Source organism: Lissotriton vulgaris, chromosome 1_1 (genome assembly GCF_964263255.1).
Source record: "Lissotriton vulgaris chromosome 1_1, aLisVul1.2, whole genome shotgun sequence".
In the NCBI taxonomy this organism is placed as follows: Eukaryota; Metazoa; Chordata; class Amphibia; order Caudata; family Salamandridae; genus Lissotriton; species Lissotriton vulgaris.
In genome coordinates, this window is record NC_141685.1 from 17,422,609 (window position 1) to 17,710,966 (window position 288,358).

The 288,358-nt window shown below is 50.4% G+C and overlaps 1 protein-coding gene across 2 annotated transcripts; it reads left to right on the forward strand.

The window, feature by feature from the left end:
* The first annotated feature begins 44,333 nt into the window (after positions 1-44,333).
* On the forward strand, positions 44,334-233,871 carry LOC147736985 (uncharacterized). Of its 2 annotated transcripts, none has more exons than XM_086955167.1 (3): positions 44,334-44,749; positions 142,122-142,187; positions 228,193-233,871. In XM_086955167.1, the coding sequence occupies exon 3, from the start codon at positions 228,847-228,849 to the stop codon at positions 230,497-230,499; it is 1,653 nt and encodes a 550-aa protein (XP_086811293.1). In that variant the 5' UTR covers positions 44,334-44,749; positions 142,122-142,187; positions 228,193-228,846; the 3' UTR covers positions 230,500-233,871. The 2 variants fall into 2 exon arrangements, with proteins under 2 accessions (XP_086811293.1, XP_086811364.1); XM_086955238.1 differs by lacking the exon at positions 44,334-44,749 and adding an exon at positions 44,813-45,053.
* Positions 233,872-288,358: the final 54,487 nt, after the last annotated feature.

Genomic DNA, 288,358 nt, shown 5'->3' on the forward strand with positions numbered 1-288,358 from the left:
TTGAGGCTGGATCAGTGGTTACCACCCTCCCCTGCTTCTCTGTCAGTGATGGACTCCTGCACGAGGCAGAATCAGTGGTTACCACCCTCCCCTGCTTCTCTGTCAGTGATGGACTCGTGCACGAGGCAGAATCAGTGGTTACCGCCCTCCCCTGCTTCTCTGTCAGTGATGGACTGCTGCTTGAGGCAGGATCAGAGGTTACCGCCTTCCCCTGCTGCTCTGTCAGTGACTGAACACTGCACGAGGCAGGATCAGTGGTTACCACCCTCCCCTGCTGCTCTGTCAGTGATGGACTCCTGCATAAGACAGGATCAGTGGTTACCATTCTCCCCTGCTTCTCTGTCTGTGATGGACTCCTGCATGAGACAGGATCAGTGGTTACCACCCTCCCCTGCTTCTCCGTCAGTGATGGACTCCTGCACGAGGCAGGATCAGTGGTTACCACCCTCCCCTGCTGCTCCGTCAGTGATGGACTCCTGCACGAGGCAGGATCAGTGGTTACCGCCCTCCCCTGCTTCTCTGTCAGTGATGGACTCCTGCACGAGGCAGGATCAGTGGTTACCACCCTCCCCTGCTTCTCTGTCTGTGATGGACAATTGCACGAGGCTGGATCAGTAGTAACCTTCCTCCCCTGCTTCTCTGTCAGTGATGGACTCCTGCATGAGGCAGGATCAGTGGTTACCACCCTCCCCTGCTGCTCCGTCAGTGATGGACTGCTGCACAAGGCAGGATCAGTGGTTACCACCCTCCCCTGCTTCTCTGTCTGTGATGGACTATTGCACGAGGCTGGATCAGTGGTTACCACCCTCCCCTGCTTCTCTGTCTGTGAAGGACTCCTGCACAAGGCAGGATCAGTGGGTACCATCCTCCCCTGCTTCTCTGTCTGTGATGGACTATTGCACGAGGCTGGATCAGTGGTTACCGCCCTCCCCTGCTTCTCTGTCTGTGATGGACTTCTGCATGAGGCAGGGTCAGTGGTTACCGCCCTCCCCTGCTTCTCTGTCAGTGATGGACTCCTGCACGAGGCAGGATCAGTGGTTACCACCCTCCCCTGCTTCTCTGTCTGTGATGGACTATTGCACAAGGCTGGATCAGTGGATACCTTCCTTCCCTGCTTCTCTGTCAGTGATGGACTCCTGCACGAGGCAGGATCAGTGGTTACCACCCTCCCCTGCTGCTCCGTCAGTGATGGACTCCTGCACGAGGCAGGATCAGTGGTTACCACCCTCCTTTGCTTCTCTGTCTGTGATGGACTATTGAACGAGGCTGGATCAGTGGTTACCACCCTCCCCTGCTTCTCTGTCTGTGATGCACTAATGCATGAGGCAGGGTCAGTGGTTACCGCCCTCCCCTGCTTCTCTGTCAGTGATGGACTCCTGCACGAGGCAGGATCAGTGGTTACCACCCTCCGCTGCTTCTCTGTCTGTGATGGACTATTGCACAAGGCTGGATCAGTGGTTACCTCCCTCCCCTGCTTCTCTGTCAGTGATGGACTCCTGCATGAGACAGGATCAGTGGTTACCACCCTCTCCTGCTTCTCTGTCAGTGATGGACTCCTGCATGAGGCAGGGTCAGTGGTTACCACTCTCTCCTGCTGCTCCATCAGTGATGGACTCCTGCATGAGACAGGGGCAGTGGTTATCACCCTCCCCTGCTTCTCTGTCAGTGATGGACTTCTGTACGAGGCAGGATCAGTGGTTACCACCCTACCCTGCTTGTCTCTATGTAATGGACTCCTGCATGCAACAGGATCAGTGGTTACCACCCTCCCCTGCTTCTCTCTATGTAATGGACTCCTGCATGACGTAGGATCAGTGGTTACCGCCCTCCCCTGCTTCTCTCTATGTAATGGACTCCTGCACGCCACAGGATCAGTGGTTACCACCGTCCCCTGCTTCTCTCTATGTAATGGACTCCTGCATGACGTAGGATCAGTGGTTACCGCCCTCCCCTGCTTCTCTGTCAGTGATGGACTCCTGCACGAGGCAGGATCAGTGGTTACCACCCTCCTCTGCTGCCCCGTCAGTGATGGACTCCTGCACGGGGCAGGATCAGGGGTTACCACCCTCCCCTGCTTCTCTCTATGTAATGGACTCCTGCATGATGTAGGATCAGTGGTTACCACCCTCCCCTGCTTCTCTGTCAGTGATGGACTCCTGTACGAGGCAGGATCAGTGGTTACCACCCTCCCCTGCTTCTCTGTCTGTGATGGACTCTTGCATGAGACAGGATCAGTGGTTACCACCCTCCCCTGCTTCTCTGTCTGTGATGGACTCTTGCATGAGACAGGATCAGTGGTTACCACCCTCCCCTGCTTCTCTGTCTGTGATGGACTCCTGCATGATGTAGGATCAGTGGTTACCACCCTCCCCTGCTTCTCTGTCAGTGATGGACTCCTACATGAGGCAGGATCAGGGGTTACCTCCCTCCCCTGCTGCTCTGTCAGTGATGGACTCCTGCACGAGGCAGGATCAGTGGTTACCACCCTCCCCTGCTGCCCCATCAGTGATGGACTCCTGCACGAGGCAGGATCAGTGGTTAGCTCCCTCCCCTGCTGCTCTGTCAGTGATGGACTCCTGCACGAGGCAGGATCAGTGGTTACCACCCTCCCCTGCTGCCCCATCAGTGATGGACTCCTGCACGAGGCAGGAGCAGTGGTTACCACCCTCCCCTACTTCTCTGTATGTGATGGACTCCTGCATGAGGCAGGATCAGTGGTTACCACTCTCCCATGCTTCTCTGTCTGTGATGGACTCCTGCATGAGGCAGGATCAGTGGTTACCGCCCTCCCCTGCTTCTCTGTCAGTGATGGACTCGTGCACGAGGCAGGATTAGTGGTTACCACCCTCCCCTGCTTCTCTGTATGTGATGGACTCCTGCATGTGGCAGGATAAGTGGTTACCTCCCTCCCCTGCTGCTCTGTCAGTGATGGACTCCTGCACGAGGCAGGATCAGTGGTTACCACCCTCCCCTGCTGCCCCATCAGTGATGGACTCCTGCACGAGGTAGGATCAGTGGTTATCACCCTCCCCTGCTTCTCTGTCAGTGATGGACTCCTGTACGAGGCAGGATCAGTGGTTACCACCCTCCCCTGCTTCTCTGTCAGTGATGGACTCCTGCACGAGGTAGGATCAGTGGTTATCACCCTCCCCTGCTTCTCTGTCAGTGATGGACTCCTGTACGAGGCAGGATCAGTGGTTACCACCCTCCCCTGCTGCTCCGTCTGTGATGGACTCCTGCACGCAGCAGGATCAGTGGTTACCACCCTCCCCTGCTTCTCTGTATGTAATGGACTCCTGCACGCAGCAGGATCAGTGGTTACCACCCTCCCCTGCTTCTCTGTCTGTGATGGACTCCTGCATGACGTAGGATCAGTGGTTACCGCCGTCCCCTGCTTCTCTCTATGTAATGGACTCCTGCACGCAGCAGGATCAGTGGTTACCACCCCCCCTGCTTCTCTCTATGTAATGGACTCCTGCATGACGTAGGATCAGTGGTTACCGCCCTCCCCTGCTTCTCTCTATGTAATGGACTCCTGCACGCAGCAGGATCAGTGGTTACCACCCTCCCCTGCTGCTCCGTCTGTGATGGACTCCTGCACGCAGCAGGATCAGTGGTTACCACCCTCCCCTGCTTCTCTCTATGTAATGGACTCCTGCATGCAGCAGGATCAGTGGTTACCACCCTCCCCTGCTTCTCTCTATGTAATGGACTCCTGCATGACGTAGGATCAGTGGTTACCGCCCTCCCCTGCTTCTCTCTATGTAATGGACTCCTGCACGCAGCAGGATCAGTGGTTACCACCCTCCCCTGCTTCTCTCTATGTAATGGACTCCTGCATGACGTAGGATCAGTGGTTACCGCCCTCCCCTGCTTCTCTGTCAGTGATGGACTCCTGCACGAGGCAGGATCAGTGGTTACCACCCTCCTCTGCTGCCCCGTCAGTGATGGACTCCTGCACGAGGCAGGATCAGGGGTTACCACACTCCCCTGCTTCTCTCTATGTAATGGACTCCTGCATGATGTAGGATCAGTGGTTACCACCCTCCCCTGCTTCTCTGTCAGTGATGGACTCTTGTACGAGGCAGGATCAGTGGTTACCACCCTCCCCTGCTTTTCTGTCAGTGATGGACTCCTGTATGAGGCAGGATCAGGGGTTACCACCCTCCCCTGCTGCTCCATCAGTGATGGACTCCTGTATGAGACAGGATCAGTGTTTACCACCCTCCCCTGCTTCTCTCTATGTAATGGACTCCTGCATGCAGCAGGATCAGTGGTTACCACCCTCCCCTGCTTCTCTCTATGTAATGGACTCCTGCATGACGTAGGATCAGTGGTTACCGCCCTCCCCTGCTTCTCTCTATGTAATGGACTCCTGCACGCAGCAGGATCAGTGGTTACCACCCTCCCTTGCTTCTCTCTATGTAATGGACTCCTGTATGACGTAGGATCAGTGGTTACCGCCCTCCCCTGCTTCTCTGTTTGTGATGGACTCCTGCACGAGGCAGGATCAGTGGTTACCGCCCTCCTCTGCTTCTCTGTCAGTGATGGACTCCTGCACGAGGCAGGATCAGTGGTTACCACCCTCCCCTGCTTCTCTGTTAGTGATGGACTGCTGCTTGAGGCTGGATCAGTGGTTACCACCCTCCCCTGCTTCTCTGTCAGTGATGGACTCCTGCACGAGGCAGAATCAGTGGTTACCACCCTCCCCTGCTTCTCTGTCAGTGATGGACTCGTGCGTCGAGGCAGAATCAGTGGTTACCGCCCTCCCCTGCTTCTCTGTCAGTGATGGACTGCTGCTTGAGGCAGGATCAGAGGTTACCATTCTCCCCTGCTTCTCTGTCTGTGATGGACTCCTGCATGAGACAGGATCAGTGGTTACCACCCTCCCCTGCTGCTCTGTCAGTGACTGAACACTGCACGAGGCAGGATCAGTGGTTACCACCCTCCCCTGCTGCTCTGTCAGTGATGGACTCCTGCATGAGACAGGATCAGTGGTTACCATTCTCCCCTGCTTCTCTGTCTGTGATGGACTCCTGCATGAGACAGGATCAGTGGTTACCACCCTCCCCTGCTTCTCCGTCAGTGATGGACTCCTGCACGAGGCAGGATCAGTGGTTACCACCCTCCCCTGCTGCTCCGTCAGTGATGGACTCCTGCACGAGGCAGGATCAGTGGTTACCGCCCTCCCCTGCTTCTCTGTCAGTGATGGACTCCTGCACGAGGCAGGATCAGTGGTTACCACCCTCCCCTGCTTCTCTGTCTGTGATGGACAATTGCACGAGGCTGGATCAGTAGTAACCTTCCTCCCCTGCTTCTCTGTCTGTGATGGACTCCTGCATGAGGCAGGATCAGTGGTTACCACCCTCCCCTGCTGCTCCGTCAGTGATGGACTGCTGCACGAGGCAGGATCAGTGGTTACCACCCTCCCCTGCTTCTCTGTCTGTGATGGACTATTGCACGAGGCTGGATCAGTGGTTACCACCCTCCCCTGCTTCTCTGTCTGTGATGGACTTCTGCACAAGGCAGGATCAGTGGGTACCATCCTCCCCTGCTTCTCTGTCTGTGATGGACTATTGCACGAGGCTGGATCAGTGGTTACCGCCCTCCCCTGCTTCTCTGTCTGTGATGGACTTCTGCATGAGGCAGGGTCAGTGGTTACCGCCCTCCCCTGCTTCTCTGTCAGTGATGGACTCCTGCACGAGGCAGGATCAGTGGTTACCACCCTCCCCTGCTTCTCTGTCTGTGATGGACTATTGCACGAGGCTGGATCAGTGGATACCTTCCTTCCCTGCTTCTCTGTCAGTGATGGACTCCTGCACGAGGCAGGATCAGTGGTTACCACCCTCCCCTGCTGCTCCGTCAGTGATGGACTCCTGCACGAGGCAGGATCAGTGGTTACCACCCTCCCTTGCTTCACTGTCTGTGATGGACTCTTGCATGAGACAGGATCAGTGGTTACCACCCTCCCCTGCTTCTCTGTCTGTGATGGACTCTTGCATGAGACAGGATCAGTGGTTACCACCCTCCTCTGCTTCTCTGTCTGTGATGGACTCCTGCATGACGTAGGATCAGTGGTTACCACCCTCCCCTGCTTCTCTGTCAGTGATGGACTCCTACATGAGGCAGGATCAGGGGTTACCTCCCTCCCCTGCTGTTCTGTCAGTGATGGACTCCTGCACGAGGCAGGATCAGTGGTTACCACCCTCCCCTGCTGCCCCATCAGTGATGGACTCCTGCACGAGGCAGGATCAGTGGTTAGCTCCCTCCCCTGCTGCTCTGTCAGTGATGGACTCCTGCACGAGGCAGGATCAGTGGTTACCACCCTCCCCTGCTGCCCCATCAGTGATGGACTCCTGCACGAGGCAGGAGCAGTGGTTACCACCCTCCCCTACTTCTCTGTATGTGATGGACTCCTGCATGAGGCAGGATCAGTGGTTACCGCCCTCCCCTGCTTCTCTGTCAGTGATGGACTCCTGCATGAGGCAGGATCAGTGGTTACCGCCCTCCCCTGCTTCTCTGTCAGTGATGGACTCGTGCACGAGGCAGGATTAGTGGTTACCACCCTCCCCTGCTTCTCTGTCAGTGATGGACTCCTGCATGAGGCAGGATCAGTGGTTACCGCCCTCCCCTGCTTCTCTGTCAGTGATGGACTCGTGCACGAGGCAGGATTAGTGGTTACCACCCTCCCCTGCTTCTCTGTATGTGATGGACTCCTGCATGTGGCAGGATAAGTGGTTACCTCCCTCCCCTGCTGCTCTGTCAGTGATGACTCCTGCATGAGACAGGATCAGTGGTTACCACCCTCCCCTGCTTCTCTGTCAGTGATGGACTCCTGCACGAGGCAGGGTCAGTGGTTATCACCCTCCCCTGCTTCTCTGTCAGTGATGGACTCCTGCACGAGGTAGGATCAGTGGTTACCACGCTCCCCTGCTGCTCTGTCAGTGATGGACTCCTGCACGAGGTAGGATCAGTGGTTACCACCCTCCCCTGCTGCTCTGTCAGTGATGGACTCCTGCATGAGGCAGGATCAGTGGTTATCACCCTCCCCTGCTTCTCTGTCAGTGATGGACTCCTGCACGAGGTAGGATCAGTGGTTATCACCCTCCCCTGCTTCTCTGTCAGTGATGGACTCCTGTACGAGGCAGGATCAGTGGTTACCACCCTCCCCTGCTTCTCTGTCAGTGATGGACTCCTGTACGAGGCAGGATCAGTGGTTACCACCCTCCCCTGCTGCTCCGTCTGTGATGGACTCCTGCACGCAGCAGGATCAGTGGTTACCACCCTCCCCTGCTTCTCTGTATGTAATGGACTCCTGCACGCAGCAGGATCAGTGGTTACCACCCTCCCCTGCTTCTCTGTCTGTGATGGACTCCTGCATGACGTAGGATCAGTGGTTACCGCCGTCCCCTGCTTCTCTCTATGTAATGGACTCCTGCACGCAGCAGGATCAGTGGTTACCACCCCCCCGCTTCTCTCTATGTAATGGACTCCTGCATGACGTAGGATCAGTGGTTACCGCCCTCCCCTGCTTCTCTCTATGTAATGGACTCCTGCACGCAGCAGGATCAGTGGTTACCACCCTCCCCTGCTGCTCCGTCTGTGATGGACTCCTGCACGCAGCAGGATCAGTGGTTACCACCCTCCCCTGCTTCTCTCTATGTAATGGACTCCTGCATGCAGCAGGATCAGTGGTTACCACCCTCCCCTGCTTCTCTCTATGTAATGGACTCCTGCATGACGTAGGATCAGTGGTTACCGCCCTCCCCTGCTTCTCTCTATGTAATGGACTCCTGCACGCAGCAGGATCAGTGGTTACCACCCTCCCCTGCTTCTCTCTATGTAATGGACTCCTGCATGACGTAGGATCAGTGGTTACCGCCCTCCCCTGCTTCTCTGTCAGTGATGGACTCCTGCACGAGGCAGGATCAGTGGTTACCACCCTCCTCTGCTGCCCCGTCAGTGATGGACTCCTGCACGAGGCAGGATCAGGGGTTACCACACTCCCCTGCTTCTCTCTATGTAATGGACTCCTGCATGATGTAGGATCAGTGGTTACCACCCTCCCCTGCTTCTCTGTCAGTGATGGACTCTTGTACAAGGCAGGATCAGTGGTTACCACCCTCCCCTGCTTTTCTGTCAGTGATGGACTCCTGTATGAGGCAGGATCAGGGGTTACCACCCTCCCCTGCTGCTCCATCAGTGATGGACTCCTGTATGAGACAGGATCAGTGGTTACCTCCCTCCCCTGCTTCTCTCTATGTAATGGACTCCTGCATGCAGCAGGATCAGTGGTTACCACCCTCCCCTGCTTCTCTCTATGTAATGGACTCCTGCATGACGTAGGATCAGTGGTTACCGCCCTCCCCTGCTTCTCTCTATGTAATGGACTCCTGCACGCAGCAGGATCAGTGGTTACCACCCTCCCTTGCTTCTCTCTATGTAATGGACTCCTGTATGACGTAGGATCAGTGGTTACCGCCCTCCCCTGCTTCTCTGTATGTGATGGACTCCTGCACGAGGCAGGATCAGTGGTTACCGCCCTCCTCTGCTTCTCTGTCAGTGATGGACTCCTGCACGAGGCAGGATCAGTGGTTACCACCCTCCCCTGCTTCTCTGTCAGTGATGGACTGCTGCTTGAGGCTGGATCAGTGGTTACCACCGTCCCCTGCTTCTCTGTCAGTGATGGACTCCTGCACGAGGCAGAATCAGTGGTTACCGCCCTCCCCTGCTTCTCTGTCAGTGATGGACTCGTGCACGAGGCAGAATCAGTGGTTACCGCCCTCCCCTGCTTCTCTGTCAGTGATGGACTGCTGCTTGAGGCAGGATCAGAGGTTACCGCCTTCCCCTGCTGCTCTGTCAGTGACTGAACACTGCACGAGGCAGGATCAGTGGTTACCACCCTCCCCTGCTGCTCTGTCAGTGATGGACTCCTGCATGAGAAAGGATCAGTGGTTACCATTCTCCCCTGCTTCTCTGTCTGTGATGGACTCCTGCATGAGACAGGATCAGTGGTTACCACCCTCCCCTGCTTCTCCGTCAGTGATGGACTCCTGCACGAGGCAGGATCAGTGGTTACCACCCTCCCCTGCTGCTCCGTCAGTGATGGACTCCTGCACGAGGCAGGATCAGTGGTTACCGCCCTCCCCTGCTTCTCTGTCAGTGATGGACTCCTGCACGAGGCAGGATCAGTGGTTACCACCCTCCCCTGCTTCTCTGTCTGTGATGGACAATTGCACGAGGCTGGATCAGTAGTAACCTTCCTCCCCTGCTTCTCTGTCAGTGATGGACTCCTGCATGAGGCAGGATCAGTGGTTACCACCCTCCCCTGCTGCTCCGTCAGTGATGGACTGCTGCACGAGGCAGGATCAGTGGTTACCACCCTCCCCTGCTTCTCTGTCTGTGATGGACTATTGCACGAGGCTGGATCAGTGGTTACCACCCTCCCCTGCTTCTCTGTCTGTGATGGAATCCTGCACAAGGCAGGATCAGTGGGTACCATCCTCCCCTGCTTCTCTGTCTGTGATGGACTATTGCACGAGGCTGGATCAGTGGTTACCGCCCTCCCCTGCTTCTCTGTCTGTGATGGACTTCTGCATGAGGCAGGGTCAGTGGTTACCGCCCTCCCCTGCTTCTCTGTCAGTGATGGACTCCTGCACGAGGCAGGATCAGTGGTTACCACCCTCCCCTGCTTCTCTGTCTGTGATGGACTATTGCACGAGGCTGGATCAGTGGATACCTTCCTTCCCTGCTTCTCTGTCAGTGATGGACTCCTGCACGAGGCAGGATCAGTGGTTACCACCTTCCCCTGCTGCTCCGTCAGTGATGGACTCCTGCACGAGGCAGGATCAGTGGTTACCACCCTCCCTTGCTTCTCTGTCTGTGATGGACTATTGAACGAGGCTGGATCAGTGGTTACCACCCTCCCCTGCTTCTCTGTCTGTGATGCACTATTGCATGAGGCAGGGTCAGTGGTTACCGCCCTCCCCTGCTTCTCTGTCAGTAATGGACTCCTGCACGAGGCAGGATCAGTGGTTACCACCCTCCCCTGCTTCTCTGTCTGTGATGGACTATTGCACAAGGCTGGATCAGTGGTTACCTCCCTCCCCTGCTTCTCTGTCAGTGATGGACTCCTGCATGAGACAGGATCAGTGGTTACCACCCTCTCCTGCTTCTCTGTCAGTGATGGACTCCTGCATGAGGCAGGGTCAGTGGTTACCACCCTCTCCTGCTGCTCCATCAATGATGGACTCCTGCATGAGACAGGGGCAGTGGTTATCACCCTCCCCTGCTTCTCTGTCAGTGATGGACTTCTGTACGAGGCAGGATCAGTGGTTACCACCCTCCCCTGCTGCTCCGTCTTTGATGGACTCCTGCACGCTGCAGGATCAGTGGTTACCACCCTCCCCTGCTTGTCTCTATGTAATGGACTCCTGCATGCAACAGGATCAGTGGTTACCACCCTCCCCTGCTTCTCTCTATGTAATGGACTCCTGCATGACGTAGGATCAGTGGTTACCGCCCTCCCCTGCTTCTCTCTATGTAATGGACTCCTGCACGCCACAGGATCAGTGGTTACCACCGTCCCCTGCTTCTCTCTATGTAATGGACTCCTGCATGACGTAGGATCAGTGGTTACCGCCCTCCCCTGCTTCTCTGTCAGTGATGGACTCCTGCACGAGGCAGGATCAGTGGTTACCACCCTCCTCTGCTGCCCCGTCAGTGATGGACTCCTGCACGGGGCAGGATCAGGGGTTACCACCCTCCCCTGCTTCTCTCTATGTAATGGACTCCTGCATGATGTAGGATCAGTGGTTACCACCCTCCCCTGCTTCTCTGTCAGTGATGGACTCCTGTACGAGGCAGGATCAGTGGTTACCACCCTCCCCTGCTTCTCTGTCAGTGATGGACTCCTGTATGAGGCAGGATCAGGGGTTATCAATCTCCCCTGCTTCTCTCTATGTAATGGACTCCTGTATGACATAGGATCAGTGGTTACCGCCCTCCCCTGCTTCTCTGTATGTGATGGACTCCTGCATGAGGCAGTATCAGTGGTTACCACCCTCCTCTGCTGCCCCGTCAGTGATGGACTCCTGCACGAGGCAGGATCAGTGGTTACCACCCTCCCCTGCTGCTCCGTCAGCGATGGACTCCTGCACAAGACAGGATCAGTGGTAACCACCCTCCCCTGCTTCTCTGTCAGTGATGGACTCCTGCACGAGGCAGAATCAGTGGTTACCGCCCTCCCCTGCTTCTCTGTCAGTGATGGACTCCTGCACGAGGCAGAATCAGTGGTTACCGCCCTCCCCTGCTTCTCTGTCTGTGATGAACTCCTGCATGAGGCAGGATCAGTGGTTACCACCCTCTCTGTCTGTGATGGACTCCTGCACGAGGCAGGATCAGTGGTTACCACCCTCCCCTGCTTCTCTGTCTGTGATGGACTATTGCACGAGGCTGGATCAGTGGTTACCTCCCTCCCCTGCTTCTCTGTCAGTGATGGACTCCTGCACGAGGCAGGATCAGTGGTTACCACCCTCCGCTGCTTCTCTGTCTGTGATGCACTATTGCACGAGGCTGGATCAATGGTTACCACCCTCCCCTGCTTCTCTGTCTGTGATGCACTATTGCATGAGCCAGGGTCAGTGGTTACCGCCCTCCCCTGCTTCTCTGTCAGTGATGGACTATTGCACGAGGCAGGATCAGTGGTTACCGCCCTCCCCTGCTTCTCTGTCAGTGATGGACTCCTGCACGAGGCAGGATCAGTGGTTACCACCCTCCCCTGCTTCTCTGTCTGTGATGGACAATTGCACGAGGCTGGATCAGTAGTAACCTTCCTCCCCTGCTTCTCTGTCAGTGATGGACTCCTGCATGAGGCAGGATCAGTGGTTACCACCCTCCCCTGCTGCTCCGTCAGTGATGGACTGCTGCACGAGGCAGGATCAGTGGTTACCACCCTCCCCTGCTTCTCTGTCTGTGATGGACTATTGCACGAGGCTGGATCAGTGGTTACCACCCTCCCCTGCTTCTCTGTCTGTGATGGACTCCTGCACAAGGCAGGATCAGTGGGTACCATCCTCCCCTGCTTCTCTGTCTGTGATGGACTATTGCACGAGGCTGGATCAGTGGGTACCGCCCTCCCCTGCTTCTCTGTCTGTGATGGACTTCTGCATGAGGCAGGGTCAGTGGTTACCGCCCTCCCCTGCTTCTCTGTCAGTGATGGACTCCTGCACGAGGCAGGATCAGTGGTTACCACCCTCCCCTGCTTCTCTGTCTGTGATGGACTATTACACGAGGCTGGATCAGTGGATACCTTCCTTCCCTGCTTCTCTGTCAGTGATGGACTCCTGCACGAGGCAGGATCAGTGGTTACCACCCTCCCCTGCTGCTCCGTCAGTGATGGACTCCTGCACGAGGCAGGATCAGTGGTTACCACCCTCCCTTGCTTCTCTGTCTGTGATGGACTATTGAACGAGGCTGGATCAGTGGTTACCACCCTCCCCTGCTTCTCTGTCTGTGATGCACTATTGCATGAGGCAGGGTCAGTGGTTACCGCCCTCCCCTGCTTCTCTGTCAGTGATGGACTCCTGCACGAGGCAGGATCAGTGGTTACCACCCTCCCCTGCTTCTCTGTCTGTGATGGACTATTGCACAAGGCTGGATCAGTGGTTACCTCCCTCCCCTGCTTCTCTGTCAGTGATGGACTCCTGCATGAGACAGGATCAGTGGTTACCACCCTCTCCTGCTTCTCTGTCAGTGATGGACTCCTGCATGAGGCAGGGTCAGTGGTTACCACCCTCTCCTGCTGCTCCATCAGTGATGGACTCCTGCATGAGACAGGGGCAGTGGTTATCACCCTCCCCTGCTTCTCTGTCAGTGATGGACTTCTGTACGAGGCAGGATCAGTGGTTACCACCCTCCCCTGCTGCTCCGTCTATGATGGACTCCTGCACGCAGCAGGATCAGTGGTTACCACCCTCCCCTGCTTCTCTCTATGTAATGGACTCCTGCACGCCACAGGATCAGTGGTTACTACCGTCCCCTGCTTCTCTCTATGTAATGGACTCCTGCATGACGTAGGATCAGTGGTTACCGCCCTCCCCTGCTTCTCTGTCAGTGATGGACTCCTGTACGAGGCAGGATCAGGGGTTACCACCATCCCCTGCTTCTCTCTATGTAATGGACTCCTGCATGATGTAGGATCAGTGGTTACCACCCTCCCCTGCTTCTCTGTCAGTGATGGACTCCTGTACGAGGCAGGATCAGTGGTTACCACCCTCCCCTGCTTCTCTGTCAGTGATGGACTCCTGTATGAGGCAGGATCAGGGGTTATCAATCTCCCCTGCTTCTCTCTATGTAATGGACTCCTGTATGACGTATGATCAGTGGTTACCGCCCTCCCCTGCTTCTCTGTATGTGATGGACTCCTGCATGAGGCAGTATCAGTGGTTACCACCCTCCTCTGCTGCCCCGTCAGTGATGGACTCCTGCACGAGGCAGGATCAGTGGTTACCACCCTCCCCTGCTGCTCCGTCAGCGATGGACTCCTGCACAAGACAGGATCAGTGGTAACCACCCTCCCCTGCTTCTCTGTCAGTGATGGACTCCTGCACGAGGCAGAATCAGTGGTTACCGCCCTCCCCTGCTTCTCTGTCAGTGATGGACTCCTGCACGAGGCAGAATCAGTGGTTACCGCCCTCCCCTGCTTCTCTGTCTGTGATGAACTCCTGCATGAGGCAGGATCAGTAGTTACCACCCTCTCTGTCTGTGATGGGCTCCTGCACGAGGCAGGATCAGTGGTTACCACCCTCCCCTGCTTCTCTGTCTGTGATGGACTATTGCACGAGGCTGGATCAGTGGTTACCTCCCTCCCCTGCTTCTCTGTCAGTGATGGACTCCTGCACGAGGCAGGATCAGTGGTTACCACCCTCCCCTGCTTCTCTGTCTGTGATGGACTATTGCACGAGGCTGGATCAGTGGTTACCACCCTCCCCTGCTTCTCTGTCTGTGATGCACTATTGCATGAGCCAGGGTCAGTGGTTACCGCCCTCCCCTGCTTCTCTGTCAGTGATGGACTATTGCACGAGGCTGGATCAGTGGTTACCTCCCTCCCCAGCTTCTCTGTCAGTGATGGACTCCTGCATGAGACAGGATCAGTAGTTACCACCCTCCCCTGCTGCTCCGTCAGTGATGGACTCCTGCACGAGGCTGGATCAGTGGTTACCACGCTCCCCTGCTGCTCTGTCAGTGATGGACTCCTGCACGAGGTAGGATCAGTGGTTACCACCTTCCCCTGCTGCTCTATGAGTGATGGACTCCTGCATGAGACAGGATCAGTGGTTACCACCCTCCCCTGCTGCTCCGTCAGTGATGGACTCCTGCATGAGGCAGGATCAGTGGTTACCACGCTCCCCTGCTGCTCTGTCTGTGATGGACTCCTGCATGAGGCAGGATCAGCGGTTACCACCCTCCTCTGCTGCTCTGTCTGTGATGGACTCCTGCATGAGACAGGATCAGTGGTTACCACCCTCCCCTGCTGCTCTGTGAGTGATGGACTCCTGCATGAGACAGGATCAGTGGTTACCACCCTCCCCTGCTGCTCTGTCAGTGATGGACTCCTGCATGAGACAGGATCAGTGGTTACCGCCCTCCCCTGCTGCTCCGTCAGTGATGGACTCCTGCACGAGGCAGGATCAGTGGTTACCACCCTCCCCTGCTGCTCCGTCAGTGATGGACGCCTGCACGAGGCAGGATCAGTGGTTACCGCCCTCCCCTGCTGCTCTGTCAGTGATGGACTCCTGCATGAGGCAGGGTCACGGGTTACCACCCTCCCCTGCTTCTCTGTATGTGATGGACTCCTGCATGAGGCAGGATCAGTGGTTACCACCCTCCTCTGCTGCTCCGTCAGTGATGGACTCCTGCTTGAGGCAGGATCAGTGGTTACCACCCTCCTCTGCTGCTCCGTCAGTGATGGACTCCTGCTTGAGGCAGGATCAGTGGTTACCACCCTCCTCTGCTGCTCCGTCAGTGATGGACTCCTGCTTGAGGCAGGATCAGTGGTTACCACCCTCCTCTGCTGCTCCGTCAGTGATGGACTCCTGCTTGAGGCTGGATCAGTGGTTACCACCCTCCCCTGCTTCTCTGTCTGTGATGGACTCTTGCATGAGACAGGATCAGTGGTTACCACCCTCCCCTGCTTCTCTGTCTGTGATGGACTCTTGCATGAGACAGGATCAGTGGTTACCACCCTCCCCTGCTTCTCTGTCTGTGATGGACTCCTGCATGACGTAGGATCAGTGGTTACCACCCTCCCCTGCTTCTCTGTCAGTGATGGACTCCTACATGAGGCAGGATCAGGGGTCAACTCCCTCCCTTGCTGCTCTGTCAGTGATGGACTCCTGCACGAGGCAGGATCAGTGGTTACCACCCTCCCCTGCTGCCCCATCAGTGATGGACTCCTGCACGAGGCAGGAGCAGTGGTTACCACCCTCCCCTGCTGCTCTCTCAGTGACTGAACACTGCACGAGGCAGGATCAGTGGTTACCACCCTCCCCTGCATCTCCATCAGTGATGGACTCCTGCATGAGACAGGATCAGTGGTTACTTCCCTCCCCTGCTTCCCCATCAGTGATGGACTCCTGCACGAGGCAGGATCAGTGGTTACCACCCTCCCCTGCTGCCCCATCAGTGATGGACTCCTGCACGAGGCAGGATCAGTGGTTACCACCCTCCCCTGCTGCCCCATCAGTGATGGACTCCTGCACGAGGCAGGATCAGTGGTTACCTCCCTCCCCGGCTTCTCTGTCTGTGATGGACTCCTCCACGAGGCAGGATCAGTGGTGCCGCCCTCCCCTGCTTCTCTGTCAGTGATGGACTCCTGCATGAGGCAGGATGAGTGGTTACCACCCTCCCCTGCTGCTCTGTCAGTGATGGACTCCTGCATGAGGCAGGATCAGTGGTTATCACCCTCAACTGCTTCTCTGTCAGTGATGGACTCCTGCACGAGGTAGGATCAGTGGTTATCAGCCTCCCCTGCTTCTCTGTCAGTGATGGACTCCTGCATGAGGCAGGATCAGTGGTTACCACCCTCCCCTGCTGCTCCGTCTGTGATGGACTCCTGCACGCAGCAGGATCAGTGGTTACCACCCTCCCCTGCTTCTCTCTATGTAATGGACTCCTGCACGCAGCAGGATCAGTGGTTACCACCCTCCCCTGCTGCTCCGTCTGTGATGGACTCCTGCACGCAGCAGGATCAGTGGTTACCACCCTCCCCTGCTTCTCTCTATGTAATGGACTCCTGCACGCAGCAGGATCAGTGGTTACCACCCTCCCCTGCTTCTCTCTATGTAATGGACTCCTGCATGACGTAGGATCAGTGGTTACCGCCCAACCCTGCTTCTCAGTCAGTGATGGACTCCTGCACGAGGCAGGATCAGTGGTTACCACCCTCCTCTGCTGCCCCGTCAGTGATGGACTCCTGCACGAGGCAGGATCAGGGGTTACCACCCTCCCCTGCTTCTCTCTATGTAATGGACTCCTGCATGATGTAGGATCAGTGGTTACCACCCTCCCCTGCTTCTCTGTCAGTGATGGACTCCTGTACGAGGCAGGATCAGTGGTTACCACCCTCCCCTGCTTTTCTGTCAGTGATGGACTCCTGTATGAGACAGGATCAGTGGTTACCACCCTCCCCTGCTTCTCTCTATGTAATGGACTCCTGCATGCAGCAGGATCAGTGGTTACCACCCTCCCCTGCTTCTCTCTATGTAATGGACTCCTGCATGACGTAGGATCAGTGGTTACCGCGCTCCCCTGCTTCTCTCTATGTAATGGACTCCTGCACGCAGCAGGATCAGTGGTTACCACCCTCCCTTGCTTCTCTCTATGTAATGGACTCCTGTATGACGTAGGATCAGTGGTTACCGCCCTCCCCTGCTTCTCTGTATGTGATGGACTCCTGCACGAGGCAGGATCAGTGGTTACCGCCCTCCTCTGCTTCTCTGTCAGTGATGGACTCCTGCACGAGGCAGGATCAGTGGTTACCACCCTCCCCTGCTTCTCTGTCAGTGATGGACTGCTGCTTGAGGCTGGATCAGTGGTTACCACCCTCCCCTGCTTCTCTGTCAGTGATGGACTCCTGCACGAGGCAGAATCAGTGGTTACCGCCCTCCCCTGCTTCTCTGTCAGTGATGGACTCGTGCACGAGGCAGAATCAGTGGTTACCGCCCTCCCCTGCTTCTCTGTCAGTGATGGACTGCTGCTTGAGGCAGGATCAGAGGTTACCGCCTTCCCCTGCTGCTCTGTCAGTGACTGAACACTGCACGAGGCAGGATCAGTGGTTACCACCCTCCCCTGCTGCTCTGTCAGTGATGGACTCCTGCATGAGACAGGATCAGTGGTTACCATTCTCCCCTGCTTCTCTGTCTGTGATGGACTCCTGCATGAGACAGGATCAGTAGTTACCACCCTCCCCTGCTTCTCCGTCAGTGATGGACTCCTGCACGAGGCAGGATCAGTGGTTACCACCCTCCCCTGCTGCTCCGTCAAAAATGGACTCCTGCACGAGGCAGGATCAGTGGTTACCGCCCTCCCCTGCTTCTCTGTCAGTGATGGACTCCTGCACGAGGCAGGATCAGTGGTTACCACCCTCCCCTGCTTCTCTGTCTGTGATGGACAATTGCACGAGGCTGGATCAGTAGTTACCTTCCTCCCCTGCTTCTCTGTCAGTGATGGACTCCTGCATGAGGCAGGATCAGTGGTTACCACCCTCCCCTGCTGCTCCGTCAGTGATGGACTGCTGCACGAGGCAGGATCAGTGGTTACCACCCTCCCCTGCTTCTCTGTCTGTGATGGACTATTGCACGAGGCTGGATCAGTGGTTACCACCCTCCCCTGCTTCTCTGTCTGTGATGGACTCCTGCACAAGGCAGGCTCAGTGGGTACCATCCTCCCCTGCTTCTCTGTCTGTGATGGACTATTGCACGAGGCTGGATCAGTGGTTACCGCCCTCCCCTGCTTCTCTGTCTGTGATGGACTTCTGCATGAGGCAGGGTCAGTGGTTACCACCCTCCCCTGCTTCTCTGTCAGTGATGGACTCCTGCACGAGGCAGGATCAGTGGTTACCACCCTCCCCTGCTTCTCTGTCTGTGATGGACTATTGCACGAGGCTGGATCAGTGGTTACCTTCCTCCCCTGCTTCTCTGTCAGTGATGGACTCCTGCACGAGGCAGGATCAGTTGTTACCACCCTCCCCTGCTGCTCCGCCAGTGATGGACTCCTGCACGAGGCAGGATCAGTGGTTACCAACCTCCCTTGCTTCTCTGTCTGTGATGGACTATTGAACGAGGCTGGATCAGTGGTTACCACCCTCCCCTGCTTCTCTGTCTGTGATGCACTATTGCATGAGGCAGGGTCAGTGGTTACCGCCCTCCCCTGCTTCTCTGTCAGTTAAGGACTCCTGCACGAGGCAGGATCAGTGGTTACCACCCTCCCCTGCTTCTCTGTCTGTGATGGACTATTGCACAAGGCTGGATCAGTGGTTACCTCCCTCCCCTGCTTCTCTGTCAGTGATGGACTCCTGCATGAGACAGGATCAGTGGTTACCACCCTCTCCTGCTTCTCTGTCAGTGATGGACTCCTACATGAGGCAGGGTCAGTGGTTACCACCCTCTCCTGCTGCTCCATCAGTGATGGACTCCTGCATGAGACAGGGGCAGTGGTTATCACCCTCCCCTGCTTCTCTGTCAGTGATGGACTTCTGTACGAGGCAGGATCAGTGGTTACCACCCTCCCCTGCTGCTCCGTCTATGATGGACTCCTGCATGCAGCAGGATCAGTGGTTACCACCCTCCCCTGCTTCTCTGTATGTAATGGACTCCTGCATGACGTAGGATCAGTGGTTACCGCCCTCCCCTGCTTCTCTCTATGTAATGGACTCCTGCACGCAACAGGATCAGTGGTTACCACCGTCCCCTGCTTCTCTCTATGTAATGGACTCCTGCATGACGTAGGATCAGTGGTTACCGCCCTCCCCTGCTTCTCTGTTTGTGATGGACTCCTGCACGAGGCAGGATCAGTGGTTACCACCCTCCTCTGCTGCCCCGTTAGTGATGGACTCCTGCGCGGGGCAGGATCAGGGGTTACCACCCTCCCCTGCTTCTCTCTATGTAATGGACTCCTGCATGACGTAGGATCAGTGGTTACTACCCTCCCCTGCTTCTCTGTCAGTGATGGACTCCTGTACGAGGCAGGATCAGTGGTTACCACCCTCCCCTGCTTCTCTGTCAGTGATGGGCTCCTGTATGAGGCAGGATCAGGGGTTATCAATCTCCCCTGCTTCTCTCTATGTAATGGACTCCTGTATGACGTAGGATCAGTGGTTACCGCCCTCCCCTGCTTCTCTGTATGTGATGGACTCCTGCATGAGGCAGTATCAGTGGTTACCACCCTCCTCTGCTGCCCCGTCAGTGATGGACTCCTGCACGAGGCAGGATCAGTGGTTACCACCCTCCCCTGCTGCTCCGTCAGCGATGGACTCCTGCACAAGACAGGATCAGTGGTAACCACCCTCCCCTGCTTCTCTGTCAGTGATGGACTCCTGCACGAGGCAGAATCAGTGGTTACCGCCCTCCCCTGCTTCTCTGTCAGTGATGGACTCCTGCACGAGGCAGAATCAGTGGTTACCGCCCTCCCCTGCTTCTCTGTCTGTGATGAACTCCTGCATGAGGCAGGATCAGTGGTTACCACCCTCCCCTGCTTCTCTGTCTGTGATGAACTCCTGCATGAGGTAGGATCAGTGGTTACCACCCTCCCCTGCTTCTCTGTCAGTGATGGACTGCTGCTTGAGGCTGGATCAGTGGTTACCACCCTCCCCTGCTTCTCTGTCAGTGATGGACTCCTGCATGACGTAGGATCAGTGGTTACCACCCTCCCCTGCTGCTCTGTCAGTGATGGACTCCTGCATGAGACAGGATCAGTGGTTACCACCCTCCCCTGCTGCTCCGTCAGTGATGGACTCCTGCACGAGGCGGGATCAGTGGTTACCACCCTCCCCTGCTTCTCTCTATGTAATGGACTCCTGCACGCAGCAGGATCAGTGGTTACCACCCTCCCCTGCTTCTCTGTCTGTGATGGACTATTGCACGAGGCTGGATCAGTGGTTACCTCCCTCCCCTGCTTCTCTGTCGGTGATGCACTCCTGCACGAGGCAGGATCAGTGGTTACCACCCTCCCCTGCTTCTCTGTCTGTGATGGACTATTGCACGAGGCTGGATCAGTGGTTACCACCCTCCCCTGCTTCTCTGTCTGTGATGCACTATTGCATGAGCCAGGGTCAGTGGTTACCGCCCTCCCCTGCTTCTCTGTCAGTGATGGACTCCTGCACGAGGCATGATCAGTGGTTAGCACCCTCCCCTGCTTCTCTGTCTGTGATGGACTCCTGCATGAGGCTGGATCAGTGGTTACCACCCGCACCTGCTTCTCTGTCTGTGATGGACTCCTGCATGAGACAGGATCAGTGGTTACCACCCTCCCCTGCTGCTCCGTCAGTGATGGACTCCTGCACGAGGCAGGATCAGTGGTTACCACCCTCCCCTGCTTCTCTGTCTGTGATGGACTATTGCACGAGGCTGGATCAGTGGTTACCACCCTCCCCTGCTTCTCTGTGTGTGATGGACTATTGCATGAGGCAGGGTCAGTGGTTACCGCCCTCCCCTGCTTCTCTGTCAGTGATGGACTCCTGCACGAGGCAGGATCAGTGGTTACCACCCTCCCTGCTTCTCTGTCTGTGATGGACTCCTGCATGAGGCTGGATCAGTGGTTACCAGCCTCCCCTGCTTCTCTGTCTGTGATGGACTATTGCACGAGGCTGGATCAGTGGTTACCTCCCTCCCCTGCTTCTCTGTCAGTGATGGACTCCTGCATGAGACAGGATCAGTGGTTACCACCCTCCCCTGCTGCTCCGTCAGTGATGGACTCCTGCATGAGGCAGGATCAGTGGTTACCACCCTCCCCTGCTTCTCTGTCTGTGATGGACTATTGCACGAGGCTGGATCAGTGGTTACCTCCCTCCCCTGCTTCTCTGTCAGTGATGGACTCCTGCATGAGACAGGATCAGTGGTTACCACCCTCCCCTGCTGCTCCGTCAGTGATGGACTCCTGTACGAGGAAGGGTCAGTGGTAACCACCCTCCCCTGCTTCTCTGTCAGTGATGGACTCCTGCATGAGGCAGGATCAGTGGTTACCACCCTCCCCTGCTTCTCTCTATGTAATGGACTCCTGCACGAGGCAGAATCAGTGGTTACCACCCTCCCCTGCTTCTCTCTATGTAATGGACTCCTGCACGAGGCAGAATCAGTGGTTACCACCCTCCCCTGCTTCTCTGTCAGTGATGGACTCCTGCATGACGTAGGATCAGTGGTTACCGCCCTCCCCTGCTGCTCTGTCAGTGATGGACTCCTGCACGAGGCAGGATCAGTGTTTATCACCCTCCCCTGCTGCTCTGTCAGTGATGGACTCCTGTACGATTCAGAAAAGGGGGTGGTGATGAACAGAGTTTCTGAATTGAGCAGACCACTCTTACCCAGTCTAAAGATCAGGGCTTGATCCATCACCGTTATTTATCTCACTGCCCCATCCCAGCTCAGAACCTGGCTATATGCAAATCAGTCTGTCCCTGGCCCAGTGCATCATGGGAACAGGGCAGACTAAACTACCAAGCCAATTCTTCACCAGAAAGGAAACAAGCTACCGGGGACCGGTTTCTGGCATTTCAGCCGTCTTCGGCCCGGCTTGCTTGAATCCTGATGGAGCAGTGAGAAAGGGACTCATGTCTGAGTATACCCTGCCACACCTATAGTGGCCAAAATCGATTCAGAAAAGGGGGTGGTGATGAACAGAGTGTCTGAATTCTGCAGACCACTCTTACCCAGTCTAAAGATCAGGGCTTGATCCATCACCGTTATTTATCTCACTGCCCCATCCCAGCTCAGAACCTGGCTATATGCAAATCAGTCTGTCCCTGGCCCAGTGCATCATGGGAACAGGGCAGACTAAACTACCAAGCCAATTCTTCACCAGAAAGGAAACAAGCTACCGGGGACCGGTTTCTGGCATTTCAGCCGTCTTCGGCCCGGCTTGCTTGAATCCTGATGGAGCAGTGAGAAAGGGACTCATGTCTGAGTATACCCTGCCACACCTATAGTGGCCAAAATCGATTCAGAAAAGGGGGTGGTGATGAACAGAGTGTCTGAATTGAGCAGACCACTCTTACCCAGTCTAAAGATCAGGGCTTGATCCATCACCGTTATTTATCTCACTGCCCCATCCCAGCTCAGAACCTGGCTATATGCAAATCAGTCTGTCCCTGGCCCAGTGCATCATGGGAACAGGGCAGACTAAACTACCAAGCCAATTCTTCACCAGAAAGGAAACAAGCTACCGGGGACCGGTTTCTGGCATTTCAGCCGTCTTCGGCCCGGCTTGCTTGAATCCTGATGGAGCAGTGAGAAAGGGACTCATGTCTGAGTATACCCAGATCAGGACTCCTGTACGAGGCAGGATCAGTGGTTACCACCCTCCCCTGCTTCTCTGTCAGCGATGGACTCCTGTATGAGGCAGGATCAGTGGTTACCACCCTCCCCTTCTGCTCTGTCAGTGATGGACTCCTGCACGAGGCAGGATCAGTGGTTACCACCCTCCCCTGCTTCTCTGTCAGTGATGGAACACTGGGTCCAATCTGGATTATGATGCTGCAGCACTCAACATCCTTCGTGGGACAGCTCAAATCCAGCACCTGGTCGTCGTCGACACCTCCTGGTCCTCCTGGCTGAAGAGTCAAGCTTCACCTACTTCACCATAAGGCACCCGACATTGGCTGGCATCTTCTTCTCGCCATCCTGGTCACTGGCTAGTGACCCAGACTCTGTCCCCTCTGCTTTCAGGCTCTTCAGATCTCCGATCCGCACTTGGATCCACCCGGACACTTTTCCTCTGGTCGCCTGCAGCATTTCTTTGCAGCTCTCCATTGAAAACGAGGATGAAATCCGACACCAAAAGGCACCTATGCACCCAGCTTCCCTGGGTGAGGTAACACGAGTACTCCGGTGCTCCTGTTGGTCTTGACTCTCAAAGTGTTTAAATCTAGAGGGGTTCCATCGTAGTTCTCTCCTAAGTGTCCTTAATCTTTGAAATTGTAACTCATACTTTCCTTATAGAAGTCTATGGTGATTCACGGCTGCGTTTAGACACTGCACGCGTCCCCCGTGGGTCTCCTGCGTCCCTACCTTGGTGGTTCCTGGTTGCCCCAGCGGTTCTACAGGCCCTAGGCCTCACTTCTAACTCTCACTCGGTTTTTATACCACTATTTTAGTATATGGTTTGTGAGGCTCCTAGGTCGTAACGTAGACTGTGCTAATTTACTGTGTGCTAATTAAGTTCTTGTATTGTACTTTGGCCTCTAGACTCATAAAGAGATGAGAGGGGTTGTGTTTAGAATAAATACATATATTTTATATATATACCTTGTGTGGTGCACTTTCATTTGATCATTCAAGAGATTATAGACTGATAAAAACAAGCTGCTTTACATTCCTTCAAGACTTAGCCTGGAGGCTGCTCCCCACATCTATTTTAGTTACAAGTAAGGTTTAGACAAACAAAAAGGAACATATAGGTAGGGGAAAAGCTGGCAAGTGGAGATATTCCGGGGAGTGGGGGGGGGGGGAAGTGGACAGAGAGTGGAGGAGGGAAAGAGGAGGGGAGGGTTAGGGACATGGCATGGCAAGAGGAGGGGGAGGGTGACAGCTACCACTAGGATAGTAATATTATATTCTTCACTGAGCACTCCAAAAGTAAATATCACTGTAAGCTCAAACAGTTTCAAATAAATACAATATCCTCATAGATACAGCAAAGTCCATTATATGATCATCCACTTTAGTTCTTCAATTAATAATCCAACTCCAAAGTCTGGAAGTCTGAAGTATATTTATTCCATTTCACAAAATCTCCAAAAGCAGCCAACACGTGTTTCGTCATGCAGTAATCCGTGCCATATGACTTCCTCAGGGCTGCAACCCAAACAATAGTAATACATTTGTATGTGAGATATATACATAATCAACACAAACATGACATATACCAAAACAATTCATCGTATTTTAGTCAATTCGTATTTCAGTCAATTCAAATTTTGACTAATCAGTTTCAGATCGAGAGGATAGTCACAGAATACCACTGAAATTGTGTATTAATAGAAAAGGAGAAAAGACACCATACTACCAAGTCCCAAAAATCACCAGAGTGTGCAATTCCACAAAAGAAATAACCATAGTTAAAAATCATTAATTGTGCAAATCACCTAATCGATTAAGTCTCCAGATATGTCTGTATTTCAGTTTGCTCAGAATCGAGATACTATTAGCGATGATCACTATAAGAAACAAACAGAATATCAGAACTTAACTATGATCGTTTGTCAGTCTTCTGCATGGACTCTAGGCTTGCTACAACACATCATAGTTCCTATTACTTAAGGAACCCAATATTACTCGTTTGCTCAAACAAAATCCTAATCAAACGACAAAGGTTTAAGGTTTAATTGGTGCTCGCATCAAGTCTTCCGAAACACTGAAGAAACTGTCTGAATATTATCCACTCGTATTTACTACTAAAGCTTTAATCAAATCCCCCTTATGAGTGTAATATGGGGCTCACTTGTATTGGTAAGCCAATCTATAATATTGAGTAGTGGCAGCTATGGGCACAAATATCTTGAACATCTACGTCCTGACATATAAGAAGGTTATAAACTCTCAAGTACTCTCAATTGAGTTAACATAATATTAAAAGTCAAAGTAAAGCTCACCGCGTTGTATTAGAAAATCATAAGTCAATAGTACTCCTAATCGATAAGTAAGACTCCAATATTCCTGAAAGAACATTATATATATAAGTTCCAATTTATATCAAATTCGCGTAGTGATTGTAAATCCTGCTAATCCCAAAAGAGCATTAAATATAAGTACCTGTACTTGTTAACACAAAGTCCCTGTAGTGAGCACAAAGTCGATATTATCATTCAGTCACCTTGGAGTTCTGGACTTTTTGGTACTGGTCCAGAGGTGTCAGGGAAACACCCGAAGACCCCTGAGTTCTACCTGTCTTGGTGCACAAATAAACAGAAACACGGGCTTCTCGATGGTGGCGTCAAAGACCAAAGGTTTATTACTGCAGGGACACAGAAGTCACAGAAACTACACACGGGCAGATTCTAGGAGCCTGTTCGATTTGTATTAAGTGGTTGCTCCTTAAATACAGAATATTTGGCTGGGGGCAACATTCTCCACATACTAGTGCGTTTCTTAACCTTTATGTCCTAAACAATAAATATTTGGCGTTACACAGGAATCGTCAGCAATATCTGATGTCAAAACATTACAAACGAGGGGTTCTCACTGTTCGATCATAATCCCATGTCATCTTTTCATTCAAGAGCCGGACCGCCTCATCGTAAATTTCGTTACCTCCCCCTAATAAAGGCCCAGAAGGAAAGGAGCAGAGCCAGGTGCAGAAGATAGAAAAATAGGATAAGAGATGTTTGTGGGTCGTAAATGGGCAAGGCTACCAGCTTCGGCCGCCTAATCATGATCAGGCCAACGAACACGAGAACCAGTATAGCAGGACTAGCCTCAGGCAGAGGAGGCAGCTTTTGCCGAGTCATGCGGCCACAGCATTACTGACCTAAGGTGCACGTGTTACTGGCAAGGTGAATCGCCGGCTAAAGCCTACGTGTCCTTAAGTAAAGTGAATCGATCAGAGGTCACTGTGTGTCCATTGACTATGTGAGGGCAAGAATACAAGATGGCTGCCATAATCTAAAATGGATGCCATCGGTGAATCAGAAATGTGTTTATAACAAGAGTGCTCTTGCTCGTAGCATAGCGAAAACACCAGGATATACTAAATGGACCATTTGCGATTCATCGGTACCAAAATTATGAGTTTACGACAATGTTGAAAACACGGGTTCAAATTGTCACGGAACCTCAGACCCTCCTTTTGCCCTTACATAGGCAATTACTCAGTCTATGTCAGAGTCTATCTCAATGTTCATTAGGTCAGTGATATGTTGTTGCAGCATCATCCTATCTCTTACCTTGCCGCCAAACGCAGGTGGTTTTCTGAAACAGGTTGCAGCACAGAGGCTACACAAAGCAGGACCACATTGGATAATAAGGCAGCACGAGAATAGGAATACTAAGATAACACCAACGACCATCAGAACCTTCCATCCCCACGCTGATAGTAGAGTCCCAAGCCATTCCATGAAGGACCAATTTCCCTTGTCTACGTGAATAGAGTCGGAAATCTTGTGTAGCTTAAAAATTGCTTCGTATACTGTCGGAGCATTATTGGGGATAAAAACACAGCAGCTCGATTGGATCATTCTGCATACCCCACCTCGATCTGCAAGTATTACGTCTAGAACCATACGGTTCTGTAACGTCATGAGACGATCCGCCTGGAGCTCGGCTGTTAAATTACTAAGGGCACCAGCAGTTTCTGTGATAGTAGATTCAACTACCCGTGTTAGCTGACGTATATTTCTACTATTGGCCATAGGCCCCCAGAATGGAAGGAAACCTTTGAAAAAGTCTCCAGCTTCCTGACCAGCGGTATCTTCTTTGCTGAAAACACCTCTTGCTACTCTGGTTCTGTGATAATCTGCGGAAGCAGTGTATGTCGGAGGCAACAGTCGAGCAATATAGCATGAACCTGAAAAGTCAGCAGGCAACCATGTATATGCCCTATCCTGACAGATGAAGTAGGTACCCTTAGCAGTTAAGAAGGCAGGGGAAGAGTTTGATGGATACACGTAAGTTTCAACACAGTCACTCTTCCCTAGCCGAGCTCTTGGATTTCTCCCATTACCTTGCAAATAGACTTGACCTCGGTGAGGTACGACCCAAACTGGAGTGGAGCTCTTACGCTTGCTTTCACCCAAACTAATGCCATACTCCGTAGTATTCCAACTCAGATAACCTCGTAACTCATCTTTAGGATAAGATGGGGTGTTATTGACATCTTTAATCATGTCAGTGATTCCCTTAATCAAGGCTTTATTAGCGGAGTTATACTTGGTTGAACGTGGAGGACGCGGGGGATAGGTTTCGAGGGCATAAACAAAGATGGTCTGAAAGGCCCGAAATGATCCATTATAGCTAAAAGGCAAGACCAGATAGGGAATGCCTTTATCCATAGTGTGTGGTATCAAACCACATACTCAGCAGTCTGTTGTGTTAACTACCAGTTGGTGTTGATGCAAGAGCTGTACAAAAGTGTTATTTATAAATTCTGAGCGTCGAGCTTGCTCATGTTCGGGAAACGGATGAAAGGAATGATAAGAAGCAACAGTAGAAGAAACAAGATCAAGGGGAGGTACTGTAGTTGTTATTGGTGCAAAAATTAAATGGATACCAAAGACGATTCCACCCACCAACGTTATTAAAACAATCAAAAACGTAATTGCACATTGCATCAGAAAACATTTGTTATGAAGAATCTTGTAAAGTCTATTTCTGCGAACATAAATTACATTCTCTCGGTGCAGCCTAGGAAGCTCCTTCTTCTACAACCGCTCGCGACCACTGATGATATGTACGTAGTTGAAAATGCCTCTACCAGCCCTGGGAGTTCCCAGAACTGACAGAAAGACCGACCTTGTGTCTGGCCCCCGCAGATTCAACTAGGCACAAAGCCACGACCCTACGGCTACCCAGACGGCAAGGTATTAAAAACAACAGAAATACACAGGGTAATACAAAATATTCAGCAAACTTCCTGGCTGGAGGCAATGTATCAGATCAGAAAAACATAAAAATAGGCAGTTTTCTGCTGTATTAGTCCTTTGAGTGAGAACGTAAGTTGTATCTTAGTTTTCCTGGAATAGTTTGATCCGGAAATAGTCTGTTTTCAGCAGGAGTGGCAATGTTCGAGTTCGCAGAGGGCAAATCTTCGTTTGATGCAATGTTCTGGTCAGTGATCAAAGGAGCAGCTTCAGAAAAAGAGTCAGAGTTCGGTGGATCAGTTATTAATTCTGCATCACTGAAAGGAACGTATCTAGGAACCGGTTCTGTGTCAGAGGCACCGATTCCTTGTCTGACCCAATTATCATAAGGGAGTGGAAGGGGTACACGCTTTGTATGCATCGCGTGGACACAGTTTTTTCTTCCAGCCACACGTACAGCAGTCCTTGTTGCCAATAGTACTTGAAATGGTCCAACGAACTTGGGTTCAAGATTCCTGGTCCGTCCAAAGTTCTTAATCACAATAAAGTCTCCGGGTTTCAGCTGATGACCTGGACTCTCCGGATGCTTTGGCAATGCATCGAAAACCTGTTAGTGAATAAGACTCAATTTAGCAGTCAAGTCAAAAAGGTAATCGATTAACATTGGGTATTCCAGCTGCTTGAACTCCCTAGGTCTTGGCACCCCCCAAATATTAGCAGGGCGACCAAACACAATTTCATAGGGACTAAGCCCTACTCGGGAATGCACGGTCGCTCTTGTGGATAGCAAGGCCAGAGGTAAGGCGTCTGGCCAGGACAAGCCTGTGGAGGCTTGTATCTTGGCCAATTTAAGCTTGAGGGTTCCATTGTAGCCTTCAACTAATCCGGCTGACTGGGGGTGATTCGCACTGTGGAACTTTTGTTTTATCCCTAAGCCTGCACACACACTCTGCATAACTTTCCCTACGAATTGACTCCCATTATCTGACCATACAATCCGTGGCATGCCATACCTGGGGAAATATTCCTTTAGAAGAATTTTGGCAGTGGACAAGGCAGTATTGTCTTTGAGTGGATATGCTTCGATCCACCTTGAAAAAGCACAGACTATCACTAGGACGTACTTAAGGTTATTACATCGATCCATGTGAATGAAATCTAATTGAATCACTTCGAAGGGACAGGAAGGAGGAGCGAAGTGACCAGCGGGTGTGGGGGTTCCCTTGCCAGGATTATGCATCAGGCATATCATGCAGTTTCTCACCACTCTTTCTGCACACTTACTAATTCCATCATTCTTCCAGACTGGAGCCAACATCTTACAAATCCCTTTAGAACTGATGTGCGCTGCTCCATGCGCCATCGTTACCACCGCAAGCACATAAGCATCAGGCAACATCCAACGTGTTGTTCTGACAAATCAATCCAACATCCATTCGAGTCCAATTTACCCGTACTCTCTTTCCATGCAAGCTTTTCCTCTTCAGTCGCTTCTTCCTGAATCGTTCTCACACTTTCCATTGTATCCTCACACATTCCCGAATCAGTAACCCATCTTGCAGACATTGCAACATACATCCCACTCATCATATTTCTAGCTGTCTGTTTAGCTGTCTCATCAGCAAAGGCATTTCCTCGCCCAACATCATCCGTGATTGCTCGATGAGCACTGCACTTCACAATCGCAACTTCCATCGGTAAGGTTAGAGATTCCAACAAGTCATTGACTAGCTGACCATGCTGGATCTTAGTCCCATGGGACGTAATAAAACCTCTTTCCTTCCACAATCGGCCAAAACTATGGGCAACGCCGAACGCGTACTGACTATCGGTGAACACATTCACTCTCTTTCCCTTTGCTAAAACACACGCTCTAGTCAATGCAATTAATTCTGCAGCTTGGGCAGAATTCTGACTCACTCTTGCAGTCTCCACAATCGTACTCAAAGTCGTTACTGCATAAGCAGCTGTTACATCACCATTCTCCAATTTAAAACAAGAACCGTCGACATACAACGTGCCATCTGGATCTGATAATGGAGTGTCTTTAAGATCAATTCGTCCTTTTGTCTCTTCCTCGGTTCTAAAACAACAATCATGTGGTTCAGAATCACTCGACTCCTGACTAGTCGGCAACAATGTTGCTGGATTCAATACATTGCATCTTTTGATCTGAATATGACTTGCTAACAGTGTCAACTCATAGCCTGATAATCTAGCACTGGTAAGATGCTGCGTCTTGGTTCGGTTCATGAGCGTGTCCACGGCGTGTGGAACCATAACCACTAACATGTTGTTCATGACCAAACCAGCAGATTGTCGAATAGACGCTGCAGCTGCCGCTGTAGCTCTCAAGCAACTAGGCAACGCTCTGGCTACCGGATCTAATGTTGATGAAAAATACGCACAAGGGCGTTGTTTATCACCAAATCGTTGCGTCAGAACACTCAACGCGCAACCTTCTCTCTCGTGAACATAAAGTGTAAATGGCTTACTGTAGTCAGGTGTACCCCACACAGGGGCTGAACATAGTGCATTTCGTAACTCAGAAAAACTCTGCTGACATTCGTCAGACCATGGCACCGGATTCGGAACACCTTTCCCAGTCAAAGCCACTAGCGGTTTTGCCAAAAGAGAAAAATTTGGGATCCATTGCCTGCAGTATGAGGTAATACCCAAAAATGCACGCACTTCTCTCTGTGTACTATGAACATTCATCTGTGTAATTGCTTTTATTCTCTCTGGGGTCAACCTTCTTCCCTCCTTTGACAAGAGATGACCTAGGTAGGTCACTTCTTGGCAACAGTATTGCATTTTGGAAGGTGACACTTTGTGATTTAAATTAGACAAATGATGCAATAAAGAAATTGTAGCTGCTTTGCAAGTTTCCTTGTCATCGGCAGCCACTAGAAGATCATCGACATATTGCACCAAGGCAGAACCAGGAGGAAGTACAAAAGAATCTAACTGACTTTTTAATGCCTGGCTGTAAATGGATGGACTTTCACAATAGCCTTGTGGAGCACGTTTAAACCTGAAGCTTCGTCCTCCTAGAGAGAAGCCAAAAATATCTCTACTTTCTTCGGCTATCGGAATGCTGAAAAAGGCATTCTTCAAGTCGATCACTGAGAACCATGTGGCTGTGGCAGGAATCAACGTTAACAATGCAGTAATGTCTGGAACCACAGGAAACTGTGGGATCACAATTTTGTTGACCTCTCTAAGGTCAATTACAAATCTATAGACTGGCGGTTTTGAAGGATCAGTGCGTTTTAGAATTGGTAGTACAGGGCTGTTACAGACATTTCCTCTAGTTTCCTCTACTACGTCTTTCTTGATCAAATCTTGCACTATCAATAAAAGTGCACGTTCGCCTTCACTAGAGATTTTGTATTGAGGGATTCGTGGAAATTTGACATTTGCTTTCAAAGTTACTACATAAGGTGGAATTTCCAAAAGACCTACATCGTTAGGACCAGTCGCCCAAAGAGTATCAGGGAGAGAACGCAGCTCCTGTGGGAGCGCATCCATTGACAAGTACATAGGGGAGATGATTCTCTTACCTAATGTAAGCTGTACTCCTGACGGAGAACAGTACAATGTCGCATAAAGGCGTTTTAACAAGTCTAAACCAAGCAGATTTTCATTACAACCAGTCGTCAAAATTAAGGGTGCTTTTAATTGACGAGGTCCAACAGAAATAGACAAAGGACCTGAAACAGGGTTGTGTACAGGGGCGCCTGAGAAACCTACTGAAACATTTGTTAAGCCGGACAAAGGTGCGCCAGGGAGTTTTGCATGTATGGTAGAACTTTTTGCTGCACCAGTATCCAACAGAAACGGTTCGACTACACCTGATGTGGCTACTGCGACATAAGGCCCACTCTGATCTACTGGAACTGATACTACTCCCTCTCTTTGTCCATGGCTGTCCTAGAACTCACTTTGCTGGAATTCCTCACCAACTTCACAGTAATCCTCAACGTGATACTGTTGAGACCTATTCGGCTGATTAGATTGTCCGTTTCGTTGATCAAAATAATTAGAGGGGCGATCACTCGTTTGTGGAGGCATGGCACCTCGTCCTCGACCTCTAGAATTTTGCGTAGAACCACCACGACCTCTCTGAGCTGCAGCAGCATTATTTTGTGCCAATACCGGACACTCATTCTTATAATGAACTTCCTTTTTGCAATGAGCACACTGATTCCATTGGTACTGCGGTCTCTGAGAACCATAGTCAGTCCTTTGATATGGCTCTTGCTGTGTATTGGTCTGATTCGTGCGAGGCGGATACGCCTGCTGCAAAAGAACTTTAGTTTTTAAATCTTTTGTTTTCTTTTCTGATTTCTCCTTCTCTTCCTTATCCCTATTTTCATAGTACTGAGCAGTTGCAAGTATCTGTGCGGTCGTAGAGACAGCCCACGCACTTTCAGAATTCTTTAATTTATTACTGAGCTCTGGTAACAGATTGTGCACAAATTTATCGACAAATAATCTCTGACCTCCTTCCGTGCTCATATCCTGACCACTGTGATCTACGAAAGTTTCCTCGAATCTAGAGAAAAAGTCAGAGACGCTTTCGTCCTTCTTCTGCCTGCATGCGGACAATTTGTCCCAGTTAACGCGCAATGCTGGCAACAGGGTTTTCATTAAATCTATTATTCTACCGGGCAAATCAGCAATTAAAGGTTCGGGTTTAGACCCACCAATTTGTTGACCATCTGCCGCATTTATAGCTGCCCAATCACCACCTAGGGCAACTGGATGATTTTCTCTACGAATTTTAGCCCAAATTGGTTGCGGTACTGCATTGCCAAATAACATGTCAATGTCCGCTAAATTCATTACGCAAGCTTCAACCGTCTGAGCCAACTCCTTGTAATATCCGGCGGGATTTTTACGCGGATCTGACAAGGCCTGTTTTACTGCTAACACTTCAGCTCGCTTCCACGGAATGTGTATCCACACTCTCTGGAATTGGGCCGGAGCGGCTGCAATACCAAGGTTTGCATTAGCTTGCACAGCTTCACGCCAAATTGGTGGAACTTCTCTCATTGGATATTGACGACTTTGTTTCGTGCTACATTTCTCTGAATCTTTTGGTGAACGCCGGGAAGGATCAAATCTAAAATCTAAAACTAATTCCATTGCTTCTTTAATCTCTTGACCAACTATCATACCTGCAGCAAATTTTTTCTGAACCTCAATTAATTCATCCGGTACTTGTACAGAATCGCTCTCTTCCCACTCTTCACGCAAGAGCGAACACATGACATCAAACACATAGCGCTGTGTCGGTTCATTCCATTGCATAAATGTATCTAATACATCTCGTACATTATACCTTCCAACTTTCGAAATCCACCTAAGGGCAGTGGAATCTAATATTCCTCGTTCTTCACTACTAGGAAGCTGACTACGTCTCTGAACAGATTTAGAGGTAGGACTTTTAATCAAAGTTTTGTAAAAGGGAGACAGAATATTAGAGACAGAGTCAGTTATTCTCCGACGAACAGAAAGCGGAGTCATATAGCTAGAGGAAGTTTGAAGTAGAGTAGTAGTCGGAACAGAAGAAACAGTAGCAGTAGGAGTAGCAGGCAAAATAGCTTGCGAAACAACAGGTATTAGCGGTACAGGCATAGGCAGAGGAGCCGGTAACCCTGGAAGAGGGGTGCCGGAGGAATATTGTTAACCACAGGGGGTGCAGGAGCTTGATTCAGGGGAACAGGAGCAGGTATACCAGGCTGTCCAGCAGCCGGTAACACAACATTCGGTAAAGGTGGAGCCGTAGCACCCTGTGCATATGGTGGAGGTGACCTCAACAAGTAAGACAACAGGGGATCATTTTCAGAATCCTCCACTGTCTTAGCTGTACTCGATGGCAAAGCAGGGTTGCACTTGTCTATCGCCAAATTACGCTTTCTATCGGCTATCTCTATCGCTTTTTCAGATTCATTGAGTTGCAGCTGCCTAGCAGACTGTTCTAAAGTCAACTCTTGTTCTTTTTGCTCTTTCTTTAACTTTTTAGTTTCTCTCTGTTTGGATTCTTTTCGCCAATAACGGAAAGAATCAAACATTGCCGGCCGGGCTTTCTTCTTAAACAATTTCATTTCTAAATTATCGAGAACTTCAGGTTCAAAGCTACCATGTAGTGGCCAACTAAGGACACCATCTTTTTTCGTGTAGTGGATCCATACCTCGTTATAAGAGATAGGGCCCACACCGTGCTTGCAATAAAGATCATAAAGAGGAGTTCCAATCGGAGGAACCAGACACGAGTCCTCCAACCGGGAATCCCTGTTGCAACCAAAACATGAAAACATACAACTTTTCCGACTTACCATTTTATAAACCGGAACACAGAACAAACACAAACAAAGGTGCGCACTCGAACTAAGAACTTAGGCCTACCAAAGTGAACAAATGTATCGATACCCAAACTAAACCAAAAGATTATCGTAACTAGAACAACCAGTGATAATCTTACAAAACCAAACCAAACCAAGGAACTAAAAGGATTTATCCAAAACAGGAGCAAACCCTTACGACGTAACCAAATAACTAGCAATCACTAGCAACCACTTAATACTTAACTGAGGCACTGTAGACGTCACCAAGGAGAACCCCGTCACGTCTCGCTGTACTAAGGTCTGCACCTCGGGTCCAAGACAGGGCGACGGTCAAGGCAACGGACCACTGCAGCCGTCCGAACGGGAACCCTCGTGGAAGAGAACGTCGGGCCACTTTTGCGATATGCCGGGATCGATGAAGTGGGGCGCCTCCCTCCGGAATCTTCACACGAAGCTTCTCGAACTCTTCAGGCTTTTGGACCGGTACCGAATGACGTCGCCCCACGTTGGGCGCCAATTGGAGTTCTGGACTTTTTGGTACTGGTCCAGAGGTGTCAGGGAAACACCCGAAGACCCCTGAGTTCTACCTGTCTTGGTGCACAAATAAACAGAAACACGGGCTTCTCGATGGTGGCGTCAAAGACCAAAGGTTTATTACTGCAGGGACACAGAAGTCACAGAAACTACACACGGGCAGATTCTAGGAGCCTGTTCGATTTGTATTAAGTGGTTGCTCCTTAAATACAGAATATTTGGCTGGGGGCAACATTCTCCACATACTAGTGCGTTTCTTAACCTTTATGTCCTAAACAATAAATATTTGGCGTTACTCAGGAATCGTCAACAATATCTGATGTCAAAACATTACAAACGAGGGGTTCTCACTGTTCGATCATAATCCCATGTCATCTTTTCATTCAAGAGCCGGACCGCCTCATCGTAAATTTCGTTACCTCCCCCTAATAAAGACCCAGAAGGAAAGGAGCAGAGCCAGGTGCAGAAGATAGAAAAATAGGATAAGAGATGTTTGTGGGTCGTAAATGGGCAAGGCTACCAGCTTCGGCCACCTAATCATGATCAGGCCAACGAACACGAGAACCAGTATAGCAGGACTAGCCTCAGGCAGAGGAGGCAGCTTTTGCCGAGTCATGCGGCCACAGCATTACTGACCTAAGGTGCACGTGTTACTGGCAAGGTGAATCGCCGGCTAAAGCCTACGTGTCCTTAAGTAAAGTGAATCGATCAGAGGTCACTGTGTGTCCATTGACTATGTGAGGGCAAGAATACAAGATGGCTGCCATAATCTAAAATGGATGCCATCGGTGAATCAGAAATGTGTTTATAACAAGAGTGCTCTTGCTCGTAGCATAGCGAAAACACCAGGATATACTAAATGGACCATTTGCGGTTCATCGGTACCAAAATTATGAGTTTACGACAATGTTGAAAACACGGGTTCAAATTGTCACAGAACCTCAATCTCAGGCCTACTTCCTTTCGGAAAGGAAGATGCAAGCACACAAGCAAAACAAGCTCTCAGCATTGCTATGGGGTGGGGAGGTAGCGGGGGTGGGATCGCATTCCTTTGAAATCTGATGGGGGGGCGGGGAAGCAGCAGCCTTTGAAGTCTGATGCCAGGCACAGACACATGGTGGTGTGTTACGTGGCTGGCGCTGTGCACGCGCCTGTCTCACATGAACTACATCTAATACGCCTCTTTGGTAGACTGTTCTTTTGCCCTTACTATAATCTCGCCCCCAATGCGCAAGCGCATTGGTTCAGGCGAGACCTAATAAATCGAGCTGGGAGAGAGTGGCGGCACGCCTCCTCCTATCAAGGTGGGGAGCGGTCGCACCCTGCACTCTGCCACCAACTGTGTTTATTTCTTTTATTTAAATTAGGACAAAGCTCTGTGGCGACGCACAAGGGTGACCTTTAAGTATGACAGGGACTGGTGATCCCAATCTGCTGGGCCCCTTCATTTCACTCAGGATGTGGCCCCTCAGCACCGCCCCCTTAAGTGGTGGGGTTAGAGAGGGGGGGTCCGGATAAAGAAGCTGCTAATGCACAAAATATAATAAAAAGCATCGGGCCTGGTGAGGGACACCCCATACGAGGCCCTTTTTAGGGCTCGCCAAGCAAGGGCTCTCCAGCGGATTTTGGGAAGTGCACGCCTCGTGCACGAGCTTGCCTGAGCCTTCTGCCTATCAGCCTGCCAGTTCTCCTCCCCTAATTATTCACTTCACTGACTCTGGCTCTTCAAAAGCTCTGCTCCCCGCCCCCCGCCTGCACTTCACGGCCGCTTGCCTTCTGTCCCTTAATCTCCCGTGACTCCCCCCTCACCTCTCCCACTCCACTGCTTCAGACCCCCACCATTTGCTCAGGACATTGCTTGTTAATTTATTTAATGTCCTTTATGCACTCTTTTCTTGTTTGCCTCGGCTGTGTAGAAGCACTGTGCCCGCTTCAGGTATGCCTACCAACTTACTCCTCTCTCGTTCTCTTCACGAGCACTGCCTCCTCATCTCCTCCACCCCAGCAGCCTCATAGCCCCTCCAGCTTGCCTTTGCCCCTCCCGTGGAGCTTAGCTTTTTACCACCTGATTGGCTCTTTTAGTTCTTCTTTGAGTGCTTGCTTTTCAGACACTTTATTCTCTTTTTTCTTCAAGCGCTCCGCGAGAGTGCGGGTTTTATACACTTGTCTTCTGTGTATGCTTCTCTAGGACCCCTCCTCCCCACCCCATCCCATGTTGCTTTAAATCCCAGAGTGCTTCTGCCCAACCTCCGCTCCACACTGCTGTATCTGTGTGTACCTAATGTGAGCACCAGTTGCGTTACACAAGATCACATCCATTTACTAAGCACATGAAGATTAGGTGATGTGCCCAAGATCACATGATGTTGAGCCGATGCTGGGACTGGAACCTGGTTCCCCAGTTCTGAAGTCAGCAGCCATGATAGTAACGCCACGTCCTCCTCTTAGACAGGTCATGCCATGCTTTGTCCGTAAGGTAAATAAATATGATTTGCCATATGTGCAGACCCTGTTTTTGTGTCTCTTTTTGTCACTGCCTGAGCCCGCCGTCTCCCACCTAACGCTCTAACCCATTACTGTCGAACCCATCGGCTGAGGAGAGAGACTGGCTACTGTTGATGTCAATCACGTTGATGAAATCTACAGGTCCATCTGGTAAAGTGCGAGCCAAGCAGCAGCGCAGTGACTACAGCTCTTGCTAAGAGTCAGCTCGGGGGCTTCAAGAGGCCCAGGGCTCATTCTGTTACACTTTGCGGATATGCTTGCACTGGGAACGGGAGTGTTTAAGCGCGATTGACTTAATTCAGCTGGGATGATAATGGAATAATAAAGTGGCTGTGAGAAAAGAACATTTGTTTTCTTAAATTTGTTTGGAGCGACCAAAGAACGTTTGGTCTGTGTTGTCCCTGTGGTATTCGACTGCCTCTCATGTTTTCATTTTCGTTTTCTTTCAATGGTTTATTGCTTGCCCTTTAAATTCAGCGCTCGGAAGTGAGTTAAGCGGCGTCTTGTGAAAGAGAAATGATCTAAATAAATAAATGAACGTGTGATTGCACAAAAAGGAAGTTGTGGTCATTGGAATGAATACATTAAATTAATAAACTTTTTTGTGCATCACAGGCAAGACAATTACCTCTGTATTGCTCACATCTTCCTGTTTATTGCAAGTGCAGTTAAGCGCACACAGCGACTCCAAGGTTGTTCACTGTTTAATGCCGGATTTTTTTTGATTTAGGATTTTCACCCACACCACAAACCTTCATAATCAGGTTATTTATTTCATGTTTACTTCCAGGGAGAAAAAAAGGTGGTGGAAATGGTCCCACCCATTTCTTCAGACTCACTCGAAATTCCTCTTGGTAGCATTCCATTCCACTTATTTAGAGCTTGTCTGTCATTACCCTCACCTAATACAGCTTCACCCTTGCTTTTGTAGATCACAATCAACTAATTCATAGGCTGTTTTGATTTCATTGGGCCTATCAGTAAGGTACATGGAGATCTTACATTTGGAAACACACGCGCTATAAACGCCCAAAGGAAGCAGCTGGTACGTCATTAAAATAACAGCCATGTTGAAGTCGTGCAGATCCTGACGTCTTGGGACAAACACATAAACATTCATCGCCAACGTGTATTGCGATAACCTTTGAACTCTCACTTTAACATGATGGTCACGCAAAGAATTGGGAGCTTTGGGGACTCGAGGTGCACTTCACAGAAAATCACATTGGAAAACAGACTACATTTCCACAGTCTTAGCAAAGGGGCCAGTGACTGAAGGAGCACAGAGCGCAGCAAACCCCCCCATCCACCCCCCATTATTCCCATAAGGTAGGTCCTTCAAGAGCCGGCATCACGGCCTGGGGCGCTCCTACTAACATAAATTAACAAGTTGTTGTCGCCAAGCTTCACAGGAACCAGACCAGCGACGCCATATGAACAGCAGGCAGCCACAACACATCTCCTAGTCTGTTCCTACCATTTTTAGATCGAGCCCCCATGCTGTTGCTTTGATCAGAGTTTGGAAATTGTGGTGCAGAGAACAATGCCTTTGAAACGTTTTGCAATCTTACAGTGCATGGTAGAATGCAAACAATGAGATCTTTCCACTGGGCCCCCTCTGTCGAAATTAAAGCCCAGACCACAAACGCTAATTGGCTTTGAAATATTTCTCGGGCATTGGTGAAGTAAAACGCACTTACTGCATCCTGCTATGAAGAGCATCACCGTTATTTGGCATGCCTTGGCTTAGGAATTATGCTAATACCAGTCGCTGTAAACAAATGGCAACACTGAGACAGTATCGGGGTCAGACTAGGTAGACAATAGGTCCAGACACCAAAACAAACAAGCGGCAGGCATCCACAAGCGGCAGGCATCCACAAGCGGCAGGCATGCACAAGCGTCAGACATCCACAAGCGTCAGACATCCACAAGCAACAGACACCCACAAGCAACAGACATCCACAAGCAACAGACATCCACAAGCAACAGACACCCACAAGCAACAGACATCCACAAGCAACAGACATCCACAAGCAACAGACATCCACAAGCAGCAGACATCCACAAGCATCAGGCATCAGTCATCCAGAAGCATCAGACATCCACAAATATCCAGAAGCATCAGACATCCACAAGCATCAGACGTCCACAAGCATCAGACATACACAAGCAACAGGCATCAGTCATCCAGAAGCATCAGACATCCACAAATATCCAGAAGCATCAGACATCCACAAGCATCAGACGTCCACAAGCATCAGACGTCCACAAGCAACAGACATCCACAAGCAACAGGCATCAGTCATCCAGAAGCATCAGACATCCACAAATATCCAGAAGCATCAGACATCCACAAGCATCAGACGTCCACAAGCATCAGACGTCCACAAGCAACAGACATCCACAAGCAACAGACATCCACAAGCAACAGACACCCACAAGCAACAGACACCCACAAGCAACAGACATCCACAAGCAACAGACATCCACAAGCAGCAGACATCCACAAGCATCAGGCATCAGTCATCCAGAAGCATCAGACATCCACAAATATCCAGAAGCATCAGACATCCACAAGCATCAGACGTCCACAAGCATCAGACAGCCACAAGCATCAGACATACACAAGCAACAGACATACACAAGCAACAGACAACCAGGAGAATCAGGCGTCCAGGAGCATCAGACGTCCACAAGCATCAGGCGTCCACAAGCATCAGGCATCCACAAGCATCAGACATACACAAGCAACAGACATACACAAGCAACAGACATCCACAAGCGTCAGGCATCCACAAGCGTCAGGCATCCACAAGCGTCAGGCATCCACAAGCATCAGACATCCACAAGCGTCAGGCATCCACAAGCGTCAGGCATCCACAAGCGTCAGGCATCCACAAGCATCAGACATCCACAAGCATCAGGCATCCACAAGTATCAGGCATCCACAAGCATCAGGCATCCACAAGCATCAGGCATCCAGAAGCATCAGACATCCAGAAGCATCAGACATCCACAAACATCAAACCTCCACAAGCATCAGACCTCCACAAGCATCAGGCATCCACAAGCATCAGGCATCCACAAGCATCAGGCATCCACAAGTATCACGCATCCACAAGCGTCAGCCATCCACAAGCATCAGACATAACAGCTCTTCTGCCGGGCCTTCCTTCCCTGTCCATTCTCGTCTCTGAGCCCACAGCAGAAGGCGTGCAGTGTGTTTTATTTATTTTACTGTCCAATTCAAACTGACTTTGTTGGTCAAAAAAGGATAAACGTCTAACTCGCCCCGACTAGAATCAGACCCCAGATACTTCTTGTTGCACGCAGAAATATTGGTGTAGTTAATTTGCTGAGGTGCCTTCACTTCATGGCTGGATAGAAAAAAAACTGTAAGGAGGCAGTCAAAGCAATGAGCACACTGGTAGTCCGGCTTCTCAGCACTCACTGTGCCCGCCCGCTCAGAAAGCACAAAACTGTCAGATAAGACACTTTGCCTATGTGCAGGAACTAAGATCTGAACTCAGGTTTTGTGCCTTTGGAGCCAGAGGCCACATGTCCGCGTCCTTTTGTTTGGTTACAGTGATTAACATCTGTGAATTCATTTATATTAGTAGCATAACACAGGTGCTCGAGGGGACGCATTGAAACCTTGAATCAAAATTAAAATTGCACACAGTAAATTCCTCGAATACGGGATGTTTACTGTCGCCCTCTATCTATCTATCTATCTATCTATCTATCTATCTATCTATCTATCTACCTATCTATCTATCGATCTATCTATCTATCGCCCTCACTCTCTCTACCTATCTATCGCCCTCACTCTCTCTATCTATCGCCCTCACTCTCTCTACCTATCTATCGCCCTCACTCTCTCTATCTATCGCCCTCACTCTCTCTACCTATCTATCGCCCTCACTCTCTCTATCTATCGCCCTCACTCTATCTATCTATCTATCTATCTATCTATCTATCGCCCTCACTCTCTCTATCTATCGCCCTCACTCACTCTATCTATCTATCTATCTACCTATCTATCTATCTATCTATCTATCTATCTATCTATCTATCTATCTATCTATCTATCTATCTATCTATCTATCTATCTATCTATCTATCTATCTATCGCCCTCACTCTATCTATCTATCTATCTACCTATCTATCGCCCTCACTATATCTATCTATCTATCGCCCTCACTCTATCTATCTATCGCCCTCACTCTATCTATCTATCGCCCTCACTCTATCTATCTATCGCACCACCACAGCATCACTCAGGGGCACCACAACATCACTATGCGCTACCACAGCATCACTGAACGCCACAGCATCACTCGTCGCCACTACAGCACCACTCAGCGCCACCACAGCATCAATCTGTGCAACCATTCAACAACAACTGGTTCAAATATGTTCTCTCAATGTTTCAAGCTTTATTACAAATGTTGCAAAAAGATGTTAATATTTCACTTCTGTTCTTGGATTTTCGGCACAATAAAATACAATGAACATAATCTTTACAAAAGTTATTTACAAAAGTTTAAGCTATTGCTATTATAAATTACAATAACTTTTAAGTATTAATTATTAAAAAAATTAAAAGTCATTGTTATTTGTAATATCAATACATCTAAGTCACGTAAATACAACACATACTGCATTACAAATGGTATAGGTGTCACATTTGCAAAAGTTAAAACTATTGGCATTGTAAATGACAAAGCTATTAATTTCGCTATTTTCAAAACAAACACATAAATAAAAAATGTGTCATTTACAATCCCAATCGCTCAAGCTTTCCTAATGCGAGACCCGTTGCATTGCAAATGCTTGTTATTTTATTTATGGATGCGTTTTTATATAGCGCGGACTTTACCCGAAGGCGTCAGAGCCGCTCCCGGAGGGGGGCACATCATGCATGACCCTCCAACCGGACCAAAGTCGCCACGACCCAAAGTGTGAGCAGCTGCTGCAGCCGAGGGGCCACGCAATGGAGCAACGCAGTGAGAATCTGGAACTCGTTTCCGCCTGAGCTCCGGACCACCGCCTCCTCCCAGGCCTTCAAAAGGGACCTCAAAGTTCTCCTCCTCCAGAGACACCTCCAAAAGTAATTCACGTCCTCTTGCTATTTGGAGGAAGGCTTCCCACTACTGATATTTACTACTTTCCATGACCATGGGAGTGCCTTCCCAGTGTTCTCCTGTGGTGGGAGTGTCTGCCTTTTTGCAGTATTCTCCATGTACTTGTGTTCGGTGCCCTTTTGTAACATGCACACAACACTTTGCCCTTGTAACACACGGTTGCTACCCCTCACATGTTTTTACCTTTGATACTTGCACAAGTGCCACCTTGCCTACGTAACGCCTGTTCTTGTGCCAGCACTTATTGCAGTATTATACCTCAAATTATACTCTGTTTTCTCTTATAACTGCACACTTGTCACTTTCCTCTTGTGCACTTTTGACTACCTCATGTATTTTTGGTTGCTCACAATTTTTACTACCTCAAGTATTTTGTTTGCTCACAATTGTCACTATTACCTTATGTAAGTAACGTATGTTTTAGCAATCTGCTCTTTTGTAATGTTTCTCATTATGTTTCATTTCTGTTCCTAATGTGAAGCGCTCTGACGCCAGGGGCGGATTGGCAAGGCGGGCATTCGGGAATGGGCCGAAGGGCCGGTGCCTCAGTGCCCTCTGTGGGCCGTTTTTTTTCTCCCCTGTCCCAGTCCACAGAGAGTGGACTAGGAAAGGGAAAAAAAAAAACGGCCACAGAGTGCACGGAGACAGACAGAGAAAATGAAAGCAGCCTCGCTGTGCGGCCAGACAGCGATTGTCAGCTCTGGGCTCTCCTTCACCCCTACCCTGCCAAGCAATCAAGCTGAGGCTGGGCTGGGGAGGGGTGATTGTTTGCAAGAATCGGCCTCCCTGGGGGCCAGGTGTTTCTCAGGCCTTTGAGCCATTTGCACCTCGGCCCCCTGGCGCCCATGCAGCCCAGAAACGGTGTTAGTCTTAACACCTCGCCCACAGCCCTTCACATTCAGGGCATAGTGGGCGAGGAAGAATGGGTCTTGCTGTGGGGGCCTGGTGATGTTTGGAATTTTTTTGTTTTATTTATTTATGCGATTTTATATAGCGCGGACTTTACCCGAAGGTGTCAGAGCGCTTCACACTGGGAACAGCAATAATACATGAGGAGAAAATTATAAGTGGACAAATTACAAAAGCAAACGTTAAGTTACATGAATCAAAAGTGACAATAGTGAGCAACCAGAGGAGCAAACGATACATTACAGGAGGAAAAAGAGATATGTGTGCAAGTTACAAAAGCGTACAAAATACAAGTAGAGGTATAATACTGCAATTAATGGCAGACACTCCAGCACAAGAACAAACGTTATGTAGGCAATGGTGGCACTTGTGCAAGTATCTAAAGCAAACAAAAGTGAGAGGTAGCAAACAGTGTGTTACAAGAGAAAAGTGACTTGTGCAAGTTACAAAAGGGTACCATACACAGGTACAAGGGTAATACAGTAAATGGTAAATACTCAAACTGCCAGAACACACTGGGAAGGCACTTCCCATGCACCAGCTTCACCTCAAACTCCCCCCTGGCTACCTGGCTACCTTGGATGACCCAGAAAACTGTGTTTTGTGCTCCCCTGCCAGGACATTTTCCCAAGGCCTGGAGGGTTGATTAATTTACTAATTGCAGGGGCCTTACCTCTGTTCATGTGCTCCTGAGCTGAAGGTCTGGGGAGGGCTAAGTAGGTTAGTAATAGCAGGGGCTTCGCTGCTTTTCAGGTGCTCCTGTGCTTGAGGGTTGGAATAATTTTGTGACAAAAAGGGGCCTTGCTATTTTTAGTTGCTCAGCACGTAGGCCATTGTCACCTTGGCCCTGTGTCGTGTGCAAGAACAGTATCCTCCCACTTTCATTCCTTGTCTGTGCAAATGGTGTTTCATGAAAGAGCACGCCCCTTGAATGTGGGCCACGCCCCTTAAATATGGGCCACGCCTCTTGAATGTGGGCCACTTTTTTCGTCAGTGCCCGGGCCTAATTGTGATCCCAATCCGACCCTGTCTGACGCCCTCGGGTAAAGTCCGCGCTATATAAAAATGCATAAATAAAATGGAGGGGCAGAGGCAGCACTGGACACCGCCGTGGCCAAGCGGAAGTGACGCGTCTGCTAAGGGGACTCCTGGGGGGGGGGGGGCGCATGGCACTAAGGATGCCCCCGCGGGGAGAGGATCTGCTGTGAATGGGGAGGGCGGGGCGGGAGGGGGGCTCCTCTTTCGGGGGCGGGGGTATAGCACACTCACTCCCCCCGCTCTCTGATTGGCCGTTTCAGGGTCCGCACCTGTCCGGGCACCTCAAGGGCTGACATGAGCAGAGTCTCCCCCCCCAACCCCCTGTCCCTCGTGGCTGATGAGCCGGGAGACTCCCCCGCCCTGAGGTCCGGGCCTCCGCACTCTAGCGCCTTGAGGCTGCCACCGACCCAGCTCCTAGTGAGGGGCACAGACGGAGGACCCCCCCAGCAGAGGGGGCACTGACCGACCGGCACTGGTGAGTGAGCAGACCCCCTCCTCCACCCCAGCCCCCCCACACCCTCACCACGTCCGGGCCTCTGCACTCTAGCGCCGCGAAGCAGCTTCTATGCGCTGAGCTGCGCAGAGCGCACCCCGGAGAGGGGGTGTACACTGAGGGGGGCACAGAGAGCGCCCCGAGCCCCAGAGAGGGGGCAGGCCCGGGTGAGAGAGTGACCGCGGAGCCCGCACTCTCATGCTGCCGGTGCCGACACACCAGGAAAGAATGCTGCATCCACAGTACATGTGTGCTCATCTGTGGCGCACGTGTGTGCGCACTGAAGGTTAGTGATGTGGCCCCACTACCCCCCCCCCGCCCTCCATCACCCCCTACCCCCCCCCCCCCGCCAGCTGCCAGGAGGAACCCCCCTGCCCCCTCAGAGCTCGCCTTTCAATTCTCCTTTTTGGACCCCGGACCTTTGTCCCCAAAACAGGACCCTGGATGCCCCCCATGCACACGGGCACACTTCGCGGCACCCCTGAAGCCCAGCTTCGAAGAGCTATCTTCACCCCACCCCGCAGGGTCCTCCCTGACCCCTCCCCGACCCGGCCGGCTCACGGTGTGGCTGAGCAGCCAGACTGGGCCCACCGTGGGAGCCACTGCACACCCTCACCCCCTGCGGACACTGGACTAATGCTGCCTGCCCCTCTCCCTGCCCCGCCAGATGCTCTGTCTCCTGTCCTCCAGCAGCGCTGTCCCTGTCCCTGCCCTGCAGCAGCTCTGTCCCTGCCCCTGTCAAGCAGTAGCGCTGTCCCTGCCCCTGTCCTGCAGCAGCGCCGTCCCTGTCCTGCTGCAGCGCTGTCCCTGCCCCTGTCCTGCAGCAGCGCTGTCCCTGCCCCTGGCCTGCTGCAGCGCTGTCCCTGCCCTGCAGCAGCTCTGTCCCTGCCCCTGTCCTGCAGCAGCGCTGTCCCTGCCCCTGCCCTGCTGCAGCGCTGTTCCTGCCCCTGCCCTGCTGCAGCGCTGTCCCTGCCTCCTCTCCTGCTGCAGCGCTGTCCCTGCCCCTGTCCTGCAGCAGCGCTGTCTCTGCCCCTGCCCTGCAGCAGCGCTGTCTCTGCCCCTGTCCTGCAGCAGCGCTGTCCCTGTCCCTGTCCTGCAGCAGTGCTGTCCCTGTCCCTGTCCTGCTGCAGCGCTGTCCCTGCCCCTGTCCTGCAGCAGCGCTGTCCCTGCCCCTGTCCTGCAGCAGCGCTGTCCCTGTCCCTGTCCTGCAGCAGTGCTGTCCCTGCCTCCTGTCCTACAGCAGCGCTGTCCCTGCCCCTGGCCTGCTGCAGCGCTGTCCCTGCCCCTGTCCTGCAGCAGCGCTGTCCCTGTCCCTGTCCTGCAGCAGCGCCGTCCCTGTCCTGCAGCAGTGCTGTCCCTGCCTCCTGTCCTACAGCAGTGCTGTCCCTGTCCTGCTGCAGCGCTGTCCCTGCCTCTGTCCTGCAGCAGCTCTGTCCCTGCCCCTGTCCTCCAGCAGCGCTGTCCCTGTCCCTGCCCTGCAGCAGCGCCGTCCCTGTCCTGCAGCAGCGCTGTCCCTGCCTCCTGTCCTACAGCAGTGCTGTCCCTGTCCCTGTCCTGCTGCAGCGCTGTCCCTGCCTCCTGTCCTGCAGCAGCGCTGTCCCTGCCCCTCTCCCTGCCCCGCCAGATGCTCTGTCTCCTGTCCTGCAGCAGCGCTGTCCCTGCCCCTGTCCTGCATCAGCGCTGTCCCTGCCTCCTGTCCTGCAGCAGCGCTGTCCCTGCCTCCTGTCCTGCAGCAGCGCTGTCCCTGCCTCCTCTCCTGCAGCAGCGCTGTCCCTGCCTCCTATCCTGCAGCAGCGCTGTCCCTGCCTCCTATCCTGCAGCAGCGCTGTCCCTGCCTCCTATCCTGCAGCAGCGCTGTCCCTGTCCTGCATCAGCGCTGTCCCTGCCTCCTGTCCTGCAGCAGCGCTGTCCCTGCCTCCTGTCCTGCAGCAGCGCTGTCCCTGCCTCCTCTCCTGCAGCAGCGCTGTCCCTGCCTCCTATCCTGCAGCAGCGCTGTCCCTGCCTCCTGTCCTGCAGCAGCGCTGTCCCTGCCTCCTGTCCTGCAGCAGCGCTGTCCCTGCCTCCTGTCCTGCAGCAGCGCTGTCCCTGCCTCCTCTCCTGCAGCAGCGCTGTCCCTGCCTCCTATCCTGCAGCAGCGCTGTCCCTGCCTCCTATCCTGCAGCAGCGCTGTCCCTGTCCTGCATCAGCGCTGTCCCTGCCTCCTGTCCTGCAGCAGCGCTGTCCCTGCCTCCTGTCCTGCAGCAGCGCTGTCCCTGCCTCCTCCCCTGCAGCAGCGCTGTCCCTGCCTCCTATCCTGCAGCAGCGCTGTCCCTGCCTCCTATCCTGCAGCAGCGCTGTCCCTGCCTCCTATCCTGCAGCAGCGCTGTCCCTGCCTCCTGTCCTGCAGCAGTGCTGTCCCTGCCCCTATCTTGCAGCAGCGCTGTCCCTGCCCCTGTCAAGCAGTAGCGCTGTCCCTGCCAAGCAGCAGCGCTGTCCCTGCCCCTGCCCTGCAGCAGCGCTGTCCCTGCCTCCTATCCTGCAGCAGCGCTGTCCCTGCCTCCTGTCCTGCAGCAGCGCTGTCCCTGCCCCTCTCCCTGCCCCGCCAGATGCTCTGTCTCCTGTCCTGCAGCAGCGCTGTCCCTGCCCATGTCCTGCAGCAGCGCTGTCCCTGCCTCCTATCCTGCAGCAGCGCTGTCCCTGCCTCCTATCCTGCAGCAGCGCTGTCCCTGCCTCCTATCCTGCAGCAGCGCTGTCTCCTGTCCTGCAGCAGCGCTGTCCCTGCCCATGTCCTGCAGCAGCGCTGTCCCTGCCTCCTGTCCTGCAGCAGCGCTGTCCCTGCCTCCTCTCCTGCAGCAGCGCTGTCCCTGCCTCCTATCCTGCAGCAGCGCTGTCCCTGCCTCCTATCCTGCAGCAGCGCTGTCCCTGCCTCCTGTCCTGCAGCAGCGCTGTCCCTGCCTCCTATCCTGCAGCAGCGCTGTCCCTGCCTCCTATCCTGCAGCAGCGCTGTCCCTGCCTCCTATCCTGCAGCAGCGCTGTCCCTGCCTCCTGTCCTGCAGCAGTGCTGTCCCTGCCCCTATCTTGCAGCAGCGCTGTCCCTGCCCCTGTCAAGCAGTAGCGCTGTCCCTGCCAAGCAGCAGCGCTGTCCCTGCCCCTGCCCTGCAGCAGCGCTGTCCCTGCCTCCTATCCTGCAGCAGCGCTGTCCCTGCCTCCTGTCCTGCAGCAGCGCTGTCCCTGCCTCCTGTCCTGCAGCAGCGCTGTCCCTGCCCCTGTCTTGCAGCAGCGCTGTCCCTGCCCCTGTCTTGCAGCAGCGCTGTCCCTGCCTCCTGTCCTGCAGCAGCGCTGTCCCTGCCCCTGGCCTGCTGCAGCACTGTCCCTGCTCCTGTCCTGCAGCAGCGCTGTCCCTGCTCCTGTCCTGCAGCAGCACTGTCCCTGTCCTGCAGCAGCGCTGTCCCTGTCCTGCTGCAGCGCTGTCCCTGTCCTGCAGCAGCGCTGTCCCTGTCTCCTGTCCTGCAGTAGCGTTGTCCCTGCCCCTGTCCTGAGCAGTGCTGTCCCTGTCTTTTGTCCTGCAGCAGCGCTGTCCCTGCCTCCTGTCCTGCAGCAGTGCTGTCCCTGCCCCTGTCCTGCAGCAGTGCTGTCCCTGCCTCCTGTCCTCCAGCAGCGCTGTCCCTGTCCCTGCCCTGCAGCAGTGCTGTCCCTACCCTTGTCTTGCAGCAGCGCTGTCCCTGCCTCCTGTCCTGCAGCAGCGCTGTCCCTGCAGCAGCGCTGTCCCTGCCTCCTCTCCTGCTGCAGCGCTGTCCCTACCCTTGTCTTGCAGCAGCGCTGTCCCTGCCTCCTGTCCTGCAGCAGCGCTGTCCCTGCAGCAGCGCTGTCCCTGCCTCCTGTCCTGCAGCAGTGCTGTCCCTGCCCCTGTCCTGCAGCAGTGCTGTCCCTGTCTCTTGTCCTGCCGCAGCGCTGTCCCTGCCTCCGGTCTTGCAGCAGCGCTGTCCCTGCCCCTGTCCTGCAGCAGCGCTGTCCCAGCCCCTGTCCTGCAGCAGCGCTGTCCCTGCCCCTGTTCTGCAGCAGTGCTGTCCCTGCCCCTGTCCTGCAGCAGTGCTGTCCCTGCCCCTGTCTTGCAGCAGCGCTGTCGCTGTCCCTGCCCCTGTCTTGCAGCAGTGCTGTCCCTGCCCCTGTCCTGCAGCAGTGCTGTCCCTACTCCTGTCCTGCGCTAGCGCTGTCCCTGCCCTTGTCTTGCAGCAGCGCTGTCCCTGCCCCTGTCTTGCAGCAGCGCTGTCGCTGTCCCTGCCCCTGTCTTGCAGCAGCGCTGTCCCTGCCCCTGTCAAGCAGTAGCGCTGTCCCTGCCAACAGCAGCGCTGTCCCTGCCCCTGCAGCAGCGCTGTCTCTGCCTCCTCTCCTGCTGCAGCATTGTCTTAGCCCCTGACCTGCAGCAGCGCGGTCCCTGCCCCTGCCCTGCAGCAGCGCTGTCCCTGCCTCCTGTCCTGCAGCAGCACTGTGCCTGTCTCTTGTCCTGCAGCAGCGCTGTCCCTGTCATTTGTCCTGCAGCAGCGCTGTCCCTACCCCTGTCTTGCAGCAGTGCTGTCCCTGCCTCCTGTCCTGCAGCAGCGCTGTCCCTACTCCTGTCCTGCAGCAGCGCTGTCCCTACTCCTGTCCTGCGCTAGCGCTGTCCCTGCCCTTGTCCTGCAGCAGCGCTGTCCCTGCCTCCTGTCCTGCAGCAGCGCTGTCCCTGCCTCCTGTCCTGCAGCAGCGCTGTCCCTGCCTCCTGTCCTGCAGCAGCGCTGTCCCTGCCTCCTGTCCTGCAGCAGCGCTGTCCCTGCTCCTGTCCTGCAGCAGCGCTGTCCCTGCCTCCTGTCTTGCAGCAGCGATGTCCCTGCCTTGCAGCAGCGCCGTCCCTGCCAAGCAGCAGCGCTGCCCCTGCCCCGCAGCAGCGCTGTCCCTGCCTCCTCTTCTGTTGCAGCGCTGTCCCTGCCCCTGTCCTGCAGCAGCGCTGTCCCTGCCCCTGCCCTGCAGCAGCGCTGTCCCTGCCTCCTGTCCTGCAGTAGCGCTGTCCCTGCCTCCTATCCTGCAGCAGCGCTGTCCCTGCCTCCTGTCCTGCAGCAGTGCTGTCCCTGCCCCTATCTTGCAGCAGCGCTGTCCCTGCCCCTGTCAAGCAGTAGCGCTGTCCCTGCCAAGCAGCAGTGCTGTCCCTGCCCCTGCAGCAGCGCTGTCTCTGCCTCCTCTCCTGCTGCAGCGTTGTCCCTGCCCCTGACCTGCAGCAGCGCGGTCCCTGCCCCTGCCCTGCAGCAGCGCTGTCCCTGCCTCCTGTCCTGCAGCAGCGCTGTCCCTGCCTCCTGTCCTGCAGCAGCGCTGTCCCTGTCCTGCAGCAGCACTGTCCCTGCCTCCTGTCCTGCAGCAGCACTGTCCCTGCCTCCTGTCCTGCAGCAGCACTGTCCCTGTCTCTTGTCCTGCAGCAGCGCTGTCCCTGTCTCTTGTCCTGCCGCAGCGCTGTCCCTGCCTCCTGTCCTGCAGCAGCGCTGTCCCTGCTTCCTGCCCCTGTCTTGCAGCAGCGCTGTCCCTGCCCCTGTCTTGCAGCAGCGCTGTCCCTGCCCCTGTCTTACAGCAGCGCTGTCCCTGCCCCTGGCCTGCTGCAGCGCTGTCCCTGCCCCTGCCCTGCGGCAGCGCTATCCCTGCCTCCTGTCCTGCAGCAGCGCTGTCCCTGCCCCTGCCCTGCGGCAGCGCTATCCCTGCCTCCTGTCTTACAGCAGCGCTGTCCCTGCCCCTGTCCCGCAGCAGTGCTGTCCCTACCTCCTGTCCTGCAGCAGTGCTGTCCCTGCCCCTGCCCTGCGGCAGCGCTATCCCTGCCTCCTGTCCTGCAGCAGCGCTGTCCCTGCCCCTGGCCTGCTGCAGCGCTGTCCCTGCCTCCTGTCCTGCAGCAACGCTGTCCCTGCTCCTGTCCTGCAGCAGCGCTGTCCCTGCTCCTGTCTTGCAGCAGCGCTGTCCCTGTCCTGCAGCAGCGCTGTCCCTGTCTCCTGTCCTGCAGTAGCGTTGTCCCTGCCCCTGTCCTGAGCAGTGCTGTCCCTGTCTTTTGTCCTGCAGCAGCGCTGTCCCTGCCTCCTGTCCTGCAGCAGTGCTGTCCCTACCTCCTGTCCTGCAGCAGTGCTGTCCCTGCCCCTGCCCTGCAGCAGCGCTATCCCTGTCTCCTGTCCTGCAGCAGCGCTGTCCCTGCCTCCTGTCCTGCAGCAGCGCTGTCCCTGCCTCCTGTCCTGCAGCAGCGCTGTCCCTGCCTCCTGTCCTGCAGCAGCACTGTCCCTGCCTCCTGTCCTGAGGCAGCACTGTCCCTGCCTCCTGTCCTGCAGCAGTACTGTCCCTGCCCCTGCCCTGCGGCAGCGCTATCCCTGTCTCCTGTCCTGCAGCAGCGCTGTCCCTGCCTCCTGTCCTGCAGCAGCGCTGTCCCTGCCTCCTGTCCTGCAGCAGCGCTGTCCCTGCCTCCTGTCCTGCAGCAGCACTGTCCCTGCCTCCTGTCCTGAGGCAGCACTGTCCCTGCCTCCTGTCCTGCAGCAGCGCTGTCCCTGCCTCCTGTCCTGCAGCAGCACTGTCCCTGCCTCCTGTCCTGAGGCAGCACTGTCCCTGCCTCCTGTCCTGCAGCAGCGCTGTCTCTGCCTCCTGTCCTGCAGCAGCGCTGTCCCTGCCTCCTGTCCTGCAGAAGCACTGTGCCTGTCTCTTGTCCTGCAGCAGAGCTGTCCCTGCCCCTGTCTTGCAGCAGCGCTGTCCCTGCCCCTGTCTTACAGCAGCGCTGTCCCTGTCCCTGTCCTGCAGCAGTGCTGTCCCTACCTCCTGTCCTGCAGCAGTGCTGTCCCTGCCCCTGCCCTGCGGCAGCGCTATCCCTGCCTCCTGTCCTGCAGCAGCACTGTCCCTGCCTCCTGTCCTGCAGCAGCGCTGTCCCTGCCTCCTGTCCTGCAGCAGCGTTGTCCCTGCCTCCTGTCCTGCAGCAGCACTGTCCCTGCCTCCTGTCCTGAGGCAGCACTGTCCCTGCCTCCTGTCCTGCAGCAGCGCTGTCCCTGCCTCCTGTCCTGCAGCAGCACTGTCCCTGCCTCCTGTCCTGCAGAAGCACTGTGCCTGTCTCTTGTCCTGCAGCAGAGCTGTCCCTGCCCCTGTCTTGCAGCAGCGCTGTCCCTGCCCCTGTCTTACAGCAGCGCTGTCCCTGTCCCTGCCCTGCAGCAGCTCTGTCCCTGCCCCTGTCAAGCAGTAGCGCTGTCCCTGTCTTGCAGCAGCTCTGTCCCTGTCCTGCAGCAGCGCTGTCCCTGCCTCCTGTCCTGCAGCAGTGCTGTCCCTGCTCCTGTCCTGCAGAAGCACTGTGCCTGTCTCTTGTCCTGCAGCAGAGCTGTCCCTGCCCCTGTCTTGCAGCAGCGCTGTCCCTGCCCCTGTCTTACAGCAGCGCTGTCCCTGTCCCTGTCCTGCAGCAGTGCTGTCCCTACCTCCTGTCCTGCAGCAGTGCTGTCCCTGCCCCTGCCCTGCGGCAGCGCTATCCCTGCCTCCTGTCCTGCAGCAGCACTGTCCCTGCCTCCTGTCCTGCAGCAGCGCTGTCCCTGCCTCCTGTCCTGCAGCAGCGTTGTCCCTGCCTCCTGTCCTGCAGCAGCACTGTCCCTGCCTCCTGTCCTGAGGCAGCACTGTCCCTGCCTCCTGTCCTGCAGCAGCGCTGTCCCTGCCTCCTGTCCTGCAGCAGCACTGTCCCTGCCTCCTGTCCTGCAGAAGCACTGTGCCTGTCTCTTGTCCTGCAGCAGAGCTGTCCCTGCCCCTGTCTTGCAGCAGCGCTGTCCCTGCCCCTGTCTTACAGCAGCGCTGTCCCTGTCCCTGCCCTGCAGCAGCTCTGTCCCTGCCCCTGTCAAGCAGTAGCGCTGTCCCTGCCCCTGTCTTGCAGCAGCTCTGTCCCTGTCCTGCAGCAGCGCTGTCCCTGCCTCCTGTCCTGCAGCAGTGCTGTCCCTGCTCCTGTCCTGCAGCAGCGCTGTCCCTGCGTCCTGTTCTGCAGCAGCGCTGTCCCTGCGTCCTGTTCTGCAGCAGCGCTGTCCCTGCCTCCTGTCCTGCAGCAGTGCTGTCCCTGCGTCCTGTTCTGCAGCAGGGCTGTCCCTGCCCCTGCCCTGCAGCAGCACTGTCCCTGCTCCTGTCCTGCAGCAGCGCTGTCCCTGCCTCCTCTCCTGCTGCAGCGCTGTCCCTGTCTCCTGTCCTGCAGTATTATTATTATTATTATTAGTGGCAATTTGTATACAGAAGCGCAACTAAACCCATAGGCATCAAGGCGCTGAAGATGGTAACCAGAGAGCTCAGATATCAACCAGGGGGGGAACTTAGGGATAAGCTGCTAGTAATAGCCAAGTCTTAAGTGCCTTGCGGAACTGAAGGTGAGAGGAGATCAACTTGAGATCACTAGGGAGCGTATTCCAAAGTCTAGGCGCAAGGAAGCGAAAAGACCTTCCTCCCCACCGGACCTTGGATATACGAGGAACCACAAGCAGGTTTTTGTTGGAAGAGCGGAGTGCTCTCCCAGGGACATAGTGGGCCACCAGGGCACGAATAGCCTCCGGTCCAGATTCATTAAGGGCACGATGAGTAAGGCATAGAGCCTTAAAGTTGATCCTTGCCTGCATGGGGAGCCAATGCAGGTCTTTTCTGATGGTTGTGGAATCAACTCCCTAAGGAAATCAGGGTATGCAGGGAACATCTCCCTTTTAGAAAGAAACTTAAAACTTTCCTTTTTCAATCATTAGCTGGTTAAGGGCTCTGAAGTGGATCATGACGAGTTGCTGCTCTTTAGTTGCTGCCAAAGGCGCGGAGATACTCCTCCGGGAGTCGATTCGCAGCGCCATAAAAACATGCAAATAAATAAAATAAATAAAATGGTGGTGCCCGAGGAACGTTTAGGAGCACCTACAACAAACCGGGCAGCCGCATTCTGTACGGTCTGGAGGCGCTGAATGAGACCACTGCTGATGCCAAGGTATAGGGCATTGCAATAGTCCAGTCTCGAGGCAATGACCGCTATTGCTACCTGTTTGCGTGCCTCAGGGGAAAGGTAGTGAGAGATCTTCCTTAAAACCCTCAGGGCATTACAGCAAGTGGACACTGTCCTACTGACCTGTTTGTCCAAGGAAAGAGAGGTGTCCAATATGATCCCAAGGTTACGAGCAGAAAAAGTGGGCGTAGGACAGGCCCCGAGGACAGACGGCCACCAATCCATAGACCAGATCTCACTTTTGCCTCCGAAAACAAGAACCTCCGTTTTCTCGCCATTTAACTTAAGGAAGTTCTTAAGCATCCATCCGGCGACCGCCTCCATGCAGTTTTTAAAATTGTACGCGGTTTGGCTCACAGATTGGGAGATGGAAGCCATAATCTGCGTGTCGTCGGCATAGGAGAGAACTTCCAGGCCAAAGGATCTTATAAGCCTGGCGAGAGGGGCGACGTAAATGTTAAAAAGCGTCGGGCTCAGTGAAGAGCCCTGGGGGGCCCCACACTTCACGGCCTTGACAGGTGACATATACTCGCCAAGCTTGACCCTTTGCTTCCGTTGGTCAAGAAAGGAGGCAAGAAGATTGAGTGCAGAATCCTTGACTCCCAGCTCACTGAGTCGGTTAACAAGAATATTTGGAGACAGGGTGTCGAAAGCCGCCGTAAGGTCTAATAACACCAGTAAGGTGGTGTGACCGGTGTCGACCCTAGAGCGAATGCTATCGACTACCACTGTAAGTGCCGACTCAGTGCTATGGGTCCTCCGGAAACCATGCTGTGAGGGATCAAGAGAGTTGGTACTGTCAAGGAAAGAGCTCAGGTGGAGGTTGAGATGAGTCTCCAAAAGTTTAGCAGGGGCAGGGAGAAGGGAGATGGGACGAAAGTTCTTTAATGTCCCAGGGTCCAGGGTAGGTTTCTTAAGTAGGGGCTTGACAGTGGCCAATTTCCAAGAGAGGGGATAAATCCCCTCTGAGATGGCCAAGTTCATCACTTCCATCAAGGGGGAAAGGATAGTATGTCTGCAGTCTTTGAGGACCTTAAGGGGGCATGGATCCAGAGGTGATCCAGACTTAAGTTTGTCAAGCAGAAAGTTAAGATGAGCGGAAGTGATGGCGGGGAACTGGGAGAGAGCGTGGACGGGGGTGGGGACAGGGATATCGGGGGGGATTAAGGAAGAGGCAAGGAGGGGACTGGAATTCTGAGTTTCCAAGTCTGTGTAAATATAGCTGTGTAAGTAGCGTTGTCCCTGCTCCTGTCCTGCAGCAGCGCTGTCCCTGCTCCTGTCCTGCAGCAGCGCTGTCCCTGCTCCTGTCCTGCAGCAGCGCTGTCCCTGCTCCTGTCCTGCAGCAGCGCTGTCCCTCTCCTGCAGTAGTGCTGTCCCTGTCCTGCAGCAGCGCTGTCCCTGCCTCCTGTCCTGCAGTAGCATTGTCCCTGTCTCCTGTCCTGCAGTAGCTTTGTCCCTGTCCTGAGCAGTGCTGTCCCTGTCTTTTGTCCTGCAGCAGTGCTGTCCCTGCCTCCTGTCCTGCAGCAGTGCTGTCCCTGCCTCCTGTCCTGCAGCAGTGCTGTCCCTGCTCCTGTCCTGCAGCAGCGCTGTCCCTGCTCCTGTCCTGCAGCAGCGCTGTCCCTGCTCCTGTCCTGCAGCAGCGCTGTCCCTGTCCTGCAGCAGCGCTGTCCCTGTCCTGCAGCAGCGCTGTCCCTGCCTCCTGTCCTGCAGTAGCATTGTCCCTGCCTCCTGTCCTGCAGCAGTCCTGTCCCTGCCCTGCAGCAGCGCTGTCCCTGCCTCCTGCCCCTGTCTTGCAGCAGCGCTGTCCCTGCCCCTGTCTTGCAGCAGCGCTGTCCCTGTCTTACAGCAGCGCTGTCCCTGCCCTGCATCAGTGCTGTCCCTGCCTCCTGTCCTGCAGCAGTGCTGTCCCTGCTCCTGTCCTGCAGCAGCGCTGTCCCTGCTCCTGTCCTGCAGCAGCGCTGTCCCTGCTCCTGTCCTGCAGCAGCGCTGTCCCTGTCCTGCAGCAGCGCTGTCCCTGTCCTGCAGCAGCGCTGTCCCTGCCTCCTGTCCTGCAGTAGCATTGTCCCTGCCTCCTGTCCTGCAGCAGTCCTGTCCCTGTCCCTGCCCTGCAGCAGCGCTGTCCCTGCCTCCTGCCCCTGTCTTGCAGCAGCGCTGTCCCTGCCCCTGTCTTGCAGCAGCGCTGTCCCTGTCTTACAGCAGCGCTGTCCCTGCCCTGCATCAGTGCTGTCCCTGCCTCCTGTCCTGCAGCAGCACTGTCCCTGCCTCCTGTCCTGCAGCAGCGCTGTCCCTGCCTCCTGTCCTGCAGCAGCGCTGTCCCTGCCTCCTGTCCTGCAGCCGCACTGTGCCTGTCTCTTGTCCTGCAGCAGCGCTGTCCCTGTCTCTTGTCCTGCAGCAGTGCTGTCCCTGCCTCCTGCCCCTGTCTTGCAGCAGCGCTGTCCCTGCCCCTGTCTTGCAGCAGTGCTGTCCCTGCCCCTGTCTTGCAGCAGCGCTGTCCCTGCCCCTGGCCTGCTGCAGCGCTGTCCCTGCCCTAGCGCTGTCCCTGCCTCCTGTCCTGCAGCAGCGCTGTCCCTGCTCCTGTCCTGCAGCAGCGCTGTCCCTGCTCCTGTCCTGCAGCAGCGCTGTCCCTGCTCCTGTCCTGCAGCAGCGCTGTCCCTGCTCCTGTCCTGCAGCAGCGCTGTCCCTGCTCCTGTCCTGCCGCTGCGCTGTCCCTGTCCGGCAGCAGCGCTGTCCCTGTCCTGCAGCAGTCCCTGTCTCCTGTCCAGTAGTAGCGTTGTCCCTGCCCCTGTCCTGAGCAGTGCTCTCCCTGTCTTTTGCCCTGCAGCAGCGCTGTCCCTGCCTCCTGTTTTGCAGCTGCGCTGTCCCTGCCTCCTGTCCTGCAGCAGCGCTGTCCCTGCCTCCTGTCCTGCAGCAGCGCTGTCCCTGCCTCCTGTCCTGCAGCAGCACTGTCCCTGTCTCTTGTCCTGCAGCAGCGCTGTCCCTGCCTCCTGTCCTGCAGCAGCGCTGTCCCTGCCTCCTGTCCTGCAGCAGTGTTGTCCCTGCCTCCTGTCCTGCAGCAGTGCTGTCCCTGCCCCTGTCCTGCAGCAGTGCTGTCCCTGCCCCTGTCCTGCAGCAGCGCTGTCCCTGCCTCCTGTCCCGCAGCAGTGCTGTCCCTGCCTCCTGTTTTGCAGCTGCGCTGTCCCTGCTCCTGTCCCGCAGCAGTGCTGTCCCTGCCTCCTGTTTAGCAGCTGCGCTGTCCCTGCTCCTGTCCTGCAGCAGTGCTGTCCCTGCTCCTGTCCTGCAGCAGCGCTGTCCCTGTCCTGCAGCAGCGCTGTCCCTGTCCTGCAGCAGCGCTGTCCCTGCCCTGAGCAGTGCTATCCCTGCCTCCTGTCCTGCAGCAGCGCTGTCCCTGCCCCTGTCCTGCAGCAGTGCTGTCCCTGCCTCCTGTCCTGCAGCAGTGCTGTCCCTGCCTCCTGTTTTGCAGCTGCGCTGTCCCTGCCCCTGTCAAGCAGCAGCTCTGTCCCTGAGTCCTGTCCTGCTCTAGCGCTGTCCCTGCCCCTGTCCTTGCTCCGCTCCTATGGGGGCTCTTACCGATCTGTTTGGGGGCTTTGTGGGGGCATTACTCCTTCATCTGTCCGCCGCGGCTTCTGTTGCATTTGGGGGGATGCGCTCTAGTTGTTCCCGGCCAAGACTATTTTTACAGCATGCTGGGCCGGACGCGCAGCAGACGCGTGCAACAGGCGCCCTGCCGGCACGCCAAAGGCAAGCCCGACTGCGCCCGTCCGCGCCCGTCTGCGCCTTGCGCCAGAAACCCTGGCCGATGTTCCCCTAATCTTGGTAAGGCTTCTTAGCTATTGCAGGAGGCAGCTTCTCGAGCTACAAGGGCGGGGGGGGGGGTTGCGCCGTAGGCCAATGAACCTGGAGGCGCTTGTAGGATGCCAGGAGTGTGAGTGCACAGTTTGTAAGACACTCATTTCGCTGGGTGCTGGGAATAGTCCCCTAGAGCTCATTTGCCCCACTCTCTGAATCATTGTTTTAAGGGCTACCTTGTCAACATTAGATCGTTGATTAGAGCGCAGTGAATATTATAGTATCCAAAATCAAAACACTCCTCAAGCGGCAGGCTCTGGGCTCAGCTGAGAGCTAATACTATAATATTCACTAAACTCTAGAATCTCACCCATAATGCTTTGCAGAGCCTTTTCTTGGGATTTTATTTTTGCCCATACCTGTGCTTGGGGTGGTCCTAGGAGGATGGGACCACCACCGAATCGTTCAGCATGGTGTGCTGTCAGTGTTCAAGGCATCTGCTTGGTCCTCCCCCTAGGTTAGGGGTGACCCCAAAACCATCACCTCTCAATGCCTAATATTTTTCAACGTTCATTTTTGTGAATTGGTTCTATGCTTTTTTAGCATGTGAAGGTTAAGTAGTCTTATCAAAGGGTTGTGGGTGCAGTAGCTAACTCCGCTACGTGGATTTGTGCATGAATTCCGCGTTTTCAATGTAATTCGTAGTTAACAAATTTCTGGAACCTTTGCAGGCTGAGTTCATTGCCCACGGTCACTACAAGTACATCACCATGGTAACAGAACCCTCGACTCAGAAGTGTCTAATAGTTGGTCTAGCAGTACCCACCTAAAGAAGACCACAACATTTGTCCCTTTCCTCAACCACAGGAGAAGGAACATTACAGATGTGAAGCTTTTAGAATGAGCAAAAGAAAGACATGGGGAAAATACCATTAAAGACAAAGCGTTCTTCATCAATAGGAAAGGAAAAGGAGCACATATAGAAATAGCAGTCACATGAAATAACATCATATTTGAATTACAAATAGCATTGCAGATACTGAATAATGATACTGTGTCTGTATACTAATATTGAAGACACAAGATATCAATCCACTACCCTAAATAAAACTGTTCAAGAAACTCTCACACGATGTTCATAGTAGAAATAAGACAAACAGTGAATGGACTACTCCGACCCAAAATCCCGCAAATAATTAGGAGGTCTCCTCACACGTAGGGCTCTCCGGGAACATGACGTATTCTCAACACATGGTGTATTTTACTATCAATAAAGCGATTTGTCCCAAAATTATCGACATCTGGTCCAACGGCTCTCATTCGTTCATCCCCATTAGACCAGTGAGTCAACTAACAACTGGTGATCTTGTGTTAACATGTAACCACTACACGCACCTCCATCCTCTCTCCTCGTTGGTGATTTGTCATCAGAACAATATTTTGCTACCCTTCTAAGATTCTATCTCTCACCATTGACCAACACCACATGCCACTGATGTACCTCCTTGACTTGGAAGGGACCATTGAATTTGCTCAAAGTACTGTGAATGTGGCCTAACCTCTCTTTGACCCAATCACCTTTGTGAATGCTCGAATGACTTTTACTCTCACTTGTAAGACACGGACTATCACTCTCATCCTTAACTCTCTCCCCTTTCCCACCAACCAACTTCCTCATCCACAAGGTAATTGCTTGGTTGCAACTTTTCTCCACCTCATGGCATAAAAGGACACTACACTGGTAGTGACATTTTCAGTGGTGCATTCTGCCCACACCAAATCATGAATGACTTCCCCCACATCTAGGCCATTGGCTAAGGCCAATTCTATCGCACCCTTAACCATGCGGTTGGCTCTCTCCACAATCCCATTGGCTTGAGGATTATAGAGCACTTTCCGAGAGTGTTTAATTCCACAAAACTCAAACATTCTCTCATCTCTACAGATGTCAGTTGGGTTCCAATGTCTTTTATGAGCACAGACGAGTAACCTACCGCTCTGAAAATCTCACACAATACCCTTATAGTAACCCGAGTGGTGATCTCAGAGAATAGACATACACTCAACCATCTGGAATGAACATTGATTAGAACAACACCAAATCTCTTGGATTGTTCAACCCCTGCCATGGGACCAATAAAGTCAAGGCACTCACTATGCCACACCTGTCCGGAATTATGGATAGAACTCCGTACAACTTGTGGTCTGACTTTCAACCTCTTTTCCCACTGACCGCATTCAAGACACCTTTCAACCCATTCAACCACATCGCTATCCATTCCTAGCCACCATATTCACATCTCACTCTTTTCTTCGTCACTGTATGCCCCAAATGTCCTTTATGTACTAAAGCGACCAATCTCCTGCGAATGCCAAACGGAGGGACAATTTTATCGCCCTGAATAATAATTTGATCAGCCACAGTCAACAACTCATTCACAACTGACTTAAAAGGCCTCAATGTAAGAGGTAAAGTGCTCTCTCACCTTCCGCCTTTGAGCATGAGATTAAGAACTGCTTTCAACTCCTCATCCGTCTCCATGGCCAGCGCCCCCTCAGATTTGCCCACTGCACCTTGACTCCACAGGACAAGGCTCCACACTAGCAGTTGCCCCTTCCCTTCCATATTTGGTCACCCCTATCTCATCCACACTCTTTCAATCTAGGGGCAGAGGAAGTATGTACACTTTCCTCTTTATTCTGAGTTGTCTTTCAGCAATGTCGAGCAGCAGGGTTCTCACCATCTGAGGCATACTTAAATTGGGCTCTATAGGGAGGTGGTCACGTCTTGCTTGCCTAGACTTGCCTTGTCTGCGATCCAGACATCCTCCTCTGCTGAATTGTTGAACCAATAATCCCTGTAAGGAACAACAACGAGGATCAGGAACCTGCATGAGAACTAGATTTATTTATTTTTATTTATTTGTTTATGGAGTTTTATATTGTGCTGACCTGACCCGTGAGTATTGTAGCGCTTTACAACATTGTTTCAAGATAATTTAAACATATTAGAACAGTCTTCAGCAAAAAAAGTTCAGTAGTCCAAGAGTGTTGAGGCTTCTAGAGGTAGCCTTGTTGAATATTAAATTTCTGTAGATCAAAGAAGATCGGCAGTCCCAGAGGGATGAGTCTTCTGGAGCTAATGGTAGAGTTCTGAGGTAGCCTTGTTGAATGCTGAATTGAGGTAGACCGAAGATTGTGAGGCAGAGTGAATATTGTGCAAAGCTAGTCATTCAGGAGGGTTGAGGTGGATGTGAGCAGTCAAGTCAGTCAAGTCAAGAAATTTATATAGCGTGCTACATACCCAGAGGGTCTCAAGGCGCTTGGAGAAGGGTGGGGAATTACTTGTCGAATATCCAAGTTTTAAGTTGCTTTCTGAATGATAGGTGGTTCTGAGTGAGGCGAAGGTGCAAGGGAAGTGAGTTCCAGGTTTTGGCCGCTAGGTAGGAGAATGATCTTCCTCCCTTGGTGGTTTTGTTGATCGAGGTACAGCAGCAAGGGCTTGGTTGGAAGAGCGTAGTTGGCGGGAGGGGGTGTAGAAGGAAAGACGTGTATTGAGGCAATCGGGTCCAAGTTCGTAGAGAGCTTTGTGTGCGTGGGTGAGGAGGCGGAAAGTTATCCTCTTATTGATGGGGAGCCAGTGGAGGTTTTTCAGGTGAGCAGAAATGTGTTCTTTACGCGGGATGTCTAGTATGAGTCTGGCTGATGCGTTCTGGATGCGTTGGAGTTTTTTCTGAAGTTTTGCGGTGGTACCGGCGTAAAGGGTGTTTCCGTAGTCCAGGCGGCTTGTGACCAGTGCGTGGGTGACCGTTTTTCTAGTTTCGGTGGGGATCCAGCGAAATGTTTTTTTGAGCATGCGAAGAATGTTGAAGCAAGATGAAGAGACGGCGTTGACTTGTCTGGTCATCGAGAGTGAGGAATCCAGGATGACGCCTAGGTTCCGTGCGTGATCCGTCGGGATGGGTGCTTTTCCAAGGGCTTCTGGCCACCAAGAGTCGTCCCAGGCGGAGGGGGAGGTGCCTAAGATAAGGACTTCTGTTTTGTCTGAATTCAGTTTCAGACGGCTATGCTTCATCCATTCGGCTACCTCTTTCATTCCTTCATGAAGGTTGGTTTTGGCGGTGTTTGGGTCTTTGGTGAGTGAGAGGATCAGTTGAGTGTCATCGGCGTAGGAGATGATGTTGAGGTTGTGTTGGCGTGCGATGGTCGCGAGGGGGCTCATGTATACGTTGAAGAGGGTGGGGCTGAGTGAAGATCCTTGTGGCACGCCGCAGATGACTTCAGTGGCCTCTGACTTGAATGGTGGGAGGCGGACTCTCTGAGTTCTTCCGGCAAGGAATGAGGTGATCCATTCCAGTGCTATTCCTTGGATTCCGATGTTTCTGAGGCGTTGTAACAGGGTGCTATGACAGACTGTGTCGAAGGCTGAGGAGATTTCGAGGAGGATGAGGGCGACTGTGTCTCCATTGTCCAGTAGAGTTCGGATGTCGTCTGTTGCTGCGATGAGTGCGGTCTCAGTACTGTGTTTGGCTCGGAAGCCGGACTGTGAGGAGTCGAGGGATTTGTTGGCTTCGAGGAAGGCGGCGAGTTGGTTGTTGACAGCTTTCTCGATGACTTTGGCCGGGAATGGAAGGAGCGAGATGGGGCGGTAGTTTTTGAGTTCGGAGGGGTCAGCTGTGGGTTTTTTCAGAAGGGCGCTGAGTTCGGCGTGTTTCCAGCTTTCTGGGAAGGTGCCGGAGTTGAGGGAGCAGTTGATGACGTCTCGGAGGTGTGGTGCTATGATGGAGTCTGCTTTGTTAAAGATGTGGTGAGGGCATGGGTCTGTGGGGGATCCTGAGTGGATGGAGTTCATCAGGCGGATGGTGTCCTCAGTGGAGATAGGGTTCCATTCATTAAGGATGTTCAAGGGGGGTGAAGGTGCGGCTGAGGGTTGGGTGGGTTGGTGTTCGGGTTGGTTGCCAAAGCTGTTGTGGATGTCAGCGATTTTGTCGTGGAAGAACGAAGCTAGGGAGTCGCAAAGGGTTTGAGAGGGGGTGATGTCGTTGGAGTTGGCAGAGGGGTTGGTAAACTCTTTGACGATGTTGAATAATTCCTTGCTGTTGTGGGCGTTTTAGTCTAGTCGGTCTTTCAATGCGGTTTTCTTGGCAGTCCGGATCAATTGGTGGTGTATGCGGGTGGCGTTTTTGAAGGCGTCCCTGGTGTTGGTGTTAGGGTCTTTTTTCTAGGCCTTCTCAAGGGAGCGACAGAGTTTCTTGGATTTCTTAAGATCCTCATTGAACCAGGGGGCGTTTTTGCTGCCTAGTCTGATTTGATGTTTTTTCAAAGGTGCTAGGTTGTCGGCGGTGTTGGTTAGCCATTGAGTGAGGTTAATGGCTGCTTGGTTGGGGCTCGATGAATGGGCAGGGGGGTTATGAAGAAGCGATGTGGAGATCTGGTCAATGGTGATTTTGTTCCAGTTTCTTTGCAGAGTAGGTTGAGGGTTGTTGTGGGTTATGGTCTTATTGTAAACAAAGTGAATGCAGCTGTGGTCCGTCCATTGGAGAACTGTGGTGTGACTGAAGGAGATATGTTTGCTGGAGGTGAAGATAGGGTCGAGGGTGTGTCCTGCGTGGTGTGTGGGGGTATTAACAAGTTGTTTGAGTCCGAGGTTGGCGAGATTGTCCAGAAGGGTGGTGGTGTTGTTGTCGTTGCTCTTTTCCAGGTGAAAATTGAGGTCTCCCAATAGAATGTAGTCCTCGGAGGAGAGGGCGTGTTGGGTGATAAAATCAGTGATGTCTTCAGTGAATTGTGCACGGGGTCCTGGTGGCCTGTAGAGGAGGGTGCCTCTGAGTGTGGTCTTGGGGTCGGTGTGGATCTGGAAGTGAAGGTGTTCGGCGCTAGAGAGGTTGACGTCCGAGCTGGTTGTGATGCGGAAGGAGTTCTTATGGACGATGGCGATGCCTCCGGTGTCAGGGATAGCGTGGCTATCCATTCGGGAGGGTGCGGTTCAGCAGGAGGGTTTTGAGGTGTTTTTTGAATTTTGTGAAGGAAGGGATAGTTCTGATGTCTGCTGGGATCGAGTTCCAAATTTTAGGTGCGGTTCCGGCAAATGATCTCCAGCTGTTTTGTGTTTGTGTGTTCTCAAGGGGATGAGAAGGAGTGAGTTTGAGCTCCTGAGGTTTCTCGTCTGCCCGGCCCTCTTAAGTTTGGCGGCTAGATAGTCCGTTTTTCCAGTGTGGGGGGCTTTGTCGCTGCTGACTTGTATCAGGACTGTGTCGTTAGAGTAAATGGTTACCGTGGTATTTCCAGTATGCCTTGGGCGGCGGGGGAGTGATATTGTTAGTTTGCAGCTATGTGAGGTGTTGGTGACCCACTTGTGGGACACCCCCGCGCCGCACGGCCACCAGCTGCTGCGTGTGCCCCTCAGCCTTGTCCCTGCCGCGCTGCCTGCCTCGCCGCCGGCTGACTCCGTTGCCGTTTGTTTTGCCTTTGTTTTGCTCGCCATTTGTGCTTGTCATCTGTATTCCCTGCCCGTGTTTGCGTTTCTTTTTCCCTTGTTTTGTCCGCCATTTGTGCTTGTCATCTGTATCCCCTGCCCGTGTTAGCGTTTTCTGCCTTTGTTTTGTTCGCCATTTGTGCTTAATAAAGTATATTTTGCCTGTTTATCTTTCCAGCTTGTGTCCTTCCTGTTTGCCCGCCTACATCGCCGCCTTCCCTCCCCGCTCCCCGCTTCCCGCCACCACCGCAAGCCCCGCCCCTTTTTTCATTCTGTTCCCGCCCCGCTCCCGCCTCCCAGCTGCTCCGCCCACCCGCGCACTTGGCCTTTATATGGCGACCGTGCGACACAGGTAAGTGTGACCCACTTGTGGGACACCCCCGCGCCGCACGGCCACCAGCTGCTGCGTGTGCCCCTCAGCCTTGTCCCTGCCGCGCTGCCTGCCTCGCCGCCGGCTGACTCCGTTGCCGTTTGTTTTGCCTTTGTTTTGCTCGCCATTTGTGCTTGTCATCTGTATTCCCTGCCCGTGTTTGCGTTTCTTTTTCCCTTGTTTTGTTCGCCATTTGTGCTTGTCATCTGTATCCCCTGCCCGTGTTAGCGTTTTCTGCCTTTGTTTTGTTCGCCATTTGTGCTTAATAAAGTATATTTTGCCTGTTTATCTTTCCAGCTTGTGTCCTTCCTGTTTGCCCGCCTACATCGCCGCCTTCCCTCCCCGCTCCCCGCTTCCCGCCACCACCGCAAGCCCCGCCCCTTTTTTCATTCTGTTCCCGCCCCGCTCCCGCCTCCCAGCTGCTCCGCCCACCCGCGCACTTGGCCTTTATATGGCGACCGTGCGAACGCGCAGCGGTCACGCGCAGCGGTCACGCGCAGCGGGCGCGCCGTTTGTGCGCCGAAGGCGCGCCAAAGGTAAGCCCGTCTGCGCCCGTCCGCGACCGGATCGCGACCAGCGCCAGGACCCCTGGCCCCCGAAGTCGCCGACCGACCCGCCTGACGTACACCGCCGCCACCCTCATCGCTCTCAACTCTGGCCGACTCCCAGAATGCCATCAAGCCACACCACGACGCACCCACGGACCTTTCAGCTGCCACGCCTGCAAATTCACCTGCATCCGGACCTGCCGCACACCAGCACCCGCCAAGTCGAACAGCAGCAGCACCCACCTCAAGTGCATCCTGCTCAACACCCGCTCCGTCCACAGACACGCCATCGAACTCTGGAACCTCCTAGACGCCACAGCCCCTGACGTTGCCTTCCTGACAGAGACCTGGATGAACGCCTCATCAGCTCCCGACATCGCCATCGCTATCCCAGAGGGCTACAAGATCGTCCGGAGGGACCGCAACGCCAACCAGATGGGAGGAGGCATCGCCATCATCCACAAGAACACCATCCGTCTCACGACCAGCACCGAGAACACCCTGACCACTGCCGAACACCTGCATTTCCAGATCCACACCAACCCGAACACCACCCTCAGAGGCACCCTGATCTACCGACCCCCTGGACCACGCACGCAATTCAGCGAGGACATCGCCGACTTCGTCAGCCCGCATGCCCTCCCCTCCGCTGACTACATCCTCCTGGGGGACCTCAACTTCCACCTGGAGAACAACAATGACCGCAACACCAGCACCCTGCTGGACAACCTCGCCAACCTGGGACTCAAGCAACTGGTGTCCACCCCCACCCACCTCGCCGGACACACACTCGACGCAGTCTTCTCTTCCAGCACAGACATCGACTTCAGCCACGCCACAGAGCTTCAATGGACGGACCACAGCTGCATCCACTTCACCTTCAAGAGAACGACGACCCACCACCACCAGCAACAGGCCGCCCGCAGAAGCTGGAACAAGATCACAGCAGACCAGCTCGCCACCTCCCTGAGCCAGCACCCTCCTGCCAGCTCAGCGAACCCCAGCCAGGCCGCCGACAACCTCACGAAGTGGATCAGCATCTGCGCGGACGAGCTCGCCCCGCTGAGGACCCCGCCCAGCAGACCCGGAAGCAAGAAAGCCCCATGGTTCACCGACGAACTCAAGAGCTCCAAGAAGAACTGCCGAGCCCGCGAGAAAGTCTGGAGAAGGGAACCTACACCGGACAACAGGACCACCTTCAAGCTGGCCACCCGGAAGCACCACCAGCTGATCCGCGCCGCCAAGAAAACTGCATTCAAGGACCGGCTGGACAACAACGCACACAACTGCAAGGAACTCTTCAACATCGTGAAAGAGCTATCCAACCCCAGCGCAGGAAACAACGACATCACCCCATCGCAAGACCTCTGCAACTCCCTCGCTTCATACTTCCACAACAAGATCGCGGACATACACAACAGCTTCAACAACCAACCAACGCACACCATGACCGAACAATCACCCCCCACCACCACCCTCCACGCCTGGACCCCGATCAGCACCGAAGACACCATCCGCACGATGAACTCCATCCACTCCGGATCACCGACCGACCCCTGCCCTCACCACGTTTTCAACAAGGCCGACGCTGTCATCGCACCCCACCTGCGAGACATCATCAACACATCATTCGACACCGCCACCTTCCCTGAGAGCTGGAAACACGCCGAACTCAGCGCCTTACTCAAGAAACCAACAGCGGACCCCACCGAACTCAAGAACTACCGCCCCATCTCGCTCCTCCCGTTTCCAGCCAAAGTCATCGAGAAGACCGTCAACAAGCAGATGGCCGCCTTCCTCGAGACGAACGGATCCCTCGACCCCTCACAGTCCGGCTTCCGAGCCAATCACAGCACCGAGACCGCCCTCATCGCCGCCACCGATGACATCCGAGCCCTGATGGACAATGGAGAAACAGCGGCCCTCATCCTCCTAGACCTCTCCGCGGCATTCGACACGGTCTGCCACCGCACCCTAGTACAGCGCCTCAGTAACATCGGAATCCAGGACAAGGCGCTGGAATGGATCATCTCCTTCCTCGACGGAAGGACACAGAGAGTCCGCCTACCACCATACAAATCAGAAGCCTCCGAAGTCATCTGCGGCGTCCCTCAAGGATCATCTCTGAGCCCCACCCTCTTCAACGTCTACATGAGCCCCCTCGCGGCCATCGTACGCAAACACAACCTCAGCATTATCTCCTACGCCGACGACACCCAGCTGATCCTCTCCCTGACCAACGACCCCGCCTCCGCCAGAGCCAACCTGCACGAAGGGATGAAAGAGGTAGCCGAGTGGATGACGACCAGCCGCCTGAAACTGAACTCTGACAAGACGGAGGTCCTCATCCTGGGCTCTTCCCCCTCCGCCTGGGACGACTCCTGGTGGCCTCCAGCCCTGGGCACCGCACCCAAACCAACAGACCATGCACGCAACCTGGGCTTCATCCTGGACTCCTCCCTCTCCATGACCAGGCAAGTCAACAACGTCTCCTCGGCGTGCTTCAACATCCTACGCATGCTACGGAAGATCTTCCGGTGGATCCCCACCGAGACCAGGAAGACCGTCACCCAGGCCCTCGTCACCAGCCGACTGGACTACGGCAACGCCCTCTACGCCGGTACCACCACCAAGCTCCAGAAGAGACTCCAGCGGATCCAGAACGCCTCAGCCAGACTCATCCTCGACATCCCACGAACCAGCCACATCACCGGACACCTGAGAGACCTTCACTGGCTCCCCGTCAACAAAAGAATCACCTTCCGCCTCCTCACCCACGCACACAAAGCCCTACACGACCAAGGCCCGAGCTACCTCAACAGCCGGATCAACTTCTACGCTCCCAAACGCCACCTCCGATCAGCCAACCACGCCCTCGCCGCCGTCCCCCGCATCCGAAGAGCGACTACAGGAGGAAGGTCCTTCTCCTACCTGGCCGCCAAGACCTGGAACTCCCTCCCTCTGGACCTGCGCCTGACCCAAGACCACCTCTCCTTCAGGAAGAAGCTGAAGACCTGGCTGTTCGAGCAGTAGCGGCACCCCCCCCCCCCCAGCGCCTTGAGACCCTACGGGTATGTAGCGCGCTCTATAAGTGTCACTGATTGATTGATTGGTGGTTTTTGAGATTTTGAGGTGCGATCTGAGGATGTATTTCCATGCTTCGTGTCTCGCAGTGTTCTGAAATTGGCTCACTGTTCAACTGGGAGCCATTTTAGTTCTCTTAGTGCTGGTGAAATGTGGTCATATTTCCTGATTCCAGTGACCATTCTGGCTGCTGCGTTGAGGATTGTTTTGAGGGGAGCCAGGTTGGATTTTGTGGCACAGGTTAGGGTTGCGTTGTCATAATCGAGCTTGGATAGCACCAGCGATTGTCTGGCTTGTTTGAGATCTTTAGTAGGGATGAATGGTTTGATTTCATTTAGAAGCTTTAGGTTGAGTAAGGCAGTCTTTGCAGAGTTTTTGATGTGGTTGGTCATGTCCAGTTTGGGGTCTAGGGTGATTCCTAGGGATTTTACGGATTTGGCCAGGGTGAGATTACTGTTTAGAGCGTCCAAAGCTTTAAGCCACTCTGCAATTTGTGGGTTCTCTTCTTTGTTGGAGATGAGGAGGATCTCTGTTTTTTTCCTGATTGAGTTTAAGGTGATTTTGGGATAGCCAGCGTTGAATTTCTTTTAGAGTGTTGTTGAGTCTGAGGATGTCGTTAGGGGAGGAGGTTTCTAGATAGATCTGGGTGTCATTGGCATGTAGGTGGAAGGGGATCTTCGCCTTTTTAAGTATGGTGGTGAGGGGTTCCATGTATGTGTTGAACAGTTGTGGTGAGAGCACTGACCCTTGGGGTACACCTCTGCTGACAGGGTGGAGGTCAGAGGTAAAGTTTTTTATCTTTTGCAAGCGGTTCTGGAGGAAGGAGGTGAAACCATCGGAGGACCTTTTTATTGGCACCAATCCTTTCTTGTATGGCCTTGATGAGACGTTGGTGATCTACCGTGTCAAAGGCTGCCGATAGGTCGAGGAGAATGAGAAGGCAACATTGCCCGGAGTCTAGTGATTGGTGGATGTCTTCTGTGATGTTGAGGATCGCCGTCTCAGTGCTGAAACCTTTTCTGAACCCCGATTGGTGGGGGTCAAGAAGGTTGATGTTGTCAATGTGTTGAGTCAGCTGTGAGAGGACGCATTTCTCCAGGATTTTGGATAGGAGGGGGAGATCGGAGACGGGTCTGAAGTTATTCAGGTCCATGTGGTCAAGGCCTGTTTTTTTTAGTAGTGGTGTGACTTGGCCAACTTTGAGGCAATCAGGTATACTGCTCGATTGCAGGGAGCTGTTGAGGATTCTGCACCAGAAAGGGGCTATGGAGAGTTTGAGATTTTTGGTCAGTTGAGTTTGTATAGGGTCTAGGAGGTGAGAAGCGGGTTTGGAGGTTGAGATTAGCTTGATAATCTCAGCTTCCGTGATGGGCGCGAAGGCCTTCCATGTCATTGTGCTGTGAAGGCATGTGTTTACTAAAGTATCTAGAGGCAGGCTTTCGCTGGTGGGATCGTTGCTGGTGTCTAGCGAGTGTTCAATCTTGGTGATTTTTTCTTCGAAGAAGATGGCGAAGTTTTCGCAGAGTTCCGAGGAAGCCTGGGTGAAAGTTGTTGTGGTCTTAGTGATTTGTAGCTTGATGATTTTAAATAGTTCGTTGGGCCTGTTTTTTGCATTGTCCAAGGGGGAGCAGAAGAAGTTGTTTTTTTCATTACGGATGTGTTTTTTGTATTTTCTCTGAGCTGCTTTGAGTTGTTTGAGAAGGCTAGCAGAGGAGTTGTTTCTCCAGAGTCTTTCTGTGGCTCTAAGTTGTCTCCTTTCGCTATTGATGTCCGTATTGAACCAGGATTTGGATGGAATGTTCCTGGGTTGTTTTAGTTTCAGAGGGCTATCTGATCGAGATTAGTTGACATGGAAGTGTTGTAGTGGTCAGTGAGTTCTGTAGTGGAAAGCTCAGCCGAGTAGGGAGTGAGTAAAGAGGTGACTTTTTCTTCCAAGTCAGTCATGTTGATCCAAGAGAGATTTCTGGTCCATTTGGGTTGTTCTGGGGTGGGGAGTTGAATAGTGGCTGGCTGAGTGAGTTGGAAAAGGATTAGGCAATGGTCGGACCAATCTACGGGCAGGGTGTGGTTTATCCTCACTGTGTCTTGATTGGCTATGATGGCATCTAGGGTTGCTCCTTTGTTGTGAGTTGTTTCTGTGCAGTGTTGCACGAGGTTGTTATTGCATAGTAACTCACTCTGATTTTGGATAAGCAGATTATTTTCTTCGTTCCAGTGTAGGTTGAGGTCGCCCAGAATAAGGTTGTTCGCATCTCGTAGGGAGCAGTGGGCAATTAGGTCAGACAGGTGTTCAGTGAAGGCAGTTGAGTTGCCTGGGGGGTGGTAGATAAGGTGGCAGGTTAGTGGTTTTTTGTTGCAGGTAATGATGTTGACTGTTAGGCACTCAAAGATGTTGTAGTTTTGATTCAGATTCCATCACAGACATATTGTCTCTGTGGATGATCGCTAAGCCTCCGTGAGGCTGTGAGTGTAGGGTGGTGGGGCTCTAGTAGGGGGGTGGGTGCTGTATATCCTGTGTGTTCGGGGGAATGGGCGTTCAGGTGGTTCGACGCGAGGAGAAGAGAGTGGAGGGCAGGTTGTGGAGGAGGATGAGAGCCTATAGGTGATGGATGGGGGTGAGAGCCCACGATGGTCATGGGGGGGTTACTGTTGTCTATGGGGGTGGTGGGGGGGATGTTGTGTGTTGTCCCAGCAGGTGATGGACGGAGATGAGTGCCATCGGTGGGCAATAGGGTGGTCCTATTCTTTCTGAGGGTGGTGAGGGGGATGTCATGTGTTGCGAGGTCTCGTAGGGGTGTAGTGACTTTGGTGCTTGTGGATGTGTGGAGGGGGGTGTTCTGGTTGTTCGCAGTGAGTTGGGGTGTGTGGGGGGCAGGTGTAGGGAGGGGGTGAGAGTTTTCCAGAGGTGGAAGGGGTGAGAGCTGCGGGTGGGAGTGAGACCCAAGGGTGGGGAGTAGGGGGGTCCTGTTCTTTGTGGGGATGGTGAGGTGAATGACGTGCAGTGTGGGGAGTGTGGTGTTGCTAGGTGGTATCGGGCGGTAGGTGGCGGATGCGGTTGAGAGCTGAAGTGGGGGAGGGGATGGATCTTATTCTCCCTGTGGGAGGGGCAAGGGTAAGGCGGGAAGGCAGACGTGGGGGGTAGCTAGGGGGACTCGGCGAAATGAGTGACAGGTGGGGGTGAGAATTGGATACAGGAAGAGGGGGGACGTGCACTCCCTGGGGGTTGTGGGGGGAAGGTTGCGTGCTGAGGGGCGAGTGCTGTTGACAGTGAGTTCCGAGGCGGTATGTGCGTTCAAATGGTTGGTCCGGTTCCTCCGGTGTGGGAGTATGTGCGGGAGAAGGGGAGCATGAGAGGGTGTATCCCGGAGAAAGGGGAAGAGGGTATCAAAGGACTCTTGATTGTTGCTGTTAGGTTGTATCAGGACTGTGCCAATAGAGTAAATGGTTACCGTGGTATTTCCAGTATGCCTTGGGCGGTGGGGGAGTGATATTGTTAGTTTGCAGCTATGTGAGGTGTTGGTGGTTTTTGAGATCTTGAGATGCGATCTGATGATGTATTTCCATGCTTCGTGTCTCTCAGTTTGGAAGATAAGGTCCGTTTTTACCAGTCCTTTGGAGGGACAGTGGTAGGTGTCTGCAAAGAGTGACTCAGGATGCTGTTGGATCAGTTTCTGTTTAAGGTTTTTCTTTGCTTTGGGTGAGAGGTCCGGTGGGAAGCAGATCGAGAAGGCGTTCCGGCCGTGCAGAGTTACGTGGCTCACAGAGGGGGGGTGGTGTGGGCAGCCCTGTTGGGAGGCATAGTGTGCAGAGTTACGTGGTTCGTAGGGGGGGCGGTGTGGGTTGTCCTCTCTGGAGGCATAGTGTGAGTAGGGTGTTAGGGAGGTGGGGGCGGGCTCCGAAGAGGAGGGCGGGAGCTGAAAATTGCGTGTCTAAGGCAAGAAGCAAGGTGAGAGGAGGAGGAAGTTCAAAATTGGAGAGAATTGGGGCAGTGTTATGTGGTCTGATTAGGGGAGGGCCAGCTTCGGGAAGCCGTGGATTTGGAATACAAATTTGGAGAGAATAGAGTCGGAATTATGTGGTCATAATAGAGGAGGTTAGCTTCAAGGGTGCGGTGGGTATGGTGCTGGTGGTGTGGAGAGCGGGTCGCCTCAGTAGAGGGTTATGTTCCTGGGCGTCCCTTCACAGAGTAGCCTGTGGTGGTCAGGACTGACCGTTAGAGCTAAGGAAGCTAACACGCTCGATACAGACAGTGAGCTCCTGTCTGTGGGGGGAGAGGTGACATTCAGTGTTGGTGGTTTTCAGGTCTGGTATGAGGTTATTTTAGGTGGCCATCTTGTGCTTGGCCCCCTAGAGCACTGCCCCTGGGGTTCGAGATTGGCGCGGTGGAGGGCGCTGTACCAGGGACAGGTCAAAAATGTCCTGGAGTCAATGGTAGTATCTAGGTTCAAGGAAGAGCATTCATTTGCATTATTTGTCGATTTACCGATTTGCAGTTATGGTGGCCATATTGGGGACAGGCACAGGCGAGTGGTGGGGGCTTAGGTTATTGTTAAGCAGGGAGGGGTCACGCCTCCCCAGGTATGGATGGACGATTGTCCCGCAGAGGTTCCTTTATAGTTAGTTTATTCACTTACTGGTAAAGATGAATCATAGTTTGGCTTGCGTAGTCTTTCGGGCGGTCATTTTGAGGTCAGGCATCCGATGGTTGGTGTTTTCCTGGAGTTTCTCATGTCAATTGTCTTTTTATTCATCTTGCTTTGGAGCGAGGCCCACGCTGTGCTCGCCCAAAGGTGAGTGCCTTGATTGAGTTTAGGTTTCATTGTTATTGATTTCTGTGCCCAGGGGAGCGTCGGAAGTGATCGGACGCAATCTTCTTTCAGCTGTTAGCTTTGTCTCCTTCCTTTGCGGCAGTGGGGGTCAGAGCACTTTTGGGGTCTCAACTATCATAATTCTCCCTGCTTCCAGTGGTCTTGAGGCCGCCCAGGGTGTCCGTGGCCGATCTCTGGGGCGGTGGGAGCGTGTGAGCTCCAGGGAGCTTTCAGTGTAAATTCTTAGGCTGTTTCTGCAGCTTTCCGTGTTTCCCCAGGTATTTTGCCGAAGACAATGGCGGCAATGGATTCCTCCGTCCCCTTCTTGCGCGCTCCAGTGCTGGGTGAGCGGCAGGCGTGGTGAGGAGGGGGTCGGAGCGGGGGGCAAGCAAGGATTATTTCACTGGGAGTTAGGTGATCCCAGTGCCCTAGCTTCAGGGTCTCGTAGTTTCAAATTCGGGAATCCTTCGTCCGGAAGTTGTACTATGGCATCGCAGATGGTGTCAGCGTTGTTTGGAGCTTTAGCCCTCTTCTTGTCCGGGCCGGTGTAGGAAACGGCAGCAAGGGGCGTTCGGTTTCGGGAGTCCTTCATCCGGTAGTTGTACGATGTCGGCAGATGGTGGTAGCATTAATTGCAGCTTTAGACCTCTTCTTGCCCGGACCGGTGTGGGAACGGCAACAGGGGGTGTGCAGGGGGGCAAGTGGGGATTTCCACCTGGATTGGTGATCCTAGCGCCCGGGAGCTTTGTTGAGGAGCTCCTTCCCACTGCTGCTCGTTCCAACACTTTTTAGGAAAGACTGGATGACCCTCCTTTTTAAGAGGGGGCTTATTCTGCACCTGAGCAAATGGTCGAATTCCCAAACTATTGCGACCTAAAGATGTGTACACCTCCGCAATAATATTCGGCAACTGCAGCTGCTGATCCATATCCGCCAGTGCCGCTAGGCGCTGGCACACTTGCAAGCAAACCGCTTCACTTTTAATGTTGGCCAGAATCATTCCGGAGACAATAGGAAACATGCCCACAATCTTCATCCCCAAATCCAGGGCTAGTTCATTCTGAACCTTCTTCAGAACACTCAGTAGAATGCTCATGGAGGAGGTGCCAAAGCACAGTGTGTACACTGCAGCAAACACCATCCCCCAGGTGGTGCAGTCAACTAAAGAGGGAATTAGGCCACTCGGGAAACTCATTGTAAGAACCCTGTGTTTTTCAACAGGAGTAGTATGTTGAAAAACAGCCTCTGGCTGCTCAGATGTTTGTGCAAGCCAAAACGGCAAATCATCCCGATTTAGAGGATGTTTGCACATCACTGAGTTAATCAGTACAGGACTAATATCCAGGCGGTGTAGGTGCAGCTCCAGCTGAAGCCACCTGAAGGGCATGTGACATAAATTATATGACACTTCTATGTATGTGTATCAGCGACGTATGTCTGCAAGCGTAACATTCAAATAATTCGGATGTGGAGAAAAAACTGCCAAAACTGGCCAAGAGGCTCCATCGATAGACAAGGTGCCCAGCCGAACAGCTGAAACAGGATGAGGAAGGGCGCCATTAAAGCAGATAGTATGCTCCCGGGCTTTCAACGGAACTTCAAGTAATGCATAAGGGGGGTAAGCTCTCGGAGCAGCAGCCCCCGTATATTAGTAAAATAAATTATCATTCCCATCCACCTCGGAAAATATAACCCAAGAGTAAAAAACCTTGAAGCGAAAAGCAGCGTCCGCTTGGACCACAAAAATAATATCAGCCCCCGCAAGTGGAACTCCATGGGCAGTTAAAAATGCAGTATCCGCAGTGTGGTTATGTGCTGCTATAGCAACAGGTTGAGCCATATTGAAGGTGGGACCAAAAGAACAAGAAAAACGGTAGCGCAAATAGGGTCAAAATTAAAACCTTTTAATTCTCAAGCTTATAAAACCTATGAATATCAATATAGGAGGCTAAGCTCCCCCACCACGGACATTTCCAAAAACTGGCGAGAGGGATTATGGAGAAGCACAAGTGCTACTCAGGGGTCCAGTGATTAAGTACCAGACCAAACGTTGGCGGCGCCATGTTGCAGGGATTCTGTCCAAGAACAGAACTATGTGTAGGATTGTGGTACCTTTATGAGCAGGGACTGTGACATCCTACCACCTGAGTATCCATAAACCCAGTACCGACTAGCTAGTGTCTCACTTGCTCTCCTACTCACACACAGAGGAATAAGTGATTAGACACCCTAGAACACAACACTCCCAGATCTTTCAGGAATTGCGGTAACAAGACACATCATTTAGCTCTTACTCTTGTACTGGTCCACAATAAGTTCTGACAGACACGAAAGAGTTTAAAATATTTATTTTAACTAACGTGCCCTAACATGCAGTATATGTGCCACAACAAACCGGAAGATGCATAGTAAAAATACAGTCAGCGCTGAAAACTGATCGCATCCGTGCAAGTCAGGCTGTCCATGAGAGGTTTTAGCTGGTTTTGAAACCTTATTCGTAGCAGTATTGTATTTTAGAAATAACCTGTCACTGTTTGGCAAATTGAATTTGAATACCACATGCACCTTGCACTTCGCACAGAACGTTGCTAGATAAGGAAGTGGGGGCGGGCTCTTGGGAGTTCTGTCTCACGTCGGGGACATAGTGTGCCACCATTTTGGGAGGTGGGCTCTCTAGTCTTTAATAACTTTATTTTATTGATTTTAAAGCAGGCAAAGTTACAGTGAAAGAAATACACAATTGCCTAGACATATCCCAGCTGGCACATTCGTTGCTATAAGCGTCTAAACTTAGTTTGCAAGGTCGAAACCACTGCTAACATCTACGTGAGAAGAAAAGGGAAATGTCCGGCTGAAGGCCATGAGTTCATATCATATGACGAAAAGCAATATGTAAATCTGATCCTTAGCTATACCCGCCTGCAACCACCACTCCCTTCCCTTCCCCCCTAACCCCAACTCCCCCTCCCACCCACCCCGGAACCGGTGTGCCTATACGCTATGTGAGAACCGTGTTGTTGTGTCCTCGAGGACGAGTCTGTAGGATGCGGAGCGTCTGTGAGTCTGAGGTACTTGGGGCAGGTCACTTCGTTAAATTCGTGCACCAACAGCGAGAGGATGGGGCGCCAGATGGTGTGGAAAGTGGCAGCTGAATTCGTGAGATTAGCTTGTGTTCGCTCCATGCCAATGATATACCACAGTTTGTGTAGCCACCCTGTGTGAGAAGTTAACTTGGCCTATGATGTCCACTAGTTCTAGTTGACACCTTGCACCAGTCTAATCGACCCTTATTGATGGTGGTTTTAAAGTCAACCTTTTTTTTGAAAATCTGTTTATTAGCATAGTAGGTGAAGCAGTTACAGAAATTTCCAGTTCCCGTAGGAAACAGGGTAATACATTCGCATGATTCGCTTAAAACATATAATTGCATAGTTATCTTGATTTTTCATTTTGTTGATGACAATAACCGTCACTATATAGACAAACCCCGGTCAATGCTATCCCTCCCCCCACCCTCAACTAACCCACCCGACACTCTCACAACAATATATGACTGGATGATCAATGAACTGGGTCCCTTACGGCATTACAACATACGGCTTCATCTGTCTGTACACATAGGTGGAACGAGGCAAGTACAGTGGTGTGAGGTTCCTCGCACCTCATCGTAGTGCTCCACAGTCAGTGACAGTGCATGACAGTCTGGCTAAGGACACATTTATCCGACATTTGGCGAGGCACATTTATTTATTTTTTATTTATTTATTGACATTTGTAGAGCGCGGCGAATACCCGTGGGCGTCTCGGCGCTAATTAAGGGATGGATCAGCAACTGGGGTAAAGAAGATATACATGGCTATTGGTCAAATAACCACGTCTTTAGCTGTTTGCGGAATGTGAACAGGGAGGGACTTGCTCGGATATGTGCAGGAAGGGTGTTCCAGAGTCTACGGGCGGCAACCAGGAAACGCCTGTCGCCCCAGGTGACTGTTCTAGTGCAAGGCACAGCCAAGAAGTTCTGAATAGAGGAACGAAGAGAACGGGTTGGGACATGATGGAGAAGATTCTGTTTGAGAGAGTGGGGACCTTGATTATTGAGTGACTTGTAAACAATACACAGCGATTTGAATTTGATACGGCTGCGTATCGGGAGCCAATGGAGATCCCTAATGATGTTTGTAACTGGTGCGAACTTGGGGATCCCAGCCAGCATTCGTGCGGCTGCATTTTGGATTGACTGCATCTTATTTGTCACTCGGACTTGGGCATTTAAGAATAGAGCGTTACAATAGTCCAAGGAGGACAGGACTAGTGAGCTGACCAGTGTTTTCCCGGCCGTGTTCGGTAGGAAAGGTAGTATTTTCCTAATCATTCTCAATTTCATATGAGCTGAAGCCGCAGTTTTATTCGCATGTGCCATAAAATTGAGGCCAGCATCGAAGATGACGCCTAGATTTCTCACTTTGCTAGCTGGACTCGGCGGGGGACCGAAAGATGGTGGCCACCAGACAGGTGACCAGCCCGGGGAGAGGTGACCGAAGATGACCACTTCAGTTTTTTCTGAATTGAGTTTCAGACAATTCGTAGCCATCCAGTCACCTATTGCCATCATTCCTCTCGTGAATCGATTGGCCACTTCCTCCCCGTCCCCTTTGATAGCCAGTACCAGTTGGGTGTCATTGGCGTAGGAGGTCAGGCACATGTATCCCCGTCGTTCCCGGTTTCAAACATTCCTAATGTGGCAAACCAGTCCAGCGAGATTGGCGTTTTCCGCAGGCCTCTGTATTCCTCCCGCTGCAGTGCCTCTCCTTCCGCCTTACCCCACCGCACCACCTCTGCCTTCCACATTTCAGGGTTGGGAGGTTTGGGTGACTTCCATCTCATCGTGATGGCACGTTTCGCCAGCAACAGGGCCAGGTCCGAGAAACGTGCCGCCACGGTTCTGGTGCGTTGTGAGGGTCCCAACCCCAGTAATGTGTACTCTAGTGTAGGAGATCGGGACAGAGCACCCGCTTTCTCGAGCGAATCATGGACCGTGGTCCAGTAATATCCTAGTTTGGGGCATTGCCAAAGCATGTGCATCAGTGACGCGTCTTCGGTGTCGCATCTGGGGCAATTGCTTTTCGCATCAGGGAACATCACATGTATGCGGTGTCAGGTAGGCTCTATGTAATAGCATCAATTGAATGAACTTAAACTTGGGATTCCTGGCTACCTTTTTGGGAAACTGAAGGATACGTTCCCACTCTTTGTCCCCCAGGGGCCTGCCAATGTCTCCCTCCCATGCTTCCTGGAGTGGTGACAGATCGAATGCTCTCCTGAAGATTGCGACCCGCCACCCAGAAGGCCAGCCATTGTAGCTGACACGCATAGTTGTAAGCTCTAAAGTCCGGCAGGCCCATGCCACCGGCGTCGGAGGGGAGCTGTAGCTTGGACAGACCTACACGCCTGCGGCCGTGCCCCCACACAAGTTCGATGAGTAGAGTGTCTAGAGTCTTAAATGTCGCTGCTGGGATTAGGTGTGGCAAGTTAGTGAAGTGGTAGAGAAGACGGGGGAGCATCACCATCTTGCATCTTGCTCAATATCTTGGAGTCAGTATTGAGAAGGGACAGGGGTCTGTAGTCAGCCATCTGAAGCCCTTCTTTAGAAGGTTTCAAAAGGGACGTGATTAATGCCTGCATAGACGATTGTGGTAGGGCAGTTGTCCGTAGTGCTTCCAAATAAACAGCATGTAACCGTGGGGCCAGTAGGTCTATGTATGTTGCATAAAAGTCGGCTGGTAGGCCATCTGTTCCGGGGGTCTTGCCCTTTGGGAGGGCTCGTATTGCCTGTCTGATTTCAGCTATTGTAATGGTGCGCTTCAGGTCATTGATTTGCCTGTCAGTGAGTTGAGGTAGTTCTAAGTCCCTCGTGAAAGCCTCGAATGCAGCCTCAGGGAGGGGCTGCGGGGGGCTGTACAGTGTGGTGTAGTATTCCTTGAACGCCGTGTTAATCCCGACCTGGGTGGTAGTTGGGCTGCCCGTCTGGTCTAAGATTTTCAGAATAGGGTGGTTAACTGGGGAGTCCCGTAAGAGGCGGGCTAGAAGGGGGCCAGCTCTATCCGCTTGTGTATGCTGCCTGTTCGTGTATTTTCTATAGTCTAGGAGCCTCAGGTCTTCCAGCAGCTCTGCGTGTCTAATGTGAGCCTCCTGCAGTGGAGTGAAGGGTGCATGTGTGCCGGCAGCTTCATTCTCTAGGGACGCTAGTGAGCCCTCCACCTCCTTCAGTTGATTAAGTACCTCCCGTTTCCTGCCCACTCCAGCGGTCATTGCTGCCCCCCTCAGACAGACTTTAAATGCGTCCCATTCCACTTGACGGGTGCTGGCCGTGTTCGTATTCGTGGAGAAGTAGGTTACTATAGCATCGGACAGAGAGGCCCTGAATACCGAGTCTTCAAGGAGGTCTGGAGACAGTCTCCAAGTGGGGATGGGGGCTAGCCGCCTGCCCCACTGCCAGGTGAGTTCTACGGAGCTGTGTTCGGATAAAGTTTTCCCCATGTGTTGGGTCTGGACAATTGCATCTGCTATGGAGCGGGAACAGAAAATGTGGTCAATTCTGGTGTGAAGCTGGTGTGGTGGGGAGAAAAAAGTATATTCCCTCTCCTGTGAATGTGTGCTGCGCCATGCATCTGTCAGGTCCCAGCCCTCAGCCCATCTAGTAAGAGCATCCGCTTGTTTCCTACTCTCAGTCGCCTGTAAAGGGGGATGAGACCTATCCAATGTAACATCAAGCACAGCATTGAAATCACCCCCAATGAACCAACGATGATCAGCCCATTCCGCAAGCACCCCGTTCACTGTTAACAAGAACTCCGACTGACTTGAGTTCGGCGAGTATACACATCCAAATACAATAGCATCCCCGTCTAACAGCCCCCGCACAAATACATATCGGCCCTCATTATCGATTCTTTGCTCTAACATCTGGAAGGGGACAGAGCCGCGAAACCATATCGCTGCTCCTCTCGAAAACGCAGAATAGGAGGTAGCAAATAGTTGCCCCCTCTATTTCTTGCGCAGCTTCACAGTTTCAGCAGCGTTCAAATGTGTCTCTTGTAAGCATGCAATCTGTGTCCCCCTGCGATTAAGCTGGGCCAATATTCGATGACGTTTCTGCACTGCTCCCATGCCACGCACGTTCCAGGTGCACATTTGGTAATTATTAAGTGGCCCCATAACCATCTATTTGATGCGACCCAGTGAAACACCCGGGTACCCATGTCAGTTCTGCTTTGCGATAAGGTGAGAGTGTCGTGAGAACATATAACCCCTGAACAAAAAGGTCCCCAAGCCAACGTGCCCGGGAGCCAAACCGTGGTGCCCAACGTGGGCACAAGTCCATGAAGTCCGTGTGCATACCGGGGGGTGACAGGCCTCTGTCGACTGTCACTGAACGGTCTGCATGGGCTAGGTAGCCCTCAACAAAGTGGGTCCCCCATGCAACCCACCATATACTAAAGAAGGGGGGGGGGTCAGTTATACATTACCACCCGGAGGGGATCATAGTCTCAGCAGATCAGAACTCCTCTGCCATTTGGGCTGTAATTTTCGGGAACAGCGGCAGGCTGTCCATTGACCCAGACACCTCAGTATGGGTGTCGGTGGTGGCGGTGTGCCTGTCTCCAAGTGCCTCCGCGTCGTGAGCTGCCAGCGCCTCTTCTGTGAGCTGTTGTCGCTGAGTTGATGACGGGTGGGCTGTCATCCGAGAGCCAGGAGGGTGCGCCTTCGCTGAGGGTCCATGGGAAGAGTGGTGTCCCGGGCTGGGAGTGTCGTGCCGTCGGTCCAGAGGGTCTCTGTGGTCGCTGTGTTCGCCTCCGTGGCGATCCTCAAACGGGTCCTGCGAGGTCGGTGGCGTTAGAGTGACTTCCATCCATTCCTCTGCCTCCTCTGGTGAGTCGAAGAAGTGAGACTTATTGTCATGCAGTATTTTTAGCCGAGCAGGGAACAGCAGTCCATATTTCATATTCCTGTCTCTTAATTTGCGTTTTACACCCATGAATGTGGACCTGGCGCGCTGGACAGTGGGTGTGAAATCAGGGTAGACCGAAATGTTCTTATCCTCAAAACGTATCGGTGCCTTCTCCCTGGCCGCACGCAGTACAGTGTCTCGGTCTCTGTAGTGGAGGAGGCGCGCGATCAGGGGACGAGGAGGCGCCCCCGGTTTGGGGGGCCGTGGAGGCATCCTATGCGCCCGTTCCACGCTGTACAGGGCAGTGAGGTCTTCTTGGCCCACCATTGTTCGTAACCAGTCCTCCACAAATTGGGTGGGGTTCCTCCCCTCGCTTCTCTCCGGAATGCCCAAGATGCGGACGTTGTTGCGGCGCGCTCGTCCTTCGGCCTCGTCCACCCTGTCCCAGAGATGTTTAAGCTGTTTCTCCACGCCTTCCAACTTCGTGGAATGTTCCGTCTGTTGTGGCACTAGGTCATTCAGCGCTATCTTCTGCTCCGCTACCCGTTCCGCCAATTTGTTATGGTCCGCCCTTAATAGTGATAGGCCAGTCGCCATATTGTCTATTCGCGATTCCAGGGCGTCGCGCGTATCTCATTGAGGATAAGGTCCAACTTTGCGTCCTGGGACCTTTTTCCAGTCGGCGGAATGATGTCCATGTTGGAGGAGGCCAGCGGGTCCTCGGAGCCCGTTGAATGCAGGTCCGCCGCAGCGCCCCGGTCATGGGTCTTGCCCCTTTGTTTGCCCATGGCTCTCGTCAGCAGGGTGGCGCCGGAAAGGGCACAGCAAACTGCCGCCGCCCACGCACGTGTCTACTTTGAACGCCGGGCCACGTCCACCGCAGGTACAGGTGGTGATGATCAAAGGTGGTAGCCGTGTAGACCCCCGGATTGGTAGGGAGTGCGTGGGATCTCTGTCTGTGGCGCTGGTATTGGGAGGGACGGCTTCCACTGGTGGGCCCTGTGGGCAGACGTGACCTCGGTTCTCCAGGGGACAGACGAAGGGAGATAGTTGGGCCACTGCAAGGGGCAAGTGAGTCGACCCCCAGCAGGAGCGCGACAGAAGTCCGGACCAGTGCGTGGTGGCAGGTCCACAATGCACATGAATCACTCCTCCACTACTGGTCAGAGCTGGCAGCCTGGGTATTCAGGGTCTGTTGTCCGCTGTCTGCTGTCCACCGCTGGACACACTGACCCCAGCCGCGCGCCACTCCGTGCCAATTCTCTGTCCCAGATTCTCCGGTCAGCAAGTGTGAGGGGCCAGAGTGATGTCGCAGCACAGGCCAGGGGACACTGCTCGCCTCGGGGGCGAAGACAAAATGGCGCCGGCGACACTGCGTTTCAGGTCCGCAGTGTCTGGGGAGGCCCGGGGGAAGCCCGGCCCTCAGCGCCGGTGTCGAGTGTCCGGCACCGCCTGCCCCTCTGTCCCGGTCAGCGCCGCAGGCAACAGGCGTGTCACGTACCGTGAAGGCTGGCGGCAATCCGGGTAGCTGGTTATGTAATGCCCCCTCTCGCTCCGTAGGCCCCACAGCAGGGCGGCCGGGCAGGGCTCAGCTGCAGAGAGGGAGGCCGCAGGGTTGTAGCAGGAGTAGGGCGCTTTGTTGTTGTCGGCGTCTGCTGCCGGCGTCCGCCTCCGCGCCCGGCGTGGGGTCCCGACCGGACCGCGCCAACAGCTATGGGTGGGCCGGGAAGGCTGTCAACTCGAGCCCGGGGCTTCACCGCGTCCCGCAGGCCGCGGCCGGAGTCGATGCTGCAACGCGTCCGCGGGGTGGACAGAGTGGAGAAACACCGCGCCGCTACCAGCAGCACTCCCCCGGGTGCCACAGGCACAGAAATCAGGTGGGCTGCAGTTGGGGAATCAGGATAATTAGCTTGTATGGAGGACTACGGACGGAGCTCTAGAGCTACACGTCCACCATCTTCGGCTTCAGGCCACGCCCCCTTTAAAGTCAACCTTATGGAAAACTATCCTAGTGGTAGCATGGACCAGCTGTCAACAGGCTAAGACTTCAGAGAACATGTGAAGCAAGTTGTTTTACCATATATAATCCCTTGAACACCAAATGAAAGACACCACACAAGGTATATATCAAATATATATGTATTTAATCTAAACACAACTCCTCTGCACTCTTTATAAGGTCAGAGGTAAAAGTACAATACAAGAATCTCAATCAGCATACGACATGTTGCACAATATACAGTAATGCCCTAGGGGCCTCCAGAACCAAATACTAAAATAGTGGTATAAGAACCACGTCTGAAATGGAAAGTAGGCCTAGGGAATCTCTGGGGCTACTCTAAACAACCAAAGGTTAGGAAATAGGAGACCCACGGGAGACGCGTGCAGTGTCTAAACACAGCCGCGGGTTACAATTGACATAATGGAAAACAAAAAAATCACAAAGTTACTGTTTAAGGACACTTCCGGATGGACTACGACAAAACCCCTTTAGACTAGGACAGTTCGAGAGTCAAGACCCACGGGAGCACCGGAGTACTCGTGTTACCTCACCCAGGGAAGCCGGGTGCAAAGGTGCCTTTCGATGTCGGGTTTCGTCGTCGTTTTCAATGGGAAGCTGCAAAGAAGTGCTGCAGGCGACCAGAGGAAAAGTGTCCGGGTGGATTCAAGGGTGGATCAAATATCTGAAGAACCTGAAAGCAGAAGGAACAGAGTCTGTGTCACTAGCCAGTGACCAGGAAGGTACCAGGAAGGAACCAGGCGATGTCAGGTGCTTGAAGGTGAAGAAGGTGAGTTTTTCTCTTCAGCCACGAGGTCCAGGTGGAAACGACGATGACCAGCCGCTGGATTCGAACTGTCCCACAACCGATCTAGCTGACGACGGTGTCGGTATTTGGATTGGACCCAACAAACCTTGGCAACTGCAACCCACGCAGGATGTCGAGATTCACTCTGTTGCAGACCAGCAAGGTCTGTGGTGCTTCTCCTTCGCAGGGAAGCTGGAGCAGGCCTGGAGCAGCCAAAGGAAGGTTTTCAGGGGGCTCACAAGCCAACGGGCAAGGAACCGGGAAGATGTGTTGAGCACAAATGCAAAGGCAGGGCCCACGGGACACTCACGGAGTGTGGGGGCCTGAGCTTAGGTGCAAAGGGTGCTCGGGGCCGGGGCTTCTCTTACCCCAATGCACAACTGCGAGGATGCCTCAGGAGTCGAGCAGGTAGCAAAATGCAGGATGTCCAAGATGTCCGGTCCCACTTCTCTCGTGACCACCACGTGTCTCAGCTTTGCTGTGGATGTGGGTCCTGAACAGAGAAGTCTGGAAATCCAGTTCTTGAGTCACAGAGTCTTCGGGAGCCTTGAAACTGCAGACCGACAAAGTTGCTGTTGGTGCCTGTTTGAACAGGGTGGCCACTCCTTGACCACAAGGGAGATGTCTTCAGTCTTCCAGTCAGAATGGAACGTCGAAGGTCCAGGATATGTCTTACAAAGATTTGTCCAGGATAATCTAAAGTCTTATATTAAGGTTAGGGGCTGGACTACCTGGCTAGGTCCCTCCTATGGGTGAACCTGAGAAGGGGGTGCTTACACCCCTTTCCCTTTGTCCAGTTTCACGCCAGAGTGGGCTGGAGTGCCCCAGCAATTGGTTTGAACCGGGCTATGCATGGAGCACCTTGTGTGCCCCAGGCAGTGTCTCGAATTGCACTTCTCAATGCAGCCCTCCCTTTCCCAATACACTAAAGCCTGTCTGGGGTGAGGCTGGCACCTCCCTCGACAGAAAACCTAATGTCCAGGCCTCCCTTGCCGGAGTTTCATCCAGCAGCAGGAGGTCAGACTCGTGTTTGTGGCAGCAGCATCCATTTTGTGATGATGGGGCTCTGGGTAACTTTAACCGGGTTTCACAGTGACAACATTTCTTCTCCCTCTAGAAGGGTGGAATGCCACCCCCGCTGCTAGAACTGGCGGGGGGGGGGGGTAGTATTCCAACATGTTTGACACCTTACATGACATGTTTTGATAAAGCCAAACCAAAGTTAGCATTAACCGCGAGGATTATAGTGCACTTAAGAGTATATGGTATGGCTATATCATAGAACAGCTATAAGGAGATGGTTCCGAAAGCTGCAGAGGGGCTCAGCTCATGCTAGGGCACCCTCTCACATAAAACCAAGCACTCTGCCTCCTGGATTGTCGAGGCCTACCATAGGAGTGTCTTATAGGTGTCTATGTGTCGATATATATATATAGGTAGATATAGGGATACTATATCTAAGTAAGGGGTGATTACACCACCTTACCCAGGCTGTGTAAACAGGCCGGTGGTGTCAGTTTTTTAAAGTTTTTTTTTTTACCTAGGGTACACTATACAGGGGCTTACAAAGGTGACCCAATACCCAATCTGGTATGTACCTAAAGTACATGGTTACAATTTAGAGAGAGAACAGCTAGGCTGTGGTCCTGCTTAGCAGCCAGTCGAAAAACCAGAAAATCACAGCAAAAAGTGGGGGTGTCCATAGGAAGCAGGCCCTACTCTCCTACATCCTGTGTGCGTTGGGCGGGTACTTGTGCCCCATTGTGATAAAATGTGGTGTACTGCTGTGCCCAGTGCCAGCCCCATTTGTTTCCCTTGTATGGATTTGAGTGGGAAGGTTAGTGCGTTCGGCAGACCCAAGAGGGCGTATGCAGGAAAGCGGGGTATCTCAGTTTCAAAGTAGGTGTCTGTAATTCAGTACTTCTGACCAGAACCATGTCACTTCCCTACAGTCCCAGAGTATGTATGTCAGTGTGCCTACTTCTCCACAACATCTCCAGCAATTGGAACTGCGGTCCGGGTGAATTTTGTGAAGTCAAGCCGGGGTCAGGTACCAGTAAATGGCTACTTTAACTGCTGCTTCCCTACATTCTTTGCGGTGTGGTCAGCCCTATAGTAGATCTGCTGCCATTCCTTTAGAGAGAGGCTCCGGCCTAGTTCTGCTTCCCAGCGGCCCTGACCAGCTGAGCGTTCCTGGGATACAGGGGGGTGCAGCATAAGAAATAGTTCAGAGATCTACTTGCAGTCAGAGTGCTAAAATAAGCTCCACTTCTCGTAAGCCATAAGGCTACGGCTAACCTAAGGACGTATGTCGGGTTGTAGCAGCCAATGGCGAAGTTGGAAGTACTGGAACCTTTTAGGTTCTTTAACGTCGTAACAATCTAGCAATTCCGAGTAGTGGATTGTTAGACCTGTCAGCCCTAGGGTGTTCTTACCCCATTTTTTTCGCCCTTTGCCTTGTTTTTTCCACCACCTTTTTCGTTGGACCTAGGTCTCTGGGCGCCTTGCCACTGCCAATTAGTGCTAAGGTGCAGGTGCTCTCTCCTACCAACATGGCTGCCACAGGCCCCTGCTACGGCGGAGTGGTCTTTTTAGTAACATAATAGTAGCCAGGAGCTGGCTGGGACATTAGGATACTGTAGCAATGCCATCCCGACTTTTCTGCCCATAGCCCAGACTGTGGAAGCTCCTGGAACCTTCTGGAATAGGGGAGGGGTTACACTTTGCCGCCTTAGACAGTGGTCACCTGACCTAGGGGTATTTAGGGAAAGGAGGGAAACCTGCTAGTCAGTTGGGGCATCACTTGACCTGGGGGAACCTCTGCAGGAGTTTAGGCGGTAGGGCCTAGGGGAGGAACCCACTGATCTGATCTGCAGTGAGGTAAGGGAACCATCCTGACTGTGACCCACTAACTCAACCCCCCCTTACTACCTATCCCCCAAGGAACTGCCTAAGAATGGCGCAGAAGCCATCAAGCGCCAAGAAACGCCTGTCTACAGAGAGGACTGCTGGGGGATCAACCAGGTACCAGCGCTGCATCATCCAAGCGCTCCCTGCTCGTCCTGTGCACCCCCTGTGCTGTCCTGCCTCAGTTATTTTGCTAAACTGCCTGAACTGCTATTCCAACAAAACACTGTAAAACCCTGAGCGCTATATTTGCCAAGCGCCCCCTGCCACTGGGAGCGCTGTGCCCCTTGAAGCGCATTGTGAACTCACCGCCGCAGCCCAGGTCTTCGCTGTGTGCCCCCTGTGAAGCGCTGTGCCCTGGAGCGCTTCTGGCTGTCCATGTGCTGTTGTGGATCACCGCCGCAGCCCAGGTCTTCGCTGTGTGCCCCCTCTGAGGCGCTGTGCCCTGGAGCGCTTCTGGCTGTCCATGTGCTGTTGTGGATCACCGCCGCAGCCCAGGTCTTCGCTGTGTGCCCCCTCTGAGGCGCTGTGCCCTGGAGCGCTTCTGGCTGTCCATGTGCTGTTGTGGATCACCGCCGCGGCCCAGGTCTTCGCTGTGTGCCCCCTCTGAGGCGCTGTGCCCTGGAGCGCTTCTGGCTGTCCATGTGCTGTTGTGGATCACCGCCGCGGCCCAGGTCTTCACTGTGTGCCCCCTCTGAGGCGCTGTGCCCTGGAGCGCTTTTGGCTGTCCATGTGCTGTTGTGGATCACCGCCGCGGCCCAGGTCTTCGCTGTGTGCCCCCTCTGAGGCGCTGTGCCCTGGAGCGCTTCTGGCTGTCCATGTGCTGTTGTGGATCACCGCCGCGGCCCAGGTCTTCGCTGTGTGCCCCCTCTGAGGCGCTGTGCCCTGGAGCGCTTCTGGCTGTCCATGTGCTGTTGTGGATCACCGCCGCAGCCCAGGTCTTCGCTGTGTGCCCCCTCTGAGGCGCTGTGCCCTGGAGCGCTTCTGGCTGTCCATGTGCTGTTGTGGATCACCGCCGCAGCCCAGGTCTTCGCAGTGTGCCCCCTCTGAGGCGCTGTGCCCTGGAGCGCTTCTGGCTGTCCATGTGCTGTTGTGGATCACCGCCGCGGCCCAGGTCTTCACTGTGTGCCCCCTCTGAGGCGCTGTGCCCTGGAGCGCTTCTGGCTGTCCATGTGCTGTTGTGGATCACCGCCGCGGCCCAGGTCTTCACTGTGTGCCCCCTCTGAGGCGCTGTGCCCTGGAGCGCTTCTGGCTGTCCATGTGCTGTTGTGGATCACCGCCGCAGCCCAGGTCTTCACTGTGTGCCCCCTCTGAGGCGCTGTGCCCTGGAGCGCTTCTGGCTGTCCATGTGCTGTTGTGGATCACCGCCGCAGCCCAGGTCTTCACTGTGTGCCCCCTCTGAGGCGCTGTGCCCTGGAGCGCTTCTGGCTGTCCATGTGCTGTTGTGGATCACCGCCGCAGCCCAGGTCTTCACTGTGTGCCCCCTCTGAGGCGCTGTGCCCTGGAGCGCTTCTGGCTGTCCATGTGCTGTTGTGGATCACCGCCGCAGCCCAGGTCTTCACTGTGTGCCCCCTCTGAGGCGCTGTGCCCTGGAGCGCTTCTGGCTGTCCATGTGCTGTTGTGGATCACCGCCGCGGCCCAGGTCTTCACTGTGTGCCCCCTCTGAGGCGCTGTGCCCTGGAGCGCTTCTGGCTGTCCATGTGCTGTTGTGGATCACCGCCGCAGCCCAGGTCTTCACTGTGTGCCCCCTCTGAGGCGCTGTGCCCTGGAGCGCTTCTGGCTGTCCATGTGCTGTTGTGGATCACCGCCGCGGCCCAGGTCTTCACTGTGTGCCCCCTCTGAGGCGCTGTGCCCTGGAGCGCTTCTGGCTGTCCATGTGCTGTTGTGGATCACCGCCGCAGCCCAGGTCTTCACTGTGTGCCCCCTCTGAGGCGCTGTGCCCTGGAGCGCTTCTGGCTGTCCATGTGCTGTTGTGGATCACCGCCACAGCCCAGGTCTTCACTGTGTGCCCCCTCTGAGGCGCTGTGCCCTGGAGCGCTTCTGGCTGTCCATGTGCTGTTGTGGATCACCGCCACAGCCCAGGTCTTCACTGTGTGCCCCCTCTGAGGCGCTGTGCCCTGGAGCGCTTCTGGCTGTCCATGTGCTGTTGTGGATCACCGCCGCGGCCCAGGTCTTCACTGTGTGCCCCCTCTGAGGCGCTGTGCCCTGGAGCGCTTCTGGCTGTCCATGTGCTGTTGTGGATCACCGCCACAGCCCAGGTCTTCACTGTGTGCCCCCTCTGAGGCGCTGTGCCCTGGAGCGCTTCTGGCTGTCCATGTGCTGTTGTGGATCACCGCCACAGCCCAGGTCTTCACTGTGTGCCCCCTCTGAGGCGCTATGCCCTGGAGCGCTTCTGGCTGTCAATGTGCTGTTGTGGATCACCGCCGCAGCCCAGGTCTTCACTGTGTGCCCCCTCTGAGGCGCTGTGCCCTGGAGCGCTTCTGGCTGTCCATGTGCTGTTGTGGATCACCGCCGCGGCCCAGGTCTTCACTGTGTGCCCCCTCTGAGGCGCTGTGCCCTGGATCGCTTCTGGCTGTCCATGTGCTGTTGTGGATCACCGCCGCGGCCCAGGTCTTCACTGTGTGCCCCCTCTGAGGCGCTGTGCCCTGGAGCGCTTCTGGCTGTCCATGTGCTGTTGTGGATCACCGCCGCGGCCCAGGTCTTCACTGTGTGCCCCCTCTGAGGCGCTGTGCCCTGGAGCGCTTCTGGCTGTCCATGTGCTGTTGTGGATCACCGCCGCAGCCCAGGTCTTCACTGTGTGCCCCCTCTGAGGCGCTGTGCCCTGGAGCGCTTCTGGCTGTCCATGTGCTGTTGTGGATCACCGCCGCAGCCCAGGTCTTCACTGTGTGCCCCCTCTAAGGCGCTGTGCCCTGGAGCGCTTCTGGCTGTCCATGTGCTGTTGTGGATCACCGCCACAGCCCAGGTCTTCACTGTGTGCCCCCTCTGAGGCGCTGTGCCCTGGAGCGCTTCTGGCTGTCCATGTGCTGTTGTGGATCACCGCCGCGGCCCAGGTCTTCACTGTGTGCCCCCTCTGAGGCGCTGTGCCCTGGAGCGCTTCAGGCTGTCCATGTGCTGTTGTGGATCACCGCCGCGGCCCAGGTCTTCACTGTGTGCCCCCTCTGAGGCGCTGTGCCCTGGAGCGCTTCTGGCTGTCCATGTGCTGTTGTGGATCACCGCCGCAGCCCAGGTCTTCACTGTGTGCCCCCTCTGAGGCGCTGTGCCCTGGAGCGCTTCTGGCTGTCCATGTGCTGTTGTGGATCACCGCCGCAGCCCAGGTCTTCACTGTGTGCCCCCTCTGAGGCGCTGTGCCCTGGAGCGCTTCTGGCTGTCCATGTGCTGTTGTGGATCACCGCCACAGCCCAGGTCTTCACTGTGTGCCCCCTCTGAGGCGCTGTGCCCTGGAGCGCTTCTGGCTGTCCATGTGCTGTTGTGGATCACCGCCACAGCCCAGGTCTTCACTGTGTGCCCCCTCTGAGGCGCTGTGCCCTGGAGCGCTTCTGGCTGTCCATGTGCTGTTGTGGATCACCGCCACAGCCCAGGTCTTCACTGTGTGCCCCCTCTGAGGCGCTGTGCCCTGGAGCGCTTCTGGCTGTCCATGTGCTGTTGTGGATCACCGCCGCAGCCCAGGTCTTCACTGTGTGCCCCCTCTGAGGCGCTGTGCCCTGGAGCGCTTCTGGCTGTCCATGTGCTGTTGTGGATCACCGCCACAGCCCAGGTCTTCACTGTGTGCCCCCTCTGAGGCGCTGTGCCCTGGAGCGCTTCTGGCTGTCCATGTGCTGTTGTGGATCACCGCCGCGGCCCAGGTCTTCACTGTGTGCCCCCTCTGAGGCGCTGTGCCCTGGAGCGCTTCTGGCTGTCCATGTGCTGTTGTGGATCACCGCCGCAGCCCAGGTCTTCACTGTGTGCCCCCTCTGAGGCGCTGTGCCCTGGAGCGCTTCTGGCTGTCCATGTGCTGTTGTGGATCACCGCCGCGGCCCAGGTCTTCACTGTGTGCCCCCTCTGAGGCGCTGTGCCCTGGAGCGCTTCTGGCTGTCCATGTGCTGTTGTGGATCACCGCCGCGGCCCAGGTCTTCACTGTGTGCCCCCTCTGAAGCGCTGTGCCCTGGAGCGCTTCTGGCTGTCCATGTGCTGTTGTGGATCACCGCCACGGCCCAGGTCTTCACTGTGTGCCCCCTCTGAGGCGCTGTGCCCTGGAGCGCTTCTGGCTGTCCATGTGCTGTTGTGGATCACCGCCGCGGCCCAGGTCTTCACTGTGTGCCCCCTCTGAGGCGCTGTGCCCTGGAGCGCTTCTGGCTGTCCATGTGCTGTTGTGGATCACCGCCACAGCCCAGGTCTTCACTGTGTGCCCCCTCTGAGGCGCTGTGCCCTGGAGCGCTTCTGGCTGTTTATGTGCTGTTGTGGATCACCGCCACAGCCCAGGTCTTCACTGTGTGCCCCCTCTGAGGCGCTGTGCCCTGGAGCGCTTCTGGCTGTCCATGTGCTGTTGTGGATCACCGCCGCGGCCCAGGTCTTCACTGTGTGCCCCCTCTGAGGCGCTGTGCCCTGGAGCGCTTCTGGCTGTCCATGTGCTGTTGTGGATCACCGCCGCGGCCCAGGTCTTCACTGTGTGCCCCCTCTGAGGCGCTGTGCCCTGGAGCGCTTCTGGCTGTCCATGTGCTGTTGTGGATCACCGCCACAGCCCAGGTCTTCACTGTGTGCCCCCTCTGAGGCGCTGTGCCCTGGAGCGCTTCTGGCTGTCCATGTGCTGTTGTGGATCACCGCCACAGCCCAGGTCTTCACTGTGTGCCCCCTCTGAGGCGCTGTGCCCTGGAGCGCTTCTGGCTGTTTATGTGCTGTTGTGGATCACCGCCACAGCCCAGGTCTTCACTGTGTGCCCCCTCTGAGGCGCTGTGCCCTGGAGCGCTTCTGGCTGTCCATGTGCTGTTGTGGATCACCGCCGCGGCCCAGGTCTTCACTGTGTGCCCCCTCTGAGGCGCTGTGCCCTGGAGCGCTTCTGGCTGTCCATGTGCTGTTGTGGATCACCGCCACAGCCCAGGTCTTCACTGTGTGCCCCCTCTGAGGCGCTGTGCCCTGGAGCGCTTCTGGCTGTCCATGTGCTGTTGTGGATCACCGCCGCGGCCCAGGTCTTCACTGTGTGCCCCCTCTGAGGCGCTGTGCCCTGGAGCGCTTCTGGCTGTCCATGTGCTGTTGTGGATCACCGCCACAGCCCAGGTCTTCACTGTGTGCCCCCTCTGAGGCGCTGTGCCCTGGAGCGCTTCTGGCTGTCCATGTGCTGTTGTGGATCACCGCCGCAGCCCAGGTCTTCACTGTGTGCCCCCTCTGAGGCGCTGTGCCCTGGAGCGCTTCTGGCTGTCCATGTGCTGTTGTGGATCACCGCCGCAGCCCAGGTCTTCACTGTGTGCCCCCTCTGAGGCGCTGTGCCCTGGAGCGCTTCTGGCTGTCCATGTGCTGTTGTGGATCACCGCCGCGGCCCAGTCTTCACTGTGTGCCCCCTCTGAGGCGCTGTGCCCTGGAGCGCTTCTGGCTGTCCATGTGCTGTTGTGGATCACCGCCGCAGCCCAGGTCTTCACTGTGTGCCCCCTCTGAGGCGCTGTGCCCTGGAGCGCTTCTGGCTGTCCATGTGCTGGTGTGGATCACCGCCGCAGCCCAGGTCTTCACTGTGTGCCCCCTCTGAGGCGCTGTGCCCTGGAGCGCTTCTGGCTGTCCATGTGCTGTTGTGGATCACCGCCACAGCCCAGGTCTTCACTGTGTGCCCCCTCTGAGGCGCTGTGCCCTGGAGCGCTTCTGGCTGTCCATGTGCTGTTGTGGATCACCGCCACAGCCCAGGTCTTCACTGTGTGCCCCCTCTGAGGCGCTGTGCCCTGGAGCGCTTCTGGCTGTCCATGTGCTGTTGTGGATCACCGCCGCGGCCCAGGTCTTCACTGTGTGCCCCCTCTGAGGCGCTGTGCCCTGGAGCGCTTCTGGCTGTCCATGTGCTGTTGTGGATAACCGCCACAGCCCAGGTCTTCACTGTGTGCCCCCTCTGAGGCGCTGTGCCCTGGAGCGCTTCTGGCTGTCCATGTGCTGTTGTGGATCACCGCCACGGCCCAGGTCTTCACTGTGTGCCCCCTCTGAGGCGCTGTGCCCTGGAGCGCTTCTGGCTGTCCATGTGCTGTTGTGGATCACCGCCGCGGCCCAGGTCTTCACTGTGTGCCCCCTCTGAGGCGCTGTGCCCTGGAGCGCTTCTGGCTGTCCATGTGCTGTTGTGGATCACCGCCGCGGCCCAGGTCTTCACTGTGTGCCCCCTCTGAGGCGCTGTGCCCTGGAGCGCTTCTGGCTGTCCATGTGCTGTTGTGGATCACCGCCGCGGCCCAGGTCTTCACTGTGTGCCCCCTCTGAGGCGCTGTGCCCTGGAGCGCTTCTGGCTGTCCATGTGCTGTTGTGGATCACCGCCGCAGCCCAGGTCTTCACTGTGTGCCCCCTCTGAGGCGCTGTGCCCTGGAGCGCTTCTGGCTGTCCATGTGCTGTTGTGGATTACCGCCGCGGCCCAGGTCTTCACTGTGTGCCCCCTCTGAGGTGCTGTGCCCTGGAGCGCTTCTGGCTGTCCATGTGCTGTTGTGGATCACCGCCACAGCCCAGGTCTTCGCTGTGTGCCCCCTCTGAGGCGCTGTGCCCTGGAGCGCTTCTGGCTGTCCATGTGCTGTTGTGGATCACCGCCGCGGCCCAGGTCTTCACTGTGTGCCCCCTCTGAGGCGCTGTGCCCTGGAGCGCTTCTGGCTGTCCATGTGCTGTTGTGGATCACCGCCACAGCCCAGGTCTTCACTGTGTGCCCCCTCTGAGGCGCTGTGCCCTGGAGCGCTTCTGGCTGTCCATGTGCTGTTGTGGATCACCGCCGCAGCCCAGGTCTTCACTGTGTGCCCCCTCTGAGGCGCTGTGCCCTGGAGCGCTTCTGGCTGTCCATGTGCTGTTGTGGATCACCGCCACAGCCCAGGTCTTCACTGTGTGCCCCCTCTGAGGCGCCGTGCCCTGGAGCGCTTCTGGCTGTCCATGTGCTGTTGTGGATCACCGCCGCGGCCCAGGTCTTCACTGTGTGCCCCCTCTGAGGCGCTGTGCCCTGGAGCGCTTCTGGCTGTCCATGTGCTGTTGTGGATCACCGCCACAGCCCAGGTCTTCACTGTGTGCCCCCTCTGAGGCGCTGTGCCCTGGAGCGCTTCTGGCTGTCCATGTGCTGTTGTGGATCACCGCCACAGCCCAGGTCTTCACTGTGTGCCCCCTCTGAGGCGCTGTGCCCTGGAGCGCTTCTGGCTGTCCATGTGCTGTTGTGGATCACCGCCGCGGCCCAGGTCTTCACTGTGTGCCCCCTCTGAGGCGCTGTGCCCTGGAGCGCTTCTGGCTGTCCATGTGCTGTTGTGGATCACCGCCGCGGCCCAGGTCTTCACTGTGTGCCCCCTCTGAGGCGCTGTGCCCTGGAGCGCTTCTGGCTGTCCATGTGCTGTTGTGGATCACCGCCACAGCCCAGGTCTTCACTGTGTGCCCCCTCTGAGGCGCTGTGCCCTGGAGCGCTTCTGGCTGTCCATGTGCTGTTGTGGATCACCGCCACGGCCCAGGTCTTCACTGTGTGCCCCCTCTGAGGCGCTGTGCCCTGGAGCGCTTCTGGCTGTCCATGTGCTGTTGTGGATCACCGCCACGGCCCAGGTCTTCACTGTGTGCCCCCTCTGAGGCGCTGTGCCCTGGAGCGCTTCTGGCTGTCCATGTGCTGTTGTGGATCACCGCCGCGGCCCAGGTCTTCACTGTGTGCCCCCTCTGAGGCGCTGTGCCCTGGAGCGCTTCTGGCTGTCCATGTGCTGTTGTGGATCACCGCCGCGGCCCAGGTCTTCACTGTGTGCCCCCTCTGAGGCGCTGTGCCCTGGAGCGCTTCTGGCTGTCCATGTGCTGTTGTGGATCACCGCCGCGGCCCAGGTCTTCACTGTGTGCCCCCTCTGAGGCGCTGTGCCCTGGAGCGCTTCTGGCTGTCCATGTGCTGTTGTGGATCACCGCCGCGGCCCAGGTCTTCACTGTGTGCCCCCTCTGAGGCGCTGTGCCCTGGAGCGCTTCTGGCTGTCCATGTGCTGTTGTGGATCACCGCCGCAGCCCAGGTCTTCACTGTGTGCCCCCTCTGAGGCGCTGTGCCCTGGAGCGCTTCTGGCTGTCCATGTGCTGTTGTGGATCACCGCCACAGCCCAGGTCTTCGCTGTGTGCCCCCTCTGAGGCGCTGTGCCCTGGAGCGCTTCTGGCTGTCCATGTGCTGTTGTGGATCACCGCCGCGGCCCAGGTCTTCACTGTGTGCCCCCTCTGAGGCGCTATGCCCTGGAGCGCTTCTGGCTGTCAATGTGCTGTTGTGGATCACCGCCGCGGCCCAGGTCTTCACTGTGTGCCCCCTCTGAGGCGCTGTGCCCTGGAGCGCTTCTGGCTGTCCATGTGCTGTTGTGGATCACCGTCACAGCCCAGGTCTTCGCTGTGTGCCCCCTCTGAGGCGCTGTGCCCTGGAGCGCTTCTGGCTGTCCATTTGCTGTTGTGGATCACCGCCGCGGCCCAGGTCTTCACTGTGTGCCCCCTCTGAGGCGCTGTGCCCTGGAGCGCTTCTGGCTGTCCATGTGCTGTTGTGGATCACCGCCGCGGCCCAGGTCTTCACTGTGTGCCCCCTCTGAGGCGCTGTGCCCTGGAGCGCTTCTGGCTGTCCATGTGCTGTTGTGGATCACCGCCGCAGCCCAGGTCTTCACTGTGTGCCCCCTCTGAGGCGCTGTGCCCTGGAGCGCTTCTGGCTGTCCATGTGCTGTTGTGGATCACCGCCGCAGCCCAGGTCTTCACTGTGTGCCCCCTCTGAGGCGCTGTGCCCTGGAGCGCTTCTGGCTGTCCATGTGCTGTTGTGGATCACCGCCACTGCCCAGGTCTTCACTGTGTGCCCCCTCTGAGGCGCTGTGCCCTGGAGCGCTTCTGGCTGTCCATGTGCTGTTGTGGATCACCGCCACAGCCCAGGTCTTCACTGTGTGCCCCCTCTGAGGCGCTGTGCCCTGGAGCGCTTCTGGCTGTCCATGTGCTGTTGTGGATCACCGCCGCGGCCCAGGTCTTCACTGTGTGCCCCCTCTGAGGCGCTGTGCCCTGGAGCGCTTCTGGCTGTCCATGTGCTGTTGTGGATCACCGCTGTTGGACAGGCCACAGGAAAGGCCGCTCCCCCCCGGCTCGACCAGGCCCGAGCCCGGTCACGCAGGTACCACGCACCACCATTGCACGTCCTCCGTCCCCTCAGGGACCCCTGCCCTCGAGTATGTCGACCTCGTGGGTCCGATCCACTGCCGGCCCGCGCGCCCATCCTGGGGCGCCATCTTGGACTCTCCACCACGAGGCCGCCTGGCCCCCGATCGACCTCAACCCTGGGCCTGGCCCGGCCTCAGACATCCCGGCACCACCATCCACCCAGGAGGTGAGCGGGCTACTTGGCAAGTCAATGGGAGAAAGAGGTGTCGATGGCTCTCCCCCACCAAGTGCCGCTCGCCCATCGCCTCCCCGGGCGCTGGCTCCACCCCCCTGCTGGGTGTCTGGACTCCCTCATCCCGGACCTCCCGACCTCCAAGTGCGAGGGTCCGGACATCAAAGCACACCAGCCCTATAACTGGGGCAGCTCCAGAGCAGGAAGGCAGTTGTATCTTGGAGTCGAGAGACGCAAAGAAGAACTCATCCTGGACGGACTACTGGCGCTGCCGTAGCTCTGTCTTGTGCACCATCGTCTTGTCTGCTGGCGCTGCCGCAACCTTTTGCAACCTTCATATCCTTCATCGTCGTCGGGACCTGCTGGCGTGGCCGCGGACCGTTTGTAACCGTCATCTTCATCGGGACCTGCTGGCTCCGCCGCGGACCGTCGCTTCCTTCGTCCATCTCGGGACCTGCTGGCTCCGCCGCGGCCCGATCATCTAGAACGCCGAGCTCGAGGATTGAGAGCTATTTCCATCTTTTGGTGATAAGACTGTCCCGCTACCCTTTCCCTAAACCAGAGACCAGAATCGAGGGGACCCCTGAGTCCAGACCTCCTTGTACCATCTCATCGTAACGTAAATAATTGCCTATAAAGTCTCGTTGAACTTTAACCTTGTGTGGTGTCCGTCTGTGGGGGGGAAGTTACTTGTCTGTACGATCGCTGGAGACGGCTCTCCCCGGAGACCTCTCCCCTTATCCTCGGCCGACCCTCCCGGTCCGTCTAACATTGGTGGCCAGCGGCGCGATCCGAATCACCGCATAATCGTACAGAGAGTAGCTCACCCCGCGACGAAATCACGATGACAGCTAAAGAAAGCGGAGCAACCGAGAAGTTCCAGATGGAGAAATTGGACGAGTACAGCCATCGTGAACTAAAACAATTCTGCATCGAACTAGGTATCGCTACCACCGGACTAAGTACCAAAGATGATTTTAAGCATGCCCTAGAATCTTGGGCAGAAACCGGGGCTGCCGGAACCCCCGATCAAAGCACCGCAGCGAAAACCACCACGGCCCCTGAAGGGCGAAGAACGGGTCTCTCGCAAGACGAGATCCAGGAAAGAGAAAAAACCCGACTACATGAGCTGGAAATGGCCCGACTCAAAATGGACGTTGAACTTAAGCTGGCCGAACAAAAAATCAACTTAGAGCACCTGCGTCTCCGAGAAGAAAGAGAGGAGAAACAGAGACAAAGGGAGCTCGAGGAAAAGAAACTGGCGTATGAACACGAGCGGAAACTAGCTGAGATCGATCTACGCAAGCAGAATAAAGAGGTAGGGGTGTCCGAGCAACCCTACACCCCAGGAGCAACAGAGAAAAAGGTACACATCCCCAAGGATGTCGTTCGAGAATACTTCCAAGAGGACGACATCCAGCAATGGTTTAAGGCTTATGAAATCGCTATGACTGCACACCGGATCGATAGAAGCGATTGGGGAGCCGGTCTATGGGGGAGATTCCTCAATGAGGGCCGCGACGCCCTGCTACAGCTCCCGGACCACCAGATGACCTCCTATGACCATATGAAAGCTGCACTCCTCACCCGCTATGGCCTCACACCCGAAATGTACCGTCAGAGGTTCCGAGACTGCACCCGCATCCCGGGTACAACTTGGGTGGACTATGTAAACTACTTCAGTCGAGCCTTCGAGGGCTGGATCAAAGGAAGCAAGGTCACAACCTACGAACAACTGTTCAATCTTATGGTATGGGAGCATCTGTCGAACAATTGCTTCATTGAACTCCGCCAGCACCTCCTCGACAGCAAATTAACTGATCCCCGGCAGCTCGCAGCCGAAGCTGACCGGTGGGAAATCACCAGAGTGGGCCGGAATGGGTCCTATGAACAGAACCGAAACAACAATGGTCAGCACCGTCCCCGAGGAGGAGGAGGAGGCCAAGGACGCGGAAGAGACAACGCTCCGGCCGCCCCCGCTACCAGCACCACCCCCCCGGCCAACCGGGGCAGCACCCCGGCACGACCGGGATACCGAGCCAATGTTACGTGCCATCGATGCCAACGAGTCGGCCACTATGCAAACGACCCAAACTGCCCCCAGTACCAGAGCCCAAGACCCCGCCAAGTAGCCGCTGCTGCTCTGGGGGAGGAACAGATCTCAGAGGAACAAGAAGAATATGAGCAGGAGCATCAAGAATGGGAACCAGCCGCCATGGCTCTGGCCTGCTTAGGGGGGAGAGACATGATCCCGCGGGTCCCCCTACCCGCCAACACCCAGAAGTACAGCCAATGGGTGAGCATCAATGGACGCCAGGCCGAAGCCCTTCGTGACACCGGGGCCAGTGTGACAGCCGTCCGCTGTCACCTGGTGACCCCAGAACAGTACCTACCGAACCTTCTCTGCCCGGTACGCTCAGCCGATAACTCAGAAAGTCTGTGTCGGATGGCCTGCGTCCCCTTTGAATGGGGAGGGGTCTCCGGCATGTTGAAGGTAACGGTCCGAGACGATGCCCCCGTGGACTGCCTCCTGGGGAATGACCTGGAAAGCTCCCCATGGGCAGCCGTAGAACGAAGAGAACACCTGGGGATGTTAGGCGTCCCGGACTGGGCGTGCGTCACCACCCGGTCCATGGCCGCCCGTGCCAACCACCGCCCAGAAGAACCCGACTGGCCGGCGCCACCGCCTCCGGTCGCCCCAGCCGAAACCACCGGCCGTGACGTCCCCCCAGAACCAGCTCAAACTTCCGACCTCGCTAACCTCGACCAGTGGCCTCAAGAGGGGGGGCCCACGCAAGAACAATTTCGCCAAGAACAGAAGACCTGTCCCTCCCTCGAGGGACTCCGCCAGCAAGCGCTCGCCCAAAGCGCAGGGGATACCTCCGGAACTCACTGGGTCTACTGGGACAATGATCTGCTGTACAGTGAGCAAAGAATCGCAGAGCTGGGGGCCAGCCGAGTACTAGTGGTGCCCCTCCGTTTCAGAGACTTTCTGCTAAACCTGGCCCACGATGTCCCCCTGGCAGGACACCTGGGTCAAGATAAAACCTACAGTCGCCTAGTGACCCACTTCTTCTGGCCCAAAATGAGGAACGATGTACACCAGCATTGCCGATCTTGCCCCACGTGCCAAGCCAGTGGAAAGAGCGGCCGCAAACTAAAGGCCCCCCTGCAACCTTTTCCCGTGGTCACCACCCCGTTCGAGAGGGTCGGGATAGACATCGTGGGGCCCCTGGACCCACGCACAAAACAAGGCCATCGATTCATCTTGGTGCTAGTGGACCACGCCACCCGCTACCCTGAGGCTGTTCCCCTGCGGACTGTGACAGCCCCGGTAGTCGGCCGGGCTCTGATGGGGATCTTCTCCCGTGTGGGCTTCCCCCGAGAAGTCGTCAGCGACAGAGGCACGAACTTTATTTCTAAATATATGAAATCCCTCTGGCAACAGTGCGGGGTTACCTACCGATTCACGACCCCCTATCACCCTCAAGGAAACGGACTCGTTGAGCGGTTCAACCGCACGCTAAAAGGGATGATCGGGGGGTTGGAAGAGCCCCTCCGTCGCCAGTGGGATGTGCTGCTGCCGTGCCTCCTCTTCGCATATCGGGAGGTCCCCCAGAAGTCCCTGGGCTTCAGCCCGTTTGAATTGCTATATGGACACCCCGTGCGGGGGCCGCTCAGCCTAGTCAAAGAAGGCTGGGAGATGCCCCCTCTAAAGAACCCACCAGATGTCTTCCGGTACCTCCTCACCCTCCGCAACCAGACCCGGCGGTTCAGAGAGCTGGCAAAAGCTAACCTAGAGGCCAGTCAAGAGGACATGAAAAAGTGGTATGACCGGAATGCCTCATCCATTGAATTTGAACCTGGCCAACAGGTATGGGTGATGTCCCCCACCGAGCCCTGCGCCCTGCAAGACAAATGGACGGGGCCCTTCAAAGTAGTCGAACGCAAGGGCCCTGCCACCTATCTCATCGACATGGAATCTTCCCGGAACCCCCTCCGGGTCCTCCACGCTAACCGACTGAAACCCCACTTTGTGCGTACAGAACTCAGCCTCCTGATGGCCACAGACAATGGGGCTGAAGAGGACTCCGAGCCCCTCCCTGACCTCCTACGGACTCGGGAGCAAGACGGCTCCGTAGATGGGGTCCGACTCTCGGAGGCCCTCACCAGAGAGCAACGCCAGGAGTGTCGAGTCCTCCTGTCACAGTTCGCCAGCCTGTTCTCCCTCACCCCAGGTGTCACTTCCTGGTGTGTGCACGATGTGGACACAGGGGACAGCCCCCCTATCCGCCACCGGGCCTACCGCGTGCCAGATCGGGTACGGGCCTGCATCCAAGAAGAAGTAGCCAAGATGCTCACGCTCGGGGTCATCGAGCCCTCAGACAGCCCCTGGGCCAGCCCTGTGGTACTGGTCCCCAAAGCAGCTGCCCCCGGCACCACACCGGAACTCCGGTTCTGCGTCGACTACCGGGGCTTGAATGCGGTCACCAGAACAGACGCACATCCCATCCCCCGGGCAGATGAACTAATCGACCGCATGGGAGCTGCCCGCTACCTCAGTATTTTCGACCTGACGGCGGGCTACTGGCAAATCGGCCTCACACCCCGGGCACAAGAACGTTCTGCCTTTTCCACCCCCGATGGCCATTACCATTTCACGGTCATGCCCTTCGGCATGAAGAATGCCCCAGCAACATTCCAACGGCTCGTCAATCAGGTCCTGGCGGGGCTCGAAGGGTTCAGCGCCGCCTACCTAGACGACATCGCTGTCTACAGCCACCATTGGTCCGAGCACCTCCACCACCTCCGAGCAGTGCTGCAAGCCCTTCAGCAAGCTGGCCTCACGATCAAGGCCAGCAAATGTCAAATTGGTCAAGGGTCTGTAACCTATCTCGGGCACCAGGTGGGAAGCGGCCTGGTGGCCCCTCTGCAGCTAAAAATTGCCGCCATCCAGTCCTGGCAGCCCCCCATCACCCAGACCGAGGTACGAGCCTTCCTGGGCCTCACGGGCTATTACCGAAGGTTCGTGAAAGACTATGGTACCATAGTGGGGCCCCTCACAGAACTCACGTCAAAAAATCAACCCAAGAAAGTCAACTGGACCCCAGAGTGTCAAGCTGCATTTGAACAATTGAAAGCCGCCATGTGTTCCGCCCCTGTGCTCCAGGCCCCCGACTACAGCCGAGAGTTCGTCGTCCAGACGGATGCCTCCGACCATGGCATTGGGGCAGTCCTGTCACAAGTGAACACCGAAGGCCTTGATCAACCGGTGGCCTTCATCAGCAGGCGACTCCTACCACGGGAACAACGCTGGAGCACCATAGAGAGGGAGGCCTTCGCTGTGGTATGGGCCCTCAAGAAGCTCCGGCCCTACCTCTTTGGCACACACTTTCAGGTGCAGACCGACCACCGACCCCTGCAGTGGCTGATGCAAATGCGGGGGGAAAACCCAAAGTTGCTACGCTGGTCCATCTCCCTACAAGGTATGGACTTCACAGTTGAACACCGGCCTGGGCCAGATCACGCCAACGCGGATGGCCTGTCCCGGTTCTTCCGCCTCGACGAGGAGAGTCCCCAAGAGGATGGGTAACTCTCCCCGCCTTCAGCTGGGGGGGACGCATGTTGGACAGGCCACAGGAAAGGCCGCTCCCCCCCGGCTCGACCAGGCCCGAGCCCGGTCACGCAGGTACCACGCACCACCATTGCACGTCCTCCGTCCCCTCAGGGACCCCTGCCCTCGAGTATGTCGACCTCGTGGGTCCGATCCACTGCCGGCCCGCGCGCCCATCCTGGGGCGCCATCTTGGACTCTCCACCACGAGGCCGCCTGGCCCCCGATCGACCTCAACCCTGGGCCTGGCCCGGCCTCAGACATCCCGGCACCACCATCCACCCAGGAGGTGAGCGGGCTACTTGGCAAGTCAATGGGAGAAAGAGGTGTCGATGGCTCTCCCCCACCAAGTGCCGCTCGCCCATCGCCTCCCCGGGCGCTGGCTCCACCCCCCTGCTGGGTGTCTGGACTCCCTCATCCCGGACCTCCCGACCTCCAAGTGCGAGGGTCCGGACATCAAAGCACACCAGCCCTATAACTGGGGCAGCTCCAGAGCAGGAAGGCAGTTGTATCTTGGAGTCGAGAGACGCAAAGAAGAACTCATCCTGGACGGACTACTGGCGCTGCCGTAGCTCTGTCTTGTGCACCATCGTCTTGTCTGCTGGCGCTGCCGCAACCTTTTGCAACCTTCATATCCTTCATCGTCGTCGGGACCTGCTGGCGTGGCCGCGGACCGTTTGTAACCGTCATCTTCATCGGGACCTGCTGGCTCCGCCGCGGACCGTCGCTTCCTTCGTCCATCTCGGGACCTGCTGGCTCCGCCGCGGCCCGATCATCTAGAACGCCGAGCTCGAGGATTGAGAGCTATTTCCATCTTTTGGTGATAAGACTGTCCCGCTACCCTTTCCCTAAACCAGAGACCAGAATCGAGGGGACCCCTGAGTCCAGACCTCCTTGTACCATCTCATCGTAACGTAAAGAATTGCCTATAAAGTCTCGTTGAACTTTAACCTTGTGTGGTGTCCGTCTGTGGGGGGGAAGTTACTTGTCTGTACGATCGCTGGAGACGGCTCTCCCCGGAGACCTCTCCCCTTATCCTCGGCCGACCCTCCCGGTCCGTCTAACAACCGCCACAGCCCAGGTCTTCACTGTGTGCCCCCTCTGAGGCGCTGTGCCCTGGAGCGCTTCTGGCTGTCCATGTGCTGTTGTGGATCACCGCCGCGGCCCAGGTCTTCACTGTGTGCCCCCTCTGAGGCGCTGTGCCCTGGAGCGCTTCTGGCTGTCCATGTGCTGTTGTGGATCACCGCCGCGGCCCAGGTCTTCACTGTGTGCCCCCTCTGAGGCGCTGTGCCCTGGAGCGCTTCTGGCTGTCCATGTGCTGTTGTGGATCACCGCCGCGGCCCAGGTCTTCACTGTGTGCCCCCTCTGAGGCACTGTGCCCTGGAGCGCTTCTGGCTGTCCATGTGCTGTTGTGGATCACCGCCGCGGCCCAGGTCTTCACTGTGTGCCCCCTCTGAGGCGCTGTGCCCTGGAGCGCTTCTGGCTGTCCATGTGCTGTTGTGGATCACCGCCGCGGCCCAGGTCTTCACTGTGTGCCCCCCTCTGAGGCGCTGTGCCCTGGAGCGCTTCTGGCTGTCCATGTGCTGTTGTGGATCACCGCCGCGGCCCAGGTCTTCACTGTGTGCCCCCTCTGAGGCGCTGTGCCCTGGAGCGCTTCTGGCTGTCCATGTGCTGTTGTGGATCACCGCCGCAGCCCAGGTCTTCACTGTGTGCCCCCTCTGAGGCGCTGTGCCCTGGAGCGCTTCTGGCTGTCCATGTGCTGTTGTGGATCACCGCCGCAGCCCAGGTCTTCACTGTGTGCCCCCTCTGAGGCGCTGTGCCCTGGAGCGCTTCTGGCTGTCCATGTGCTGTTGTGGATCACCGCCACAGCCCAGGTCTTCACTGTGTGCCCCCTCTGAGGCGCTGTGCCCTGGAGCGCTTCTGGCTGTCCATGTGCTGTTGTGGATCACCGCCGCGGCCCAGGTCTTCACTGTGTGCCCCCTCTGAGGCGCTGTGCCCTGGAGCGCTTCTGGCTGTCCATGTGCTGTTGTGGATCACCGCCGCGGCCCAGGTCTTCACTGTGTGCCCCCTCTGAGGCGCTGTGCCCTGGAGCGCTTCTGGCTGTCCATGTGCTGTTGTGGATCACCGCCGCGGCCCAGGTCTTCACTGTGTGCCCCCTCTGAGGCGCTGTGCCCTGGAGCGCTTCTGGCTGTCCATGTGCTGTTGTGGATCACCGCCGCGGCCCAGGTCTTCACTGTGTGCCCCCTCTGAGGCGCTGTGCCCTGGAGCGCTTCTGGCTGTCCATGTGCTGTTGTGGATCACCGCCGCAGCCCAGGTCTTCACTGTGTGCCCCCTCTGAGGCGCTGTGCCCTGGAGCGCTTCTGGCTGTCCATGTGCTGTTGTGGATCACCGCCGCAGCCCAGGTCTTCACTGTGTGCCCCCTCTGAGGCGCTGTGCCCTGGAGCGCTTCTGGCTGTCCATGTGCTGTTGTGGATCACCGCCGCGGCCCAGGTCTTCACTGTGTGCCCCCTCTGAGGCGCTGTGCCCTGGAGCGCTTCTGGCTGTCCATGTGCTGTTGTGGATCACCGCCGCAGCCCAGGTCTTCACTGTGTGCCCCCTCTGAGGCGCTGTGCCCTGGAGCGCTTCTGGCTGTCCATGTGCTGTTGTGGATCACCGCCACAGCCCAGGTCTTCACTGTGTGCCCCCTCTGAGGCGCTGTGCCCTGGAGCGCTTCTGGCTGTCCATGTGCTGTTGTGGATCACCGCCGCGGCCCAGGTCTTCACTGTGTGCCCCCTCTGAGGCGCTGTGCCCTGGAGCGCTTCTGGCTGTCCATGTGCTGTTGTGGATCACCGCCACAGCCCAGGTCTTCACTGTGTGCCCCCTCTGAGGCGCTGTGCCCTGGAGCGCTTCTGGCTGTCCATGTGCTGTTGTGGATCACCGCCACAGCCCAGGTCTTCACTGTGTGCCCCCTCTGAGGCGCTGTGCCCTGGAGCGCTTCTGGCTGTCCATGTGCTGTTGTGGATCACCGCCGCGGCCCAGGTCTTCACTGTGTGCCCCCTCTGAGGCGCTGTGCCCTGGAGCGCTTCTGGCTGTCCATGTGCTGTTGTGGATCACCGCCGCGGCCCAGGTCTTCACTGTGTGCCCCCTCTGAGGCGCTGTGCCCTGGAGCGCTTCTGGCTGTCCATTTGCTGTTGTGGATCACCGCCGCGGCCCAGGTCTTCACTGTGTGCCCCCTCTGAGGCGCTGTGCCCTGGAGCGCTTCTGGCTGTCCATGTGCTGTTGTGGATCACCGCCGCAGTCCCGGCGCTTTGCAGGAGAGGCCCCCGCGGCTGCCTTCATCGTCGTGGCAGCCCCCGGAGCCAGGAGAGGGCCGCCGTAGGACCGCAGTAGGCTGCGCCAGGCCTGGGAGGCCGTGAACACCCTCCTCACGTGATGGGGGCGCCCGGCCGCGTCATAGGCCGCGCCCCCACCCTTGCTGCGCCACCATTGGCCTTCCCGGTCGCACCCCCTCGCCGGCCGTGCTGTGATTGGCGGCCGCCGTTACATCTGCCAGGAGCCGCCTCCGATTGGGCCCGACGCCGGGTGAAGCGCTGGAAGCCCCAGGACCAACCCTCCACATCGGCGAGGGGGCTCCCAGGCAAGGAGAGCCCCGATCGGCCCCGTGCCCACCAGGCGCCCCGCCAAGGTGCGGAAGAGCTGCGGGGAGTCCCCGCATTCCCAAGGGTCCTGCGAGGGACCGATGACCAAGGTAACTCCCCGGGGAGGAGGGCGGAAGGCCGGGGAGAAGAGAGGGGGCCCGCAGGGAGCAGAATGGGAGCCCCGTGGCCGTCCCTCCCCTCGGGGGAAACTGTAGTTGGGCCCCTTTGGCCCCAGTTGTATTAATGAAGCTTCCTGGATGGGGAAAGAGCCCAAATTGAGCACCTGATGACTGTTTTGCAGAAAGGGTAACCCCTGGCTAGGGGACTGTTCTCAATAGACTGCCTTTAAGCAGGAGCTGAGTGATAGTATTGAGGTGCCCTGCTCGCAGAGGTTCCTATTTGGGATGATTCTGGAATACTGTTTTATTGATCCTGCCCCTCCAATGAAATGTTGATTGATTTCTAAAAGAATAGGATTGGATATGGTTATCTAAAGAAGGATTGCCTGAGTTTCAAAGGAGTGATTGTACTTATGCCTATACAATGAAATGTTGCTTAAGTTCCCAAGGACTGGTTTTACTCTGCTCTTCTAAAGAAATGTTGCCTAATAAGTTGATGCTAAAGTGATTACAATGAATTCCCTATCAACAATGAGTTCAATCTAGATAAGCGCCTATTGATTTTAAAAGACTAGCTGGTGAGGTGTCATTTATTGTGTGCGTTCCCTGTCTCAGAGTGAGTGTGTGATGCACTTCTACTTTACACATAGCTTTCGGGTGCCTTCCCACTCGTGCCAAGCTACCCCCGTGGAATTGGTGACCCCAGTTCTCACAGGGATGAATCCGTGGAGATCAAAGAGGTGGTCTGCGGATCTGCACGTTGATGCTCGCCATTGCGGGAAAGCCCACGCAACAGTCCTGGAGGGAATTCGGGATTATCAAAGAGAGGAGTGTGGGGTGAGGGGAAGGAAGTGAGATTCCTCTTTGTTGCAACTGAGTCCCATACCCTCATCACGGAGCGGGTAATGGGAGAATTATTAAGATACGATGGTCGGTCTGAAGGCTTCAGGAATGGTACCTTCCACAGTGAAATTCGCGCCATCGCCCTATCCTGAAAGAGCTGCCGTTTTTCTGACTCCGGCCTGCTCCATTCTACTAGATAGCAAAGTTGGGCCGCTTTATAATAGCTCAGGAGATTGGGAATCCCTAAGCCTCCCTCGTCGGGGGGTCGGTAGGCCAGGTCTCGACGTATCCTCAGCCTTTTCCCCTCCCAAATAAAGTGTTGTATCTCTGTCTGCAGCGTATGACTATATCGCAGGGGGGGACCAACTGGTATTGTCTGAAAGATATATAGTATTTTAGGCAGTATAGACATTTTTACTGCTGCAACGTGGCCTAGCAGGGACAGGGGGTGCGTCCTCCACCGGCGGAGATCTCGTGTCACTTGGGAAGTGAGGTTGGAGTAGTTACGTGCGATTGTTTGGCCAGTGGAAGGAGTTAGCGCAATCCCCAGGTATGGGATCTCGGTCTGGGCTCGCAAGCCCCCAAGCTCCAGAAATGCACTCTCCCGAGCGTTCTCGTTGAGGCCAAGAGGCAAGAGCATGGACTTCCCCACATTAACTTTAAAGCCAGAGACCTTACCAAAGTCCGCCAATTCCTGCAGAAAAGCTGGAACGGAGCATCGGGGCATGGCAAGAGTCGCCAAGATGTTGTCCGATATAAGCTGACGGTATGCTGTTCCCCCCCTGGAGAGGATACCAGATATCCGGGGGTTGTCCCAAAGCCGCTGTGCCAGTAGCTCGATGTATAGCACAAAAAGCAGGGGTGAAAGAGGACACCCCTGACGTGTACCTCATTGGATATCGAAGGGTTTTGAACTGATTCCATTGACCCGTATCGTTGCACTGGGTTGGTCATAGCAGCTCGCCACCCAGGCCCGAAATCGATTCCCCATGCCAAAATTCGCTAACGTCTTGTCCAAGAAGCCCCAATCCACCCGGTCGAAAGCTTTCTCAGCATCGACTGAAAGCAACAGGGCATCCAGACCCATATAGGGGGCTTTGTCTATTAAATGTCCAATTCATTATCCGCTTGGTGTTGTTGCTGCTTTGCCTGTTGAGGATAAAGCCCAATTGGTCAAGTTCAATTATGCCGGGCAGCCATGGGCCCAATCTGGCTCTGGCAGCCAGGACCCCTGTAAAGAGCTTCAAGTCGACGTTAAGGAGGGAAATTGGCCGGTATGCTGCTCACTGAGTGGGAACTTTCCCTGGCTTGGGAAGGCCAACGATGTCCGCCTCGAGCATGTCTGCTGGGAAAGTTCCCGGACCTTGAAAGGAGTTAAACAAGCGTGTTTAAACTGGGGCTAATGAATGACAAAAACGTTTTATAAAAACTGGCGGAGAAGCCGTCCGGGCCCGGTGATTTCAGCGGTTTGAGGCGGGAGATTAAACCGATCACTTCTTCCACCCTGATGGGGGCATCTAGCGCTGCCGCACCTAATGCGTTAAGGGCCGTAGTCGCTGCTTGAATAAGATATACCTCACCTGCACTGTCAATTGTAGGGTCTCTACTATATAGTGCTGCATAGAAGTCTCGGAGGCCTTCAGCAATCTGGTCATCACGTTCGACCCGTTCCCCAGTTGAGGTGTGAAGGGCCATAATTCCGGAACATTCGGACGGCGCTCGGAGTTTGCTCGCGAGAAGCTTCCCTGTCTTATCACCCCCTAAATAGTAAGAGTGTTTGAGCCGAAGAGCGGCATATTCCGCTCTATGCAAGTCTAGGCTGGTAAGTTGCGCTCTGGCTGCTTTGTGCTGCCGCCACATTCGCGGAGCCCCAGTCCGGCTGTGTACTCGTTCTAACTCTAACACTTTAGCTGCCAACTCTTCCCTTTTCTCCTTGCGTGCTCTATTATCTGCTGCAGAGATAGCTATTAATTCTCCCCTCACTACCGCTTTAAGGGCTCCCCATAATGCTGTCAATGGTGTGTCAGCTGAGTCATTTGATGTTAAGTAGTCAGTAATGCACTTTTGCACCTGTCGTCAAATGTCTGGTCTTTGTAGTAGGGATTCCCGCAGTCTCCACTTCCCCCTTGGTCTGCCTATGGATCGCGTGTCAAGAGTCAATGTCACGGCTTCATGATCGGACAGTGCAACAGGGCATCCAGACCCATATAGGGGGCTTTGTCTATTAAATGTCCAATTCATTATCCGCTTGGTGTTGTTGCTGCTTTGCCTGTTGAGGATAAAGCCCAATTGGTCAAGTTCAATTATGCCGGGCAGCCATGGGCCCAATCTGGCTCTGGCAGCCAGGACCCCTGTAAAGAGCTTCAAGTCGACGTTAAGGAGGGAAATTGGCCGGTATGCTGCTCACTGAGTGGGAACTTTCCCTGGCTTGGGAAGGCCAACGATGTCCGCCTCGAGCATGTCTGCTGGGAAAGTTCCCGGACCTTGAAAGGAGTTAAACAAGCGTGTTTAAACTGGGGCTAATGAATGACAAAAACGTTTTATAAAAACTGGCGGAGAAGCCGTCCGGGCCCGGTGATTTCAGCGGTTTGAGGCGGGAGATTAAACCGATCACTTCTTCCACCCTGATGGGGGCATCTAGCGCTGCCGCACCTAATGCGTTAAGGGCCGTAGTCGCTGCTTGAATAAGATATACCTCACCTGCACTGTCAATTGTAGGGTCTCTACTATATAGTGCTGCATAGAAGTCTCGGAGGCCTTCAGCAATCTGGTCATCACGTTCGACCCGTTCCCCAGTTGAGGTGTGAAGGGCCATAATTCCGGAACATTCGGACGGCGCTCGGAGTTTGCTCGCGAGAAGCTTCCCTGTCTTATCACCCCCTAAATAGTAAGAGTGTTTGAGCCGAAGAGCGGCATATTCCGCTCTATGCAAGTCTAGGCTGGTAAGTTGCGCTCTGGCTGCTTTGTGCTGCCGCCACATTCGCGGAGCCCCAGTCCGGCTGTGTACTCGTTCTAACTCTAACACTTTAGCTGCCAACTCTTCCCTTTTCTCCTTGCGTGCTCTATTATCTGCTGCAGAGATAGCTATTAATTCTCCCCTCACTACCGCTTTAAGGGCTCCCCATAATGCTGTCAATGGTGTGTCAGCTGAGTCATTTGATGTTAAGTAGTCAGTAATGCACTTTTGCACCTGTCGTCAAATGTCTGGTCTTTGTAGTAGGGATTCCCGCAGTCTCCACTTCCCCCTTGGTCTGCCTATGGATCGCGTGTCAAGAGTCAATGTCACGGCTTCATGATCGGACAGTGCTGCAGGAACTATGTCGACTGTTTGGATCAAAGCATTAAGTTCGGAGGGCCCTATAAAATGATCTAGGCGAGCATATGTATGGTGTACATGGGAATAGAATGAGTATTGCGTGCTGTGGGGGTGAGCTGCTCTCCAGATATCTATCAGCCCTCGATTGTGTAGCCATTCTTTCCCTGCACTCGATATCGTCCCGGTTACACCATATCTGTGGCCAGACATGTCTTTCCCTGAGTCCATAACTAAGTTAAGGTCCCCGCCTATTAAAATCTGTCTGTCGTGATAGCAAAGGACTTCCGACAGGGAATCTGTAAGAAAAGGCTCTTGACCAGAATTAGGAGCGTAGAAGGATCCTATGACGACAGGGGTGTCGCCCACCCACAACCTGTACACCAGTAGCCTCCCCTTTGTCTCTGCCACTTTGTCTCCAACCCTGCCTTGAAAGTGCCGAGCTAGGAGCATGGCCACCGCCCCTTTTTTATCCGGCATGGAGAAATAAAATTGATGGGGAAAGGCACAGGATTTCATTCTATGCCAGTCCTTAGGTAGCAAATGTGTCTCCTGCATTAGGCATATCGAGGCCCTGAGTTCTCTAGGTAGCTCAAAATCGCACACCTCTTGATGGGGTTGTTCAGCCCCTTCATGTTAAGAGTTAAGACTTGTGTCGTGGGGGCAAACATAGGAGTTGACTAGGCGAGTACCCTCTAAGTGTCAAGGGGTAATGACCAGGAGGCGCCTGCTCAGACCTCCGTGTCTTATGAGCTCCCTCGCGTATACTGATCCTACTTTACGTCCTCCCCAAGGGTTGCACACCGGTTCCTCCCGCCCTCGACCCAACACCCCCACCCTTCCCTTTCCCCACCATCCCACCACCCTAACCCCAACGAAACATTCTCAATTACCCAACATTGTCCAATATCTGCAGCCTGAGCCGCAAACAATCGGTAGGAAGAAAGTAGGACGGTCATGGTACCAGGACGACCTGGGCTCTCCGCCCGCCACCCCCGCCCCCAGTTAGCTAGGAGCTGGGGCGTTTTAAGTCCCCGTTGCAAGATTAAAAAGAGTCTGGTGCCATAGTGTCCCGTGAAACAGCTGACAAAACCGAAGCCCTTTCAGCGGTCATTGTGGCTTGATCCGGTTTCACTCCTGAGTTAGGTGGGCGACGTCTTCCAACTTTCTGCCATTCGTCTCCCGACGATTGCTGCAAAGGTTTCGGAGAGGAGTCTGGACTGCGTTGTGCGAGACCTAGTAACTCACACGTCTCCTGAAGGGAGCGAAATTGACGGAGCTTGCCATTCCATTTGAGAATTATGCGAAAGGGATGGCTCCAAGAGTATGGCACTCCATTGGTTTTAAGGAAAGTGGTCACTTCCTTGAAGGCTTTACGTTTCTGGAGAGTGATGCAGGACAAGTCCTGGTAAAGAGCAATGGCATGTCCCTGGTAGGTGATTGGCTGCTTCGAGCAGGCTTCTATCAGAATACGTTTTTGAGGGGGAAATCCGGCAGGAAGGCCAAGATGTCAGGTGGGGGAGCCGGGGCTCTCCTCCCAGACCCACCCTATGGGCACGATCGATGCAAATCTCAAAGTCTTGGTCAACCCCCAAAATCTCCCTGAAAAGGCGCTTGAGGTATCCAGTGACATTCGTTCCCTCGGCCTGCAATGGGATGCCCGTCACTCGGATATTATTCCTTTGTGATCTATTTTCGAGATGCTCCGCATGAGCTTGCAAATCCACCTGTTGGTCCTTAAGGCGGAGTACTTCTTGTTGAAGTTGCTCTATTTCCTCAGATTTAGATTGTTCCTCGTTCTCTATGACGGCCACACGTTCACCCAACGCATCCACATCCCGGCGTATTTCTCAAACCTCCCCTGCCACTTCCTGCTTGAGGGTTTGAAAATCGGCCCAGAGAGTATTAAAAAGAGATTCAAGGAGCGACCGGGTGATGGGCACTTCTCCTTCTGCCTGACCAGTGGGTGGATGTGTTGCTGGGGATGTAGGGTGGCATTTATCTCCAGAGGGTAACCCTTTGGTAAGGATTTCTTTCAATGTGCGGTCCCCTTTTTTCCTCATGGAGGCCATGCTAATGATGATGCCACAGGGCACGCTGGATGGACGGTGCTCCTTGGTCGTGGCAGCAACACCAAGCGCAATGCAGGTACATCCTCCTGGGAGACCTCAACTTCCACCTAGAGAACAACAACGACCGCAACACCAGCACCCTGCTCGACAACCTCGCCAACTTGGGACTCAAGCAACTGGTGTCCACCCCCACCCACCTCGCCGGACACACTCTCAACGCAGTCTTCTCTTCCAGCACAGACATCGACTTCAGCCACGCCACAGAGCTTCAATGGACGGACCACAGCTGCGTCCACTTCACCTTCAAGAGAACGACGACCCACCAACACCAGCAACAGGCCGCCCACAGAAGCTGGAACAAGATCACAGCAGACCAGCTCGCCACCTCCCTGAGCCAGCACCCTCCTGCCAGCTCAGCGAACCCCAGCCAGGCCGCCGACAACCTCACGAAGTGGATCAGCAACTGCGCGGACGAACTCGCCCCACTGAGGACCCCGCCCAGCAGACCCGGCAGCAAGAAGGCGCCATGGTTCACCGACGAACTAAGAGCTCCAAGAAGAACTGCCGAGCCCTCGAGAAAGTCTGGAGAAAGGAACCGACACCGGACAACAGGACCTCCTTCAAACTTGCCACCCGGAAACACCACCAGCTGATCCGCGCCGCCAAGAAAACAGCATTCAAGGACCGGTTGGACAACAACGCACACAACTGCAAGGAACTCTTCAACATCGTGAAAGAGCTCTCCAACCCCAGCGCAGGAAACAACGACATCACCCCATCGCAAGACCTCTGCAACTCCCTCGCTTCATACTTCCACAACAAGATCGCGGACATACACAACAGCTTCTACAACCAACCAACGCACACCATGACCGACCAACCACCCCCCACCACCACCCTCCACGCCTGGACCCCGATCAGCACCGAAGACACCATCCGCACGATGAACTCCATCCACTCCGGATCACCGACCGACCCCTGCCCTCACCACGTCTTCAACAAGGCCGACGCTGTCATCGCACCCCACCTGCGAGACATCATCAACACATCCTTCGACACCACCATCTTCCCTGAGAGCTGGAAACACGCCGAACTCAGCGCTCTACTCAAGAAACCAACAGCGGACGCCACCGACCTCAAGAACTACCGCCCCATCTCGCTCCTCCCGTTTCCAGCCAAAGTCATCGAGAAGACCGTCAACAAGCAGATGGCCGCCTTCCTCGAGACGAACGGATCCCTCGACCCCTCACAGTCCGGCTTCCGTGCCAATCACAGCACCGAGACCGCCCTCATCGCCGCCACCGATGACATCCGAGCCCTGATGGACAATGGAGAAACAGCGGCCCTCATCCTCCTAGACCTCTCCGCGGCATTCGACACGGTCTGCCACCGCACCCTAGTACGGCGCCTCAGCAACATCGGAATCCAGGACAAGGCGCTGGAATGGATCATCTCCTTCCTCGACGGAAGAACACAGAGAGTCCGCCTACCACCGTTCAAGTCAGAGGCCTCCGAAGTCATCTGCGGCGTCCCTCAAGGATCATCTCTGAGCCCCACCCTCTTCAACGTCTACATGAGCCCCCTCGCGGCCATCGTACGCAAACACAACCTCAGCATAATCTCCTACGCCGACGACACCCAGCTGATCCTCTCCCTGACCAACGACCCCACCGCCGCCAGAGCCAACCTGCACGAAGGGATGAAAGAGGTAGCCGAGTGGATGACGACCTGCCGCCTGAAACTGAACTCGGACAAGACGGAGGTCCTCATCCTGGGCCCCTCACCCTCCGCCTGGGACGACTCCTGGTGGCCTCCCGCCCTGGGCACTGCACCCAAACCGACAGACCATGCACGCAACCTGGGCTTCATCCTGGACTCCTCCCTCTCCATGACCAGGCAAGTCAACAACGTCTCCTCGGCGTGCTTCAACATCCTACGCATGCTACGGAAGATCTTCTGGTGGATCCCCACCGAGACCAGGAAGACCGTCACCCAGGCCCTCGTCACCAGCCGACTGGACTACGGCAACGCCCTCTACGCCGGTACCACCGCCAAGCTCCAGAAGAGACTCCAGCGGATCCAGAACGCCTCAGCCAGACTCATCCTCGACATCCCACGAACCAGCCACATCTCCGGACATCTGAGAGACCTTCACTGGCTCCCCGTCAACAAAAGAATCACCTTCCGCCTCCTCACCCACGCACACAAAGCCCTACACGACCAAGGCCCGAGCTACCTCAACAGCCGGGTCAACTTCTACGCTCCCAAACGCCACCTCCGATCAGCCAACCACGCCCTCGCCGCCGTCCCCCGCATCCGAAGAGCGACTACAGGAGGAAGGTCCTTCTCCTACCTGGCTGCCAAGACCTGGAACTCCCTCCCAACCGACCTGCGCCTGACCCAAGACCACCTCTCCTTCAGGAAGAAGCTGAAGACCTGGCTGTTCGAGCAGTAGCGGCACCTCCCCCCCCCCCCCCCCCCCCCCCCCCCCACAGCGCCTTGAGACCCTACGGGTATGTAGCGCGCTTTATAAGTGTCATTGATTGATTGATTGAATGTAGCCGGGTAAGTCCTCCGAACCTTAGCGCGAGGGATAGGTCGGGTGGGGACCTCCGTTGGGCCCCGCCAAGAAATCCCCCTGCGCTATGGGCTGCAACGGCGCCGTGAGGAAGCTGGGATGTGGACTGAGCGAACAGATATCTGCCGCTGGTTGGAGGAGTGGGCGGGATGCAGGGTTCGTGGTGCGCAATGAATGCCCTTGTCTGGGTTGGGCACTTCAGGTGCAGTGCGCGTCTTCAAGGCCCGGTGCTGTGCAGGCCAGGCCGCTGAGCCTCGCCCTCGAATTTCGCGCCGCCAGCACAGCCCCACACCAGCCGGGTTCGCCCTTTGTCAGGAGTGGGTCCCACCTCCTCCAGATTCAAGACCCCCACCGCGTGGGAGACGGTATCAACAAAGGGCTGGCATGGAGGCACAGTTAGTAGGGCGGCATAGTAAGGTCAGGCGAGCGCCCGCTGCAAGCCACTACTCGACGTCTCCAGGGCTATAAAACAGGTGAGCAGGCATCTGCTACTTGTTGGAGGAGTGCAAGGGGTGCAGGGTTCAAGGCCCCTGAGTGATGCTCTCACCGGCGCTGGTGGCGTCAGGGGGCGTGTGTGTCTTCTGGGCCCAGTTCTGTGTTGGCTAGGCCGCAGAGTCTCGCCCTCGAGTTTGGCGCTGCCGGCTCAGCCCAGCACCATCCCGGCGTGCCCTGTGCTAGGAGTGGGTCCCACCCCCTCCAGGAACCAGACACTCACCGTGTGAGAGACGGTGTCACCAGGGGGCCGGCGCGGAGTCACAGTCAGCTGGGCGGCCTCACAGTGTCCGGAGAGCACCTGCTGCCAGCCACTCCTCAACGTCTCCAGGGCTCCACCATGCATAGTTCACCCGTGGCGGCAGAATGCGGCAGACTCTTAGTGCGGATGAGGTCGGTGCCGCTCCAAACTTGTGACGAGCTCACGGGATCTTGATAGGGCCGTGGTGCAATTGTGAAGGGTCCGGCTCTCCCCCGCTGCCGTGATCGCCGCGGCGACCTCTGTCCTGGCTGGCTGTTGTACCGCTTGCCCCCGGCCTGGTGTGCATCTTCTGGAGCTGGAGCTACTGCTGCTAGGCCGGTTTAGGGCTGTGCGCTCGATTTTCACGCCCCCGGACCGCCCTCGCTGCCACTCAGGATGTGCTGATCAGGGAGCAGGCTCACCCCTGTCTGGGCCTGAGCCGCTCAACACTCGCGGTCGGGTCCCTGCAGCGGCCGGCAGTAGTCATCGCCTGGCCCTGCCGGTTCCCCAGGCTCGGCGGTATCTTCAAGCGCTCACCGCCAAGGCGCCATGTTGTTGGAGCTCGTCAGGGCCGGCCAGGTCAGTCGTGGATATTTCTGGGGGTAGTCAGCTGAACAGACCCCTCTTTGTGGTGCAACCAGAGCCCCTCACACAGCTCTGCCCTTTTCAGTGTGCTGCAGGGGGGACTGCTTGCAGAGAAAAACTAAGGGCGATGGGCCGCGGCGAGGAGCCTCAGCATTCCACGTCTGGTTAGGTCGCCATTTTGGCGCTTTCTAGTCTTTAGATGCATAAAAGTGGAGATGCTGTGTGGCCACAGTTGGCAAACCCATCTGCCCCCGTCAGCGTCCCAGACGGGGCCGGCACCGGACATGCTGCCCTAAGAGTTTCAGGTATAACGCACATTATACAATAAGGACGGGACACACTGCTGAACTTAGCCACCCCCTATATGTGTAGTGGCACTGCGGTCAGCAAGGACAGTAGAGTTATTTCTCACTGCCCACGCTGCAAATGGTCCCCGGTCAGGGCCTGGGATGATACGCTTACGGGGCCAGCCTCAAGCAAAAAAAAAGTTAATTCAGAAAATCAGGGGAAACATTTTAAAGCAATATGGCTCAGTAGCAATTCGCTGCAAAAACATCAGGCACAAATACTAGAAGATAACCCGGACATCCTGTTTCTTACCAAAATATTGCTGTTGGATGCCTCCAATCCCACCATTGCACCTGCCATCCCCTCGAGCTATAAGATCATTAGGAAAGATCGCGTGGTGGCGAAAGGTGGCGGTGTCGCTGTTATTTTCAAACAGGAGGTCCAGTGTATTTCTGTCTCACTAGATCTAGTGGAAGGCGCTGAATGCCTGGGCTTTCGCTGTACTTTGTCACACACCACTGTATCGCTGGGATGTTGATCTACAGACCGCCGGCACTTCCAGCAACTTTATTAGGCCCCTTCAGGAATGTATCACACCACTTGCTCTCAAATATAAACACCTCCTCATATTGGGGGACCTAAACTTACACATGGATCAGACCCTCAAGTGGCCGCCCTGTTGGAAATAATAGCAGCCTGTTAGTTAATGCCTCTCATTTCGGATCCTACACACAAGATGGATCATTTATTCGATCAAATCTTTTGTAATACAAAATTGGATACAGATCCTCCGATCCCCTTAACTTGGCCGGATCATTCCCTTGTCATATTCCATATATCAGACACAGGGAAGTATGTACCTTCTGGGACAAAGGCGGCTGATGACAGTTTCAGAGCCTTCAATAAAATATCTCTGCCGTCCCCGCAGAGGGCGCTCTGCTTATTTGTCCCTTCACTTTCAGACAATCCCGCAGTGGGCACTTCCGCTCTAGACTCTTGGCTGAGAACTAACGTTGACGCAGCCGCTCCCCTGACCTTGCGCACTTCTAAAAGAGTCTGTCGCTAAGCCCCCTGGTTCAGTGAATCCATGAGAGTTAGGAAAAGTAAATGTAAAGATCTCGAAAGAAAGTGGTGTAACCATTATCTTTCAAAAGATAGGATCATTTACAGGGCAGCTTTACAATCACATTACAAAATGGTGAAAGATAAGCTATCTGCAGACCAAAATTGTGACCACTAATAACAAGGGCAAGGAGATCTTTAGTATCGTAAAGTCATTTACGGCTCCTAAGTCAATCAGTAAGGTAGCCCGCTCGCAGCACACTGGACTAACCAGGTGGCCCAGTCCTTCCATGATAAAATAGTGACGATCCATCAGTCCTTCTCCGTGCTGACCAGCGAGGATAGGCCTTCATCTAGCATTGAAGAGGAAACAACTGGGCTTGATCCGTCTATGGGACTCTCACAAGGCCCACTTTCCGGCCATTGAAATTGGGGATTCACTTACTTACCTGATGGGCCTTTAATCAGGCTCACCAACAAATGCCTGCCCAGCTAAACTTTTACCTGCCCTTGCATCCACCATAAACCAGCCAAGTAATATGGTGTTGAATTCATCTCTGGCAGCGGGCATTGTGCCACCACTCTGGAAGCAGGCAAAAATCCTGCCACTCCTGAAAAAAAACTAGAGTTGACCCAAATATTCCCGCAAATTACTGCCCTATCCCCCTCCATCCAGCCTTCTCCAGAGTGAAGGAGAAACATATTAATAAAGTGATTATGGAATATGCAGAGAATCACAATCTCTTGCACTCCACTCAATCGAGCTTCAGGGCCAATTTCAGCACTGAAACAGCCCTGCTGGAAGTGACCGAACATCGCAAAGAGAAGCTAGATCAGGGGGGCAGAGCAATCCTCATACTGTTGGACATGTTGGCTGCATTCGAAACGGTGCCACATATGAGGCTCCTCAGTAGACTGAGGAACATGGGCATTGGAGGCAGGGCTCTCGCCTGGATAACATCAGATGTTGGAGGATAGAGAGCAGATCTTTTGGACTCCTCCTTTTTTATCTCCCATGCCCAGTATGCAGGCGGGAGTCCCTCAGTGCTCTTATCTGAGCCCAACGCTCTTTAATTTGTACATGTCTCTTTTAGCACCGCTGGCACTATGGCGCTAAGATAATTTTATACGCTGACGATACTCAGCTGCTTTTCTCTTGCAACCAAGGCACAGACTTCGACAGGGCGCGGTTAGATCTTGTCTCATAGAGGTTTTTAGATGGCTGAAGGAGAATCAGCTCAAGTGCAATTCTGATAAATCAGAAATAGTTTTTTTCGGCCCGCCCACGGTGAACGACTGAAGCCAATGGTGGCCGGAGGAATTCTCTCCCCCCAATGTTGCCCAATCTATAGTGAAGAATTTGATAGTCTACATCGACAATGCCTTCTCTATGCGCTCCCAAGTTCAGGCCCTAGTGGGGACCTGCTTTGGCCTACTTCGGATGTTGAGAAAATTCCTTCCTCTTCTCCCACCGGATTCCAGTAAGATAATAGTCCAGGCACTGATCACTTTCAGATTGGACTATGCGAATGTCCTTTATCTTAGCCCACCGGACTACCTCCTGCAGCGCCTTCAGGTGGTGCAAAATTCCGCGGCTAGGGCGATTCTCTGATTGAAACCAAGGTCCCACATGGCTCCTCATCTCAAGGCCCTACATTGGCTATTGGTGTGGGAGAGGATAACATTTAAGGCCATGGTAACTTTTTTTAAAGCCCTCCACGGTAAGGGAGCCGACTACCTCAGGAGGCGTGTCTGCCGTTACACACCTACAAGAGTACTTAGATCATCCTCAGCTGACTTGGCATGAGTCCCTGAGGTACGCCTGGTACGCAGGGGCGGTAAATCCTTTAGCCTCCTAGGGGCTCAAACATGAAATAAACTTCCGGTGGCCCTGAGAACTTCCACAGATCTGACTAATTTCATGAAACTGCTGAAAACATGTTTTTTTTAAGAGCTATATCGTCCCTAGGGCAGTCCTGTGCGAATCTACTAGCGCCGGGACACTCCTGTTGGAGTAGCTGTGCACTTTATAAATACCAGTCCTTCATTCATTCATTCATAGCAGCTCGTCCATATGTCATAAAGGGAGATGTCATCATGAAATGAGAATAGGGAAAAGACATTACAGACTAACCTCCCTCCCCTTGCATAGAAGCTCTATTATTATATAGGAGAAGATCCCTGGGCTTTGTCTGCAGACCCAATACCTTAGCCTATAGACGGTAGATCTACATCACAGGTGCTGTCTCACTCTTCTCCCTGGAAAGGTCCCTCTCCAAGTGTCTGCTGCCTATTTGTGTATTCCAGTAAGACCAAAGTACGTTGTCCCAAACAACAAGGCCTGGCCAAAACAGAATAACAAGGGGTATTGTTCGACCTTTCTCACAATGTTCAGACTAAAGTCCAAGAACAGGCAAAGAACAAACAGAGCGGACAGTTCTCATGTGAAAGGGATGAACATGGGGGCATATCAGCAAGGCGGAGCTATGAAATTATCGCAACGTTTGCGTCTGTTTTCGGGCGAAAAGTGTCAATAATTTCATCGCCTTATCAGCAAAGACACGCTATTGTGTGTTTTGCTGATTTATCGCCCCTTACAATGACGCCCAGCTTTGCATCTCTAATGAGATGCAAAGTGGGCGCTCCGTGCCAAAATAACTGGAGAAATGTCGCTAACCGACATTTCTACAATCATCAAGCTGCCTGCAAACAAGCAGAGCGATTAGAAAAGTAGCGCTAACCACAGTTATCTCTACTTTCCTTATGCCTGCTTGTAACCTGACTTAGCCATGTAATCCAATAGGGAGGTGGATTACATGGCTAAGACCACCCTGCCCTATCAGTAAGGTATCGCTAGTCGCAGTGCGATTATCGCTGGATTTCCAGCGATAATCACACTGTTTTCCAGCTAACGCATGGATTCCTATCGCTTGGGAGATAAGTGTTGCTGATAACACGCTATATCCACAATAGAATCCAGCGTTAGCCTGCGATAATTATCCTCGCACTAAAAGCGCTGTGCGATAATTATCGCAGGCCCTTGCTGATATGCCCCAAAGTTATTTGCAAAATAAAGCCATGTGGTTACATGGGCAAAGATGGTTTCAGGGCTCATGCTAACTTAGTGATGTTGACAATGTCCCCAACGGCCATGTGACAGTTGTGGAAGAATATTTTCTTTCCAAAACTCCATCAACGCTTTATATTTTTTCGTTACAGTTGCTGAGTGATCAAACTTGGGAACCATATGCACTTGCTCTGCCTCTGCCAATTTATAGCTACATTACAAGAATCAGATACACGTTTTGGCACTGCAATAGAAAACAATACATCCAAATTTGCCACAGGTATTGTGACAGTTTGGTTATTCTTTCTACCTCTGTATAGAATTTTTCTGGGACTTTCCACAAACTCTAAAAGTCTTAGATTGATGACCACAGTTCATACATATCCTTGGCACATGAGAATGCACTGGTGGTCCTTCCAGGCCTGGGACCTGTCTGTTGGGGGTGTGCTGGTCAATCCATTCAAAGAAATGGTCCTCTGGGACACATCACCTTCCTCACCATCCACCAGCTGATCCTCCGGCCTTTCCATAGCCCACTCTTTCTTCAATTCTTTAATATTTCCCACTTTTTAATTCTATTCAACAATTCCTCACATGAATGTTGAACATCACTAATTCCTGTCCTTTCAATTCAGTTTTGTTTAATCCAACCTGTGCGATGACCGTATTCGCTTGTTCTGTAAATTCTCTCCCATGATTTGTGATAATACAGTAGCCCCAGGAGATGCAGACCGCGCTTGGCCACTAGCTTGCAAATTTAAATCCACAAACTCATTACCACTTAGACCTTCCTACCAAGGTCTTCTCTGCCATGTGACATTTATTTATTTATTTATTTATTTTATAGCACTTATAAGGCGCGCAGCTACCCACAAAGGGTTTCCCGGCGCCGGACTAGCTAGGCACAAGACACAACTAGAGGGAGAGAAATCAAAAGGCAATTATTTATCGAACAACCAAGTCAAGTCAAGTCAAGTCATAATATTTATATAGCGCACTACATACCCAGAGGGTTTCAAGGCGCTTAGGGAGGGGAGTAGGATTATTTGTCAAATATCCACGTTTTAAGCTGCTTTCTGAACGCTAGGTGATTCTGGGTGAGGCGAAGGTAAGCGGGGAGTGAGTTCCATGTTTTGGCAGCCAGGTAAGAGAAGGATCTGCCTCCCATGGTGGTCTTGTTGATGCGAGGTACAGTGGCGAAGGCTTGGCTGGAAGAGCGAAGTTGGCGGGAGGGGGTGTAAAAGGACAGTCGAGAGTTGAGGCACTCTGGTCCGATGTCGTAGAGTGATTTGTGTGCGTGGGTGAGCAGTCGGAAAGTAATCCTCTTATCGACGGGTAGCCAATGGAGGTCTTTAAGGTGACCAGAGATGTGTTCGTTGCGTGGGATGTCTAATATGAGCCTGGCTGAGGCGTTTTGGATTCGTTGTAGTTTCTTCTGGAGTTTTGCGGTAGTACCTGCGTAGAGGGTGTTTCCGTAGTCCAGTCGGCTCGTGACCAGAGCGTGGGTGACTGTTTTCCTTGTTTCGGAGGGGATCCAGCGAAATGTTTTTCTGAGCATGCGAAGAATGTTAAAGCAGGAAGAGGATACGGCGCTGACTTGTCTGTTCATTGAGAGTGAAGAATCCAGGATGACGCCTAGGTTCCGTGCGTGGTCTGTCGGGGTGGGTGCTTTCCCGAGGGCTTCCGGCCACCAAGAGTCGTCCCATGCAGAGGGGGATTTACCTAGGATGAGGACTTCTGTTTTGTCTGAGTTCAGTTTCAGACGGCTTTGTTTCATCCATTCGGCGACTTCTTTCATTCCCTCGTGTAGGTTAGTTTTGGCGGTGCTGGGGTCCTTGGTGAGAGATAGGATCAGTTGAGTGTCATCCGCGTAAGAGATGATGTTGAGGTTGTGTTGGCGGGCGATGGCCGCGAGGGGGCTCATGTATACGTTGAAGAGGGTGGGACTGAGTGAGGATCCTTGTGGTACGCCGCAGATGATTTCTGAGGCCTCGGACTTGAATGGTGGGAGGCGGACTCTCTGGGTTCTTCCGGTGAGGAACGAGGTGATCCATTCCAGTGCCTTTCCTTGGATTCCGATGTTTCTGAGGCGTTGTAAAAGGGTGCTGTGGCAGACTGTGTCGAAGGCTGCAGAGAGGTCGAGGAGGATGAGGGCGACTGTGTCTCCATTGTCCAGTAGAGTTCGAATGTCGTCTGTTGCTGCGATGAGGGCGGTCTCAGTGCTGTGTTTGGCTCGGAAGCCAGATTGTGAGGGGTCGAGTGATTTGTTGGCTTCGAGGAAGGCGGCGAGCTGGTTGTTGACAGCTTTCTCGATGACTTTGGCCGGGAATGGAAGAAGCGAGATGGGGCGGTAGTTTTTGAGTTCGGTGGGGTCTGCTGTTGGTTTTTTCAGAAGGGCGGTGAGTTCAGCGTGTTTCCAGTCTTCTGGGAAGGTAGCGGAGTTGAGGGAGCAGTTGATGACGTCTCGGAGGTGCGGAGCTATGACGGAGTCTGCTTTGTTGAAGATGTGGTGAGGGCATGGGTCAGTGGGGGATCCAGAGTGGATGGAATTCATCAGGCGGATGGTGTCCTCAGTGGAGATTGGGTTCCAGGCGTTAAGGGTGTTAACGGGGGGAAGAAGGTCAGCTGATGGTAGGGTGGGTTGGCTTCCGGGTTGGTTGTCAAAGCTGTTGTGGATGTCAGCAATCTTGTTGTGGAAAAAAGAGGCTAGGGAATCGCAGAGGGTTTGAGAGGGGGTGATGTCGTTGGAGTTGGCCGAGGGGTTGGAGAATTCCTTGACGATGTTGAAAAGTTCCTTGCTGTTGTGGGCGTTGTTGTCAAGTCGATCTTTGAATGCTGTTTGAAAACCAGGTTTTTACACTTTTCCTGAAACTCCTATAGTTTTCTTCCTTGCGTATATGAATGGGCAGTGTGTTCCAGAGAGTTGGGCCCAGATATGAAAAGGATCTCCCGCCCATTCTAGCTCGTTTGTACCTCGGCACCGCGAAGTTCGCTGCTGTACATGAACGGAGACTGCGATTGGGGAGGTAAGGCTTGGCAAGGTCTTGTAAATACTTGGGGGCAGTACCAGCTTTAATTTTGAACAGATAGTTCAGGGTTTTAAAACGAATCCGGTTTTCAACCCTGAGCCAATGCAGGTCCCTAAGATGTTTAGTGATCCTGGCGTATCTAGGGATTCTGCAAAGCAGTCTGGCAGCAGCGTTTTGCACGAGTTGCAAGCGTCTTATTACTGCTTTGTTTGAGCCCAGGTACAAGATGTTACCGTAATCAAGCCGAGATGTCACTAAGGCATTGACTACGGTCTTCTGGGTGGTAGGTGGTAACATCCAGACAATTTTACGTAACCATCTAAGAATGGTAAAGCATATGCCTGCCACTTTGTTGGCTTGCTGTGTCATAGATAAACTGTCATCTATGATGACCCCAAGGTTTCTAACCTGAGAAGCTGGTGGCGGGAGCTTACCTAACGATGTCGGCCAATGGGGATCACTCCAAAGATCTTTACTATTCCCTAAGAGGAGGATCTCGGTTTTCTCCCCATTTTGTTTAAGTTGGTTAGCCGACATCCAACTAAATATCTCGTGAAGGCCTATTTTTAGTGCAGATGGAGCAGACGGATCAGATTTAGAGAGTGAAAACAGAATTTGAGAATCGTCTGCATAGGTCATTAAGGTGAGACCGAAATTTTCTGCAAGGTCGGCCAATGGTCGTAGGTACAGGTTAAAAAATAGGGGACTCAGGATAGATCCCTGTGGTACACCATGGGGAGAGTAGAATACATCAGAACATGCCGCAGAAGAGGTGATCTGGAAGGTGCGGAGGGATAGGTATGATCTAATCCACTCAAGTGCCCTGCCCTTGACACCATTCTCCTCCAGCCTGGCAAGCAGTCTGGAGTGGGAAATGGTGTCAAAGGCCGCACTTAGGTCCAGCAAGACCAATGCTACCGTTTGGCCATCATCCATGAGCTCCCTGATCCTTTCTGTGACCCCGAGCAGGGCAGTCTCGGTGGAGTAACCACTCCTAAATCCAGATTGGGACGGATGAAGTAGGTCATTGTTTTCCACATAAGTTGAAAGAGCCTTATGAATGTGCCTCTCCAAAATTTTGGAAAAGGCAGGTAGTAGCGATATTGGTCGATAATTGGCCAGTATCGTAGGGTCGGTGGCCGGCTTTTTGAGCAGAGGACTGACCATAGCGTGTTTCCATAAGGCAGGAACTGTGGCCTGTTCTATGGAGGCGTTAAGTATCTCTGCTATGAAAGTCAAGGCAGAGTCCTCCAGTTTACCAATAATACTGATGGGAATGGGGTCACGTGGGGAACCCGATTTGATGGATTTTAATAGTTCCTTCAGTTTATCCAAATTAATGGGAGGCCAAGCTTCAAGGTGACAACTTCCTCTGGAGACTTGGGAGGTGTTGTCTTGCTTATGTGTAATAATACTGTTTCCGTTGATGTTAGAAACAATATTCTCAATCTTTTCAGTGAAAAAAGATGCCAGATCCTGGCACTGCTGAGTATCGAGAGGGATAGGCTCCGCTCTTGAATTCTCTCCAGCCAACTCTTTTACAGTGTTAAAGAGAGTCTGGGATTTGTTTACGGCCATGTTAATAGTATTAGTAACATAGCATGCTTTGGCTTTCATGCATGCTGAGTGGTAGCTATTTCTGGCCTTGCGATAAACCTCTTTTTGATGCAGTTCATAGTTCTTACGCCACTGCCTCTCCAGGGTCTTACATGTAGATTTTTCTTTCTTGAGGGCCTCTGTATACCAGGGGGCGGGGGGGCGATGCACTTTCCCTTTGCAGCGGGATAGGGGCAAGCAGGCATTCGCCGCAGCATTTAGCCATATCTGTGTGGCCTCTGATATGCTTTCCATATCCCCATCTAAACATGGGTGGTCTTTCCTCAATGCATTGTTGAGATCCTCCATGTTAAGAGTTTTCCAATTTCTCCTAAAAGTTTCAGAGGGAGTCGTCGAAGGGCATTTAGTAGGTTTAAGTAAAATAGAGAAAAGTGTGAGGAAATGATCTGACCAGCAAATAGGGGTGGTGTTCAGCCCTAGGAGTTCTCTCATGTTAGATATGATAGGGTCTAACAAATGTCCAGCTTTGTGGGTGGGACCCTTATTGCGTAAGGTCATATCTAAGACCATAAAATCATCAATTAGAGTTTTGCAGCTCTTGTTGTTGTCGTCATCTAAATGAAGATTCAGATCACCAAGTACTGTAAAATTTTGACATAATGCTCCAAAGGGAGTGGGGGGAGGGTAGAAGGACGAATATTTAAAAACTCTTCGACAAGGCAGTTTTCATCTTCCTCCATTCCTTCATGTTCATTTGTTCGAATCCTCTCTCGCCACATTTGTCCACACCTTGTCCATCTGTCCATGTCCCTTGCTGTGTGGAAGGTGTACGCTGCTCCAGTGTATTTAATGTTTCCATCTCTGCAGGTTTTGGTGATTTATTCATCTCATTCACACACTCTCAAACGTTCTTCTAATGATTTATTCTCAGCAAATTGCTATTTTGTATCCTTTTCAGTGAGCTTGGAATATACGACGTTACATCGCGGCAATACTAAATCATACTATTCCTTAGGTTAGAGCGCCATCCAGCGCAAGTCATTGTAATGACTTGGGCTGTAATATCTGCGTTGTCAAGGGATTGCGGTGTATACACCGCGATGTGACCGCAATACCTTTACAACGCAGGGAAACCTGCTCCCAAAACATTTTCACGCTTCCAGCTTCTAAGGGGGACAGCTGGCCCGGTTCAACTATTTTCCCTGCTTGTAGAACGCCTGGATAAGAGTAAGGCTCTCAGTCACACCGGCCTCTCACCTTCAGTTACTTTCCTCCCTGTGGCATACTCCCTCTCAAGCCTATAGAGGAGCTGGCCTCTCCTCGTGAAGGAGAGCACAGACAGTTTTCATTTTTCATGGTGGTGGGAGAGGACACAAACCATAGGATGCCTCTCTCTTTTCACAAAGGTTGCAGTCTATCCATTTGTTCCTCGGGTGGCCTTGTATTGTTCACCCCTCCCTAACCCCCGCCCTGCCTTATGCCTCTTCACTCTCAAAGAACTTCTTGGGTCACACGAGACCCACTTACCAATGCGGCCACATCAAGTCCACGAGCAGAGGTTGGAATATTATGGGAATATCAGTTCATTTGGTGTGCCTTCCATGTCTGCTGGGGTCACCAGAGATGGGCGTCTGCAGAACTCCCCAATCTGACCATACGTGTCAATGGCGTGCCCGCGTCCATCCAACACCCAATCTGACCATAGATGTCAATGGCGTGCCCGCGTCCATCCAACACCCAATCTGACCATTGGTGTCAATGGCGTGTCCGCGTCCATCCAACACCGATCTGACCATACATGTCAATGGCATGCCCACATCCATCCAACACCCTATCTGACCATACGTGTCCATGGCGTGCCCGCCTCCATCCAACACCCAATCTGACCATCTGTGTCAATGGCGTGCCAGCGTCCATCTAACACCCTATCTGACCATACGTGTCACTGGCATGCCCGCATCCATCCAACACCCTATCTGACCATACGTGTCAATGGCGTGCCCGCGTCCATCCAACACCCTATCTGACCATACGTGCCCATGGCGTGCCCGTATCCATCCAACACCCAATCTGAACATCAGTGGCAATGGCGTGCCTGCGTCCATCCAAGACCCAATCTGACCATAGGTGTCAATGGCGTGCCCGCGTACATCCAACACCTGATCTGACCATACGTGTCAATGGCGTGCCCGCCTCCAGCCAACACCCAATCTGACCATAGGTGTCAAAGGCGTGCCCGGTCCATCCAACACCCAATCTGGCCATAGGTGTCAATGGCGTGCCCGCGTACATCCAACACTCAATCTGACCATACGTGTCCATGGCATGCCCGCGTCCATCCAACACCCAATCTGACCATAGGTGTCAATGGCGTGTCCGCGTCCAGCCAACACCCGATCTGACCATAGGTGTCAATGGCGTGCCCGCATCCATCCAACACCCTATCTGACCATACGTGTCAATGGCATGCCCGCATCCATCCAACACCCTATCTGACCATACGTGTCAATGCCGTGCCCGCGTTCATCCAACACCCTATCGGACCATAAGTGTCCATGGCGTGCCCACATCCATCCAACACCCAATCTAAACATCAGTGGCAATGACATGCCTGTGTCCATCCAACTCCCAATCTGACCATAGGTGTCAATGGCGTGCCCGTGTACATCCAACACCCAATCTGACCATACGTGTCAATGGCATGCCAGCCTCCAGCCAACACCCAATCTGACCATAGGTGTCAATGGCGTGCCCGCTCTGTCCAACACCCAATCTGACCATAGGTGTCAATGGCGTGCCAGCGTCCATCCAACACCCAATCTGGCCATACGTGTCAATGGCGGGCCTGTGCCCATCCAACACCCAATCTGACCATACATGGCAATGGCGTGCCTGCACCCATTCAACACCCAATCTGACCATATGTGTCAATTGCGTGCCCATGCCCATCCCACACCCAATGAGATGATACGTGTAGATGGCGTGCCCATGTCCATGCAACACACAATCTGACCATACATGTCAGTGGCGTGCCCACGTCCATTCACCACCTAATCTGACCATAACTCCATCAACGCTTTATATTTTTTCAATACAGTTTCTGAGTGCTCAAACTTAGGAACCATAGGTACCTCGTCACTCTCAGACAACTTCTCGGGTCAAACGAGACCCACTTACCAATGCGGCCACATCAAGTCCACGAGCAGAGGTTGGAATAGTATGGGAATATCAGTGCATTTGGTGTGCCTTCCATGTCTGCTGGGGTCACCAGAGATGGGCTTCTGCAGAGCTCCCCAATCTGACCATACGTGTCCATGGCGTGCCCGCGTCCATTCAACACCCAATCTAACCATACGTGTCAATGGCGTGCCTGCGTCCATCCAACACCCAATCTGTCCATCAGTGTCCATGGCGTGCCCACCTCTGTCCAACACCCAATCTGACCATACGTGTCAATGGTGTGCCCGCGTCCATCCAGAAACCATTATGACGATTGGTGTCAATGGCGTGCCCACCTCCATCCAATAGTCAATCTGACAATACGTGTCAATGGCATGCCCGCCTCCATCCAACACCCAATCTGACCATAGGTGTCAATGGCATGCCCGCCTCCATCCAGCACCTGATCTGACCATAGGTGTCAATGGCATACCCGCTCCATCCAACACCCAATCTGACCATAGGTGTCAATGGCGTGCCCGCTCCATCCAGCACCCAATCTGACCATAGGTGTCAATGGCGTGCCCGCGTCCATCCAACACGCAATCTGAACATCAGTGTCAATGGCGTGCCTGTGTCCATCCAACACCCAATCTGACCATACGTGTCAATGGCGTGCCCGCTCCATCCAACATCCAATCTGACCATACTTGTCAATGGCCTGCCCGCTCCGTCCAACACCCAATCTTACCATAGGTGTCACTGGCGTGCCCGCTCCATCCAACACCCAATCTGACCATAGGTGTCAATGGCAGGCCCGCGTCCATCTAACACCCTATCTGAGCATACTTGTCAATGGCATGCCTGCGCCCATCCAACATCCGATCTGACCATCGGTGTTAATGGCTTGCCTGCCTCCATCCAACACCCTATCTGACCATAGGTGTCAATGGCGTGCCCACGTCCATCCAACACCCAATCTGAACATAGGTGTCAATGGCCTGCCCGCGTCCATCCAACACCCTATCTGACAATACATGTCAATGGAGTGCCCCGCCCATCCAACACCCAATCTGACCTTTGGTGTCAATGGCATGCTCGCGCCCATCCAGCACCCGATCTGACCATTGGTGTCAATGGCGTGCCAGCGTCCATCTAACACACAATCTGAACATCAGTGTCAATGGCGTGCCTACGTCCATCCAACACCCAATCTGACCATCAGTGTCAATGGGGTGCCTGCCTCCACCCAGCACCCAATCTGACCATACGTGTCAATGGCGTGTCCGCGCCTATTCAACACCTGATCTAACCATCGGTGTCAATGGCATGCCCACGTCCATCCAACACCCAATCTGAACATCAGTGTCAATGGCGTGCCCACCTCCATCCAACACCCAATCTGACCATACGTGTCAATGGCGTGCCCGTGTCCATCCAACACCCAATCTGACCATACATGTCAATGACTTGCCCGCGCCCATCTGACACCCAATCTGAACATCAGTGTCAATGGCGTGCCTGTGTCCAACCAACAACCAATCTGACCATATGTGTCAATGGCGTGCCCGCATCCATCCAACACACAATCTGACCATACGTGTCAATGGCGTGCCCGTGTACATCCAACAACCAATCTTAAAAGAGGTGTCAATGGCGTGCCCGTGCCTATCCAACACCCGATCTGACCATCGATGTAAATGGCGTGCCCGTGCCCATCCAACACTCAATCTGACCATAGGTGTCAATGGTGTGCCCCCGTCCATCCAACACCCTATCTCACCATAAGTGTCAATGGCGTGCCCGTGCCCATCCAACACCCCATCTGACCATACGTGTCAATGGCGTGCCTGCCTCCATCCAACACCCAATCTGACCATACGTGTCAATGGCGTGCCTGTCTCCATCCAACACCCAATCTGACTGTAGGTGTCAATGGCAGGCCCGCGTCCATCTAACACCCTATCTGAGCATACTTGTCAATGGCATGCCTGCGCCCATCCAACATCCGATCTGACCATCGGTGTCAATGGCATGCCCGGGTCCATCCAACACGCAATATGAACATCAGTGTCAATGGTGTGCCTGCGTCCATCCAACACCCAATCTGACCATCGGTGTCAATGGTGTGCCCGCCTCCTTCCAACACCCTATCTGACCATACGTGTCAATGGCATGCCGGCATCCATCCAACACCCTATCTGACCATACGTGTCAATGGCGTGCCTGCGTCCATCCAACACCCTATCTGACCATACATGTCAATGTTGTGCCCGTGCCCATCCAACACCCGATCTGACCATACGTGTCAATGGTGTTCCCGCATCCATCCAACACTCATTCTGACCATACGTGTCAATGGCGTGCCCGCCTCCATCCAACACCCAATCTGACCGTAGGTGTCAATGGCGTGCCCGCTCCATCTAACACCCAAGCTGACCATAGGTGTCAATGGCATGCCTGCGTCCATCCAACACCCAATAGGACCATCGGTGTCAATGACATGCCCGCCTCCATCCAACACCCAATCTGACCATTCGTGTCAATGGCGTGCCAGCGTCCATCTAACACCCTATCTGACCATACGTGTCACTGGCATGCCCGCATCCATCCAACACCCTATCTGACCATACGTGTCAATGGCGTGCCCGCGTCCATCCAACACCCTATCTGACCATACGTGCCCATGGCGTGCCCGTATCCATCCAACACCCAATCTGAACATCAGTGGCAATGGCGTGCCTGCGTCCATCCAAGACCCAATCTGACCATAGGTGTCAATGGCGTGCCCGCGTACATCCAACACCTGATCTGACCATACGTGTCAATGGCGTGCCCGCCTCCAGCCAACACCCAATCTGACCATAGGTGTCAAAGGCGTGCCCGGTCCATCCAACACCCAATCTGGCCATAGGTGTCAATGGCGTGCCCGCGTACATCCAACACTCAATCTGACCATACGTGTCCATGGCATGCCCGCGTCCATCCAACACCCAATCTGACCATAGGTGTCAATGGCGTGTCCGCGTCCAGCCAACACCCGATCTGACCATAGGTGTCAATGGCGTGCCCGCATCCATCCAACACCCTATCTGACCATACGTGTCAATGGCATGCCCACATCCATCCAACACCCTATCTGACCATACGTGTCAATGCCGTGCCCGCGTTCATCCAACACCCTATCGGACCATAAGTGTCCATGGCGTGCCCACATCCATCCAACACCCAATCTAAACATTAGTGGCAATGACATGCCTGTGTCCATCCAACTCCCAATCTGACCATAGGTGTCAATGGCGTGCCCGTGTACATCCAACACCCAATCTGACCATACGTGTCAATGGCGTGCCAGCCTCCAGCCAACACCCAATCTGACCATAGGTGTCAATGGCGTGCCCGCTCCGTCCAACACCCAATCTGACCATAGGTGTCAATGGCGTGCCAGCGTCCATCCAACACCCAATCTGGCCATACGTGTCAATGGCGGGCCTGTGCCCATCCAACACCCAATCTGACCATACATGGCAATGGCGTGCCTGCACCCATCCAACACCCAATCTGACCGTAGGTGTCAATGGCGTGCCCGCTCCATCTAACACCCAAGCTGACCATAGGTGTCAATGGCATGCCTGCGTCCATCCAACACCCAATAGGACCATTGGTGTCAATGACATGCCCGCCTCCATCCAACACCCAATCTGACCATACGTGTCAATGGCGTGCCCGCTCCATCTAACACCCAATCTGACCATACGTGTCAATGGCGTGCCCGTGCCCATCCAACACCCAATCAGACCATCGGTGTCAATGGCATACCCGCGTTCATCCAACACCCAATCTGAACATCAGTGTCAATGGCGTGACTGTGTCCATCCAACAACCAATCTGACCATACATGTCAATGGCGTGCCCAAGTCCATCCAACACCCAATCTGACCATACATGTCAATGGCGTGCCCGCCCCATCTGACACCCAATCTGAACATCAGTGTCAATGGCGTGCCCGTGTCCATTCAACAACCAATCTGACTTTACGTGTCAATGGTGTGTCCACATCCATCCAACACACAATCTGGCCATAGGTGTCAATGGCATGCCTGTGCCCATCCAACACCCGATCTGACCATCTATGTCAATGGCGTGCCCGTGCCCATCCAACACTTAATCTGACCATAGGTGTCATTGGCGTGCCCGTGTCCATCCAAAACCCTATCTGACCATACGTGTCAATGGCGTGCCCGCTCCCATCCAACACCCGATCCGACCATACGTGTCAATGGTGTTCCCGCATCCATCCAACAACCAATATGACCATCGGTGTCAATGGCGTGCCTGCCTCCATCCAACACCCAATCTGACCATACGTTTCAATGGCGTGCCTGCGTCCATCCAACACCCAATCTGCACATCAGTGTCAATGGCGTCCCTGTGTCTATCCAACAACCAATCTGACCATACGTGTCAAAGGCGTGCCCGCGTCCATCCAACACCCAATCTGACCAGAGGTGTCAATGGCGTGCCTGTGTCTATCCAACAACCAATCTGACCATATGTGTCAATGGCGGGCCCGCATCCAACCAACGCGCAATCTGACCATATGTGTCAATGGCGTGCCCGTGTACATCCAACAACCAATCTGACCAGAGGTGTCAATGGCGTGCCCGCGTCCATCCAACACCCGATCTGACCATTTTTATTTTATTTATTTATTTATTTTACTGGCTTGTATAGCGCTGGTCTCGACTCCCTAGGGAGCATCTCCGCGCTTTTGACATCTGCCACATTTGGAACGGGAGCACGTATGCTGTCTATTGGCTGAAAAGGAAGGTCTTTAGCATTTTCCTGAATGGAAGATATTCTGTGCAAAGCCTTAGGGTGATGGGAAGGCTATTCCAAAGAGACGGTCCAGCTATAGAGAGAGCTTTGCTGCCCTGCCTTGCCTTTCTTGCTCTGGGCACTACTAGAAGGCCTTGTTCGCTAGAACGAAGTGGGCGTGGGGGTTTGTAAGGGACAAATTTGGTGGCCAGGTATGCCGGACCCATACCGTTGAGACTCTTGTGTATGGTACAGCCTACCTTGAATTTAGCCCTTTGTCTGATAGGCAGCCAATGAAGCTTTTCTAGAAGGGGTTTGGAAGGTGAGCGGGGGGGTGCGTTTAAGACCAGACGGGCAGCCGTGTTCTGGACCACCTGTAGTCTTGCCATGACTCCCTCATTGGCAGCCAGAAACAGGGCGTTGCAGTAGTCTAAACGACTCATGACTAATGCCTGTACCAAAGTTCTTCTGCTGTCGTCTGGCAGGAGGGGGAAGATCTTACGTAGCATACCGATTATGTGGAAGCAGGATCCCACCACCTGGTTGGCATGTTGCTTGAGGGAGAGTTCCTGGTCCAGCCGGACCCCCAGATTTTTTACAGATGGTTTAGGCTCCGGTACTGGGCCAAGGTCTTGTGGCCACCAGTCCGGAGACCAAAGTTTTCTTGCCCCCCCAAACAACATGACTTCAGTCTTTCCAACATTGCATTGCAAGTAGTTGGAAGACATCCAGTGTGCTACCGCTTTCATTCCGAGGGAAAAGGAGTTCCTAACTTCGGGTGTCAAGGTTTTGAAGGGAAAGAGGAGTTGAGTGTCATCCGCATAGGATATTGGAACAAATCCATATGCTCTCAAGATGTTTGCCAGGGGTGCCACATATATGTTGAAGAGAGTTGGGCTCAAACATGAGCCCTGTGGCACCCCTTTAGTGATCTCAACTTCCTCTGACCGAAAATTGCCCATGGTTACTTGTTGGGTCCGATTAGTTAGGAAACTTCTTACCCATTCGAGGGCATCCTCCTTTAGGCCGATGTTCTCCAGCCTGGACATGAGAATAGAGTGAGATACGGTGTCAAACGCCGCAGACAGATCTAATAGCACCAGGATGACGGAAAACCCCCCATCCTGGTACATACGCAGATCGTCTGCGACTGACATAAGAGCGGTCTCTGTACTGTGCCTGGGCCTGAAGCCCGACTGTGATGGATCCAGCACTCCTACAGACTCAATGTATCTTGACAGATGTTTATTCACATGTTTTTCTGTGATTTTGCCCAAGAAGGGGAGTAGGGATATTGGTCTCAGATTGTTAAGCTCACTCCAGGGAATGGTGGTATTCTTCCTGAGAGGTTTGACCAGTGCCTTTTTCCATCCAAGTGGGACCTGCCCCGTGCTAAGTGAGAGATTTATTAATCCCTGGATGGTGGGTCCTAGGGCTTTAGCTAGAGTGGGCATGATACGTGCTGGAATGATGTCTGAGGGGGAGCCACTCTTTATCTGCGACATGAGTGCTTGTACCTCCTCAATCTGGATAGGGGGAAATGCAGAAAGGGAGTTTTCAGGAAGGAGGGGACTAACAGAGTTAGTTGTGAGGTCATTAGTAGCACTGTATGGCAAGTTGGAAAGAAGGATTTTGGCATATATGGCGTCGATTTTATTTGTAAAGAAGTGGGAGATACTGTCGCACAGATGTTGCGACGCCACTTCTGGACTTTCACAAGCAGTGGGTTTAGTGAAGGTCAGTAATATCTGATACAAGGTCTTGGAGTTATTGCCAGCCGCCAGAAGCTGTGAGGCTATGTGGCTTTTTCGTGCTGATCTAATCTCCTTGTGATATGCTTTCAAACGTACGTGTCAATGGTGTTCCCTCATCCATCCAACACCCAATCTGACCATTGGTGTTGATGGCGTGCCTGCCTCCATTCAACACCCATTCTGACCATACGTGTCAAATGCGTGCCCACCCCCATCCAACACCCAATCTGACTGTAGGTGTCAATGGGGAGCCCGGGTCCATCCAAACCCGATCTGACCATAGGTGTCAATGGTGTGCCCGCATCCATCCAACACCCTATCTGACCATATATGTCAATGGCGTGCCCGCGCCCATCCAACCCGCGATCTGACCATACGTGTCAATGGTGTTCCGTCATCCATCCAATACCCAATCTGACCATTGGAGTTGATGGCGTGCCTGCCTCCATCCAATGCCGATTCTGACCATATGTGTCAATGGCGTGCCCGCCTCCATCCAACACCCAATCTGACTGTAGGTGTCAATGGCGAGCCCGGGTCCATCCAACACCCAATCTGACCATAGGTGTCAATGGCGTGACCGCTCCATCCAACACCCAATCTGACCATAGTTGTCAATGGCGTGCCCGCGTCCATCCAACACCCTATCTGACCATACGTGTCAATGGTATGCCCGTACCCATCCAACACCCGATCGGACCATCAGTGTCAATGGCGTACCCGCGTCCATCCAACACACAATCTGAATATCAGTGTCAATGGTGTGCCAACCTCCGTCCAACACCCAATCTGACCATACATGTCAATGGCGTGCCCGTGTCCATCCAACACCCAATCTGAACGTCAGTGTCAATGGCGTGACTATGTCTATCTAAGAGCCAATCTGACCATACATGTCAATGGCGTGCCCGCGTCCATCCAATGCCCAATGTGACCATACATGTCAATGGCGTGCCCGCTGCCATCCAACACCCAATCTGAACATCAGTGTCAATGGCGTGCCTGTGTCCATCTAAGAGCCAATCTGACCATACGTGTCAATGGCGTGACCGCATCCATCCAACACGCAATCTGACCATATGTGTTAATGACGTGCCCATGTACATTCAACAACCAATCTGACCATAGGTGTCAATGGCATGCCCACGCCCATCCAACACCCAATCTGAAAATCAGTGTCAATGGTGTGCCCACCTCTGTCCAACACCCAATCTGACCATGCGTGTCAATGGCGTGCCCGCGTCCATCTAACACCCAATCTGAACATCAGCGTCAATGGCTTGCCTGTGTCTATCCAACAACCAATCTGACCATAGGTGTCAATGGCGTGCCCGTGCCCATCCAACACCCGATCTGACCATACGTGTCAATGGTGTTCCAGCATCCATCCAACACCCAATCTGACCATCGGTGTTGATGGTGTGCCCGCCTCCATCCAACACCCAATCTGACTGTAGGTGTCAATGGCGAGCCCGGGTCCATCCAACACCCAATCTGACCATAGGTGTCAATGACGTGACCGCTCCATCCAACACCCAATCTGACCATAGTTGTCAATGGCGTGCCCGCGTCCATCCAACACCCTATCTGACCATACGTGTCAATGGTGTGCCCGTGCCCATCTAACACCCGATCGGACCATCAGTGTCAATGGCATACCCGCGTCCATCCAACACACAATCTTAATATCAGTGTCAATGGTGTGCCAACCTCCATCCAATGCCCAATGTGACCATACATGTCAATGGCGTGCCCGCTGCCATCCAACACCCAATCTGAACATCAGTGTCAATGGCGTGCCTGTGTCCATCTAAGAGCCAATCTGACCATACGTGTCAATGGCGTGCCCGCATCCATCCAACACGCAATCTGACCATATGTGTTAATGACGTGCCCATGTACATTTAACAACCAATCTGACCATAGGTGTCAATGGCATGCCCACGCCCATCCAACACCCAATCTGAAAATCAGTGTCAATGGCGTGCCCACCTCTGTCCAACACCCAATCTGACCATGCGTGTCAATGGCGTGCCCGCGTCCATCTAATACCCAATCTGAACATCAGCGTCAATGGCTTGCCTGTGTCTATCCAACAACCAATCTGACCATACGTGTCAAAGGCGTGCCCGCGTCCATATATCTCCCAATCTGACCATACATGTCAATGGCGTGCCCGTGCCCATCCGACACCCAATCTGAACATCAGTGTCAATGGCGTGCCCGTGTCCATCCTACAACCAATCTGACCATAAGTGTCAATGGTGTGTCCACATCCATCCAACACGCAATCTGACCATATGTGTCAATGGCGTGCCTGTGTACATCCAACAACCAATCTGACCATAGGTTTGAATGGCATGCCTGTGCCCATCCAACACCCGATCTGACCATCGATGTCAATGGTGTGCCCGTGCCCATCCAACACTCAATCTGACCATAGGTGTCATTGGCGTGCCCGTGTCCATCCAAAACCCTATCTGACCATACGTGTCAATGGCGTGCCCGCGCCCATCCAACACCTGATCTGACCATACGTGTCAATGGCATTCCCGCATTCATCCAACACCCAATCTTACCATCGGTGTCAATGGCGTGCCTTCCTCCATCCAACACCCAATCTGAACATCAGTATCAATGGCGTGCCTGCGTCCATCCAACACCCAATATGACAATCAGTGTCAATGGCGTGCCCGCCTCCACCCAGCACCCAATCTGACCATGCTTGTCAATGGCGTGCCCGCTCTATCCAACACCCAGTCTGACCATAGGTGTCAATGGCGAGCCCGCGTCCAACCAACACCCAATCTGACCATAGGTGTCAATGGCGTGCCCGTGCCCATCCAACACCCGATCTGACCATACGTGTCAATGGTGTTCCAGCATCCATCCAACACCCAATCTGACCATCGGTGTTGATGGTGTGCCTGCCTCCATCCAACACTCATTCTGACCATACGTGTCAATGGCGTGTCCGCCTCCATCCAACACCCAATCTGACCATAGGTGTCAATGGCGTGCCTGCGTCCATCCAACACCCAATCTGACCATCGGTGTCAATGACATGCCCGCCTCCATCCAACACCCAATCTGACCATACGTGTCAATGGCGTGCCCGCTCCATCTAACACCCAATCTGACCATACGTGTCAATGGCATGCCCGTGCCCATCCAACACCCGATCAAACCATCGGTGTCAATGGCGTACCCGCGTTCATCCAACACCCAATCTGAACATCAGTGTCAATGGCGTGCCCACCTCCGTCCAACACCCAATCTGACCATACATGTCAACGGCGTGCCCGTGTCCACCCAACACCCAATCTGAACATCAGTGTCAATGGCGTGCCCGTGCCCATCCAACACTCAATCTGACCATAGGTGTCATTGGCGTGCCCGTGTCCATCCAAAACCCTATCTGACCATACGTGTCAATGGCGTGCCCGCGCCCATCCAACACCCGATCTGACCATACGTGTCAATGGTGTTCCCACATCCATCCAACAACCAATCTGACCATAGGTGTCAATGGCGTGCCTGCCTCCATCCAACACCCAATCTGAACATCAGTGTCAATGGCATGCCTGTGCCCATCCAACACCCGATCTGACCATACGTGTCAATGGTGTTCCCACATCCATCCAACACCCAATCTGAACATCAGTGTCAATGGCGTCCCTGTGTCTATCCAACAACCAATCTGACCATACGTGTCAAAGGCGTGCCCGCGTTCATCCAACACCCAATCTGACCATACATGTCAATGGCATGTCCGCACCCATCCAACACCCGATCTGACCATCGATGTCAATGGCGTGCCCGTGCCCATCCAACACTCAATCTGACCATAGGTGTCATTGGCGTGCCCGTTCCCATCCAACACCCAATCTGACCATAGGTGTCAATGGCGTGCCCGCGTCCATCCAGCACCCTATCTCACCATACCTGTCAATGGCATGCCCGCTCCCATCCAACACCCGATCTGACCATCGGTGTCAATGGCTTGCCCACGTCCATCCAACACGCAATCTGAACATATGTCTCAATGGCGTGCCTGCGTCCATCCAACAACAATCTGATCATCGGTGTCAATGGCGTGCCCGCCTCCATCCGACACCCAATCTGACCATACGTGTCAATAGCGTGCCCGTTTCCATCCAACACCCAATCTGACCATAGGTGTCAATGGCGTGCCCGCGTCCATCCAACACCCAATCTGACCACAGGTGTCAATGGCGTGCCCGGTTCCATCCAACACCCTATCTCACTATACGGGTCAATGGCGTGCCCACCTCCGTCCAACACCCAATCTTACCATACGTGTCAATGGCGTGCCCGTGTCCATCCAACACCCAATCTGAACATCAGTGTCAATGGCATGCCTGTGTCCATCCAACAACCAATCTAACCATACATGTCAATGGCGTGCCCGCGTCCATCCAACACCCAGTCTGACCATACATGTCAATTGGTTGCCCGCGCCCATCCAACACCCAATCTCAACATCAGTGTCAATGGCGTGCCTGTGTCCATCCAAGAACCAATCTGACCATACGTGTCAATGGTGTGCCTGCATCCATCCAACACGCAATCTGACCATACGTGTCAATGGCGTGCCCCTGTACATCCAACAACCAATCTGACCATAGGTGTCAATGGCGTGCCCACGTCCATCCAACACCCAATCTGAACATCAGTGTCAATGGCGTACCCACCTCCGTCCAACACCCAATCTGACCATACGTGTCAAAGGCATGCCTGCATCCATCCAACACGCAATCTGACCATACGTGTCAATGGCGTGCCCGTGTCCATCCAACAACCATTCTGACTATAGGTGTCAATGGCGTGCCCACGCCCATCCAATATCCAATCTGAACATCAGTGTCAATGGCGTGCCCAACTCCGTCCAACACCCAATCTGACCATACATGTCAAAAGCGTGCCCGCGTCCATCCAACACCCAATCTGAACATCAGTGTCAATGGCGCGCCTGCATCCATCTAACACGCAATCTGACCATAGGTGTCAATGGCACGCCTGTGACCATCCAACAACCAATCTGACCATAGGTGTCAATGGCGTGCCCGTGCCCATCCAACACCCAATCTTACCATAGGTGTCATTTAGGCGTCCTAAAGTTAGGAGTCCTACCTTTACTACTCCTAAACTGAGAAAAATCCCAACTGTAAGACTTTCTGTATTCACAGAAGGCATTTAGGAGTTCTATTCACCGTCTCTACCTCCCCGCTGGATAGGGCTACGCAAGCTAGGAAGACAGCCAGGACCTATAGAACCTGAAAGAAGTTGACGGTACGGCACTTGAGGACCTGTTGACATCCTCTATGGTTCCTCTGCCAGCAGAGGTTAATAAAGCAGCAGACATGTATACGGATTGGATTGATCGGGCCTGCAGCATAGTAGCTCCGCGGAAAATATGTCTCCCCACTCGTATAGCACCATCAGCTCCTTGGTTCACGAACGGGTTGCGAGAACATAAGCTTGTTTGTAAAAAACTGGAGCGAGTTTGGCGCTCAAAATACCATCAGGAGGACTAAGTCAAGCTTAAATCCAGCCAAAGGATTTATAAAGATATGATAAGGAAGGCTAAAGACACATATTATACTAATAGGATCGAGGGAGCCAGAAATTCATCCAGGTAACTTTTTGACACAATTGCTAGTTTGACCACCCCTAAGCCAGTGATCATTCCACCTAGTCAGGAACTTTGTGAGACTCTCGCCAAGTTCTTTGCAAATAAGGTGGAATTGATCTTCACTGCACTGGAGCCTCAAGTGAGACAGTCTCTTCTTGAGGGATCGCACAGAAACCCCCTAGCCAACCCTCAAGAAGCTACATTTTCTGGGTTTGGCCCTGTGAGCCCGGAAGAGATTAAAAAATTGCTGCACGCAACTAAATCAGGGTCGCCCCAAGATCCCTGCCCAGCGTCAGTGGCAAAGTTGGCAGCCACCCCTATAGCGGGCACCCTTGCGGATCTTTTTAACCAGATATTTGACATCAGGGATTTTCCAACATGCTGGAAACTAGCATCAATTGTCCCGCTGCTCAAGTAACCTACACTCGATATCTCAGACCCGAATAGCTACCGGCCTATAGCCCGGTTACCATTGCCAGCTAAGCTTGTCGAGAAGGTTATGAACCTGCAGCTCTGTAAATTCCTCAGATCTTCTCAGGGTCTGGACAAAGCCCAACATGGGTTCAGGGAAGGTCATAGTACCGAGACCGTCCTGATTAAATCTACTGAAGAGATCAGGAAGGCGTTGGATGCAGGGGGACGTGCAGCTCTGGTCCTTCTCGACCTGTCCGTGGCCTTCGATACGGTCCACCATAGTATTCTGGTGGATCAATTAGAGGACTGCGGGGTTCAGGGGAGGGCCCTGAACATCTTGAAAGCCTTCCTTGTGAATAGGGTTCAGGTGGTGGCCTTGGGAGATTTTGAGTCTCGACCTTTCAAACTCCCAGGGGGGTCCCGCAGGGGTCCTCCCTTAGCCCCACCCTATTCAATATTTATGTTTCATCTCTCGCCCCGGTGATCCGGGCTTTCGGATTTGAACTAACATCTTACGCAGATGATACTCAGATCGTTGTATCACTGCTCCCGGGGAGAGAAGAAGGCGTAGCTGCCAGGTTTCAGGACTGCATGACTGCAGTTAGCACCTGGATGGCAGGTAACTGGCTCAAATTGAATTCCTCCAAAACCGAGGTTCTACTCTTTGGCTCTGATATCAGCTTCTGGAGCCCCAAGTGGTGGCCGGACGACATGGGAACCCCATCCACTCCGGTAGCTAAGGTTAAGAACCTAGGTGTCCTCATTGACAATCAACTATCTTTTAAACCTCAAGTCAATGCACTGATCTCCTCTATTTACTGGACCTTGAAAATCATCAGGAAGATTTTTCCTTTATTGCCGGACAGTAGCAGAAAATCGGTGGTGACGGCACTTGTGCTCTCCCGCTTAGACCACTGCAACAGTCATATCCTTGAGGCCCAACAAGGGCAGCTCAATAAACTACAAGTGCTGCAAAACGCTGCCGTGCGCCTTATTGCGGGCCTGCCTAAGTTTTGGCTCCCGGTGCGCAAACGCATAATGTTTAAATCACTGTGCATTGTTTATAAGGCGGTACATGGATTGGGTCCATCTTTTCTCCAGCAGCACTTCCAACTGTACACGCCAGGCAGACAGCTGAGGTCGGCCAATAAACGGCTGATTAAGACAATCAGGATCAGGAAGGCACGAGGGGGGAGGCAGAAGCTTCGTTAGAGGAGCTGCCACTGCTTGGAATTCCCTGCCCCTGGCCTTGAAACAAAGTGCGGACCTTTTGACCTTTTGAAAAAATATTAAAACTTGGCTTTTATACATTAGGAAGGGCCTGACACTCAGGGGAGCTATCATTTCAGCGCCAGGACACTGTGCGCTTTATAAATGGTATAAATAAATAAATAAAGTTAGGAGTCCTAACTTTACTGCTCCTAAACTGAGAAAAATCTAAACGGTAAGACGTTCGGTATTCACAGAAGGCATTTAGGAGTCTTAAAGTTAGGAGTCCTAACTTTACTACTCCTAAATTGAGAAAAATTCTAACTTTAAGACTTTCGGTGTTCACAGAGGCATTTAGGACTCCTAACTTCTGTGAATACCGAAAGGAGTAAGTGCCTTCTTTGAATACCAAAATGGTAGTAAGTTTAGGATTTTGTATTAAGTTAGTTCTGTGAATTGGGCACTCTGTGCTTACCCCTTGAGATTATTTTTTGTGCATTGTTTGCTAGAGTCTTATTGGTTTTATACTTGTTCAGGTCTCCAGTGTCACCGACACATCTATGCTTCTCCTTTCCCGCTTTCTGTCCAGTGGTTCAAATGTGGTTCCAATGTTTCATGCACACACTATTTCTCATTATTGCAGTTGGCAAACATCTACAATGTGTGATTAACCTGGTTTCCCTTGTTTGCAGACCCCTGGACACTGTAGCAGCCCCGACCCGGACCAAGGGTTGCCACAAGAACAGCACCGACTAGAGGTAAGTTGTCATCAGACTTAATTCCTTGTATTGTCACCAGCCAGGCCCCTTATTGCAATGCAGTGTCCAAGGATTTGGAGGTGACTCTTATAGCAATGCTTTAAAGTGGCCTCCAGAAGGTCACCTCAGTGGTTGAGCCTCAGAAACATCTGTTTCTCATGAGACTTGAGCTTCAAGAGGTCCCCTCAGAGGCTGGTCCTCAGAAACAACTGTTCCTCATGAGACTTGAGCTTCAAGAGGTCCCCTCAGAGGCTGGTCCTCAGAAACATTTGTTACTCATGAGACTTGAGCTTCAAGGGGTCCCCTCAGAGGTTGAGTCTCAGAAACATCTGTTCCTCATGAGACGAGCTTCAAGAGGTCCCCTCAGAGGCTGGTCCTCAGAAACATCTGTTCCTCATGAGACTTGAGCTTCAAGAGGTCCCCTCAGAGGTTGAGTCTCAGAAACATCTGTTCCTCATGAGACTTGAGCTTCAAGAGGTCCCCTCAGAGGTTGAGCCTCAGAAACATCTGTTCCTCATGAGACTTGAGCTTCAAGAGGTCCCCTCAGAGGCTGGTCCTCAGAAACATCTGTTCCTCATGAGACTTGAGCTTCAAGAGGTCCCCTCAGAGGCTGGTCCTCAGAAACATCTGTTCCTCATGAGACTTGAGCTTCAAGGGGTCCCCTCAGAGGTTGAGTCTCAGAAACATCTGTTCCTCATGAGACTTGAGCTTCAAGAGGTCCCCTCAGAGGTTGAGCCTCAGAAACATCTGTTCCTCATGAGACTTGAGCCCATTGCCACTTGCTGGATGCTCCATAGCAGCAGTCCAGCTGTCCCGCTGCATCTGTTGGCGCATTTCCTTTTGGGACAGTGATAGTCGGCCAGTCCCTCTGAGATCCTCACAAAAACATTAAATGTGCCTCAGTCGTCCACAGAATTTCAAGGTTGCAGAATTTAAATAAGCAGATGTCCGAGACCTGTAGACTTCTGTCTGGTGCGAGAAGTTAGCCTGGCATGTGATGTCCACTAGTTTTAGTGGGCACCTTGCACCAGTCTAATCGACCCTTATTGATTGTGGTTGTAAAGTCAACCTTATAGACAAGCTATCCTAGTGGTAGCATGGACCAGCAGTCCTAGGCTAAGACTTCAGAAGGCGAGTTAAGCAAGTTGTTTTACCATGTATAATCCCTTGAATACCAAATGAAAGGACACCACACAAGGTATATATCAAATATATATGTATTTATTCTAAACACAACCCCTCTGCACTCTTTATGAGGTCAGAGATAAAAGTACAATACAAGTTACTCAATTAGCATACAATAAGTTGCACAGTATACGTTATGCCCTAGGGGCCTCATAAACCATATACTAAAATAGTGGCATATGGACCACATGATAATTAGAAAGCAGGCCTGGGGCCTGTGGAATTGCTGGGGCTACACTAAACAACCAAAGGTCAGGAAGTAGGAGGCCCACGGGAGACGCGTGCAGTGTCTAAACACAGCCGCGGGTTACCATTGACTTTCTATGGGAAACAAACAAGTTACAAATTTACAATTTAAAGATACTTCCGGATGGACTACGATGGAACCCTTTTAAGCTAGGACACTTCGAGAGTCAAGACCCACGGGAGCACCGGAGTACTCGTGTTACCTCACCCAGGGAATCCGGGTGCATAGGTGTCTTTTCGTGTCGGGTTTCATCGTCGTTTTTAATGTAGAGCTGCAAAGAAGTGCTGCAGGCGACCAGAGGAAAAGTGTCGGGGTGGATCCAAGGTTGGATTGAAGATCTGTAGAACCTGAAAGCAGAGGAGACAGAGTCTGGGCCACTAGCCAGTGACCAGGGTGGTGATAGAAAGATGCCACCAGATGTTGAGTGCTTGCAGGTGAAAAGGTGAAGTTTGTCTCTTCAGCCACGAGTACCAGGAGGCGTCGACGATGACCAGGAGCTGGATTCGAGCTTTCCTACAAAGGATCTAGTTGACTTCAGTGTCGGTATCTGGACTAGACCCAACAAGCCAAACGCAACCCACACAGGATGTCGAGATTGGCTTTGGTGCAGACCAGGAAGGCCTGAGGAACTTCTCCTTTGTAGGGAAGTTGGAGCAAGCCTGGAGCAACCAGGAAAGCAAGTTAGATTCAAAAGAAAGTGTTCGGGGGCTCACTAGCCAACGGACTAGGAACCGCGAAGGCGCGTCGAGCTGAAATGCAAAAGCGGGGCTGTTACATTCCATCTTCCTTTCCTTTTACCTTTCCCCTTTAAGTGCATGCGACTGATTATGTTTCATAATGTATTCTATGTTCTGAACAGAGCTTTCTTCATGTAACATTCTGCTCTGACTTGTCAGTTGTATCCTGATGCTGTTGTGCTTGGACTCTATGCTCTGCTGATAAATAAACCTCTTTGGATTATACATTTTACTGGAATTATTACAATTTTTGGCGACGAGGCTCTTTTACTCCTGCCATTACCAGCAGAGGAGCGGAGTTTGAACCCATTTTATTCATTTTATTCAATTTTGATACTGTCTGGATCTGCTTACTACAACTACTTGGATACTCATTGCTCTTCACTTTCCCGAATTTGGAACTACAGTATTGCGACTTTTCTTGGAGGTAAACCTTGATCTGCTTCATTTTACCTCAATTTTATCGCTATTTGCTGCTTTGCATCTTTCGAAATTCAACTTGTCTTCACGAAGCCGCGCTGCCTCGAATCTTCGTCTACGGAGCTGCTCTTCACACACGTCACAACTTCCTCGACGTGTTTACTGACGGAGCCCTTCCACAACAAAAGACTACGCATGCGCGTATGTATTCAAGTCACGCATGCGCGCGTCTTTCTTAACAACGGAGATCGCGTTCCACGTAAGCGCGTCTGTTGTTACTCTGTTTCCTTAACAACGGAAGTTGCGCTACGCTCCTCATAAGCGCGTCTTTGTTTCCTGGCAACCAAACCACTGCCTCCATAGCAACGCTCACGGAAAGGAAGAGAAGCGGTCATATTTACTTCAAAGCGGCATTAAATAACAAAAGCGGCAATTTACAATTAAGCAGCCATATCCTTCACATCACAAAAGGAAACACAGCGATTTTACAGCAGTTTTCCAATGGAGAACGCATGGGTTCTGAAAGAAAAAAAGTATTCTTTTACATTGTATTGGGTCTGAAGGACAAGAAATTTTCAGAAATTTACCACAAATAACTGTTCCTACTGGAAGTGGAGATACTTTAAATGTCTATGTTGAGGCTTTAAATAGACTAGAAAAAAGATTCAAACCGACTGCTAATATTGCCCTAAATCGATTTAAATTCTATACCAGGGCACAAAAACAGGATGAATCTTTTGATGACTTTTTGACTGCATTAAGAGCATTGTCCATACATTGTAATTTTGGGGCAATGACTGATGAAATGATTCGAGACCAAATAATTGTGCATGTCAAGAACAAAAAGACTCAAGACAAACTATGGTGTTTGGGTGATCCCAATTTAGAGGAAACAATTGCCATTGCTAAATCCACGGAGTTATCTGAGAAATGGATGGATATTGTTGTTAAACAAAGTTCCTCATCCAATAAAGCTGCAACGGAAGAAGAAGTTTGCATTGTCAAACCAAAAGGAGACTACAAAAATTTTTCTTCTTCCCAGAAACCGAATAAAAGCTCCTACATGGGAAGCAATAGGAAAACAGTATTTAATAATAATTTAGTTTGTTACAGGTGTGGGAGCAAATCCCATATTGCTTCATTTCAAGGTTGTCCTGCTTTGAATAAGGAATGTAATGTCTGTGGTAAGATTGGACATTTTGGTACTGTTTGCAGGGAAAAACGTTTTAACAATCAATCTCGGATGTTACATTCACGACCTTCTACTAGTAACTTTACCCCTACAAAAGTCTCTTCTATCACAAATACTGAGGAAGATATACAAGTTTTAGATAGAGGTTATGTTGTTTCTATTGTACACTCAGCTCGTGTACTGTTTACTTGTAAAAAATCACCCAAATGCAATTTTAATATCTTTACAGTTCAAGTAGAACTCATGGTGGATTCAGGTTCGCCCTGGACCATTATTACCATGGAATATTTTAAAGAAAAATTACTGAGTGTGTGTAATATTGCTAATATAGAAGTACCTGATATCCTTGCTGATGATTTTAATGGTGCTAAAATTGATGTAGAAGGTTATTTTAAAGTACCTTTAACTTTCAGAGGTAGGATGGCTCATATCAAATTGTATATTGCTGCAAAAGGTGTAAATGTTCTTGGATGGCATGATCAGTGGGAGCTTGGGATCACATTAAATCCACGTGCCAGAGATCCTGTGTCATTATGCAGTGACCAAGATATGTTAAATAGTGAACAAGAGATGATTAATTTCATTTCTCCTTGTTTTGAAGAGAAGAAAGATATGTCCTTTTGGAGCAAAAAATTCAACAAGGTGTTCTGTGATCAGTTAGGCAAATTGAAGAATTTTACACATAGAATTGTACTTAAGGATGGAGCGCTTCCAGTCAAACAGAAATTAAGAGGTGTTCCCCTTAATGTTAGGGATGAATTGAAAGAAATGTTGAATGAGTTGTTGAGTGAGAACATCATTGAAGCTATTGAATCTTCAGAATGGGTTTCCCCCATTGTTCTCGTGCGCAAACCAGATCAAAAATTGAGGGTCTCCATTGATTTGAGAGCTTTAAATGCCAATATCATTATTGACTGCCACCCTTTACCCAACAATTAATGAACTTGTCTCTCTCTTTGATGGTGTGCAGATTTTTTCTACTTTAGACCTTAGGTCTGCGTATCATCAAATTGAACTTGCAGAAGAATCCAAAAAGTATACAGCGTTCATCACTCCCATGGGTTTATTTCAGTGCAGAAGGATGCCTTTTGGATTAGCTTCTGCTGCTTCGGTTTTCCAACGAGTAATGTTCCAAATGTTCAGAGATCTTGATTCGTTCGTCAAATGTTTTCAAGACGACATTTTGATTTTCTCCAAAAATGACAATGATCATTTTGCACATTTAGATGCAGTTTTTAAGAGACTTGAACAATATGGTCTTACACTTAAGGGGCATAAGTGTAAATTATTTCAGAAATCTGTAGAATATTTAGGCCATACATTGTCTGGTGAGGGCCTTATTCCAAAAAAATCCAATGTTGAGGCCATCCTTAATGCCCCATCTCCAGTCAATAAAGACCAACTCCTTTCCTTTTCAGGAATGTGCGAGTATTACAGCAAATTTGTTGTGAATTTTGCCACCAAAATGGAACCATTGAGGAGATTACTGAGGCAAAGTAATGTATTTAAATGGGAAGATGAACAGGAGAAGGCTTTCATGGCTATTAAAAAAGACATTGTAAATTCTCCAACGTTAAAGCCTTTTAGAATGGGCAGAACATGTATTATCACCACGGATGCAAGCCTGTATGGTTTGGGTTGTGTGTTGTCACAAACAGATGGTAGACTGGAATGGAATGTTGCGTGGTACAATAACAAATGGAAAACAAGGGTGCATGAATTTGAGATTGGTGATTGGGTCAGGATTGTGAAACCGGTTATGGTAAGCAAGGGAATGAGTAAGTATGGAAGGCCCATTAAAATTGTTAAAGTCTTTAACAATACTGTTGTCACCCAAGATGGCAAAACCTGGAATGTGAGCAAGGTAGCTAAATGTCCTTCTTCTCAAGATGCTCAGTTAAGAAATGACCAATGTCTAAGTGACTACGCTGATGTTAATATTTGTCCTGAACAAGTTTCTGACACTGTGGCATCAAGGGTTAAAGATGATGTGCGTATCAGAAGGAAACCTACTTCTTTGCAAGACTATGTTTAATTTTCCTGTTCCCTTTTCCTTTTCTTACAGGAGGGAGATGTGTTACATTCCATCTTCCTTTCCTTTTACCTTTCCCCTTTAAGTGCATGCGACTGATTATGTTTCATAATGTATTCTATGTTCTGAACAGAGCTTTCTTCATGTAACATTCTGCTCTGACTTGTCAGTTGTATCCTGATGCTGTTGTGCTTGGACTCTATGCTCTGCTGATAAATAAACCTCTTTGGATTATACATTTTACTGGAATTATTACAGGGGCCCACGGAACACTCGTGGAGTCGGGGCCTCTGAGTTTCAGTGCAAATGGTGCTCGGGTCTGGTGCTTCAAGCACCCCAATGCACAACTTTGAGATACCTCGTGAAGTAGGTGCAGCTTGCAAAATGCAGGATGTCCAGGAGTCCCTGTCCCATGTCTCTCGTGTCCGCCAGGTGTCTCAGCTTTGCTGTAAGCGAAGTTCGGGGTCAGAGATGTCTGGAAGTCCATGTCCTGTGTCGCAGATTCTTCGGGATCTGGCGGGAGCCTTGAAAATGCAGACCGGCAAAGTTGCTGTTGGTGCCTGTTTGAACAGGGTGGTCACTCCTTGACCACAAGGGAGATGTCTTCCATCTTGCAGTTGAAATGGAATGTCGAAGGTCCAGGATTCATGTTTCAGAGTTTCATCAAGGGTAATCTAAAGTCCTAGGGACTGGGTTCCTATACTTATACTAAGATTAGGGGCTGGACTACCTTTAAGGTCCCTGCTATGGATGGACCTGGGAAGGGGGTGGTTACACCCCTTTCCCTTTGTCCAGTTTCACACCAGAGCTGGGGCAGAGTGCCCCAGCAACCGGTTTGAACTGGGAAATGCATGGAGCACCTTGTGTGCCCCAGGCAGTGTCTGGAAAGCATTCACTGAATGCAGCCCTGCCCGCCCCAATACAGTAAAACCTGTCTGGGGAGGTGCTGGCACCTCCCTGGACAGGAAGCCTATTGTCTAGGCCTCCCCTGCCGGACTTTCGTCCAGCAGCAGGAGGGCAGACTCGTGTCTGTGGCAGCAGCATCCATTTTGTGATGCTGAGGCTCTGTTTAACTTTAACCGGGTAAACCAGTAACTACATGTCTTCTCACTCTAGAAGGGTGGAATGCTACCCCCGCCAAAATAATTGGCGGGGGTAGTATTCCAAAGTGTTTGACACCTTACACGACATGTTTTGATAAAGCCAGACCAAAGTTAGCATTAACCGCTAGGATTATAATGCACTTAAGAGTATATGGTCTGGCTATATCATAGAACAGCTATAAGGAGATGGTTCCGAAAGCTGCAGAGGGGCTCAGCTCATGCTAGGGCACCCTCTCACATAAAACCAAGCACTCTACCTCCAGGATTGTCGAGGTCTGCCTTAGGAGTGGCTTAAAGGTGTATATGTGTCTATATAGGCATATAGGTATACTGTTAGACCTGGCACTATTGGCGTGGGTCTCCCCTCCATTTTTTGCTGTTGTCTCCTCTGTTTTTGCTGGTAATAGATGCTCTGGCGCTGTGCTACTGCCATTCAGTGCCACAGAGCAAATGCTCCCTGTGTAAATATGTTTGTGAATTGGTCTATCCCTGATTGGCTTATTTGCTTTACCTGTTAGTCCCTAGTAGCGTGGCCTGTGTGTGCCCAGGGCTGGAAACCCAAATGCTGCTGGTGGGCCTGCAGTGCTGGTTTGCGCAGAAGTAGCTTGTAAAATGTACCTCAGACCTGCCACTGCAGTGTCTGCGTGCAGTCCAGAACTGCCATCTTGGCTGTGAAGTGCCCACACTTCCCAGCCCCAACCCTTCCCTTAGCCTCATCTCACTCACCCCTATGGTAGGTGCATTGTGTGCGTAAGGTAGGACATGGCTTGATATGTGTAGCATGTCCTGGTAGTGAATCCCCCTCCATTTTGTTTTTCACTGCTGCAAGGCTACCTGTTCTCCATAGGCTAGAATCGGCAGACTGGCTATTACATCTTATAGTCCTATCTGACTCAGGGAACATGGTAGAAATTCGAGTTTAGTATGCCTGAGCTCAGAATAATAAAATGCATCTTTTAGTGAAGTTGGCTTTAATATTCTGTGTTTGAAAATACCACTTTTAGGAAGTAGGTATTTTCTTGCCTAAGCCTCCAGTGTGCTCTGCTGTTATGTGTATTGGCTGTCTGGGTTTAGAGGGGCAAGGCAGGCTGAGTAAGACCTGGGTTGAATAGAGAGATCTGCATTGAGTACAGGGGAGAGGTAGCTCCTTGTCCTGAATAGATCTGTGCTTGGCAAGGTGAATGCTGGCTCCACCTCCTACTGTGCGTCTGATGGCAGACCCCCTCTTTCTGAAAGGAAGGATGCAGCCTGGTAAACAAAGTTCTCCAGGCCTGAGCAGAACTGGTTCTGGCTGGAGACTTCTGAGAACAAAGACTTTTGGGGTATAAATATCTGTGCCCAAACCCCTGACTTTTGTATTGCTCCTGGATGTCAAGAGGAACCTCTGACCGTGTTACTGAAGGAATCTGCAGGAGAGGACCGTCCTTGTGCTTGTGTGCTGTTTATTGGATTGGCCTGCAGTAGTTCCCCTTGGACTTGGAAGAAGAGGGAAAAGGACTTTTGAGAGACTTTTATTTTTGCTCAGCAATCACCCAAGGGCTAGAAGAGAGCTAGCCTCCTGCTGGAGTCACAGGCACATCTGACTCCCCCACCAGCCTCCTGATTCCTCTCGGCGAGGAGTTCTATCTGCAGGTGAGGCCCCTGTGAGTTCCAGGGCCTCTAGTTCTACTACAGAGAAAAGAGAACTGAAAATCGTCGCTAACGCTTTTTGCGAGCCACCGCAGCTGAAGAGTGTAAGAAAAATCCACGCGCTGCTGCCGCCGAGCGCTCGCAAACCAAAGATCATCGCACGCTTGCGGGCCCCAAAGTGCTCGCTAGCCCCAGAGATCATCGCATCACACGTTTGCGGGCTTTTCAAAGGCTCGCTGACCCCGGGTCATCGCATCGAGAAAATTGCAGCGCGGACGCCGAGCATCCGCCATATTCCTCGCATCGCACCCGGATCGTCGCTCCCTCGCGGGACGCCATTTTCTTTCATCGCAACAAGATCGCACACGCAAACAGGATCAGCGCATCATCCTCCCTCGCGGCAAGGTTTCAACGCATCGCTGGCCTAGCGTGAGGAAACCTGTCTCTTTGTCCCGCACGCACCTGCAGCCCAGCGCATCATACTCCCTTGCGGCAAGGATTCAACGCATCGCCGGCCTAGCGTGGGGAAAATCATTGTTACAGTCCCTTTGCGTCATTTTGTTGGTTTTGCTACGAAATCCAGGTACTTTGTAAGTAAAAGGGTCGCAGAGACCACTGCTTTGAACTGAACCCCTATTTGAACACTTTGAACTCTTTTTCCAGCTTTTCAAGAGTACCCCCCATTTTTCAGTATTATGGCTTTTTACCGTTATTGGTCTTGTGTTAAGTCTATATATAAAGATACTTGTTTTTTATAACTACTTGTGTGGTGTCCCTTTGTTTTTTTTTGTTTTTTTATGTTTATTGTACAGAATGCGTTACACACAGCACATAGCTTACAACCCCTGGGGGCCAGCCGCGTAGAACGATAACCGTATGAAATATTGTCAAGTTAACACAGCCGTTCAGCCGACAACCCTGGGGTCCGGCGGCGCAATGGTGTAGAAATACGCCTACATAATATATCACACATCTTAATAAGTAAGCAGGTCTGTAAGTTTTTATCAATTTTGTAGTATAACAATGTTGCCTTGGCATCTTCACCATATTATCAGTAGTCCGCGCCTATGCGTAAGTGTGGCGGGTGGTTGTGTCAGTAAGTCTCTCGTGGGGGCGGGGGGCAGAGAAATTGGAGAGCAGTCCCTTGCGATGCCTCAATTGTGTTAGCAGATATGTGTCGGTGTAGCTCACTGTGTCAAAAAGGAGAGGCTCGCGTTGGCGGCAGCGTCCGGCAGGAACTGCCATAGCCATGGCTGATGTTTTTAGTGAACTTGTGCATGTGGTGCCCCTCAATAGCGGTGGTGTAAGCGCGATGGCCGGGATCATAAAAACGCAACCCAGATCTATCTGCCCGTCTCCGGGCAGTACGCGCATCGGCCATTCCCCTCAGGCCATGCGTTTAGGGTGCCGTAGCATGTTGGTACAAAAGAGGGGGCTTGATTTGTCGTCCGGAATACGGTGTCTGAAGTCACTTGCGCAACATGTACAATGTCTTTGACAATGAAAATAAAAAGCCTGGTCGGAAAACAGGACCAGCATATGTGTAAATACGTGTACCATAACAAGGGGGTATGTGAAGAGGAGGACAATGAATGGGTAGACGCACCTACGTGCATGAGAAAGAGGAAGGAAGCGTTGCAGCTTTAGTGAAGGTCCGGTGGCTGGGAAGTGGGATAGAGCATGGTAGTAACTTGTTAGCGCGGGGGGCTATAGCATGGGTGCATTGATAATGTCCTCAGAGTGCGGCCAGCGCAGTGGTCACGTTCAGGACGCATGGCGAGAACCTGACGTGTGGAAGAGGAGATAGGGCAAAGGGCGCTTCACCGTAGGCAGCGGGCCAAGCGTCGTAGACAACCCGGAGTGAGGGAGGTTCGCAGGCGCGGCGCGGTGTATTTGCTCGTGGTGTGGCGGAGATGCAGGGGCGCAGATCCCGGCCTGAGTTTCCCCACTAAGGGGGGAGGGAAGGAGGAGGCAGTGGGCGCAGGCGCACTCCGCAGTGTCTTGTGCGTATGTGTGGGGTTCGGACGCAGACCCCTTCAAGTGATTCCCTGTTCCAGACATTTCTGCTGAAAGGACTGAAGGATGTCATCCCAGAGCTGTGCAATGGGAAATTTTCTAAGTCCTGCTGTTTCCTCCCGTTGTAGGACTGCGCTTTCCGCTCGTGCCCAGTTGGTGAGGGACATGTACCAATGCCGAATATGTGGGGGTGCATTGGTCTTCCACCGCTTGGTAAGCAGGCGTTTGGCTGTGATTAGCCCTAGGTCCCAGAACCGGACCGGTACTTTGTTCAGCTTTGTGCGCTTATAAAGTCCTAGGATGCAGGCCTCCCATGTTTTCGGCACGTTTTCGGAGGTGCAGTGCGTGAGCAGTGCCGTTACCTCATTCCAATATTGCTGGATGTTGGGGCACAGCCAAAGCATATGTAAGAGATCCGCACCCACCAGGGAGCAGCGTTGGCAGGCACTGTCGGTGACTGAAAAATATCTGTTTATCTTATCTGGCGTAAGGTAGACTCGGTGTAATATATAGAATTGTATGATCTTGAAGCGGGGGTTGCGTGGGACGTTAACCGGCCCAACTAGCACCATCGCCCATTCCGTGTCAGTCCAGTCTCTCCCTCTGTTCTCCCTCAACTGAGAGGTGGAAGGTTGCGTATGAATCAGGAGGGCCTGCGCTAGCCAATGCACTATGTGGGAACCATTGCCCATGACATGGAGGTACTGTATAAAGTGGTGTGTTGGTAACTCCTCAGACATGTCGCCCCAGGCGGCAGTCAGCGTGCGTATGAGGGACGCGTGCAACAGGAATTGCCAGCTGGGAGGGTCGCGCCCTCCGCGAGGTCCGCAAAAGAAAGGAGGGCACCGTCAGCGTAGAGGTCCCCCAGCGTTTCCACGCCCGCATGGGACCAGCTCTCCAGCATAGCGTTCGTCATCTCTCCAGTTGCCCTGGGAGTACCCAGCAGGGGGAGTATCGGGGCATACGGTACCGTCGCTCGGGAGAGCCGCAGGCACCGCAGAAAACACCTGCACGCCACTGCCAGGTACAGCTGAGGGGGACGGGGAGCTTGGGTCAGTGGATGAAACAGAGTGCACACCTGTATCTGAGACCAGGTGGTGACGTCCGTGGCGGTGTCACCCAGGTTTTTACCACACAGCCATCCCGACACCCACTGCATCTGCGCCGCTAGATAATACAGCTCCATGTTAGGGACTGCCAGGCCCCCCGAGTCAGTGGGCATATACAACTTCGTCAACGCCACATGGGGTCGGCCTGCGTTTCAGATTAGGCCCCGGAGCAGGACTTCGAGGTCCCGAAATACCTTGTTGGGGACATAGGACGGGATGTTGGCAAAGTAATACAGCAGTCTCGGTAGGACTATCATTTTGGTCAGCGCTACACGGCTGGGCACGTTCAGGGGCAGAGTCCTCCAAAATCCAATTTGTGCTCGAATGGAGGCAAGCGCTCGCATCAGGTTCCCCTCCAGGATATCCGCAGGGTTACGGTAAATGTGGATTCCCAAGTACCGGAACGTCGTGGGGTACCACTGCAGCCTCTCACCACTGAGATAAACGTCACTCTCGGGCGCGTCTGGGTTAAAGGAATAGGCCCCCGACTTAGACCAGTTGACCCTCAAGCCCGACATCTCCTCGAAGGTGCAGAAAATGTCATTGAGAGATCTCGGGACATTAGTCAAATCTCTGACATAGAGGTGGAGATCATCCGCCTATAGCGAGATCAAGTGGAGTCCATCCGCCATCGGGATTCCCCACTCCTCACCCTGGGTCCGTAGGATCGTGGCTAGGGGCTCCATGGCCAAGGAAAACAGCAGGGGTGACAGGGGGCAGCCCTGCCTGGTGCCCCTCCGTACACGGATAGCGTCAGAAAAAAATGTGCCAGTGCGGACCCGAACTGTGGGCCTGTGGTATAATAAGTCAACCATGGTCTCATAGCCATCCCCCAGTTTGAATTTCTCTATGACCGCTCTCAGGTATGGCCATTCCACCGAGTCAAATGCTTTCTCGAGGTCCAATACTAGGCACCCCGCTTGTGGCCAGTGGTGTGTGGCGTACTCCTGTATACGGAACAAGCGGCGGATGTTATAGGAGGTGTGGTGTGTTGGAACAAAGCCATTTTGATCGTGATGCACCAGGGTGGGGACCAGTGGGGCTAGCCTCCGGGCCAGGGTGGAAGCAAGGATTTTATAATCCGTGTTGAGGAGGGCCAGGGGGCGGTAAGAGCCCATTTGTGTGCCATCCCTGCCCGGTTTGAGTATGGAAATGAGGTTAGCCTCATTGAGCGTGGGAGGGAGGGAGGAGTCCTTTGCAGCTGCAGCATACATCTTTAAGAGCTCGGGGATGAGTATGTCCGAACCAGCCTTGTAAAATTCGGCTGGTAAGCCGTCCGGGCCAGGGGACTTGCCGTTGGACAGGTTGAAGATGGCTTCACAGAGTTCCTCAGGAGCGAGTGACGCCCCGAGGTCGTCCTGCTGTGCAATTGTCAAATGAGGCAGCGGCAAGGGTGAGAGATATTCTGCTATGTCAGGATGCGGGTCGCAGAGCCGGGAGCGATATAAGTCTTCGTAGTGGGTCGTGAATGCCTCGTGTATGTGGCGTTGTGTGTAGAGTAGCCCCCTCCCATCTACGTGTATCGCCGACACCGGGGCCGCGCGGTCTTCTCGTGCAATCAGCCAGGCCAACAGTCTGCCAGGTCTATCACCCAGGTGGTGCGTGCGGGCGGAGTGTGCAGTAAAATTGAGACTGCGCAGACGTTCCAGGAGGCGCACATGTTCTGTTTTCGCTTCCGCCAGGGGGTCGCCTGTGCCACCCACCACGTCCCATTCGTGGTCAAGCAGTTCGGTCTCTAGTCGCGTCAGGTCACCCTCCAGCTGTCCCCGCATGTGACCCTGTGTGCCTAAGCAGTGCCCTCGAATCACCACCTTGAAGGCGTCCCACTCGATCTGGGGGGAAGACGCCGTGTCAGAGTTGTCCCCAAAGTATTGGGAAGTTTGCGTGAGAAGGGAGTCGCGGAAAGTCGCTTCCAGCAAGAGAGCCGGTTGGAGTCGCCTGGTAGGGATGGGCGGGTGTGGGCTTTCCCATGCGATGGCCAGAATGTGCGGGTTATGGTCCGAGTGAGTGCGGCCCATGTATTGTGCCTGCAACCAATGGGAGGAGGTCAGCGGACACCATAAATCTGTCCAGGCATACATGCAGGTCATGCGCACCTGAACAGTAGGAATAGGTCCGTGTCGTAGGATTGTGTGTCCGCCATGCGTCGTGCAGGTCCCACTGTGTAGCCCAGCTGATCAGTGCTTTCATGGCGCCGTGTGTCGGCGCACCAGTCGGGGGTGGGGAGGAACGGTCCAGGGTCGCATCTAAGATGCAGTTATAGTCACCCCCCAGGATCCACGGGACCCCATGACAGGTCGCCAGCGCCGCCGAGAGGCGAGTAAAGAAACTGCCCTGGTCGGTGTTTGGTGAGTATAGAGAGGTCAGCACTATTGGTTGTCCATCTAATCTACCCCGGGCTATCACATACCTGCCGTCAGGGTCTATATGCGTGTCTGTGACCGCCCAAGTGGTCCCAGGACCGACCCACAGGAGCGCACCGCGGGCAAAGGAGGAGTACTCAGTGGCGTAGAGTTGCCCACGCCATCTGCGGTGCAGAGCACGCACCTCCACCTTGTTCAAACGCGTTTCCTGTAACTTATGGCGCTTCAGATAGGAGTAGATCTGGTACCGTCTCGCCGGTGTGTGCATGCCCCTGACATTCCAGGTACATATCCGAATTTCAGCCATTGTCATCACTTGTGTAAGACCCACCCATGTCATCCAGCCCCAACCCTCCAAGAGGGGCCCCCCACAGACCTCCCCAGTGCCTTCCTCACCTCCAGACCAAACACAGCTGCAATCACATTAAAGAACGACCCAGACAGGTCCCAAAGGGTGAGGGTGAAAGGGAAAACATGGAGCCTAGAAGAGGCAATACAATAAGAAATGCCAAAAGGTCGGCTGCGTAACATGCCGCCGTCCAAACACTCAAGTGAGCTGTATTAAACTGTTAACTATACAGTTCTAGGGGGTGGTGAGCAATTGGCACAATAGCGATGCAACAGTATTGTTCTCAGAGGGGTCAATGTCCCACCCCGGGCCGGAATAAGGTGGGTCATATCTAACAGGCTTCACCGGGCATCAGCAGATTCAGCGCAGAGGGAGAGTGTCCGTCTGTTGCAATAGTTGGAGGGAAAGTTCGTGCGAGGGCACACACCTCCAGCAGGGGGGGAAGGTGCCATAGTGGCATAGTTCAAGTGCGTGCAATGTCTGTAAAACGTTATTCACTGCGTCTCGCCGATTCCTTCCCACGTGGAGCAAGGGGGGCCCCCCTCGTCTATTGTCGCCAAGCATCACTCACCTCATGATGAGCAGGGAATGCGTAGGCGCGATAGTCACCGCTGTGTGAGTGTTCGGAAAACCCAAAAGGGTCCTCCTCAGCCGAGTAAATCCACTGTCTGCGGCGTGACTTCAGGTGTGTCTATGGACTGTTGAGAGTCCGGTAGTCCGTAGATTGCTTCGTTGTCACTGGGGAAAGTGTGCGGACTGGCATGTGGGGCAGAGGATGGCGCAGGAGAGCTGCTGATTTCCGTTACCCTGCGCAGTGCATCTTGTTGTTCCTGCAAGACTAGATCTGCTGGCGGGGAGTGGGTCGTCGTCTCCTGCGAGCAGTGAGGTGTGGGCGATTTGCGTCTGCGGCGTCGCTTCGACCCCCGGGAGCGCGCCATCGTGACAGTGCCCTGTGCTCTTCGAGGTGCCTCCTCCACCCCTCCATCCAGCCAAGCTTCAACTTCCTCGGGGCTGTTAAAGAAGTGTGTTTTGTCCTGCGCCACCACTCGTAGACGCGCCGGGAAGAGGAGTGAGTATTTGAGACCCGCCTGCCGTAGCCTGCGCTTCACCGCCAGAAAGGAGTGCCTCTGCTGTTGCACCTGAACGGTGTAGTCGGGGAAAAACATCACTGTGGCGTTGTCTATCCGAACGTCTCCTAGTTTCCTGGACTCTCGCAGAATGGCGTCGCGGTTCCTATAGTAAAGAACGCAAAAGATCAGTGGTCTGGGGTTAGAACCCGCGGGGAGGGGTCTCGTGGGCACTCGGTGGGCTCGCTCCACCACAAAATGCTGCGATAGTGCGCCCTCCGGCAGGAGGTCTCGTAGCCAGTCCTCCACATGGCGCGTGGGGTCTGTCCCTTCCCATTCTTCTGGTATGCCAACCAGTCTGATGTTGTGTCTTCCTGCCCGTCCTTCTGCGTCCTCAGCACGCTCCTCCAGAAATTCAACCCTGTTGAGGAGGTCACGTATATGTTTGTCTTTTTGACTCACCCGGGGTCCCAGATCAGCCACTGTGGTTTCCAATGTGGTAGTGCGGTCCTGTAGTTTCTTGTGGTCGGCCTTGAGATGGGTCAGGTCAATCGCCACACTGTCAATCTAATTTTCTAGGGAGGCGCGAGTTCTGGAGGGACTCTTCCAGACGTTCCATAACAGCCAACACACTATCCAATTTGGACGTCACGTCAGCATCCATTTTAGGTGGCGATTTAACCTGTTTCCCTTTTGTAGATGTACCGCCGGTTCCAGTGCGCGTCTTCACACCTCCAGACATGGGCAAGGCGGTGTGTGTGAGTGGTCACGGCTCACAGGGAAGGCAGGTCCCGAGGGAGGGCCGCTGCGATAACGCAGGAGCAGGCAGGTCACCAGGTCCTCAACTCCCAAGCGACCGGAGGGGCCTGCCTCAGTCACAGCAGGAGCGCCGGCAGGGTGTCCACTCGTTCCCGTCCTGAGGAGATCCTAGTTAGTCGCGGTGCCCGCTTGAACAAAGTCAATAGGATAGGGCAGGCAGGAAGGGTGTTCAAAGGATGTGGCGGCGCACCGGCCGGCGGCGCAGTGCAGGGTGTGGGACGTCTGTACTGCACACTCTGCAGTCTCATGTGAGCAGGTCCCCCGATGGTGGTACATCACACCCAGCAATCATGTGGGCAATCGTGTCTCTCCGCCCCACTACGTGGCTCGCTGCTGTGGTCAATGGGCAGGGAAGGTGATTGTGTGGCAACAGTCGGGGTTGGTACACCAGTGTGCAGCAAGGAAGAGCACCCTCTTCAGGGCTGCAGCTTATCCCAGCACTGTCAATGTCCCGGGGGGCCACCAGTAGCTCATGCCTGTCAGCCAATCATCCCCGCCAGTCCAGGCTCCTCACCTCACAGGGGATTGTCCCCCCCAGCAGTCCACAGTTGGGTGTCTCTGCACGTGTGGTGCTCCACGCGGCCCCCAGGGTCAGGCACGTGGGAATGCAGCGTGGGGTCAATCAGGCAGTCACCTCTGGGCGCGGATCCCGTTGGCACCAATGACGCAGCGCATCCCCCTCCGGTACCTCCGGGTGCGTGCTCAGTGCCTGTGTTGTGGCGAGTTCCCAGTGGAGTTTGCTTAGTGCCGCCACAGCCTCCGCTGTCCTGCAAAGTGGCGCTGCGCCGCCGAAATCCGTCGGGTGTTTCCTCCTCACCGCCCCAGCAGCGATACAGCCTCCCGCCGCGTGGAAAGCAGGGGAGGGCGCTCAGGAGCGGGGGGGCCGGGTGAAGGAGTAGGGCACTGTACAGGCCGCAACACAGCGGCTCCGCCGGGGCTCCGGTCTCACGTTGTTGGGCTCACCGGGCCCAGCTCAATTACAGCCGCAGTGGTCGATGGGGTTGCATCTCCCCGTCGCAGGCTCGCAATTGCCCCCAAGTGTCGCGGCGGGCGTGTGATCCCACCGGTGCCCGGTGACAGTACGGCTAGGAGGATAACGTCTCCCCCGTGGGCCCCGCACAGCCTGGCAATCGCCTCCTCACGCTAGAGGCCGGAGCCTCTTCCACTCCTCCGATGACACTCCCGTCTTCCTCAGGGTCCCGTACCAATGGACAATCGGTATCACAGGGCAGCAACAGGAGCAGTGTGCCCCGCGATCGCAAGGCCAAACTTCCGGGCCCCACCTCAGAGTGCCGGGCGACTCCTCTGCGTCTCCTGTAGGCCGCACCGGCGGGCCCAGTGGCAAGCTGCAGACCACGGCCTTTCGTGCCCGCTCGCGCCGGGCGGGTAGCTGCCTGCACGGCCACAGTCAACCAGGCAGTGCCGAAGCGGTTTCTGATCATCAAGTGCCCCAAAATCGCTGGATGCGAAGAGTATGGCCAATTGTCGTTCCGCCTCAATTTTCGGCCAGTTCAGAGGAAGTATTACGGATAATCGGCCCAGGGAAGGGGAGCTCAGGACGGAGCTCTACCCAGTTGCTGCCGCCGCCATTGCGTGCCAAGCCACGCCCCCCTTGTGTGGTGTCCCTTTGTAGTGTCCTTCATTGTGTTACTGTGTATGATCATAAATGCTTTACACACTGCCTGTGAGATAAGCCTAGCTGCTCATGCCACGTTACCACAGGGTTGAGCAGGCGTTATCAAAGGGCGTAGCCCCCTTACTCTGACTTAGGAAGAAGGGTCCCTACTTGGACTGTGGCTAGCCACTGGCAACTAGAAACCCCCACTTCTAACATTGGTGGTCAGCGGTGAGGATCTGGACTTGCATTTGTGATCGCATACAGTAATTATAGTGTACACTACTGAGTGCAGACCATAACGCAACCACATACATTTTTGAGATTTCTTCTATTTTTGATTGATATCGCTCGTTAGTTCTACAAAGGGCAAGCCCAGATCCAATGCCTCGGAGGATCTCTCCTGGGAAGAAGAGATAATAGATACCTACAATGCCAAGCAGCTCAAGTTCTTTTGCAAAAGGTTGACAGTCCCTATCACAGGCCTCACTAAGAGAGAGGAGTTTTACAAAGCCCTGAAGGCCTGGCTAGAAGCCAGGGATGCTCCTAAGAATGTGGAAGGGCCTGGGGAGGAGGGAGAGAATTTGGGAGAGCAGCATGTGAGAAGTTAGCCTGGCATATGATGTCCACTATTCTAGTGGGCACCTTGCACCAGTCTAAACGACCCTTATTGATGGTGGTTGTAAAGTCAACCTTATAGACAAGCTATCCTAGTGGTAGCAGGGACCAGCAGTCTTAGGCTAAAACTTCAGAGAGCATGTAGAGCAAGCTGTTTTACCAATTATAATCCCTGGAATACCAAATGAAAGGACACCACACAAGGTATATATCAAATATATATGTAGTTATTTCTAACACAACCCCTCTGCACTCTTTATGAGGTCAGAGATCGAAATACATCACAAGTTACTCAATTAGCATACTATAAGTTGCACAAATACAGTTATGCCCTAGGGGCCTCACAAACCATATACTAAGTAAGTGGTATGAGGACCACTTCGGAAATAGTGAATAGGCCTAGGGCCTAGGGAATCGCTGGGACTACACTAGACAACCAAAGGTTAGGAAGTAGGAAACCCACGGGAGACGCGTGCAGTGTCTAAACACAGTCGCGAGTTACCATTGACTTATAATGGAGAACGTAAGAGTTACAAAGTTACAGTTTTAGGACACTTCCAGATGGACTACAGTAAAACCTCTTTAAACTAGGACACTTCGAGAGTCAAGACCCACGGGAGCACCGGAGTACTCGAGTTACCTCACCCAGGGAAGCCGGGTGCATAGGTATCTTTTCGTGTCGGGTTTTGTCGATGTTTTCTATGGAGATCTGTAAAGAAGTGCTGCAGGCGACCAGAGGAAAAGTGTCCGGGTGGATCCAAGGGTGGATCGAAGAAGTGAAGAACCTGAAAGCAGAGGGGACAGAGTCTGGGTCACTAGTAGTGACCAGGAAGGAACCAGGAAGGAACCAGGCGATGTCGAGTTGATTTCAGGTGAAGAGGCAAAGCTTTTCTCTGCAGCCACGAGGACCAGGAGGTGTCAACGACAACCAGGAGCTGGATTCGAGCTGTACCATGAAGGATCTAGTTGACTGCGGTGTCGGTATCCGGACTGGTAAACACAATCCACGCAGGAAGTGAAGATTGGCAAGCAAGGTCTGGTGAGGTTCTCCTGCGCAGGGAAGCTGGAGCAAGCCTGGAGCAACCAGGAAAGCAGTTTGGATTCAAAGGAAAGTCTTCAGAGGGCTAACTAGCCAGCAGGCTAGCAACGGGAAGACGCGTTGAGCTGAAATGCAAGAGCGGGCCCCACATGGCGTGTGGAGGGCTGAGCTTCAGTGCAAATGGCGCTCGGGTCTGGGACTTCTTGTACCCCAATGCACAACTGTGAGGGTGCCTCGGTAGTTGCACTGTTAGCAAAATGCAGGATGTCCAGGGTGTCCTGTCCCACGTCTCTCGTGTCCGCCACGGGTCTCAGCTTTGCTGTGGATGTGGCTCGGAGTCAGAGAAGTCTGAGAGTCCAGTTCCAGTGTCGCTGATTCGTCGGGTTACGGCGGGAGCAACGACAAAGCAGACCGGCAAGTTACTGGTGGTGCCTTTTTGCACAGGGTGGTCACTCCTTGACCACAAGGGAGATGTCTTCTAGTCAGTATAGAACGTCGAAGTTCCAAGAGTTTCATATCAGAGTTTCATTCCAGGATTATCTAAAGTCCTGGGGACCCAGCACCTATCTTTGTACTAAAGAAATGGGCTGGATTACCTACCAGGTCCCTCCTATGGGTGGACCTGAGAAGGGGGTGGTTACACCCCTTTCCCTTTGTCCAGTTTCATGCCAGAGCGGGGCTGGAGTGCCCCAGCAACTGGTTTGAACCGGGCTATGCATGGAGCACCTTGGGTGCCTCAGGCAGTGTCTGGAAAAGCATCTTTCCTTTCAACCCACCCTGCCCCAATACACTACAATCTGTCTGGAGAGGTGCTAGCACCTCACTCGACAGGAAACCTATTGTCCAGACCTCCCTTGCTGGAATTTTCCCCAGCAGCAGGAGGTCAGACTCGCGTCTGTGGCAGCAGCATCCATTTTGTGATGCTGAGGCTCTGTTAAACTTTTAACCGGGTAAAGCAGTAACTACATGTCTTCTCCCTCTAGAAGGGTGGAATGCTACCCCTGCCGCCAGGACAGGCGGCGGGTAGTATTCCAAAGTGTTTGACACCTTACACGACATGTTTTGATAAAGCCAAACCAAAGTTAGCATTAACCGCGAGGATTATAATGCACTTAAGAGTATATGGTATGGGTATATCATAGAACAGCTATAAGGAGATGGTTCCGAAAGCTGCAGAGGGGCTCAGCTCATGCTAGGGCACCCTATCACATATAACCAAGCACTCTGCCTTCAGGATTGTCAAGGCCTACCATAGGAGTGACTTATAGGTGCATATTTGTCTATATATATGGGTAGATATAGATATACTATATCTAAGTAAGGGGTGATTACACCACCTTACCCAAGCTGAGTGATCAGCCTGTGGTGTCAGTTTGGAGGGCCAGCCAGGGGTGACATAATACATGCTTCAGCCCCTGGTAGGGCTTGGATGCACCTATGCCCTGGGTACCTAGGGTACACTATACAGGGGCTCACAAAGGTGACCCAATACCCAGTCAGGTATGTACCTAAAGTACATGGTATCAATTTAGAGAGAGAACAGCTGGGCTGTGGGTCTGATTAGCAGGCCTACAGCCACTCTAAAGTCGAAAAAAACAGAGAATCACAGCAAAAAGTGGGGGTAACCATAGGAAGCAGACCCTACTCTCTTACACAGCAGGTGGAAGTAGTAGATTTGGTTGGTGAAAAAGCACTGTCTAGCCCGGGCACGAGTGTGTCCTCAAGGGGTCTGTCTCCAGAGGAGATGGAGGACAGGGAGAGAGATAGGAGGCATAATATGGAGATGGCTAGGCTCAAATTGGAAGGTCAGAGGGACCCCAAGAACAAGAAGTTAGAATTTGAGATGATGAAGATGCAATTTGAACATGAGAGAGTATTGAGGGAGTTGGAGATCAAGGCCAAGAGTGTAGAGATCTCCCCCTCTGGTGGCAGCATACCGGTAGTGCATAATGAGAGTAGAGTGTACATCCCCAAAGAGGTTATTAAGGATTTCCACAAAAGTGAAGATATTGGACAATAGTTTTCAGCATATGAGTTAGCTATGGTGTCCCACCGGGTCCCTGAGAAGGATTGGGGAGCGCGGTTGTGGGGGTGCTTTGTTAGTGAGGGGAGGGATGCCTCGTTGGACCTACCCCAGGAAAGTAGAATGGTTTATGTCCACATGAAGGAGTCTTTGATAACCCGCTATGGTTTAACCCCTGAAATGTATAGGCAGAGGTTTAGGACCTGCAAGAAGTTAGAGGGTACCACGTGGGTTGAATATGTGTCTTTTTTTTGCAGAGCAATGGAGCGCTGGGTAAAAGGTAGCAAAGTAGAAACTTTTGAACAACTGTATAATTTAATTGCATGGGAGCATTTATCTAGTAACTGTTTTCCTGAGCTACGCCAGCGCCTGATTGATTGCAAGCGAACTAACCCTAGGAAGCTTGCTGAGGAGGCGGACAGCTGGATGAGCACCCGGGTCCACAAAGGTCCAGTGGGAGACTTCACCAGAGGTGGGCAGGGTCCCCAGCAGAGAAGTGGGGGGACAGGGGTAAACCAAGGGAGTTTCCAAGAGGGCCCCAAAGTAATTCCCAAGGGAACCAAGCAGTGGTATCCCAGCCTCCCCAAGAGCAGAGGTCAGTGCCCCCGACAGGTTGGCCTGTTCAGAGGGGGCCCCTTTCTTGTTATAAGAGTGGCCAAGCGGGCCACCGGTATTTTGATCCCCTGTGTCCCCTGAGAGACCAACCTGCACCAACCCGTGTACCCCCATCCTGCCAGCTTACTAGTGTAGCCCAGGGAGAGGAAGAGATGGGTACCCCAGAAGGGTAGGATCCCGTAGAATCGACCCTTGTTCCTTTAGGAGACTTTGAGATGGTCCCTAAACCCGCACTGCCTGAGAACACTAAGAAGTACCGGCAGTGGGTGACCATCAATGGCCATAGAGTGGAGGCTCTAAGGGACTCAGGAGCCAGTGTAACGGCTGTCCACTCCCGGTTGGTGTCCAAAGAGCAGGTTGTCCCTCATGCATTCTACCCTGTAATGTCAGCAGACAACTCAGAGAGCCAATGTGAGGTGGCTCAGGTTCCCTTTGAGTGGGGGGGGGGGTCTCAGGAACTCTTCAGGTGGCTGTGAGGCCTGCCATGCCTGTAGACTGTCTGTTGGGCAATGATTTGGAGAGCTCCCCATGGGCTACGGTGGAGAGGAGAGCTCATTTGCAAATGTTGAGTCTGCCTGAGTGGGCATGTGCTACCACCAGGTCCATGACAGCTAAGGAGGGTGTTGAGAAGGACTTGGAGCCTGAGAGTATGGCCCAGGTCCCGGCCTCAGAGAGAGTGGGCAGGGGGCATGGGAAGCCGGCCCCCTTGCCTCCCACGGCCCAGGAAGGAGCAAACCCCGAGGGGGATGCCCTGGAGCCCACCGGGGAGCAGAGCACCAGCCTGGGGGACCTACCTGAGCTGACCCACTGGCAGCAGGAAGGAGGGCCCACCAGGGAAGAGTTTTGTGAGCAGGAAAGAGTTTGCCCTTCTCTTGAGGGTCTGCGTCGACAGGCTGCAGCCCAGGTGGCAGGTGACAAGTCTGGTTCACATCTGATTTATTGGGAGAACGGTCTCCTGTATAGCGAGCTTAAGGCTGCTGAGCTGGGATCAGCCCGTCTGCTGGTGGTGCCCGCATGCTTCAGAGCCTTCCTACTGGGGTTGGCTCATGACATTGCATTGGCAGGACATCTGGGGCAGACCAAGACCGTTGAAAGGCTGGTCATCCACTTCTATTGGCCCCAGATGTGCAAGAGTTCAGACACTCATTGTAGGACATGTGAGACTTGCCAGGCAAGTGGGAAGAGTGGGGGGAAGATCAAGGCCCACTCCAGCCCTTTCCAGTTGTTAGTACCCCATTTGAGCGAGTGGGGATTGACATTGTGGGGCCTCTGGACCCCAGGACAACCATGGGCAACAGGTTTATCCTGGTCCTGGTGGACCATGCCACCCGGTACCCTGAAGCCATCCCACTCAGGATGGTGACGGCCCCCGTGGTGGGACGTGCACTGATGGGGATTTTCTCCCTCGTGGGGTTCCCCAGAGAGGTGGTGTCTGACAGAGGGACCAATTTCATTACCCAGTACAAGAAGTCTCTGTGGAAGGAGTGTGGGGTAACATATAAGTTCACCACTCCTTACCACCCCCAAGGAAATGGTCTGGTTGAAAGGTTCAACCGAACCTTGAAGGGCATGATTATGGGCCTAGAGGAGCCCTGAGGCATAAATGGGACGTCCTCTTGCCATGCTTGTTGTTTGCCTACCGTGAGGTGCCAGAGAAGTCATTATGGCTCAGTCCCTTTGAACTGCTCTATGGCCATCCGGTAAGAGGGCCTCTGAGTCTGGTCAAAGAAGGCTGGGAGCAATCTCCCAGGAAACCTCCCCAAGACGAATTCAACTACATCTTGGCCTTCAGGAACCAGACTCGGCGTTTCAGAAAAATTGCTGAGGCAAATCTGGAAGCCAGCCAGGAGGAAATGAAACGCTGGCACTACCAGAACACCACTCTGGTTGAGTTTCAACCTGGTCAGAAGGTTTGGGTACTGGCCCCAGTGGAGCCTGGTGCGCTCTAAGATAAGTGGACTGGTCCCTTTGAGGTGGTGGAGCGCAAGAGTCAAGTTACCTACTTTGTGGACTTTTAGTCTCCCAGGAACCCCTTGCGGGTCCTGCATGTGAACCGCCTGAAGCCCCACTTTGCGAGGTCTGAAGTAGGCATGCTTCTTGCCACAGATGCTGGAATGGAGGAGGAACGTGAGCCTTTTCCTGACCTCCTGTGTGCAGGAGAGAAGGATGGGTCAATGGAGGGTGTGGTCCTCTCCACCACACTGACCCCTGAGCAGCAGAGAGATTGTCACCAGCTGTTGGGGCAATTTTCTGATTTGTTTACCCTAGTGCCTGGTGTCACTGAGTGGTGCGTCTATGATGTGGACACCGGAGACAGTCCTCCTGTCAAGCACAAGGCTTACAGAGTGACTGACCGGGTCCGGGCCTATATTAAGGAGGAGGTCTCTGTTGGACTTGGCCCTTTATGCAGGGTCATCCCTGAACTTTTTGCCTTCCTCCTATATTCTCTCTGACCTGTTTTTTTTGGTTTAATGTTATGTTATGTTATGTTATGTTATGTGGTTTTTATTTGGCGCACAGATGACTCTGGGTACTTTACCACTGCTGATCAGTGCTAAAGTGCATATGCTCTCCCTACTGTAAAATTGCTATATTGATTGGATTCCATGATTGGCTTATTTGGTTTACTGTCAGACCCCAGTAAAGTGCACCAGGAGTGCCAGGGCTTGTAATTCCAAATGCTGCTAGTGAGCCTGCAGCACGGGTTGTGCCACCCACAGAAGCAGCCTGGTAAAATATGTCTAAGGTCTGCCACTGCAGAACCTGCGTGCAGTCTGGTACTGTAATGCTGACTGGGCAAGTGCACCCACTTGCCAGTCCCTAAACCTTCCCTTAACTTCATATTAGTCACCCCTATGGTAGGCACAAGGGCAGGGTGCAATGTAAGCATAAGGTAGGACAGGCCCTGATGTGTGTGGCATATCCTAATAGTGAATTACAGCCATTTTCGTTTTTCACTATTGTAAGGCTACCTGTTCTCATAGGCTAGAATGGGCTGCTGGAATTATTACACACTATAATCCCAGCAGGCTCAGGGAACATGGTAGAAAGTCAAGTTTAGTATGCCTTAACTCAGAATAATAAAATACATATTTTAGTAAAGTTTATTTTAATATCCTGTGTTTGCAAATGCTACTTTTAGAAAGTTAGTATTTGCTTGCCTAACCATTTCAGCCCGCCTCTGCTAGGATGTGTATCTGCTGTCTGGTTTCTGTGTGTGACAGGGCTGGGGGGATTCCAGGAGAAAGGCTGGGGCTGCCAGGTGGTGAATAGAGAGATTACACCAGGATAGGTGGGAGGAGTGCCCCTGGGCTCTGAATAGGGCTGTGCTCTGCCACCACAATGCTGGCTCACCCTCCTGCAGAGCGTCTGATGTCTCTGCCCTGCATCTTGTAAAGAGAGAGGGCAGACTGTCAACAAAGTGCTCCTGGACTGTACTTGACATCCACAATGCTGGCTCCCCCTCCTGGGGAGTGTCTGATGTCCCTGCCCTGCACACTGAAAAAAGAAGCCAGAGTCTGCAAAACAAAGTGCTCAAGGACTGGACTGGATTAGGCCAAGGCCCCCCTGGCCTGGGAGAACGAAGGTTTTTGAGTATAAAGGTAGGAGCCCTGCTCCTAAGAAACCAGATCCTGCTTTTGAACCAAGAAGAAATCTCTGCCTGAGGAGGAGGAACCAGGAAAGCTGAAGGATGAGTACTGTCCCTATCCTGGGGGATTGGCCTGCAGTGGTTGCCTTGCTGCCAAAGGAGAGAAGGAACCTACAGAGACTTGTTTTATTTTACTGAAAAGTCTTGTGCTTCAAAACGATCGCCTTTCCCGACGAGCTCCCGGACGTTTGCTCGCCCCCTTCATTGCCACTGGAAGCCGCGACCCTAAGTGCGCCTCATCCCCCTCGAGTGTGCAGCCTGTGCCTGGCCTCCCCGCCACGGGTGAATCCGCTCTGCTGAGCCGTGTCTGTTCCGTCCTGCTTGGGCCGCCCGCACCCTGCCTCCTCCCTCCCGTCGAGCCGCACTGCTCGCTCGCAGCCCCCACCGCCAGAAGTGAGCTCAGAAGTACAGCACGAGGTCCGTACGGTCCGTACGCCCGAAGCGCACCGACCGCACCGCACCACGCTCCTGAACTCGGGGACCGCGCCGCACAAAGGAGCCTGCCCGTACGCACACCCGGCCCACAGCACATCCCCAGCCTGAACGAAAGGTACGGCTCGTACGCCGCAACCGCATGAGCGCACCAATCGCCTGCCCCGCTCCTCGAGGCCCCCCACTCTACGTCTCGCACGGAGACATCCCAGAGCCAGGGCCCGCCTCAGAGAGGAGCCGCCAGCATCGTTGCATCCACGTCGCGGATGCCGCCTGCGAGCCGGACTCCGCACCACCAGAGAGGTACTGTTCACCCAACGCGCACTACGGTGCGTACGCCCGGGCCCCAGAGTCTGCAACGCTTTGTGTAAATTACCTCTCTGCCGCATATCTAACCAGTGGGAGTCATACAAAGTGCGCAACGCGCCCTAAAGGAAGAAGATACGCTTGTTTAAAGAACTCTCTTTGCCTAAACAGTATCGTTGCCCCATTGAAACGTTATTTGGTCTTGTATTTAAGCCTGCTTAAGAGATATATAAAGAAACTTTATTTTTTGATACAAATACTATACTGGTGTCCATTCTTGGTACATTCCTAAGTTACTGTATGTGATCATAAATGCTTAACCACTAACGCCCTGAAGTTTAGCCTTGTCTGCTCGCGCCACGCAACCTAGAGGGTGAGCATGGGTTATTTTTAGGAGTAAGTCCCTTGCCCTGACTAGAGGAGTGGGTCCCTGCTTGTCACAAGTACTTATCTATGCCAACGAGAGACCCCAATTCTAACAGTCTCCAAAATGTTTGCCCTAGGGGTGATTGAGTCCTCTAGCAGCCCATGGTCCAGCCCCGTGGTCTTGGTGCCAAAAGCTGCAGCGCCTGGTGCCACCCCTGAATTCAGATTCTATGTGGACTACTGAGGTTCCAATTCGGTCACGAAGACTGACATGCACCCCATCCCCAGAGGTGATGAGCTTATTGATCGGTTAGGGGCTGCCTGGTGGCTGCCCGGTACCTCAGCACGTTTGATCTAACGTCTGGGTACTGGCAGATCGCCCTAACTGATGGGGCCAAGGAGAGGTCAGCGTTCTCCACACCAGATGGGCTCTACCAGTTCCGGGTTATGCCCTTTGGAATGAAGAATGCCCCTGCCACCTTCCAGAGGTTGGTCAACCAGGTCTTGGCTGGACTGGAGGATTTCAGTGCCGCCTACCTGGACGACATTGCAGTGTTCAGCGCCAGCTGGGAGGAACACTTGCGCCACCTCCAGGAAGTGTTGATGGCACTGCGCAGAGCAGGCCTCACAATCAAGGCCAGTAAGTGCCCGATTGGGCAGGGTTCTGTGGTGTATTTGGGACACCAGGTGGGGAGTGGCCAGGGAGCTCCCCTACAGCCTAAGATTGAAACCATCCTGGCATGGGAGCCCCCCATGTGTCAGTGTCAGTTTGGAGGGCCAGCCAGGGGTGGCACAATGCATGCTGCAGCCCCTGGTAGGCCTAGGGTGCACCTATGCCCTGAGTACCTAGGGTACACTATACAGGGGCTCACAAGGGTGACCCAGTAACCAATCTGGTATCAATTTAGAGAGAGAACAGCTAGGCTGTGGGCCTGATTAGCAGGTCCACAGCCACACTAAAGTCGAAAAACCAGAGAATCACAGCAAAAAGTGGGGGTAACCATAGGAAGCAGACCCTACTCTCCTACATCTGGGGCTAGCAATTTAATGTCTATTTTTTCCAGCAGACAAATTGCCATGATATCATGGTAAACAGAAACTGAGCTCTGCCAACAGCAAATCAGAGCTTCCGCAACAGATCTCCTGACAGTGCGGGTTGCGTGGGGCCTATGATTGGCCAAAACCCATGACATGGTTGTAGAGTAGGATTGTTTGTGGGATCTTTAAGGCCCAACAGGTAGAAACGTACCTACTGGTAAGAAAGCATGGGGGTGGGCACAGTTCTCTCATTGGCTGTGAGTTTGCATAGAGAGTGTACAGATGGCATCCCACCCCTCGCACTTGCAAGAGGCCGACGTCACACACTAGACTCTGTCTGTCTGGAAGCAGCTGAGTGTGTGGGAGCATAACAATGCAGCTCCCTGAAGCCCACCTGCAGTGCTATCTGGAAAGAGGTGGTAAGATGGGAGCGCAGTAGGGCGCGTGCACCGCAGTCCCCAGTCTGAAGCCACCGCTGCTTCTGATGGTGACATGCTTTGGGCCATATTGAAAAGACTTTACTTTCACCTACATATTTGATAAATATTAGCTACGAGAGTCCAAAGAATTGTTTTTTTAAATATATATAGTAAACTTTTTTGAGTTTTATGATAGCAATCTAGATCCGACCCACCAACACACCTTCCCCAACATTGTCACCAGGGGACAAGTCCTAAAAAAAGAAGTGGGGGGACGCTGACGTCACGACAGGAAGTGACGTCATGAAAGGTGGCTTGCACCATCAGACTTATTGCCTCCCCTCGCTCACCCCTTAGATGCGATTGCATCAGAGAAGCAGCGCGTGAGCAGCATTCTAAATGTGCTCCGATCTCGCCCCAGAGAGGCCAAAGAGTAAATGTGTGGCTCCATTTGCTCCAGTTATTGAGCTTCCTGTAAAATAAGTGGGGGGATGCCGTCCTCCTGTGTGGTACCCCGACTCAAGCCTGAATTTGCCACCCCGACTGACCACGCTCGGAACCTTGGCATAATCCTCGACTCCTCCCTCTCCATAATCCGCCAAATCAGCGCTATCTCCTCCACTAGTTTCAACTGCCTCTAGATCATACGTAAGATCTTCAAGTGGGCCCCCCCAGACTGCAGAAAGACCGTCACCCACTCACTCATCACCAGCAGGCTCGACTACAGCAACGCCCTCTATGCTGGAATCAACAAATCCCTACTACTCAAACTCCAAACCATCCCAAACGTGGCCTCCAGACTAATCCTAGGGATATCAAGCCACCAACACATGACACCTCACCTTCGAGAACTCCACTGGCTTCCCGTCGAGAAGAGGGTCACTTACAAACTACTCACTCACACCTACAAATCGCTCAACAACATCGGACCCAAATACCTCAACAACCGAATGAGTTTCCACGCACCCAAGAGGAACCTCCGTTCAGCCGACCTCGCCCTAGCAGAGGTCCCACGCATTCACCGAAGCAGAGCTGGAGAGAAAGCTTTCTCCTACACCGCAGCCACAGCATGGAACACCCTCCCAGTAGAAATAAGACGCTCGCCAACCCTTCACACCTTCAGACGGGCGCTCAAGACCTGGCTTTTCGACTGACCGTAGCGGCACTACCTTCCCTCCCCGAGCGCCTTGAGACCCTCACGGGTGAGTAGCGCGCTTTACCAAGCCCTGATTGATTGATTGACCTTAGGAGGACACGCAGAGCTGCAGTGACAGAGAGCATGGACAGTGCCTGGCTCCTCAGGCCCCCACATCCTCTGGTCAGCCCAGAGTACTCCCACCAGCCTCCCCAGATCCTGGCATGTTTGCGGGCGCACCCCCCAGACCCACCAGTCCATTGCGCATTGCCAGTCCAAGAGTTGATCCCAACGGGGATAATTCTAGTCTAGTATGACTTTGTACCCGATATCCGGAATTACACAGCACCTTGATAAATTAGTTTCAAGATTCCTTATATGGAACATCAAGTAATCACTTCAAAACTGCGTTCTGTACCAATTCTCACCCAGGTCCTATGGCCCTATGGATTTCCTCATTTTTTTTGTAATCATTTGCTATAGGATATATCAATTTTTTAAAACTTTTTTGGCTATTTATTAGGTATTTATTAAAGTTCTTTTGTATGTCGCAATATTTTGATGGTTGGATATTTGATTGTATAAATGTTTTAATATTTCTCCTCATGTTCCATAGGAATGCTCTGATTTATTTTTATAATTTTTTTGTACACTACATAGTATGTTTAATAAAAGTCTTTTTTAGGAAGCAGCTATGTATAAAGGAAGAATTTTGTTGCTGGGGTGCTCTCTTCCACTTCAGGAGGACCACTCTGGGTGGGCCGTCAGTTCCACCCGGTCAGCTGGGGTGCTCTCTTCACGTCAGGTGGACCACTCTGGCTGGGCATCCCTTCCACCCGGTCAGCTGAGGTGCTCTCTTCCACGTCAGGTGGACCACTCTGGCTGGGCATCACCTCCACCCGGTCAGCTGGGGTGCTTTCTTCCACGTCAGGTGGACCACTCTGGGTGGGCATCACTTCCAACCGGTCAGCTGGGGTGCTCTCTTCCACGTCAGGTGGACCACTATGGGTGGGCATCACTTCCACCCAAACAGCTGGGGAGCTCTCTTCCACGTCAGGAGGACCACTCTGGCTGGGCATCACCTCCACCCGGTCAACTGGGGTGCTCTCTTCCACGTCAGGTGGACCACTCTGGGTGGGCATCACTTCCACCCGGTCAGCTGGGGTGCTCTCTTCCACGTCAGGTGGACCACTATGGGTGGGCATCACTTCCACCCAAACAGCTGGGGAGCTCTCTTCCACGTCAGGTGGACCACTCTGGCTGGGCATCACCTCCACCCGGTCAGCTGGGGAGCTCTCTTCCACGTCAGGTGGACCACTATGGGTGGGCGTCACTTCCACCCAATCAGCTGGGGAGCTCTCTTCCACGCCAGGTGGACCACTCTGGCTGGGCATCACCTCCACCCGGTCAGCTGGGGGGGTCTCTTCCACGTCAGGTGGACCACTCTGGGTGGGCATCACTTCCACCCGGTCAGCTGGGGTGCTCTCTTCCACGTCAGGAGGACCACTTTGGGTGGGCCGTCAGTTCCACCCGGTCAGATCGGGTGCTCTCTTCCACGTCAGGAGGACCACTCACTTCACGTCTTTAACCACCCAGGGCAGTGGCTCAAAAAGTCTCTTTCTGCGATGAAATGTCTTTCTTCCTGGATCGAAGCAGATATCTAGATGTACCAGGGATTGTGTTGTCCGGGAAGACTTCCTCAGGTCTTTCAGGTGACACAGCTCGTCCTTTCTCGGTAACCAGAATGTCGCTGTGATCTGTCAACACAGCTGGGCTCACGAGGGCACGCAGGACTTTTCAACAACAGCATGCACCCAATTCTTCCGGTTGGTCACTTGCACTGCAGTTCTGGTAGCCAGGAGGACCTGTTCCGAGATGCCACGGTACTGGTCCGTTGAAACAACTTTGTCAAGACAAAATCACCAGGCCACAGATCATGGCCATCTCCCCGTGACCTATCTGGAAGGGTTTCCCGTACCTGCTGATAAATAGAAGACAAACTGTCAGTTAACTGGGACAAATAGTCACTCATTAACACATGGGGTACATCATGTGTAGGGCGAGGCTTAGCGATTCCCCAAATATTCATGGGCCTGCCAAAAATATTTTCATGCGGCGTAAGGCCAGATCATGTATATGGTATTGAGCAGGGCCGGCAATATCAGGATGATCCCAAACTTGCATGAGTTGTTTTACTATTGAGGATGCACCAACATGTGTCGGCCCATGTGTCATGTGAATCATGGGGTATAAGTAGGCTGTGGGTAACTTCCATTTGGTCATATCTTTATTCCTCCAGCAGCCCTCATCATCCAATGCTCCCTCCTTAGACCATTGGTCTAGTTCATCAGTGGAGGCAGATTGTTGCATGTTCAGCACCTCTTGCCTGCCATCTTGCCAACGTTCAGGTGTGACTTCATCTCATACATGGATGTTGATCTTCGCTGCATTGCAGTCGTGCAGGCTATGTAATCCGCAAATGCGTTACCTGCTCCTATTTCATCAGTCACTTTCTTGTGTGCACTACATTTAACAATTGCCACTTTCTTAGGATAGGTTAGGGCAGTAAGAAGATTATGCACTAATTCTCCATGCACTATCCGTGTCCCACGTAAGGTGAGGAAGCCCCTTTCTTTCAATAAGCGACCAAAATTGTGTGCCACCCCAAATGCGTACTGGCTGTTGGTGAAAATTGTGACATTGGAAGGCATTCTGACATTCAGTAGTCCATGAGAGGGGCATCGGAGTGTCTTTAGTCAAAGGGCCAACAAAGGTTTAATAATGTGCTAAAAACTGGGGTTCCACTGCCTACAAAAAGAAGTAAGTTCAATCAGTGCACGGACATCCTTCTGAGTATGGGCCACAGGCGTACCTAAAATAGTCTGAATGCGATCTGATGTGAGTGCACGTCCCTCCTTGGACAGGAGGTGACCTAAATAGGTAACCTGCTGTCTATAATAGTGCAATATCTTTCGCGAGACTTTGTGATGATGGGAGGCAAGAAATTATAACAATAACAGTGTTCCTTCTTCACACTGGTCAGGGATATCTTCTCTCACTTGAAGTCTTACAGGAGGAATAACCATTTGACCCACATCAGTATCTGATCTAGCCCACAGAGTGCAAGACAAGTACACCAGAGTGGCATCCTCAATGATAAGACAGGACCTCGCAACCATTGGATAATTGTCATTTAAATTAATATGTACACCTTCTGGGGAACAACGTATTGTAGCACGAAAATATTTAAGCATATCGATACCCACAATGTTGTCCGGCATGTTAGGGGAAAGCAAAAATGGACATGCTGCAGAGAATTTGTCAAGTCTGAATTCAAGTGGCGTAAAGGGGGCTAGGTATAGGTGTTCCATTGAACCCTATCGATGTTATCATTGTGCCAGACAGGGGAGCCCCAGGAACCAATCTTTTAGACAGAACACTACGAGTGGCCCCTGTATCAACCAGAAACCGATCAATAGATCCCAAGACATTTGCGGCAACATAGGGACCCATTTGATCTACTGGCACCTCAACCGGTTCCTTACCTCATCCTAGGCATTCCATATGCATAATCGGAATCCACAAGGGCATCAGCAGAATAATCAGACATTTGATATTGATTTCATTTTTCAAGAGAATTAGAGTAATTTGGTCCTTGTTCAACTGCTTCAAACCTGGGGCGAGCTCCTGTACCTCCCCTGCTTCCTGAATTCCCTGGGCGTCCTCATATGCTGCCCCTTACCCGCTGATACTGCTGACCTCGCAAAAGAGGGCACTCAGAACGCTAATGTCCAGTTTCTTTACAATAAGCACACTGATTAGGGGACAAATGTGCTCGAGGAAGAGGGGGTACTCCAGGTGTATACATTACACTCCTCCTCTTCCACCTCCCCTAAATGGTGAACCATATACTTGAGCCAACATAACTTTTGTTTTTAATTCTTTAACCTTCTTATCCTCCCTGCCTTTCGCTTCCTATTGCTGTTGCCCATAATATTGGGCAATAGTCACAAAAGAAACTGGGGAAGACGTGGTCCAAGAACCCTTGCTGGCCTTTAGGCGACTAGCTATTTCCGGTAACATATTAGCGACAAATTTGTCAATAAACAAATGCTTACCAGTATCATCGGCCAATGACTGACCACTAGAATCATGAAATGTCTCTTCAAATTTTGAAAAGAAATAAGAAACTAGCTCATCCTTTTTCTGTTCACAGGACGCTAATGTAGCCCAATCTATTTTCTTAGGGGGTATGAGGGTCTTTAACTTAGTCACAATAGCTTTAGGAATATCTGATATCTCCTTCTGAGGTTTCTACGCAGGCTCCGTTTCTGCATCTATTTGTTCAAAATGTTTCCAAGTATCACCATATGCTACATTATCATCTATTTTAAGTATCGTTCTACACATATCAGGAGGCAAAATAAGCCAGAAGAACATATCAATAGCTGGCAACGTCATAGTGCAGGAGCTAATGGCACCTTCCACCTCCTCATAGAAGGCGCAGGATTTTTCTGGGGGTCGGGTAATGCAGCTTTAAGAGCCATCACGTCAGCTCTATTCCAAGGGGTGTAAATACAATTATATATAAAATATCCCTTTGCATCATCCGAAGTTGTATCATCATTGGTTCCCGCACCCTTTCAGAGGAACATACATGGGTGCAGCTTCACACGTAGGTTTCACAGTAACTGTAGTACTACTGGGTGCAACCTCTTCCACCGCAGCATCGATGTCCTGTGCTTGAATTTAAAACTGCTTCTACACCTCTCTATTTTCTCGCTAATTCTTGCTCCTTTCATAAACGTAATGTTACGGAAAAGTCCCCACTGTTAATCGTTTATAATCAGTATTTATATCAGCTGGCTCTAGTTCCTGAGAAATTTGTCTGTAATCAAATATTACCTCCCAAGCAAAGTTTTCTACAAAATAAAACTGCTCTGTATTTTTCCCCTGTTGAACCATAGTTACAATAAGTAATGCTGCATGAGGCCGGCGAGCCTCCTCCCTAGCAGCGTTTTTTAATTTATCTTTTTCTGCTCTGGTCAAAGTAGAGCAAGTCTGTCACCCATCTTGTTTATCTTTATCCTTTTCTCCGGAAGACAAATGCTCCTCGTCAGACCTCAGACTCAGGGGCACTTGGAGTGGGAAGTTTATACGGGGGTGGGCGGCGTTCTAATAAGATGCAATCATCCTGAGATGTATCAAGTTGGGAATACAGAGGGCGCCTAATATGATAGTGGCCATTTCCATCTAATCAACGTTCCCTATCATCTTTTTCTATTTTTTCATCCTTTTCTTTATTTTTTTATTCTAGCTCTTTTTGATATATCATTTTTCGTTGTTCTTTTTCTGGTCCGGCTTCTGCTCTCTTCGCTTTCTCCCATACTTCTTTCTCCCACATACGCACACAATCAAACATATCCTGTCTACTTTTTCTTTTAAATAAACACTGCTCTACATATTGAACCTTTTTAAAATCGAATGACCCATTCACTGACCATTGGTGATCGGAATCTTTCTTTGTGGATATGTTCCATAGTGGACCATACATTTTGGAAGAAATATAATTCAATTAAAAAAATACTTTATTTCGGTCAAAGTGACCTAAAAAGTGCAACACGCAGCAAACATTTACATAGAAAGAAAAATTGAATCATGCTGACAATCATGATTAAAAAAAAAGATAAAACTAATGGTAATTATACACATATTTTCATATTAAAATACATTGGGTTTTTGAGATATGAGATTTGGGCAAGACTTACACAATTAATTTCGGAAAGTGCGTAGTGCAATAAATACATAAATTAACTAAAAGAAGGACGAATATAAAAAAGCTGAAGCTATTGGATTAAAAACTATACATGATATACAAGGTAATTAGGGAGTTGCTTATACTGTCGTTAGTACTTCACCACAGGGAATCAATGCAACATTTCAGGATCTCAAATAAACCCTTCTAGTGCACCACATTGAAAACAGGAAACCTGCGACCGAATATGCTATTGGGATGCTAGAATCAGATTTCAATATCCTAAAAACTTCGAGACATCGCCTATTGCCAAGATTCCTGTACATCTGGACCAACCAACGTCTCCTTGCTTTCTGGTAGCCTGGACAGCTAAAAAAAACATGAAGCTCGGTTTCCTCAGGGGGGTCACATGCCGGGCACTGGATCATTTGTTGGTCTCTCCACTTAGATGTAAAGCAGCGAAGTGGAAGCACCCCATATCTGTATTGCAAATAGAGCTTCCTGTCTGCTGGTGTATTTATAAGATCTATTGCCGGCTCGAGGCAAGGAATATCTTTTATTTCCAGAAACCTACTGGAGAGTTTCCCAATTCTGGAAAAGGTGTGAAGTTGAGACAGTCTGTACTCTTTATAGCATGCCTTCGCGTAATCCTTAGATATAAACAAACAGGCTGACTCAGGTTCGAACCAACAATCCCCTAAACCCATGCTAATTAGTAAAGATTTAATATGTGCAAACCACAGAATCTTTACAGCACCTCGTAACCTCAATACCTCTAGTAGTTCCTCCCTGTAAGATGTAAGTTCGGGGGTGGTCCACAGGCAACGCCAGTACATTATAGGTTTAAGACACGCTACTTCAGCTATTGGGGTTATACCCGTATCAAGACGTAGCGGGACCAATTGGGTGCTACATGGCAGTCTAAATAACTGTCTTAAATATTGGTTCTCCACCTATGTTAGCTTCTTCAAATTTAGGTGGCCCCATAGCTTTGCGCCATATAGAGCCCCACCTCTCACCTAGGCCGTGTAGATTTTAATTGCTGGGCTAATGGTTCTTTTGCTAGACTTATTGAAAACCTTCATGATGCCACCTGAAGATTGTGCTAGTTTTAGCGTAGATTTTGTGATGTGCGCCCCCCATTCCATAGACTCGGAGATTGTAATGCCTAAGTACACAAAAGATGAAACTCTCTCAAGGGGTTTGCCATTTAGGGACGGGTTAGGGCGTGTGCTTTTTGGGCAATTGAATGCCATAAAGGCCCCCCCATCCTCAAAAACTTCATCACCCCTTACAAAGCCACCAGATCTCTCCGCTCGGACCACGAACACCTCATCACAGTTCACAGAGTGAAAAAAGCCCGCACTGGGGGCCGGCGATGTTCTGTGAACACAGCGAACCTTTGGAATACCCTCCCCCGTAAACTGAGGATGGAACCAAATCACCTCCTCTTCAGAAAATCTCTGAAAACGCACCTCTTCCCCTGATCTCTCTGACCTCCCCTGCAACCCACCGTCTCGACTGTCTAGGTTCCAGTGCTGGGATGCTTACGGGTTACTACGTGCTCTACAAAACCCTCAATAATAAAACATTTTGTTTTCATTAGGTTTATTTCTAGACCTGTCTCTACAGAACATCTCAAATTTGTCCAAAACCCTTTGTATTCCCATGGGCAATTTAGCAACCAATAGGGTGTTATCGGCAAACATCATTGCCGAAATTCTACGGGAGGCTAGCTTGGGGACATCAAGGTCTTTTTCTGCAAGTAAGGCATCAATCAGGTGCTGTGAGATTGCCGTCCTTACCATACCTAATTTGCGCGTAGTTGCATTCATGTAAACGTTTAAAAAGTAAAATTAAATATTCGGGGACCCCCAACTCACTCAAAACTAACCATAATTTCTCCCTGGGAACTAGATCAAATGCAGATCTCAAATCTACAAAAATTAAGAAGAGGCTACCCCCCTGCACGCTTACGGTCTTCCAGTACAACAATTGTAATCTCAGCACTTGGTCCAGGGTCGACAATTTTTCCCTGAACCCAGCCTGCAGGGCGGACAGAACCTTCTTCTCTTCCATCCAAGACTGCAATCCAAGGAGTAGGACCCGTGCAAATACTTTCTGAGAAATGTCTATTAAACTTATGGGTCTATAGTTAGTTGGGAGGAGTGGGGAGCCCTTTTTAAAAATCTGGATTATTTCTGCACCAAGCCAGCTTAGAGGGATCTTCTTACCTTGCATAATTGAATTAAAAAGCATCCAAAAATATGGGGCCCATATGGCAGGTTCAGACCTAAAAAAGTCTCCGGGGATCTTATCCAAACCTGGAGCTTTGCCTGGGGCTATTCTTACTATTGCGCCCTTTATTTCTTTTAAGTTTATACTCAGGCCCACGTCTCCACCAGTCAAGGGGAATGTATCCCGATTAACTACAGGACAGACGTCCAATGGGTCACAGCCATAAACAGGACCATCTCCGGATTTCTTAGCGTAAAGTGTTTCGAAGTGCTCTTGCCAGATCTGTTCATCCAGGTTTGGTTCGGCCGCACTTCGAGGAGGTATTGTACCGGAGTTAGCAAGTCCCCATAATGTCCTCATGTCTCTGTCCCCTAATGCAATTTTCATTGTGGCCCAATTTTCATCTTCCCACCTTCGCTTGGCTTCTTGTATGGCGACTTTGTAATTTACTATTGCCGACGTTATGGTGAGGGGATCTATGGCTCTGATGGTTAATACCAGTGCCTTTTTAGCCTTGCGGCAAGAAGTATTGTACCAGGGGTGGGAGGGCAAGTTGTCCTGTTTCGATGTTTTTTTTTGGATAAAAAAATTCAGAGGTGATTTTTCCTAATTTGACATGGTTCAATTGGGCCTGCTGTAAGTCTATGCCTCCTGACTTGGGCTACATAGATTGGACGCGTCTGTAAGAACCGGTAACAAGGCATCGTATAAACTGCCCAGTCTATCTTCCAATCGGCTAAAATTTGACCACTTCACTCTCCTCCTGCAGTTCGAGACCACCACCCTAGAATCAATAGGGTTATCTGTAGAAGACAGAATACCCATATTCAAAGCTTTAAGTTCTACTACTAGTGCAGAATGATCACTGTCTAGACGGGGATTATTTTAAAATCCATCATCCTATCCCAGGAATGTGAATTGATGAAGATGTCATCTAATTTAAACCCTCGATTTTTGCTCGTGTAGCCATTCAATGATTCGGATGAGGATCTCCCATTGCAAGCTCGGAGGAAGTGTCTCAATGTGAGACAACTCATCTGAATCACCAGTGGAGACCATTATTTTACTTTAGGGCATCTTGACTCTGGTATTTTTAAAAAGTGGTCCTCATCAAGTAAGCTATCAGGGGTAGCCCCTCTAGCGGCTCAAACTGACATTTGAAGTCCCCACCTACTATAATCATCTGATTAGTGTCTATAGAACCTAGAAAAGTAGTTAACTCTTCCACTGTATTGGATTCGCTGCCCTTAAGAGTGGGTCGTGAGTATACATTTATTAGGACAACAGGGGGCTTTGAAGGAAACCGCAGCAGGACACATAAGATGTCACTAGACCCTGTGTCAATTTGAACCGCTGAACACCCCAGATGTGATCCCACCCAAGTTGTAAGGCCCCCGGATGGTCTCCCTGTTCCCCCCGAGGTTGCAGGAATGTTAAAACTAGCATAGCCTAACTTGGAAACCTCTCTTCTTGCCCAGGTTTCCTGGAACATGCAGATTTCAAAATAATCAATAAAAATTCCCCATTCGGGGTCATCCAATTTACTATTCAAACCTGCAATGTTCCAGGACAGAACCCTTGTTACCTGGGTGTTCGGTGAGTTCCTATTTGGGGGCCCCAATATTAGCTGATTCGGGAGGACATTTGTTAGTCTAATAACATTCGGGGTCTTTGGCTCTAGATCCAATATTTTACAGAGTTTTCACAATGGATAAACCCGAGGGAAGGCAGTTTGGATTTCGGGAGCCGCTCATGCTCCCTCTAGCCAATTCGTCCTCAAACTCCAGATCTGGCACTATAGGGCTACCCTGACTCGCTAGGTCTAATGTTGATGGGGTTATTCCCTCTTTGATGATTGGATTGGGTCCCTTCAGTCAGTCCACTCCATCGAGGGGACTGAACTTATTACCAGTTGGGATATTAAAAATTGGAAAATTATGCAGCAGCTTGCCTGGATTTGGAAATACTGCCCTTTTGGGGGGAAATCTCCTTCTCGACTGGTAGGAATAGACCTTGTAGGGGGATAGAAATATCCTAAAGGTAGTAAAATAGTACTCCCCCTGTTCCTCCCATATTCTGTTGCTAAAATTTGCTCAGTAATGCATGGATTTCTAAAATTAATTACTACCAATCTATATAAATGTCCTTGTGGTGCTCGCCTATCCATCCCACCCTTCTTGTAGTTAATATATCATGGGTGTTCTCATACCCAAAGTCACTATGATTTGCTAACCAATAAATGGTTTTGTTTTTTAGCTCTTGATGCGTTTCATTAAATTCCCTTTGTTAATTCTGGGACTCCTGCAAGTACCAATACGTATGGGGCTGACACCGGCGGTAAATTTATAGTTGGAGGGCTGTATGTTTGGTTTTTGCGATCTAAAACACTACAGTCCTGATTTGGGGAAGTCTCAAATGCCCCCTGCCGGGGGATATTCTCTAGAACCCTTCTCTTTCCCAGCCAGGGGCGGTCCTGATGCGCCAAGTTTGTATTCACTGGGCATTGCCCCGCTACGTGGATATCCTTTTTTTCCCTGTCATGCAATGATTTTTCTTGGGTTGTCACGATACAGAAGTCATTTATAATTATGGGGGGCCCACTTTGTGTGTTGCTCGTAGTGGCCTGAGCACACAGCATTCTGTCTATGTTGGTTAAATCTTTGGACGTCTCTTTATTTTTTGCCCATCCATTCAACTTTGCTGACAGCCCCTCTTGCATTGCCAATACAGGTATTAGTTCTTCTTTAACGATAGATCTAATTTGCTGCTGGAAATTCGTCACCAGTAGTGAAACCCCCATTGGCTGATCATTAGAGGATTCGAGCCTAGCCTCCAAGTCGTTCCCCCCCTGGCTGACCTTTTCCTTTTCTACTTCCTGCCCCTATTTCCTTCTTATAGGTTGTTTAAAAGTGTATTTTAGTTTTGCTTTGCATTTTCTGCCAGGGCATCTGGGGGTAACAGTCTTGGAGGAATCTGGGGTCTGTGGCTCCACAATTATGGATTGGTCTTTAGTGGACTCTACACCTGTCGCCCTTAGGTCAATTGACGAGTCACAAGCTTGCGAGCTCAGCTCTAGGTTTGGGGTAATCAATAGGCACCTCTCTGTGTGTTCTATTTCTGTAGCAACTGCACCCAATGCTTTCTCTAGCATTCTATCTATAGATGTAGGTTTAGAGTTGCCTTTTGGGGGAGCAGGATTTGATTGCTTCACAGAACAAGCCCTCCTGCCCATCTTAATTGTGCACTTGTTCACTAGGGGAAGGGGGAAAGAGGAGCCTATACTATGCTATTACAATCCCAGGGTATAACAAAAACACAAAGGGATTTAACTGTAAACGCATTTATATCACTAGCAAAAAATCTAATTCAGTGTCTGTACAATGACCAATTTTTTATTAAGTACAAAATGGGAGGGTCCCAGAGATAGAACGTAACACAACACGGTACGTAGATAACTGAATCAATTAAATTTCAAGTGTATCATTTTTAATAAAGTCAGAACATTGTCATTTCATCACAATGTGTCATGTTCAAAGCCATTTGACAATATAAAAACATTAAAGCCCCAAACAAGGAAAAAGGAGAAAGGGAGTGATATGTGAAATGAAAAGAGTAGGTGATTGAAAGACAAAAGTGAATTCTAAATTCAAAGCAATACATTCATTGACACTTATAAAAGGCTGCAACTTATTCACGCCAATATCATATAAGAGACAAATGAGAAATCCTTCTACGGTCACAATTGTGAATCATTTTAATCTTGGTAGTGCCGGAGGATTAAAGAAGTAGAGCCGTCGACGTTTCGACCCCTATATGGAAGGTTAACTTGAGCCCTTATGGCGGGATCTTCATCAGGACGAAAAGAATATTGGGGCCAGTCAATTCTATAAAATAAAATTATAATTCAATCAATTTCGAGTCATAAATTAATCATCAAATTTGAGTCATATTATTAAGGGTGAAGGTTCATAAAATTTGCCATTAAGAAACGGGCCAGCCGGCACAGAATCTGTGGAATCTGAAGTATAACTCCCACAAAGTCAGCAATTGATGGAGCCGACTGCAGAAGAAGATGGAGTCTAATCAGTACACTTATGTATTAAGATTACAGGAGACAAGGATGATAATTGAAATAAAGCTTACATGATTTCTTTAGCTGCTTGGGTCTGGATGTTCACCCGTCTTAGTTAGTAGTTGGCAATTTCTAGAGGCAACGAAGGGAAGGGTTAGTTCGCATCATGCGAATTAATTTGGACTCAGTGTGCACCTAAACTTATAACCAAAAACTCCTAACCACTAGTAATGTACTCACAGTTATCATGTGGTTAGTCTTGATATGCTGTGCGTAGGAGAGTAGGGGTCAGGCTGCAGTATATCCAAGTTCCTGCAAGCTTTAAGTAGGAGGAGGGGGTATCAGTGATTATATGACAATCGCCCGTTAAAAAAAAACATTTATACCTATGGGACCAAGTTCATGTACTTACATGTCCCAAGTGGAACACACGCTGCCAATGCGTGATATTCGATGTCAATTGTGCCAGCAGAACTGTGGGCTGTCGCGGTTTAGATTCGCTCCAATCTATAAAGGGAACGGAACCAGCGTCAAGTATCGCTCCACAATATCGTTCCGCAATTGGATTCGAACGTTTGTGCAAAAGTGACTTACTACTGAGCGTAGCCGCAGCCGCGGTCTATGACTCCGAAGAACGCCTCGCTGTTACGGGTGAAAGAGGCGAGACACTTCCGTGTTTGTATCGCCTCGTGTTCAGGTCACATGATTGACTGAAATCGAGGAAATACTATAAGATTACGGACGGTACATGAAGGTCTGATATCATGTCGTCCTACGTGGAGCCGGATAATACAATTATCGCGTGTGTCTCATATTATAGGTAGTTTATGTAAAAATTGTCAAAAAGGGGTTTATTTGTATTTTAAATTCAGTAAGGATATTTACCACCTTAGTCACAAAACACAGCAGACTGTCCTCCTATATTTAACTCTACGCTCGTACTGATAACCCGTCATTCAGTTTACATTGACTTCAATTTACATTAGCAGCAAGACTTAAAGACGTGCACCTCTCATACATGAGGGTGCAGACGTCAAATGCAATTGAAACGCCGTGACATTAAAAATAAATAAATATAGGCGTGAGGATGGGGGTACAGCAACTCTTGATTCTTAATAGTCAATTCACATTAACAGCATCTGATAGATACGTGCACCACTCAACCATGTATTAAGAGGGCCCGATTGGGCGGTCGGTCCTTTAGATTCCTGGCCCCTCAGCTATGGAACTCCTTACCGCTGTCCCTGCGGGCCACATCTAATCTGCTTGCCTTTAGGAAGGGTCTAAAGACTTGGTTGTTTTCTGGTTAGTGCGCTTCCTTTTTTTTAGCTTCTGTTTTCTTTACTGTTATGTTTTTCAGTTCTCTTCTGGGTCTGGAGCACAAAGCGCCGGGACACTCCCTCGGAGTAGCCGTTGCGCTATATAAGACTCATATAACATAACATAACATAACATGAGGGTGTAAACGTCAAATTGCAGAGATGGAAGGTCTTTATAACCCACAAAATTAGTACTCATTCCCAATATTCAATCCACATTGGCAGCATCTAATAAACACGTGCACCTCTCCAACATGAGGGTGTAAACGTCAGATTTGCAGAAGAGTCCTAATATCACAACACACTGAGATGTAGGTACATGAAACCACAGTTATTCACAGACGGATACCTCGCGTAACCTAGGGGTGTATAAGTGTCATGTCACTGTATTGGTAGGATAACCTGAAAAAGTTGTACAGTAATTTCAACTATCTGCATTCCAAATGACTACCCAGATCAATTTCCTAAAACCGCCATTTGGGCATAACTGCTGTCAGTTTCGTTCAAACCAGTGGCAATAGAGTCAAAAGTTGTCATCCATTTCAATTCTCGGGTGTTGAGTACTGTGGACAGATTCCCACCCCTCTTGCCCAAGGTTATCTTCTCTATAACTAACCATTTGAAATCCTGAGGGACATGTTTCATTCTTTGGCAATGATCCCCCAAAGGAGCACCTGGTACTGCACAGCGTATCCTACTGGCATGCTGTAAAATCCTTTGCTTAATCTTTTGCTGGGTCTGCCCAACATAAATTTTGTCACAGGGGCACAACAAGATGTATATAACATTGGCAGTATTACAGTTGCTGTAGGATTTCAAAGGGAAAGTACGATTCTTATATACAAACTCTTTTGTTTGCAGTGTAGACATACAAGCAATGCATGCGCCACATTTATAGTGTCCAATGATTGGAGGAAGATTCCACAAGGAGGTTATTGTAGGTTGTTCTGGTGACTCCAAAAAAGAATGCAACACTGTGTCACGGATATTCTTTGCTCTTTTGAAAGAGTGTAGAGGTAAATCTTGCTGTTGGATATCATCCGCTACTAAGGACCAATTTTTATTAATTATCTTCTTGATGTCGTTGGACCTTGTCGAAAAAGTTGTTACGCATATCATGCGTTCAGGATTGGTCCTCTCTTGTTTGTCAGTCAGTAAAAGGGTATCACGGGGATTGTACCACGCCCGTTTACGGGCTCTTTTCACCAGTCGTCCTGGATATCCTCGGGCAACTAGCCGTTCCGATAGGTCCTGAGATTCCTGCATGTAATCCTCCTTCTTGGAAAAATTCCTTCTAATTCGTAGGAACTGGCCCACAGGCAAATTATCCTTTAAACCTCTTGGGTGGTGGCTTTCGTAGCGTAGCAAGGAATTCCTCTCCATGGGTTTCCTATACAAAGTCGTTAATAAATGTCCATTTTCCATATAGATAGTGATATCCAAAAAAGGAATCCGGTTATTACTAGACTCCATAGTAAATTGTATGTGAAGATTCCGTTGATTTAACCACAAATGGAAAGTATTCAGCTCCTCCAAGTGGCCATCCCAGACACACAGAACGTCATCAATATATCTAACCCAGACCCCCAATTTGTCATGGAATGGGTTAGTATCTGAAAAAATATACCTTTGCTCAAATGAGTCCATAAAAATTATCCCTAGGTTTGGGGCAAAAGTAGCCCCCATTGCGACTCCTTTTGTTTGGAGGTAAAAGTCTCCCTGAAAGATGAAGAAATGTCTCATCATGGCTAGCTTCAGCAGTTCTACAATAAAATCGGTTGGTACAGGTACTGGAGCTGGACGTTGGTCTAAGACATCCCGAATGACTTCCAAGGCTTCAAGTTGGGGGATGCAAGTGTATAATGACACTATATCACAGGTGACTAATAGCTGTCGAGTGTCATCAAAGGGACGCTGATCCACCAGATTGATGGTTTCGGTGGTATCACGAAGATATGCTTGGGTCCTGACAGCTATGGGCTTTAAGAAGAAGTCTATGTATTTACATAGTGGCTCGAGCATGGAGCCACAGCCCGAAACGATGGGGCGCCCCGGAGGGTTGTTTGCATCCTTATGTACTTTAGGTAAAGTATATATTGTGGCCAACCTTGGGTCTCGCTGGTTTAGAAACTTGAATTCTAGATCTGAAAGAAAACCTTCGTCAAGGCCTCGTTGTGTCACCTGTAGGATCTCTGTGGCTAGATCATGGGAAGGATCTTTTCGCAACTTTTGATAGCTTATACCATCAGAGAGTTGACGGTCTATCTCATCCTTATATTTGCTTGAATCCTGGATCACAATCGCTCCCCCTTTGTCGGCAGGTTTTATTACCAACTTAGAATTCTTATTAAGGGCGTTCAATGCGATTTTTTCAGCTTGGCTCAGATTGAATCTAGTGGTGAAAGAAGTAGAGCCGTCGACGGAGACAAAGTAATGTACTCACAGTTTGCATGTGGTTAGTCTTGATATGCTGTGCGTAAGACTAACCACATGATAACTGTGAGTACATTACTAGTGGTTAGGAGTTTTTGGTTATAAGTTTAGGTGCACACTGAGTCCAAATTAATTCGCATGATGCGAACTAACCCTTCCCTTCGTTGCCTCTAGAAATTGCCAACTACTAACTAAGACGGGTGAACATCCAGACCCAAGTAGCTAAAGAAATCATGTAAGCGTTATTTCAATTATCATCCTTGTCTCCTGTAATCTTAATACATAAGTGTACTGATTAGACTCCATCTTCTTCTGCAGTCGGCTCCATCAATTGCTGACTTCGTGGGAGTTATACTTCAGATTCCACAGATTCGGTGCCGGCTGGCCCGTTTCTTAATGGTAAATTTTATGAACCTTCACCCTTAATAATATGACTCAAATTTGATGATTAATTTATGACTCGAAATTGATTGAATTATAATTTTATTTTATAGAATTGACTGGCCCCAATATTCTTTTCGTCCTGATGAAGACCCCGCCATAAGGGCTCAAGTTAACCTTCCATATAGGGGTCGAAACGTCGACGGCTCTACTTCTTTAATCATCCGGCACTACCAAGATTAAAATGATTCACAATTTTGACCGTAGAATGATTCCTCATTTGTCTCTTATATGATATTGGCGTGAATAAGTTGCAGCCTTTTATAAGTGTCAATGAATGTATTGCTTTGAATTTAGAATTCACTTTTGTCTTTCAATCACCTACTCTTTTCATTTCACATATCACTCCCTTTCTCCTTTTTCCTTGTTTGGGGCTTTAATGTTTTTATATTGTCAAATGGCTTTGAACATGACACATTGTGATGAAATGACAATGTTCTGACTTTATTAAAAATGATACACTTGAAATTTAATTGATTCAGTTATCTACGTACTGTGTTGTGTTACGTTCTATCTCTGGGACCCTCCCATTTTGTACTAATTAGCGCCCAGGTCCCGGCGACTTTTTGGGTAAAACCCCCCTTTGGTAATACAATTTTTTATTAAGTCAACAGTACCTCATTGACCGATCAATAACTGTAGAAGTTAGGGATATTACCCAGCCCAGCCTCCTCCGGCCACTGATGGCCTAAGACGGTCCCGCCCTTGTCCGGGGCTTGTCCCGGCGCTACCCGCGCGCGTCCCGCGTCGCGGAAGCTCCCAGGTGTTTTTATGCGCCACCGGGCGCAGGAACAACGTAGGCGGCGTCCTAGCCACAGGTGATGCCTGGAATTGTAGTCCCCGGGTAGGCAGCAGCAGCACAGGTGCCCCGATACTCCGGGCAGGAAGTCGGCGTTTGCGGTGGCAGCAGGGCAGCTTCTACAGCAGCGGAGCAATTGCCAAAGGTGAGTGCCCCCCTGCTCAGCTTCACGTCCCCCAGAAATACCATATTTGACATACATCTCTCTATTATGTGTCCCTTCTGAGGAAGCCGGCTGACTTTGTTGCAAGCTTACTTTGGTACCACCAGAGCAGCAACACCACCTATGGAGTGTGCTGAGAACAGGAATGTCTTACAAATGTTTGTAAAATATTACTACTCCAAACAAATATTTCAAAAGGAGAAAAATCTCCACATTACCGGCCTTCACTTTTTGCAAAGAGTGAATACCAAATCAAAAACAAAAGACCGAGGCCAAACAAATCAAGAGTGCCGCTTCAGCAACCTTACCAAACAGAAGTCTCCAACTCCCACCTGCCGATCACTGGTCAACCTAATGGTTAATGCAAAATTGCGCCAAAGAAAACCCCAGTCGAGACCGGCCACCACCTGGAGGCTCAAATCGGGAAAACTGGAAAAGTCACTTGATTTGATTTGTGCATTTGTAAAGCGCGCGATTGCCCATAGGCGTCTTGGCGCTGTGATTTGACTCTGACTCTTGAGGTGTTTAGTTTAAGGATATGCCGAGAACAGCCACGTTTTTACTTGCTTTCTGAAAGATATCAGTGATGGACTAGTTTTTATATCTAGCGGTAGTTTGTTCCAGATTCTCGCTGTATGTACCAGGAAGCTTCTTCCTCCCCAGTTTGCTCTCTTGAATCTTGGTACTGCAATTATTTTCTTTTGGCCAGATCTGAGGGTTCTATTTGGCTCATATATTTTTAGATGAGTTTTTAAAAATTGGGATCCGGTTCCATTGGTAGCTTTATATGCTAGGCACAGTATTTTGAATTGTATTCGTTTTTCGATTGGCAGCCAGTGTAGGTCTCTACGTTTGTGGCTGATTCTTTCAAATTTAGGTGTACCTAATATCAGCCTGGCTGCTGCATTCTGCAAACGTTGGAGTTTGGTTAGAATTTTTTTTCTGGCTCCAGCGTATAGGCCGTTCCCGTAGTCCAATCTGGACATGGCCAATGCTGTCACCACTGTCTTTCGTGAGTCAAGTGGTATGTAGGGTAGTATTTTTTTAATCATTTTTAAAATGTACCACAGGGATGATGCCAGTTTATTCGCTTGGGCGTCAAAGGAGAGATTAGTGTCTAGAGTAATTCCTAGGTTTTTTACCTTCTCCGTTGGTTCAGGACATCCTCCTAGTTCTTTTGGCCACCATGAATGGGACCAGATTTTTTTGTCCCCTCCTAGGATCATGACCTCACTTTTGTCTCCATTCAATTTTAGACAATTTGTTCTCATCCATTGGCTTATTTTTTGCATGCAGATTTGAAATTTTTCTGCTGTGTTCTCTACGTCTTCATTTATTGACACCACAATTTGGGTGTCGTCGGCGTAGGATATTGGGGTGAATCCACAGTCCCTTATTAGTTGTGCGAGGGGGGTGACGTATAAGTTAAAAAGAGTGGGGCTAATCGATGAACCCTGTGGGACTCCACATGGTAGGTTGAATTGATTAGATTTTGCTTCTCCTGATTCTATGGAGAACGTTCTGTTCTCTAGATATGAGGTGATGAGTGCACATGCTGATTCATGCAATTGTGCTGTTTTCAGACGTGTTATGAGGATCTCATGGCTAATCGTATCGAAGGCCGCCGATAGATCTAGTAATATCAAGGCGGCCTTCGATCCGTTGTCCAGTACTTGTCTAAGTTCCTCCACCGCTGTAATAAGGGCGGTTTCGGTTCCATGTCCTTCGCGGAAACCGAACTGCGAATGGTCCAGCCAGTTGCCGTCCAGTAGGTACCGGGATAATTGTTTATTTAAGAGTTTCTCTAGGATTTTGGCGGCGAATGGGATCCTAGCTATTGGCCTATAGTTATTCGGGTTTTCGCAGTCCAGGTTGGGTTTTTTTAAAAGTGGCCTGATCGATATCATTTTCCAGACATCGGGAAAGATGTTGGTTTTAATGATTTGAGAGAATAATTTCTCTAGTACTATGCTCAGTTGTTCGGAGCAGACATGCATTATTTTGGATGGACATGGGTCCATTGGGCTGCCTGAATTGATGGTATGGATTTCTTTTTGAATCTGTTCCACTGTAGGGGGGGTGAATTGGAAGAATGTGGTGGGATCTGAGTCCCTACTCACTGGGATTGTTGTTGATGAGTTATCCTTTATGGATATTTCTGTGTTATGGTTTTTAAAGGAGTCATATACTAGGGATACTTTGCTGACAAAGAATTCTCCCAGCACGTTGCAGAAGTCTGAAGTTAACGTTTCAGAGTTGTTGTTCTCGAATTTTGATAGTTTTTTGACAGTGTCGAATAGGGTTTTGCTTGAGTTTTTTGACTCATTGATTTTATGGATAAAGTATTTACTTTTTTCCGTTATAATTAGTTTTTTATAACATGCTAAGGTAGCTTTGTATTCTTGTTTGAGATCGGTGTCATAGTTAGTTCTCCATTTTTTTTCCGCTCTTCTACATGTCTGTTTCTGGGTTCTTAGTGCTTCCGAGAACCATGGCTGTGAGGGGGTTTTTCTCTTTAGTGTGGCTTTTTTTCGTGGGACTGTTTGCTCTACTGCATTCTCTAGCCATTCATTAAATTGTTTGCAGGCTGTGTTACAGTTTTCTTGAAGTGCAGGGTACGATGATTGCAGTATATCAATGAATGTCTGGTTATCTAATTTAGACCATTCTAGATATGTCGTTTGTTTAATATTCTCCATAGGTCTTCCTGTGTCCTCATTAATTTCTAATGTGGAACTGATGAGTTTGTGGTCTGTCCACGGGATAGGAATGGTATCTGTTTTTGTTAGATTTATACAGGAGGTGAAAATACCATCCAATGTATGGCCTGCTTCATGGGTATCCACATGTACCTTTTGTTTTAGGTCAAAGTTTAACATTGTATCAATGAATGAGGCTACCTTCGGGTCTGAGGTTTTTTCTAAATGTAGATTAAAATCTCCTAAAACTGTGTAGTCCGGACTAGTCACACTAGATTCGAGAAACGGGCTTAACAGTTCGATCAGCGCCGTTTTTGCATTAGGTGGTCTGTATATAAGTAGTCCATTGAACGAATAATTGTTCGTGACTTTTATTTGAAAAGTTAGAGTTTCACAGTCTGGGGTACTTCCTTTATCTGATGTTTTAATTTTGTAGTCGTTCTTTGCTATAATTGCTAATCCTCCTCCACGTTTTATTTTTCTATCCGCTCTGGAGAAGGAGTAACCCTCTGGAATAGCTAGGGTCAAATCGGCGTCTGATGCTTCATCCGCCCAAGTTTCGGTGACAAATAGTATATCAATATTATGATTATCTATTAGTTCCGCTGTTTGTATATTGTGTTTGACTAAAGATCTTACATTGAGCAACGCAATTTTCAGATGGTGCTTTCGGTGTTTTGGTATTGTCGAATTGGTCAGGTTTTTAATGGGGGAAAAGTGAAAGGTTTGTGAACATGTAGGACATTTTTTATCTTCTCTGTTTGGATCTATCTGGGCACATGATGCTCGTGGTTTCAGTCTTTGAAGGTCTTGACTGGAGTATTGCTGTATTCTTTTTCCTGTGTTGTTTTGGACAGGGGGTATGGCCCTGGGCCCGGTCTTGGCGCGGACGGGCGCAGACGGGCTTGCCTTAGGCGCGCCTTCGGCGCGCAGGCGGCGCGCCCGCTGCGCGCGTCCGCTGCGCGTTTGTGGGGGACACATTTTATAGTGATGTGGAGGGGGGTGTGGCCAGCGTCAGTGGGCGTGGCTTGTGCTCTTCGGCCTGTAAAGACAAAGGTCTCCTCGTGCAGTGCGCTTCCTCAGTAATATTTCGATTTTCCGTCAAGACCACTTATTTGGACAGCTGCGCCTCCGATGGGGTCCCATGAATCGGGCACCAACTGTGGAAATTTACCTTTTTGGCGGTACAATGGTGCAGGGTCACTCTTTTGTCCAACAAAATAGAGATCAGCACTGGAGTTGGAATAAATAACAAGTTTATTAATCAATCACTCATGAGTGGGACCACACCCACACAGCACTCTCAAGTGCTGCAGGAGGTAATACACTGCCTTCACAAACCGTTGTCCCTTTTATACTAGTTTTCTGCACTGTAAGCATGTGAACAGAAATAGGAAGAACACATTTTAGAAATATTCATCAGCAAACAAGGGCAGATGAATAACTACATGGTCAGCAAAGTGGGAGGGGGACCAGAAATGCTTATGGCAGCAGTAAATGATTGACAGTTAACAGGTGCACTGGCAGCTACAAACCCTCAGCACATACATTGCTTTTAGCTGAATCAGGAAGTTAACTAAAACATATTACATAAGCACAGTAAAAAGAAGAGCAGCAGAGGACGGGAGAATTACTAAGGAAACAAAATGGACATTACAGCTAAAATGGCTGTAGTTTATGCTAAATAAAATATTACACATTTCCACACTACCTCCTTTTGTGTGTTATCATCCTGTAAAGATGAGGCGGAGGCAGGAAATTGTAGATAGGGATTTATTCAGGAGAAGAGAGCCGTCCAGCTTGAGGAAAGGACACAGCAGCTGCAACTGCCAAAACAGGGAACACTGGGGAGGAATCTTCAGTACATGAGAATCCAATGGGTGACATCACAAGGTGATGAAATGATAGCAATACAGATCACCACACACCTCCCCCCTTTTTTTAAAAGAAAAAAAAAACAGTCCTGAAAACACAGTAAAACAACAAGGAAAAGCAAATCAGATATAATCACGATATTTGTTAGGCCTAACAGTTGCTCTTGAGCTCTTCCTTAAACCATTACCAATATTTACATTCAAATTTTTCTTTAAGCCATTACCAATATTGACATTCGATGAGGGAGCAGTTGCACGGGAAGGATCTTTGGCAACCCGAGAAGTGCTCCACCAATTGCCATTTGACAGTTTGACAGCATTCTTGCGAACTTCAACAACCTGTTGAGAATCAAGAAATTTCGAAAAACCTTTCTTAACCATGACAGGATTCTTAATTCTGACCCAATCGCCAGCATGAATGCTGTGGGAAGACTTTTTTCCTGACTCCACATAGCAAGGCAGTGAACTGGAAGATTTTTTATTAGCACATTCCCACACTTCTTCTAAATCACAGCCCCGGTGGAGACTTTTGACCATCCAAAAGGGGAAAGCTTGGGAGCAAGCTTTTCTTCCTCTCATCAGTTCGAAAGGAGAAAAGCCCGTGGCAACATGGGGAGAAATCCGATAAGACCATATAAGATCTTTTACAGCTTGAAAGATACAGTTGTTTGATCTGAAAGCAGCTTGCACACATTCAACAATAACTCTATTAAATCTCTCGGTTTTGCCATTGCTCTGGGGATGGTACAACGAAGTTCTGGTATGTTTAATACAACAATTATTCAAGAAAATACCCATTTCCTGAGAAATGAATTGTACCCCGTTGTCAGTGAGAATTTCTTCCGGACAACCCTCCCTCAGAAAGATTCTGCTTAAACAATCAATGACACTCTTAGAGTTGGGAACATTGATGGGTTCAACTTCGACCCACCTGGAAAGATGATCAACAAGGACCAGGAAGTATTTGGAGGTGTTGGGAAGGACATGGAACGGACCTAAAAAGTCCAGACCAATTTTTTGCCAAGCTCTAGCAGGAGGGGGAACAACAGAATCACAAACACCTTCTAAAATAAGAACTTTGTCACTGGTGTTGCAACGTGAACAAAGTTTGATGGCTTCCACAATTTGATTGTCCATTTTTGGCCACCAAAAATTCGATCTGACGTTTCTCTTAGTAATGGTGGCTCCTAGATGTCCAGAATGGGCATCAGCAATGATTTTCTCTCTGTAAACAGAAGGGGGAATGAATTTACCACCCCTAACAATTTTGCCATTTTCCAAAGAAAGTTCTGAGTTAATTTTCCAATAAATTTGAAGTTCAGGAGAGAGGGATTTTTCTTTGGGCCAACCTTTTTGTATGAAAGAGATCACATCTTTAAGAATGGCATCATTTTCAACTGCCTTGATCCAATCACATTCAGCGAAAGAAATAGAAGTTTGAGAAATGTTGGCCACGAAACATTCCTCAATCTCAGTTTCCCAATCATTTTCATCAGGTTCTTGTAAGGGTAACCTGGACAAACAGTCTTCCCGTTTGTTTTTACCACCAGGGATATAGATAGCTTTGAAGTTGAATTCCAATAATTTAGTGGAAAGTCTAGCCGATCGTGCAGTTGTGCAATTGATGTTTCTGCCTGACAGAATATCAACGAGAGGACGATGGTCGGTTTGAAGAATAAACGGTCTACCCCATAAGTAAGACTTGAATTTCTCAACACTCCAAGCACAAGCAAGCAGTTCCTTCTCTATGACTGAATATTTCCTTTCGACAGGACGGAGAGTCCTGGAGGCAAATCCGACGGTAAATTCTTTACCATAGGCTAATTGTGAAAGAACAGCTCCTAAGCCATATTCACAAGCATCGACAGTAACAACAGTTTCTCTATTACCATTAAAAGGCTGAAGAGCAGGAGCGTTAGTAATGTGCTCTTTAATGAGCTGAAAGCCCTTTTCGCACTCATCAGACCAGCTGAAGGTGGCACCCTTTTTTAGTAAAAGTCTAATGCATTCAGTGGTCTTGGCATAGTCTCTCATGAATTTTGAATAAAACTCACAAAGACCAAGAAAGGACAAAAGTTGTTCTTTGTTGCAAGGAGCAGGAGCTTCGATGATGCTTTTCACTAGACCTGATCTGGGCTTGATGCCACTTTCAGAAATAGTATGACCAAGGTATTCTACTTCTCTGGTTTTGAAAACACACTTACTCTTCTGTAGAGTTACACCTCTTTGTTCCAGAATGTTAAAGACTTGGTCAATGACTTTGTCATGTTCGCTCTCAGTTTGAGTAAAAATAAGAATATCATCTTGGAAGACGACTACATTTGAGAGTTCCTCAAACATTTCGGACATGATACGCTGGAAAACAGCGGCGGCAGAGGCCAACCCGAAGGGAAGGCGACGAAATTGGAATACACCATCTGGTGTTACAAAGGCGGTGAGGTGTCGTGAGAGAGGATGCAATTCAATCTGGTGGTAAGCCGCCTTTAAATCAAGTTTGGAAAACCAAGTAGATGATCCTACCTTTGCTATTAAATCCTCAATGCGAGGAAGGGGAAAGCCATCAACCCAGATAGCCTGATTGAGACTGCGTAAATCCACACACATCCTAAGGTCACCGGACCTTTTCCTAGCAAGTACAATGGGAGAAAGCCATAATGTTGATTCTACTTTTTCAATAATTTCTTGTTCGCATAATGATTTTAGATGTTTAGACAAATCCTCTCTGATACTGAGTGGGACATTTCTGAGTTTGTGTTTGACTGGGGTAATGCAATCTTTGACTTTGATAAAATGTTGGAAATTAGTGATCTTACCAAGGCGATCTTCAAAGACTTTTTTATATTTGTGCTCCCACAATTTGTCATTCGAAATGTTGCATACAGGGGCAGAAGATGAAGACATAGAACAGGGAAGATTGCACTCTTCAATAAATACAGGGTTGGGTAAACCAGGTTTAATGGTAACACCAAATTCTGCCTGATGAATGAGACCTAGAACATTGATGCCTCGCTTGGCAACATAAACCTTCCCTTTAATACATTTGCCAAAGATGGAAATTTCAGCCCAGAAATAACCTAAAAGGTTAATTCTGCTTCCTTCAAAGGCTACAGAAAGAACATCAGGGGGAAGTAAATACTTATCTTGCCAGAAATGAGAATATTTTTCGTGGGAAACAATAGTGATGCGAGCACCGGTGTCTACAAGTAGTTGGACATGATGTTTTTCAATGATAGCATCAACTTCAGGATCAGGAACAAGAAAGGTACGACTAACAATGTCATTGTCTTTCACAACAACTACATACTCCTGATTAGTTACATCACATTCCGAATATTCAGTTGAATGCTCAAGGGAATTTAAATCAGGGGAGGAATCATTCTCATTCATGACACAACGCACACTACCTCTTCTACCTCTCATACAGACCTTTGAGAAATGACCATTTTTGCCACATTGACTGCATTGTTGGTTGGCGGCAGGACAATTTTTGAAGTTGGAAACATGGTAAGAAGAACCACATCTAAAACAAAAAGTGCTTTGGCTGAATTGTCTATTGGGCATAAAGGGTCTCCTAGTACTGGTATTTCCCATTCTTCTAAAATAACCACGTGAATCACGAGGAACAAAATTAGAAGTCTTAATAGGAGTAGGCGTTTTAGTGGAAACTGCACTAGAAATGGAAGTATTAGAGAGAGAAACTTCTAATTGTTTGGAATCCTCAAAGGATGTCTCAATACTTTTGGCTATGTCAATAGCTTTATCAAGAGAAGGATCCTTGCAGGATAATAGTTTCCCTTGGATTTGTTTACAAGAACAGCGAGCAACAAGTTGATCCCTAATAAGTTGAGAGGTGAAATTGTCAAATTCACATTTAGAAGCAAGTATTTTCAAAGCAGTAACGAACGTGTCAATGCTTTCTTCAGGTTTTTGAGCCCTGGTGAAGAATTTGTAACGATGTACAACCATGTTTTTAGTTTTAACAAAGTACTTGTCCAATTTAGCTATAGCTATGTCGAATTCATCAGGAGCTTCACCAGGAGGAGGAACATAAGGAGGTAGATGGTCAAAAACATTCTGGCCTTCCACACCAAGATGATAATACATTAAACTCTTTTTTCTTTCTGCACGATATCTAAGACCGTCAATTGCACCTAAGTAGGCCATGAAAGATCTTAACCAAAGCTTCCATTCGAGAGGAGGATCTCCAGGAGTCTGAAGAAATGGAGCTGGAGGAGAGACGCTTTGCATTATGATATCTTCTATTTTCCCTTAGAATTGAAAAGTTTTGATTAAAAGGAACAACCTAAAAAAAAATATTAATGTGAAAAGAATAACTATTGTAAATAGGACTTCAGAATAAAACTTGCAATTAACAATGACATGTGCAAATGTTGTACACAATAGCGTGCAAAAACTGTGCACATCAGTGTGCAAATGCTGTGCACGTCAGCGTGTAGACGAAAATGTTGTGCACATTAGCATGCAAAAACTGTGCACATCAGTGTGCAAACGTTGATAAAGAGAGTAAAGGCTGTGCGCATCAGCGCGAAACAGTAGTTTTTTTTATATATATATATGCAAAAGCTGAGCACATCAGCGTGAGAAAAAGTAAATAGTTTGAAGTGTGCTTAATCTGCTGTGTGCTTGAGCTGTGCACATCAGCGTAATGAGTGAAGCGAAATACGGAAAGCTGTGTGCATCAGCGAAGGAAAAAGCTCAATGACTGATCAGCTGTGCACAGCAGAGATAAAGAGGACTTGAGTGCAGCAATTGAAGCCTTTGTGACGTATCAAGGCTGGAAAGCACAGCAAAAACAATGGAAGCTGGAATGCAGCGATTGAAGCCTTTGTGACGTGTAGACGCTGGACGTCGATGTGACGCAGTGACTGACAAGCAGAGAGAACGTCTAAGTTGTCATAGTGACCAGCATGCGTGATGCGTGAAGACGCTCGATTGCTTGAAGACGCTTGATTGTGGAAGTTCTACTACGTCATCATTCTGAGGCGCAGCCCGAGGGAGAAGGAACAAGCGGAGGAAGCACACACAGCGCTGGGAAGGCGAAGATAAAGGTAGGAAAGTCTTGGAAATGCGGCAGAAAAGTCTTGCGAAAGTCAGCTGGTAGAAGCGATGTGGGCTGGCACAAAGAACGAAGCAGATAACACAAAGCTGGGTGACGCGCAGTTAGGTAGCACGCAGAGAAGCTTAATTGGCAGAAATTGTAGCGTGGCCAATTAAAAGGAAAAGAGTTCAGTGGCTGCGACGGCTCTCGGTGAGTACAGCAGGAAGAATAATTTGTAAAAGTACTCACATGAAGATGAAGATCGTAGGAGAAAAAAAAAAATGTCCAGAAATTCAAAACGCTTTCCGTGATGAAGTTGTTTTGAAGGTTGAAACGGCAGCTGAAGAACAGCTGACCATCCTCTGTCGCCAATGTAAAGATGAGGCGGAGGCAGGAAATTGTAGATAGGGATTTATTCAGGAGAAGAGAGCCGTCCAGCTTGAGGAAAGGACACAGCAGCTGCAACTGCCAAAACAGGGAACACTGGGGAGGAATCTTCAGTACATGAGAATCCAATGGGTGACATCACAAGGTGATGAAATGATAGCAATACAGATCACCACACATCCTCCAAGAGACATAACATTTATAGATATCTTAGATGTAGGGGGTTCCAGGTAGCTATGCTCCAGGAGACTCATTTGGCTGGGAGCAAGATAGACAGGCTGAGACGGAGATGGCAAGGTCAGCTTTAGGCCACCTCCTGCTCAGCATACACCAGGGGGACCTTAATATGGATACAGGCTGGGACGCTGTTCAAATTAACCCACACACTCATCAACAAAGAAGGCAGATACGTCTTAATAGAGGGCAGATTGTGTGGTAAAGAGATTATTTTAGGGAGTAGCTATGCCCCCAACCAAGGTCAGACCGCCTTCCTCCACTCCCCCTCCATGCATGTGGCGGGTACATCCCTTGATAACTTACTAATAGGGGGTGGCTTTAATTGTGTACTAGATATGCACCAGGACCGATCAATTCCCTCTTAGCAAGGACTGCAGCAAGAAAACTGGCAGATGGACTGTGAGAATGGGTTGGACACTGGGGATTTCTAGATGTCTGGACAATACAACACAGAACTGACCGTACCTTCTCGTATTTTTCGCATGTACATAGCCTCCATACTAGAGTAGACCGTCTTGTCTGCTCCCATAAACTGGTCCAATACATTGCTCACTCTGAGTACTTAGGGTGAACTATATCGGACCACAGCCCTGCATTATTACGATCTGTCCCAGTTGGGGAGCATCCACCTGCCCCAATGCGGCTGCTCAACCCGACCTCACTGGAAGACGCCTGTAACAACAATTCAGATGCAGAGGCGATCTCAGATTATTTTTGCTAACAACCAGGGCTCAGCGTCCACAAGCTTGTTAGAGTGGGAGGCCTTTAAATTAGTAATAAGAGGTCAATGTATTGGCCAAACAGTAGGTATCCAAACAGAGCTACACAGAGAGTTACATGCCTTGAAGGATAAATTATATACACTGGATAACCCTCTTGGTATTCAACACAAATCCCTAGATGAAGCTCGAGATAGGAGAAAACATTATAATAACATCTTGAAAAAGTTACGGCCCCATGATTATAAGCAATATATAAAAAAAGCCCATGGTGAGGAAGGGAAATCTGTCCGACTCCTAGCGTGGATCATTAAGCCAGAATCCCGAGGCTCCCCCATTACCCTCATAGAGACACATGATGGCTAGCCCTTGCACTCCCTCACTCTGATTAACCAGGAGTTTTGTGACTACTATAAAAACCTGTACTCAGCACCCACGCCCCTCTCAGAGGAAGTGCTAACTACTTATTAAATGCACATACCCCTGAAGCAATTGACTGCAGAGCACCGTAAAGAACTGGGAGCCCCCGCCACTATTCAGGAAATTTGTGCAGCCGTTAAAAGAATGGTGATGGGTAAAATACCAGGCCTTGATGGCCTCCCAACTGAAATTTAGGCAGCATATATTGGGACCTTGGCCCCACGCACTCGAAAATTTACATGCAGACTCCTGACGACTAGGTGCCCTCCTGGACTCCACGAATGATGCCGTAGTCATACCACTCCTAAAAATAAGGTGCAGGGAGCTAAGGTCACTGAGCTTTGTCCCCTGTCTGTGTTAAATCTAGACTTCTAGATCCTTAGTAAAGTATTGACCCTCTGACTTCTTCCCCACATTAGGTAGCAGATACACACAGACCAAAGTGAATTCATCCCCGCGTGCAATACCTCTCACAACATTAGGAAACGTTACCATGTAGTGCATCACCCCACAACACCCATGAATCAGAAAGTGATGCTGATGTCTGTGAACCATGAAAAAGCATACAACACAGTGCGCTGTGACTTCCTGTTTGCAGTGATGAAACAGATGGTTCTGGGAGATGACTGGATTAAGTGGGTCAAGTTATTATACACAGCCCGACAGCCAGAGTCAGAACTGGCCCTTAGCATCATGTTAATAGGGGCACTTGGCTGGGATGAACACTCTCCCCACTTTTGTTCGCTTTACCTATCGAACCTCTTGCAGTACTCTTCCGACAAAGAGGACATGGCTGGGGCTTAGTGGTCGATGGGCGAGAACACATCATCTAATTATATGCTCATGATATACTCCTTTATTTAAGAGATGGGATCTCTGGCAGCCCCAAACCTTGAAGCTTTCACGAGATTTTGAAACCGTCTCCGGGCTTCGGGTCGCTAAGACCAAAACACATATATTCCGGGGGACGGAGAGTCCTTCGGAACTGCAGTTGGATCTGACGTGGTCCCCTATCTCCTTTAAGTATTGGGGATAAAGATATTTCACACGCCGGAGGATCTTTGAGATGGTGACTTGGGGGCAGCCCTACGCTCTCGGAAATCTTGCGTACCTTTTTGGCGATCCCTCAGACTACCCATTATGGCCCTAATAGGGGTCGCCAAGATAGTATTGCTACAGAGAATCCTATATTTGTTCACAAATCCACCGGTACATATACCTGCCCCCCTGGTTCAGACAATTAGACGCCCTGCTACGGGACTTGATCTGGGACATAAATCGGCACAGGGTGTCATTGGCAACAATTCGACGTCCTCCTGAAGAGAAAGGCCTGGGGGCACCCGACTTTGAACTCTATTTTCTAGCATCCCAGCTCCAGTGGATTACACTGTAACTGGATGGGGTCCACCAGGAAGAGATGGGACGGTTAGGACCGGCGTCACAAATAGAACTCCTGGTGGCCAAATTACTTAATCCCTCAGTAGCGACCCAGAATCCCCGGATACTGTTGTCAACGACACTGCGATCCTGGCACAGATGTGTTCTGAAAACCGTAGGGGCACCTTTATATGCACCAGCACTGCCTTAGCAGGCCTCCCACATGGCGACCCCCTTACTTATTTCACCCAGAGGCAATTAGCTGCCTGGACGGAAGCCGCACTGGTCACAGATAGAGATTGCTAACAAAAAGGTGCATTTCTCCCGATGCAGGAACCAATGTATTGCTATAAGCTACCCCCAGACAAGTTCCTTACTCATGAGGCATTCACCTGAGCATTTCAGGACTTGTGGAGGGGGAGCTGGTATAGAACCCATGACATACAACGTCTTATAGTTATTAGTACCATTTGGGGCAACCAAACATTTAGAGAATTGGTTCTACAGGTTCCTTGCAGGCATGGCCCCTGGCCCATTGACCGTGATACGGAACTGATGGGAACGGATCCAACAGATTCACTTACCCACCCATGAAAAAGGGCATAGCCTTGATCAAATTTGGTCTCAGAATATCCCCCTGGTTATTTGCTCCATTACTCCCTGTATTTGGACGGACCACTTTCTGATACACTTTACTCTCGCTATTGCGAAGAGTAGAAAGCAGCCTTTCCAGAAAGGTGGGAAAGTTAGAATATGGAAGAAAACTGACACTCCAGCTTTTATGGACACTTTGGCGTCGTCTCTCCCCCCTCTGGCTCAGGACATTGATGGCATTGAAGAAGCCTATACCAACTGGCTACGTGAAGCAGCTGACGTACATGCCCCGTGTTCTAATATTCCCCACTCCCGCCCTAATGACGCCCATAAGTGGTTTACACCTCACTTGAAGTCTCAAAAACTTGAAGTTCGTCAAAAAGAGCGGAAGTGGCGAACTGATTATTCGGCACAAGATAAAGCCAACTATCGCAAGGCCCGTAAGGACTACCAGAAACTTGTCCTAAAACACAAAACTGATTACTTCTCGGAGAAAATTCTGAATTCCCACAATAAATCAAAAGAACTGTTTAATATTGTAGAGAGTCTTAGTGGCAGTGACAGAATTACTCCATCTGTCGCTCCTACTCAGGACCTCTGCAACTCACTAAACTCTTTTTTCCTCGATAAAATCTGCACTATAAAACAAAGCATCTCCTTTACTCTGCCCTCCCCTCTCCTGGATGATGCGTATTATAACTCTTTGACGTTGGAATCATTTCCCCTCATTGATGGTGACACCCTATCTAAGTTGCTCGCCAGGGTCAAATCGGGCTCACCCGATGATATCTGCCCCCCGTACATCTTGAGAGAGGTGGGAACAGCTATTCCCGAGGGCATGCTTTCTCTGTTGAACGGATCTCTTCTACAGGGTAAAGTCCCCAATAACCTCAAAAAGGCCCTACTCATCCCCTTGATAAAGAAGGTCGGAGCAAACCCGCTTGGCCCGCTTAATTACAGGCCTATATCACTGTTGCCGTACTGTGCTAAGCTATTGGAGGCTCACGTTTGTGACAACATGTCCAAATTTATAGAAGAAACAGAATACCTAGAACCTAATCAAGCTGGTTTTCGCCCATGTCACTCGACTGAGGCAGTCATTCTGGCGGTACAAAATACCCTGAGGCGGAACGCGGACAATGGGATTCACCAGGCCCTGGTGTTATTGGACCTTTCGGCAGCGTTCGACACGGTTGATTATACCATCTTGGTCAACCGTGTCGAACAAGCTGGTCTTAGGGGACCTGCGTTGAGTTGGATCCGTTCATTTATCTCTGGCCGCACTCAATCTGTAAGATTGGGCCCTTTTACAGCTCCCACTATTTCCACCACATGTGGAGTTCCTCAGGGCTCATCCCTGTCACCTTTACTTTTTAATTTGTACCTACGCCCCCTACTGTATTCCCTAAGAAAAGCGAAAGTTACCATCTTTAATTACGCAGACGATTTGCAACTCATCTTCCCTCTGAACACCAAGGACTCTGTGGAGGAATTCCAAAACACCATGTCACACATTCAGGGTTGGATGAGTTGCAATCATCTGAAACTCAACCCAGGCAAGACTGAATTGGTCTTGCCTGGGCAGAGCGTACTAAGTTGGAGCCCATGCTTTTGGCCATCTGGCATGGGGACTCCACCTTCCATGTCATCTTCAGTTAAAAGTCTGGGAGTACTAATCAGTGAGGATCTGTCCTTGAAAAGACAGGTAGGCGCGGTGGTGTCAACCAGCTTCTTTCAATTAAAGAAAATTAGGAAAATTGCCTGCTTCTTTTCACAGGCTGCCCTCACCCAGATTGTAATTGCCTTGGTTTTGTCGCGACTAGACTTTTCCAACAGCCTCTATTTGGGGCTCCAAATTGGAGAGTTAAAACGCCTTCAGCTGGTCCAAAACCAGGCTGCCAGACTTGTTCTGAGCCTTCCTAAAAGGCAGTCTATTGGACCTGGGTTGAAACATTTACATTGGCTGCCTGTTGCGCAGCGAGTTGCATTTAAAACCGGGTGTATTCTATTTAAGTCCCTACATGATTCTGGCCCAAAGTTCATAAGAGATCTGTTCCTCAGATACGATCCTTCCCGTAATCTTCGGTCCGCTCACAAATCCCTTTTGAGTGTCCCTTCTTACAAAAGGAAGCGTCTAGGCGGTTGCTGCTTTGATCATCTTGCAGCCTCCTTCTGGAATTCCCTTCCTCTACAATTGAAACTGAGCGGTAACCTTAGCTTCAGACACTCCCTCAAAACCTGGCTATTCTCACAGGCTTACTGCTGAGTTGTACTATCACTATTTTTTTAACTGTTGTGTTATGTTCTCTCCTACAGCGCCATGAAGCCCTCGGGCGTACGAGCGCTTAATAAATACATATTAACATTAACATTAACATTAACGGATCCTGAGACGGGAATTGACCCAGACTGGCAGAATTCAATCTAGAAACACCTGACTGAAGAACCTCCAATTTAATTGACCTACATGACACCATATAGGATACAAGTAGTATACGGAAGTGACCCTCACCCCTGTCCTGGATGTAGATATTTAGATGCTGATTTTGCTCATATGGTATGGGTGTGCCCGAGGTTATATCCCTATGAGGAAGAGATACTTTCCACCTTAAATTCCACACTTGGGCGTCACCACCACTCCCTATAGGCATGTATTCTGGGATTATATCTGAGAACGGCCAAGAGAAGAAGGTAGGCACTATGTTCCTAGACTGAGTACTGGGTTTGGTCAAGCGGCGAATAGCGATAATAGCGACTGGTAATCACTGGAGGGATCACAGGCCAAACTTTGGAGGGTAGATGAAACCCAATGGGAAAGGGCATTGATTAGGGAGGAGGCCAGGGGGGTGAGAATTCATCCCAATCAACAGTTGACAGTCAGCACTGTCATGTGCCTACTGGGGATGATGGCCTCATGCATCACCATAGTGCCACATGCACAGCTGCACAAGCGCCCACTGCGGGAATGTCTAGCACAAGAGTGGTCTCAGTCACAGGTTCAATTAGAGAATCTAGTGTTGCTAGACCGTCGCACTCTTCGCTCTCTGCAGTGGTGGAACTCAGACGACCTGTTGAAAGGGCAGCCTTTCCTCGACCCTGTTCCCCACATCACTGTGACAACTGACAGGCTGGGGGCTCGCAGTCCAAGCACCAGGGTCTCCATGTCAACTACCTAGAGCTTCAAGCTGTTCACCTAGTATTGAAAGCGCTCGCACCTCACCTGATCGGCAGGCTTTCCTAGTCTGGATGGACAGTATGACAACCACGTGCTATTTACAAAAACAAGGAGGACACACTCTCCACATGCAGGACCATTCTCAAAGAAGCTCATAGGCCTACTACTAGAGCATGCTAAGCAGCTACATCCATACACTTACATCTGGCTGCAGTGGCTGCCTATCTGAGTAGACAACACCTGTCTTTGTTAATGTTAATGTTAATGTTAGTTGGGATTTGTTAAGCGCTCGTACGCCCGGAGGCTTCATGGCGCTGTAGAAGGAACCAAACAGGACAGTCGAAGGACAGGCAGTGCTATCGGTAGTAAGCTTGAGAAAACAGCCAGGTCTTCAGAGATTGCCTAAGGCTAAGTATGTTATCAATCTGCTTTATATGGAGAGGAAAGGAATTCCAGAGTACAGCAGCTTGGTGGTCGAAGCAGCTGCCTCCGTGGCGTTTCCTCTTGAAAGGAGGCACAGTCAAGAGTGATTTGTAGGTGGATCGAAGGTGACGGGAGGGGCAATATTTTTTGAAAAGATCTCTGATAAAGGAAGGGCCAGAGTCGTTCAGAGAGCGGAACAGAATACACCCAGTCTTAAAGGCCACACGTTGCTCAACTGGCAACCAGTGTAGTTGCTTAAGGCCAGGTCTGATGGATTGCCTCCTGGGTATATTCAGCAGCAGCCTGGCAGCTTGGTTCTGAACAAGCTGGAGGCGTTTAAGCTCACCAATTTGGAGGCCGAGGTAAAGACTGTTAGAGAAGTCCAGCCTGGATAGAACCAAGGAGAGGACAATCTGTGTAAGGGCTGCTGAGGAGAAAAAGCGGGCAATTTTTCTTATTTTCTTCAATTGAAAAATGCTGGAAGATACCACCGCTCCAACCTGTCTTTTTAGCGAGAGATCCTCGCTGATAAAAATGCCTAGGCTTTTAACCACGGGAGATTTAGTAGGGGGGGCTCCCATGTTAGTGGGCCAGAAGTTAGGGTTCCAGCTTAGTGGGCTCTGTCCGGGCAGGACCAGCTCGGTCTTGCCCGGATTGAGCTTCAGATGATTGCAGTACCAATCATCAAAGTACCAATCATCAAAGCCTTTATGGAAGGTCTCAAGAGCTTGATTCCACCTCGAGGTCCGCCTGTACCTAGCTGGAATCTTAACAGTGTTCTTACAAGACGTTTGGTTCCGCTATTTGAACCACTACATAACTGCTCTCTTCAATTTCCATCTTTGAAGTCGCTTTTCTAATGCCATTACTTCACTCAGACATGTTAATGGCTCCAGGCATTAACCTTAGAAGAGCCTTTCTTCCAGCTCCACAGAGATACGGTGTTCCTTCACACTAACCCAAAATCCCTTCCAAAGGTGGTCTCTCATTTTCACCTTGCTCAGTCAGTTGAGTAACTTGTGTTCTTTCCCTAACCAGACTCAGTTGCGGAAAGGGCTCTCCATACAGTAGATGTTAAGAGAGCCCTTGTGTACTACATTGACAGAACTATAGACTATCACAAAAGCAAACAGCTCTTTGTTGCTTTTTCACCTCCTCATAAAGGAAAGCCTATATCCAAATCAGGCATTGCCAGGTGGATAATTAAATGGATTCATGTATGTTACGTTAAAACCAAAAGGAGTTTACCTATACCCCCTAAAACACACTCTATTCGCAAGATAGGGGTTTCTATAGCTTTCCTGGGAACTATCCAACTAGCTGATATATGCAAAGCAGCTACATGGTCTACACCACACACTTTCACTAAACATTATAGTGTGGATGATCTAGCACGCCAACAAGCTAGTGTAGGCAAAGCAATTCCATGTACACTGTCTCAGACAAATGCAACGCCCACAGGTTAGCCACCACTCTGGGGGACACTGCAAAGCATGTGTATCTACAGCCACACATGCCTCAAACAGATTATGTTACGTACCCTGTAAGCATCTTTTCTTAGCATGTAGTGCTGTAGATTCACAAGTGTCCACCCTCCTCTCCGGATACCTGTTGCAGTTGCAGTTCCTTTACTTTTTCATATGCATGGGCATCTCTTTACTTACTCTTATTTTACACTCCATTCTCACCCGCCTGCCGGAAAACAATCTAACAATGGAGTTGTTTGCATTATCACCAAAAGGAGGTGACTCCAAAGACTTCTTAGAAGAAAAACAACTTGCACACATCCGGACCCAACACTAGATGGCAGGAGTGAGCAAAGCATGTGAATCTACAGCACTGCATGCCAAGGACAGATGCTTACAAGCGACCCGATTCACAGAACTAACTTAAGACAAAATCCTAAACTTACTACTTTTGGTATTCACTGAAGCCATTTAGTAGTAGTATAGTTAGGATTTTGTCTTAAGTTTGACTTAAGACAAACTTAAGACAAACTTAAGACAGACTTAAGACAGACTTAAGACAGACTTAAGACAGACTTAAGACAAACTTAAGACAGACTTAAGACAGACTTAAGTTAGGATTTTGTCTTAAGTCTGTCATAAGTCTGTCATAAGTCTGTCATAAGTCTGTCATAAGTCTGTCATAAGTCTGTCATAAGTCTGTCATAAGTCTGTCATAAGTCTGTCTTAAGTTTGTCTTAAGTCAAGGTTAAGACAAAATCACAACTTTACTACTACTAAATGCCTTCTGTGAATACCAAAAGTAGTAAGTTTAGGATTTTGTCATAAGTTAGTTCTGTGAATCGGGTCCAAGGTAAGTAACATAATCCTTACATCAGCTGGACCCTCGTACAGCTGTCACTTTTTATATTGAAAACACTTGGGAGATTCAGACGATCTGCCGTTGGTCAGATATGTAGGCAACAAAATTATTTATTTATTTATTTATTTTAATTATTTATATAGCGCAGCTGATACCTTGCAGGCTTCCTGGCGCTGAAGAAAATACTATACTGAAGAGGAGCACAAATGTGTAAAGGCGGGGAGGTCTAAGGGAAGAGCCAGGTCTTGATGCACTTCCTAAATGGAAGAAGTTGAGGGGTCTGGCGTATTTTAATGGGCAGGCTGTTCCATAACTTGGCAGCTGCGACCCTAAAAGATCTGCCCCCAGTTCTGGCTTTATTGTATCTGGGCACCCTTACCAGATACGCCGAGGATGACCGTAGATCTCTAGTAGGAGTGTACCACTGAAACAAGGTTTGCAGGGGCCTGGGCCCGAGTCCGTGCAGAGCCTTGAATACAATGCAGAGGGACTTAAAAGCCACCCGCTGCTTTAGGGGTAGCCAGTGAAATTCGGCCAGTGCCGCAGTGGCCGAAGACCTTCTCGACCAGCCGAGAGCCAGCTTGGCCGCGGCTGATTGAATTCGTTGCAGCCGGTCCAATAACGTGACAGGGGACTCAAGGAGTAGGGCGTTGCAGTAGTCCAGGCGACTCAGAATCGTACACCTGACTACCAGCGCCCGGGCTTGTGCAGGGAGAAGTGGCATAATTTTTCGCAGGGAGCGTAGCAAAGCCGTGCAGATCCCCACTGTTTTTGCCACCTGGGTTTCCATACTCAGCTTGTTATCGAGCATGACCCCCAGGTTGCGGACCGAGGAGACAGGTTTAGGTTTCTCCCTTGTCTCAGGAGGCCAGAAGTCATTCGGGAACTGGTGTGATAGAGTGGTGCCAGCACAGAACAGAACCTCTGTTTTGGAGGCGTTAAATTGAAGGGAGTTCCTATGGAGCCAGCCAGCCGTTTCTCTAAGACACTCATGGAAGGAGGTCAGAGAGATGGAGTCTTCTCCTTCCCAGGAAAATTAAAAAATTGGCAATTAGATGCCAAAGAGGAGTCTGTGCTGATGGATGGTCCTCTGCATTGAGATCTGTTGTGCAGGGCAGAGAGCGCAGAATTCTTTTATTTGGCCTGGTTATGCCCTCCTATAAATCAGTATTGTTTGGAAGTAACTAACGCTCTCACAGTTATAATATCCAAATGAGTTCCCTATAGCCCACACTTGTGTCTTTTAGGTTATACTAAGCTCCTCCAACCAGCACATAGATGGTTTGTAGCAGTTGCGTTGTTGCTTGCCAAACGGAGAGTGTCTATGGATTGGGGACAAACAACGCGATTCAGACTTTTAAGTCCTTGCTCACGGGCCAATTAATGTGCCAGATGATATTGACAATGTACTTACCTATTGCAGGTTTTGATGATTACCAAATTGTCGTGCTGAAAACATCCAATCCCAAAATGCAGTAACGAGGAAGTCATTGAGACGCTCACATGAGCCCAATTTTTATCATGCAAATAATTGGATGGAAAGCGCGGCACGCGGTGATTGTCATTAATCGGCCCAAGAGCAAGGACTGAAAAGTTTGAAACGTGTTAAGCCTCATCACAATAACAGAGGATTAGAAATTATCTTTTCCTCCATATAGGACGGCGGAGTTGTTATTTTTATTTAGAGGTACAAAAGCCAGTACATGTTTTGTTAGGTGGTTTAAGTTAATAGAAAACTCACACTTATCTGTACTATTTGCATTTCAGGTCTCCCTCCCAGCTGATGTGAAGTGAAGTGAAGTGAAGTGAAGGGGTTTTGTAAAGCGCGTCCAAGCGCTGATAATGGAAAAGAAAAAGATTCTGAGGGTGGGAGGGAGCAGGGGGGATTAGTTTCTAAATAGGAGTGTTTTGAGTTCTTTGCGGAAGTGTAGAAGGGTAGGGTTGGCTCTAAGTGAGAAGGGGAGCGAGTTCCAGAGTTTGGCAGCGTTCAGAGAAAAGGACCTGCCTCCTGCTCTAGCTTTTTTGATTTTAGGGACTACAGCAAGAAGTGCATTCGTGGAGCGCAGGATGTTTCCAGGGCAGTAGGGGGAGAGAAGTGAGTGGTTAATTTCCGGGCTTGCTCTGTGAAATGCTTGATGCGATATGCAGAGCGCCTTGAATTTTATTCTCTCTCTGACTGGGAGCCAGTGAAGAGATCTGATCCCTGCCTTGACTGACTCTCTGCGAGGGATCTGTAGGAGAGTGCGGGCGGCACAATTTTGTGTTCTTTGCAGTTTTTCCAACACATACTCTGAGGCTCCTAAGTATAGAGCATTATTGAAGTCCAGCCTAGATTGTACAAGGCCCTGAATGACCACTTGCCTGGCTTCGAAGGGTAGTAGTGGCAGGATTTTTTTCAACATTCGGATAATCCCGAAACAGGTTGCAGCTGTTTTGGTTGCTTGGGTGTTTAATGTGAGTTTGTTATCTAGCCAAACTCCTAGGCTTTTTATATTTTCCTTGGGAGTTGGCATTGGTCCCAAGCTTGAGGGCCACAGCTGGTGATAGGTGGTGGGGGGAGAAGGACCGAGGATCATAATCTCGGTCTTATCACCGTTGAGTTTTAAGGATGATATTGTCATCCATCTTTTGACTTCCTCCATGCATGCTGCCAGATTGGGTTGGGGGAACACGCTGCCTTTCTGTGTCAGGGAGACCACCAGCTGGGTGTCGTCCGCGTACGATATGATTTTGATACCGTATTTTTGGACGACACCCGCCAGTGGCCTCATGTACACGTTAAACAGCGTGGGGCTCAGTGAGGAGCCCTGAGGCACACCGCAGTCTAGGGGTTGGTTTTTAGAGTAAGAGTCGCCATCAAAGACCTGGAAGGTTCTGTTGCTGAGAAACAAACTCAGCCAGTCTAGGGCGATTCCTGATATGCCAAGATCAGAGAGTCGAGCTAGTAGAGTTTTGTGGCATACCGTGTCGAATGCTGCGCTTAGATCGAGGAGGACCACTGCCACTGTCCCTCCTCGATCCAAGATCTTCCTAACTTCTTCTGTGACGGCTAACAATGCCGTCTCAGTGCCATGTCTGGGGCGGAACCCTGTTTGGGAGGCGTCCAGTAGGAGGTTCTTCTCGAGGTAGTTAGTGAGATGGAGGTTGACATGCTTCTCCAGGATTTTGCTTGCCCATGGTAGCAGGGAAATTGGGCGGTAGTTATTAGGATCTGCTGGGTTGAGATTCAGCTTTTTTAATAGTGCTTTCACCATTGCTTGTTTCCAGGCGGGGGGGGGCACCCCTGAAGAGATTGAACTGTTGAGTAGATCCAGGAGAGCAGGAAGAATGATTGGGTTGACCATATTCATCATCTTAGGGGGTGCGGGATCGAGGGAGGAGCCAGATTTTACCTGAAGTGCCAGTGATTTGAGTGATTCCAGATCTAATAATGGGATATCATTTAGGTGGATTTGTGCAGGGTGTTCAATCGCGCATGTGAATTGTGGTAAAACAGTTTCTGGGTTGGGGTTTTGTAAATGAGGAGTATATTTTATTTATTTTTTGAAAGAAGAATTTGGCTAATTCATTGCAGCGGGAAATGGGATCAAGGGTTGTGATTGTAGGTGGGGGGATTTTGGAAAGGGTTTTAACTACCTGATAAATTTCTTTGGGCTTAGACCTGGCTGCCATGATTTTCTCATTGTAGTAGATAGATTGAGCGGCGTTTATTTCCATTTTGTAGGCTCTAATATTTTCTCTATACCTTTCTTTGTCGGTTAAGGCGTATCCCAGGCGCCACTTCCTCTCCATTTTTCTGCACTGTCGTTTTAACTCCCTGAGTTTGTCCGAGTACCAAGGGGCGGTTTCTCAGGCTCTTTTTAGTTTGGTTTTTCTTGCGGGGAGGATGGGGTCAATGGAGTTCTCTAACCATTTGTTAAAGGTTATTCTATTTTGTTCCGGGTTATTGGAGAGGATAGGTTTGGAGTTTGAGAGAAGGCCAGACCATGCCTCTAGCGGAAGTTTCGACCAATTTCTCATCTTCCGAGTTATGGCAGGGGGGGCGGGGTGGCATTTTCTATAGACCAGTTTAGAAGGATTAGATGGTGATCCCTACCCTTTCCTTCCCCCACTTGATCGTCCCAAATACCTGTCCTATTACAGTTATTCAGGGTTGGGAATATCGAGAGGTGGACCCATTTTTAGCATCAAACTGTTCCTGAGGAATATCCGAGCTGACAGACAGCTTCCTTATACTCTCCACCTGGGAGGGGTACTGCTGTGGTGTATTTTCAAAAGGTGCGGAATCTGCAGATGGAAGTATCAATCAAAAGAAAGTTACTTACCTGCAGTCTCCATCTTTCTGGTTGATAATCTATGTACCTGCAGGTCCCATACTGTCAACTTGAGCTCCTTTCTCGGGATCTGCTTGAAGATTCCTTATTCCACCTCCAGGCAGCTCCAACACAGAAAGCTATAACAACACTGACTGTTGGAGTGGCCAGGTGAGGGAAGGATCAGAAGGGTACTGTGGGGAGGGAGACCTGGAAAAGAAAGTTAAAACACACACACACAGTCAAAACACTCAATATGTAACTTCATAATTTCTTAAGTTACTTTTATGAAGTCTGGATTACACAATTGGTTTGATTCTAGAGAAAAGTATGCTCCTTATTCAAAGGATAGGGTCGTAGACCTGAATAGACACTGTGTCTTGTAAGGAGGACTATGCTGAATAAAGCTCCTTAGGTATTTCCTACCCGTTAACAGCACCGGAAGTAGGAGCAATAGAGTAGGTCACAAAAACATTATCTGCTCTTTTACCAGAAGGTTGTTAACTTCACAACCACAAATATGACATTAACCCAGAATACAAAAAACAAACATGCAGCCATTTGCAGTGAGGTATTAAAAATCATACCGGAAAACAACGTAAATGTGTATTGGCATTTATATATAGCGCACTACTTACCCGGAGGGTCCCAAGGCGCTTCGACCGCTGCGAAACCCTTCCTGGCTTCCCTGAGAGATGGTCCCTTAATGGGTATCTCCAGGGTGAGACCAGGCATCCCCGGCGGTCTGGTGGGGCCGTTAGTGAAGATGAGGCAAGCTAATGCCCAGAGTTGCCGAGTGTGAACGCTGATCAGAGTGGGCACCGAGGCGAGAGAATTATCGAGTCCGCTGACCCTGGTCCAGAAACCTGCCGCGCCGGGAATCGAACCCTGGCCCCGGGCCGTCCTCTGCTCTCGGGTCTGCCGCCTCTAACCAGTGAGCCACACTACTTCACGTCTTTTTCTCTTGCCTAGCGAAATCGCTCGACCGGGCAGCCAGCGGAATGCACATGCAGGCCGAATCAACAAGAACCAAAGCTTACCGCTAAGACGGGGCTGGTCTTAATTGCTGTGCGGGACACTGTCAAGAAGAGGGCAACCAGCAAGAGGCTTCTTGTATAAAGAACAAGCATCGTGCTGCCAGGCAGACAACCGAAGCCCAAACCGGATCACAAGGCAGAAGCTATCCAGAATAGTGAGCACTTGTGTATGGGCAGAAGTACTTTTATAAGCTCAACCACCATCCAAGATGGCCGCTGCCCAAGGCTTCTGGGACTTGTAGTCCCTTTAAAGAAAAGGAGGCAAAACACAAAAGGTCGCAGCAATTGGTGAACATGTACGCCGTCCGCAGTTTCCCAGGAATCATTCTCCAGGGCATAGCCCTTCCAAGACACAAGATACCATAGAGCGGAGCCCGCCATTTAGAGTCCAAAATTGCTCGAACCACATATTCCAGTCCCCCTGAATGAGCAGCGGTGGAGGCAGCGCAGGACTTCCCCACGGGGCAGGTTTCAGCAAGAAGTTGTGGAATACTGGGTGGATTCTCAGGGTACTCTGGGTTGATCTGTTTTACCATGCTATATGGTCCAATAAATCTGGGATAAAAAGGTGATTTTTTCTGAAACACTATGTCTTTGGTGGACAACCATACCTTGTCCCCTGGACGATATATTGTCAGACCTTCAGGTCAATCGATCCACGTTGTGTGTGCCCTGAGATCTAAACAACGCGGGTTTGACAAAAGAAATCGCCCCTTCACCAATTACTGGAGTATACTGAATCATGAGCGGAATTTAAAGATGGCCGCTGATTCAGAAAATAGTGTTGCGGGTTAGTCGTTTTGTCCCCCACAGTTGTTTGCGTCTTGGTGAAGCGCGAGCCTTAGGATAACTGCGCATTTCACTAGAGTAATTTCTGAGAACGGACCTTCGCCCTTAATGCTCCGTTACTAACCAGAATTTCCTGGCCTCCAATAAACTTGCGTCGCGTTCTTTTGTAGTTTCCCTTCGTTCGCCAACGCTCGCCGGTCTTAGCTGACGTGTCCTGGTGTGTTCAGAGAAATTCCTGCAACAAGTCAGCGTGAAGACACGTGGAGGCGTTCCCTCAGTCCTCGCTCCTCCTCACGCTCATTTCTGCAGAAGTCGAGTTGCTAATTGAAGTCTCCACTGGCAGCTGAATGCAGAGAAAGGAAGAAGAGCTATAAGTGATAGAATAGAGTGGTGTGGCTCACTCGTTAGAGGCGGCAGACCCAGGAGCAGAAGTCGGCCGGGACAAGGGTTCAATTCCCGACGCGGCAGGGTCGTGGACTTGGGTCAGCGGACTCGTTAATTCTCGCTTCGGTGCCTACTCTAATCAGGGGTCCCACACGGCAACTCTGGGCATTAGCTTGCCTAATCTCCACTACGGCCCCATCAACGCCGGGGATGCCTGGCTCCACCTTTGGGACTCCCAGCAGGGACCATCCCACAGGCAAAGCCAGGATGGGTTCCCCAGCGTTATACAGCGCCAGGAAACCTGCGGGTAGCAGTGCGCTTTACAAGCTCAAACATTAATTAATTAATTTTTAAAAATTTATGAACTTGTGAATAGTAATACCGAATAATAAACAAGACTTGATATTAAAAGGAAGAAAAACCTAAGGAAAAAGAACTTACCTGAAAATATAATATTTGATGTTGCAACCTGTAAAAAAAAAAAAGAAAAGGTAAAGACAAATTAGAGAATAGTTACATAGTGTAATTAGAGTAGACAATACATTAGGTTAGAATAGAATAGGATACGTTTCTACCATTCATACAAGAAGAGTTTTGGAAGAGTAAAAGCCAACTAAAAGTAGAAGCTGATAAGAGTTTATTAGCGCATTAAAATATTAGCACTAAATAATTAGACAAAAAGGTAATCACATTTTTGTTTAATAGATATACCTCTCTAAAGAACAGAACAAGAGAAATAAGGAAAAGAATAAAGAAAGAAGAGAAGCAAGTTATCTGGAACATTAGGTATGAAGTAGATTAGAATAGGAATAGACAATTAGTGTAGATTAGGGAGTTCATTAATATCTTTCTTTGGTATCATTCAGGGTTTCTCAGAAGTATTCAGTCTGCTGTATGGACTAAGCAAGAGAAGCAGAAAGAACAGTTCCAGAGCAGTCTCTTCTGTTGTTTCCTATTTTATCCACTCCCCCTTCCCCAGAGGTTCTTGAGAGTTAGGTTTTATAACAGACTCTGGAGTATCTTTTGGAGGGAGTCGGGAAATTAGCAACTTCTGTTACTGTGCAAGTTCAGTGGTAAGATTTTCACTCATAGTTCTTGACATATATGGATCCTTCCATGTGGTGCTTGTCGTAATGGGTTTATACTTCCGTTTAACCTATTCTAAGTGATGGTGTTTTTGGAGGTGTACATGGTGTAGGTGAGTTAAAGTATCTTGTATGGCTGGGTTTTGTGGCTAAACCGTCTAGTAAGGACATGGGTAAGGTATGAAGCTGGAATCCGTACATTCCAAAGAAGGGGGAAGTACCTGTAGAGGCATGATGGTTGTTATCATAAGCCAGTTCTGTCAGTCAAAGATGATTCATCCAGGAATGTGTTGTGTCTGTTACATAGCAGCTCAAGTACTGCTTAACAGTTTGGTTCAGCCATTTAGTCTGGCCATCTGTCTGAGGATGGTGGCTAGTGGACAATGCTGTTGAAATTTGGAGGGCCTTACACCTTGTCTGCCAGAATCGAGCTGAGATTTGTGACCCTCTATCAAAAAGAATGAACTTTAGGAGGGCATGTAACCGATGTAAAAGTATTGTGGCTAATTGACTGGTTGTAGGAAGGCCCTTCCAAGCGACAAAATGTGCATATTTAGTAGGCCTGTCTACAATGGCTAAAATCACTGTATTTCGCTGATCTTCGGGAAGACCTGTTATAAAGTCAATGGAGATATGTTCCCAATGTCTTTCAGGTGTAGGAAGAGGTTGTAATAAGCCCACCGGTTTTGAATTACTAGATTTTGCACATGCACATAAGTCGCATTCCTAAACCCTTTGCTGTATGTCTTTCTTCCAGACAGGCCTCCAAAAATATCGTTGGACTAAATCCAACGTCTTTGGGAGCCCTGGATGGCCAGCAAGCTGATTCTTGTGCAACCACAGGAATATTTTCTGATGCAATTCTTTTGTAGGGATAAACAGCCGGGCCTCATACAAAGGCAGACCATGCTCGATTGTTCTCTTGGCATCCCCAATTACCCAGTCTTTCCACTTCGGGAGCAAGAAATGATCCCATACAGAATCCAAAAATTTCTCAGCTGAGATTAAACACAGTACTTTAGAAGGGGTTATGATAGATTGCATCCACCTTCTTATTGTCGCTTCCTGGCCTGAATGTTACTAGAAAGTCAAATTCGACAAAGAAAGACATCCGTTGTAGTTGCTTTGGAGTTAACATTCTTGCTGAACTCATGAATTGTAAGTTCCTATGGTTCGTATAAACTGTAGTTGTGAACTTGACCCCTAACAGGTAATGTCTGCACTATTTTAAAAGCATCACAAATGGCTAGTAGTTCTTTTTCGGCAATGATATCATTATTTTCTGCTTCATTGAGTTTCCTAGACATGTACGCCAGAGGATACAATTAGCCCAAATCGGTATGTCTTTGGAACAATATTGCTCCTACATCTATGTTGGAAGCATCAGCTTCAACTAGAAAAGATTTGGAGGGTTTGGGGTGAGCCAATATCAGAGCTGAAGTAAAGGCTGTTATCAAAGTGCTGAATGCTTTATCTGTGGTTGGCGTCCATTCAAAAGGTGTCTTTTTACGTAGCAATTTGGTGATAGGTGCCACTGTTTGTGGTCAATAAACCTGCAATAAAAATTCACAAATTCCCAAAAACATTGAATGTCTCAAATGTTCTTGGGTTGTGGCCATTTGGCCACTGCGTCCACTTTTCTTCACTCTTCTTCATTCTGGATAGAGTTAATATTACTCCCAAGAATTCCACCTGATTGACGTGGAATTCGCATTTGCTAAGCTTGCAATAGAGTTGGTTGTCCTGTAATGCGCCTAAAACCTTTGCTGCTCATGTAATTCTTCAGTGTCTGAGTAAATAAGGATGTCGTCTATGTTCACTATTGAGAATAGATCCAAAAAGACCCTCAAAAGATCGTTCAATAAAAATTGGAAAGCGGCCGGGGAATTGCATAGCCCAAAGGACATCACCAAGTTTTTGAACAGGCCCTATCGAGTCTTGAACGCGTTTTTCCACTGGTTCCCCCTGTCTCATGTGTTCCTCCTGTGCTCCGTCTCAGCTCTGTCTAATCTTAGCGCTTGGACGCCCTTGGGCAGCAACCGCGCTTAACAAATCGAAAAATAAATAATAATAATAAATGATGGACACCCCACAAATCCAGTTTGGTGTAAATGACTGGGGTTTTAACTTGGTTTAACAGTACTGGAATGACAGGGAGGGGATACCGATTTTTCACTGTCATTTTGTCCAGCTCTCTGTAATAAATGCAAGCACGTAATTCTCCATTAGATTTGGGAATAAAAAATAGTGGAGAGGCTGCGGGAGATCTAGAGTGTTGAATAAAACCATTTGCTAAAAACTGGTCTAAACATTGCCTTAGATGCAGATTCTCTGATTCCGACAGAGCATAGATCCTACGACTAGGAGTATTGGTGCATGGTTCTAAATCAATGTGGGTATCGTACGGTGGATGTGGAGGTAACTGAACTGCCTGTTGTTCACTGAAGACTGCAGAAAAGGCCGCGTACTGCTCGGGTAACTGAAAATTCTTTTCAGCGGCTGTGAGCAGTGCGAAGTGAGGATCTTGCAGCTTCATTTGACTTGGTGTTAAAGAGTGGTGTCGGCAGTAGTTGGAGGAGAACTATGTCGACCTCTCACTCCAATTGATAACCAGATTGTGCAAAGCCAACCATGATAGTCCCAAAATGACCCCATATTGAGGAGCTCTGATTATATTGAACCTAATATTTTCTGAATGTTGTTCCTTGCTGGTGGAGTGTATGAGCTTAATAATTTTGTTTGAGTTAGTGGACCTCCAGACAAGTTACTACCATCTACTACTTGTACTAGTCTGGAGTTTGTTTTTTCTCATAAGGAATCTTGAACCTTTCCACCATATCATAGTGGCTCCTGAATCCAAGAGTGCATGTGTTTGATAATTTTAGGTAATTATCTCTAAAGTGGCAGTAACCGAAAGTGAGGTGTATGTTCCCCCTCCGATCCTGCCAATGAAGGGATATTTAAACCTCCAAAATGTTTTCTGTTTTACTCAGGCTTTCTAATTTTCCACAGCAACATCAGTGCTGGCAATGCTTTGTTTTGAGTTATATGGCACAGGAAACTTCCCTTTTGGCTTGGTTGGGCACTCCTTCACAAAATGACCTTTTCAGTCACAATAGAGGCATAACCCATTCTTCTGTCAAGTTTCTTTCTCTTCCTTCGAGAGAGGTTGTCGGATTGCACCTATTTCCATAGGCTCACTACGATTTTCAGATTGTCTTTGTTGGGTTCGAGGTTGCTCAATTCGCCAGGCAGTTTTGTCGGTCGTTTCTTATCTCCTCTTCTTTCGGTTAATCTGTGGTCCAACTTCACCGTGAGATTGATGGGATCTGCACACTCTGTGGGTAGGGGTCAATCTGAGCAAGGACCTTTCTTAACTTGTCCTTGAGTCCTTGATAAAACTGCGCTGAGCGTTTTTCATCGGCCCAGGCTGTTTCAGCAACCAGACAGTTAAACTGGGTGAGACACGAAATGAGGTCTCTGTTCCCTTGGCAAAGCTCCAATAACTCTGTCAGCCAACAGAGTAACAGCACGGCAGTCAAATACCTTTTCAAGTTCTTGAACAAGTCTTCTCCAAATGTATAGTAAAGGATTATGAAATGATAAATTCTTTTCTAGACTGTAGGTCTGAGAATGTTACAGGTCTACTCGTGAAATGTAGTTCTATTTGTGTTAAGAAGATTTGTACCTTTCCCGGATCTCCTGAGAAAAATTCAGGGTCTACTAAAGGGATCTGTGGTGGTACATGTACTGTGATGTTTGTAGGTGGTGTGATCCTCTGACTAAAGTTAGAGGTCCCACTCGTAACCTTAGCCCAGGTATTAGGTGTATTAGGTACCACCACCCAAGGCTCCCACCTGGGTTTGCAATTGCGACACCTGTGTGGACAGGGCTGTGGTTGCTTGCTTAGAGTCTGTCAACTTCTTCTGCATTTGAGTGATAACACAAAACAGGTCATCTAAGGTGGCCATAGTAAGTAATCTACAAGCAGATCAGGCGGAATATGTTTGTGGTCTCACTATTCGGTCAACTTGAGCTTCTTACTCGGGATATGCTTGAAGATTGCTTATTCCACCTACCAAGAGCAACTAGGGGTGGCTCTAATCAGTAAGGCTGAGCCTTATGAACAATACAACAAGAGAGAGACGCCAATACTGATACTATAACTCGTATATCTAAGTGTCATCCAAATAAAGAATTCTATTCAAGATTGGGAAAAGCTATTTAATAACTATTTATTCACCAAATTTTGCTGCATAATACATTGAATAAACCTTAGTACATCATGTCAATAATAAATTGGTAGCAATAATGAAAAACTGACACGAAACAAGATAAAATCTCGATCAAACAATCATACCGTCACTAATCAAGCATATCACAGTCATTCCACTGCCATTCATACATTCATACAAAGTACTTCACACAACCTGGAGATTTCAATGAACCAGCGTGGGAAGTAATAGATCTGCTATCTACTCAGCAAAAAATCAAAGGTAGGTTTTTGAAGAAACCGTACACATCTTACAATTCTATTAGATCAATTGTTTTAAGGGTTTAACAGAAATAAATGTGTAGTTGTAAATCCTAGTGTCACACAGTTAAACACCAGAATAAATATAGCAGACCAAGAAGAAGCCTACGCGTTTCGAATCCCCCACACTCTTGGGGATTCTCCTCAGGGCCAAGCAACTCTGAAAAAAAGGGGAAAGAAACCTATGTAACACAATTTTGTAAAAGAAGACACTAAAGAGCACTACAACACCTCAAATCACCCAGCTTACCACAATTAATGGATCCGAGGGAACACATTTCTGGCAGAAGAGACCTGCAGTCATTTAGATAATCAAGAAAAGAGAAAAAGGAAAAGAAAAAAGAATATAAAGGAAATTAATCAATAGTGTGACCTAAAGGGCGGCTCATTTTATGAATCATGACAAAGGAGTGTCGTGTCCTTGATGGCAGGGAATATGTAGATAGCTGCCGGGGGACCTGGAGGGCAAGGTGCAACATCACTGGTAGGTCGTTTATGAGTAGAGAAAAGTGCTCAGGGAATTTTAACAGTGCATAAGCGTCTTACCCGCAGGTCCCGGGGCCGCGGGCTGCTGCTGTTGACTTGAATCAAAATCTCACGAGTCCGACTTGATTGAGAATTAATCGCCCCGCTGAAATAGAAAAATGCGGAAGAATTGGCGACTAATACATGGCGGTAGCAGTGGAACATTGCTAAAAGGGAGCGCCGATCAGGAGTAAAAACTCACCGGATCCCTTAGTTTATCGAGTGCCGTGAAGAATTCGTCAGCGTTCTGAGTAGCGCCGATCTCTCGCGCCTGCGCAGTATAAATTTAGCTGCGTCTCGGAAGGGCTCTAATTTAAATAGGAAGGCCGGGTTCTGATATAACAGCACGGGGTAGTCACCTATAGTGAAGACCATATCAGGAACCTTCTGAGCGCTCCACCGATATTTACTTCAGTTTCCCTGAGTGTATCTGCTACTTCGCAGAATGAATCGGACAAATTGTTAAGATGGATTGACTGGCTAGGAAGATCTAAAAAGTCACTAGAGGGTGACTGTGTAGTATTATCATTTGAGTCACCAGATCTAGTTAAAAAAATACCAGATAGGGCGGGCAACTGGTCAATAGAACAAATGGGGATGAACATTCTACCATTGGGCTATTTCTACAATCCACCTAGCCCCATACAGCCCTTACTAGGGAGGGCAGAGGAGGGGGGTGGAGACAACAACATAGATTTACCATCCCAGTGAACAACTATTATGATGTCCTCAATACCCTGGACAGCAATGACTGACTAAAGCCAATAAATGGGGTGCAGTTATCAACAGGGATACTCCAAGGGGCAACCCGATCACAGTATCGGGTATCAACCAATAGGTAGTACAAGAGACCGTAGATCTTAAGCCACAGCACTTTCCAAATGTGGAGGAACGCCCTGAGAGATGCCCCAAGACTAGCTCCCCAATCAACCCAGGAGATATATGTGAACCATCAACCATGGCCATAGCACAAGCCCATACTTGGGTCAAGTGGCGGTGGAGGTCGAGGGAGTGGAGGGAGCATAAAGTAAGGAATTACCTGCAGGTGTATAAAGGCCAACAGCAGGTGAACCCAGTGTTGATAACCCCAGTAGTTGATCATCCTTCTTTTGGGACTGGCTCAATGCCCTTGGTCAGTCATTGAATGAGTGACCTAAGTTCCAAATATTATCCTAGAACTTTGCAGGCCTCTCTTCCAAACTAGACAAGCCGGAGTCGAGGGGGCATTCATTCAAGCTAACGACATTTGCATCCATGGAGGTCACCCACAGACAAGCTTATGCAACTTTCAGCATAGAAGCCACATGCGGGGGAAGGGGAAGACCAGCCGGGTGCCTTTGAACCTGGATTGCCACACACTTAGGGTGTTCAGCAAAACAGGTAGAGTCATTCTCTAGTGACATTCTTTGTGCAATTTTGAGTTTTCCTGCCAGGATCAAGATAGCAGTAATTAATGTTTACTCTCATCCAGTAGGGTACGGACAAGAGTCTGCTACTCTCGATCTCCTATCATATTTTTTGCCTTCCATCCTTGATAATAATTTGGTAATTTTGGCTGCTGATCTAAATTGCCAGTATGAACCATTGAAAGATTTGGATGCGGGTAACCCGAGTGAAGAGGGCATGTAATGGGCGTTCTAAATCTGACTCCCCGGCAAATTTCACTTATAATAGACCAGGTCGTCCCTCTAATCTAGATTATATTCTGGTGGACACCAAATTATGGCACCGGGTTATTGATTTTACGATCGTGCCCAGCGGCGACAATGATCATAATGCCCTGATTCTTGATATGTTCCTGCCTCATACCGAGGACGCCACTAAGGGCCATTCTCTAACAGCCTCAGAGCTAACCCTAACTAGTTCTAGGAGGAGAGTAAACTGGGGCATACTCTGTCAATCCCAAGAAAAGCTAGCCCCCCTCTATCGAACCGTTATTCTATTTCTGAATGTTGCAAAACAATTGAGTGGGTATGTTGATTTGTCAAGCTCATTTACTGAAATTGCGGAAAACCATCAAGGTCTAGTAACTGCCCTGGCCAACTTTTTTCCCCTAATACACGATCAAAGGAAAAGGGGGTACCCGGGCACCCCTGGTATGATGGCAATTGCTGCAAGGCCAAGAAAACTCTTGTCTTAGCCATTAAATGCAATGAAAAATTGCAAATAAAGGCCTAGCGGTTAGTTTACAAAAGTAGTGTTAAACTGGCAAAAAGAAATTGGGAAGAAGACAAATGGGAGAGCCTGAGGAAGGCATTAAGCACTTGGGACATGAGGACTTTTTGGAATTTAATAAATACTGGTTCCATAGAGGGTAAATCTGCAGTAGAACCAAATTTAGGTGCAGAAGTTTGGAAGGCCCACTTTCAGTCCCTATATTCTAGGGTAGAGGGTTATGTAGGGCAAGCTACAAATGAATGTCCTCACCACAAATCTCCCTAAAAGAGATAATGGAGGCTTTAAGCCGGGTAATTCCTGCAAAAGCCCCAGGTCTAGATGAGATCCCCGGTGATCTTTTTCGTACTGAACCTAGTATCTGGGTCCCGTACTTATGGACCCAATTTAATGCTATTTTCCAGGGAATGACGATCCCCACGACTTGGTTGGGGGTGGAAAGCATCCTGATCTATAAAAAGGGCTCACCCCTCCATCCTGCAAATTATCGGCCCATTAGTCTTATTGATGTCACTCAGAAAATATACGCACGAGTGCTGCTGGCCCGATTACAGAATTGGATGGAGGAACACACTCTTCTTAGCTCGTATCAGGCCGGTTTTAGAGCAAAAATGTCCAGTATTGACCAAATATTTAGGTTGCAATGATTGCACTGGAACAGTGATCAGGGAGGGTGGCCGACTCTACTTGATCTTTGTGGACTTAAAATCGGCATTCGATTTAGTTCCAAGGGAGAAATTATGGACCAACATACTAGACCTGCCCCCCATATCTCTGTCATCATTTGAAAAGACTACATGAACATAATTTTTCCCCAAATTAAGTATGAGCTTACTGATCGCATACCTATAGATAGAGGTGTACGACAACAGTGCGTACTGGCCCGACCCTCTTTTGTCTATTTATCCATGGCCTAGTGGGGACCTTGACAGCAGGGAGGGATATATATGCTCCAAGGATGGCGAACCGCAAGGTACCAGCCTTGATGTTCACCAATGATACCCTCCTGCTGTCAAAGTCCCCTATGGGAATAGAGAGGGCTTTGGACATGTTCCATTTATTCTGTAAGAGTAGGGGCCTGGGAATAAATACTCAGAAAACTAAATATATGGCTTTTAATGCAGGGGACTCTACACTACCGAATCCCCAGTTAGATGGGAAATTTTTAGAAAATGTGTCTGTATGTGAATATTTGGGACTGTCAATTACCGAATAATGGAGTGGGGCACACAAATAAAGTTTGGCCCGTTTGCGGTAGAGGTCTCCCTCAGACCTCTGTTATATTGGTGTCGCCTATGGAGTACCCCAGAATTGTCTGCCTATAGAGAGGAATTGAGGGAAGTGGTAAACTTACAGGGAGCAAGTAAAATTCTATGGTTGGCCCATATTAAAAACTCTCTAAATGCCATGGGAATGGGTGTTTTATGGGCAAGTGCCGAAGATAGTTGCCCGTCAACACCTAGGAAGGCCCTGTTAAAGAATTATAAGGAATGCATTCTTACTTTATTATAGGGGAGTTCCGCGACTGACATATTGACAGCAACCTTCTTAGAAGTAAAATTGCAATATAGGTTAGAACCTGTCATCGATGACAGCCAGCCAATCCGTACCAAAAAGTTATATCTGCAGTTTAGACACGGTACACTTCCCTTACATGCTTTTACTAATAATTGGGGGTGGGGGGCACTTCAACTAAGCACTGCCCGATATGTAGTAATATACCGGAGACGGACCAACATGTATTATTCTTTTGTCCGGCATACAAGAAAGCGAGACATCGATGGTTACTGCAGTTGTGCAGAAACCTCGGAACACCCCATTGCACACAGGCTTTCAGGATATTAAAATGTGACACTAGTAAGCCTATTGCATACTCAGTTTCTCGCTATCTGTTTTCAATGTGATGCGCACACGAGCTATTTTAAAGACAGGGCTTGCCCAATTAAATCACCCTACTCCACCATTGTGATTGATTGTCTTATAAATTTGATTGTATTATATTTTATGTGTCACAAATGTGTACTTTTAAAACATGTATTATACTTTTAAATGTTTTAGGATTTTTTAACAACATTTTAATGTATATGGTCTTCACTAATGGAGAACATGAATTGCTTAAATTGTGTTGTACTTGTTTTTTTTAATTGTGCTTTTATGGCCTTGTCAGGCCGAAATAAAGAAATTTTTGACTTGACTTAAAGCAAAGGAGGCAAAACACAAAAGGCTACAAAAGAAAACAAAAAAGACAACATGTATCACAATGTAGCGTTATGCCCCCCCTGATATCAAAACATACTAATTTTTTAAAATATAGAAATCACCCTATCAAGACCCCAGTCGCTGATTGCACCATCAGCGTGCCAGTTTGAAGGGGGATGGATCTTCCCACACGGTACACCCTGCATCTAGCGCCTAGTACAACACAGAATTGGCGTCCTAGCGGAAACCTATGATCCTGGGTACCGGGGAGCAGAAGGGGTAATTGGGTCTGGGCTCAGTAGAGCAGAAGGAGTGGTTGGGGTGGACCCTAGACCGTGCACCCCCACGTTAACACATACTGACCCCCCCTCCTTCATGTTCTGAAGGTAGGTCAGACATCTAACTGATAATAAGGTTCTTTTTTAATACCTTTGGACTCCATACTCACAGTCTATCTAAGCTGAATCAATCAATCAAGACATTTGTAAAGCGCACTACTTACCCATGATGTTTGGCACTGGGGCGGCCCAAAATGACTCTTGAGGCATCAATCTGCTCTGTAACCGGTGTTCAGAGGAAGGTGACGCCCCCTACCGCTGCATGATAGCTGTTGCAAAATTTCTAAAGCCAGTCTGGCAGCTGGGAATATTGAAAAAACAGGCAATCTGCAGGTGGGTAGAATGAACACATATAAAATGTTTCTGAAAATGTATGTTTGAAGGTTTGGCTTCTTACTACACTCCAAGGGTGGGTTTAGTGATTGGAATTTCACAGGTAAAGTTTTCCAAAATCCTCACACATGTCATGGAAGCTTTGCTCAGTGTGAGTGACGAGCTTCACGAAGGCCGAACTCTAGGAAGTAAGCCCCTGTCACACATTCCCTCCTTTGACAAAGACATCCCCTCTCAAAAGAAGAGCACCCTGAGGACTGGGTGCCCACTGCCCGTTCATATCAGATCCACTTCCTCCCTGAAAGTGTTAGAATTAGACCTGAAAAAAGCATCTCTTATCTTAGTTCTACATTTGATCTTTTCTCACGATTGATCGTTCTGGCCTTCTCCATTGGAGATACTGGGTATCTTTTCCTCCCTTTCTTTTTTACTCTTTTCCTCTTCCTTTCCGCCATCTGATTAAGTTCTCCTTCCTGTGTGCACTTTTCATGGTATGTTGTATACATGTTCAGAATGTCCTAAGTGTAGAGTCAGAAAGTTTCAGATCTTATTACTTCCTTGACTCAGAAGCATTTGCTTCATCTATATATTAGTAAAGTTAAAAGTAATTACAAAAAGACTACAGTTCCCAGAATCCACAGGAGCGCATGACTATAGCAAACTGAACCAGGTGCTCCCTCATGGCACACTAGATCAGTGAATCCTCCCACGCATTCATTCAGCTCTCTTCTCTGATGGTGCACATTGAAAACAAGATGGGGAGGGTTTTCTGTATTCACACTTTCTATTGGGTGTCATTTCTGGTGTTTTTTTTCTGTTTTTTCCAATGTTTTCAGAAGTTGTTTGTTTCTTTTTTCTTAGTATAAATTCACAGGGCTGGTGTTTATCCAGTGCTTATAAAGAATGCTACATTTCTTTCCTTCCGCCTCCCGTTCGTCTAAATTGTCGTTTCTACTATCCTTCTCTCCTACTCCTAACTTCCTTCTTTGAATTTGCTCTTTCAGGTAATGGTTCTTTACTTCCCTCCCCTCCATGCCTGTCTCATTTCTCATCAAACTCTTTCCATTATTGATCTGTATCTATGGCATTTTGTGTGTATTTCTAAGGCAGCACTGAGCATTGATTTTTGCTAAGCATGGGGGCTTTTGTTTATTTAAAAGATGTGTGCATACAGTGCACTTGCCGGGCATGTGTGAGAGTTACACAAGGCACTTTACATTATGTGAAGCGTGCTCTGCTCTGATGCATTTTCTATGTTGGGGAAAGAATGAGCTCGCCTTAGCATGTTTCTATTTGAATCAGCCGATGCAGTCTTTTGTGTGCTGAGCATGGTCCAGGATTGGAAGGGTGCAAACAGGGTTGCCTTTGGTGCATCACCGGTATGCTCACTACACAGATGCACCTCAGCTTTCAACTAGTAGGGCGTTAGGAAGAGCAGGCGTGGTCTAATAGAAATACCAAAGGGGATGATGGACGGAAACGCTTGTGTCACCCCCAGTCAACTGATCTGGGTTTAATCCATCATCATTCTTTAGCTCACTCCACCACCCCTGTTCAGACATCGCCATATGCAAATCAGTCTGACCCTGTGCCTCATGGGAACAGTCCAGCTCAAACTGCCAAACCATGTTTTCCCTGGACCGGAAACAAGCATCCTGGGACCGGTTTCTGGCTAATAGAGCCCTAGTTTGCTGCCCCAAGAAGCACTAAAGCTATAGATGAGATAACTTAACAACTGACTGTAACTCAGCTCAGCCTCTTGGTCCAGCTGGGGAGCTCCCAGCCTAGTGGATAATACTATAAATAGAATCAATGAACCACTACGATATTGGCGGAGCAGGCAAGGACGCTAAGAACTTCTGTGAATAATAATACTTGATGTATGATACAACATTCTGATGTGTTCCCTGGGGTCTTCCTGACCCGTCTCTTACTCTACAAGCTGTGTTTTTTTAAAAGCAAAATCTTGACCATATGCAGGTATCTGAAAATGTAGCTAGTATTTGGGTGCATGGCAAGTGCCTTTTCTTTAGTAAGTTGATGTGTGAACAATGGTAAATCACCACATTTTCTGTAATAAATACGATATGGCATGTTCAACCAAATTTTTTTATTTAAATATCTGTATGTGCTGAAGTTTCCCTTAATAGGTTTCAAAGATAGTAAAGAAAAGATGATTTTACAACCTGGTAATTATTGTTCATTCATATTCCAGTATGTTTGCAGTTAGTAATTTTAAGTTTCTTTGCATCCAACAGAAAACAAGCCTGTTTATGAATAATGAACATAATGCTGCAAATCTTCAAGACACAAACTGAAACAATGAGCTCCAGTATTCAAAAAAACTTCAGTGCAGTCGGAGACAGATGAACCTGAATGTAAACTGAGAGATCCAGGAAGAAGCAGTCAAGGGCAACTCAGTGAGTGTAGGAGTCTGCACTATGCACCTCCACGCCGCAAGACGAAGAAATGACCGATAGAAAATGAAGGCAACACCACTGACAAACTACCTAATTTGTAAATAGTTGTGCAATACCAGCTATGAGCATGGGATCGATATGATGTGCTTACATCAGTTCTCTGCTTTCTAAAATGATAACAGGCCACCATTCAATGTTCTAGGTGTCTTGTAAACTCTTTCTGGCCAAACCACAGCAACCTGAGAAAAACACAACAGAGTGGAGCCAGACAACTGACGGGTGCAGGAAAGAGGAGTTCTGCTTCCTAAAATACAGAGTACTATCCTGATTTGCACTAACCCGAAGTAGGATGAATCTTTACCTGTAAGTTTGCAAAATCAATATCCAATCTAAAGGCAAGATCACCCACAAAGAAGAACTACACATTATGAGTGTGGCAAGTATTTAGTGGCCATTGTACTTAATTGTTAAATCAGATAACAAACATTCAAAATGCCAATCACTTACAGGGAATGTGAGAATAACGCAAGTGCTTTATCAGCCATGTTGACCTATCAGGGAACAGTGGCATGTGATGTTGACGAATGTATACCTGACACAGAGAATTTAACCAAGAGAGAAAAACCATACACCTGTAGCAAGAGCTTTAGTTTGTCATCGCTATTAAAGCACCCTCAGCAAACACGCACAGGAGGAAAAAAACTGTTCAAATGCACTGAATGTGTGAAGAGCTTTAGTTGGTTATCAGAACTACAAAGACATCAGCGGATACACACAGGGGAAAAGCCTTTCAAATGCTCTGAGTGTGTGAAGAGCTTTTGTGGACTATCAAACCTACGAAGACACCAGCGAACACACACAGGGGAGAAACAGTTCAAATGCATTCAATGTATGAAGAGCTTTAGTCAGTTATCACATCTACAAAGACACCAGCGAACACACACAGAGGAAAAACCGTTCAAATGCATTGAATGTGTGAAGAGCTTTAGTCAATTATCAGACCTAAAAAGACATCATCAAACACACACAGGGGAAAAACCGTTCAAGTGCACTGAATGTGTGAAGACCTTTAGTCAATTATCAACTCTAAAAAGACATCATCAAACACACACAGGGGAAAGACCATTCAAATGCAGTGAATGTGTAAAGAGATTTGGTTACTTAATATCCCTACAGATACATCAGCGTACACACACTGGGGAAAAACCGTATCATTGCAGTGAATGTGAAAGTAATTTTAGTTCTGTGTCAGCATTAAAGAGTCATCAGCGAATACACACAGGGGAAAAACCATACAAGTGCAGTGAATGTGTGAAGAGCTTTGTTCACGTATCAGAACTAAAACAGCATCAGAGAACACACACAGGGGAAAAACCCTTCAAGTGCAATGAATGTGCGAAGAGCTTTTATCGATTATCACACCTAAAACGGCATAAGCTTATACACGCAGGGGAAAAACCATTCAAGTGCAGTGAATGTGAGAGCAGTTTTTATCTATTATCAGACCTAAAACTGCATCAGCGAACACACACTGGGGAAAAGCCATACAAGTGCAGTGAATGTGTGAAGAGCTTTGTTCAAGTATCAGAACTAAAACGGCATCAGAGAACACACACAGGGGAAAAACCCTTCAAGTGCAATGAATGTGCGAAGAGCTTTTATCGATTATCACACCTAAAACGGCATAAGCTTATACACGCAGGGGAAAAACCATTCAAGTGCAGTGAATGTGAGAGCAGTTTTTATCTATTATCAGACCTAAAACTGCATCAGCGATCACACACTGGGGAAAAGCCATACAAATGCAGTGAATGTGTGAAGAGGTTTAGTCATTCATCAACCCTTAGGAAACATCAGCGAACACACACTGGGGAAAAACCATACCATTGCAGTGAATCTGGCAGTAGTTTTAGTGACTCTTCAGCATCAAGGAAAAATCAACAAAGAAACACAGGGGAAAAACAATTCAGGTGCAGTGAATGTGTGAAGTGCTTTAGTAGATCAACAAACCTGAAACAGCATGAACTAACACACACAGGGGAAAAACCATTCCAATGCAGTGAATGTGTGAAGAGTTTTAATATATCAGCAAACCTAAAACGGCATCACCTAACACACAGGAGGAAAGTCATTTACGTGCAGTGAATGTATTAAAAGTTATCGTGAATTAACACATCTAATACGGCATCAGCAAACACATACAGGGGAAAAGCCATACCATTTCACAGAATGTGGAAGTACTTTTGCAGACCATTTAAAATGAATGTACCACAAGCGAACACACACAGGGAAAAACCATATAAGTACAGTGAATGTGGGAGGAGCTTTCCCATTTTATCAACCCTGCGGACACATCAGCGTAGACAAACTGGGGAAAAACCTTTTAATTGCAGTGAATGTGGAAGTAGTTTTTGTCATGTGTCCGGATTAAGGAATCATCAACGAAAACACACTGGCGAAAAATCATTCAGGTGCAGTGAATGTGCAAAGTGCTTTAGGAACTCAGCAGTCCTGAAAGAGCATCAGCGAACATACACAGGGTAAAAACCATTCAAATGCAGTGAATGTGCAAAGAGCTTTTGCCAATTAGCAATGCTGCAGATACATCAGCGTACACACACTGGTGAAAAAAACATATAATTGCAGTGACTGTGGAAGTAGTTTACTCGCATGTCAGCATTAAGGACCCATGAGCGAACATACACGGGAAAAACCATACAAGTGCAGTGAATGTACAAAGTGCTTTTGTCAATTATCATACCTAAAACAGCATTAGCGAACACACACAGGGGAAAAACCATTCAGGTGCAGTGAATGTACTAAGTGCTTTTGTCAATTATCACACCTAAAACGGCATCAGCGAATACACACAGGGAAAAAGCCATAATATTTAATTGAATGTGGAAGTACTTTTACTGAATACTCAAAATTAATGAACCACCAGCGAACACACACAGGGGGAAAAAACATACAAGTTCAGTGAATGTAGGAAGAGTTTTAGTAAATTATCAATCCTACAATGACATAAGCAAACACACACCTTGCTGTAACACACATAGAAATAATCCTAGAAATACCGCAAATTTGACAAGAATTTAAGTGCATCAACAATAATATTGATCCATTTGTCTAAAGAGTGAAAATATTGGAGGTAAACCTCTCCAAGATACCCATACAGGTCTGGATGCCTTGCTCAGCGTGAGTGATGAGCACATTGTCTTCCACAACGCCCAGTGTTCTCCTAAGCCCAACCTCGTATAGAGAAAGGAGTTCACCAATAAAATACACGTCAGAAGACAGAAAAAGAACCCTTTTCAGTAGCCAAAGATGGTAGAAACAAATCAAAGAACAACAAATGGGTTTACTATTTGGTCTTCACATCTTTTGACATTCTAAGTCTAGATGGAACTTTTGAACTGAATTGGTACGAGGTGCTTAAAATGGCGTCTTAATACCCACCCACCAGGGTAAATTAATCTCTAGACCTGTGTGGTCTGGAGCAATAGTTAATCACAATACACCAAAGCACACTCAATCACTATATCTATAATCCATTAGCAAATAACAGAGGAAGTTCTCCCTTCTGGTGTGTTTCCAATAAGTCCTTAATTCAATGTCCTTTGAACAAGGCTGCAAGAAATACTTCAGCCACACTTCCAAATCAGGTCTTTTAACTTTTATTTCCACAACAAACGAAGAAACAGCAGCAGCCGACACGCGTTTCGTCCGCACGGCTTTTTCAAGGCTGCAGAAAAATATATACATAACGACTATTGTAAATTTACAATTTAGACATAGTCTACAATGTATACATAAAGAATGCATGCCCTCAAAGTGCCTGGTGTTAACAACGATCTTATTACATCCTAAAGAGACTTCTGAGATGTTATATACTAGGAGCGATTGCATGCAAGTCGGCAATTAAAAGCAGATGAGTGAATTCATAATCACTTGTGTAAAAAAGAGTGGTTCGAAAGATGTGAACCGGATGTGAGACTAGATAAAATGGAAAGGTGTAGAAAAATGCCTAGTGCAGTTAAAATGCACCAAAACAATAACTGAGTATTCTCATGCTTTAATACGGTGCAAAAGACCCTCCACCTAATTACAGTCAGAGGCCAGAGGTGATAAAGTATAGGCTCACCTCAAAGAACTTTTCCTGTTGATAACAACGGTAGTTGTTACATGGGCACCCACTTTGTTGATGGGAAATCTTCCATGTGGAATAGATTCTACAATTTAAAAGCAAAGGAAAGGACCTTTCAAGTTTAAGTCACTTCCTAATATGTAATGGTTATTAATATTAGTCACTACATGGATTAAGACGATGGCTGATACTTCGTAAGCAGAAATAATTTGAACTCAACTTGAGCCCAGTATCTCAGAGTATTTGCAGTTGCTACATACTCTGTGTGACTTGAGCATGTATATGAAATGATGAAGCTATTCTAAATTCCACTTATTTGTTTCCAGTAAATTCTCAACTCTCGATCCCACTTAGTCCAAGACATTCTATTTAAAAGTGGCATTTTACACTGTATATTTGATCCACAATACGATCTACAAAACACTCACATCTCTCGTGTTAAAGACTTTTTCAATCATTACATTCAATATCAAGGCTTGAAAGGCAGTCCAAATCGGGACTTCTTACCAAATAAAGTTGCAGGCAGTGTTAAGCCTGTAACGGTGCACACGGAGGTATACTGAAATGTTAATATGAGGAAGCTGCCTCGCACTTCAAAGGCCCGCAACCCTTCGACAAACTTGAATGAATTTCCTGGACCTTGATAAGTCCGGACTCCAAAAAAATGATGACAGGAGGAAGGGGACGGAAAATAGGAAAGACCAGTATTAACCATAACAAACTCCTTATAACCCACTATGAATCCAAATTAAAAAATTCTTCGATATATAGAATCTTGCATAGTCGATACTATTGTGCGCTCGCTCATGAAGAGACATTGTACCTGCATCTTAAAGGTCCCGTTTCATGTGTACGATTCTTCATCATACGCTCACCGAGTGTGCCCGCCATCTTTTTGTACATAGGGGGTCAGGCCATTCCCGAAGATAGAAAGAGGACTGCGTCCGAATATCCACTATTCTCATTCATAATGATTTATTTCAAAAGAATTGTAAAAATTTCATAACTCATGTCACATTATGTATTCTTATAACTTAAGGTATTCTGAAATACTTTTATTTTAATAACACCTGAGCAGCATTGTTAAATTTAAGAGAGTGTAGATTAAATGATGCACACAGCTGCTCATTATAGATCTTTTCCCTCTCTACAACTGAGTCAGTGTAAGGCGCTTTACCAAGTTTGAAAAGAATGTGTCTATTTTATGCCTTGACAGGAACATTGTTTGTATGAAGGTTCCATCGAAATAGACAACAGACTGTTGTACAATTCCATTGCCTTTTGTAGTTTCTACGGTGGCACCATTTAAAAAAAAAATGAAGATGCAATACCTATACATATATGGAGAAATAAATATTAACTAGATTCTGCTTTATTGCTTTTATTGTATTGCCTGTATTTTCATTGTTGTGTCTGGGACTGCTGTTGTCTGTCTCCCCCACTGCCTGTTCGTGGTCCGTGCCCGTTTTCCTTCCCTCTGTTCCCCTCGCTGTCCCCGTGCTCTCTCTGCCCGGTCTTTCCTTCTGTACCCCTCACTGCCTCTGTGTCCCTGCCCTGGTTTCCCTTCTGTTCCCCTTGATGCCCTGTGCCTCTCTGCCCGTTCTGCCTTCTGTTCTCAGCTGCCCCTGTTTTTTTGTATTCTGTATTTTGTCTCTGTGCCACTCTTTTTTTCTGTGCCCTTCTGCCCTCTGTGCCACTCGTTCTTCCCTTGTTTTTGTGTCCCTTTTGCCTTCTGTTCCACTCGGTTTTTGTGCCCTTCTGCCCTCGGTTCCACTCTTTTTTTGTGCCCTTCTGCCCTCTGTGCCACTCATTTTTCCCTCAATTTTGTGCCCTTCTGTTCCACTCGTTTTTTGTGCCCTTCTGCCCTCGGTTCCACTCGTTTCTTGTGCCCTTCTGCCCTGTTTTTCCCTTGTTTTTGTGCCTTTCTGCCCTCTGTGCCACTCGTTTTTCGCTCGTTTTTGTGCCTTTCGGCCTTCTGTTCCACTCGTTTTTTGTGCCCTTCTGCCCTCGGTTCCACTCATTTCTTTGTGCCCTTCTGCCCTCTGTGCCACTCGTTGTTCCATCATTTTTTGTGTTTGTTTTGCCTTCTGTTCAACTCGTTTTTTGGTGCCTTTCTGCCCTCTGTTCCACTCGTTTTTTTGTGCCCTTCTGCCCTCTGTGCCACTTGTTTTACCCTTGTTTTTGTGCTTCTTTTGCCTTCTGTTCCACTCGTTTTTTGGTGCCCTTCTGCCCTCTGTTCCACTCGCTTTTTTGTGCCCTTGTGCCCTCTGTGCCACTTGTTTTTCCCTTGTTTTTGTGCCCCTTTTGCCTTCTGTTCCACTAGTATTTTGTGTCCTTCTGCCCTCTGTTCCACTCATTTTTTGTGCCCTTCTGCCCTCTGTGCCACTTGTTTTTCCCTCATTTTTGTGCCCTTCTGCCCTCTGTTCCACTCGTTTTTTTGTGCCTTTCTGCCCCCTGCCACTCGTTTTTCCCTCGTTTTTTGTGCCCTTCTGCCCTCGGTTCCACTCGTTTTTTTTAACCTTTCTGCCCTCTGTGCCATTTGTTTTTTCCTCATTTTTTTGCCTCTTTTGCCTTCTGTTCCACTCGTTTTTGTGCTCTTCTGCCCTCTGTTGCACTCATTTTTTTGTGCCCTTCTGCCCTTTGTGCCACTCATTTTTCCCTCATTTTTGTGCCTCTTTTGCCTTCTGTTCCACTCGTTTTTGTTCCCGTCTGCCTTCTGTGCCACTCATTTTTCCCTTGTTTTTGTGCCCATTTTGCCTTTTGTTCCACTCATTTTTTGTGCCCTTCTGCCCTCGGTTCCACTTGTTTTTTGTGCCCTTCTGCCCTCTGTGCCACTTGTTTTTCCCTCATTTTTTTGCCTCTTTTGCCTTCTGTCCCACTTGTTTTTTGTGCCCGTCTGCCTTCTGTGCCACTCGTTTTTCCCTTGTTTTTCTGCCCCTTTTGCCTTCTGTTCCACTTGTTTTTTGTGCCCTTCTGCCCTCGGTTCCACTAGTTTTTTGTGCCCTTCTGCCCCCTGTGCCACTCATTTTTCCCTCATTTTTGTGCCCTTCTGCCCTCTGTTCCAATAGTTTTTTTGTGCCCTTCTGCCCCCGCCACTCGTTTTTCCCTCGTTTTTGTGCCTCTTTTGCCTTCTGTTCCACTCGTTTTTTGTGCCCTTCTCGTCTCTGTTCCACTCGTTTTTTGTACCCTTTTGCCCTCTGTGGGACTTGTTTTTCCCTCGCTTCTGCGCCTCTTTTGCCTTCTGTTCCACTCGTTTTTTGTGCCCGTCTGCCTTCTGTGCCACTTGTTTTTCTCTTGTTTTTGTGCCCCTTTTGCCTTCTGTTCCACTTGTTTTTTGTGCTCTTATGTCCTCGGTGCCACTTGTTTTTTTGTTCCCTTCTGCCCTCTGTGCCACTCTTTTTTTCCTCGTTTTTGTGCCTCTTTTGCCTTCTGTTCAACTCGTTTTTTGTGCCCGTCTGCCTTCTGTCCAACTCGTTTTCCCCTTGTTTTTCTGCCCCTTTTACCTTCTCTTCCACTCGTTTTTTGTGCCCTTCTGCCCTTGGTTCCACTCGTTTTTTTGTGCCCTTCTGCCCTCTGTGCCACTTGTTTTTCCCCTGTTTTTTGTGCCCTTCTGCCTTCTGTTCCATTCGTTTTTTGTGCCCTTCTGCCCTCTGTTCAATTCGTTTTTTGGTGCTTTTCTGCCCTCTCTGCCACTCATTTTTCCCTCATTTTTTGTGCCCTTCTGCCCTCTGTGCCACTCGTTTTTCCCTCGTTTCTGTGCCCCTTTTTCCTTCTGTTACCTTCATTGTCCCTCACTGCCCTCGCCAATGCGTCCCCTGCGGCCCCGCCCCCTGACTGCCCACTGCCCATATGCTGCCCCCGCCTTCTGTCTCACAGCTGCTCCTACCTCCCACCTCCCCATATATGCCGGCCACTGCACAGTGAGGAGAGCGACCCTTGACCCGACCAGGTAGGTCGATCCCCCTCCGCACTGCACCACCTGTGTGTCCCTGCCTCAGCCGCCGCTACTGAGGACGTTCGAGGCCCTCCACCACCCGCAGGCTACCACCTGTGCCTCATCCCTGGTGGCCAGTGTTAGGCTGTAGGTAGGTTTGTTCATCCTCCGCTTTATTGCTTTTATTGTATTGCCTGTATTTTTATTGTTGTGTCTGTGACTGCTGTTGTCTGTCTTCCCCGCTGCCTGTACGTGGTCCGTGCCCCTTTTTCTTCCCTCTATTCCCCTCGCTGTCCCCGTGCTCTCTCTGCCCGGTCTTTCCTTCTGTACCCCTCGCTGCCCCTGTGTCCCTGCCTAGTTTTCCCATCTGTTCCCCTCGCTGCCCCCGTGCTTCTCTGCCCGTTCTGCCTTCTGTTCTCAGCTGCCCCTGTATTTCTGTATTGTGTATTTTGCCTCTGTGCCACTCGTTTTCTCTGTGTCCTTCTGCCCTCCGTGCCACTCGCTTTTCCCTTGTTTTTGTGCCCTTATGCCCTCTGTTCCACTCGTTTTTTTGGGCCCTTCTGCCCTCTGTGCTACTCATTTTTCCCTCGTTTCTGTGTCCCCTTTTCCTTCTGTTACCTTCGTTGTCCCTCACCGCCCTCGCCCCTACGTCCCCTGTGGCCCCACCCCCCTGACTACCCACTGTCCATTCGCTGCCTCCGCCTCCCGCCTCCCAGCTGCTCCTCCTTCCCACCTCCCCATATATGCCGGCCGCTGCGCGACCGCACTGCTGGCGTGCCTAAGGCAAGCCCGTCCGTTCCTGGACCACACCCAGGGCCAGAACCCCTGGCCCCCACACCTGCCACGAAGACCTCTGCCACTACGACGCCAGCACTCTGCATGCTCTCAACTCCGGACGGAGCCACACCTGCTTCAAGGCCACCCCGAAACGCACACGCGGCCCCTTCACTTACCGGAACTGCAGCTACTCCAGCCTCAGAGCCGACGAAACACCCGCCAAGAAAGACCCCAACCACCTCCAATGCATACTACTGAACACCCTTTCCGCACGCAAGCATGCCGTCGAGCTCTGGGACCTGCTCGACTCAACATCCCCGGATGTCGCCTTCCTGACAGAGACCTGGTTTAATGACTCCTCCGCACCCGACATCACCATAGCCATCCCAGACGGCTACAAGGTCACCCGCAGACACCGCACCAACGGAGTCGGAGGAGGAATCACCATTGTCCACAAGAACAGCATCAGGGTCTCGACTAGCACCGACGACACGCTCAGCACCGCTGAACACATGCATTTCCAGATGCACACAGACCCTAACTCCACCCTCAGAGGCACCCTTGTCTACCGACCCTCTGCCCCTGCCCCCAGTTCAACAACTCCATAGCCGACTTGATCAGCACGCACGCCCTGACCTCCACCGACTACATCCTCCTCGGAGACCTGAAATTTCACCTTGAGAACAACAACGACAACAACTCCACAACCCTGATTGATAACCACGGACTGAAGCAACACGTCACACCGCCTACCCACTCCGCCGGCCGCACGCTTGACAAGACCCCCGTCTTCTCCTCAAGCCTGCACATCTCCGTCAGCCACACCACCACCGAACTCCTGTCGACCGACCACCGCTGCATCCACTTCACCTTCCAGAAACCCACCACACACCACCGCACCCAACAGATCCCCCGCCGCTGCTGGAGCAAAATCACCGAAGACCAACTACACGCAAACCTCGCTCCCAGTCCACCTACCAAACCCTCCAACACCGACGCCGCTGCCCACAGCCTCAGACGATGGACCGAGGACTGCGCCAACACCCTCACCCCACTGAAGAAACCCTTATCTTATCTTATCTTATGCGGAATTTGTTAAGCGCGCGGTCACCCAGGGGTTTCATGGCGCTGAAAGAAACAGATGGTCGATGGTAAGTGAAGGGGCAGATGAAATAGTGCTCTAACCGTACGCTTGTTTAAATAGCCAGGGCTTCAACGCTCTCCTGAACTCTGTCAGGTTGGTGCAGTTCCGGATAGACAAGGGCAGTGAGTTCCAGGTTTTTGGGGCGAGGTATGCAAAGCAGGATCCGCCAAGTCGTTGCTTTTTAAATGTCGGTACCGTGAGGAGGGACAGATGGGCAGAACGAAGATCGCGGGTCGGTTCATGTTTGTTTATGAGTTGGTTAACGAGCCTGGGGCTTTTTCCTTGGAGAGCTTTGAAAATTATGCAGCCTGTCTTAAAGGTGATCCGATGGGTTATGGGGAGCCAGTGAAGGGAGGCCAACAAAGGTTTGGCTGACTTCCTGCGATTGCTCTTGAATATTAATCTGGCCGCTTGATTTTGGACAATCTGCAGGCGTTTAGCGATGGTGAGGGTAAGGCCCAGGTAGATAGAGTTGGAAAAGTCTAATCGCGAGAGAACCAGTGCGAGTACTACCTGGATGAGAGCAGATTGGGTCAGCAGATGGGCGATTTTTTAAATCTTTCTTAGCTGAAAGAAGCAGGAGGAAATCACTGTTCCGGCCTGGGTTTTCAGTGAAAGGTCGGTGCTGAGAGTGACCCCAAGGCTTTTAACTGACTGGGAGGGGGATGGGGGAGTGCCCATTGAGGATGGCCAGAAATGGGGGCCCCAGCTGAGTGCGCTGTTGCTAGGGAGTACCAACTCAGTCTTTCCTGGGTTCAGCTTAAGATGGTTCTGGTCCATCCAGCTCTGAATGTGCAGCATGGTTTTTTGAAATTCCTCGACAGAGTCCGGGGAGTTGAGGGGGAATACCAGCTGCAGATCGTCTGCGTAGTTGTAAATAGTGACTTTTCTATTTTTCAGGGAGTGCAGTAGGGGTTTAAGATATAAATTAAAAAGGAGGGGAGACAGTGAGGAGCCCTGAGGGACACTGCAAGTGGTAGGGAGTGTGGGGGCTGTGAAGTTCTCCAGCTTTACAGCCTGGGATCTGTCCGTCAAGAAGGACTTAATCCAAGCGAGAACCGCACCGCTAAGGCCGGCTTGTTCGACACGGTGTAATAGAATAGTATGGTCCACCGTGTCGAACGCGGCCGATAGGTCAAGAAGTACGAGGGCTTGGTGGGTTCCATTGTCGGCATTGGTCCTTAGAGTGTTCTGCATGGCGAGGATCACAGCTTCGTGGAGTGTGCCTGGCGGAATCCCGCTTGGTTGGATTCCAGATAGTCTGATGTTTCGATGAAATTGGATATGCAGCTGGTTACATAGGCTTCCAGCAGCTTTGCGCCGTAAGGGAGAAGGGAGATGGGGCGGTAGTTAGAGAGGTTGGAGGGATCGGCACCTGGTTTCTTGATTAGAGGGACCAGGGTGGCATTTTTAAAGGAGTTGGGTACTATTCCTCTTGATAGGGAGGTGTTCAAAATGGGGAGTATGCCCTGAGGGAGTGCGGCATAGACTTCTTTCAGTATATGCGGGGGACAGGGATCATTAGGTGAGCCCGATTTTACTTGGTTCATTAATACCCATAATTTGGGTGAGTCAATGGGAGGGATATCCTGAAGGGTATTAGGATTTATACTGGTGTCCGGGTGGTCAGCCACAGCATGGTTGGTTTGGATGCTGTTTTTGATGATGTCGATCTTCTCCTTGAAGAAATCGTTGAGTCGGTTGCACATCATTTGTGTTGCAGGTTGAGAGGGAGAGGTTCTGGAGTCATTGCATAAATCGTTTACGACTCTGAAGATTTCCCGTGACTTGTTTTTGGCATTGGAGATTTTATCTGAGAAAAAAGATGCTTTGGCAGATAAGATAGAGTTTTTATAATTTTTGCGGGCTGTCTTATATAATGCTCTGTCTATGGCGTGGTAGCCATGTCTCCACTTCCTCTCTAGTTGGCGGAGTTCTAGTTTCTGCTTTTTTAAGTCAGCCGAAAACCATCTGTGGGCGTCCATACGGCGGGCGCAGGAGAACGTGGTGAGGGGAGCGTGTTCGTTGCATGCAGAGCGGAGCCACTCGGTGTGTGCTGTATCCATCAGATTGATGTCTGTTCCCTGGGTAGGGATGGAGTTGGTCAGGGTGGAGAGGAAATCTTGGAGGTTTAGGGATCTCCATTTCCTGACTGACCCCCCCGAGGGCACTTGGTTTTTTGGGTGACCCTGAGTGGTGATAGAGAATTGCAATAAGTAGTGGTCAGACCAGATACATGGTGAGGCCGTGGGACAAGAAGTAGAGATGTTGTGAGACCAGATGTGATCTAGGATATGTCCCTTTTCATGGGTGGGGATCAAAACGTGTTGGTGGAAGTTTAAATTAGAGAGGAGTTCGAAAAGTTCTGTGGCGTGAGGTCCAGCTTCCGAGTTATTGTACCAGTAGTTGAAATCCCCTATGACCATGACCTTGTCATAGTCGACGACTAGACCTGCTATTTGCTCAGACAAGGAAGCAGGGAAAGAAGGCATAGATGTAGGTGGTCGGTAGATCAATGCTACCACCATGGTGCCTGTGTCGGTATCTGATTTGATGACTAAGTTTTCCGTATCTGGTAAGTCTAGAGGAGGTAGAGTGGTGAACGTATGGTCTTTATGAATGATGGCGGCAACACCTCCTCCAGCTTTTCCTGATTTTCTATTTGCTGACAGGATATAATAGTCTGACGGTAAGGCCGTGAGTATATCTGGCAAGGAGTCTGTAGTGAGCCATGTCTCAGTGACAAATAGTATGTCAGGGCTATCCGACTTCAGGAGCAGGAATATATCTAGTTGGTGTTTGACCAGGGATCTGGTGTTAAGATAGCGACATCGGAGAGTCCGGAGATTGGGTTTAGGGGGGGACTTATTGGTTTTAGATCTTTGAGATAAGATAGGGGTCGGTTCTTGTATGTGATGGTGAGAAAGGATATTGCTTGCCTTTAGGCGAGCGTGTGTGGTCGGGTCGAGGGGTTGGAGAGCGGGATTATGAAGAGAATGCAAATCAAGGGAGGAATACCTGATAAGTTCTTCATTCTGCCTGGTCCCTGGGCCCGTGCAGGCGCGGACGGGCGCAGATGGGCTTGCCTTAGGCGCGCCTTCGGCACGCAAACGGCGCTCCCGCTGTGCTCGTCCGCTGCGCTTCCTGCCCAGGCACATGATGAAGGGAAAGGAAGGGGCGTGGCCTCAAGGGGGCGTGGCTAGCGAGCCCGCCTGCGATGGCGGCCGCTGAATGACAACAAACAATTCCCACAGCAGCGCTCGATCGGCTGCGTGGTAGGGCGGAATAGAGTGGTCAGGTAAGCTTTTTAGAGGTTATCAGTCAACAAAATAAAAAGCAGTTTGCACAATTTTAAAACATAAACAACGTACCTCCAGAACCCGGCTTCCGCCTCAGGTCTGGGAATCTGATTTCTGTAAAGGCTTCGAAAACGGCGCCTTATAACGGGGCAGGGGGCGTGGCCTCAAGGGGGCGTGGCTAGCGAGCCCGCCTGCAATGGCGGCCGCTGAATGACAACAAACAATTCCCACAGCAGCGCTCAATCGGCTGCGTGGTAGGGCGGAATAGAGTGGTCAGGTAAGCTTTTTAGAGGTTATCATTCAACAAAATAAAAAGCAGTTTGCACAATTTTAAAACATAAACAGCGTACCTCCAGAACCCGGCTTCCGCCTCAGGTCTGGGAATCTGATTTCCTTCCTCCCTCCCACAGAGACACCAGCAAGAGGGACAGCTGGTTCACCCCATAACTCCTTGCCTCCAAGCAAGCCTGCCGAAAACTAGAGAAGAAATAGCACAGTGAACAAACTCCGGACAACCACGCAGCACACAAGGACGCCATCCACAACCACCACCACCTCATCAGGGTGGCCAAGAGGACCTTCTTCAAACACTGCCTCGACAACAAGGCACACAATAGCAAGGAGCTCATCAAAATCATGAAGGAACTCTCCAACCCCAGCTCCAACACCTAGGACATCCCGCCGTCGCAAGCCCTGTGCGACTCCCTCGCCACATTCTTCCACCGCAAGATAGCAGACATCCACGACAGCTTCAACACCCAGACAGCCCCAACAGACAGCAATACAACAGACACTCCACACACCATCGACCACGACCCCCTGCTAGCCTGGGCTAGCGTGAGCATCGATGATACCATCAAGACTATGTACACAATCCACTCCGGCTCTCCGTCAGACCCATTCCAGCACCACATCTTCAACAGAGCGAGCAGCTCCATCGCACCTCACCTGCGTGTTAGAAATGGGATCCCTGGCTGGCCAGGGCTTGCGCCAAAGTCAGTCAGAGACCACCACTCCTAAATCAGGGCAAGGGAGTTACATGCCAAGATAACCCCTGCTCACCCTCTAGGGAACGTGGCGCAAGCAGCAAGGCTAAACTTGGAGGCGATGTGAGTTAAGTATTTGCGCACGCACCCCAACAACACCACCCAAGGCCCACCACAAAGGAAACTCCACACAAGGTTATATATAAAAATAGCCTTTGTATTATACCAAAACACATTAGATAAAACACACACTTTACAATGTGCCAACAGGCACGGGCAGAATTTACAGGGGATATGTACAAGACAGGGCCACATGGACCACTGTCAGAAATCAGCACTTTTAAAACTTAGCACTAGGTAGAATTAGCACTTAGAACATAGAATATAAATCACTGTAGCACAAAATAGAACATAAAGCACACAACCAGTAACTACTGGTAAAGGTTAAGTACCACCTCCGCAATCCTAACCACCTTAGGAACAGGTCACGCAGGGAACCAGGACCTCACTAGCACCACCTGTACTAGCAAGAACAACCACCTAAGTATCACAATACCTGTAGGGGTATAAGCACATAACACATGATGCATAACATACATTCAGAGGTGTAAGGAACAAGGCACATGATGCATAAACAACACATTCAGAGGTGCCGGAAGGAAATCACATGATGCCTAAAAACATTCAGAGGTGTATTAAAGAACACAATTGCGCAAAAATCACATTAGTCACCACCTGTGACTGTCCCTAGGCCAACTGGCCTCGCTGGGGCTAGGACGCCCTGTGTCCCAGTGTCAGGGGCCTAAACGTGGCAGCTGCCCACGAAGTGCTGGGCAGCTGTGTAACAAGGATGGGGCCAACGCTGGAGCCTCGCAGGCTCTGGCCAACTGACTGTCCCCTGAGCCCCTCTGGGCTCTAAACAAAGGACTGGCCCCTTCGGAGCCTCTTAAGCTCAAAATAAACTGATGCCCCTACAGCCCTCATGGCTCTATACACAGCAAGGTCGCCTGAGCCTCTCTGGGCTCTTAACTAGTGATGTGCCCCTCGTTGGAGTCCCTCTTGGACTTAAGACACATAAATGCCCCCTCGAGCCTCTCTGGCTCGGACAAGTAAAATGCCGCCTTTGTTAGAGTCCCCCTCTCTGGGGACTCAAAGTTATACTGCCACCAAGAGCCTCTCTGACTCTAAACAATAATGTCCCCTGAGCTGGAGTCCCTCGCGGGAGACTCAAAGCAACTAATGCTCCCTCCAACGTAGGAGCCCCGCTCGGGGGCTCGAACACCAAGATGTGCCCCCCTGAGCCTCAACAGGCTCTACACACCAGAGGGAGGGGGGGGCGCGGGCACCGGCAATGTGCCCCGACGGCCCCCCTTTCCATACGGAGCTGCACTCACCGGTTCTCCTGCGGCGGTTGCTCTGGTGCCGCGAGCGGGACTCTTCAGCAGCTCTTCACGAGAGCTCCCGCTCCTCGAGGGCCCTCTCTCCACACTTCTCCCTATCTCTCCGGGGCTCTCCCTCGCTCTTGGGAGACCGGTGGGGGTGGTGGGGGGGGGGGGGGATCAGGCACCGGCGCTTTCTCTCTCTGCAGCCGCAGGGCGGGACTTCCGGGGGACACCTTCGGCTTCCGGGTCGTCGCTGGCAGCGCGGCGGCCCGGTGGCTCTTTCACGCTCTTGGGCTGCGGCGGTGATTTCAACACGGGGTGGGCTCCCGTGTTAATTAAATAATTAACTACCGGCACATGTGCGGCGTGGGCAGCCGCTTAGGAGTTGCAGGGTCCCTGGTGGGGAATATGCCGGGTGGGCACCGGCCTCAACAACAAAAGCGCTCCCAAGCGCTATAATCTCACATACAGCGCTCCCAGCGCGATGAAAGCAGATAAAGTGCCCCCAGGCGCTATAAAGGCCAGTACAGCGCCCCCAAGTGCTAAAGGACAAATAAAGCGCTACCAAGCGCTTAGAGGGTTCCCAGCAAGGGCAAAGCGCTCCCCAGCGCCAGGGGAAAGTTCAGGCCCCCAAATGTCAGCAACTACGTCCTTCAGGAAGGTGGGGGCAAGGACAAAGCTCCAGCCAGGTCTGGAGGCAGGTAGGGGGCAAGGCTGGACCCAGAGCCAGCTCACTGGGTCTCCAGGCAGGGAGACACTCCAAGTGGCGGTCCCCCTGGTCCCAGCAACAGCAGCAGCCCCCTCAGGATCCTTGGAAGAGAACAACCTTTCTGGGGACACATCCCCTTTTTATACAGTTAAATCCTTTGTGTGTAGGTGCAGGGTGGGGGAGAAACCAGTCGCAGCTGGTTTTGGAGCACCCTTGATGGCTCAACCACCCCTTTCATTCACTGGCAGGACTAGGGTCATCAGTCGCACCACAGGGGGCGGAGCCAGCATTGTGTGGGGACAACCCAGCCTCATTCAGGACACAGGTGCACTCCTCCCCAGCCATCAGCATGCTAATCTCCACACTCACCACCGGGCAGACCCATCATGACTCATGGAACCTGGCATCCCAGCCAGCTCCAGCCAATCACACGCCAGTACCCTCACTGCACTCACACATCAATGTCTAGAAGTGGCACTTCCCCACTAGACACATACACGCCGCACATACCATTACGCAGCATTCACTCTCACGAGTTCGCACATACCAAACTCGAGCATGCACGCCTTACGCATCAGGAACTACCAGGGACACAGACATTCCCCATGCATTCCTATGGGAGGGCAGGCCAACCTCACTCCACTCACTCAGAGTGCGCACGCACTTTCCACTGGGACACAGTGAAAGTGCGCAGAAACCAAAAATCACTACCTCCAATTCACATTTACAAAGCAAAAAGTTTAGGGGTGAACTTGCCAGAAGGGCCAAGTCCAACACTGCGCAATGTCATCAATCTCTCCCTCGAGACCGCCACCTTCCCAGAGATCTGGAAACACGCCGAGATCAACGCCCTAGTCAAAAAACCTAAGGCAGACCCAAGAGACCTCAAAAACTTCCGGTCCATCTCTCTGCTCCCCTTCCCGGCCAAGGTCATCGAGAAAAACATCAACAGACAGGTAACACGATACCTCGAAGAAAACAGAATCCTGGACCCTTCCCAGTCAGGGTTCCGCAGCAACCACAGCACCGAGACTGCCCTCATTGCCGCCACCGACGACATCAGGACCCTGCTGGACAACGGCGAGACCGCAGCACTCATTCTCCTAGAGCTATCTGCCACCTTCGACTCCGTCTCCCACCGCACACTACGAGCACGCCTCCATGCTGCAGGGATCCGAGACAAGGCTCTGGATTGGACCACCTCCTTCCTCTCCAGCAGAACCCAGAGCGTCCACTTCCCCCATTCCGTTCCAAAGTCTCCAAGATCATCTGCGGCGTACCCCAGTGTTGGACTTGGCCCTATTGGCAGGGTCATCCCTGAACTTTTTGCCTTCCTCCAATATTCTCTCTGACCTGTTTTTGTTGGTTTAATGACTCTGGGCACTTTACCACTGCTGACCAGTGCTAAAGTGCATATGCTCTCCTTACTGAAAAGTGTACATATGATTGGTTTCCATGATTGGCTTATTTGATTTACTGTCAGTCCCCATTAAAGTGCACCAGGAGTGCCAGGGTTTGTAAATACAAATACTGATGGTGGGCCTGCAGCGCTGGTTGCGCCACCCACAGAAGCAGCCTTTTAAAATGTGTCTAAGGTCTGCCATTGCAGAACCTGCGTGCAGTCTGGTACTGTCATGCTGGCTGGGCAAGTGCACACACTTGCCAGCCTCTAAACCTTCCTTTTACTTCATGTGAGTTACCTCTACGGTAGGCCCTAGGGCAGGGTGCATTGTAAGCATAAGGTAGGACAAGCCCTGGTGTGTGTGGCATGTCCTAATAGTGAATTACAGCCATTTTCGTTTTTCACTATTGTAAGTCTACCTGTTCTCATAGGCCAGAATGGGCTGCTGGAATTATTACACTGTATAATCCCAGCAGGCTCTGGGAACATGGTAGAAAGTCAAGTTTACTATGCCTGAACTCAAGATAATAAAATACTTCTTTTAGTAAAGTTTATTTTAATATCCTGTGTTCGCAAATGCTACTTTTAGAAAGTTAGCATTTGCTTGCCTGACTATTTCAGCCCGCCTCTGCCAGGATGTGTATCTGCTGTCTGGTTTGTGTGAGTGACAGGGCTGGGGAATTCCAGGGGACAGTCTGGGCTGCCAGGTGGTGAATGGAGGGATTATCCCCATGCTAGGTGGGAGGAGTGCCCCTTGAATCTGAATAGGGCTGTGCTCTGCCACCACAATGCTGGCTCCACCTCCTGCGGAGCGTCTGATGTCCCTGCCCTGCACCCTGAAAGAAGAAGGCAGCTACCTGTAAACAGAGTGCTCCAAAACTTGGCTGAACCAGGCTCAGGCCACCTGGCCTTTAAAGACAAAAGAAACTGTGTATAAAAGTAGGAGCCCTGCTCCTAAACATCAGATCCTGCTTGCGAACCAAGACGACCCCTCTGCCTGAGGAGAAGGAACCAAGGAAGCTGAAGGAAGAAGACTGTCCCTATCCTGGGGGACTGGCCAACAGTGAGAACCTTGCTCCAAAGGAGAGGAAGAAACTCTCCTGAAAGACTTTGCTTTTATTTTTACTTGCTACAAAAACTTGTGCTTCAAAGCTGATCTCCAAGGGCCTGTAGCTGAGCTGGCCCCCTGACCTGAGTCCCAGGACCATTGGACTCTGCTGTATCCTCCCTGACCTGCTGCTGGACCCTGCCTGACTTCGTGTGCCGCGGGGGCCCCCTCTGGAGTGCCTCACTCTTACTGTGTGCAGCCCGTGCCTGGCCGCCCCCGCCTCGAGACCCACCGCTCCCCCCAGGAGCCGTGCCCGCTTTGCCGGACCGCCTGCACCCTGCCCACGACTCCTCTCTGAGCCACACTCCAACCTGCGCCCCCACCGCTGAGGAAATAGGCTGGAACCTCTGAGAGGTGTATGACGTCGCCTCTCCCCGCTTCCAGCCTCACAAAGTCACCTGCATCTGCCTAACAGCCGAGACAGAGGGTACGAACCCCCCGCCATACGTCTCGTGTAAAGCATCCTTTTAATTGCAACGCATCGGGCGTAGTATGGGGCGTACTACGAGGCGCACTACCCCTTGACGATCCAGTCCGGTGCGTGCTATGAGGCGCACCCCACTATGAGTTCAGGATGGTGCGTACTACGTGGCGCACCTCGCCAGGAATCCAGCCCGGTGCACCCTCCGAGACGTTCTGTGCATTGAAGTGCAATACGGTGCGCATTAAGAGATCGCACCGCACCACGAGGGGGCCGCCTCGCACCTAAGGAGACACCGGTACGGACCGTACCCTCCGCTGAGTGCCGCGCCGCCCCCCCACGCTTCACACCACAAGCTAAAGACCTAAGAGCCCTATCCCGAGTTGTAAAGGGGTATAGTAAGCCGAAGCGCATTTCCACTGAGACTTGTGCACCTCGCCCCTCTCCGGACTCAGGGTCCGCAAAGTTTTCTTTCCCTGTAAGTACCAAGTCTATGAGGGTCCTTTCCACTGCACGAAGCGCACAAAGACCCCCAGAACGTTGTAGGACTTAAGCACTGAAGGAGTTACATTGAAACAGAGCTTGTGGTCCTCATTCCTATCCTAAGTGTTGCCCCTGCAAGTTGCTCCTGTACCTGAAGTATATTTTTGAAGATAAAGATACGTATTGTTCTAATAATCACGCCTGGTGTCCATTTGTGGGGGAATCATTGGTTTGTTGTGTATGGTCATGAATGCTTAACTGTAGCGTCCCAAAGTTTAGCCTGGTCTGCTCGCGCCACGCACCTAGAGGGTGAGCAAGGGTTATTCCCAGGGGTAATCTTCCTCCCTGACTGGAGGTGAGGGTCCCTTCTTGTCGCCGGTACTTACCTGCACCAACCAGAGACCCCCATTTCCAACACCCAGGGATCCTTCCTCAGCCCGACGCTGTTCAACATTTACATGCCCCGCTCGCACACGTAGCCCAACAGCACAACCTCAACATAATCTCCTATGCCGACGATACTCAGCTGATCCTCTCCCTCACCAAGGACCCCATCACCACCAAAGCCAGCCTCCACGAAGGAATCAAGGCCGTCGCCGACTGGATGAAGACCAGCCGTCTGAAGCTGAACTTGGACAAGACTGAGGTCCTAATCCTCGGCTCCAACCCTTCAGCCTGGGACGACTCCTGGTGGCTGATGGCACTGGGGGCCGCCCCGACATCCACCGACCATGCACGCAACCTGGGAATCATACTCGACTCATTGCTCTCAATGACCAAGCAAGTCAACGCCGTCTCCTCTTCCTGCTTCAACACCCTCTGCATGCTCCGCAAGATCTACAGATGGATCCCGACAGATACAAGAAAGACATTCACCCAGGCCCTCGTCAGCAGCACACTCGACTACTGAAACGCCCTCTACACGGGAGCCCCGACCAAGCTCATCAAACGACTACAACGCATCCAAAACGCTTCGCCACGACTGATCCTCGACGTCCCACGCCACGGCCACATCACCCCCCACCTGAGAAACCTGCACTGGCTCCCCATCAACAAGAGGATATCCTTCAAGCTCCTCACCCACGCACACAAGGCACTCTACAAGACCGGCCCAGCCTACCTCAACCAACGGCTCTCCTTCTACATCCCCAACCGCCAGCTACACTCCGCCGACCTCTCACTCGCCACCGTCCTGCGCATCCGAAGAACAACCACTGGTTTGGAGATCCTTCTCCCACCTCGCCGCCAAGGCATGGAACACTCTCCCACTGAGCCTACGACAGACCCAAGACCTGCTGTCCTTCAGGAGGATACTCAAAACCTGGCTGTTCGATCAGTAGCGCCCCCCCCCCCCAGCACCTTGAGACCCTCGCGGGTATGTAGTGCGCTTTACAAATGATTGATTGATTACAAATGATTGATTGATTAACAGGTACTTGGAGTTTAATGCAAAATTCAAAGGGAGCTAATATATGCCATTAACACCCACGTGCCACAGAAGAACGAACCACAACGTTGTTGTTTCTTATCTCGTATTGTGGGGACATATCAAATTGGGTTACAGATAAGTGTTCTCCATAAGTGAGGATCAACAACTAAAATCATAAATATTTTAGATTTCACTTTTGTATGCCAGTGCGCATATCCGGGACAACTCATTTTGAAAATATCATATTTTTCTGCCAAAACCATTCCAGGGGAAATGTCCCCTGAATCCGGTGACAGATTCAAAACCTGGTTGGAAAATAATTAACGTCCGATATTATGCCAAGATCAGTGTCTATATTGGCCAGATCTTTATCTATCATAACAATTCTCCTAAGGAGAGATGCTCCAATAGCAGAAATCTTTTATAAGTAAAAGAAGGAGGGAAGTCACCTTTGTAAGTGTGGTTAATGACAGTGCTAAGGACTGAAGATGATAAAACAGTCTTTGCAGATATAACATTCCTGAGTGATACCAAATAAGAATAACATGTGAACATAGATCTTCTTACCAAAAAGTCACAAAAATTCACACATTTACTTATCAATATTGATCCCACATTCAACTGCCCGTAATTTGATGATCCAAGTACTTTCAGGTTTACTTAAACGGGACACCCTGATTCCATCCCTCATTCCAGTATCAATTGCATCAATGCCATGAAAACTCAATCTCAGTAACTCACTCGATTTGTGTGTGGTGTTAAAATGTACTGCTAGGGGGTATTGTGTGTTGTTGTTTCTAGTAGCACACATGTGTTCTTGGATCCTATCTTTTAGTGACCTTATTGTGCTCCCCACATAGATTTTTCCACAAATGCATTTGATACAATAAACTACAAATTTGGTGTTGCAGTTGATAACACTCTTGATAGTGTATGTTTTGCCTGAATTATACTGGAAACTAGTGATTTTATGAATTACAAAACAACAGATGCTGCATTTGCCACACCTATAGTAGCCGTTTGGGGCAACAGGTAACCAGGTGGTGTTCTTCATTGGTGGAATAAAACTGGGGCATAAGTGTTGTCTCGGGGTAAGACCTCTTGCATGGACCATAGTGGGTTTCTTGCCTATGACATCTTTTGGAGTGGTATCACAAATTAGAAGATGCCAATGTTTCTTAAGAATCTTATAAACATCCGTACTGATGGTGGTGAATGGAGTTATGAAGTTACATTTACTCATTCTAGAATGCTATTTTTCTTTTTACTTAACAACAGGTGACTTCTTTTTATCTTTTGTCTAGCCAGTTTGATTACAGTTTTTTAGTATCCTCTCATTTGGAAACGGTGTTCTACGATTTACAACTCTTTATTCAATTCGGTCTCATCACTGCAATTCCGTTTGATTCGCAACAACTCCCCGTAGGGGATTGCATGATTTGCGAAGACGGATGTGCACTGGTGGCGTGCAATGTAGCATTGCACGCAGTTGTTTTTCTGTACGGTAGTGTTTTTAACCTGTTTTGTCTATGATGATGGTAAGATCCAGAAAGTTGACCTGTTTAATGCTATGTTTTCTTGGTGAAAGACAAGTTGAATTTGTTGTCATTAATGTGCGAGAAGAATTGGAAGTGTGGTTGAAGTATTTCTTGAAGCCTTGTTCAGAGTACATTGGATTAAGGACTTATTGGAAACACACCAGAAGGGGGAGCTTCCTCTGTTATTTGCTATTGGATTATAGATATAGTGATTGAGTGTGCTTTGGTGTATTGTGATTAATGGTAGAAACAAATGCCTTCCACTGAGTTATTTTAACCAAGTGCTGCGTGCAGGAAGTTCCTTCAGCCACCGACCACCATCACCACCACCCAGCCAGTGAGGAACAGCAACAAGACAGCTCTTCAGCAAACCCATCCTTATAACACACTACAGAGGTCTGTACCTGGATAAACTTGCTTGACTTTTACGTTAACAAGAACCAGTTCTAAACTGGGCAATTTACATTAAGGAATGTGTGGTTTGTTTGGTTTTAGTGGCATAATAAATGTGCAACCCAACAATTTATAAATCTTTAATAATAATACCACAACCAAACATCCGAATACAGCCCATTCATGTGCTGATAACATAAATAACAAGTTAAGATTAAGCCGGTCATGGTGCCGTCAATATATGCATGGCACTAAAAGATGCACAATCGGATCAGGAGTGAAATGTCTGTCATCAGCCATCGAGTAAGAGGCAGGAACAATCCAGGGAAGCACCATGATGCCTGCCGAGGCAAGGCAGATGATCAGAACAGCATGTTCAGTAGTTGTGATGAGATAAGAGATCATACTGTGCAGACAGTAGCGGCTTCTACCGGACCTGGGTGGTGAGGCGGGATGAGGGAGGGAAAGACAACAAAAAGAGAAAACAAAAAAAACACTTACCTGTACAAGCCGGCCGCCGCCTCTCCTCCGTCCTCTTCCTTCTCTTCCTACAGTCCTGGCTGGCAGCAGGAAGCACCCGGCTCCCAAGCTCCCCTAAGCCAATCACAATGCTGCAAGGCAGCATTGTTATTGGTCTGAGCGCCGTGGTTCGGCGCTCAGGCAGGTAATGAGAGGCTTTGCATGTTCCTCACCAGGTTGTGTAATGCAGCCTGGTGGGGAAGATGCAAAGTGTGCACGCCTGTTTGGCCGGCCCAGGAGGGGCATGCACTCTTTGGGAGTGTAAACTAGGGGTGGGCGGAATTTGCGTAATCGCGTTACGCAAATCTCCGTGAAACGGTAAAAAATCTCCACGAACATGCAGAAATTCTGCAAACACGCGGAATTGCCTGTTCGCGATGCTTTTTTACAGTTCGCAATCGCTGTGTGCGTGCTCGGGGGAAATATGTCAAGAAAACGCATTTGAGAACGTGAACAAGCAAAAAATTTCGCGAAGTCACGGAACGCAGAATTTTGGGCGATTTCGAGTTCTCCGCGAAATTACCCAAATTCTGTAAATTCCGCGAACGGAACAGAATTTACCGCCCAGGCCTAGTGTAAACCACTCCTCCCCCTGCTATGGCCTACCCCACACGACCTTTGAGCCACTGATGAAATAAGAAAACTAAAATGATGATAAGAGTAGCTATTATCATTTTATTTTCCTTTCGTTCACTGTGGCAACGAGGAGCTGCCACTGGGCGCGGATATATTTTAACATCATGTTATTTTTCTTTCATAAAATTGTACCCATTTATGTTAAGTATCTTTACAGTTTGAGGGAAAAGAAGGGTCATTATTTAGCCACAGTCATTTGATCGGTTAATGATCAAGGCCATGGTTAGAGGTCTCCAAGTTTGAAAGTTCAGCATTTAAGGTTCTAGAGGACATATCCATTTTGTAACCTATCATCAAAAACATTATCCTAGTGCTTGAACTGACCATTCTCGTATATAATGTGGGCATCCTACCAACAAACTCGGAAATAAAATTCAGGTTTATATGGCTCTTAGATAGGTAGAACAGAAGCTGCTTAAACTTTTCAAGCTACACACTATAGGATAGCCAGGCCAAGCACAAGACTTCCCAACTACAGAGCGCAGGGTTATTATAGGAACTCACAGAGCTGGACGCTGTGCAATAGCAGGCTGAGCGGGACAGATGGCTAATTAAGTCCAATTTTAAAATGATTCTTCAACAAGGGAATTGAAAAAAAGAGATTGGTTCTATCTGTATCATGTTTTAGTACAATCAATTATTCTAAAAAATGTACGCAATCGTGAATAAAGTTTACGTGTTAATAAACGTATGTTTTTGATATGTAATCGAATAAAACAATGTATTTGAATTCATGGAATGTGGCTGGTGATTGAGTAGAAAGAGATACTAAATAGGATTTCTCCCCTAAACTATCAAGATAATTTGTGTTCTCAGCAGGGAGCCTGGCATAGCTGGCATTACAGGCGTCTGGTCTCGACAGCGTGACTGCTCTCAGAAGGGAGCCTGGCATAGGTGGCATTACAGGGGTCTGATCTCGACAGCGTGACTGCTCTTTGAAGGGAGCCTGGCATAGGTGGCATTTCAGGGGTCCAGCCTCGACAGCGTGGATGCTCTCAGAAGGGAGCCTGGCATAGGTGGCATTACAGGTGTCTGGTCTCGACAGCGTGACTGCTCTCAGAAGGGAGCCTGGCATAGGTGGCATTACAAGCATCTGATCTCGACAGCGTGACTGCTCTCAGAAGGGAGCCTGGCATAGGTGGCATTACAGGGTCTGATCTCGACGGCGTGACTGCTCTCAGAAGGGAGCCTGATCATCAAGATCATCCAAAAAGATCGCACCACCAAACAAACAGGAGGAGGCATCGGCATTGTCCATAAGAACACCATCCGCATCTCTACCAGCTCCGACGATAACCTCGCTACCGCCGAACACCTCCACTTCCAGATCCACACCGACCCGAAGTCCACACTCAGAGGCACCCTCATCTATGGACCACCAGGTCCCCGCGCACAATTCTGCGAAGACATCACTGAATTCGTCACCCCTCACGCCCTCCCCTCCGAGGACTACATCCTGCTAGGAGACATCAACTTCCACCTAGAAAAGAACAATGACAGCAACACCACCACCCTTCTGGACAACCTCGCCAATCTCGGACTCAAACAACTTGTCAACACCCCCACTCACAATGCAGGCCACACGCTCGACCCAATCTTCACCTCCAGCAAGCATATCTCCTTCGACCACACCACAGCCCACCAATGGACAGACCACAGCTGCGTTCACTTCAGGTACAAAAAGACTACAACCCACAACCTCCCTCAACCAATTCCGCGCAGAAACTGGAACAAAATTACAACCGACCAACTCTTCACATCACTGCAACAAAACCTCCCTGCAAAATCATCGGACCCAAACCTTGCAGCAACCAACCTCACACAATGGATCACCCACAGCGCTGATGAATTAACACCCTTGAAAAAACAGCAATCCAAACAAATCAACAATAAAGCCCCTTGGTTTAATGAGGACCTCAAAAACTCCAAGAAGACCTGCCGCACCCTCGAGAAAGCCTGGAAAAAAGACTGAACCTCTGACAACCAGGCAGCCTTCAAGAACGCCATCCGCAAACACCACCAACTGATCCGATCCACCAAGAAATCAGCACTCAAAGACCGACTCGACAACAACGCCCAAAACAGCAAGGAACTATTCAACATTGTCAAAGAATTCACCAACCCCCCCGCCGGCACGAACGATATCACCCCCTCCCAAGACCTCTGCGACTCCTTAGCCTCATTCTTCCACAACAAAATCGCAGACATACATAACAGCTTCGCAAATGAGACCGGAATCCAAGCCCCACCACCCTCACCTGAACGTAAACACCCCCTAACAACCTCTGCGCCTGGAACCCAATCTCCACTGAAGAAACCATCCGTCTGATGAACTCCATCCACTCAGGATCACCAACCGACCCATGTCCCCACTACATTTTCAACAAAGCAGACTCCGTTATCGCACCCCATCTCCGAGATGTCATCAACTGCTCCCTAAACGCTGCCACCTTCCCAGAAAGCTGGAAACACGCCGAACTCAGCGCCCTCCTGAAGAAACCCACAGCAGACCCCACCGAACTCAAGAATTACCGCCCCATCTCACTCCTTCCTTTCCCTCGCAAAGTCATCGAGAAAGCCATCAACAATCAGCTCGCCGCCTTCCTCGAATCCAACAAATCCCTCAACCCTTCACAATCCGGCTTCCGAGCCAAACACAGCACGGAAACCGCCCTCATCGCAGCAACTGACAACATTCGGACACTACTGGACAATGGAGAAACAACCGCACTCATCCTACTTGACCTCTCCGCAGCATTCCACACAGTCTGCCATACCACCCTTATCAAACGCCTTAGCAACGTCGGGATACGAGGTAAAGCACTAGACTGGATAGTCTCGTTCCTCGCCGGTAGAACTCAGAGAGTCCGCCTCCCCCCCTTCAGATCAGAGGCCACCGAAGTCATCTGTGGTGTACCACAAGGATCTTCACTCAGCCCCACCCTCTTCAACGTATACATGAGTCCCCTCGCATCCATCGCACGCAAACACAACCTCAACATCATCTCCTATGCAGACGACACACAGCTCATCCTCTCCCTCACCAACAATCCCAGTACCGCCAAAACCAACCTACACGAAGGAATGAAAGAAGTAGCCGAATGGATGAAAGACAGCCGTCTAAAACTGAACTCGGACAAAACTGAAGTCCTCATCTTAGGCTCATCCCCCTCCGCCTGGGACGATTCTTGGTGGCCACCGGCCCTGGGAATTGCACCCAAACCTGCTGACCATGCACGCAACCTGGGTTTCATCCTAGACTCCTCCCTCTCAATGACCAGACAAGTCAACGCCGTCACCTCATCTTGCTTCAACATCCTACGCATGCTTAAAAAAATCTTCAGCTGGATCCCCACAGAAACAAGAAAAACGGTCACCCACGCACTGGTTACCAGCCGACTGGACTACGGAAACCCCCTCTACGCCGGAACCACCACCAAACTCCAGAAAAAACTCCAACGCATCCAAAACGCCTCAGCCAGACTTATACTGGACCTCCCCCGCCGAGCTCACATCTCCGGGCACCTGAAAGACCTCCACTGGCTTCCCGTCAACAAGAGAATAACGTTCCGCCTCCTTTTACACCCCCCCCCCGCCAACTACGATCATCCACACAAGCCCTCGCCGCAATCCCACGCATCCATAAATCCACCATGGGAGGAAGATCCTTCTCCTACTTAGCGGCCAAAATCTGGAACTCTCTCCACACCCATCTCCGCCTTACCCAGAACCACCTCACCTTCAGAAAACAACTAAAAACTTGGATATTCGACAAATAAACTTCCCCTTCCCCCAAGCGCCTTGAGACCCTCTGGGTATATAGGGCGCTATACAAATTTCAAACTTGAACTTGAACTTGCATTACAGGGGTCCAGTCTCAACAGCGTGACTGCTCTCAGAAGAGAGCCTGGCATAGGTGGCATTACAGGTGTCTGGTCTCGACAGCGTGACTGCTCTCAGAAGGGAGCCTGGCATAGGTGGCATTACAAGCATCTGATCTCGACAGCGTGACTGCTCTCAGAAGGGAGCCTGGCATAGGTGGCATTACAGGGTCTGATCTCGACGGCGTGACTGCTCTCAGAAGGGAGCCTGGCAAAGGTGGCATTACAGGGGTCCAGTCTCGACAGCGTGACTGCTCTCAGAAGGGAGCCTGGCATAGGTGGCATTACCAGCATCTGGTCTCGACAGCGTGACTGCTCTCAGAAGGGAGCCTGGCATAGGAGCCATTACAGGGGTCCAGTCTCGACAGCGTGACTGCTCTCAGAAGGGAGCCTGGCATAGGTGGCATTACCAGCATCTGGTCTCGACAGCGTGACTGCTCTCAGAAGGGAGACTGGCATAGGAGGCATTACAGGGTCTGGTCTCGAGAACGTGATTGCTCTCAGAAGGGAGCCTGGCATAGGTGGCATTACAGGGTCTGATCTCGACAGCATGACTGCTCTCAGAAGGGAGCCTGGCATAGGTGGCATTACAGGGTCTGATCTCGACGGCGTGACTGCTCTCAGAAGGGAGCCTGGCATAGGTGGCATTACAGGGGTCCAGTCTTGACAGCGTGACTGCTCTCCGAAGGGAGCCTGGCATAGGTGGCATTACAGGGCTCCAGTCTTGACAGCGTGACTGCTCTAAGAAGGGAGCCTGGCATAGGTGGCATTACCGGCGTCTGGTCTCGACAGCGTGACTGCTCTCAGAAGGGAGCCTGGCATAGGTGGCATTATAGGGGTCCAGTCTCGACAGCGTGACTGCTCTCAGAAGGGAGGCTGGCATAGGTGGCATTACCAGCATCTGGTCTCGACAGCGTGACTGCTCTCAGAAGGGATCCTGGCATAGGAGGCATTACAGGGGTCTGGTCTCGAGAACGTGATTGCTCTCAGAAGGGAGCCTGGCATAGGTGGCATTACCAGCATCTGGTCTCGACAGCGTGGCTGCTCTCAGAAGGGAGCCTGGCATAGGAGGCATTACCAGCATCTGGTCTCGACAGCGTGACTGCTCTCAGAAGGGAGCCTGGCATAGGTGGCATTACAGGGTCTGATCTCGACAGCATGACTGCTCTCAGAAGGGAGCCTGGCATAGGTGGCATTACAGGGTCTGATCTCGACGGCGTGACTGCTCTCAGAAGGGAGCCTGGCATAGGTGGCATTACAGGGGTCCAGTCTTGACAGCGTGACTGCTCTCCGAAGGGAGCCTGGCATAGGTGGCATTACAGGGCTCCAGTCTTGACAGCGTGACTGCTCTAAGAAGGGAGCCTGGCATAGGTGGCATTAGAAGGGTCCAGTCTCAACAGCGTGACTGCTCTCAGAAGGGAGCCTGGCATAGGTGTCATTACAGGGTCTGGTCTCGACGGCGTGACTGCTCTCAGAAGGGAGCCTGGCATAGGTGGCATTAGAGACGTCTGGTCTCGACAGCGTGACTGCTCTCAGTAGAGAGCCTGGCATAGGTGGCATTACAGGGGTCCAGTCTCGACAGCGTGACTGCTCTCAGAAGGGAGCCTGGCATAGGTGGCATTACAGACGTCTGGTCTCGACAGCGTGACTGCTCTCAGAAGGGAGCCTGGCATAGGTGGCATTACAGGGGTCCAGTCTCGACAGCGTGACTGCTCTCAGAAGGGAGCCTGGCATAGGTGGCATTACAGACGTCTGGTCTCGACAGCGTGACTGCTCTCAGAAGGGATCCTGGCATAGGTGGCATTACAAGCATCTGATCTCGACAGCGTGACTGCTCTCAGAAGGGAGCCTGGCATAGGTGGCATTACAGGGGTCCAGTCTCAACAGCATCCGACAGAACCATCATTTGCATATAACATATTACCCAGGTTCTGAGGGTCACTGGGTTACCCCATTATAATGAATGGATGTGGTATCCTATGCAAAGGGCATATGTTGGATTAGAGCCCTACTTCGATGTACTGCTTTAAGTGCTTGGAGGTCTGTTTGGCACTTTGCCACCTTTCTATGGAAACCAGGGTATAGCGGGCTGCTCTGAGCTGAGCGTTTGCAGGCGTCCTAACATGCATCTGTCACTAATTTACTCCGATAACTGGGACAAGAAGTAGGCGGGCTGGATAATTTCCTTCTACCTGCATTGGCACATCATGTTCCCTTTTTCTTGTCTGCTCCCTGGTATACTAGCAGAAGTTTTTGCAGGGCATGACCTCACTAGGGGGGTGACTGGCTTTCTGTATTGGACAAATCCAATATGTTTCACATTCACTAACGTGTGAAAGTTTCCAGCTGCTGGTGCATAGTTTAGTCATAGGCACAGTATTATTAATTTAATTAATCGCTCTACGTAATAGTGCAACTATCAGGCGTTTACTCACTAAGGCATAGTGCAGTGGTGTAAGTTGCCATGCCGTAGGATATAAAGTTTCACTACGACTGCCAGGTCCCGCGGGTGGGTCAGCGATTTGGCCACTTTCGTGTTTTAAACAAACCTTCCTTCCTCTGTGAGTGGTAAAAGGTAGATCAGTAGCAGAGTAAGAAAGATACCTGATCGAGCTGCAACACACCTGCGGGAGCACTCGCTCTTCAAAAATACACAAGCTTCATGCCCCAACATGCGCTATACACAGAAAGCTGGGAAAGGAAGTAAGGCGGGCTGGATCATTTTTCTCCTCCTCCAGTGGCACATCTTGACAGGAGTCAAAGGTACTGCACTTCAGCCAGGCAATGTTAACACCCAGCCACCCCAAGCTGAATATTTAAGGCCATCTTGGCCTCATATACGCAGCCCAGTATTAGGCCCCTGGGTTGGTCAGCATCACTAATCACTCAATTCAACTGAACAAGAGGCGTGAACGGGAGCAGTCGGTCATACTGGCAGCAGCAAAGCTGCCTGGGAGGTCTGGGTGCAGCCACCACAGATTCAACTGACCAGGTAACAGCTTGGTTATAAGGACCAGTGCGGTTTGTGGTATCTTTTCATAAGGGAGGAGATATGTTAGGCACTTTATTGCCCACAACGTAGCACATTCATGCGGACGTAGTTTTATTGCAACAGGTGTTTCCCTTATTACGCCAGCGAATGCTCACGTGGCCAGCAGTACGCAGCCTTAGAAGTCTGGAGGCGAATACCACAGAATAAGCTATAATGGCAAGAGGTGTAGAGCGGGACGTCCTGCACCAGGGTGCGGTCATCGCATGGGCATCACGGCAGATAGGCTGCGGTCAAACGAGGGTGCTTGCCAGCCAGGAGGCCAGGCAATGTAGCAGTACCAATGCTAAGGACACCCCCCTCCACCACTGGACTGCCCGAGTATGCGAGTGCAGTGGGATTTGCAGTGTTACAGGTATTTTCCCGCCCACACATGGGCAGAAGTGTTCATTGCAGGAATCTGGATAATTAGAGTGGGGGCTAGACCTATAGAGCATCAAGGGTCACAGCTGGTTAGCGGGTATGTTGGTATCTGTGATCGGTCTTTAGTTAAGCAAGCATGGTAGTTGGCGTAAGTTGGCTGGTCAATCCTAACAAAGTAGGTGCACTCTGCTCCCAGGGCAGGTTACGGGTGGCTTCAGTGAGGCATGACATGCCTGGTCCGCATAGCCAGAGTATACAGGTCGGTTGTGGAAGCAGTCTTTCCAGCAAGTGTGCTGCTGTTCCATTATTGGGATACCAGCGTTAGGGAGCTCAAAATGATAGAAGAGCTGCAACTACAGGTTACAGGAGGTGGGAGCCACATCAGCTTGCAGGGTGACATAGCGATGTTTAAGAGAGCTCCCTCCTGGGAATCCATCACAGTCTGGCTGGGCATGTGAGGCACTGGTACATTCCCAGAGACAGATAAACCGCTCCATGCGCGAAATCGCTGAGCATGGGGCTTTGGCCTCAGCAGGAATGGGCCACGTCGTCTTAGCACGGAGCAAAGTCCATGACGCAGTGGAGCATTCCCGCAAAGGGTGAATAGTGCTATGTGCAAGTTCAGACCAAAGTGGTTTGGGGTTTTATCAGACATGAGCCGATCCAAAGGAAGGTGAGGCTATTTTGATGCTGATGAGGTTCACTTGTCTCAGGTTGGAAGGGACCTGATCCTCTTGGACATGCAAGAGAGACTGGAAGAAGCCGGTTGCAAGTGAGTTAGATGTTGTTTGGTCAGTGGGGTGCTCAGTAGGTGACGGGGGCCGCCTCCAGAGCTGTGGCGGAGTTACAGGGCGATCTGGAAGCAGTCTGGGTACAGAAGGATACCTCTGCAAGAGCACAATAGGGGTGCCAGAGCCAAATCCCAGGAGCCTCAGGGGAGGGTCCTGGAACAATGACGTTGGCGCCCCGTTAGACCTTCGGGCGGTTGTAGGCCTGAACAACCGGGGGCTTGCCTTGCTGCGCTCCGCCCTGAAAGGGGCGCGAGTTATAAGGGACCAATATGTCGCATGATCCAGTAAGGGGATCACCCCTTAAGGGTAGCACTGATTGGTTTTCCACAGTGCTTGACTCATCAGGCGGGCAGGGTAGCATAGGTTAGTACGGCTACCTGCCCTTGGATTGCCCATAAAATAACCCACCATAGTTTGCATACTGTTGTATGTAATAAACCTGCAGCCATAATTTCCTCCAAACAAAAATGTTGTGTGGTGTATTTATTTATGCATGCCGTTTCTACTTTGGTGCGGGTGGGGATCATCGTGCGCCGATAATGGAACTAGGCCTCGATTCATGGTGACAGCAGCATTTCGGCTCTTTCATCCACTACATGTATCTCAGGCAGCCTGCAGCTCACTTGCTGCTCAGTTATATATGTATAATCTGGGCACGCATTGGAGAAGCATTATCCAAATCTCTCTGCAGTAAGTAGAAATGCCGCAAGCAAGATTGTTTATCCGGCAGCTCTAGTGTTAGTGGAACATGTACAAATGTAATTTTAACCCTCGTGGTTGTGATTAATAGCCATCATATAGCCTTATAGCCCTTCGTAGCTGGGCTATACCAGCTTTTAAAGGCCCTCTCCAGTGTTAACAAGGGAGCCGGACTTTAATAGCCGGTATAATCCAGCTACGAAGATCTATAAGGCTATTACAACATTCTGCCACTAGAGGCAGAATGTTCTAACAAAAAAAACCAAAGCCTTTATGAGCACGACGGGATTGGGCTCCCTGAAGCCTTTGTTCAGAGCCAGAGCTGTGAACAAAGAAACATTGGAATGTTTGAGCTCCGGGCTTATACCATGCTGCACTGTTGCTTACTAGGAAGCAAAGCCCGGCCTCGTTTTGCCTGGGCTCCAAGTTATTGTTCTCTGCTCCTCACTGTGGGTATGTCCCAGCCTTCTTCGAGCGGGGCAGGGGGCTCTGAGTGATTCTACGTTGGTGATTAGGCCACAAGGGGGCACTGCGCGACTGTTCCTCGCATTATGCAAGCTGCAACAAGGAGCCCTGTAATAATTTACACCTTAATTTTATCCCGACCGCTTGAAGTTTTACCACACTTAAATAGCTAATTGTGACGTAGTCGTGATGAGTATGAGCATGTCACACTACATCACATTTGTATGCCCTTTCAAGTTGGCCAGCAGAAGGCAAGCCCTGCCACAGCTCACGGGATCAAAGCCATTGGCAGCTTTTCATTCCTTCCAACTCACTAGCTTCCCTTTCCTGGTAGGGCGGTCAACTTTCCGCAACCAACGTCAATGGTGTCGATTACATTCGCTGGTGCAAGGCCGATCACTTGCAGACTCACTCTGCTCAAAAACACATAATATCAAGGTAATGCTGAAGAAAGCTCAATGGTATGTAACATTATATGATAGACCGCTACGAGGCCAGAGGCAGCTGTTGAAAGGTAATTAACAGGCATGATACTGGCTTCATAAATTGCATTTCGCTCATGCTCTTACTGCCTTTTCCTTCAATTTAAGGTGATTAGCGCGGTCCTTCTGTCCACCCAGTTGAAGTAAAGTGTAGTGTCACCCTATGCTGAGGGCAAGGACGAGCAGCCAAGGATGAGGGGTGAGAAGAGACGTGTGTATCCTGCCGTTGATTCTCACTGAGCATTAGTAGGTCTGGGCCGCGACCCCAATAGCGGCCAGATGCCCGATGGATCTGGCGCAGGTACGAGGGGTGCGCGGTCATGATGTGCTTGCCCCCTGCATGCACTGTCATTGTGGGTGTGGATGCATGGGGGCCGGAAGGGGCTCAGATACAGGGCCCTCTTTCCGGTTGTTGCGGGTCCTTCGTGGTATTGGTTTGGGGTTCTGCTTTGCCCTGTGGGTCGCGTCGCCGCTGTGGGTTGTCCCCACGTGCTCCTTCAAGTCTTGGCCCATTGTGCAGTGAGTTTGTCCTTGAATCCTTTCACTCTTCCTTTGCGCTGCGGGTAGTGTTGTCTGTGTGGGCTGCCCCATGGGCTCATTTCAGGCCTGAGTCTTATTGTGCAAGGCATATGAAAAGGATGTGCGGCAATGCCCGTGCATTTGCATGTTGTCATTGTTTCAGCTGGGATGGCATTTACCCTGAATGTAGCGGTTGCCTGTGGGGTTTGTTGTTGTGGCTGCCCTTGAACAGTCCTCTCAATGTACCAGGCCCTTCACAGGCGAATGTAAATGTAAATGTCAAGGTATTTGTAGAGCGCACTGCCACCAAGCGGTTTCCTGACGCTATTACTCATACGGCTGTGGAACCCTTCCTGGCTTTCCCTGTGAAGTGTCCACTCCTGGGCACCCCTAGGGTGAAGCCAGGCATCCTAGCGCTTTTGGGGCCGGTGTGGAGGTTAAGGAAGCTATTGCCCAGAGTTGCAGCGTGGGGCCCATGATTAGAATAGGCACCGAGGCGAGAATTGTCAGGTCCGAGGAAATTGAGCCCAAGACCCTGCCGCGTCGGGAATTGAACCCTGGTCCCAGGCCAGAACTCTGCATCAGGGTCTGCCGCTCTAACCATTGATCCACACTCCTCGAATGCCTAGGTGAGGGCCCGGGGACACAGGGGAGGCTGGAGTCACCCGCTGCTGCAGGACAGGGACGCACGCACATGTTTCACAAAAGCAATCAGCATGGCTCGGGCAGGTTGCACCGCTATGGGGGAGGGATCGCTTACTCGGGCGTGCTTCTCAAAAACATCACCCCCTCCCCCTTTGTTCCTCCTGGTCACGCTGTCTGGTCATGTCGCGGGTCCCCTTGCGGTCCCTGTTCTTGCTAGATACATTGTTGTCCCCCTGCTTTGTGCTGCGGGGTGCCTTGAGCCCGGTGGCAGCATGGTCGTCGGTGATGTATGATGGTGAGTCTGAGGCCCACATCGACATTATACTCTAATAAAGTTTTCGATAGTGTTGAGGAACTCCACAACACATATCATCACCGAATACCCCTTCATAGTGTTCGGTGGGGGTAGCTGGCATGGGTAGGTTGGGTATGCACCGTATCATTGTTTGATTTTGCTCCAAGAAAGTGTCATTCATCGTCTTTTGAATGTCACTCACATTTGTACTGAAATGATGAAGATCTCACACATAGCAATCCGAAACCTGGGGAGCTATGGATGGGGGCGGTCAGCTCTCGGTTGGCTATGCAACTGAGCTACCATTGTGGCTTATATCATCCTATGCAAATAGAAGCACTGATATGCAATGACATATGCTTAATATGTAATGGAGCTGGCGCTCATGTAGAGCGTTTCAATACCCTTGCATTCACATACACATTACATTAGTGTAATTAATATGTAATTCTCAATGTGCGTTAGAGTAACGCGATGAATGGCGGATCGGTCAGGCTGTTCAGGGAGCGGAATACCTAGTAAATGCGGTGTGTGCCGGTGCCCGGTCTGAATGCCATAGTCATTGCCTGAGCAAGCTGGGTAGCCCTGCAGATTAGTTTTAACTCTTAAACAATCCTTGAAGCTTGCTCAGGGCGCCCTCTGCTGTTGGTGTCGTTTATATTGGCCAGGTCCTTCTGGAACTCTTCACCGCTGTGTCCGGGACCCGGTGGAAGGTGTACACATCGCTTTGAGCACCGATGCTAAGCAAAGATTTAAGCTTAGTGTTGAGGGTGATAAAATGTTCCCTGGTCTTTCTGCAGGGCTCCATAGGGTAGGATGACCCAGCGGCAAGGAGCAGCTTGGGTAGTTTACGTGCGCATTGACGACCATGAAGTATGCATCGCGGGTCTCTGCTCACACTAAAGTGGGCCAAGATCGCACAAAACATAGGAGGAGAGTGCGGTGTCAGTCATATATGACGATTTATGAGAATATGCCAGAGGTGGCGACTGTGACATCACAGACTTGATTTCATTTTGCGTTGCGGGCTTGTGACTTAGCAGTAACCGGAGAGAGTGCCCTGGGTGGGGCAAAACAGTAGATCAGTTTTATCCGTAAAAAAAAATATTAAAAAAATTCTCTGCGGTGGTCAATTCCTCCCTAGTTGGATGAGAGTGAAGGGTGATCTAGCCAGCATTTTTGGGGTGCGATCTCGGCCCCCCATTTGCTTTGTCATGGCTGTAGAATGCAGTTTTGTGCAGTTGTGGGGAACGAGCCAGCCTGAAGGGGTAGAAGCTGCACCCTTGTCCCGGTGTCAAGCCAATTGTGCATAGCACTATGGGGATATGTGATGCCTCAGTTGGGCTTGAGGTACTTATGGTATGCGCCCTGCTACAAGTGTTAGTAGGGTACACTGCTGACTGAGTGGATGCATACAGTGTTATGCTAAGTACAGTTCCTACCAGCAGCTACGGGGTTGTGCTAACTGGAGCTGTAGGACTGTGGCCTGATTAACCTAGTGAGTTATGTAATCAAGGGTAATTAAATTAGCCTGGGATGGAGTCTCTCTAGTGTACCTGGTGTGCCACGGTGGGAATGCAGTTGGCATTTTACAGTTACACTGCCTCTGGGCTAAGCCAAAATCTCTGCCTAGCCACCTAGGGGGTGGGCTGGTGTCAGTTTTAGTGTGTACTCCCTTCTCCTGACTAGAGAGGTGGGTCCGGCCAGGCTTAGGTGCATACCCAAGCCAAACAGAAACTCCATTTACAACATTGGTAGAGAATGCCTAGGATTTGTTTGCAGTTCATTTGCAACCACCCCATAGGGCAGAGGTTTTAAGCCCCAAGGTTTTGTGTAGGCAGTCTGTTGAAGAGCTAATTTCAGGTTAGGATGTCTCGCGCTTTCGCCGCACGGTTGAGTGCCAGTCACGAGTGGATTGTATTAGGGTGAGCTGGCGGTGGGTCGGAAGTGCCGAGGCATCAGTAGCACTTAGCAGCTTACATCCAGATGTGGTTTCCAACAATGCATGTGGCATCTGTTAAAATAGAGCCCTACTCTGAGGTAATGCCTTAAGCGCTCGGAGGTCTGTTGGCACCGTCTTTCAATGGACGCCATTGTCTAGCGGGCTGCTCTGAGCAGAGCATTTGCAGGCATGTAAAAATGTCAATGAAAATGTAGTGGATTTGTAAAGCGCACTGCTGCCCGTAAGCGTCCTGGCGCTGAAGACCGCTGGGGAACCCCTCCTGGCTTTCTCTGTGAGATGGTCCCTTCTGTGTATCTCCAGGGTGAAGCCAGGCATCCCCGGCGACTCTGGGGGGCATTGTTGAGATTTGGCAAGCTTAATGCCCAGAGTTGCCGAGTGTGATCCCTGGTTAGAGTAGGCACCAAGGCAAGAATTATCGAGTCCGTTGACCCTGGTCCACGACGGCAACTTTCAATAATTTACTCAGATAACTGGGATAAATATAAAAGGTGGGCTAGATACGTTCTTATTTCTGCATTGGCACATCGTCAAAAGGGATTGCACTTCATCCAGGTACTGTTAGCATTCATCCACACCAAGCCGATTGTTTAGGGTCACCCTGGGTGGCATTTACACAGCCCAATATTAGGCCTTTGTGTATGTCAGTGCCATAAATGATAACATGGAATGTGCCTTAAATGATAACATGGTACTGAACAGGAGGCGTGACCATGGATTACAACAGCAGAATTTTGGGGAGAGCTAGTCTCCACATGCTCTTATTTACATGGTGGTCGATGCTACACGGGGGCATCGCCGCACTTCGGACAGGGCACAGGCATTGTGTTTCCCAGGGGGGCAGCAAGTGGAGGCAATGCTCTTTCCAAATCTAGCACCAGGACACAAATGTAGTCAGGGCCAACTTGCCTGTTGGGTGACTTGTGTAGGCGCCTGGGTAGCTGTCGCTCCACGAAGGGCTGAGTTGTCTCCAATAGAGGGCGCCAGGCATATATTGTTTCAAACCAGATTCTACACCATTAATGCGTTCACCAGGGTCTAGCAATCAAAGAGGTCTGTAAAATTGTCGGTCAACGGCGCAGATTAAGTGCACTCTAGAATCAAGGTTAGGTGACACAAGAGGGTGATTCAAGATACACAGGTGGTGTGACGGCAACGCGAGACTGTCAGCTTATGCTGGGTAGGAGGTTCTGTTTCACCAACCAGAAGGGTGTCATGTGGCAAAACCAGTAAATATGTTTAAGAATGACATAGATGCCAGTCAGGAGAGGTTTGTCAAAGGTATTACACTTCTTGCCAGGCATCGTTAACAACCCTTCCACACCAAGCCTAATATTTAGGTTCCTGGGCCGCATACACACAGCCCGGATAAGGCACCTGCGGCTGTCAGCACCATGAGTACTAAATTACAACTGTACAGTGGGCATACTTGCTGGCCTGGCAGTATTGCTACAGCCTCCAGTCAGACACCAATAGCAGTGAGTGTGGCTGGCCCTCTGTGCAGTTGTTAGGGGAATTTAAATTCCATGTACTTGCTACTAACGGGTATCATGTGTGAGTGTGTTAACTGCTTTAAAAAAGGAATAAAAATGAGTACGGCTTAACACATAGTCTATTAGGAAGTAAATCAGGGACCAGCTACCTTTACACATGGATTTCGGTGAAGGGCAATTAAGTACCGGGGGTAGTGCATTGCATCTTAGGTCAAAGCGGGTTGGCACACAGGTGGTGTCTAGGATCGTCCAGGCACACACTGCAGTGTAGAATGCAAAAGAACTGCACGTTGCCACTATCTCGAGTGTGACAGATGCAACAAATTGATCCCTCCCTAGCAAACCAAGGTTCTTATGGTCAGATGCACACATACAACTGCTCACTTGAGCATCACTGAAGGTAGTCTGTTAGCAGAGGTATAGAACGGGACGTCCTGTGCCAGGGTACGGTCATTGCACAGGCAACACAGCAGATCGTGTGCTGTCAGACGAGGGTGCTTGCGGGCTAAGAGGCCAGGCAAGATAGCAGAACCAATTTTAAGGACCTCTCTCCCCCACCGGACTGCCTGAGAATAAGAGTGCAGTGGGTTTCGCAATGTTTCTGGTATTTTCCTGCCTATTGCGTTGTGTATTTATTTATGCATGTATACTCTGTTGTGGTGTGGGTGGGATGTGGTGCCATAATGGGACTATGCGGCTGCCTAGGGCCCCCGCAGGTGGCCATCTTAAACGGGTGGCCCTCCTTAGTGCCATTTGGGCACTTCCCCACCCCCACTAAATGTGGGACTCCAGGAGGAGTCCCCTTACCAGACGAGTCACTTCCGGCATGCAGAGGAGGTGGGGAGGTATTTATGCCTCCCCCGGCCATCTCCGCATCCTCTTTGCGCCAGACATGCTATCTCCCACCCTACTGCTTACCCGGCGTGGGGTTGGCAGGCGAAGTAAATAGAGCATTGTAATGTTTTCTTTGTCATTGCAGGCGGAGTTACAGGGTTATCTGGAAGCATTTGGGTACAGAAGGGTACCTCTGCAAGAGCACAATAGGAGTGCCAGAGCCAAATCCCAGGAGCCTCAGGGGAGAGTCCTGGAGTAATTAGGTTGGCGCCCCGTTAGTCCTTCGGGCGGTTGTGGGCCTGAACGACCTGGGGCTTGCCTTGCTACGCTCTCCCCTGAAGGGGCGTGAGTAATAAGGGACCAATGTGTCACGTGATCCCAGTAAGGGGATCACCCCCATAAGGGGTAGCGTTGATTGGTTTCTCCACAGTGCTTGGCTCATCAGGCGGGCAGGGCAGCATAGGTTGGTACAGCTGCCTGCCCTTGGATCGCCCATAAGATAACCCACCATATTTCATACTTTTGAATGGAATAAACTTGTAGCAATATTTTCCCAAAAAAAAGTTGAGTTGTGTATTTATTTATGCATGTATACTCTGTTGTGGTGTGGGTGGGGTGTGGTGCCATAATGGGACTATGAGCACAGCCACACACACACGCGTGCACTATACACAAGGACACACTGAGCACAGCCACACACTTTGTGCACTACACACAAGCACACAGTGAGCACAGCCACACACACACTCGTGCCCTACACACAACCACACTGAGCACAGCCACACACACTTGTGCACTACACACAAGCACACACTGAGCACAGCCACACACACTTGTGCACTACACACAAGCACACACTGAGCACAGCCACACACACTCGTGCACTACACACTGTGGTGGTGGGCCTCAGCAAGGCCTACCAGTGCTAGGGGTTCGCCCTTCTCTGCACAGAGTCTTCAGAGCATAGAACAGAAGTTGGCACAGAATCTGGAATAGAAAATAAAAGATTTATTAAACCTCGTGAGGTAGAACTCCATTCACACAACACCCTTCAGTAATGTATGAAGTAGCACACAGAAATGAAGGCGCATGGTCTTTTTATACCCACACAGGGGCTCAGAAGAAGGCAGTACAAGTACAAAATACAAGTTTTAGGTACATATATGGTCATATAGAAAACCTACAGTCAACAAGTGGGAGGAGCTAACAGTGGCTAATTCTAATAAACACATCCTGACAGTTATGAACTGGGAACAGCTGCAAAAACAGCTGCAAGCTCAACTGGGCATGTACGAGACAGGAAAGGCTAAATATACCTTGTCACTAGGCAGAATATAAGAGCAGGGGACAGAAAGGTAGGACATAGCACATGGCTAGCACGTGGTAGCACATGGCATACAAAATGGCGGACAGAAATACAAAATGGATTCCACAAAATGGACAAGATATCTTCTAAATACAAGATGGCTGCTGCTAATGCTAACCCAATTGCTGCCAAATTACAACAGACGACCCTTTTAGCATTAGCTGAAGACATTTGTTTATCTGGGGTAATCTAGATATGCATCCTGTACATTGATGCTCATAATCTCAGTGATCTCTTTATTTAGCATCTGTTGTGCTTTCATTTCTGCAATGTTTCTCTTGGCAGGTGTGCAAACAGTGATGCACATGGAGCAAAGCATAGGACCACATTGTATACAAGTACAGCATGTAAATAATATCGCCAACAGTATACAAAAAATAGTCAGTAGTTTCCACCCCCAAGTAGCAGCAAATAGTGTCCAGAACCAGGTCGAAAAAGTCCATGTACCAGTCTCTGGGTGAATTTCTGCAGCAATCTTATGCAGTTTTGATATTATGTCGTATACTGAAGGTGAGTGGTCTGGTATAAATACGCAGCAACTGCTGCCGATGATGCGACATGCACCACCTCGATCAGCCAAATTCACATCAAGCACCATTCTGTTCTGGAGTGCTACAATCCTTACAATGTGCAGTTCTTCTGTAATGTGCCCAAGTGCCATTGCTGTCTGATTGGTAACAGCTTCCACAACACAAGTGAGTCTCCTTATTTTCCTACTGTTTAATGCAGCACCCACAAAGAAGAACAAACCCAAATTGAAATCGACATATTGTTACAAAGTGGTATCAGTCTGATCAACCTCATCATTACTTTTTGTTCATTTATATCTGTTCTTAGGGATATTGTTATAAAGTGTATAGTCTCTGTGATAAGAGGCAGGTGCCAGAAACACAGGGGGCAATAGAAAGGATACATAGCACACGCCAGACCACCCAACAGGTAGTTGATAATATCCCTTATTTCCGCACACAAAATAAGTATTATGTGAGGCTGTAAAACTGCTGTTATTAACACCTTCAATGATCAGAACTACTGTACACTCACTCCTTCCTACTTGAATTCTTCGAGCACTGCTTATACACAAATCTGCTTTAGCTCTGGTCACAGAAATTACAATTTGGCAGAAATACCTTGGGTTGTTGAGAAAGTGGCTCCTGCTCAACAATTGCTGATTGCCACTACTCCAGTACCGGTTGAGCATCACTACTCTACGCTTCCCTACCATGAGCAGAAGCGTCGCCAATCCTACCTAAATAATATATTCATCTAGATATTGCATCATACACACAATGCCTCGAATACTATCAACTGTTGGGTGTGTGGGATGATACCTGCACACCAAAAGAAAGGAGGAACACCTTTAACTCCTCTGCCGTTTTCCCATAATGGTTCAGGTCAAGCTTGGTGTGCACTTTTGTTTGCTTCTGGAAAGCCTTCAGTAGGTGGGATTAACTTTCGTCTGAAAAAAGTATGCTATCAAGATAAAGAAGGGTATCCACAAGCTAAAGGGACTAAGTGGGAATGGGAAGAGTATCAACCTGACAATATTTTGACACCATATATCTTCACGAATATGAGGACTATGAGGCTGACATCTTGTTTCTGGATTCAGGTGTTTTGGACGGCGGGCATCGTGCTAAGTCAGGGACCTCTAGTGGCTGTCTGTGATTGGTGGTTGCTTCACTGGGTGCAGGTGCCAAGGGTCTTTATAGCTTACCTTAGTCTGACACACCAGCACTACTCTCAGCCGGGGAAGATCACAGCCTTACAGCCTATGTACTTAGCGAAGTCAAGGGCAAGCCTTCCCTCGGGGGCGCAAATTGTATCGGTCGGAAGTAGGGACAGTAAGGTCGGGAAAACAATTGTTCTTGGTGTTGAGCAGAGTTAAGGGAGGGTCTCACCCTTCCTTTCAGTATGCTGTCACTCTCTGCTTCGTGGATGTAGAATGCAGTCTGGCATCGCTGAATGGGACAAACGTCGGGACTGTTCCTGTTTCTGAGTCTCCTAGTCCTTCCCTCACCCACTGATAACAGGGGAGGGGCAGAGGCACACGCCTGCAGTGCGATGAATGCACCCAATTCTTCCGACCTTCTACTTTCACGGCGGTGCGGGTGGCTAGTAACACCTGACGGGGTTGTGTCCAGCGGGGCTCGAGGCTCTAAGTCTGTTGAAAATTCCGGATCAGGACCCAGTCACCAGGTTGGATAACGTGCCCTGGGCCCTCGCTTTTGTCAGATATGGCCTCATGCACCTGGTGATAAAGAGTACGAAAGGTATTAGTTAGACTGTACAGATAATTTGTTAATACAGGGTATTCAACGTCAGACAGTTTCTTAGGCCGCGGGACACCCCATACATTGGCAGGCCTCTGGAACACAATTTCATGTGGGGACAGCCCTATTCTGGTGTGGGCCGTTATTCTTGTGGACAGTAGAGCTAAGGGCAGAGCATCACCATTGTCTTTCCATTGCCGTACGGACCCAACAACCATCAATTCCCTCTTTTGCTAATTGCTCCTTCCACACCCTTAGTTCCTCAGGAGTAGTATGGGACTGAATATCAATCACACTCTTTACTGTGTTTTCAACCATGCCCTCGTCTGCCACCCACCTAGCCTGACCTCCTACATACATTCCTTCCCTTTTCCTAAGAGCTGTTTGTCTGGCCGTCTTGTCAGCCAGGGCATTGCCTTTCCCAACATCATCTGTCACTTTCTTATGGGCTTTACATTTTATAATGGCCACCTTTCTGGGGAGTGTCAGGGAGTCTAACAGGCGTAAATTAGGGGGCCATGTTGAATTTTGGTCCCATGGGAAGTAAAGAAATTCCTTTCTTTCCACAACCTCCCGAAGTTGTGGGCCACCATGAAGGAATATTGGCTGTCAGTATAAATATTTACTGTCATCCCTTTGCCTAATTCACAAGCTCTAGTAAGGGCCACTAATTCTGCTGTTTGAGCAGAGCACTGCGGAATCTGAGCTGTTTCTACTACTCACCCTAATGTCGTGAGGGCGTAGGCAGTTGAGGTGCTACCATCAGGCCCTCTGAGACATGATCCGTCTACATACAGTGTACCTTCTGGTTCTGCTATCGGGGTATCCTGTAAGTCAACCCGTCCCTTCGACTCCTCCTCTGTCCTTAATATGCAGTCATGTGGGTCTAAGCGTGCATCCTGAGTTTCCAGTGGGAGTAATGTGGCGGTGTTTAGTACAGTGCATCTTTTGATGTTAATGTGGCTGGCAAAGAGTGTCAGTTCATATAGTGTGAGTTGTGCGCTAGTGAGGTACTGTGTCTTGGCGTTATTAAGGAGGGTATCTACAGAATGGGGGACCATCAGAGTCAGGGGGAGTTCATGACGATCCCCACACTCTGACGGACCATGAGGGTGGCCGCAGTGGTCGTCCGTAGGCATCCTGGTAGTGCCCTTGCAACAGGATCTAAGGTGGCTGAAAAATAGGCACATGGCCGATGGTGACCTCCGAACATCTGGGTCAAGACAGCACATGCACAGCCGTCTGTTTCATGTACAAAAAGAAAAAATTGTTTGTAATAATCAGGAGTACCGAGGACTGGAGCAGTACACAGAGCCTTTTTTAAGTCTTGGAAGGCCTGTGCATGCTCTCTAGTCTATGGAAAGGAACAGTTTGATATGTCTTTAGTGGTGAGGGCAAGAAGAGGTTTGACCATGGCCGAAAAATTGGAAATCCACTGTCTACAGTATGAGGTTAGGCCTATGAAGGCTCGTACCTGCTTTTGTGTTCGTGGGGCCGTCATAGCATTGATAATGGCTATACAATCAGCAGTGAGTGTTGCGTGTTTATCTAGGTTCCTGATCGATACTGTGACCTTATGCCCCTATTCGGCTATAACTCCATTTATTCCCTATATTGGCATAACCGTTCAAGTGCGATTTTCTGAAAAGTCATCTCTGGCCTCACACGAACAGAGCCACATTCCAGCATAGTTCCCTCTGCCACTTCCTTTGCGACCAATTAGTGCAATGACAGAGCAGTAGTCACTATCTGATATTCCTAGATAACACTCCGAGTTCTTCAACAAGATAAAAACTTAGCAAACCTGGAAATCCCCGCTTGCTATGTTTTGATTAGTAATGGAACTCTAATGAGCAACTGATAACTATCACTTCCTAGTGACATCTTTAATTGACGTCTTATGTCCAGCAAACTTGCGTCAAACCCGGCACCTGTCAGGTATAAATATTACCAACGTTGCCTTAAGCAATTGCCTGTTGTACGAGCTACTGAAGCCAGCTGCCTGCAAGACCCTGTGTTGGTAAATCTAGCACTCTGTCGCTGCAGCCTGCTATCCTGTGGTGGTGAAGCTGCTGATACCATTATCGCCGCTACAGCGCGAACTATGGTGCAGTACGCTTAAGGAGCTGAACAGCCGTCCCTCTGCGAAGACATCCAGCAGATTCCAGCTGCCCGCGGACGCTGTCCCCCCTCCTTCCTCGGCGCGCTGAAGAGAAGCCGCTGCCTTTCTCGTGCAGAGAAATCCAGCTACAGCGTTTCCGGTTTACCCTCGCAGGTGACTGGGATATCGAGAGAGACCCTGAAGGAGATACCAATCCTCCATCATTCTATTCAGAGGTATGGTGTTGACTAAACCCTTAGACGAGAATTCTTGAAACAAACCTTGGCAAAACCAACTTAACTTAAAGCTACTTACTTACTCCCCTTTCACGTGTTAGGCTTAGGTCAGGCACACTGGGGTAGGCTTAGTTAGAAGCACCAGTTGAGTATGATAGCCTAATGTATATATGACTGTATATATGTTTTATTACTTTTAAACCATTGTATGGCTAAGAAACCATATCAATGCTTTTACAGTTCTATTTCGCAATACTTATCTTACTGTACGTACTTTTTATAATAACAATTATTGCAATTGTGGCAATACATTTCTCTTGTACGAGAATAAAGACTGTTCAATAAATGTTAACCCTTTATTGACAAACGCCCGTCTCTCTATTCTCTACATCTCGTGAAAGTAAACTGCACTAGACTGACTGAGTGAAATACATGTCTATTGTTTCACACGACCCTAGAGATTGACTCTTGATCTGAGGAGCAAAGTTGTCATGTTGCACGGTTGTTGGAAAGCTGAATCCCTTCTTGCCTGTGCCAAGGAAGCTGATCACTTCCTATGCAGAGAAGAAAGTTTCCAGTGACCTCTGAGCTAGTTGGTAACACAACCCAATTAAGTTTAGCATAGTCAGTGGAGGCCTGGAATATAAGCAGTTCCACGTCGATACTACTGTTTATGTTATTCCAATGCGCAGGGCCTAGTGGGAAACTAGGAACTACACTACATGGCGCCCAAACGTTTGGTAAGGCGATAAACTAACGCAAGACGTTAGAGTAACTCAGTCGTGCATATTTCACACAGACCCCTTTCTCCCGTAAATACTCCAATAGACGTCTGGAGTGGGTGAAAGGTTAAAATCCGCCCGACCTTAGTAGGAAGAGATTCCTATGTAAAGCTCTGGTTTATTCAACGTTGAAGGATACAGTGTTCCAAAATATTGTGCACCTAATCTTTGTCTCCTTGGAGACCTACTCTGCAAACCTTACATTTTTACAATGCCAGGAGAAAACGGAACCACTGGGGCCGCAGTAGATGCGACTCAGCAAGGTCCCGAACAGACAGACCCGGATGCTATTATCATCCCGGTCCACTTAAGAAGATCTATAACTTTAAAACTTATAGAAAACGGACTGACACCTCAAGGTGGTACAGTAATTTTCGTGATAGAGGCTCACGAGTATCGGCAGACAGAGGTATTCTATTCATGGATAAACTTTCCAGTGGTAAACGCTAGAACAAAAGAGTTTCACTATTACAAAATAGAGAAACCTCCGGAAGAGTACGCTCCCTTCGAGGAGATTGAAATTCCACTTAAATTTCAAGAGCATCTGCTCTGGTTTAATGGCGCCCTAAAACACAATGATCACATAACTAGGCTCGGTCCACTAGGTAGACCAGGAGCCACGTGGCCGGTTCTAGCCAGCTACACACCACATCCGGACATTGTAAAAATGTCTAGAGAAGAGCTGTTAGTACAGCTAAACACATTAATAAAAATACATAGGCAATTAGTCCAATATGTAATGCGGACTGCAACAGTCCAACCAGCTGTTAATACACCACAGCTGACCCCTCATCAGGGGAACACAAATAAAATTACACCACAGAACATACAGTCATGTCTTGGTAAAACACCTGTAAAACAGGAACAAATTCCTTTCTGGTTAGCACAGAAAATCACTCAAATAGAGGCAGTATTTCCTGATACTACCCCTATAGAGAAACACAGAATCTTGACCATCTGCCTTCCTATGGGAATCGCACCACACATGGAGGACTGCGACACTTGGGGTACAGTCTTTGCTTCCATTTACACAAAAACACACGGTGTTCCGTCTATGGCGGTAATACCAGAAGTGCTAAAACAGATTCAAAATGAATACGGTCCAGAGCCCGCTTTAAATCTAGGTATGAAATTACTGAAAGACTTCAAGCAGGTCTCGGCTATATTACTAGCCAATATAAAAGGAGAAGCAGCATCTGTGGCGATCCGCCAGAAGTTGAAGGAAACAGATATAAAAGATCCTGTTGAGCTTGCAAAAATCATAGAAAAATGCTATGAAGAATTAGGTAGAGACAGCTTGGGTGGAAAACCAGTTAAGCCCCAACTGCTCGAAAATCCTGAAAAATTATTTATTAAAAATAATTTAAACACTCCTAAAAAGAGCTGGGATGGAAATAAACAATCCACTCCCAAGGAAAAAGTTTTCCAGTCCAGAGGAAGGTCTCCTCGACGGAGGGAAAGAACCCCGACTCGAGAACGCCAGTCTCCCCAGAGGGAGCCCTCTGAGAAAAGATATAACCTTAGAAATAGGGATAATCTGAAAAAACCTGATAGATATCAAAGTATTGATACACGTCCCTCTCGATCTTTTCCACAGAATTCGGAAAGAAGAGGACGGTCAGACCCAGGAGAGCACACCAAGTCCAAAGACAAGGAACCTGCTCAAAATAAGAAATCTCAATTTCAGAAAAAGAAGGTAGCCAGTATTAGAGTAATCAACCATGCCGAGAATACTGAGGACACAGTTGAAAAACGGGGAGTGGGCATTGACAATGTTGGACAGTGCAGCAGAGATCAGTATAGCGCGCAAGATCTTGATGAGTCATCTGGAGACAGTGGACACGAATGAGTACATTCAGGTTGAAACTGCCGACACCAGACTTAGCGAGCCCCATATAATATACGAAATAACATTGCGTATAGAGGGTGATAAGACTAGGTAAATTAAGGGTCTATTTTGGGATAAGCTCTCAAAAGGCTATGATATTCTGTTAGCTGAAAAAGATTGGCCCCCGGAGTTTGTCAGGGAGTGCCCTCGTGGCGAAGAAGTGATTATGCCTGCCTTCTCGAATCACATTCCGATTCACAAAAAATATACATATGCAAGGAAATGGGCAGTGGCCCAGGCACCTGCATTATATAAAAATCATGTAGGATGGGATGAGGACTCAACTCCTCACAAAATCCAACTAAAAAGTGAACCAACTGCCCAACGGCAGTATCCCATAAAGCAAGAAGCTAAAACACAGGTCAGGGAGATCTTAGATCAACTTGAGTACCAGGGGGTGATTGAAACATGCACCTCTCAAATGAACAATCCTTTGTTTCCTGTCTCCAAGCCAGACAATTCATATCGTCTAGTTTTGGACTACAGACACCTTAATACATGTTGCAAAACTTTTGCAGTACAAAACTCGCATAGTGCAGCCCTAATGAATAACAGTTAGGAAAAAATATAAAACGACATTAGACATATCTAATGGTTTCTTTTGTCAAAACATTGCACCGGAAAGCAGATATTTGACCGCTTTCTCCGCATTTGGGTCGCAGAAAAATTCTGTCGACTCCCACAGGGGTTCAAGAACAGCCCAGGACTATTCTCAGCTAGGGTAACAGAGTTACTACAAATTTATGATGATGAAGCATTATCTTACGTAGATGATATTTATCTCACAGACGACGACTTGGATACTCACTTGAAAAGAGTGAACACCATTATACTTGGGTTCGCAGCTGAGGGTTACAAATTCAACTTTAAAAAGTCTCGAATTGCCCATCTGACAGTACTGTTTTTAGGGTACGAATTATCAAGTGAAGGGAAAAGCCTAGCGGACAACTTCTTAGAGAAGTGCGCTGTACTCCAAGCTCCGAAAACGCTGAAGAATTTACAATCAATACTAGGTTTTCTGAATTTCGGAAGAACTTACATCCTAAATTACGCAGAGAGGGTTAAACCTCTCTACGAACTAATTAAACCTGATTTTAAACAAATCAATTGGACTCAAAAACACACAGAAATTTTGAGATCACTGCAAACAGACATGTTAGCAAAAACAAAATTAGATACACGTGACAACACACGTGATCTTGTAATCCGAGTCATCCCAGGAAGATGCGGATTCACATACCTAACCTCTAATGAGGGAGAAAAGGTACCAATAGCTTACAAATCACATTTGTACACAAAGGCTGAAATAAAATTCAGTTCAACGGAGAAAATTCTAACTGCGGTTCAGACTGCTGTAGCGAAAGAAAGGCCCCTAGCACAAGGTAAACGAATAATAATCGTAACACCTATACCGGCTTTAGAAGCGGTAACTAAAGCAAGCATTCCTAATGCTAAAGCTTTGCATCCGAGATGGATTCAGTGGGTTAATTCTCTTGCTGCAACAGACGTAGTTTACGAATTTGATCCTAACTTAAAAACACAGGAATTTTTACAATATGAATATGAATGTCCTCTGCCAATTGAAATCCTGCCTCTCGAAGAATACGGAAGTATTATATATACTGACGGATCAGCACAACCCGCAGTCGGGGGTAAGCAAGCTTACAGTGCTGCGTGCGCGATTGTTAAAGGTCGCTGGCACAAAGGTAAATTTAGACCAATGGTCACCAAAACACAATCTCTAGGAGATTGCTCGGCTCAACGAGCTGAATTAGTAGCATTTAAGATGGCGCTAGAAAATACCGATCGCGAATTCCCCACACTAATAGTGTGCGATTCTTTTTATTGCGTACAATCTTATAATGAATACTTGCAAAATTGGGTGGAAAATGGTTTCAAAGATGCAAAAGGTGGCACAATAAAGCATAAAATGCTTTGGGAACAGGTAGTTCTTTTACAGAAAGAACTACAAAAGACTCACGTGATACATACACTGAGTCATCAACGTGATGGCGTTCACGTTGCAGGGAATTCATTGGCTGATGAAGCCGCGAAGGCAGCTGTGCAAACGGCTTCCGTAGCTGCGATAACTCGGTCACAAACAAAAATAGACAGCGATATTCTACAAGCTGTCAGTACGTCAGTAAAAAATGATAAGAAAACACTCCCAAAAGGCTTTCCTGAAAAGTACTTGTACTTAACGGATAAAAATAATGTTCCTTTTGCTCGAATCCCTGGAGTGGGGGATAGAGTAATTCCAAACAGGGAACACAGACTAGGACTAATCAAAGCGGCACACGAAGGGCTTTCTTCTGCACACGCTGGCGTTTCCGCAACAATATCACTATTAAAACAGAGATATTGGTGGCCTCGCTTGAGAATACAAACTAAGAAGTATGTATTAGAATGCGAAATATGCCAAAGGATAAAAGTATCAACAGTAAAACGACCAGCGCAGACACCCCTTCTTATCTCGGATAAACCATTTGCATGCGTTTACCTGGACCACTGTGGTCCCCTACAAAGGGACGGTAACTATAGATATATCATGGTAGCAGTGGATTCCTGTACGAGGTTCATATGGATGTGGCCCCAGTGCTCGGCTGACGCTAGAACGGTTATAAAAGATTTGCGAGTCTTTATCGGCACATACGCAATTACCACGTTCCATTCTGACCAGGGTCCTGCTTTCAGCTCTCGAGCTTATAAGGAGGCCATGGCTAGCATGGGAATTGGGTTGCGGTATTCTTGTCCGTCGCACCCCGAAGGGAATAGTGTGGTAGAAAGAAAAAACCGTGACATAAAGCAATCTATAACAGCGAAGGTATTAGGTTCAGGCGCTGGGTGGGTCAAACATTTAATAAGTGTCCAGTCTAGTCTTAACAACATGCCAAGAAATTCTCTAAAAGGTTTCAGCCCATACGAACTATTGTTCGGAATTAGAATGCGAGTTCAGGACCTCGATAGTCAGATGTCAGTGGTACAAGAAGAAACAACGCACTTTGATGTAAAGGATCGTTTGGCTGTTTTACAGGAACTGAATGAAACAAGAAAATCATTAAGCAACATAAAGTTAAAGCAACAGCCAAGTACCACTGACGAGGCACCACCCGCAACAGCCCCAGCAAGGCCTGTCTGGATTCCAAAGATTGGGGTGAAGAAGGAATTTGGGCCTTCTTACAGAAAAGCAGTACCTGTCTTAGCAGTCACCGGAACAAGATCAGTTGTGCTACCGCCCCTTGCTGGTAAAAAGGAGAACAGAGTCGTGTCTATCGATCTGGTAAAACCACAAGCATGTGGCCTATAATCAACAGTAGGCCCAGTGGACTCCCAAGAAACAACAGAATACCCAAACTTGCAACAATCCAAGAGGTTCAAACTGAAAGACTAATCACATTCGATCAGCCTGCAGTGCTCAATGAAGGACTATGCAATAATGCCATGGAACTCGTGCCTCTTGAAACACAGATTGAAACAGTTCGTCAAGAAACAACACCAGTCTACACTAATGTGGCATCAGAATCTGCTACTGAGAGACAGATTGAAAGAACAATCCCATCAATTGACAGAACTGCCTCTGGTTATTTCATCAACTTCGACAACTTCTCTGAAGATCAAAATGAGCCCGAAGTGATGCCAGAAACAAAAAAGTCTTTTAAAGAAAAAGCAACGGAACTCTTTCATCAACTGAAGGAAATCTACCTCATTTCCCCTTGGCTAGAGTTCTGGTTCGGTCTAGGTGTATTTTTCCTCCTGCTTTGGCTCATCATGGTACTGTGTTTGGGAAAATTCATTGAAGGAAAATATATTACAATGGACACAGCAAGTCAGAACATCAACCTAGTCCTGAAACCACACAGATCATCCCACGTGAAGAAAAGAGAACTGTCAACAGTAAATGTCACAGCAATTCCAATACCTGGTGGGGTAGTATGGGAGAAAACAGACTATGAGATCTATGGTCCGGTCGAAATCCTGAAGTATCCTCATCAACTAAAGGTTTCCTTAAGTGACTTTGTGACTCCTAGTACATTCTCTGATGATTGGGACTTTAACAGTATTAATGACATGATGTCTGATTTAGTAATGTCAGCTAGATTCACAGATCATGATTATTTACAAGGTTCATCTAGTTATGAGCAGTTATTCTGTTACACCCACTATGGGGATCATTACTTGCATAAATCTGCACAGCCTAGAAATGTTTTTATGTATAATCAATGGGAACATTGTTCTACACCACCTAAAAGCAGTTCTAAAGCATTTTTTGAGAAATTCAAATACTTCTCAGGGTTTAACACCAGTGATGCAGAAACGTTTTATTATAAACTGTTAGATAAAACAGGAATGAAAACAATGCTGACAAATTCTAAATTGATATATTCAGAAGCATTTTATGACAAAATGATGACATTTGGTTTTGATTATTGGAAAAATAATATTAAAACGAAAACAATTTGGGGTACAAAAGATTGGCAGGTGCAAGGCATTGAAGCACTATTTAGAACCTGCATGATACCAGAACAAATGTTATTTTTAAATGACACAATACACCAAACATCTTGTCTTGGCCTAGCTAAGAACAAAGACCTTAAAACACCGTCTATACCAAAGCCAATAGCTGAAAATACAACCACAGATATTGAGTTAGACGTGTCACAAATTTTACATTTCAACAGATCACATACTGATTGGAAAAAGTGGTTAATCTGGCCTACAGACACAAATAGCTGTCAAGATAGATTCCTGAACAAAACACAGGGTTTAAAAATGACTAGATTAGACTCAAGATATTCCCAGAGACAACATCCAGGAATAATAACAACATACAGTGTAGGGAAGCTCTGCCTTGAATGGCTAACAACATCCACACTGGCTGAAATTAAGCAACACTTGTCTTTACTAAAAGATGGTGCTGATTTGCGCGATTTCATTCTTGGACCACGCAAACAGCGTCAAAAGCGTTTCATAGCGACCAGTATCTATGCTGCTTACAACGAGGCTTGGAAAGTAAAGCAAATTGAAACTGCTGAAAAAATACGAGAAATTGATCGTATTAATTTGGAGAAATCACTTTCTGTGGTAGACAATGGGTTAATGACTCTGTCTTCCAGAATATATTCGTTGGACAATATTGTATCCTCTGCCTTTGATGTGATAGACAGAGATTTGCTAATGTTACAACATGGCCAGTCTCAATTACGTTCTATTATAGAATTAGGCTGGACGCTGCAAAATCTTCGTTCAGGCTATGTACCTTGGCGTTTAATCAACACAACGTCATTATTTTCCAGTTTTAACCTTACTGATAAACAGATCAGTTTGGCACAGAAAGGAGCAGACTATACAATCCTGAGCATCGAAAAACTCGAGAGATTACCATTGACAATGTCAGAGAGTCCTGTCATTGAATGGATAATACACGGAATTATCACAATTCCGATAACAACTTTCCGATTTAAAAAGTGCCTTGAGTACATACCTGCTGGCCAGTATGAACAATTGGGTAAAGGATTTGTAAAATCTGAATGGAAATTACCATACACTCATTCTTGCTATAGTGACAGCGACAAAAATGTATTTCTTAGTGGTGAAAATTGTAAACATTCACTAAGTGGTATACTTTTGTGTCAGGGTATTAATTTACACGGATCATGTGATGGAAATTCAAACAACCTTTCATGCCACCAGCTAGTCACACCTGCAACTCAGATAGAGCCCTTCTTTATGCAACTCGCGAACGGGAGTTACATTCTTAGAACGGATCACAGATGTTGTGGCCTCGTGCCAGGGAAAAGTTATCTAGTAGAAGTAACATCCATGGTCAAATGCTGTATGCAAGCATTGTTTCCGAGTGGGCTTTCAGACATAGTGACTCCCATCTGGCCTCGTCTGAATCTCTATTCTATACGAATTGATACATTAAGCAAAATGAAATCTGTACTTTTACAGACAACAGTGCCTATAACGTCATCTAAAGAGACGTATGATCTTCTAGTTGCAAGGACAGCTACTGAAGTTCATGACCTTTTATCAACAAATTGCCCCGTGCATTTCGTAGAAATGTTCAGCCAACTCCTTAACATGTCTAGTGCAACAAGCATCCCAGGCATATTTAAGACAGTCTTTACGGGACTGCTAACACCCTTCCAGGCAATTTTGGGAATCTTTCCTAATTTTGTGCACTCCATTTTTGGCGGCATACCATTATTTTTGGGACTCGTCGCAGGGATTCTATTTTTGACCCTCCTGCTACGTTATGGCAAGCCTCGGCTCAGACATAGCTCCCATGGGAATGGAAGAGACAATCCTAGCAATGCGCTACCGGGACAGGATAACTAACGTCCTCGGATTGGCCAGGCTGAGAGATCTAAACATGACCTGGTTCCTTTCATTCAGACCGATATGGCAAAATTGCATTTTACCTGTGCTACGGTGTATGCTTTGCGGCGATGAATGCGTGTTGGACATCTGTCTTTCACTTCCATCAGCAGTACCAATGGACGTCGATACTTTGCTCAGTCCAATAACAGCTCACGCATTGTGTTGTCCCCAGCGGCTACCAATCCTGATGACGGCATTCGTGGAGACTCCTGTACTACAGCCAAGTGGTAACAGTGGAGCGAGTGACAAAAGCAACATCATCCAGGTACAACGTTCTGTGAGCATTGCTGGTCCTGCCTTCGATGACAGCAATCATTCTCACACCTGCCAAGTTACAGCGCTATCTAATTTGGTTGAACTATCACCTGAATTTGTAGACCAATTCTTTGAGAGCCTGTCTGATACGATGTTCTCACCCGTAGAGAAACAATAACTTTTGGAGAAGCTTTCCGACACACAGTGTTCCCAAGAACTCTGAATTCGGCCTTCAGTTTTGATCAACAAAGACTGCAATAAGCTTTGGAACTCTATGTTTCCCCGTTCAAGCATTTAAAAAAATGTTTTTTGAATTGGACATTTTTAATAATTCACCTTTTTTGGCACGAACAATTCTTTGCTTAACGTAAAAACTATTCTTAGAGAACAGAAGCTTCACACTTCTATTTCTAAACACATCTAGAGACATAACAACATTACACCAGCCTCTGGCACACATGTTATTACAATGCATTTTTATGTGATGATTTATCTCGCCTTTCTTCTGTCAGAGATACTTCATGTGTAATTCTTTTGCATAATCGTTCATTGATTTCATATGCAATCATTTTTGAATGATTACTATGCTTAAAAAAAGTACAGTACCTATATTCCATGTATTACAAGTACGCCTATTTCAAATGCATTTATGTATTTTGGGGTGGGCAATGTTACACATGCATCTAATTGCTTTAGTTTTAGTAATTTTGATGGACATTAACCCGTGGAGTGGGTGTTGCGTGTTTATCTAGGTTCCTGATCGATACTGTGACCTTATGCCCCTATTCGGCTATAACTCCATTTATTCCCTATATTGGCATAACCGTTCAAGTGCGATTTTCTGAAAAGTCATCTCTGGCCTCACACGAACAGAGCCACATTCCAGCATAGTTCCCTCTGCCACTTCCTTTGCGACCAATTAGTGCAATGACAGAGCAGTAGTCACTATCTGATATTCCTAGATAACACTCCGAGTTCTTCAACAAGATAAAAACTTAGCAAAGCTGGAAATCCCCGCTTGCTATGTTTTGATTAGTAATGGAACTCTAATGAGCAACTGATAACTATCACTTCCTAGTGACATCTTTAATTGACGTCTTATGTCCAGCAAACTTGCGTCAAACCCGGCACCTGTCAGGTATAAATATTACCAACGTTGCCTTAAGCAATTGCCTGTTGTACGAGCTACTGAAGCCAGCTGCCTGCAAGACCTTGTGTTGGTAAATCTAGCACTCTGTCGCTGCAGCCTGCTATCCTGTGGTGGTGAAGCTGCTGATACCATTATCGCCGCTACAGCGCGAACTATGGTGCAGTACGCTTAAGGAGCTGAACAGCCGTCCCTCTGCGAAGACATCCAGCAGATTCCAGCTGCCCGCGGACGCTGTCCCCCCTCCTTCCTCGACGCGCTGAAGAGAAGCCGCTGCCTTTCTCGTGCAGAGAAATCCAGCTACAGCGTTTCCGGTTTACCCTCGCAGGTGACTGGGATATCGAGAGAGACCCTGAAGGAGATACCAATCCTCCATCATTCTATTCAGAGGTATGGTGTTGACTAAACCCTTAGACGAGAATTCTTGAAACAAACCTTGGCAAAACCAACTTAACTTAAAGCTACTTACTTACTCCCCTTTCACGTGTTAGGCTTAGGTCAGGCACACTGGGGTAGGCTTAGTTAGAAGCACCAGTTGAGTATGATAGCCTAATGTATATATGACTGTATATATGTTTTATTACTTTTAAACCATTGTATGGCTAAGAAACCATATCAATGCTTTTACAGTTCTATTTCGCAATACTTATCTTACTGTACGTACTTTTTATAATAACAATTATTGCAATTGTGGCAATACATTTCTCTTGTACGAGAAGAAAGACTGTTCAATAAATGTTAACCCTTTATTGACAAACGCCCGTCTCTCTATTCTCTACATCTCGTGAAAGTAAACTGCACTAGACTGACTGAGTGAAATACATGTCTATTGTTTCACACGACCCTAGAGATTGACTCTTGATCTGAGGAGCAAAGTTGTCATGTTGCACGGTTGTTGGAAAGCTGAATCCCTTCTTGTCTGTGCCAAGGAAGCTGATCACTTCCTATGCAGAGAAGAAAGTTTCCAGTGACCTCTGAGCTAGTTGGTAACACAACCCAATTAAGTTTAGCATAGTCAGTGGAGGCCTGGAATATAAGCAGTTCCACGTCGATACTACTGATTATGTTATTCCAATGCGCAGGGCCTAGTGGGAAACTAGGAACTACACTACATGAGCTGCCTTCCCTCCTTCAAGAGGAGATGACCTAAATAGGTCACCTTCTCTTGACAAAACGGAAGCTTTTTCGAAGAGACTATGTGATTATGGAGGGCATGGTGGCATTACAAACAGAGAGTAGCTTCTTTACATGTTGGGGCAGAATTTGCAGCAATGAAGAGGTCATCTACATATTGTAATAGTGTGGAATTATCAGGGAGTTCCAAGAAATCTTGTTGACTTTTTAGGGCTTGACTATAGATACTGGAGCTCTCGGTGAAACCTTGAGGGGCGCAGCAGAATCTAAAGCTCCGCCCACCAAGGGAGAAACCAAAAAATGTCTGCTGTAAGGATGTATAGGAATGCTGAAAAAGGCATTCTTCAGGTCTATGACAGAAAATGCGTTGCATCAGAAGGGACCATCGTTAAGAGGGCTGTAATGTCGGGGACACAGGATATTGGGAGATTGTTATTTTGTTAAGGGCTCTAAGGTCAATCACAAATCTGTATATTTTAGGGGAGAGAGCATCTCCATTGGTCTTTTTAAGAACGGGAATAATGGGACTGTTACAGATAGTGCCACATGTTTCCTCAACTACGCCCTTGTCCATTAATTCAGATATTATTGTTAGAAGGGCCATTTCTCCTTGCACGGGCAGTCGATACTGCCGGAGGCGGGGGAGATTTGCACCTGGCTGGATGCGTACCACATTAGGGGATATGTTGAGACACCCTATATCAGTGTCTGATGATGCCCGGAGGGAGGAAGGTAAAGACTGCAACTCTGGTGTGAAGGGACCTGATAGATACATATAGGAAGCTGCGGTGGGGAAATCGATAGGGAAACACCTTGGGGATTACATGATATGGTCGCATTCAGAGCTTTCAGTAAATCCATGCCTAACAAGTTTTCACTGCAACCTGTAGTAAGGACCAAAGGAGCGTCAACATGTGCAGGTCCAATATAGAGAGGGAGGGGTTCAGAGATGGCTGGTTATGGGTGTTCCTGCAAAACCCACGGAGCCGTTCATATTGCCAGAAAGGAGTGCCTCCGGGACTGACAGACAAATTCTGATCGTTCCCCACAACTGACATTTGAACATACGGGCCCCTTTGACCCCATGGAATTTGCACTCTGGTAATACCCCTTCCCTTGCTGTCCTATGCTTGGTAGGACCCTGTCTCATCAACTTCATCATAATCATCATTGTAATAAGTGCGTGTTGCTTCATACCCATCAAACCTATTGGCCGGGCGCTGCCGGATGGGAGTGTCATCCCTGGGCCTACGTTCCTTATCCTGTGGATGGGGCAGGCCATGGTCCCTAGTCGGCCTCGACTCCCTGGGAGCGTGAGGCCGAGTCTTCCCTGATTGGATGTTTTCAGCTAACACAGGACACTCATCTATTCAATGGCCGTACCCCTTACAATAAGCACACTTATCTGTTTGGAGGGCTCCCGTACGTTGAGGGCTGGAGGTGGTAGACTGGCGAGCCCTCGGAGGGGTTTAGGGTTGAGGTCTGATATTCCCGCAGGGATCAGGACCTCGAGGAGGGTAAACCTGCTGCAGAAGTGCCTTAGTCTTAAGATCCCTAACCTTCTTACTTTCCTTGTCTCTATCTTCATTTTCCCTATTTTCGTGATATTGTGCCATAGCCAAGATACCAGTCATAGTTTGGGCAGACCACGTACTTTCCACTTTCTTAAGCCTGGCAGAAATCTCAGGAAGCAAGTTGCTGACAAACTTATCGACAAACACTGGGCCAGAACCTGGGGTGCGGGGATCCAAACCACTATGTCCCTTGTATTCTGTCTCAAAACAGGTGAAGAAGTCAGCCACATTCTCATCTTTTCGCTGCCTACAGTCGTTTATTTTATCCCAGTTAATGGCAGTTTCCAGTAAAAGTGTTTTCATAAACTTCATTATTTTACCGGGCAAAGTCAGGATGGCAGCTTCTGGTTTAGTTCCCCCTACCCTTGCTTCTTCCAAAGCCTCTAGGTCAGCCCATTTACCTCCCAATGCCACTTCATGGTCAGTATGTCGAATTGTGTCCCAAATTTCAGTGGGGACAACTGTACCAAAAAGTAAATCTATATCCTCAAGAACAAGAGTACCTGCAGATATAATCTGACCTAATTCTCTGTAAAAGGCAGCCGGATTCTTCCGGGGATCTGGTACTTGTCCTTTGAACTGCATTACTTCTGACCTTTTCCAAGGAACATGAACCCAAAGTCTGCGCCAGTGTGCCTCAACAGCCCCTCGACCGTTATTTTGGGCATCGGTAAGTGCGCTAACAAAGACTGGGGCCACCTCTCTCATTGGCATAGCTGTTTCTAGGGGGGTGTTGGGAAAACCGGTCCTATCACGATAAGCCATTAAAACAGACATAGTGCCAAATATCTCCTCTCCCTGAACATCGCCTCTTTTTATTTGCGATCTAAGGTCCATTAATCCGGTTGGTATCTGCAAAAGCGCATTCTCAAATCTTTGCATGACCAGGGTACACATGTATTCCGCCCAGGTGGTCTGTTCCATAAACGTCCACTGGGAAAAGGTGGACCATATTTCTTTAAAGGCATAAATATTCCAGTTATTTATCCAACATTCACACTGTTGCTTCTGTAGGTAATTTTTTCGAAGGCACGAAAAGCGGACTGCAGAGTGCAAGGAGGCCAGCCGGGGGGAATTCAAC

Coding starts and splice junctions, on each gene's coding strand:
- LOC147736985 (XM_086955167.1), top strand. CDS start 228,847: ATGCCAATCACTTACAGGGAATGTGAGAATAACGCAAGTGCTTTATCA.